The 255,512-nt window shown below is 40.1% G+C and overlaps 6 protein-coding genes across 15 annotated transcripts; 3 read left to right on the top strand and 3 right to left on the bottom strand.

Moving 5' to 3' along the window:
• Positions 1-41,374: 41,374 nt before the first annotated feature.
• ASAP2 (ArfGAP with SH3 domain, ankyrin repeat and PH domain 2) lies at positions 41,375-125,681 on the top strand. Of its 3 annotated transcripts, none has more exons than XM_058801291.1 (28): positions 41,375-41,664; positions 60,157-60,229; positions 64,221-64,366; positions 72,995-73,069; positions 74,600-74,649; positions 84,322-84,451; positions 86,593-86,678; positions 88,056-88,131; positions 88,623-88,709; positions 93,823-93,926; positions 94,036-94,105; positions 99,118-99,205; positions 100,998-101,046; positions 101,155-101,321; positions 102,660-102,793; positions 103,522-103,616; positions 105,317-105,506; positions 105,932-106,017; positions 106,217-106,332; positions 106,785-106,852; positions 107,662-107,775; positions 110,541-110,796; positions 113,189-113,350; positions 114,212-114,380; positions 115,692-115,759; positions 117,404-117,510; positions 121,314-121,436; positions 123,044-125,681. In XM_058801291.1, exons 1-28 carry the CDS (start codon positions 41,539-41,541, stop codon positions 123,116-123,118), a joined length of 3,090 nt encoding a protein of 1,029 aa, XP_058657274.1. In that variant the 5' UTR covers positions 41,375-41,538; the 3' UTR covers positions 123,119-125,681. The 3 variants fall into 3 exon arrangements, with proteins under 3 accessions (XP_058657274.1, XP_058657273.1, XP_058657275.1); XM_058801290.1 differs by having other exon boundaries at positions 117,401-117,510; XM_058801292.1 differs by lacking the exon at positions 113,189-113,350 and having other exon boundaries at positions 117,401-117,510.
• A 287-nt stretch (positions 125,682-125,968) lies between these two features.
• ITGB1BP1 (integrin subunit beta 1 binding protein 1) lies at positions 125,969-134,448 on the bottom strand. Of its 4 annotated transcripts, none has more exons than XM_058800880.1 (7): positions 134,254-134,448; positions 132,839-132,936; positions 131,934-132,012; positions 131,091-131,227; positions 129,889-129,981; positions 126,932-127,081; positions 125,969-126,311 (listed from the first exon to the last, which is right to left on the bottom strand). In XM_058800880.1, the coding sequence occupies exons 2-7, from the start codon at positions 132,908-132,910 to the stop codon at positions 126,240-126,242; spliced, it is 603 nt and encodes a 200-aa protein (XP_058656863.1). In that variant the 5' UTR covers positions 132,911-132,936; positions 134,254-134,448; the 3' UTR covers positions 125,969-126,239. The 4 variants fall into 4 exon arrangements, with proteins under 4 accessions (XP_058656863.1, XP_058656862.1, XP_058656864.1 ...); XM_058800879.1 differs by having other exon boundaries at positions 132,839-132,939; positions 134,254-134,375; XM_058800881.1 differs by having other exon boundaries at positions 126,932-127,043; positions 129,889-129,977; positions 132,839-132,939; positions 134,254-134,375.
• CPSF3 (cleavage and polyadenylation specific factor 3) lies at positions 134,433-153,584 on the top strand. Of its 2 annotated transcripts, XM_058800877.1 has the most exons (18): positions 134,433-134,527; positions 135,004-135,067; positions 135,472-135,569; positions 136,532-136,660; positions 137,396-137,573; positions 139,130-139,219; positions 140,242-140,392; positions 142,589-142,764; positions 143,272-143,430; positions 144,173-144,319; positions 145,292-145,444; positions 145,846-145,954; positions 146,687-146,785; positions 147,816-147,910; positions 148,456-148,543; positions 150,599-150,668; positions 151,251-151,347; positions 153,209-153,584. In XM_058800877.1, the coding sequence occupies exons 1-18, from the start codon at positions 134,457-134,459 to the stop codon at positions 153,308-153,310; spliced, it is 2,076 nt and encodes a 691-aa protein (XP_058656860.1). In that variant the 5' UTR covers positions 134,433-134,456; the 3' UTR covers positions 153,311-153,584. The 2 variants fall into 2 exon arrangements, with proteins under 2 accessions (XP_058656860.1, XP_058656861.1); XM_058800878.1 differs by lacking the exons at positions 134,433-134,527; positions 135,004-135,067; positions 135,472-135,569 and having other exon boundaries at positions 136,609-136,660; positions 137,524-137,573.
• A 645-nt stretch (positions 153,585-154,229) lies between these two features.
• IAH1 (isoamyl acetate hydrolyzing esterase 1 (putative)) lies at positions 154,230-160,052 on the top strand. Its single transcript, XM_058802472.1, has 6 exons — positions 154,230-154,447; positions 155,568-155,620; positions 156,068-156,216; positions 157,045-157,206; positions 158,948-159,066; positions 159,737-160,052. The coding sequence occupies exons 1-6, from the start codon at positions 154,367-154,369 to the stop codon at positions 159,902-159,904; spliced, it is 732 nt and encodes a 243-aa protein (XP_058658455.1). The 5' UTR covers positions 154,230-154,366; the 3' UTR covers positions 159,905-160,052.
• Positions 160,053-161,729: 1,677 nt separating this feature from the next.
• On the bottom strand, positions 161,730-196,804 carry ADAM17 (ADAM metallopeptidase domain 17). 4 transcript variants are annotated; one of them, XM_058800840.1, is made up of 19 exons: positions 196,599-196,804; positions 183,876-184,008; positions 182,336-182,469; positions 181,337-181,425; positions 179,182-179,350; positions 178,496-178,626; positions 176,750-176,839; positions 175,587-175,700; positions 174,915-175,059; positions 174,283-174,371; positions 172,264-172,416; positions 171,279-171,478; positions 170,138-170,241; positions 169,328-169,462; positions 168,284-168,414; positions 167,211-167,289; positions 165,999-166,087; positions 165,314-165,370; positions 161,730-163,727 (listed from the first exon to the last, which is right to left on the bottom strand). In XM_058800840.1, exons 1-19 carry the CDS (start codon positions 196,693-196,695, stop codon positions 163,377-163,379), a joined length of 2,490 nt encoding a protein of 829 aa, XP_058656823.1. In that variant the 5' UTR covers positions 196,696-196,804; the 3' UTR covers positions 161,730-163,376. The 4 variants fall into 4 exon arrangements, 3 of the variants coding, with proteins under 3 accessions (XP_058656823.1, XP_058656824.1, XP_058656825.1); XM_058800841.1 differs by having other exon boundaries at positions 182,336-182,425; positions 196,599-196,648; XR_009274514.1 differs by having other exon boundaries at positions 163,634-163,727; positions 169,328-169,518.
• Positions 196,805-220,854: 24,050 nt separating this feature from the next.
• Positions 220,855-241,979, bottom strand: YWHAQ (tyrosine 3-monooxygenase/tryptophan 5-monooxygenase activation protein theta). Its single transcript, XM_058800862.1, has 6 exons — positions 241,849-241,979; positions 240,484-240,862; positions 225,555-225,678; positions 223,028-223,191; positions 222,605-222,700; positions 220,855-221,581 (listed from the first exon to the last, which is right to left on the bottom strand). Exons 2-6 carry the CDS (start codon positions 240,775-240,777, stop codon positions 221,522-221,524), a joined length of 738 nt encoding a protein of 245 aa, XP_058656845.1. The 5' UTR covers positions 240,778-240,862; positions 241,849-241,979; the 3' UTR covers positions 220,855-221,521.
• Positions 241,980-255,512: the final 13,533 nt, after the last annotated feature.

Genomic DNA, 255,512 nt, shown 5'->3' with positions numbered 1-255,512 from the left:
AATATCAAAGCCAGCTCAAGAGGAACTCACTACAGGATCGTGTTGCTGAGCAAACCCAGCTGTTTCCAGGCTTCACCAGTTCCCTTTAGCTATGTACCAACTCCAAAGCTCAAACAATTCCTCAGCCACTTTGATGACTGATGAGTAGACTGGATAGAGGTTTGGAATTTGTCTGCAATTTGCCAGTGATAACCCAGAAGTGCAATGTTCATGCTGCTCTCTGAGATAGTCAGAGGTAGGAAGCTTCTTACAAAACTTCACTGCACTATGTAGACAAAAAATTTCTTTTCTAATTCTTGAGAGTAGCTATTTTATGCAGTCTTCAGGGTGATGGATTAAAAAATTAATGTATAGCTGCTTAAATAATTTAAAAGCTGAAGTGTGTTAAATCATCAAACTGGGTAATAAGGATGGATATTTTCTCTACCTTACTTCTGTTCAAATTCAGCCAACTCAGTATTTTATGCCTGAAAAAGATTTACACTGACATTTGAAGAGCAACGTTGAATATATGTTCCTTTTAAAAAATGTGTTCATAGATTCACTAGAATATCCTGAGTTGGAAGAAATTTGCAAGGATTATTAGTCCAGCTCCTGGCCCTGCACAAGATAAGCCTGCAACACATCATGTGCCTGAAAGCATCATCCAAATACTTCTTAACTCTGGCAGGCTGGGTGCTGTGACCACTTCCATGGGGAGCCTGTTCAATGCCTGACTACCCTCTGGGTGAAAAATCTCTACCTAATACCCAGCCTAGACCTCTCCTGAGTGAGTATTGATTAACTGATAATGTCAGTGATTGGCAGTGCCTGACAATAATGCATTGAACCTGAAGCTCCTTCAGACTGGCCTTCCATTTTGCAGGGAGAAGGCAAAAAAACCATTTCCCTCAGTTCTGAATATGGAGGGAGCTGGCTCTGTTCTTTCTCTTCACCTCCAGCATCCATCATATATAGGTGTATGGAGTCTCTGCTCACAAGAAGGGTGGAGTTGCAGTCTCACCTCCTCAGCAGTATCATGCTGTCATTGCAGTACCACCTCCTGCATAAAGTGCCACGGGGCTGCCCTGTGCAGTCTGAACTAGAGCACAAATATGATGTCTTGATGTTAAAATTAACAGAAATGAACAAGGAACCTGCAAAAATGTCTGGCTGTTACAATTGCTTTGTGTCTGTAGTGAGACTCATCAATGTCATTTGCAGCTAAGGCAGAGGGTGTTTCTCCTGACCACCTCTTCAGGCAGACCCAGTCCTGCCTAGCAGCAGTCACTCATCCCTTGTGCAGCTTCACAGAAACAGATGGAGTTGGCCTCTGCTAAATGTAATCTACCCTTTAAAATAGCTGTGCAATCATGTCTGGATCTTACACCTAATGTATTTTTCCTCTGTAGTTTTTTAAAAAGACATTTTCAGTTACGTAGCCCCTTTTCCTGTACAGCGCTTCACAACAGTAGACTACTCTTGAATTGTAGTGGTGTGCACCATAGAACACTGACTTCATGCTTGAAAAACTACATGGACTTGTCATTTCCAGCAACTTTATTTTTTCTTTCAATTATTATATTCATATACTGAAGCAAAAGAAGTAGAATATAGACCAGCACAGAGACAAAACCAGCAGCTGATTGCACAATATGGACAGCTGTTTTATGCTTTCACTGAACATTCAGGATATAGTTTGTTTTATTTGGTACTCATACCCTCTTAATTCAAAGAGGATGCAATTTATATCAACTAAATATTGTAGCAGTGAAAATCCTTGTGGCAAACACAAGAAGCTTGTGGTAAACACAAGAGACACAAAAAGCAGTCTGAAATATTGTATGTCAGCTATTTAACTTGTTGGAGCTAGTTTATTACTGACAATGGCTACCTATACAGACTGTTATCCATTTTAATTTTTATAAGGATATTAAATACACATAAATTCAGTCCAAATGCTGAATATTCTCTTTGTGATCCCAAAGCCCCACTTGCTACTGAACAACAGCTCTGACTTGTTGAGAGAAGCTCTGACTGTGCTGTGACTGCAGTGGGGAGAGAACAAGATGTGGCCATTATAGAGGACATTAAGTTTTTTTCATTTGCCCACCTCTCCCACAGGTGAATTGCACTGTTAGTTTCAACCTCAGGTTTTGTTTCCTTGAGCTTTTAAGAGCACATGACCTGTATCATTCTTGTTAGGGTAGCTAATTTATGATGTGCCTACCAAGACTGTTCATGTGCACCTTTTCCATTCTCTCTTTGCTCATTTCAAACTTAGCTTCAATCCTGGAGAAAAACCATATAGCCATAAGCATGGTTGGAACAATACTTAGCAAAAGTTGTGATTGGTGTGGATATCCATATTCCTTTCAAATCATGCCTAATTTGGCAATCATATGGATGCACTATTTGTAATTCACCAACATCCAGTTGTACACCACATGATGAAGTTTGCTGCTGAACAGTTTCCTATTTCTTAGTTTATTTTTGATCAGTTTACTGTTGTAGTTAAGAAAGGACATACATACATGGACAATGAGAGGAAACTCACTCTGGGCTGTAAAAAGGAGACAGCATTTTCAATTACATGGTCATGTTATTATTTCTGCCCCCTAGCAGAAAGGTAGCACCTAGAATTCAAAGTAAGACACCAAGATTTTATTACTAATGGTGGGCTGACTATAGGTAATTGATATAAACTGTTATAGCTCTAATTACTTCACCACAATAACTTAATTCAGCAAGTGAACCTGACAGGCAGTGCATTGTAGAGGGATTATTGCATGCCTTTAATGAAACATAAAATAAAAAGCAAGGAATTTCAGCTACCAAGAAACCTCTGAAAACAATTCTTCTGTCCACCTTGTTGTAAAAAAAAAAAAAAAAAAAAAAAGAGAAACCAATGGAATTTTAGGAAAGCAGGAAAGAAAATAGATCAGTCTTGCATTTAGCAGTCTAAGGATATTTATCACCACTCTGAAAACTCTGCCTAGAATACTGTATTTATTTCTCATAACCATTGCAGGGTGACTTTTACCCTGGAACCAAGATTCAAACAATGGTTTCATGTTTAGATACTTTTCCATGTATTCTGACAAAAAGCAAGAAGAATTAGGGAGCCAACATTGAAGTGTTCTTTTGAGGAGCGAGCAGAGATGGGACAATCTCCTCTCATTAGCTTTGTCTGATTTGGTGGAGACAGCTGAAAAGACAATGCAAAGAAATAGTATTAGCAGCTAAGAGTTGGTGGGATAGAGCCCAGTTTACTTGAGCCAAGTCCTCTATTGCTGTCAGAGCTTTGCCAGCTCACAATATGGTTTGAAGTAGATGAATTTTTATTGACTAAAGATTTGGATGTAGAGCCAGTTATGTAATACAAAAATGCCCAAATCATTTATTTCACTAAAACAGCGAGGAGAGCTGGAATTCTGCCATGCTAACAAAAACCTAGGTATTTATGATAACCACTCTACTGGCAGGATCTACTAGCACAGGTGTACTGCACTGCTTTCCAAAACTTTACCTTTCAGTATTTCATATCTAAGTATAATGTGTCAGAAAAGGAATGAGAAGATTAGGCCAGCCAAAGCCAAACCAGGAGTTACTCTCTGTTTTCAAGCTTTTAGGTTAGCATGCTGCATTCTATATGGAGAAATAATGAAGACTTTGTTTAAACCTCTTTCAATCAGGAGCAATGAAATGAAGAGTAACATGGAGGGTATTCTGTTGCAAAAAGGCTTGGCTTTGTTTTGATCCCTGCTTTTCCATTTGAGCTCTACTATGGTCTTCCTGGTCTATGTTCAGTCTCCAGTACTGAAGGGCACTGTTTGTCCCTGCTGGATGCCTGATCAGTGTCAAGTGTAGAAAATAGTTAGGTACCAACATATTGACTTAGCACAGACTCCTCACTGTGTCAACGTTGTATTGCATTTTGAAGGCTACTAAAAAAAGAAACTATTGACTTCATCTTCTGCTTTCTTCCCACATCCCCCTTGGACTTACCAAATATATCAAATATCCCCCTCCCATCTTCTATCTGATGTTAGTGACAGGCTGTCTGCACAGGAGCACGTGCTGCCCATCGAGGGTCAGAAGATGAAACAATGGAGTTGTTTGCCCTATGCTGGAGTTTGCACATAGTCAAATGAAGAAGGTGCCGTTTCTATTTAGTTTACTGGCACCTGAACAACCACTGGTACATGAGTTGATGCTGATGAAGGAGGAAGAGAGCTGTGAAGATGCCTGATGAACTTCTCACGGCAGTCCTTATCTAAATGCCATAGAGGCATTTCTACCACTTTGGCATCAGACTGAGGGCTGACATTCATTTTGCTTCCATTTCCAGTTGTCTCTCTGATATACTTTCTTCTCTAAGCTGAGGATAATCACATTAGGAACATACTGTGCTTCTATGTTTAGATCTCTAATTAGTTTATTCAATAGGGTAAGTATAATTATCCTCATTTTGAACCATTGTATGAAGATGAAGTAATTTGTTCAACATTTTACCTCAAATTCTTTAGATATATGCTTTTATGTCTATGAAAATTCCTCATTGTATTGCTTGTAGTAATAACTTGTTACTTAGTTCCACACCCTGTGTCCTACGTCTCACTTCCAAGCATTTATTTCCAAGTAAACTCCTTCCTAGACTTCTGCCCACATTAGACTGTGATGTGGGTGAGAGGCACAGCCTCACACAGCAGCAGCAGTGAAGAAATCTGCCTTGCAGGGCACCTCATTCTCCCCAAGGTAAGGAATGAAAACTTTGAAGATTTCTCTGTTTACTCTAAAAAACCAGAACAGATGTATGTTGACATTTAATTTCTCCTAGTCAGCTATTTGTAAGCACACCACTTCTTAAAGGAAGTATAAAGTTATGTGTATAGAGGTTCAGTAATTTTTAAAAAGACACTCTGTAGCTGATGAATCCCAACACAGTTTTCTGTTCAGTTACCATCCTTTGCTATAACAGACTGAAAAATTGCACTCATAAGGTGGAGTCATTCAGAAAGTTTTGTTTCTTCAGCTGTATTTTATTTGATTTTTTAAGGAAGGGAAAATTAAAGGAATTTTGAAAAGGTCTTTGGCAATTGCATCCACAGCAGTGCATATATTCTGCTCAGCACAATCATTACACTGGAGCACAAAAACCCCAGTTTTCATTTGTTGGGACTGACTTTTAAGAAGCTTTCTCACCAGTGCATACAATTTGGTCTGTGTGCCCTCTTTTGTGGCCATTATTACTCACAGTGTGGGCTATAAACCCAGGCTTCCTCATCTGGTGCCAACTGGCATCTGTCACCACTCTCTCCTTATCTGCTACCTCTGCCAGCTCCCAGTGTGAAATGAGGCCACGCCACGCTATCGTTGGGATTAGACCTAATGCACTGAGTTCTGTCTGCCCTGTTTATTTTTACCAACTTATTTAGATTTCCAGTCTGGGCATCTGATGTCCAGAAATACTGGTGTTCTAATAAGCAGTAAATCCACACAGATGCAAAGCCTGACTATTTCCTCTTGCATTTTTTGTGTGTCCTCAGAGGGCATGGAGGAGATGCAAAATCCTACAGCACAGAAAGCCCTGCAGAAGTTGCTTCCATACCACTGCCATGTGTGTCCAGGTGCAGAAGGACCAGAGGACACAAAGAAGGACAATTGCCTGTGATGAGAGGCACCTGGAGCCAATTGAGCTAATGCTCTGCAGGTATTGATCAGATAATTGTTCTGAAACTATTTCCTAAACTAGCCATATCTTTATTAGATATTGGGAGATAAAATGGACAAGCAATAAATGGATTTAAAACTTCCTCCTCTAACATATAATGATGATTATATTATATGATCCATTTAGAACCCTTATCTGAAACTAAAGGAACAAAACCCAAACTAGATCAAATGCCAAGGCACAAAGAGGAGGGACAAACATGAGATGTGCCGTTTGGTTCTCATGTATGGAAGAACATAAAGGAACCCTGAAAAGAGAGAAAGCATCTAGTAGCTATTTAATGCCAATGCAGAAATATCCTCACCCAGTCTTCCCTAATGATTCCAGTCCAGTCCATTTTTAGACACAGACAATCTTTTACTAGATATTTCAGATAGGAATTCATTGCACTGTTGGACAGCACTTTTCTTCACAACCTAAACAGAGTTCTCATTTTCTCCCCTTCATTTTTTTCTTAGTACTACACAAAATTTTTCAGCATCATGGGTGTTTACACCTTTTTTAATACTTATTTCCCTGTGAAATCCCCCTGTAACTTCTTTACCTTGCTCAAATTATCCACCACAACTCACTAGTCAGAAAGTAGTAAAAACATCAGGCTTTCATTTAATAAAACAAGGTGAGCAAGGTTAAGACAAAAATGGAAATTAAGCAAATCTCCAAAGCAAAAAGCTGCAGAACACTTCCAGAGGGTGTAATGGATTTCAAAATTTTATGCATGTTCCTAAAGCAATGAGATTCATGGAAGAAAACCACCTCTAGTGTAGTGAAAAGAAAGATGTCAACTCTCAGCAAGCCAGTTGGCTGCAGGTCACTGAGGAATGGGTGGTGAGCTGGGGAAGAATCACCACATGCTTCCCAAGCACCCTGTGTAAGCCACTTTCAGGGAAGACTAATGAACTAGATGGGCTTCTGGCCTGGTTCAATACATCAGCCCTTACAATTTTTTATTATCCCTATGGGGTGGGCGGATTGCTTGTTTGATTGATGTAATCTATCTACTGTATCACACAGAAACTCTGCCAAGAAAACAAATTGCTATATTCATCATAATGTTGCTGGGACAGAGGTCAGCAGTGCAAAGCAGCATTTCTGGGCTGATGGAGGTACAGTCTGGGAAAGGGTTTCAGAGAGAGATGCTTGAGGTGTGTGCTGGTGTGGGGCAGAGTCAGACTGGGTAAATGCACAGCAACACGGGCGCCACTCGGGCTGTGCTCCTCACTCCCCTCCCGGGGCAGAGGAAGGTTCCTCTCTGGGCAGCCTCAGTGAGAAGCTGCTGGGTGAGGAGATCCAGATCTACAGACTGTATCACACAGAAATTCTGCCAAGAGCGGGGGCCCGAGCGAGCTCCAGCAGCGCCGGGCTGGGAGCGGCACCGGGCCGGGGCTGGGAGCAGAGGGGGGCTCAGCTCCCTCAGTGCCGCGCTGGCAGCGTGCCCCACTTCACAAAGCCCAGGGTGGTGCTCCTTACGAGCAAACATCAGCACCCTGCCGTGCAACAGCGCTTTAAGCTGCAGAAGAGTCATGTTCTCCCTGTGTGAAGTTCATCAGGAGGGCCTCCAGGACACTGGCTAAGGTTTCACTAACTAAAACTTGCACTTTCAGGCAGCTACAGCCTCAGGATTGTGCTCTTATACACAGATTCCTCTTTCCTCACTTCACCTTCTGGCTCAATCAGCAGTGATGGTTGGCTTCTAACACAATGTAAGTGAGAGCAAGTGGCCAGAGCTTAGTGATGGTACTTTGATCAGAAGGTAAAACAGTTGATGGAGACTCATGGACACAAACCAGAACAGGTTTCAGATTTCTGTTTCCTTATCACTTCAAAGAAAACTACATTCATTTAGTCCAAGGAAATTAAATGTAATACTGGCATTCATATTTTTAAATTTTTTTCAGTTATTAAAGAAATCAGACTAGTGAAGTTTCAAAAATAAGTAACGCTTATCTGCTCCTATAAGCTTAAATAAGCTGTGATTTATTTAGAAATAGTAAGCCCAAACTCTTGATATAAAGCACTTGCTACTGGGAGAGGAATTGTCCGAGCCAGTCAACCTTCAGCATGATTCATTAGTACCCAGCAAAACTGACCTCTGCCACAAACAAGGGATTGCAGCCTACAGTCCTGCCAGTCAGCTGTAGCCTCTGACTGTACTTGCCCATAAACAGACCTGATAATCATAGCCCCAATAACTATTAAATCATTGGAGTTTACTGGTTTCATTATTTGAGTTAATTTTTATCTTAAATGAATCATAATTATTATTGTATTTAGCTGACTATCAACATAAAGAAAGAAGGATTCATAGGCCAATTACTGTTTCCTTGATCATTTCATGTATTCTGTGATTGCCTGACCCGGGCTAAGATGGTGACAAACATCTGTGCTTTTCCATTTAGTTCAGCATAGTTTTCTTATTTGTGGAAGCAAGAAAAACATTGCCTCTATCAGTTCAGTTCTCTGCTCCTATCAGTTTCAGTGCTCTGATGCATTTCACTCCCTTTTTTTTTTTCTGTAATTCACTTCCCTCTCCAAGTTATAAAATATTTGGGCCAGGTACTCTGCTCTAAATTGATTTAAACCTGCTGAGGACAGCTTTCAAGAGTTCATGGTAAAAAAAGAACCTTGTTCATCTACTTATTTTCACCTTATTAAACCAAAGCTGGATTGTATTATTTATTCAATTGCATTATAATCATCTTAGTACCTATGTCTGCAGTAGTCACAAAAATGGTTATATGGATAGCTTTATGCCTGAGATACTTCCAGTGGTTTTGGGGGTTATTCCAGTGTCAACATCCTTGTGTGTGTTTCTGTGTGCAGGATCAGGGTCACAGCTTTCAGGCAAGTCATTTCTAAACAGGAACATGACACGCTACGTTTCACACTGTGACAGATCTCATAGTAATACCCAAATCTTCAAGAAATATTCTTACAAGAGTGTGACTCAAACCAGCCTTGACTGTCAGCACACTTAAGGGATCAAATGTTCAGAAAAAAGAAGTTTCAGAGCAAGAAGCCAAAGCAGCATAGCTATTCTTAGGTACTGCTGGGCAAAACCCAGCTGCCAGCTGGCTGACCTAAACATGGTGATTGCCAATTAAAAGGAAAAATGAAGATGATGAAGAATGTTAGACTGAGGGCTAGTTAAAGGGTTTACATAACTTGTCTTTGGCTTTCACCAGCCTGAATTTGAGGTTTTGGGTTTCTACCTCACAAGTGCAGCTGTGATTTTTGTAATCAGCATCAAAAATCTTTTATGGTAAAAACTACTGATAAATATTTTCACAAAGCAGGACTTTGTTAAAACATTTAAAAGTTAATAGTTTATTTATAGTTTATTTATTTATCATAGTTTTGTTTATAGTTAAAATTTATTGTTTATTTTTCTGCTTTCAATCCCAACTTTAGAATTATTTACCAAACTTTACATTCTGTAATTTTTTGTGAATGTAGCAGGTTTTCTACATTATGTTTACTTGATAGCTTAATTCTTTTTCTCTCTGAAGTGTCATGGACTGCCTTATATGTTGATGTACTAAACAACTAGAAAATATTTTTAATTCAATCAGAGTAACCATATGATATCACAAGCTCCTTATGACTGTGCAGTATGTTTCAATAAGGCCTTGTGCTTATGGTCTATGGATAGGCATGGGATTTCACCTGATATTTGTCTCTTTCCTACAGAATTTACCCTTTCATCACACTCCTTATCCTCCTCTCACCAGATGAAACAATACAACTCCTTTAACTTTCCCTTGTAAGTGTAGGTCCTTTACAATCCTGGCATCCTCCCCTCCATTTTCTCTGCATCCATCCTGACTGGACCAAAAAACCCTCCTGAAAGATGTGTTTCAGATGGAGCCTCCCCAACACTGAATAGAGAACAAGGCAGTGGGACAGAGGATGTGAAGCCATGCAATATAAACCTGACAGACTTGGATATTTTCACTTAGGAGTGAAGAGTCTTTAGAAACCTCTAACAAAAATGCAGCAGGGTAAGATCAGCCTCACCTCAGACAGGAGCACAGCATCAGGGCAGAGCCCTTTGGGGCACATGTAGCAAAGGCTTAGCACTTTCTCCATCATGTTCATTTTCTTCAATGCTTTTAGCTGACAAACTTCCACAAGTGCCCCTTTAATGAGCTGGTATGAGCCCTGCACCAGCTGAGCGCTGCTGGCACCTGCAGTCAGGGCAGGTGATCCAGGCAATGCTCCTCACCACTCACTCACCAGCTGCTCCTGGTGGCAAGACTGGGAAAGGGACCCTCAGTCAGGACCAGTAATCCAGATCTAAAGGACCAGATGCAAATAAAGCGATACAAACACCTTACTGGTGGCAATAGCAAACAACTGTCAGACAGATTAAACTAACTCTTTGTCTAGTATACAGTTAATGTTTGCTGGGACTCATCCCCATACAGGCCACCAATTGTTTGCATCAGTGCTTGGCAGCAATCTGACTGTCACCACCAGTTTATCACCTTACTATAAAACTTTCATACCTGCTCTCTGCCAGTTCCCACTAGCAGCTTCTCACAACACAGACTCCTTTTTTCCTCCTTCTGTATACCCAGGTGACTCCTGCCTATCCCTTGCACAACCCCCTAACCCTTTCTGCCCCTCACAGCACAATCCACAAACCCCTGCTCTACTCCTGAGCAGCTAACCCACTCTTTTATAACACCCATCCTTATTGGACATAGCTGTGCCCTATTGAGGGCAGGCCTGTTCCTACTCTTTGGTAATTAGTGCAGCTGCAACTCCTCAGGGTGAGATTGCCTTCAGCACCATCTCTATTCTCCTACAATCCGTTCTCCCACATATGTTAAGTGTGATCTGATCAGTTCTTACCTATCCCTGAGGAAGTCTGAGCCTCTTCACTTCTGGCACTGCTCTTTGGTATAGAACAGTAGTTTTGGTCATGTTTATTGCCCCCCTTGAGGATTTTTGGTGAGGACCATCTTTTCTGATGTTTTTTGACTGCCGTCGTGACTAAGGTGTTATGCAGAGCTGTGGCTCTGCCCAGTCAGGGGCTTCATCACATCTGCCTTGGACAGCCAACATTCCTCGGTATCCCCTCCTGCTTGTGATCTTCAAACTGCTGCAATTTAAGCACTTGCTAGGCCAGTTCAGTACAAGGAACATTCTGGAAAAGATTTGGTTGTTTACTAGTGCTCATCCCAGGAGAATAGCATCTCAAAACCACTGCTATAACATATTTTCATTTAAATAGAAATAACCACACACCAGTGAATTGAACTCCCTGAATTGAAAGCACATCTATTTCTGGTTTTTGCAGGGATTTGCTTCTGGTTTGAACCAGATTTTAGTGACCACAGCTGTTCCTCCATGTCTGTGTGTGCTTTTTTGAGCTATGTAAAGAACCGCTAACACTCAGTACAGTCCTCATATCCAGACTGATAGTTCAATACCACTTTCTCTAGTGATAAACGATTACAGACCTAATGGTGGGTTCTCCAGATAATGGATTATGGGTTCTGTGAACTCTGGTTTCAGCTTTTCCCCTGACCGGAGGGATTGGAATGTGAACTCTGGATTATGTGAATGGGTTCTGTGAACTCTGGTTTCAGCTTTTCCCCTGACTGGAGGGATTTGGATGTTTTTCCAGGTAAGAGTCTCTCTCGATTTAAAGTGAACTCGTGCTGCAGCTGTTTCTTCAGCCACAGGGTTTCTAGCTTCCCCCTCCACGCCCTGATCATGTTCTTTCATCAAACATTGAGGAATTCCGTGCGGAATCAGACAGCAGGCGGGCGTTCGGGTTGACACGAGCAGGATCTCCCTCTGGAGGCCTCCAGCAGCCACTGCTTCCCTCCCTGGGCCCAGAGACCCGCGGGAGGAGCGCTGGGGCAGAACCGAAACGCTGCTGAAAATCAGCGCGCCTCGGGGACAGGAGGCACTCGCTTTGTGATTTGCCTTACAGCACCAATCCTTCTGGCACATGCAATTTTCCCAGCAGCTTCAAAAGCTCTCGGAATGGCACCTCTGCCGCTCCATGCCGAGCGAAAAGGAGGGAGCGGCGCTGGGGCGGAACCACGTGAGGGGCGCTAAAACAGCCTGGTGGAAACGAGCCTCACAAAGATGGTGAGGAACCAGAGGAAACACTAAACCAGCCCATAATGAAGCTTCTAATGCTAAGGTTTGAAAAGCCAAGAAGGCCAGAGTGAACTGCTCAGGGCTTTAGGCTCGTTCAGTTTGGCCCCACGTGTGTGGGACTTCAGTGTCACAGTCCCCCATCCGACCATTTGAATCATCACTTTTTCTGACACATACTTGGCGTAAAATGAAGTATTTCTGGGCATAGGAAGGAAGATACGCAGGCTACTGGGTTTTCCCAAAAAAATATTCTGGATTTTATAAAAGGTGTACAATTGTGACTCTAAAAATAACAAATGCAATTTTTTTTTCATTAACTGGAGTAATTTGTATCAGAATCAACCTTTATTGTAGAGACCAGTTGAATTAAATGAGTTTCACTTAGACTCTTCCATTCTTCTTGTACCTTTTTTTTTCACTTTCATGACCTCATTTTTTTTTCACTTTTGAACTCATGTTGGTCAGGTCTCCCAGTAATAAGCTGCTCTCCACCATGCTCGTAAAGGATGCTAGCAGACTGAAAGCCAGCAAGAGGCAAAGGTTGCTTGTATTGAAAAGTTGCATTTCAATATCAATATCTGTGTATAAATAAAAGGTTTCCATTGAATTTCAGCTAAGCTGGTAAAAAATTCCTAAAGAAGAACTCGGACTGAAAACTGTTTAGAAATTCTACTGATTAACAAATCAAATACCTTGTAATCAAAAAGCATCCTTAGTAGATTTAAGATGTGAATTTGTTTCAGTAGCAGTTAAAAAAGATGTGTCTCAGATTTTAAAGGTATATCTAAGCTAAAAAAAAAAAAAAAAAAAAAAAAAAAGAGAGAGAGAGAGAGAGAGAAACGTCAGCCAATGATCTGAAGGGGAGATTGTGGTGCAAATCCATGCCTATCCACAAAAACAAGAACTGTGTTTTGAATAATAACAATAACACTCAGATATAAGTTGTTGGAAGCTAAAATGTTTGTGTTAGTGATTTGGGAATCAAGAAAACTGAAAGGTAAACACAAATATTCCTTTCCCCTAGTAGCCAAATGCAAAATTGACTTCCATCACTAAGAGGCGCTGCTGCATCAGTGCCACGGGCGACTCCCGCTCGTCACACGGTGAGGTGGAGCCAAGAGCAAATCAGTACCTGCACACGTAGATTTGGGAGGTTTTTAATGCTGGAACGTTTATGTATGATCTATCTATCTATCTATCTATCTATCTATCTATCTATCTATCTATCTATCTATCTATCTATCTATCTATCTATCTATCTTTATCGATCTCTGAATTAATATCCTTCTTTCAGTTTAAAAAAAAATATTTTGGCTTGAAAAATACACTTTACTGAGTGGCTGCTCTATCTCCCATCAGAAATATCCTGTATTTTCATTAAGCTGTGAAAGATTTTGTGCTGCACTTGTGATATTGGAAACCATTCTGAAAGTTATGATGATGCAGGCAGGAAATTCGTGGTGCCCGAGGCTGTGTTAAATCCTCAAGCTGGTAATGAAAATTAAAAGGAATTTTAGATCTATAGAACCAACTTCCCTTTCATGAGAGGATCTAAGAACAGGCTTAAAGAGCTTCTGACTGTGATACGCAGAGCATGTCAAGCAATATTTTGCTCCTTCATTTGCAAAGGTGGACTTTCAGGAGGGGGCACAGCTAAGACAGAAATACACACAAATATTGTTAAAATTGTTCATGCAGCTAAGGTGGCCACTACCAACTGGTTTGACTTGTTCTAATTTGGAAAGGGTTTTTTTTCAGCAGAGTTCACAGCAAGCTGGATTTGGACTGGGATAGAAAAGGGTAGGAATCTCAGAAAGGATTTGCAGTTGATGAGGGTGAATACACCTAAAAACAAAACCTGTGCAAGATGACAATGATCACAGCTCCAGCATGCAGCCGGCCCAGAAAGTACAGGTTGGGCTTAGCAGCTTGTCTTGGGTTTGTTCTTAACATCCTTGCTGTGGACACTGGAAATCCTGGAGATAAAAATAAAATATTACAGGATGATTAGTGGTCCATATGACTCTTCCAAGATAGTTTTAAGGAAGAGAAACACAAACAGTAGTCCACACTTTGAAAAAATGCAGAGAAGAATATCAGTACTGATTAACAAAGAAACTATCACCTCAAAAGAGTGTTTGACATATAAAAATATGACAATTTGAATTAAATTGATCTACATTTGTCACAATTGCTATGTGAACCATTCTCCTCTTAAAAGCTAACTTAAGAGCTTTTGTTCAAAAGAAGACACAAACCATTAAAAAGAAAAGGGAGATAAAATACGTTTGTAAAGGCTCTTGCAGCTATAGGCTCTCACATTTTTTGTGTTAGGAAAAAATAAACAAATTAACACAGAGGAAAGTAGTAGTTACAACCACAGCAATGTTTACTGCTTCCCACTCCTCAAAGATTATTTAACAATTAAATTAGAGGAGGAATGTTCTTCTACTGTGATTGGTAATGGTAAAACTATAAACCAAAATACTTTTCAAAGAAATAAGTATAAGGGTATCATTTCAAATACAGCAAAGTTTCCAAAATACAGCCTGTCTCCCCTTACCCACCCTTGGCTTTAGCCCTTGAGCTGGTACTTGTCTGATCAAATCCCAGGCCAGTTAAAAAGCCTAAACTGACAGAAAAACAGAAAACACACTATCCACTGGGAAAATACAAGTCAATGATTTTTTGCCAATTCAGCTCCCTCAGGCACCAGGTCAGACAAGCTCCAGTGCAAGGGACAGTATGGGAAGAGGTGGCATGGGGATGTGTTGGAATAATTACCAATATACCAACGGGGATGGGATCAAGTGTCCACTTGGGCAGCAGTTGCTGCCTCAGCTCATGTGGATCATCAAATTGAAACTTAGCCCTTTTGGCCTTCTCTTTCACATGTGTGAAATCCCATGTGATTTTGGGATAGCCTTCCTCTTGGGGCTGAAGTGTCTTTTAAGTTTTGTCTCTATGATTGATCATAGAGTAGAATCATAGAATCATAAAATCATTAAGGCTGGAAAAGAACCTTGAAGCCAACCTTTGACCAAACACCACCATATCAATGAAGCCACAGCACTAAGTGCCATGTCCAGGCATTTCCTGCACACTTCCAGGGATGGTGACTCAACCACCTCCCAGGACAGCCCAATGCTCAACCAACCTTTCAATAAAGAAATTCTTCCTGATGTCCATCCTGAGCACACTATCCTGGCACAGCTTCAGGCTGTGTCCTCTTGTCCTGTCCCTGTTGCTTGACAGAACAGACCAAGCCCCACCTGGCTGCACCCTCCTTTCACGCAGCTGTAGAGAGGGTAAGGCCACCCCTGAGCCTCCTCTTCTCCAGGCTAAACAACCCAAGAATTAACCCAATATTTAATTCAGACATTAGCTATTATAATATCTTTTTGTCTTCAATTGGAAGACCAGTGTTGTTTCCAATGCAACTTCTGCTGGTTAACTTTTAGAAAAAAAATCAGTTCCAACCCAAAACTAAGAAAACTTGTATATATTCTTCCTATTTCTTTTGCTATGTCAGCATACCAGAAATGGTCAAGGGACATTTTTGACTGCCAAGTTACTCTCTCCAGCTGCTCTTCAGACCTGTAAAGCAGATTACAAAGATGTGCTGCCAAGACATTTGCTCCTTCTCCCCCTGCCACTGCTGGTGATGATGTTATGATGTTGCTCAGAGGAGCCTGACCCAGCAGGCATGGCCAGGTCCTCTCCAAAGGCTCATGGCCTCTGGCAAACTCTGCTTTCCAAAAGGACAAGTTATGAAGGAGGCAAAGGGTGTTGTACCAGAGGTCAAGAAGACACAAGATATGACTCTAATATGGTAGTGATACAGCAGTATGTGATAACAAGGAGCTGAAAAGCACTTCAGCATGTTGCATTCTCTGTAGGTGTCAGGTAATGGGAAGGGTGGTTTGTATCCTCTTAGCATTCACATCCTGTGCCTCAAATTACCCCATGAGAACAGAGATTTGTTTCCTTTTTTAAAATTATACTATTCTTTTGGCATCAGATGTCTGAAAATTACTAACATTATTGAATATGGTGCAAAAGAAAAAACATCTTTTGTGGATTTAAGAGTGATTGTTCCACTGACAATTTGTAAGTAGGAGACAGTGGCAGACTCAAGATGCAAAATTTAGTTCATGCAGACGACAGCAAAACAGGAAAATGGGTCAGCCTCTTCAAGAAGCGGGGGATTAACCGTTATCAATATATAGAACAGGAACATAGCAAAAATATTCAGTGGAACTTAACATTTTTAAAATTTCAACTACACTTTAGTTATAAAAATACTAAAGGTGTGTGAAGGAAATTCTGCCTGATTTCCAGTACATGTTTTATGTAAATCTTTCTCACTGTAGCAAATCATTGAGACATCATCAAAGCAGACCAAATGTAAGTTGTATTTTTGTCTCCAGCAATCATAATAAAGCTACATATCCCCTTAGAAGGAGGGCATAACAGCAGGGATGGCATCAGAATTTGTTTTCATTTGTCAGCATTGAGATTTTGGTGGAAAATATTCTAAATTATAATTAATGGATTATGTGGTGATTGTATTTGTGTGAGTACTTTGCTTTCCCATGAGGTCTGTCTTTACCACATCCCAGTACAGCATTAGCTGTGTCTGTCTTGCTTTATTGTTCAAGCTCAATCATTCTTTCCATCTCCAGAGCCACTACAGAATTCATAATTGAACAATTCCATGTAAAGGAGAAGTGCCTTCTGCCATAATTAAACACTTTCTCTGTGCTGCATACATCACAATAAATCAATCATCATGGTAAAATCTTTCAAATTACTAAAATTCTTGTATCTCAAACTCTTATAATTGTTCTTTAATTTCAAAACCCATAAACAAGATCAAATAAGAAATAATCTAAAGGAATAGTGAAGACAGGAAAAATATAATTTCTCTGATAGTACAGTGGCCATATTGTATTCCATCCAAAACATCCCACAACAGCAAGGCAATGACTGTATGTCAACCACTGAGCAAACCCCACAGCATTTCTCCTTCACCTTCCCGTGGTGTAAAATTCAGAATAATAATTTTGCTGCATGTTGCAACTTCTACCTAATTTCCACTGCTTTTTAAATTAATTCTGTAAGAATCAAAACACATAAACTCTTCTGCTTTACAAAACTCATTAGGTGAGGAGTAGCATGGAAATATTGTGGAAACTCTAGGCTGATGTTCATTATGCTTATAATTTTTTACTGTAGCAATTGTGATCAGAAATTAAACTTTAACTAAAACAATATCTAAGATTCCTCCTCTATCACTTTTAGAACTGGGCATGATGAAGATAAACACCAGCCCTAAGTCTTGTGCTAAAATCAGGAAAATTAGCTCAGCATGGAAATATAGCATATTAGGAATATCTTATGCATGAAGATGAAAAAATATAGTGCAAGAGGTAAAAGTAAATTGATACACAGAATGACAGTCACTTCAAGACTAAACAATTTTAGGGCCTGGGAATTCTTGTCAGTACAGATTCATCCACACAACATATTATGTCCAATTCTTTTTTCCCAATTAAACAGAATGCAATCTTATTATCTGCTTGTTTTTCTGGCAAAGATACTATGTCTTCCTCTTGTGCTTCTAAAATAGAGATGCAGATCTAAACAGCTGGACATTCAACAGAAGTGATCTCATTCTTTAAATCTGTAGCGTCAAAACAAGACAGAAATAACCTTTGAGTGCAATGAATATTTTTTACAAGATTAAGGTCCCACGCAGGAAATGGGACACTCAATTGTTCTTAAGATCTTTGATATGTGTCTGTCAGAAGAAATCTAAACTGACTTTTGGAAAGGAAGGATGAAGTGGACTGGGAACTTTCTTGTGGCTGTACCATAATTAAAGTTATTGTTGCCAGGCTCATTTATAATCACTGAAAGCCTCTGCTTTCCCCTTTGACTTCATGAGGAATTTGACTGCCGGAAGGAGTAAGTTTTTCCAGTAGCCTGGGTAATCCCTGTTTTTCCCACCCATCACTAAAACCATTCTTTGCATTAGTGTGGTTTTCAGCTGCACTTCAGATCTGAAAGCAGAACTCTTATCAGTTAATGAAAAAAGATCCAAAGTATTGTGACTAATGCTACTGACAGATCTATAAATCCTCATGGCAGTAAAGGGTAAGGTCCAAAAAAAAGATCTTTGTATTCCTAAGGCACCAGGATTTTAATACAAACCCTGAAGTATCAGGGTTTTTCTGGGTTTGTTGTGGCTCCATGAGTGCCAGAGTCCTCAGGAAGCAATGGAAGCAGACACAAGATATCTGTGCAACTTCCCAAAAGGTCCTCAGCTCCTGCTCCCCACACACCACTGCTTAGGGCCAAAGCACTAGGTGATTTTTGGAAGTGGAATTTTGGAAGTTTGCATCCCTCAGAAGTTTTGTACGAGTGGGGTTTTGCTTTGGTTGCGGTTTTTGGTTTGATTTTTTTAATGGGTCAAGAGTTTGAATAAATTTCCTGGGCAAACTGGGACAGATTAAACCTCCAAGGTGAGGGACAGCTGTCAATGGAAGAAAAACTCCTGCTCACAAAGGCCTGTCTTTCTCACATTTACTTGAAAAGTAGTTCCCTTTCTACACATGTTCAGGATATAATTTATTGTAATAGCAAACAGGATACTCTGGTCTCTGGGAACAGCTGCAAGAGGCTTTGAGCAGTGGTGTGGAAAGAGCCACATCCTTCCTGCAGCAAGAGCCAGAGCAGCAGCCAGCCCAGCACAGAGCCGGGCTGCAGTCAGCACTCTTGGTTAATCTCAACCTAAATCCCCCGGAATCCCTGCAGCAAACAGTGCCTGACAAACTCCTCTGATCAATCTGCCACAAAGGCCACTTATTACCTGAACTTCTGCCCAAAATTTCATCTCTTCCCATCATCCTGGCAGTTACCCAGGCCTGTGAAATGGGGACTAAGTGCACTTTCCTTTTCAGGGGAAGAGGGACTTTAGGAAGGGGCAGGAATTTCAAGCCCAGGAGCTGTGTGAAAAGGACCACTGCTGTGGGGGGCTCATGGGAAACCATAAACAGTCACCTTCTGATGTGCCATGATCTTGAGTGTCAGAACAGGGTGCAGATGGACAGCAACCCAGTTGTCCTGCAGTTCAAGGCCTGGCTGTCCCATGCACTGCTGCCACAAGCTCCAGAGCACTTGGAATTCATGCACACCTCATTCATCTTGCAATTTCCTCAAAGATCTGACAAAATTTTGGACAAAATTGCTTGAAAATAAAGAATTTTTGCCCATATGTAGGTGCAGAAAATGTCATAAATAATTAGAGCTGACCAGAAACAAAATCACTGAGACCTTTTAATATTTTGCTCTAAATCAGGACATTTCTAAAATCCCAGGATCATAGAATCATAGAATGGTTTGGGGTGGAAGTCACTCTAAAGAACATGTCATTCCAAACCCCTTGCCATGGGAAGGGACACCTCCCACTGTATCAGGTTGCTCAGAGCTCCCTCCAGCCTGGCCTTGAACACTTCCAGGGATGCGACATCTACAACCTCCCTGGGCAACCTGTTTCAGTGCCTCACCACCATCACAGTGAAGAACTTCCTTCTAATATCTAATCTAAACTTACTTTCTTTTACTTTGAGTCTATTCCCCCTTGCCCTGTCACTACAAGTGCCTGTAAAAATGAGAAATTCTCAAATATTTGAATTATAAATATAAGAATTATAAACAGGCATTTTACATAGAAGTGAAATGCTTCCTTCCTTAACATGTTAACCTTTCAAAGAGGCAGAAAAAACCCCACTATTCACTTGATTTTTTTTTTTTTTTAGTTTTTCCACTTATAAATATTCTTTTTAGCCTGACATGCCATTTTAGAGAGAGGGTATTGAAACAAAGCAATCTGTTTCAAACACCATCACCATGCAGCCATCAGGCTAGGGACTGATCAGGCATCTTGTGTTCTGCACCTGCACAAATAGACATGTTCTGGGTTGGGTTTTCGTGGTGGGAAATCAAACCCCTTTAGCTGGTCAAGAAGGGATCATGGAGATATGAAATGGGCAGAGCTATGGCCAAAAGTTGAAAGGGCCTTGCCAGACTTGGTTTGGCAGCCTCACGCTGTCACACAAAGTGTTCTATGAGTGGAGATTTGTCAAATCTTTTGTCATGGGAAAAGCTCTGCAGATGATTTGGGTATTCCAATTTTTTATGCTTTTCTATGAACCAGTGCCTCGGAAAACAGATGTTTTTTCATGTAACTTCTTCAGTGAAGAACTCTCTGAAGAAGAAAATCTAAATGTGAGAAACCCTCAAGGTGCTGCCTCAAGTCCAATCAATTATTCCACCTTTTTAAGTTTTCCAGAATTTTTCATCTTCAGCATGGGACCATGAGCCACTACTTCTTAACATAGTCCACATATCATGGGAAATGGTGACTGGCTTCATGAGCAGCTTCTCACTGACCCGAATTCACTACAGGAACACCTCGGGTAGACTGCAAATACCACACAAAACTACCAACACTCTACAATCAGAATAAGTTTCTGCTGCACCACAGAAAAGTGGTTTTGGAAGGCAGCACTTGAACATATTCTTAGATTTTAGAGACTGAAAGATTCTATGTCTGATTTTCTGACTACTCATCCATCACAAGCCTTTAAATGGAAAAGCAAAGTTTACATATTTTGTGAGAGCCCATTTTGCTCAAGTTTTGGGAATTCAAGCCCCTCCTGCAAGACATTCACCCTGGTCCTTGTTCCAAGCTCTCATTTCAAATTTAAAGAGGGATATGAATGCATTTTAAATAACTCCCAACCACTGTCCTGAGCTCAGGAGAAGATGAAGAAGGAAGGAGAAAATTCTTGCCCAAGCAGTTATGAAAAGGAACATTTTGGCTGTTGTTCTCTTCTATGTTTCCAAAGTAAATCTTCTCGTCTCTTGACTGTCTGCCCATACACACCCTGGCAGTTCTACCTGTCTGACACCATCTGTTATTCCCATGCTTGGGGAGAGAAATTAGTCTCTTCCATCTCTGTAAGAAACCATATAAAAACAAATGCTAAAAACGTAGTGGCTGTCTCTAATAAACTGCAACAGCTTAAACCAGTGATATTTACATCTTGAGCCGCATTAAATTTAGGCTCTGGGCAAATGAACAAATCCTTTTGCAAGATGTTGCAAATATTTGTTGACAATAAATACATGGCATGAGTATCCAGAATGTCTATGAGGAAGCGGTATTAAAACAATATTTCTGCAGATTACTGTTTATAATAAAGCCTTAGACACATGCAGCTGAAGTATGTTTGCTACCTTGATGTAACTTATAGATTTATCCTAAAGCCTGAAATTCAGGGGGAAAAAGGTATTTAAAAAACCAAAAGCAAACAACAAACCAAGGTCTTCAATGTTTAAGCCAACAGAATAAGTGTTGGTTGTGGAGAGGAACTATGACTCTGAAAATTAACCACACTCCCCCTTATAGGATTCCTTCTCTGCACTTCATCTTGTCATTTGGGATACATCATTGCTGTATTGTGTTGCTTTAGGTCAAACAGGTTTTTAACTAAACTGACAAAGAAGTGCAAATCCTTAAGGTGAACCTCCCAATATTAGTCATTTTATCAGAATTAGCCAGCTGGATTTCATGAACTTGCTGAGAATCTTCAGAGTTTTTAATAAAATGGATACTGTAGTTACTGGGAGCTAAAAAAATTAATGAGTGCTTAAACCTTGAAATCTTAGATCTCATTCATAGAAAGTCTGGAGGGTGGTAACCTACAACAGCAGTTACCAATATTTCTACTTCCCCTGCTTTAAGGAGAAATATCTCCATATCTGTGAAAAAAACTGTTTAGAAAACTCTAAAATTACATCCTACATAGATTTATTTATAGGGTGTTTCATTCTAGCAAGAGTAGGCTGACACTGCAATAGTAATGTCAGATGCTGTTTGCTTAATAAAATGTCTCTCTGATTAGACTGTGGGAAGATATCCTGGCATTAAAACTATTAGACTGTGGTGGATTTCACTTAATTTAGGAATAAATTTCTCATAAGCATCTTATTTCTTCTTTCAGGCAGTAAAATCAGAATTAAACATATACTATTTTTTCTATAATCAAGGCATATTGTAAAAGACATCCCACACAACTCTTACTGTGACTCTGATCTTTTTCTTGCTTGCAGGGAACAATAACCTAATGCTTCTCCAGGAGACATCCTCTTAAAGAGACCTTGAATGTTTTTATGAGAAATCTGTTTCTATTCAGAGCTGTCAGATTAAATTTCTCTGTTTCAAGACAGTGGTCTTCTGTTGGTGACTGGGGCTTTCCTGTTATTTTTTTTCCTATTACTTCCAAATAGTGGGGTAGTGTCAACATCTTTCTGAAAGTTCTCTGGCAAAAGTTTCCAAAATTCTAAATCACAATTCTACATGCAGTATCATGCCCCGTAGATTTTATGCCACAGGGGAAGATCAAGACTTTAGGCCCTTCTGCCTGAAGATGTTTTTCACCTCTTCCGGATGAGGTATTAATTTCTATCCCAGAAACTGACTATAAAATATTAAATATCAGAATTGTGTCATATTTACCTTGATTTTATAGCAATATGTGTTACCTAGCAAGGTGCAGGGCAAAGGGGATTCATGACCCCAGTACCACTGATGTAGGATCAGTGTGCTAAGTGATTACCAGACGTGACATCTAAGTGTAACACAATTTGAAGGTCATTATCATGGTCCGTTACAACAGTGCCAACATAGACTTTAAAAAACACAGAAGTTATGAACAGACACTATGTTATCATTAGCAAGCAGTTTGGCTAAGAGATTTCTGTGAAGACTAAAAGTGGTAAGTACTGTCCAGTCATAATTAACTCCAGTACTGCAGACAGTAAAGGTCAAAACTGAAATATCTGACAGACTTAGACACTGACTGCATGTTGCTGTGACATAATTCTGTCCATCTTACTACAGAGACGTCTTTATCACCACCAACAAAATAATTCAGTTAGAAAGGGAAAAAAAATCTGCTGATTTCTACAATTTCTCTCGTATAAGAAGAGAGAAAATAGCTTCTCTAAGCCTTATACCATCACCACAGTGAACTTGTATCACCATACAAATGCTGTCCCATGACAGCAAACCTAAATTAATTGTTTTATATTCAGATGCTTCTCTGCTTATGTGTACAGGAGATTTTGTGCCTTAAAGATTGGTGGCACACTTCAAACAATACCTTCTCAATAAGCAAAGCCAGCACTGCCTCCAAACACGACCTCCTGCAAGCACTCTGCAAAAGCAGAGATGGCAACTGCTTCATGTATGAAATTGAATCAGTCTTGAGCCTGCAGTTAAGCTTTCCTCTGAATACTGTGGAAGGAAAGACTCTTCCTTTAGCTGTTATTAATTGACATTATTTCTACAGTTCCACTGCCATGCACCTTTTTCTTTGGCTTTCAGTTTACCAGTGAAACTAATGTCTAAACAGAGAGTACACATGAGGCAAGGGTTACCTGCCAGCTCCTTCCCTTTAGTGCCAATTACCTGCAGAAAATAGGGAACTATAAAACAGTGACATAAAAGAACAACAGAGTATTTCAAAGAACAATACTGAAGATGCTATATCATAGCATTAAGATATAAAGGCTTATTGTGGGAGCAGCTGGGTTTGCAACCTCAACTGGTTATCAAAATGTGCAAGGAGCTACTGTTTTAAACAATGTGTGTGCTCTCCTGCCATGCGGATGCCACGTCTATGCCCCACTTCCATAAAGAAAAGCATAAATAGTCTTGCAGGCTGCAAAACTATGGAGAACAGCCACCACTAATGAGGCTCTGCTTCTTTTGCTTTTCTGTGAAAAAAAGTCAGCAGGTATTTTCGTTCACAGGAATGAAAGAAAGGGATGAGGAAGATGCTGACTTCCAGACTCTGCAAATGCTCACAGAAATTATATGTCACTGCAGACCAGTGACAGGTAATTTATTTATTGTCACTCTGTTGTGAAATCACCATATTAATTTCCCATCATTGTGGGAAGATCAGCTACTATGTATTCAGGTGGCCTTAAGTGTAGAAATAAGCTGCCTTTAGAGGTGAAATAAACTGTTCCTGAAAATGCTTATCATCTTGGTATATGAGAATCCATTAATACAGTGAAGGTGACATGAAGCTGGGAGGGATGAATTTCAGAAGACATTTAGTTGAAAGTAATGGAAGGTAGGTACAAAATCTAATTGGACACCAATATGCTAAGAGTAGTTATTAATGGACCCACTTTTTAAATTGAGGGATTGATCAGGAAGCCTATTTTTATCAAGCTTGGGGCTACAGAAATCTGGCCCAGGTCCAGTTTCATTCAAAGTTTCATTTGTAACCTGGATGATGGACTAGGCAACATTTCTATTAAATTTACAGACAACATTAAAATGCAGAAGACTGAAAGGATATTGACTGACAGGATCAGAATTCAAAATGGTTTGGATTTGTAGGAAAAAAAATCAGAAGACATGAGAGGGAATTCAGAGCAAGTGATGGAAACCTGTACACTTAGGCCATGCTTCCACAATCATGTGAGACCTGTGCATTGCTCAGTCACCCCCCTTTACCACCTCACTTAGTGGCAGATACAATGTTTATCTTCTTAATTTCCAGCCTATTGCCCCACGAGCAACATGCCGTGTTCACCTGTACCTTCAGCAGCAGCAGCAGGCTGGATATCTGCCTGGAAGTGGTCAGAGAGCTGTGTGAAGAGGAATGGAGCCACTTAAAGCTCATCACACACATCACAAAGGGACAGTGCAATTGTATGGCTATCAGAGGTACTAAATCTGGGTCGCTGTAGTTCTGCCATCTGCAGGACTTCCCACCTACATTCCCATTCTTTTCTTCTTTTGTTACCGCTGCTTCTAATTCAACCACATGCGGAGACAGTTCAGGGGGCTGACAGCTGGCTGTGCCAAGAAAGTGATTATTTTTTTTGTCAGAGCAGCTCTCAGAGTCAGCTCACCCCATAATTCTGTGAGCTTGGGCAATGTGAGGGATGGTAACTGAGTGGGGCAGCAGGAGCTCAGCAGCTCAGATGTGACAGCTCCAAGGGCCATAGCACTGTAAACAGAAAGAGGCCAACTAAGGCTTTAGGAGGTCACAATGTGAATAAAGGGACTCCCCCTCTGAAATCATCCCATGGGAAAGGAGGTGTCTCATAGCTGTGGGATGAGCATTCATGGGTGGCTGGAGAAAATGTGCTTATTCACCTGAAGGCCAGAGGAATATTCCTTAAAGGAAAGAAAAATCTCAGACTAACTTAAAAAGGATTCTGCTTCTCTGCTGTCTCCTGCATGGAATTTGCAGGAGCAAAGAGGAGCAGATGGCACCAGACAGAGAGCAAGAAGCCCAAATGGAGCTCCGGTCACCACCTGTGCCTGCCACGGCTTGTTCACTCACCCGGGACAAATGGGAGGGGCAAATGGAGGTGAATGCCCTGACCCACTGTGCTGTGCACAATCCCTGACCACTGCTTGCTGGGTTGGGGAATTATACATGTGCTGGAGTGACAGCAGAAACAACTGTGCCCTGCAAATCTTGCTCCCAGTCTTTTCTAAGGTGTTATTCCTGCACCCACCTGGACCCCAGACCTGGCACAGGGCTGGAAAGGCCTACATCCCCCACGCTGAGGTTCACTGATTATATCCATCACCATGTTAATAATCCTCCAATTTACTCTTGCAACTTTCCTGCTTGGCAGAAGGGCAGACAACCCACACCTGTTAAAATGTAACAGATTTTTTAAAAAATGTAACAAAGGCTGAACTATGCAAAGACGGGGCAGGTCCGGCAGGCAGAGGGACGGTGGAGAGCTGGAAAGGTCAGAATCCCATCATGCGTCCTTGTTGTCCTTCCCATCTAGCGACTCTTACACTCCACTGCTCCTCAACCAGAAGGATTTTTCAGTGCTAGAAGGAATCTTCTTGTCCTGGGAAATACAACAACTGCCACACGAAGGGCACAGATGCCGTGGTGTGCTGGTGGAGGAAGCCGCAGGAGAGCAGAACGTGGCACAAAGTGCAGAGACCCCTCGGCCACTGGCACCTCCACTCCATCACCTGCTCCCTCTCCAACAAAAACACATCTGAAGGTATCATCACCTGGACAGAAACCATGAGGGAACAATAAAAGCAATTGGAGGTCTAGAAACACATTGAATTGAAGAATAAAGGATATTTATCCTGTGGAGGAAAAACAAAAGGAAGCCTCATAATAGCCTTCAGAACTTGTCAGTGGAGAGGAGCAGGGCAGTAAATTACACTGTTTGCAGCAATCACACTCACTAAGTTTTTAGAATCTGGTCAGATAAGGTTTGTGAGGAAGTTGGTGATACAATCTTGGGATGAGTTGATGACCTGTGCCACCTCTGACTAAATTTTTATGATCTTATAATTTATACACATCATTGCATTTGCATCCTAGGGTAAACAAAGCAATAAAGAGATTTATTAGATATGAAAGAAAATTACCCAAATTTGGTTAAGAATATTGCTGCAATCAGTGTCCCCTCTTAGCACACTGAAAGGATTCTGCTTAGAAATCAGAGGCGCAGATAACTCTGCAATCCACACTCCCAACATCATTCCTCTTCAGTCTTCAAGTTATTATTCAATTTCTCTTTTAATTACCTTTATTATAATTGCCTTGAATTAATTTAACTCAAAAATAATTGCTCATATTTACCAAAATCAGAAGAATTTAATAAGTTGTGCTTTTGTATATATTATATGTTGTCACCTATTTGAGCACTATTCTGTGGATTTAGGACTGCTAAATAATATTAAGTTCTTTATCCAGTTCTCCTTGAGTGCTTCAGTGTGTTGCACTAACAAGTACACTCTGGGAAAATGCTTCTGGAATCACCTCCTCTCTTTTAAGACAACATCAGAATGGTTATAGCAATTATTTTGTCAACCAAACCTATTTTATTGAACTACATGCATGATCTGATTTGAAAGTAATAATAATGAAACAGAGGATCAGCACAGGAATTCTTTCAACTATTTGTACTCCTCAGTTAAATTCCTCCATGAAAATAGTAATTTTGCTGAGCTTTTCCACTTTTTACTGTCCTTTAGCAGCTAGGTTGTCCTTTTACTCATGCATTTGTGTAGCTGAATCTCATTGTTTGTGTCATTTCAGCTGCTTGGATGTGCTCATGCAGTGCTACAAGGAGAGGAAGCCTGGAAGCAGTGCCTGGTGTGTCCCAAAGGACAGGCTGAAATGTCATTTAGTGCTCTGCTATTGCTTACACTCCAGTGCTGAATGACAATGTAAAATACAAGCTGTCATCATCTGATTCCAGATTTTCTGGTGGTAAAATGAGTCCTGGAAGAACAGACATCCTGGTACACTGCAGGTTTATTCTGGATCCTCTTAATAAATCCTATCTCCAGTTTCCTAACACACACTCTTGTTGCCTTGTGATTCAAAAGGTTGACCAGTTTACTGGGTTCTAGGGGGGTTGTGCCAGGGAGAAGGGGGAGCTGATTTGAGAGCAATTGCTCTGATTCTTCCCTTTATTTCCACAGAGATTCTTTTATTCTAAACACAAGAAAAATCAAAACAACTGTACAGTTCTATAGCTCACATCCTCAAATCTTTCCCATTCAAAACCTGATTAAAAATCCCTTCTTCTTTCTCAGTTTTTTCTCAGATCACCAGACTTCTGTGGGTGTGCAATATCTATCCCATATTTATTTATTTATTTATTTGTTTGCTTGTTTGTTTATCTAACTCATGGTTCTGCCTCCTTTTGTAAAGACAAACCAGAAAGAATGAAACAATACCCAACAAATTCCTCTGTATATAGATGTGCTTTCTTTTGGATGAAGCCAGCTGGTGCTTCAGTTGCTTTTTTGACATGGAAGTGTTTAGTATCTTCTTAATCTCAAATGAGGAATCCTATACATAACTGTATACTCATCCTTGATGAATGCCCTGATAAATCCTGATTTTTTATTGCAATATAGGAATTTGGGCCAAGTGGAGAAAAATATCATAAAGCAATCATTTTATTTTTCATGTGAATTTTGCAGAGGTTTCAAATATGCTTAAATTAGCTTTGTAGACTGTACTTCCTTGGCCTTTGTCTTCTCTTCTGTTTTTTTATGCTATTTTAGCCCCTCCAGCAATATTCAATAAATAACAATTTCCTTTCTGTTAAAACTGCCATTGGATAATGTTTGTTTCAATGCATATTTCCTATAGTTTTAGCTGAAAATCACCATCACCACAAGCCTGAGGAAGCTTAATTCAATAGGTTGATAGTGCAGGCTAGTGCTTAAGAACTGATGTCCCAGAAAATAGGAAAATGAAAGCAAACATGTCTACAGTTTGGCTATGTTTCTATACAATCCTGCATAAAGTGAAAGTCAAAGGATTTATTGTTTCTATCACATGTTACATATCAAAATACACTCGATGTGTTAGCAGTTTTGATAAGCATATGACAGATGGAGCCAAAAGAAGTGTATTTCCCTTTGTTACTGAGTCCATAAGCCTGATTCAGCTTCAGGCTGATTTCCAGTCTCAATAGACATCCAGTGCTAGTGGAAGAAAGGATAACTGCATGCTTTTCCAAGAGAAAACTCGTCAGAAAGGAGAGACATCTCGGGATTTTTGAGATGGAAAAAATTAGTACGTCCTGCCCATTGAAAAGCCAGAAGATTTTTTTAGTATTCACTGTGCAGAATTCTTTTTTTTATTTTCTCAGACTGAAAACAAAAGTGCATTGAGAAATTTTATCCTAGAATGACTGTAGCATGCAATGTCTTGGCTACCTGTGACAAGAGCAGCTTACAAGATGAGCTTCTAGACAGATATTTAGTGTTACTCTGGTACCTTTACTATTCTACTCATGCAGGCATCCCTCCTCATTGCAGTTTTACTGCTGCGTCCCCACAGTCATACCAGCAAGTTCATGTTCTTCCTTTGAAACAACACACTTTGCTGGATGTACTTGTCTCATCTGAAAAGTTTTAAATCATCCTGAGACCTCTTTAACAAGACAAACCCTAAAACATGGTCTTTGTTTAAAGCTTTGCTGGCAAGCTCCTCATGAGACATACAGTAAATTCACTCAAATGAAAACCAGGTCATCCCACTGCACCTTGCCACTGAATCATTGCATACCTCCCTTTCCTGGGCTTCAGATGCAAGTACTGGGTTTTGTCACTCCATTGCATTTTAGCTGTTTTCCTTTAATAAAGGCAGTCCAAAACATCACCAAATCTAAGTTTTCCACTTTTCCTGTTGCTAAGTTTTATAAAATCTCGGCATAAATAAAAACTTTGTAATAAAATGATGTCAGTGCAGGATTGCTACATGAGGTCACTGAAGAGCTCATAGAGCATGTGTTACACAATGCCAGCAAGTCAAAGTGAGCTATCAGTAACAAACCCTGACAATGGCAACAGAAGTCATAATGATGTGTAGCTGCCTCGCAGTTGCTCGAAGTTTTCCACAAACTTGCACTTGTCATGCAAATAGAAAGTCAGAACCTGCTAACAATAGTGTATGAAAACAACACATTGTTTTGCAACAAACAGGCATTATGTTAATGCACAAAGCCTAAACACTCTTTAGGACTAGATAATTATCCCCCTTGTACTTCTGGAAAGGCAGAATTGCACAGGGGAGAACTGCATTAGCTCAGACGTGGTCAAATAGTGGTCTGAGACCTCAGTGCCTCTGGGTATGTTTTATTGTTGCTGTAAAACAATGACAATTTGTGGTAGCTAGAGACAGAACTTTTCTTCTTCAAACTCCTATAACGCTGCTTTAATTCTCTTTTCCAGAGTTTTCGGGACAGTGCTTGCAGTCTATAGCAGAGCTGCACTAGCATCACACAGCAGCAGGGAAAAACAGCATTAAAACACGTCATGGATGTGGGCTGTCTCAGGGAACTCCGAATGAGGATACAGGGAGATCAAGCACCAGCAAGAGGTCATTTTATGTAAACAGAAGTGGAGAGCACTAAATTTAGTCAGCTGATTATTTATTTCATATTACTTTTGCTTGAACATTTGCCTGTGGAATAAAAAAATGCTAATGTTCTCCATGGATATTCTTGAGAGCATAATAAATTTGTAGAATAGATAGATAAGCTCATTGAAATCAATACTCTGGACCATGCTGAAAATAGCACTCAGGACAATACCACTTAGACATTAGAGATATTACAATAATTGGTTTCATGTAAAACAGATAGCTAAAGACATTGGATTAGTTCCCAGGAGTGTACTAGACTACATCATTGAAGATAGGTTCTTTAATTGAATGCATATAGGAATAGATATAACAGCTTGAGCCATACACAGTATGTCACAAACCTTAACATTTATGGCTACATTTCATTTTGCGCACCATCCCATCCCCATAAAATAGCTTGTTTCAAATTTAAAGGTACAGAATCCAGTATATTTGCTTAAGAGACATTTTATATTCTTTGAGGAAGCAGACACATCCTCCTGCTTTTTACTGAAAACAATCAAGTACAGTCCTGGAGCAATATAAATAATAAATCTCTCTCTTACACATTTATAAAGGCTCCATCAGTATGATACATATTTAACATACAAGCACTTCATACTTCATTATATATGTATGTGAAAATTAACTCCTCTTTCTAGGTTTCCATAAATTTTCCTGTATAAAATAAAATATGGGCTATGTATTTCTACATTCCTTTTTTTTCTTTACTTTTTTTTTGTTTTGTTTACCTTTTTTGGTACATTTATAGAAGCTGAAAAACAGCTTGCAGCTATGCTTATCCTGTTCCTACATCTTAATTTTTTTTAAAAGGACCTGCCAATATCTAGACTGTTTTTTTGTTTAAGTGCAGGAAACTAAAAATTTTCATTGGTAGGGTGTACCTACACTATTCTGATTTTGCAGTTGTACATGTGAAAAAGTAAAAACAGAACAACTCAAGCCATAAGGATTGCATATCAATCTGGGCAAATAATCAGACATTCTGCATTAAAGAACTTCCTCATTTATATATATATGGTTTTTTTTTTAACATATGTATTGTAAACCAAATCTCTACCTTCGGCCAAAACCAGCTGTGCACTGTAGTGGCTCTCTTATGAGCATTATCACAAGACAATAGCTTTGGAAACAGAGTGTTGTGCTGTCTGTGAGTGTAAAGATAATGAAAATATGTGAATGGAAATCATGTGATTTCCTTGGAATGCTATATCAAACCTCTTGACTGACGGTCATAAATTGCTTTGCAATTACTGCACTAATTCTTTTCCCTGGTTAGAGATGAAACAATGTAGTATTTACTCAACAAGTTTTCTAACACTTAAAAATGTGTCAGAAGAAGTCTGAGCTGCCTTCATAATAACATATGTACTTTGAAGCATATACTGGAATTTTTTATAAGTTTTTGCAGAATTTATTATTCTCCTACAGGACAAAACTAGATTGTAAACCCCTAAATATCAAATTAGGTTGCTTGCAGTTTACACCAGAGCAGCCTCATTTCAGAGATGCTCAGAAACCACAGGAGGGAGTGGATTGCATCAGCTCTCAGGCCCGTGAAGATACTTTCCATAACTTGCCATTCATGCAGGCAGCAATTGTGAAGCAAATCCTCTTCTCAGCTTACTTTGACCCATATGGACAGTCTGGTTCTGTGGAGCCAGATTTCCTTCCTGAGCTGCTACTTGGGATGCTAATGCAGAGGAATTAAGGGGCTGCCTTAAGGCTCCTTACATGCATCACAGTAAGAAAGTGCCCTGCATCCAAGCACTACTGCATTTGAATTCTTAATGGCAAGTCAGTTATTGGTGTTTATTTTTTTGTTTCCTTCATACAATATTGTAAATGTTTATGTTAGCATAAAGGCAGGATTAAAAAAATTATTTTTAATCATCTCCTACACACCAAGCAACACGCTGGCATGTGATTTGTTTCACTTCATTGATAATATGCTCAGAGCCTTTTGTGCTGAGGCATGAAAAGTTAATTACTTGCAGCACAGGGTATTTATTACATATCCTTGGGTTCTAAGTGTTACTATTTTCTGGATGGACTATTTAAATGCATTTTTGAGGTAGCAATATTTTTTGTTATTGTTATTTTAATGCATATCACGATTATGGAAATTTTTCATCCTTTCTGGACTTTACCAAAGGATTATTTTCTCTTTTTCCTTTATGTACCGATGACACATTCTTTTAGCCACTGAGAACTGTGTGCTCATTACTACTTTTCACTATATTTTAAATATTGGATAGTGACACCAGAAGAAAGACTGTCAGATACCTTAAGAGAAGTGAGTGTATCTCAGTTCAATCACAAATAAAGCTGATGTAAAAGGACTGAGCTTTGTGGCATCCAAAAGTCTGTACATTTCTACTGAAGTTCGTCACTGTCTGCCACTAATCCTACAAAGCTCAGTAGGGATCAGCTGCTGATAACACCAATGAAAGGGGGTCTTTGTTACAGCTCTCTGGGTTTTTGTGCATATTGAAGACCTTGTGAGCCTCATTCAGATTGTCTGTTACTTAGCAAACATTAACAGTGTGTATAATGCAGTGCTTCAGACAAATCTGTATTTTCTCAGGCTTTTTTGTGTTATTTCCATTTATCACAAATGTTTTATATACAATTCATGCTTATGATTTAATTCTCTATCCAAAATAAATGCTTCATAAATAAACAGTTGATTATTTTGGTCTTCTTTTCAGTGGCAAAATAATGATTGCATGGATAAAGTTCAAAGCTAGAATGTTTTGCCTGTGGTGGATTTATTATTACCATCATAAAAGTTGTCTTCAAAGAGTTAAAGCTGGTTAGTTAGTTATCCCAATTCTCCCTGTTTAATGAAATTATTTTGTTTCCTTAAACTGTGTTTAATAAGTAATAAGGAAGACTGGAAAATTAACACACATCTTGCTGTGTTGATTTAGGTTTAGTTCATTCTGTTTTCTCTCTGAAGTCTACAAGCCTTTAGGTGCTAGCTAATCTATTCATTTCTGACATGCACATCTTTCTACTGGCTAAGCGCTTGTGCTGTTCTTGAAGCAGCCTCAGAGATTATTTAAATCCACATGCTTTGCTTTTTCACCTGCTCACCATTTCCCACATTCTTTTCTTGTGTACTTAAAAACACTATGATTGTACTCTAAGAAACCCCATTGCCGTATTAGGTCTAATTTAACATGACCACATTATCCAAGGACAGTCCCTACATCCATTGTCCTGCAACTGCAGGAATACTGCTAGATCTCCCCTCGAGTTCTGAAAGTGCCTGGCAGCAATTCCATACTCAGGACTGCATTTTAAAATGGATAGCTACTAGTGTTGGGGGGCAATGACTCAGGTTGTGCATAAATAGGTAAGATGCAAGCAAAGTTAAGACTATGGTAAGTGTGACGAGAGCAGACTGCAGAGTTATTTTTAGATGGCAGTGCAGGAAATAAAATGATGTGCTTAAAACCCACAAAATGCTAAATTCAAACCTATAAAGTGCAGAGTCATTGTGACTGGAGCAGCCATATTAGCAAAGTGAGGGACCAAGGCTGGTGAAAAGGCAGGAAGGCACGTCCTGCACAGAGTGGCTGAGGACACTGGCTTTGCCTAGTTTGGAGCAAAGGCAGCTGAGGGTGAAGCTTTAAATCTTCCTGAGGAATGAACATGGGGAGAGAGGGAGGTACTGAGCTCTTCTCCCCAGGATGCAGTGACAGGACATATGGGAATGGTTCCAAGCTGCACTAGGGGAGGTTCAGACAAGACATCATGAAGCATTTCTGAGGTTGCTCAGACACTGGAACTGGCTTCCTTAAGGGACAATGCTCTGCACCTGTTGGTGTTTAAGAGGTGTTTGGACACCAACCTTAACAACATCTAATGTTGGTCAGCCCTGGAGCTCGGGCACTTGGAGAGATGGTCACTGTGGGTCCCCTCCAGCTGAAACACTCAATTCCAGTCTATCCATATAGTCACAGTGCCATGCTATACAAATTATATCTTCTCAGTACAACTTCTCCACTGAATCCTTCTGCCTGAGCCTCCTTAGGCAGGGGTTGGCCCAAGCTGTACAGTCTCTGTAGTGTCTTTCCCTACCACTCAGAGCAGCTATGAACAGTTCCCACAGGAGGATGCAGGCCTTTTGTAAGCCTGGAATGCCAAGTAGCTAAGTACAAGTGTCAGTAGTTTCCATAGTCCAGAACACCTCTGGACTATGATCTTCAGGCAAAATTCAAGAGCAGAACCACCACTCCAAAAAGAGTTCCTTTCTGTACTGCCTAGGACCTGCCATGTCCCCTGCCACCAAGAAATTGTCCCTCCAAACTAATTTCTTACCATTGCTATGGATTCCAGGTCATCATATGCAGGCAAGCAAAAAATGTAGCAAAGTATAGCCCCTGAAAGATATCCAAGTTTGTATAATCGTAGAATAGGTTTGGGGCCCCTGACAAGGGCAGGGACACCTCCCACTAGAGCATGTTGCTTTAATTCATCACTGCCAGATATTCCCATTCAAGGCAATTGATCTTGCATATTTTTGAATAAGTGAGGACTTTACCATACAAGGATAGAAGATGCCAGGCTTGCAGGCTTACTTTTGTTTCTAAATGTATTCTTCACTTTAAAGGTCATCATATTTTATTTAGCAGACATTCATGAAGTGCTTGATCTCATATGCTACACTCTTGATGGCAAGCCTGACTCTGGGAAAAAAAATAGATTTATGTTCTTTTGTTTAAATTCTACTTTGTTTTGAGCCATAAGTTTCCCCTTATTACAACGGGGAAACTTTAAATTGCTATGCTTTTTTTCCATGTTAAAGCCAGGTGAACTTCAGTCTTAGTTGTCTTTTTTAGACAGTCTTTGTCTACTGAATTTAATTTCTTAGAATTTTGTAGTATTCTAAGTAGCTTTTTGAAGACAGACCAATTTCAAGATTCTAAATTCCAGTGGGGCAATGGAGCACTGCTGTCTTCTGAACTGAGTTTCAGGAATTGGTCCTTTACAGCAAATTTATGAGAGGAATAAAGGTGCTTTGTGTTTGACAACAATACAGGCTTTTCTTTCTTTCTAAAAATTCTTGAATCTGAGAACATTCCTCATCTTGCCCATTTTGTGCCCATGGGAACTAATGTCTCTTCATTCCTAAACACGATCCCGTTGTCTTCCATGTGAGTGCTGTCACCTGAAACTTTGCTGATTCTGGCACGGAATTGTAATTCTTTAATTTCTCAGAAGAGAAATCACCTTATCTCAAGCTATACATCAGGGATGTGACACAACAGAGCAGTGCATTGAATATGGTCTGGTGAGTGCAAAAGTGGCCCACAGACTTCTGGCCTTGCCTATTTTCATTGGTCTGGAGCTGTAGGATCAGAATAAGATCAAAAGGCCATGTCTGTGTAAGGGTAGCTCCATTGTGTAGTCTTTAGACACAGCTGAGCTACTGACAGGAATGATGACAGGTTCAGCATGACCTGAGGCTTGAGAAGCGACCCTTCCTTCAGCATGTGCTTCTTGTGAACATTGTGACTGCAGGAGAATTTACAACTGCCTGGGTGCTAGAAAGACTGAGTGTCCTCTGCAGATGTTACTCTCCTCCCCTTGTGTCAACAGGCTGGTTTATGGCCCAGCGCAGAGACTGAATGGCTGTGGTGGCTTGGGTTGGTGACACAGGGTGAGAGAGCAGCCCAGCCAGGGGAAACACAAGCTCTGCAGATGAATGTCAGAAGAACCTCTCTGGGACTCTAGCAAGGTAACTGCAGGAGTCAGTATCCCTGAGGGCTTCCCCTCTATGTGCATTCCTGAGGTAGCCCAGGGGCCTGAGGCTTCATCCTCAGCACAGCACAGCCCGAGGCTCCATGAGAGGGGCGGCACTGCTCGAGGGCATCCTGAAAGGTAACACTCAGCAGTGCTCACATTCATCCAGGGCATATCTCACAAATACTGTGACCCTAAGATATTAATATTGAATTTAAATTAAAACATGTGGTGTAGCTCTGCCAAATCTCAGTAAGCAAAATTCTGGTTGACTGGAAGATGTTACAGACTCAGTCCTGCCCAGTTTTACCCTTGGAGCAGCATGCTCCCCCACTGCTGGTTTAAATAATATCTTTGGGGAATTTTGAGGGAAATAGAAAAAAATGCCAACACTCTACTCCATGTTTTCCATCTTGCTTTCATCTACACACTACTATTTCAATTACAGGTGAAATCGTTACTATTAGTGCTAGGCAAAATAAATCTTTTAAAATTCTTCACAAAAGTCTGAAAGCAATGCAAAGATACATGATGTAAAATGTAGTAAGGGTGGGAAAAGCATACAATCACATGTGCTTAAACCAGATTTTCAAGTAGGCACTTCCAAATGCAAAAGGACCTGAAAAAAGCATACTTTTCTCAACTAACTTTTTTAATTTGCAGAATTTGCACTGATTTGTAGAAATAAATCTCTGGAAACAGTCCTATGAGGCCAAATAAATTTTCAAATAGGAATTATTTTCTAATTAATTCTAAAAGAGCAGACACACATGCTATTCTAAATCTGCTACATATTGTAATTGTTATCATTAAAACATGAGTTACACCTCCAAAATCATATCAAAGACTTTAAAATAACCAGGTATTTTCTCTTCTGGGAATTAATACATTTAGAAATCACGAGAAATCTTTCTCGTAAACTGTGGTAACAAATTTTCAAAAGTGGAAGCTGTTTTGAAAGTGTTTCTTTGAACAATCAACATCTGGGATTGATACTTCACGGGAAGACTGTAAGAATTGGGATGAAACAGCAGAATCCACTAATAACGCTCACCACAAAGTGTTTTACTAAGCTGCTATGAATTATATGTACTATAGAAATTTCCTAAGTTTACCATCCACCTGCCTGAAAATTGTCACCCAATAATTAGCAGCTGCCAGACTACATTCATTTGCATGCCTATTTTTAAAGTTCAAAGATAAGTGATGACGCTAGTGAGATTTTCTATGGACCATCTTCTTGTTGTGTTCCCTCAAAACACCCTTCATAGAATTAACAAATATACCTCAGAATCATTGTAAGTACTGAGTGTACACAAAGAAGGCCAAGAAAAAGTATTTCCTCTAACTATCTAAAGCTAACAAAGAAAGAAATTCTGTGAAAAACCATTGACATAAAATAAAGATAGAGCAAACACAAACAATCTGTCATGGAGATGGATAGTGGTTGGCAATAATGACACAACTGCTGTGGGTTAAAAAATAAAAGCCTTACACATTTTGGGTCCTATCCTAGGCACCCTATGCTTGAGGGATCATCATATTCTAACCAGATCATCATGTTCTTTCCCTGCTATTCTCAAAAGTCCATTAGCATGTCCTCTCATTAAACAGACATTAATTTTTCCTCTGATCCATGACATTTACCTCCGACTCTGACATGTTAAATTTCAAGGACACAAAGTCTTTTGTGCTTTCTTTCATGTTGACCCTTATTCTTGCAATAATTCCCCCTTAAACACACCAACCTATCACATAATCTTTCTAGAAAATCCTACTTAAAATGTCTAAAGAAACATTTGGGCAACAGTGTGTGAAGATCATAGACTGTAATACAGACCAATAATGGTCCAGTATTTCCTTATATTAACTCAATTGCCTTTCATTAGCTAATTTTAGATATCAAGATCTCCAGAGGCTGCCTTATTGTTCTGTTTCTATAGCACCTGGTCCTCAGTTTGAGTTCTCACTAGCAGTGAAGCAAATAAAGATTTTGACATAGAGATAAGATTTCTAAAGGCTCAAAACCAACCATACAAATAAACAAAAACATAAGAAAATCAGTTATTTTTAAATCTGTCTTACTATTTTGAAGATGACATGTTTTTAACAACACTGACTGATGTAACCATTAATGCTGTTTTGAAGTCAGTGATGGGAGAAATGTTTGTACAAATCAAGTATTCTGACTAATGGAGCTGTAGTTGGTGTGTATCCAGCAGATTAGAAGCTTTTCAGCAATGTGCAGAACATGAATATTTGGAAAATATTTTTGTTTATTTCTCTTTAGTAGAAGACCTCTGACTGAGTGAGTGGGTCAAAGAGGGTACTGGCATTTTATCAAGGGAGGGAGGGAGGGTCCAAAACCAGAACAGGAGCAGCCATGGTGAGGAAGCAAGCAGGAAAACCTAGAGGCAAAACAGTAGTACCCCATTCTGCACAAGCAAGCTTTGTTCACAGCTGTCTCCTTATCAAGGCATTCCAGTTCAATACTCATTCACAGGTTCAAAGAATGGGGTGTTAAAATTAAGTATCACTCTTAAATACCTAAAGGCCAGACTATAGGGTTAGATGAGCCTGAGCATGACATTGGGACCAGGAAGTCTAATAATACTCTTGAATATAACAATAAAGAAGTAGAGAAGCAGGAGAATAATTTATTGAGGTGTTAGAACGGTAAAAATGATGGAAGGGCTGAGAAAACAGCCTTTCAGTGAGAGACACAGGACTTGCACACACTAATAAAAGTGTTACTGCAGAGTAATGAGGTGCCATGTGTCAGCTGACTCACAGTCACCACCTGGATACTCAGTCTGGGTTTGTGGCCAATGCAAAGCAATTCAAATTAACTCTGCCCTCTTTAAAAGAGGGGAATTGTTCAGTTTGGTTTATCAACAAATAAGCTGGGAAATTATTTCATGCCTGTGTACAAGAATGCTTACAAGTAGAAAAGCCTGAGTAGCAAATAGTTCTTTAACTACTGAAAAATTGGAATAATAGCTGTAGATGCAATTAGCTGATGTCCTAAAACATAATAGAGGCAGGGAATTCTCTGAACTGTTGAGTCTTGATGTCAAGTCTAAACAATTTCTAGAAGGTCTACCCAAGCACAAGTTTTTAGCTTCATAAAGAGAAGAGCTGAGGCAAATGCAAAAGTCTGTCAAGCAAAAAGGCCTTGCAGCTTCATTGAGATGGCAAATTTTTGAATCTGTTTAAGTTAAAGAGAGAAGATCAGATACCACTGCAATCATGTAGCCTAACCTGCTGTAAAAAAGAGAATCTGTAGAACTCAAAGACTCATTGCATGATGGTACTGTCTGTCCTGTTTTCAGCTGGGAGAGAGTTAATCTCCATCTTCACAGATGGCACAATCCTGTGTTTGGAATTTAGTATGACAATAATGTTGATATCACACCAATCTAGTTGTAGCTAAGTAGTGCTTACTCTAAATCGAGGACTTTCCATGTTCCCGTGCTCTGCCTGCAAGCAGGTACACGAGAAGCCAGGAAAGTGCATAAGTGGGACAGCTGATGTGACCAGGCCAAGGGGACATTCTGGACCATTGAATGTTATATTCAGCACATAAACTGGGGTTGGCTGGGGGCATCAACCATGGCTCGGTGATGGGACAGGTACTGGCCAGCGGCTGGTGAGCATTGTCCCATGTATCGCTTGTTCCTCTTCAGTTTTACTCCTTTCTCTCACTCCTTCCCAATAAAATTACTATTACAATCATTATTATAATATTTTATTTAATAATGTTTCCATTATTAAACTGTTCTTACCTCATCCTACAAGTTTTTCCTTTATTTTTTGATTCTCCTTTCCACTGGGCAGAGCAGCAGTCATGAGTGTCTGTGTGTACTTTGTTGCTTTGTACTGGACTGGAGTCAAACCATGACACCATCTCAGTTGCATATACTCCAATATCAAACTGTGGATGCAACCACTAGAGGCTGCATTATTATGTTGCAGATTTGCACACTATATCTGACAGAAGAGCTGCTTCAGAAAGTTAAAGTCTAGGAGTATTTGCTTTTCAGATCCCAAGTTTTTCACCCCCTTCAAAAATAAATATGCTACACTGGAAGATATGGTAGGCAGTTTAAGAATGCTAGTGTTTACTAAGTTTGGGTAAGAGTGTGATAAGTGTTGCTTTAAAGGTACCACCATCAGCTAATGCAAAAATGAAAATTTAAGATCACACATTTTTAGCAAGAATTAATATTTATACTCAACTGTATTTATTTATTATGTGATGTACAAATACAGACAAGAAATTTAATGCATTAGCAGCAGAACAATGTATACCTTTATATGCTGTAGTAATCATACCTGAGTATTAACAAGGAGAGGAGCAATGACAACAGTGGTGACTTTCATTGGAGAAAATAAGGAATGATTAGGATAGAAAAACTACTAAGAGTTAAAAAACTGAAGGAACATGCAGATAGACCCTGCAATTCATTAATCTGATTTACTACGACCAGTAAAATAAATAAATAAATATAAGTTGAAACTGGCTGACAAGCTTTATTATTTATGCTAAAGGATCTAGCAAGGATTGCAAAGGGCAGTAATATCTGGGCAGGCTTACAATTATTTATTTGGACATTTTACAAATGGCAGCAAAAGAGTACCTGCTTACTCATCTGAATTCCCCGAAGAGTTTTAAAACAGAGTAATAAAGAATCACTTATAGAAAGCTAATAACTATCACCAGAGGGGAGTGAAAGAGCCACAGGAGAGTTTCTGGGCCAAAATACAGACTTCTGAAGCTTTCTGCAGGAATCAGCTAGAAGCCCTAAGGGCTTTGAGGCCAAAAGAAACGCCTGCCATGGATCACATCCCTGTATTCCCAATGCAAGCAACACCATGCTCGTTCAGTGACACCTTGCCAGTGTCCCTTCTGCTGCATCAGTCACAAATACCACAGCTCCGGCTGAGTTTCACCCCTTTTTGCCTTGAGTGATCCTTGTGGATTTATACTGAAGAACAAAGCACCTCCTCTGATAGCAACCTTTCCTTGAGTACAGAAAAAGCTTTTTAAGAATTTAGATTGAAACGTTACTTAGCCTAAAATTATTTTTGCACGGACCTCTTGGGAACGACAACATTTCTCTTTAGCTCCCTCTAAACTAGACAACGAATTCGTAAAACAGATTAAACTGTTGAAACACAAATTACGAGCCGTGAGGGAAGAGACTGTCTCTGCACCTGCGAGCAGTCCCGGAGGGGACAGTGCGGAGACCTGTCCTGTGGGCTTCAACCTGTTCCCCCTGCTGCCAGCAGGCACGGCGCCTCACCTTCCCCTGCCCTTGGGTTTTTGTTGTTAAACACTATCCGAACCACACGGCTGGATTCGTCCTGCCTGTCGCTGGGATTACCCAGCCGGCGCCTGCCACCTCCTCTCCCCTCGGGGCTGGGGGAGGACGGACTGAGGGAGGGAAAGAGGGAGGGGGCCGCCATCTTCTCAGGGCGGGCGCCGGTGGCGAGTGCGCGGGGGCAGGTCCGCTCCGAGAGCTGCCGGTCCGCTCCGGGGGCTGCCGGGCGTCCGCGGCCGCGCCCCCACCCCGCGAGCGTGTGAGGGAGCGAGGGAGGAGGAGGAAAGCGAGAGGGAAAAAGCGAACGGGAGGGCGGGGTGTGGAGGCAGCTCCCGCGGCTGGGCGTGTGCCCGGCCTCCGGTGCTGCGTGACCGCGCGGGAGGAGCAGGAGGAGGAGTGTGGGTGCGGGGAATTTCCTTGTGTGGCGGCGGAGGAACAACACCGCTCCAGACAGCGGGGCTGCGAGGAGGGCGCTGCCGCCGCCGCCGGTTGCCGAGCGATGTGAGGGGGAGCCCCCCTCTACGCCCTCCCCTCCCTGCCCCTGGAGCCGCCTGCTTTCCCCCTCCCTCCCCTAGCTCATCCCCGCCCCGCCATGCCGGACCAGATCTCCGTGTCGGAATTCGTGTCCGAGACCAATGAGGATTACAAGTCACCCACCGCCTCCAACTTCACCACCCGGATGGCCCAGTGCAGGAACACGGTGGCGGCCATCGAGGAGGTGAGCCCGGGCGGGGGGCGCGGGGCGCGCAGCCCTCTCTGGCCTGGCTGCAGAGAACAAGGCGCTACCGGCGCTGGCTCCTGCCGCTCCCTCTCCCGCCCGGCCCCGAGCAGCGCCCTCGGCTGCCGCTTCGAGGAAATGGAAACGGGGCTCGCCCGAGTGGAGAGGGGAAAGAAAAGGAGGGGGGAAGGGCCGGGGCGCCGCTCCCCCGGCCCGCGGGGCTCACGCTCCGCCCGCCCCTCAGCGCACGGCGGGGCAGGGTGGTCCGCCGCCCTCAGCTGGGGGAGCCCGAGCCGTCCCTTCTCGCTCCTCCTGACGCTCGAGGAGCCCCGACCTGGGCGGTTCCGGCCGCTTTCCTCGTAAATGGGGGTGGGGGAACTTGAACTCTGCAGTCTCCTCCGTCAGCCCCTTCCTTCACATCGCCACCTGAACCGCCTTGGTCTCTCCAGCTGCCGTGTGGGGTTTCGGCTTTCCCTGTTTGTCCTTTCCCTGAGTGTGTGTCTGCCTGCCTGCCTCCGGGCACAGGTGGGATTTAATCCGCTTTCCGTTTCCCGCACACAGAAATTTAAACGCGCTTCCCCCGGCCATACGGTTTAAGGCAGCTTTCCCTGGGGATCCGCTCCCTCAGGGCCGTGCCCGCTCTTGGGTGTCGGGATCCCGAGCTCCCTCTTCCCTGCCTCCTCCGGGACGGCCGGGCTGCTCGTGCCTGCCGTGAGCCGCTTTTGTCTCGCCCAGAGCCGGGTGTTTTTCTGTCTTTAAAGATACTCGGAACGTGCTGTTGGACCTGATGGTGAGAGCCCACCCTCCCTCCCGCGGGGGATGTCTGCCAGCACTAGGGAAAGGGAGGCTCTTTTCCCTCCTGTTTCAAATCAGAGGGAAATCTGGGACAGGTCTGAACACAGTGAGAGCACATTCCACATCCCAGTCATACACGCACAATGAAATGAGAAGCGTCTGGGTATCTTGACTCCTTTAGCAGCTTTTCTGAAGTAACTTGTAGGAAGGAGGAATTACTTGTGCTGCAGATTAATTTGCTCCATCTACCTGTTACATCAGTTCTTACAGTGTGTGTTTAGTTGATTTGTTTTGCAGTAAGCATGTATTTTAAAAAGAGCCTCTTCAGCAAAAAGAATCTTGTCAGTTGTTGATGTCCCTTCTTTCAAGAGAACTGCCACTAGCAATGGATTATTAACTTGTCTTAAGTGAACAAAACCCAGGTTAGGTGTTTAAACACCCTTTTCAGGATTTTCCTGTTTTGCCAGTTCCCAAAACCACTAAAGCAAGGAGCTGAATTCAAAATAATCTTGCTCCTGAGGTAATTTTCTGCCCTGCAAGCTTGCACTTAAATGCCTGTATTTAATTATGCTTTACTAACCCAATAGTCTTAAGATCAACAATTCTGTAACAAAGACAACCTCTTTCTGAATATTTATAGTAATGAATAATTTTAATTGCAATAATAATTGACTAATACAGGATCAAAGTTGGTATAAGAATTTGTGTCAAAAGCAGTTTTGTGAGATTTAGAGATTTTTATTGCAGTTCTGAAAAAAAATAGTTTTTTTCTCTAAGTCGAATTTAGTGGATTGGTGTTTGATTTTTAATGGAATTCAATCAGAACATTCAATCTTTCTTTGTATCTGCATATTTCTAGTATTTGATGCTGTCTGCTAGGTTAATGCAAAATTATCTTTTGGAATAATGATGGTAAACACTGAGCCTAGTAAAGTTTGCAAGGCAGGAGGTGAGAGATTGCAGAGACTGGCAGCAGTTGTTAATAGTATTGATCTATCTAACACTTCTGGCAAAATATCAGCAGTTCCTGCCTGTTTGTGCTGCTGTCTGAAAGCATATGTGGAAACAACTACTGACTCTTTCTCTGTGATTTGTCAAGAACAGCAAATATATTTTCATAGTTTCAAAATGAGGAAATATTTTTTCAGGCTTAGACTTTGGTTTGGAAATCCTCAGGTCCTTTACCATGCCATGCCTGGTTTTTCAGGTTAAATGTGATTCTTGGATAAAAAGCTGTCTGTAAGTTGTGTAATAGAGAAGTCAGGCTCAGCACCTTTTCCCTGGGAGGCTGGGCAAGAAGTAGTTCATCAGCTTGTTATGAACTAAAGCTTATTAAAGAATGCAGCTAAAAACGTTCAGGGAATACAAAGAACCTGGCATTTCCAGTGGCACTGGTGGTGTGAAGCATTGATTTGCAGAGCACACTGCTCTCTTGCAGCAGGCAGGGCAGTTCTGGGACTAGGAAGTCTGGCTGTGCATGATTGAGGGAATGTGGTACTTTAAAGCAGTTAATAGGTAAGGTGAAACTGGCTGACTGCTGACTTTGTGTATGCCCTGCTTTGAACAAGAGACTGTAAGAGCTAGTTTATTAACTGAAGACACGTTTTTTGCTTCCTAGGATATTGTATACACTTATTAAATTAACAAATTAAGTGGTTAATACTGATACTTAGAGGATGTCTCTTTACTGCTGCTCCCAGAAAATATGGTTCTGGAATGGAGTATTTCACCTGCCTGCATGGAGCCAGCTCTGGGCTCCCAGGTCTGGTGCTCCCTTGGGAGCAGGGGAGGCAGGGCAGAAGTACAGGAGGGGAGGCTGCTGTGACTTGTTAGCCTGAGCTCAGCTGCCCACAAACACAGATGTGTTTTCACATCCCATTAGGGTGTCTTTTGTACATTGCTGGCCACTAGTTTTGTCATTCTGTCTTTGTTAATTAGTAGGTATCTAATAGTGTCTTAAGAGTTTAGTTAATGAAGTTTTCCATGGTGGTGTGGAAGAGCCTTGTTAAGTGAGGAATTCAATAAGATGTTGGGCAATTAAGAGTGTATAATTTATCTGTGTATCTTTGTGGGCAGCGGTATTGCCTTAAATCTGAACTTGGATTAAGTGACCTCTGTCAGTTTCACAATATGGTTGATTCTTAGTTGAAAATACTTTCAGTTTTACTGTTTTCTATGATTACATACCCTGATTACAGACCGTGGATCGTAGCTTTTGAGATCACCAGAAACACCTGCATTGCAGTTTGGGAGCTGGTGCCTCTTCAAACACTTGCAGAAAGAGCATCTGATTTGTGCTGAATCTGTTTATTTGCTCTCAGTAGTGGAAAAGGGATTAGGGAAGGCGTGCTTGTGGAGCACAAAGTGATTTCAAAGGAAAAGGAATCATATAATTTTTTCATTGTTCTCAGATTAGGATGTTGCTTAGCAAAACGTTGAGAATATTTAGCGTCTTCTGAAACAAAATTATTAGTGAGCAGTATGTTACAGGCCCTTACAGGTTAGTGTTTAATCTTTACCAGTGTGATAGTGACTAAGATTAAATAAGTTTTAATTGATAGAGTGCAGGACATGGTCACATGACAGGGGGAGGGGTTGCTTGAAATCAGTAAACTGGTCTGAGGACTGCAGTCTTTTTAATTGTCTGTTTCTACTAAAGGTCACAGGATCTAAAAATTTATGCTGACTATTCTTAAACTAAATTGTAATGAAGCCTGCAAAGTGGTTCTAGTAACTGTGATCATTTTAAAGATTTTTAGACATTAGTTTAAAGAGTAATTGAATGACTAGTATCTAATTGTGCCTTTTTTTTTTTTGAAGCATGAGTTAAGTTTTACAGTAAAGAGTGGAAGTGAAGCCCATATTTCTGTTCTGACTGTTAATTGGGATCCAGTGCTGGACCAAGTAATTAGGGTAGGGAGCAGTTTTGCAGATTAATATGTAAACAGAGAGAGCAGACAGTCCCTGTGCTGAGGACATTTCCATCTACGTCAGGATTGAGGTATTTAACACAAATTAGTACAAAATTTACTCACCTACTGTAACTTCACTGCATGCACAGATTTCCCTATGAAGGGAGGAGAATGAAAATGCTGAGAGGAGTTTAATAGGTTACTGGAACAATCCACATCACAGTGGCACTTGTCCCTGGAGTAAATGTGTCCTAAAATGTAGGGAGGACAAACGTGGGGGCAATATGAAAAGTGTACAACCAAAAGAAACAGTATAGTGGTACCAAAGGTGGTTTTAGTTCTCTGGATAGAAATAGATTTTAATTGTTTGCAGTCTATTTAAAAACCACTCTCAAGGAATTTTTGTAAAAGCTGAGGAATTAATGTTAAAGGCATAACTTGTAATTTCAGGTCTCTACTTGCCTTTGTTTTGTAGGTCCCATTCCATGATGATTATACCTCAATAATTCTGTTATTTTACAGTTCCAAAATTTTTTTTTCAATTAGCACTCCCACAAATGTGGCATGTCATTTCTGTATCAAAAGCTTTTTTTCCTCACTGTCATTTATAATGCAAATTTCTATCAGAAATGGCAACATCTTGTTGCCACCTAAGGCAATCCACAGTTTTCAGCTGGCTTGGAGTGGTGTAAGGGATCAATGTTTATTGAATTTGATTCCCTCTTGTATGGTACAGTTCTGTAGCATGCTCTTCTGCATTTTGGTTCTGCAAAGCTAACAAGGGGGAGATGTAATAAAGCTTGGTAGGGTGGGAGAGTGTGAGTCTGGATAGATGGATGCATCTGTATACTTGCTTTTTGCTTGCTACATTTATAGGCCTGGATTCTGTTTTCCTGTAGTTGATGATTGTGCCTTGCATTTCAAAGTTACATGAAGAGAGTGATTCTGTGTAGTTTGAAAAGCAGTAGGAAGTGTCATATACTGTAGTTCATTTTGAGAAATTTGCTATGGTTTCTTGTATATTTCTTTTTAATAAAATATATCTTTATGCCCTTTAGTAGAACATATTTGCTTTTTAGTAGAACAGCATGCTCTTTAGTAGAACACATTTACACGCTTTTCTTACATCATTACTAAATACATTTCCACAAATACATGTTGTTTTAAATGTTTTTTGTGTTCCTTTCTGGAATCATGATTCTCTGTCATCAGCATCCAGAGGTTTCTGGAAAAGTCATTATAACACAAAAGGCATGATGATTTCAAAAGGAATGTGGGAATTGTTTTCTTTTTGAGAGGAATATAGAGAACAAAAATGGCAGAAATACAGGAGCTAAACTATACAGCTTGAGCTGGAGCTTTGTGCATATTTTCAGGTAGTCAGTTTCAACTTTAAACTTTTAACATCAACATGCAGTCAATTAAAACAACATCAAACCACAAAAAAGATTTTTGTGCGCCTTACCTTAGTGCATTTGGTGATGAATCTGCTTCACATTACCAAATGCTCCCATTCCTCCTATGAACGTGAATGAAAAAATATAGATTTATAAAGAAAGATATGTATCTTTCTGAAGTATTTTACTAATTGGGGGGTTTGTGTTTTGAGTTTTCCATAATGTTGGTGTATTTTTTCAGAGCCGTCTCATTTGAATCTAGTGTACTTAATGCTGATGCTAGAAGATGGTAATGTAGAAAGTGGCTACTTCTGCTTAGGTTTAAGCCACCTTCACTTCCTCTTTATGTTGTTCTCTGTTTACCATAATATGCAGCAGTTTTAGGTAAAGGTGAATAATGGTGAAGCCTTTATTTTGAAAGGCATTGGAAGGTCACAGGACAAAAGCCTAATCCCTGCTCCAGAGTTCTTACAGTCCACAGGTCAAGTGGATCTGGCTGATGAATACAGATGGAGAAATGCAAGAAAACTGGGTGTACCTGACTAGTGTAGCGTGTTAGTAGCTGAACCACTGTGAAGTGCTTTCTTTTTATTCCTATGTGTTGGAATAGTGGTTATTAAACACTTAGTTCAGCTCTTAAATCTGTGATTGTTTTATAATTTTCACTTTCCATGTGTGTGAGTACGTGCATGCATTACATACAGCCATTCTCTGTGTAAGCTCCAGCACTGCCCCTTCTGAGCCTCACTCTAGACTGCCCAGATGATCTGTTTGCTCCAGTTTCCAGAAACAACCTTTCCACTTAAAGCTCCATGAAAGTTGGGTCTGTCCTTGTTTAGGCTGGCTCTTCCTCTCTTGTCTTGGGTATCAAGCTTCCCTATGCTTTCAAAGTGTTTACAGTCTCCTTATCTTACTTAATGTCTTGAACCTCCTTTGCTACAGCAGTTATTGGTGCTTTGTCCCATCTCTGTGGAGGTCCCTGCCTTGGCCCAGCCCTGTCCAAGGTACTGGTGCAATGGCTGCACCTCAGGTGGGCTTCATGCTAAGGTGAAATGACTCTCATGGGTGGGCTGGTGGCAAGAGCCTTCACTTGTTCTCAGCCCTTGCTGTCTCCAAATAAATCTTATTTTCTTTGTGAAGTTGCTAGAGAGGGAAGAAGTCATCTTATAGTCAGGCACCTGTCATGGCAAGCCAAGATGTTGACTTTTATGTAAGGAAACAGATGCTGGATGGGCTAATGTGAGAGTTGCTGGTTTAAAGGAAGGAATCAAGTTGTGGAAACAAGTGAAGTGTTTATTGAATAGTAGGGGCTGAATTCATTATGTACTAAAAGCAAAACAAAGAAATTGAAAGCAAAGCACACACACACACACACACACACACATATATATATAGGGAAAAAATCATTCAACTGAGAGCTGGTGAGGTTGATAGAACTGAAGAGCGCATGTACTAAAGCCTGAAAAATGTTCATTAAATATTCCTGGAAAGGAGAAAATTTTGGGAAAATCTACAGACTTAGAACACCCCAGGAAGAATGTCACAAATTATCTGAGCCTGTCAGACATGTGAAGAAAAAGCCAGACATTCAGAGGAAGGTTTTGTTTTAAAGAATATGTGTAAAGATAAAAGACAAATTTGCAAAAGTCAAGTTTCTTTAGGAGTGACAGGAGGCAGTAAAGAAAACAAAAATAGTTTTAAGCACATAGAATTGCAAGGAGAAAAAGAAGACATAATATGCAGTTAGAATGTAGTAGTATTAAAGATAATGTAGGTATTGCCAAATCTAAACAAGTGCTGTGCTGCAATTTTTGAGCTCAAAGTCTGGGAGAAGGTGGAATGGATGGCAGGAATGGAGGTGCAAGTAAGCAAGGCAATAAACAAAATTGTGAGCTTAATGCACTCAGTTTGTTGGAGCTGGTTGACTTATTTCCCAGGATCCTGAAAGAACTAAGATGGTAACTAGCAAATATTTCTGACAAATCCTCTGAAGACTAGCTTGATATCTGAGGTAGCACAGAGGGTTAAAAAGGCAGGGATGGAAAGAAGAGGAGAAATATTTACAATTAAAAAAAAATCGCAAGGAATGCAGAAATGCAGACCATGACTGTTAAATTGAGGAGAGGTGTTCTTACTCAAAGATTGTAAGTGTTCCTGGACAAGTGGCACACAAGTACTGGTTCCCCTCCTGCTTCCAGAAATGCTTGAAAAACATTCTAAACATGCATTTACAGCAATTACCACTGCTATTCAATAGGACTGTGCTTTCACATTTGTATCATAGTCAAATGTGCACGAGAAATTGTGTCTCCTTATTTACTCTTTCAGCAGTGCTGGGAGCTGCTAATGGGAAATCAGAATTACTGAGGATCTTACTTGTAAAGCTGTACAAAGTGGTTATACCCAGGTTTCATATAACATTAAAATCTCTCCTTTGGTCCATTTTAACTGAGACAATTTTTTTTTTCTTTAACCCAGCTGGAAAATGTAGTTCTAGTTATGGGACAAGCAGAAGTTTGAAGTTTGTGCTATTAACTTTATTGCAAATTAAGGGCAGGACTTCTCTTTTTGTGGTAGCCTTTTCCCCACAGTCTCACGCTTGTTAGCACGAAACTTAAACTGTTCTGCATGCAAAATGCTTACTGTTTGTGTGGCTGCTCCTAATGGGGACAGAGACATCAGCTCAAAGAGTTTTCGTATTAGAGATAAGATTTTGTGTGATTAAGGTGACCACAAGTTTCTTTTGTTTTGACTAAATCTAGATTTCTTTTCTGAATTTTATATCAATCTGGGGATTAAGTGGTCAAGGAAATTTGGCTGGGAAGCAACAAGAAATGGTAACGCAAGAAAGGGAAGACTCACAAAGTAATGGGCACCTGAAATATTTGAGAGGTAAAATGGACATCAGTCAAATATGAAGAAAAAGAAAAGGAAATTTGAATTAAAAACTAATTGAGAGATTGAGAGAGTTATTCAGAAGCAGAAGTACTGCCATGGCATATGAGGAATTAAAGGGTCAGGAATTGCCACTTGGGGAGAAACGTTAAGGAGGGGATAAGGAAGTGCATAAGAAGTCTGAGGAAATTCAGAGAAATTGGAATTGACGGGAACTGCAGAGGAAGAGGGAGTGTGGCAGTGTTCACACAGGAAGTAGGATGAAAACACAGGCCCTAGGAGGTGGGGGCAGGGCTAGTGTGAAAAGGGTCAGTGTAGCAAGGAAGCAGGCAGGAATATAGGGAAGGGGTAGTGGTGGAGGACAGGGAATAATGGTGATCTCTTAAGTATATCCTGCTGTGTAGTTTAGGAATGGAAGAAGAGTTCTGTAAGTTCCTGAGATAATGGGATGTAATGAAGAATTATACAGACTTTCTGAGATATTATACATATCTCAATTTATTTGGAAAGAGAAAATAATTTACCTTACAGGGGAGGATTTATTGATGGAGGAACTGAGATACAGCATTGTAACTGAATAGGCTTTTTCTTATGAGCAATGAGGCTTTGCAGGAAATTAGCTTGGGCGGTGTGATTCAGTACTTTTCATCTCAAGTAGTAGGCTTTGTTTTCAACTGAGTAGGTGTTGGACAGAATTTGAAAAATGTGCTTCTTTTTGTATGTGAACTCTGCTTCACAAAAATATTTACTATGTAAGTGACATACTGTGCAGTGAAGTGTATTTCTTTGGAGTATATTCTTTAAGAGGTGGCTGTAAAAGTTAACATGAAAGAAGCAATAGTATAAATTCTAGCATCTGACTTGCTAAACCAAGAAGAAATAGAGAACTGAGAGAGAAGGCTGAAACTCTGCTCTTTGTTGTCTTGGAGCAGTGTGGTGTTCAGAACCATCTGCTGTTTGTGGACCCCTCAGCTAGCCCTGATTAAAGATCAGATTATCAATGTAGTTCTAGCCTGAAATCTATAATTCTGTCTAGGCATTATGCTAAGTATGTGTGTAGATACATCGAAACAGCTGAAGTGATTAGAGCTGAACAAACTACTTCCACAGTCCTGAAAGCTTTGTACTACATTTAAAAAGCACATAGGAAGGGGAAAATGGTAGTGAAGGGATGTGGATGTTCTTACAGATTATTTTCTCATGTTTTATGATTTCTCTTCATTGTTAATGAAAGATTTCTTTCCTAGAATATGCAATTTCAAGGAATTTTAGGCTGTATTCTAGGGAAGTCAGCTCAGAAACAAATGCATGAAGTAATCATTTTAAGCCCCTTCAATCAACCAGGATTACTGTTTGGCTATTGCAATAGGAGTAGAAATTTCCCTTGCATTTGCAAACACAAAGCCCCTGCTCTGTAGTCACATGCAAAACATGCAGTATGGAGTTTTGCAAAGCACATGTTTTTAATTATTTGTTTATTTTCCAGCATTGTAGGTGTATGTTACACAACAATAGAAAAAATGCCAGCAGAGTCCTCCCACACTCTGAGCTCCATGTAGACTAGATGCTGATTGTGCTGATGAGAATAGCATTGAAGAAGTAACAAAGTAGTAAATCTTTCCTAAGCTGCTTTTTGTTTGGTTTCATTCATTCTTCTGCTTAGTTCACTCTCTTCTGTTGCTTAAATGGTCTGGCTATAGATGATAAGCTTTTCATATTAGTATTTCCAGCCCAGTCTGTTTTAGGGATGGAGTCATGGGGCACTGCCTTCCCTGTGCCCCAGGCCATATGGATGTGGCACTGGTGCAAGGACACACCGTGCTTGGTAACATATAGATTCAGGCATTTGTCTCTTTTGCTTCTATCAGTTGATTCAGTAGCTCTTTTCTATTTCATTTCAGAACAACAGAGGTTCTGATAGGCCTGGACATGCTTCTCTGATCTAAATTGCTTCAAATTGAAATGCAGAAATTCTTTGTCTTAGGTAGTGTTTTGTCTTAGGTAACAGTTGTGTATGAGTTTACCTTCCTAATCTAAATTGATGATACAGGGAAGCACCGTCTGTTCCATTCTAGAGATACCTTCCATGACATGAACTCTCTCATTATTTTGGCAAAGTCCACTCTAGGGATAAAGCTTTTATTTTTGCATCAATGTTATGTAAATGAGTATTGTATCTCTACTGTTTGGTGCACTAATAATTGCATCACTTAAGATTCACTTATACTTTGAGGCAGCTGTCTCTAGTGACATGAATGTCTGAACTGTTAATTTTAGTTATACTTAAAGCTGCTGAAGTTCCAGTAGAATTTAAGATCATTGCTTTCAGGATTGTAATAGTGTCCTGTGATCTCTGTGTTGAGCGTCTGAAATGAATGGCAGTTCAGATGCATTCTTTCATTTAAGTGTATTGATACTGAGACAATGCAGAGATTTTCAAAGGTATAGTGAATTACACAGAAGTTGGAAATTGATTTCAGCAAATCACAGGCTGAAGTCTGAAAGCCACTATAGAACAGAAATAATTTTATAATGTTTCAAGAGAAAATAAATTATATCATTTGACACTGGGTTTTATGTATAATGAAAATATAGCATTAGTATTATAGGTAGATGCTGTTAATAAATTTCTACCCTGATAATAGACAGATGATGTCCAATGTGCTGGCTTACCTCTGATGAACCTTATTTTGACAGCTGTTTCTGTATGTCCCTAGGAATAGTTAGTTCATTTGAGGTGATTTTTCTTACTCTCCTGAAGTCCCCTCTAGATACCTCTGCCATTCTTTGCTGTGGGAATATGGCAGCCTCAGAGTTCCAGGTGTATCATAAGCTAGATAGAGTTTGTGTGCCTTCTATTCCCTTTCAGAGTGGACACCTTGTATGTGTCTGCCAGAGATGTTTGTGACATCAATTTATTATTTATGTCTGTTAAGAAGCTCTCAGGGGCCTGGTAAGACTGAAGTTCAATTTTGCTGTGTTGCTGTAGACTCTTTTCTAGGCTAGTTGCTTGTCCCTAGAATTATTGGACACCTGAAGAAGAAAAAGTCAAAAGAGTGTTGGATGTGGAAGAATAGATCAGTTTATGGCATCCAGCTGATCTGTGTACACATTGCAAAGGTTCTCATTTTTAGATAAAGTACATCATACGGAGGGGGAAATGTAACTGTTTCCTCTTTCATTGTTTTATGGGGATTGTAACAGCAGTGTCTGCCTGGTTCAAGTAGAGGTTTGGAAGAGTACAAATACCAAATTAGACCACTAATATGGGAACTTTTGAGTATCTGGAAAGTGTTTTGATTTGTTAATTGCTTCCATAAACAACTAAAAATTCTCTTTTCAGAAAGCTTATCACATGCAGAATAAAATGGCATTACGTTCTGCAAAGATTAATTCTTGTTGCCTCTGATGATGTCTAAAAAGATTTAATACCAGGGAAAAGAGTTCCTGAATTAAAAGATCGGCAAAAGGGAAATCCCATCAGCCAGCTCATCATGATGCTGTTGAATGATACAGTGTGAGGATCAGCCTCTTCCAACAGCTGGACTCCAACCATGAACTGCTGACAGCAGACAGAAATGCAAAAATATGAAGCTAGAAAAAAGAATCTTGCAGGGTGAGGACCAGAGAATTTTGGCATGGGTAAAGGGTTGGTAAGTCTTAGTGGTCCATTTAAGACGATCATCATTGGAACTTTAATCCTGTTGCTTAAGTTACTTTATTTTACATGGTGATATATCTTAGGATGTTGAAGCATGTAATATTAAATAAATGGAGATGGATATCAAGAATTGGCTACTGCAACTGAAAAAATAAACAACAATTAAATATTAAATAAGGGAGTTTATTTTACATCCCCTCTGTTTATAAATGAGCAACTGTAAAGATTAAGTGCATCATCTATTACATTGCTTAGGAGATCTGTATTTAAAGTCCAGTCATCTTGTCTTTGAAAGCAGATAGCTGCAGTGTTGGAGAAGGAAAGTATATTTCTCAGTGTAAAAATTGGTTAATGCAGGAGGTGGATGTGTTCTGGAGAAATAGTTGGCATAAGCAGCTGCCATTCTTTCTCTAAGCATGAGATTTTATTTCACAAAAATACTTGATGTCTGTTTCCTAGTTGAGTATCTGTTGCATTTCTAACTTTTTGTAGTGAGAGAAGCCTGTGGAAATCAATACACAGATACAACACCTGTTAGTGTGAAACAATCTCATTTAGTGACTTGTGTTATTGATGTAACATTTTGTATCTCTGAACTTCTGATTTAGGATTTCTCTTCTGGCAGAAGTAGTCTGTTAGAGAATTCTGGTTTTTAGGCATCCCTTCTTTGTATTAATAAATGCATTGTACAAAGTCATCATGTTCGGGTCTGGTTTTATACACAACATAGAGCAGTGCCAAATTCTCTCATTGTTTACCTTTGCAGCAGAATTACCTTGCACTTTCACGTATTCATTTCCCAAAGCACATTAGTGTTACTTTTTTCCACCGTGCATATCCTTAGCTCAAGAGTTTACTACATTCTTCTGCCAAATACACCAGTGCTTGTTTAAACAGATTGCCTTGGCATTGGGCCCTCAAGAACCATGAACCCAGATGCTGGAGAAATAATGCTTTTGTGGAAAGGGGCCTTTCAGAGATTATTCTGCCATAAACTCTGTCCTTTTTTTTGCAGGTTTGTCTCTGAACCTTCAGTCTCTTTAGCTGACAGGTCTCACAGCAAAGAGCTCATTTATACAAATTAACTGTCATAGCTGCTGCAGTTTTTCACATAGCTACTGCTCCAAGTAAAGTAATTGCCCCAAATTCAAGTGTTTTTAAATTACTATTGTTCTAGGATCCATTCAGAAGCTACAATGCCTTGCCCCAGATTATGCCTGTGCGGGTTTTTTTCCACCCTTTGTATCAGTCCCTCTGTGAATGTGCAAGGTGATCAGTGGAAGGAAACTGGAGAGGGTTTAGAAAAGAAACTAATACATTGAAGGAGGAAAGACATAAGAGTAGGAGAATGGAAAGAGGCTTCTGGAGAGGGATAACATGATTTAGGAAGTTTTTTACCACCCTCTGTAACAGAGAAGTGGATTGAAGCCGGTGGTGTTGACAGTTAATTTCTAGTAGAAAAAACAACAAGCTGAGACAGAATGTCTGTGGATATCTCTGATCTTTTGAGTCAGCAAGGATTAATTACAGCGAATATCAGATTGCCTGTAAAGATACAGGAGAAAAGCCAAACTATTGTGGTTCCTGGATACAAGTATAAAAAATTTGCTGTTGTTAATTCTTAAACAAGAGCAGTCCGGTGAGGCACAAGAACCCTGTCTTGTTCTGCTGTCTCTACAATAACTACCTGATTGCCTCTCTTTTCCTCAGCTAACCAAGTTTCTTCCTGTGCCCTTTTGTTTTTGGGAAGGATGTTGCTATATGTGTTCAGCCTCTGCAGCAGCCTCTGGCATTATTACTTATTCTGAAATACTGGAATGGATGAAGTGCAGGATTTATGACTGTTGAGTAGACTAATGTTTTAAAGTAAATTGCTAAAATTAAAAGTGAGATCTGATTTTGTTTGAAAGAACTAGTGTTAAGATAACTCTATAATAAATCAAAAATCAGTGTGTTGATATTTTTTTGTGTACTGAGTTAGATGCTCAGTATAGAGAACATGTAGATTCCTGACTCTAGGATAATTTTTCTAATGACACAAGATTTATTTCCCAAAATTTTGTTTCTGCTTTAGCATTTGTTGTTCCAAGCATTTGTTGTTGTTGTTCCAATGGACTCTTTATTTTATGAAATGGTAATCCAGCTCTATGAATACTTTCAGCAAAACCCCATCCAAATAGCTGAAAATGTGAAATAGTTACTTTTACACTTTCCAAAAGGAAACTGCTGTGGGTAAGTAGGAAGGAATGTGTTAGAGATTTTGAACTGTTTTAAATGCAAAATAAAGTAAAGGTGATGGCTGACTCCTCCTTCTTCCTCCGTCCCTATTTCCCATGGTTTAGTTTTTTCCTTTCCCTTGCCTGGAATGAGAAAATTTGGCTTCTCGTTTCTCTTGAGGATAGCCTGTTGGGCTATGTAGGGTTTATGGCTGAGAGTATATCAGTCTTTTGTTTTTAAACTCATGACTGGAAACTGGGAGATTATCCTGGGGAAGGATGTGTACGTGCTTTTCCTTGCTTGCTGCCCCGAACATCTGCTGTTGGCTTCTCCTGCTAGAGGATATCAGGTTAAATGCAGTGCTGATCTGATCCAGTATGGCTGTTTTTCTATTCCTTCACAAATAATTAATTATTTTCTGGGTCACAAAGAAAAAGACACTGGTGTGAGGACACTTGCATAAGATAAAGACCCAGACTTCTGCTGTAAGTTTGGCACAAAAGATGTTTAATGAACCACTAGAGCGTGGGGACTCTCCACTTATGCTGCTCCTGCCCTGGTTTTCCCCGTACCCTTTGGCTCTGTAAAAGGTGCCAAAATCATCTCTGGGATGTTCAGTTTCTGAGTTTCTGTCTTCCTGCTTTTTTTCTTCCCTCAGTTAAATATGCTAATAATAGAACAGTTGTTTCTCCTCTCTCCACTGAAAAGGCAAATAAAACACTCATCTTTTATGCAAGCCATCTATATTGCACAGATCTATTTAGACAATATAGATTTGGGGATTGATACCAATCTTTTTATTTTCTAAGGGTTTTTGGGGGGCAAGCAGCACAATTAAATGTTTGAAAATTGCAAATTCTGGTGGGCTTAAATCTTTCTAGGCAATGTGAAACAGACTTAAGCAGAACTACTACTACTGTTATTATTAATTAGAATGAAGCATACAGAGTAGGATGTAGAATAACATTTCAGGATGTTGCAGTAATCTCAGACTGATTTCTTCATGGTAAGATGGAGTTGGTTCTAATTAGTTGACACATTTTACAGTTCAAAGTAAAAACTTTTGAAGCAGTGAAAATGGAAACTGGCCTTTGGCAAGTGAAACTGGACCTTGTTCCTACATGTGGAAAAAAGTTTTGCCACTTATCACTGGCAGCTTGAGTCCTCTGTGCTGTGTTCCTTTGAAAATCTACATTTGATTGTGATATGCTTGCTCCTCTCCCTAGTATACTTCTGACTGAAAAGTAATTTATCTTAAAAATTGTTTCATCAGATTGCCATCAGAAATCACGTGAAACTAAACGAACAAAAGACATAAACACTGTATTTGGAAAAAAGATTGCACAGACAAGGACACACAAGAAGGTCACTTCGAGTTTCTGTTTTAGTTCACGTGCATAGCACCGCTTCCACAATAGTGTGACTCCTTCTCTTATGTACTGTAGAGAATTTCCACCCCCCCTTAAGTTAAAGCTATATTTACTGTTTTTAACAATAGAGCAGTCTGAGTGCTCATCAGTAGAAGCTGAGCAGGACTATGAAAACTATTTATAGGGTTCATAGTCTCAGTTGTACTGAAACAAATGCTAAAATAAGCAGTCTTACCAGTCTTACAAAAGAGGTTTTTGAGGCAAAACTAGAAGCATTGCCTGAGAGGACAAACTGATCTCACCATGTGAAATACATGGTCACTTTTCTTCTTGTTCAGGAGTTTACTGGGCATTTTTAAGTGAATAAAAAGAAATGCTAGTATATGCAACATCCAAAGCCATTTTAAAATGTCCTGCTCATGAAACTACTGGGACTGCACCAGGAAGTTGAATTAGGGTGCATTTTGGTGCATGTGTGTGCATTGGTATAGTATGTGTATATTTATGAAACAAGCAGAAGTTTAGAAATGTGAACTGTAGTGAAGCTACTGAACTGATTTCTCAGTGCTAAGATGTGGACAAAGAAAAGAACAAGGAAATATGAAGAACAACACTAAAGACAAGGAGCTGACATTTTCCAGTTTTATCCTGAAATTACTGCTTTGAAACACTAGATGTGAATAAACACCAATGCTGTTCAATTAAACAAAGGCAAAGTCTTCCTGTCTATTTTTTGGTCTGTAAGCAAGAGTGAAATACAGTATTAAAGATGCAAAGCTTTTCAGTATTTTGTCCATTCGTTGTAGGCACACATAGGTGCTCTTAAATGTCACACACTCTGAGAAGATTGCAGCAAGAAAAGGAGCAACAAGTTTAGTTATATTGCTACAGTTGGAAACATAGTAATTGTATTTCATAAATGTATCCAGGTCCCTCTTCAAAAGGCTAGATATTTGTTTTCCTTTGTTTCCTGTTTGGAAAGCTTTTCAGACTGATTTTCTGCCCCCCAATTTCTACTAGTGGTTTGTTAAAGTTCAGGTACAGCTTTGCACTGACACAGCTGAAAAGGCAGGCAGGGGATGAAGAGAGGACCCAAGAAAGCTTGACCAGTACAGTTTCAACACATTAAGGTTTTGGGTTTTGCTTGTTGTCCTTGGTACTGTGAGTGGGGTATTTTCCCCCTTATCCTTTGTTTTTAATTTTTATGTGGACCAGCTGTCTGAAGTGGGTTGATGCTTGAGTTGTCACTGGTGTATTAGGGGCATTAGCTGCCATTTCTGTTGGACTCTGTCCATGCTGTGCCTTGTGGATTTGTTCCTCTGCTGCCTGATCGTGGTGAAAGTGGAAGTTGGTTGAGAGATGTTTCAAACTAAAATGATGACTTTAGTTAAGGAAACGGATTTGAGGGTTTTTTCCTTGCTGGGAGTTTTTGCTTTCTCACTGAGGCAGTCTTGGGCCAGAGGATTGTATGAATCCATAGATCTGTCTGGATCCCTGACCATGGTAATACAGTTAATCCCATGCATGTATCCTTCTGACATTTCTCTTCCTTAAGAATTATCTCCCCCCAGCTAAGGTGCAGAGATTTAAATTTTCTCAGATTTTACACACAAATCTAAGACTTGGCTGAAAATTGAATATGTAAGTTTTAAGTCCCTGGCTGTCAGCCTTCTCTTTATACTGTTGCTCATGTTGCTTTAAGTTGGAGACATTCCTTTCACTTGTACTCCAAGAGGGTGACTGCTCTTTGATGCAGTCATCAGTGCAATAATTTCTCTGTATTCAGCTGATTGGAGCGTGCTTTTCTGAGGTTATTTTTAGAAATCACCAAATATACAATGAGGGAATTCACTTCATGTACTCCCATCCAAACAGATGACTAATCTAACCTTGGAGATCACACTAGATACAGACTTGTTGTACTAGATGGAATTCAAATTGCTGAAGAGGAATTCAAATTGCTGAACAGATCTGGCATGGCTTTAATGGGCTTGCTTAAATTATTTTATTTTTCCCTTCCTCTGTACTTCAGAATTCCAGGTGAAAAGGCCTGTGCACTTCTCCTGCTGACATGTTTCAGATGTGAACTGTAAAGATGCTGGAGGTAAAGCCTCCAATGGATATAGCAGTACCATGATGCTGATGATGCTGTGAACATTAATGTTAAGGCGTGGTTGGAATTGCTTGTTTTCCATGGAATGCTGTGAAGATTTCGTTCATCTATTTGTGGTCTAAATAGATTCAGTTTAAGAATACTCCCAGAATCAGGGGGCTTAATATTTCTTTGTGCATTCACTGTGTTAAAACAATTGGAACAACTCCTAGGGGCTGACTTTTCTGCATAAAACAATGGTAGGTCAGATGTGCAGCTGCTGCAATTCATTGAAATGTTTTGAATGAAAACTGGGATTAATTTGGTGGGTTTTCTTTGCTCTATCATGTATCATGCCAAACAGCTCTTGGAATAATACAATTTTTAGTGTTCAGTATTGTTTTTCAGTGGGGTCTAGAGATACCCCATCTCTGGAACATACATTTTCTTCAAGTTTCACAACTTTTTAAAAAAATTAATTTGTGTAACCATAGTTCTGCTTCTCCCTTCTGGAACAATTCTACATTTTTGAGTCTGCTCATATTTCACTTCAGTAAGCAAAATGATTACCTGCTTTTACTTCTTTCTTTGAAACAAATTGATTATAAGTGTTTGAGCATTCTGGGCAAGATTTAAACTTGAATTTTATATAGTGTTGGAGAAAGCTTAGCCTAGTGTTAAACTGTGTGAAAGATATTTGAGAGATATGCAATTTATTTTGCTCAGCATAGCAGTTAGAAAGTTCATATAGTTGAGAAAGCAATTAACTGAATTATCCAGGAAAACTGAAATTAAATTCCGTTTTCAATATTCTGCCTAAGGAAGTGATACAGCTCATTTCTTCAGCAACATCAGAATATACAATGGGTGAAAACTGATTTAAGCTTCTTTAATAATTTAGCATGGAAAGATGATACTGTTTAAATTTTTCCTGCAGAGTTTAGATGATGCTGGTCCCCAGCCAAAGATGGAGGAGGTGTTTTTTCAGGCAAGGGGACAGAATAGGTTGTATGGATGGGTGTGGAAGCAAATAGCAAGTAATTTATTAATTATGGAAATGAAGGTAACTATGCAATAGTTGTAAGTACAGCAGGTTTCCAGGGCAGGAATTTGCCAAAGGACAATCCACCCTTACGTTTCTCTCTTGTTTTAGGCTCTGGATGTTGACCGAACTGTTCTCTATAAAATGAAGAAATCTGTCAAAGCCATAAACTTATCTGGTCTGGGTAAGTACATAATTCTAATTAGTTTATATTGGTGAAATTTGAAGATTTAAACAGTCAGATACCGTACTGAATCAGAAAGAGTTGTATGGGTAACTCTGGGAAGAGAAATATGTGCATTTGAAATGGCAATCATGACCTAGCTGTTTGATCATGACCTCAGTAAGGATGAGGTGTGTGGGGTAGCTAAACCTCTCCTGCTGCCCTACTGGTACAAGTGGTAGAGCTGTGCTCTCCTCCTTCCACTGGGTGTGGGCTCCCTGCTCCTTCTGTCACACCTGCTGCTCGGCAGATCCCCAGATGAGTTTTTAAGCTGGTATAAAGCTGCATATGCAGTGAGATCAACTTAATTGGGATTAGATGAGCACCTGAAGTGGTAGGGCCATGTGTGTGTATCATCAAGAGAGGAGGGTGTGGGGGGTGGAATTACTCTTTGGCAGTAATAAGAAGCTACATTGGCTCTTCTTTGTGAAACCTCAGTCTCCCTGGTGGCTTCCACTTATGTATGTTGAGAACTTCATGACAAGAGGGAGCTGATGAGCTGCAACATTTTATTGTCATCATGTAAAAAATCAGATATTTTTCGTACAATGCTGTATAAAATATAAAGAGCTATTGCTGCATGCATTTTTAAATGTATGCCATTCTCTTAGAATTGTGTATGTTTATCTTCTTTGAAAAAATAACTGAAGCTTTTGTTTTTATGGATCAGCAGCATTTTGTGAATAAGAAACAGCATTTGTTTTTGTGGATAAGAAACAGCATTTGTTTGGCTTTTGTTCTCAGTGTGCTGTTCATAGCAATTAGAGCTAACAAAACCTATATTAAAAGTAAAATAGATAGGCCTGTCAACCTTGGAAAGCCACCAATACCTGACAGAACTTGTGGGCATGTTGGTGTTCAGACAAGGTTAGAACAAGAACTGCTGTTGTGGTGTAATTCATCTCCAGTAATTGAAAGGAAGTTCCTTGTCAAATGTAATAAAGCTGTTATCTTTGGATTGTGGAGCGTTCCGTTTAAGATTTATCAGGAGCTGTTTCATTGATTTGGCATCCTTTCTTCTCTTCTTTCTCTTGCTTGGCTGGGTTTTTTTGGCTGTTGAGTTTTTTTAACATTTTATTCTAGAATGCTAGGCTATGCCTTACAATCAGAGTACCTGTTAGAACATTGTAGCAAATCACTAGTCTTTGCATAAAATCAGTACCTTGCCCATGTTTTAAATTTGTGTTTCCCACCCAATCTTGGCAAGAAAGGTTTGGAGCTTTTGTCTTCCACCGGCAGAAACATCACTAACCAAGCCACTTGTCAGCCCTTGGGGTTTCTTTTAACAAAACAAACCCCATGGTCCTACACTCAGAAAAAGTGACTGGATTTTTACTATAGGTTCCCTAAATAGTTAATAATGTTATAAGAAAATAATGTTTTGTCTTTCTTTTTTAATGTGAGTTTAGAAACTGTTATTAAGGATTACCTAGTGACTCTCAATTTGTACATAGCTTGGGTTCTTACTTAAAGAAAGCCTCTAAATTTCTTTTTTTTATTTCATACCTTTTGTTTGTAGAGAAACTTTTAAAATTTGTCAGGAAAACACCATAGGACAGGTAGAATGTTTTGGAGGGTTCCATCAGAAAAGTAGATTTTTGTGTTCTTCAGAAGCACTTTGGGGGTACTAGCTCAGTTAATAGTACTGCTGCAATAAACTACCATCAGCATTCTGGGCAATGTCTCAGAATCCAGAAGAGCAGTCCCCAGGATGCTGGGGAATAGAAGCCTCCTGGGGATGCCATGTGGAATGGGTGCCATGCTTGTTTCCTAGGTAAAAATTCAGCATGGCTCAGCTACTGGTTGCACATCTAACCATAACACTTAATGGTAGCAGCCTTTTCACCTTGCTTTCATGCAGGGGCACCTTTTTCTTTTTGCTGTAGGAATTGTGGCCTGAGCTCTTCTCTCACCTGGGTTCATGTAAGCTAAGCTGGGTGCAGGAAGCAGCAAAAATGCAGAAAGCAGTGTGGAAATAATTCACTTTACTGGATAGATGTGAGATCTAAAGGAGCCGTGACCTGCCACATCCTCATTTTTGCTGTCTGTGCCAGTTCTCTGAAAGCTTGTTCAGGTGTATATATGTCACACAATAGAATTAGTTGAACATCCTTACTTTATCCTGCAGCAAAAATTTTGCTAAGTGCTCAGCCCTTGCTGTTGATGCTGAGGAAAATAAGTAACTTCCAGTGCTAGCCCTCAGTTTTAAAATTTAATAGCTATCTGCAAACTATCTGTAACAGGCTGCAGATTCAAGTGCTCAAGTTAAAAACTTGTAGAATGAATGCTGTTTGTGTAATTCCCATTCTGCATGTACATGATGTCAGTCTTTAATTACATAGTGTTATACCACTACTGCACAGGCTTTTAGTTTCATATACTGGAAATTAGAGAAAATTTGTAGCTGCTTGAGAAACAAATATCTTGAATGGCATTCCAGATAGGATGCATGAACAGAGGTTTGTTTTTAGTCTGGAGCATGATAATTGAAGAGGTTATACAACCAATTCACTGAAATTTGGGAAAGGATATTGTATCAAAAATACTTTGGATATTAAACATGTTTATGCATAAAAATGGGCTTGAAATGAAACTGAATCATTGCTTGTTTAAACAGATTAATCCTCTCTAAATAATTTAATCTTCAGGGTTTATGCTAGTCTCATGTAATGACCAAGACAGTCTTTGTCCTTATTAATGCATAATTGTTTTCTAGGGTGGGGAGTTTTTTTTTTTTCCCTGACTTGCTTTGAAGCTTTAGAAAATGTCTTCAGCTAGAATAAGAAATAGACAATGTTAGCTTTCTCAGGTGGCAACTTGGTGTGCTTTGTCCACATGCTCAAGCATGACATGGTCACTAAATTTGAGTTCAGAAAAACTTGTTTCTGTTTTATTCCATGGGTCAAGTTGACTTTTGACAAAGGGACTTTTTATGCCTCTCTATATAGGCAAGTAACCTGGTGACCTAGGAGTAAATCACTTGGGCAGAGTAGTTAAGACTCTCAGATTTCCTTTATATTTGAAATTATTTTATGCCTAGATTTCCTCTCATGCCCTGGGCTGAATAACCCCCCCCAACCAGTGCAGCTCAAAGCTTTCTGAACATTGATGTTAGATGTGTGCTGCATGAATTGTCCTGGTGTAGCCCTGGACCACTGGATGATTTCTAGGGCAGAGCTTCTGGTTTTGTTGTCTCAGAAAGGAATCTGGTTGTTATGAACCAGAACTGCTTTCAGAACTGAACTGGCCTGTGGTAAATGCAGATTGCTAGGATTTGTTTCAAATCCCCTCTGCTGCCCTGAATTGGAGAACTAACATAGATATGGTTTTGTCCTCGTCTGTAACATGCTTTATAGTCCTTTTTCCTAGGATATATGACCCAAGGATATTTGATCTATTGCCTTCTGTTGTAGAGATCCAAGACTCTGCCAGCACACTTTAGCTCCTCTGCTTCTTTTTCAGCACACAGTAAAGCATAATAGCACACAGTTAAAATAAGAAAGTAGAAATAAGAAAAATAAAATAAGAAAGTAGAAAACAAGAAAGTAGAATAAATAAGAATAAATAGAATAAATAATGAATAAGGAAGTAGAAAACAAGAAAGTGTTAATAAAAGACTAAAATCTGAAAGTTCATTATAGGAGTTGGGAGTTGTTATGAGGTCTGTGCTATAGTGCAGAAATATGGGTCATTCTAGGGTGTCAGATGTTTGTCTTGTCTTGGCACATTGTCATTTGTACATGTGGATAGGTACTTGCAAACTGGAATTAGTGAGATATGTCATACTTCTGGCATACCAGTGTTAAAGTGTGAATAATGGCTGGGTTTTGTATCAAGTAAACGTTTCTAGCAATAACTCTGGAAAGCTTTTTTTTTAAAAAAACCCCATAAATTGTGATTTCAATAACCTTTTATCTGCTGATGACATCTTCATGTTTTGCTCTTTTTGAAGCTCATGTGGAAAATGAAGAACAGTATACACAAGCACTGGAGAAGTTTGGTGGCAACTGTGTTTGCAGGGATGACCCAGATTTGGGAACAGCGTTTTTAAAATTTTCTGTGTTTACAAAGGAATTAACTGCACTCTTCAAAAATTTGGTAAGAATTACTTAAGAAAAACATGTTGGGATTTTAAAGCCAAAATCTGTATTTTGGTATTATAACAGCTCTTCGTATTGAAGACAATTTGTGTTTTAGCAACCACTGTTCTTACAAAATTTTCAGCTTATGAAAATATCTCATGTCCTAGGTTTTCCCCTTGCAGAAGTCAAAACTCAACCCAAACCAAAGAAACCAGAAAAGCAACCACCACAACATAAAAACACCAGAAACCCCCCTCTTCCAACACTTCTCACGCCTAAAAGCTTCCCACAATAAAGTAGCTATAACATGCATTATAAAACACACACCTCAATTTTCTTTAAAATGTGAAACCAGCAAAACCCAATTTGATTTACTGTGTGATCATGATGTTTTACTTTACTTTTTCCCACTTTCCATTTGTATTTGTAAAGGGAGATTTTAGTGGCCCTGGAAGAGAGCATTTTTACTTCTCAGGGAAATGAGTCAGGGAAACAAAATCAAGCAAAATGCTAAAACAACAGTAGCATCCATTGGGGACCAATCCTACAGCTGAAGCCAGTAAGTCTTAAAAGCCTCTTTGGTGAGCCAAATGGGATGGAGCCAAATGGAAGAACAGGATTTTTCATTATAAATGGAGAATTTTCAGCCTCAATTTCACATTAATCACAGGGTGCAAAAAGAGCAGATTCTGATTACATCCTAGGAGGTAGAGCTATCCCATATCTTAAGTACCAAATTTGCTTGAATTCACAGAACTCTTATACCAGGGGCTAGGAAGGGGAAATGACCCAGATTCCCAGGAGCATTTAAAAGTCTGTGTCTGCTGAAATCAATGGCATGAAGGCACATCAAATGCTTTTGTGAGTCTAGACCAAATGTCTGTAGTTTGCAGCCAGCTGGTCATAATCAGTTCTTTAGGGAATGTTTCCAGCTGATAGGATTTAGGGCAGTGCCATTCACTCCTGATGCTGTCCTGTCTTTTTATCCAACCATGGTATTGATGAATACAGCCACAAATGTATTTATCTGCCATGAAATGTATTGCATATTGGTTATATTGATTTGAACGTCTTTGGATGTACAAATACTATCTGAGATTATGTATCAGAAGAGGCATCCTGATTCAGTGGGAGTCAGTTATCCCAAGTCTCTCATACAGAGGCAGGCAGCTCCTATGGAAAGGAAAATTGAATGGACCTTCTAATTGATACCTTCTGTTGACTAAAATCCCCTCTCTATCATATATTAATTGCAGTATGATGAATTCATTAGGCCAATGGATCTGGGAAATGTGATATTGAAGTGGTTTTAAAAAGCAATCTGCTAAAAGCTACACCCCCTCCCCAGAAAAATCTTTCAATGTATTACATTTCAAGAATACTTCTGAAGGCTAGAAGGTGTTGTTTTTTTACCAAAAATCTTAGCTATTTGTTCTCTTAAGACCAGAAACTACTATCTTTGCAAAATGTTTCTGACAAGAATAAATTTTTTCCATGCTTTGGAAAGGAAAAATAACCAAAATATGTATCTATGGGATGTTAGAATGGATGTTTTTGTTACCTTTTGTTATTTACCTATAAGTGTTTTGTGTGTCTTCTCCAAGGAATATTTGTAGTTCTTTTTGCTGTGTACTGTTTTTTTTTTAGTAACAGTTATGTCCTTTTGCTTCAGTTTGTGTGTATAAGAAGAGGCTATGTCATAAGAGAGTAGCTAAGTCTGTAGTTTTTCCTCAGTTTGTGGTTCTTATTTTCTCTGTTTTTGAAGAGAAGAGTAATTTTGCATGGGCATGAATATAATTTCTTTTTTTTTAATGTTGCAGTAGCATAGGCACCTTCTCTCTTTATCACTGTCTGGTGAAAAGCAGATCTCTATAAAGTTCTGCTCCTTCCTGCTAGGCCTCATATTGTTGGGGTTTGAAGTTTTTGTTTTTTCTTGACTAGCAGAGGAGACCTAAAGGTCCTTGAATTTGGTGTCTCAATGAGAAAATAGTTTCCTCCAGAAATTTATACATATGAAAAAAAGATGTGAACTTCATTATTGCTTGTAAATGGCATATTTATGAAAAAGAAATCTAGAATAATGAAAAATTACAGCCTTATATAGCTTTGCCTATTAGAAGTTAATGCCACTAGAAAAAAATTTTAGTAACTGATCACTTTGAAAATCTGTTAATAAATTCAGTGTTTGAGGTCTAGTTTCTAGAAGGTTAAAAGGGTATTGACCAGTATAAAAGTTTCTGTACAGGAATTGGGGTGTATTTTGGGGTGTATTTTGTTAAAGTCATAGCCATATGTGCATGCTTAAAATGAGGTGATGTATCCAACTCTGAATGCTTTCAACATAATAGTATTAAAAACAGGCCTCTCCTTTGGGGTTTCCTTGTAGCACTCCACATGTTTTGGTTGTAAATATTTTCATGAAAAATGTAGCTGGGGCCATGCAACCTGCTGCTGCTGAAAAAACATTCAGAAAGGTACTTTTTAAATAGACTGTTCTCTGGGGCTTCACAGGGTGCTGAATTTCCACAGAAGATTTTAACTGAAGTGGATGGGGAATGTGCAAGGAAGTGAGAGGACATGTTCAGACTGGAACAGATGCCAAAGCTATTAACACTGGCAAAGCTTTAGGGCTACTGTCAACTTTTGCTTTGTCATATATTTTACTTTTGTTTCTAGAAGCTGATGTGTTCTGTCAGCTCTTGGCCTGGATGGCGTTTAGAGCTGTAACTCTAAAGTCCTTCTGCACACAGATTTTCCTTAGACTTGTCCTTTGTAAGGTAGAGGAAACTGTTATAAAGTTGTTCTGCTTTAACTGAAGTTTCAGGTGCTTGTTTTCTCTAATAATTTTTAAAGTTTACCAAAAGACTTTGAAGTTTTTATGGCCTTACAAAGGCATCAGTGTTTTAAAGTTTTTCAATAACAGCTGAAGTGTTTTTGTTTTTAATCCTAAAACCTGTATACTTACTATTCAAGTTAAAATTTAGGTCTTGAGGTTTTTTATAAGTTTGCTCTGCTGCTTTTATGTGTGCACTTTCAAATAGTGCATCAAATTAAAAAAAAAAACCCACGCCAACCTTTGTAGTTTTTCTTCATTTCTGAAGGGATTTATAAATGCATCTTCAAGAAATGAATTTATATTTACTGTGTACAAGATCCTTGTAACCACTCATTTTAGCCATTGTACTTGTTTGCGTTATTTCAATCACTTTGTGATACATGCTGTGCAATTATTTTCTCTTGCCAAAGCTCTGATATCAGCTTAATTTTTTTTTTTTTCAACTTCTGTTTTTTAAGAAGATTGAGCAATCAGTTTGTCTTTTTGGTACTGAAAGATCTGAAAGTACTAGAGGCCATTTTCAGAAATAACGTACTACGTTGTGTGACAAGCACAATATTGCTGTTGATGGCAACCTTGTTACTAATTTCTAATAGACTGCAGCCACCCGCTAGAGTAGGCAGTGCTCCCAGGTTGGCAAGGTCTGTATGGTACTTGCTTGTAGTGTCAATTATTATTCCTTCTTAAGTGTAGTGCCAAGGGATAAAGGTATGAATCTTAATAAAATGTTAGGACAAGGAAAGGCTTGTTGCATTATGTTTGCACTTTAAATATTTTCTCCTTTAAATCCTGTTAATTTTTTTCTACACTGAGAAGAAATAAACTCTGGTTGTGCATTTTTGTCAACACTCCTTGAAAAGGGGTTTGATCTGTGAAGATAATGTATCTATTTAACAAATACCATTTTCTGTATTTGTTGGTATATTTACTTTTTTCCTTTATTTTTCATTTATATAAATTTAAAGCTAATGAAACAGTCTGCATTGAGAAGAGTGGATCTGATATTTCCACTCTGTGGAAGATAGCTGGAACTAAGACATTCTATTTTCTATTAATAATCCTTGGAGTTTTAGTTACAGAAAATGGAAGAACAGCAGTGGTATTTTTCTGACCATATGCTCTTGCTTTACTTACTTTTTTAAATGTAAGAGGAAAGAAAATTTGCTTAACTGTAAAAGGTAACAGCAAAACTGAAGGAATTATCTTTTCTGTATTATGTACTGAACTTGAAAAATTTATGCCCAGAATTTTCTTGGTTTAGACCAAGGTGTTAAAACACAATGTTTGGTGCCTGAACGTTCACAAACATATTTTTGTTTAGAAGGACTTGCTGAAGTCCATGAGAAAACCCTACAGGTATACATGTTTGAGACTGGAGTATTATATATGGAGCTTAATGATTTAAGTTGTGCCCTTTCAGTGTTTCACCAGTACACTTGAGGAGAACTTAACTAAAAGTGTGAGTTAAAAAAGAGTACTCTTTGATTTATGCTTGTAGAGATATAAACCAAGATATAATAATTCCTCCTGAGAAGCATGGGTTCAGCTCAACCCGGAATCAAATCTTTATTTTTTTGCCAAAGGGTATTGATCCAACTGGAGGAAATTCAGAGGACAGTAATAAAACATGATTAGGCCTTCAATAGGTAGGTTTATGAAGAAAGTTTAAAAGAATGTTCACTTCACAGATAACTGATTGTGGAGGAGGAAAATAATAAATTGTGTATAAATGGAATCTCACTCTGAAAATATTAGGTGAAGTGTCCCAGAGAAAGTGATAGAAGCCTACCACTTAGGGTTTTAACCTAGGTTAGAAAATGTGCGCTCTGGAGTTCTCCACTGGTAAGGAAGAAAGGCTAGAATAACCCCAAGCCTCTTCCTTCCTTTTCTTTTGCAGTTCTTCATTTTATGCTTTTCAGATTTCCCATGAAGTACTTCCTAATAGAGAAGTTCCCAGTTTGTAGTTTGCATGTTGGGGCTAATTCTGAGGAGTCCATGGTGGCAACACTTGGTATCTTGTGTGAAGGCATTTTTGTAGGCAGCTCCTTGTGGACCCTTAGTGGTGCTCAGCTGTTCTGCTGGAGTCATTTTCCCTGTGGCATAATGGGTGGTGGCTGATGTCCCAGCTCAGCCACACCTGTGCTGTGGGGGAAAGGGAGTGAGGACAGGGCAAGGGCAGCACTGTGTCCTTGTTTGGGAGGGGAAGGCACAGTGCAAAGATGAAAGTTTGTGCCACCAGTCTTTGTTACACTTTTTTCTGAAGTCTTGGGGGTAGATGCTAAACCTTAAAGTTTAGACAAACAATGTCTCATCTGTATACCATGCTCGTCAGAGCATCTGTGGATGCTCTGATTTCCACTTTCTCCCTTCTGTGTTGATTGGCCTTGTCCTGCTGAAGCTCATGTCACTAGGAAAATTATTGGAAACTATTAAATCCAATAGCACTTACCTTAAAAAAAATAGAAAATAACTTAACTAATGATTTGTCAGCAGACAGTACTGCCGTCACCTGCACACACACAAACTCACTGATGGTTGAGAAGCCCACAGCCAAGTACAGGGACTGCATCAAGGTTTAGTAACATATCATATCATACTGCTCAGCTGCCTGAATTTTAGTTTAAACTGAAAAAGTTTTAAGTTCTGCATGTTAAGAAAAGTATTTAACTTCTGAAGTATACTGAAAAGGCTTTTTTTTCCTTTTTGCTTGGATTTAGCAGACAAAATCTACAGAAGTACTGTGGGCACCAGTATACAAAGCTCTTATGGAAAAGAGCTTTACATTAAAGTAATCAGGAGGGCTGGCAAACAGTGAATTGAAATGTTTAACCATAGGATCTTAAACCACTTGAACATCTTTCCCCGTTAGAAGTGCTGGCTTGCTTGTTGCCTCTGCCAGCACTTCTGGCAGCTATGTGTTTTGTTTATATGTTATCTCCCCTGCCATTTTGTCTTCTCTAAGCCTTCTCCAACTTAGGAAGTTTTAATTTTTTACACTGTCATCTTGTTGGAAACTGTCAGAGGAAAACTGCAAGTGCCAAAGCAGTAAAGTTGGAAGTGGAAACGGGGTCAACTATTTTTTTTCCTTTCTTTGTTTTTTAACGATGTGCAATGTGCTAGTGTTCCTCTGAGACAGGATGACATTAATTTCTGTGAAGCTTTCTTGCACCTTTGTATTTTTTAAAGCATATTTTAAAACATCAAGTAGTCAAAATGTAGAGTCCATTGCATATGTTCTAGCTCCTTGTACTCTGCACACAGAGTAGGAGCTGCACATATTAGTGCTTCTGTATGCCAAAAATGGGTCTATATTTTTAGATAGTTCAGCTTATGCTTCTCAATAAAGAAGAGAAAAACATGTAAGATCTTTCATCTGTGTACTGCTTGCTGACTTATAAATATGAGGGAATGTGATTCATCTAACTGGGTTAATAATGACAAGTTCATGCATTATGTATGTTTACTTTTGTTACAAATAGAATAGGAGCATAGGGAATACAATAGACTGATGGTTATGTACAGGTGATAGCACACAGAAGGAATTAATTTGAATAGGCAAACAGTCTCTAAACTTTTACAAAGAATGTAGAGTTTTTCTCTTGTTTTTGGGGTTTTTTGTAAGTTGCTTTGGACTCCAGGCCTCATGGTGTGAAATTCTAGCAAATATCCATAACTATTTTGGAGTCTGATTGATGTTTACTCATGAGTATGTTTGGGATAATACTTCAGATGGTTTGTTTTTTTATGACTTAAAGAAAAATCAGTTGAGTCTACTGTTGAGAAATGCTTTATTCTTTATTCCTGTCTACTGAATTTGAAGAGTAGTTAAATAGAGGCTATGAAAGTATTGATCCTTAAGTTAGATATTTGACTACATCATACTCATAAAATAGACTAACAAAATAGAAAACTTTGCATGGAAAGATATCTTGAAAGGGACCTCTTCTCTTTTCCACATAACTATTCTGGATGTGCACTTGCAGCTTCTAGAAGTTTTGGGTTTTTTTAATGTAGGTGTTGTGAAGTTTAAACCTTTGCACTTTCCCCCTGTATCTGTGACATATAATTTTATGACCTTTGGGAATGGTTGTCCTGGTATATGCATGTGGTAGTACTGCTGAGGACTTAGGAAGTGGATGGTTTCCAGCACTGCCAGCTAAGCATGTGTACATGTTGCTCATTCCATTTTTACAGGAAGTACTTAAAAAAACCAACCCAAATACAGAGCTGAGATAGAACTTGTTGATTCTGAAGGGCTGTGGTTGGGTCCTGCAACTTGTTGGGGAGGAGAAAAAGTAGGATGGAGGAGGGGAAATATGATTTGTGTTAAAGAGTTTGAAAGATCAGATTTTCTGTATTTCTTTAGCTTTTCCATGCAGAGACAATCTGTGTAACCTTTACAGCTGATGAAAGTTCACTTTATTGGCTGAAATTTCAAGCAAATGTAGTAAGGTAGTTTCTTTGAGGAGGAGGGGTAGGGACAGTGGGGCTTTGCTGGTTTGTTTTAACAAGAACTGTTACATAGCACAGAGTCTGTTCTAGTGAGGCCACCAAGTAACAACATGGTGATAATATTTTGTATTTTACAATTCTGGGGAGACTGAAGCATCCATAATTGGAATTATTTTTTCCTTGATATTTTAGCATTCTTTCATCTCTTGATGGGTTACACTGAAGTCCCTGACATTATTCCTGAAGAAATAAAGCATTTGTTTTGATACAAAGTTTTTTTTCTGTAATTGGAACATTTGAAATCCATCTTCATGTAGGGATTTCAGAGCTTCTTGAAAAAAAAAATCCCATTTTAAAAGAACACCATAAAATATCAAAAAGATGTAACTCATCCAAGGGCAACTTTCACTGAACTGCTGCAAAAGTTATTCTGATTTTTTTTCTCTTTGTTTTATTCAAAAGTATTTTGGGTTTTGCTCCTCAGAGCAATCAATTCTTTTGAATAGTTGCAGTTTAAACTCTCTGCCTAGATATTATGGTCCATACCTTGAATGCTTTCCCTGAATCATAAAGGAGTTGATATGCAATCTTTTCCTAGCTGTCTTATTCCTACAGTCTTTCTTTGTTCTTTTTACTTCTTAAATATTATCATAGAGATATTTAACAAAATCAATATTATTTTACCACTGTCTTAATTTGAAATATTTTTCATCTTCTTGAAGTACTTATTTTCTCTTGAATTACTTGCATACTGAAGCCCTCATTAAAATACTATTTCAAAGTTTGCATGAGATAAATAAGGCAGATGTATTGCTTTTTAAAAACAAATGGAAAATATTGGAATGGTGGCTGTTTTACAGGCCAGCACTGTTTGTCTTTATAACTTCTGTCAGAGTAAGATGCCATGTATTGGGAGAATAGCAGATGTGCTTTATGGAATAGGTCTGAGGAAGCTAGAAAGTAAACAAGGTTAATGTAAAATATGCTCGTGAACTTAAAATTATCTGTGCTAAAAAATTGTATGCTTCTGTTCATAGAATTTAAATGGGGAAATAAGGCAATGTAAAAATTAGTGTTCTTATTTTGCAGTCACTGTTGGGTGAGGTATTTATAATCAGCGGTAATTCTGGAGGTTTCCTGCTGGTTTGGGTTATAGTGTTTCCAGAGTCAGTTTTATTAACTTGTGTTGTTTTCATCTTTGGTTACTGCCTGTGCTAATAAACATCTCCATAAGGCAGGGACAGGAAAATAATATGTAAGATTTCCTTGTGAAACTTTCTGAAATGTGTGTATTAAGACAGTTTACGTTCTGTGTCTAAATATATTAACTGATTTGGTGTAATTTTCTTGTTACAGATTCAGAATATGAACAACATAATCACTTTTCCATTGGACAGTTTGCTGAAGGGAGACCTGAAAGGAGTGAAAGGGGTATGTCTTTCCTCCTGTTAATATATAGGATTGTTGTTAGTACAGTAGATACATTTAACAAGTGTATTAATCTTATGTGTTGGAAGGTGTAGGATACTCAAGTCATATATTAGCTCAGTAAACAAGACTTTTTGGGCTTTGTTTGTTTTTGGGTTTTTTTGTGAATCAAGTCATCCTTTCTGTTTGTGGATTCACATACCTCATGTTCTTGAGTGTGTATACAAAACAACATTTGAGAAGCTTTAAAAGCAGGCCTGAGATGCAGGAGATAAGCAGAGAAAGAGGTGTAAGATTCAGATATTTACTTAGTTGGGCTAAGGGTAGTACTATATATTTAAGGATTTTTAGCAGTCTAAACTTACCTGGAACTATTAAGAAGCACACATTAGACTGTATGAGCATAGGATTTTTTAAAGAAGCTGAAATCTATTTGTTTATGGCCCAAGGACATTTCCTATTTTGAAATAACAGCAACTTAAGACTCAAATGAGGATATGTTTATGATAAATTTCAGAGCCTATGGCGAGCAAACTTACTTGGCTTTTGCTTTGTTCAGTGAGCAAACAGGAAGTGACTGGCAGCTATTGTTCTAGGACATGGAAGGAAGGAGAAAAATATGTACATAGACTAAAAATGGTTTCTGTAAATTACTGGAGCATAAATAGATTATTAAATAAGATAGACATTATTTTTGTGTTGTTTGCTTACCACATTTCACTCATATTTTTCTCTATGTCAGAATAAATACATTTATTACAATACAGTGTTTCCCCACTGCCTTGAGAATATAATCAAATGCTGCTTCAGTAAATTTAATAATTGTCTCAATAATTAATTAAAATGTAAGAATTAGTTTGTAATCTGTAGTTGCAAAGATTTTCCAGTGTCTGACAGTTGTAGTTGTCTGCTCTCTTGAACTTCATCAAAATTTCAGCTCTTGCATTTTTAGACATCAGTGAAATAACTTTACAACTTCTTAAGATCATTTTATCCAAATTACCTTATTTAGAGGAAAGAAGATAAAGGAATTTGGAATGTAAGTAATTCAGAATTCTCACAGAATTAGCTATGCTGAGCCATAAGGTCTATACTGTTCCCATTAAGTCTGGAAATTTGAGTTTTTTAAACTTTAGTGTGATGAATCGAGTTCTTAGCCAAGGCTATACCACAGCCTGGGGACAGGGACTTTTTTCCAGTACAGGCAGAGATTGAATGATGAGAAAGCAGTTCCTTTGTTTAATTGCATAGTGTGGTCTTGGGATAACATGTTGTTATACCTTTTAAGGAGTAAAATGGAGCTGTGAAAATCATAGTAAACAGCACCCTACAGATGCTTTAAAAAACATGGGTGTATTAATTCTCTTTACAAGATTAGTTTTCCTTTGTGCAAGATTGCACAACCCTTAGAAGAGAGAGTGAAGTCCCTCATTCTAGTGGGCACTGCAAGGGGCCAAGGTGTGTCTTCATTGTTAGAGCCACAGTGTTTTTCATGTAAATAGCTGGCTGTTATTTTTTCTCTTTTCTTGACAGGACCTGAAAAAACCCTTTGATAAAGCTTGGAAGGACTATGAAACAAAAGTGTATGTATTTTTTAACTTTTATTTAAGAGGGAAATGTAACTGAAATCTGTGGAGCTTATTACTTAATGCTGAGGTTGAATGTTCTCAGCAGGTGCAGCATGTATTAGAAGTGGATGTACACCTATCTGAGGCTTGTGAGTTGTGTCTTATGTTGTGGATCTAACCCTACTGAGCATAAGCCACTTGTTTGAAGTTACCAGATACACTGTTTAAACAAACAGCTATAAAATAAGTTTATAAAAACTGGAATTTTATATCTAGCTAAATAAATTCAATGAGTCAACAAAGCGCAACACCTAACATCAAACACAATTTATTCTGGTTCCTAGTAAATCTGAAGTGGTTCAGTGTCCTGCATCGGAGACAGCTGTTTCCAGGGTTGGCCAGGTGAATTGTATCAGTACAGCTGACAGTTTCTGAAGTAGAATTTTTGTAGTGAGTTTTATTCCACATTACAGTATTTCCTAGACTGACTATCAGTTTTGTGTCACATGTCCAGTGTCTTTGTTCTTCTGAAATAATGCTGCTTTGCATCAGACCATCTCTGATGATACAGGTCCGGAAGAATCATGTATGATGACACTATTTAACATAAATAACTTGCAGATCCACAGCCAACTAGACTGGCTGAAAATCCAGCACCATTTATGTATTTTTTTAATTACACAAAGTTGTAGTGCAGTAGATATAGACTTAGTCTGTCTGAAGTCTTCAGAAATTATTCCTGTAGCTGGTTTACCCACAAAAGCAACCAGGTAGCTAAATTTCCTTATTCCTTTTGTGAATAACAATGAGAATGGTCTAGTTATTGCTTTCTAGGATCAAATTGTGAGGAAGACCTGTGTGGCTTTTGGTTTTGGAAACTGCCTAGCTATAGGTGGATTTTCATAAAAGGACATTCTGAAATACTGAGAGAAACCTCTGGTCTGATACCAAATCCACAGAAGATTGTGTTGGCTCCAGTGTTTTATGTTCCTGACACCTGTGAGCAGTCTCATTTGGTGCCATTCCAGTTATTGACTGTTGAGATAATTAAGATTTCTAATCATTGCCTATGGCAGTAGTTGATCTCTGAGGATGGGCCTTAAAGAATAATCCTATAATTTAGTCTGCTGTTGTCTAGCACTGCTTGATTGCTGGATTTGAAAGCTTGTTTACTTGTGTGTGGGTATTCATACTGACAACCCACAAAGTTTATGTGCCAACTTTAAAATAAATTTGTGCACTGCTGGGACATACACCAAGAGCAATGTTACTACTGGACCAAGACCTCTAGTGCTTTTAGGATTTCTGATCTAATATTCACTAGGATGAGTGTGTTGAAGTGATGTAAGGATTTGTGCTTGATCATCAGTTTGTTCAGAGCTGGCATTTCAGAGTCAGATATCCCAGAAATATTTTCAGTTGTTATTTAATTTAATTAAGTAATTGCGGAGTAAGAAGTCCCCTGAGAAAATGCATTTGTATATTTGGGGATTTTCATTTGAGGTTATGGACATGTTGGAAATGTTATTTTGTGTGCTGTGTCATTCAGGATCTGAAAACGTGATGCTGACAGTGTGTTTTCTGTCTGTGGCATTGAATCCATTGCTGCTTGTGTGATACAATGAGATTTTTTCTTTTTCTTTCAACTGGCAATCCTTTAGAAAACCTTTTTTATGGCTTTGCTTTCAAGTAAGACACTTGGGTTTTGATCTGAAGCGGGTTTCCTTTTTCCAGTTGCAGTTACCTCTACTTTCTGCAAGATTTTTTAACAAATGAAGCAGACCTACCTGACAATGCTCTTTTCTAAGCCATTTACATGTCAGGTTATTAAACAGGCAGAAGTTGAAGGTAGCACACATTTATCAGAAATTTTTTTCAGATCCATGAACCAATTTTGTGGTATTTCTAAGTGGTGGACTGGTACAATTACTGAGTGCTGCATTTTTTAAAGTGGTTACATGAAAGCTCCACATCAATATTTTGAATTAGTCCAGTCTGTTGGACTCCTTGACTTTGATATAGACCAAAGGCTCATCAGCTTGAGGCTTAGGATAGAGAGCCTGGGAATTCTGTGTCAATTCTTTCAAATAATGGGCTGCTTTTGGGTTTTTTTTGGTAAGCTGTTCTACAACAATGAAAATTACTTTTCATGGCATAAAGCTGGCAGTCGGGGAGTATTGTTTTTCAGTGCAAGCTATGTTGCTTATACCAAGGAGCAGACCAGTTTTCCATGATTTTGTTGAGTTAAAGTCAGTCCTGGAACTTCCCTGAGACCCCTGCCTGTAGGACTGTGGGATTTGTCAGACCTCTTGTACATAAGATCAGTTCCCAGATAAATTGAGATGTTACAACCTGTCATTATGGAGCATTTGTCTTTAAAAACTAGAGATGGGAATTTTAATGATGTGATTTTCAACTTAGGATGAGAATATTAATTTGAGCTTGAATTTGTTCAGGTCATCTTTTTTCTCATACTAATTTTTTTACATAGAAAAACAGTGAGGTTTCTCTGGGTGGCTATTATACATGCTGCTGAGGTTTGTTAAGAAAACAACTCTTTTCATTCTGTGGCCATCCTGAATGGATCTAGACTTCCTTATAGCTGCGTGTTTTGATTGTCTGTAGCAGTGGGTATATGCAGAATCACCTCAAGAAGTCTTAATTGAAATTTTTGGGGGTTTTGTTGTTGTATCTTCATGCTCTCTGCTTTAATAAAAAGGACAAAGGAAGCAGGAGAGGTAACCTCAGTCTCACTACAGCTTGTGTTGCCAGAGCTGAGTGGTAGATGTAGGTGCTGATAGCCAGCCAGAGGTTTGCTCAGCCCTCTTCAATCTGTTACTTTAGATAACTCCTTGTTTGGATTGTGCCTAAAACCAATTCTAGGTGTGTGCTTAGTGAGCTGTCTTTTCCAGTGATATTTCTTCAAACATGTGAATAGCTCTTTTGAAAATTCTTCCCCTCCTTTTTTTTTTTCTTTTCTTTTCCATTTTGTTTAACAAACTATTCAAGGCTGCTAGGCTGCTCTTTTTCTGCACATGCCTCTGTATCATGTGCTTAACATCATATTGTTCATCTGCATTTCCTAGTCACAAGTTCAGACCTGTGAAGCTACGTGCCAGATAATGAAGTGGTATTTTTGTAGTCTGTTTAGAAGTGACAGTTTTCATATTGATTGCTGCCTTTGAGCTTATTTATCACACTATCTCATCTCTCTTCCTTGCACCTTTGTGATAACCTTTTGGGTGCAAATACACCCAAGTGTGACATATTTGAAAAGAAAGAAAGTTAATTTAAAAATAGCATCTGCGTTGCTTTATTCCCGTAACAATTTTTGAGGTTCAACCTCTCCATGTAATTAGGTGTGCTTAAAAATTCCTATGTATCTAGTTCTTGTTTGAGAGAGAGATGTTTAAGATCCATTCTGATGATCTTGGATCACCATCCATCATTTTTGATTACTAATGCACCTCCTTTGCCCTGTAGCCACCTAACTTCTCAGACTATTTTCCTCAGGATCGCCTTAGCTGAAGTAATGGAGGGAAGCTGGAGCCCTATTTCTCTGTACCCTGGGGCTGCTCTTGAGTAAGGTAGTATGAGGAGCAAGCAACCTATAGCTTCATACAAACCTACTTCAGTCAAAAATTGGGACTATCCTGAGGTGGCATTCATGAATAATTTATATTTTCTCACATTATTATTCCAGCAATCATTAACATGACTCAGTTGGAGCCATGAAGATTTTAAAATGTTTTTAAAGCCTTAAAGCAGTGCATTTCTGGTGGGACCTCAGTTGCAGTTGTTGTTTCCCACACAAGAGCTGGGAGATGCTGCCGGCCAGCAGAGCAGCGCAGCAGGACTGCTCTGTGTCCTTTGGGAGAGCTGTGTCAGACTGGGCTCCTCTTGTGCCGAGGCAGTTGCTTTCCCCTGTGTACTCAAACACTAATGGCAGGCGTGCCCAGGGACCATATGGGGAAGGAGTACACATGTCATAAAAACTGCTCATTCTCCCAGCAGACAGATCGCATTGAGCAAGGCGCTGAGCCAGATATCACCCACACGCTTCAGTTTGATCAGTCCTGTTGTGGTACATTCTGAGGTAAAGACTATGTGTCAATTTTACACAGGAAATAGAAGGGTAAACTTACTGAAGCATATTATTCACAATATTTTTTTTTTTTTTGCTGAATATGTCTGTATTCTGGATATCAACCTGATTTTCTTGAAAAGAAGAAAATGTTAATTTTTAAAATAGAAATGTCTTATTTTGGTGCCTGTAAATGCCTATTATCTTCAGAAGTCTTCTTTAACTAGTGTTGTGCTCATGCTACGAAATGTAAAGGTTTAATGGAGACTAATGAGCTGTTTCTGGGAAGGCTGATTACCTCTCCTTTGCCATTCTCCTTTTAAAAACTGGGCATGAGGTCTCTTGCACAACTGAGTGAAGAGAACAAGTTGTTTGAATGTGCTTATGGCATTTTAAGATCCAGGCATTAACAATACATTACTGTGAAGAAATGCAAGTGTTCATATCTAGAAATAACTATCATTGATTTGTTTCTGAACTTTTTGAAATCAATGGAAATATGAACAAAGTCAAATAAAGTAATCTGTTAAGATGTCTGCACAACTATTTAAGTGATGCTATTTCCAGTTTAGTAAACTCATGTTTTGCACAATATAAAACAAATTTATCTGAAAATTCTGCAAGCATTTCTCAATTTACTTCTTCAGAGCTCTAACTTGACACAGAAGACCATTGATATTCATAGCTCCTAGGTATTTCTGCCATGTTTCCTTTTAATGCAAGTACATAAGATAAGGTGGAGGTCACAGCTCGTAAGTAGTGATATAGACTGAAAGTGCTAAACAAGATTGCTTAAATATAAAATCATAGAATTGAATAATACAATGATTTAAGCTTGAAAATACCTTTAAGATGATCAAGTTCAACCATAAATCTAAGTCCACATCTAAAGCATGTCCCTAACTGTTACATCTACACATCTAAATACCTGCAGGGATAGCAGCTCAACCACTCCCTTGGGCAGCCTGTTCCAATGTTTGGCAACCCTTTCCAGAATATTCTTTTTCCTAATATCCAATAAAAACTTCCCCTGGTGTAACTTGAGGCAGTTTCTTTTTGTGCTATTGCTTGTTACCTATGAGAGGAAACTGAAATTCCACTGCTAAAACCTCCTTTCAGGTAGGTGTAAAGAGGGTCCCCTCAAACCTCATTTTCAACAGCCTAAAGAATCCCAACTCCCTCATCAGATTTGTGCTCCAGACCCTTCACCAGCTCTGTTGCTCTTCTCTGGACTTGCTCCAGCACCTCAGCATCTTTGAGGGCCCCAGAACTGGACATAGCACTTCTGTGGTGAGGTGTGGACTCATTGGTGCAGAGTACAGGGGGATCATTACTGCCCTGGTCCTGTTAACCACTCTATTACTGATACAGGCCAGAATGCCATTGGCCTCCTTGGCCAGCTGGGCACATGCTGGCTTGTGCCCAGCTGGCTTCTGACCAGAACTCCAGGATGTTTTCTGACAGGCAGCTTTCAGCCACTCTGTTCCCAGCCTGTAGCGCTGCTGTTGTGATCCAGGTGTGAGACCTGGCACTTGGCCTTATTGAACTTCATACCTCTGGCCTTTCCCAATCGATCCAGCCTGTCCAGATCCCTCAGCAGAGTCTTCCTACCCTCCAGCAGATCCACATATCCCCCCAGCTTAGTGTCATCTGAAGGCTTACTTGGAATGCACTCAGTCCCCTTTTCCAGGTGATTCACAGAGATGCTAATCAGGAGTGGCCCCAACACCAAGCCTGGGGAATATTGCTAGTGACCAGTCACCAGCTGGAGTAATTCCATTCACCATCATCCTCCAGGCCTGGCTCTCCAGGAAGTTTTTTTGCCCAGTGAAGAGTGTGCCTGTTCAAGCCACAAGCAGCCAGTTTCTCCAGGAGAATCCTGTGGGAAAGGCTTAAAGTGTCAAAGGCATTTCTGAAGTGCAGGTAACCACTGGTAATATACTGTTTCAAGTCTAAGATTTCATATTAAGTATTTTTATTTTGAAATAGATTGCCTATGAATTAAATGGGAAAAGTCTTTTAATGAATCTGCAGATGTTATGGATGAAATGATGAAAATATCCTAGCACATTTTGCTTCTTCTGTCCTCTTCCCCTTTATCATTCAGAGCAGCATGTATGGAAGGGAAAACCTTTCAAGCATTTCCAAAAGGAAAAGATGACTTCTTCATTGAGGACTTGAGTGTTAGGAGAGACATACTTTACTGTGAGCATTGGCAGACAGTAGGGTGAAATGAAATGGAGGCGCTTTCACCAAAAAGCTGGAGGGCCCAAGCCTGGAGAGTCAGACTGAAAAGGAAGACTAGACAAAGAAAGGATATTTGAAATGAAAATGTCTAATATTATTTTGTCAAACAAAATAGCCTTCAGAAGCACTACTTTTTCCAGAGGGCTACCAATAAGGTGTGTTCCTTCCAGGTGCTATTCTCAGTCTCTGCACCTTCTCGTGTATGTGCCCAGACTCAGCCTAGCTGACTGCTGTATGGACAAGGAGAGGAAGAATGACAGCTGCTTCCCTCCCAGCCAGTTCACTACTGCTGCATGTACACAGGGTGCTCTAATTTTTTTACCCTTACTGACTGACAGAAAATAAATACAAGTTTTTGGTGCTTATTTATACCACAAGCTGTATGACAAAATTGATTTATTTGAAATGAAAATTGTAATTTATATTGAAAGATATTTTACCACTTCTTTCCAAATTGAAGTGGTAAAAATAGTCTTATATTGGAAAATGAATGGGTGAGACTATTGACTTTGTATCTCTTTGACTTTACTGTTGTAATTCTTCATCCTGTATTTCAGCTTTGCTTGTCTGTTACACACATCTGACCTCACTGTATATTAGTTATGTGCAGCTGTCTTGTAAATGGACTGACGTGTGCTCACATTTGAATCTTAGTCAGCAAAGTGTATATATGAGATATGTGCTGCATGAGCTCCAAGAATAGCAGCATTACAAAACATTTTCTGCTTTCTTATTGCTTCTAGGGTATTTTTTAGAGTTTTCACAATTGTCTTAAAATTTGGGTTAATTGATCTGCCTGGAAAACCTTAATACCCTGCAACATTTGGAAATCTCACAGTGTAGTCTTACAGGAGTGTCTTTGCCAAAAGGATTTGGTTAATGTTACAATAGACTGACACTTGAAGCTGAGTTGATCCTTGCGTTTGGATAGGACACTCAGCCAGCCTTTAGCACTCAGAAGATTTGCATGAAGAAGGGCTGTGAGGGGTTTCTTTGTTTCCCTAGAAACAAAGTGTCCTGTAGTGTCAGTCAGACAGGAGGTAGCCTATAATTGTGGCAAAACAACAGGGTAAATTCTGAATTACAATGATGAAGATGTAGTTAGTTATTAAAAGTAAAATAATGAGGAAATGTAAATGTGAAATGCACAAGGCATGTATCTCTGATACTTGTCATTGAGAGGTGATTTGGAGTTTTTGGTAAAGTATCTTTTTGAGTTTTTGAAAACAGGTAGCCTGAAGCTCCACCAAAGGGTTTCAAGGGTATCTTTGTCTGAATTGCTTGATAGAGGTCAGTATATTTTCATCTTAATTTAACTATTGTTTTGCCTGTGGAGTATGATTTATCCTTTAAAGAGCAGAAAGCACTCTTTTTCACCAAAATCTAGCTTTCTTTAAGAGGAGTATAATGTATGCCGTGGTATTGTGCATAATGTTTGACTGTTTGGCAGTGTTAGCTGTCTTTTGGTTTAACTAGCATTGAGAGATACTTTATGGCATGCTAATAAACTCCTAAGATTTTGGACTTGGTTTCATTTTCTTATGCTTGAGTATTGCTCTCTGTAAAAAATGAAAATACTATACAATGGTAATTGGTAGTTATTAGCCTTCTCACACCTGGTCACGTGTTAGTGAGTTCTCTGGCCTCAAGAACTGTTAGGTTAATTTGGAAATTGAGAGAACAAAAACATCCTGGATCTTTCCTCTGAGGTTGACTGTTTTAGAACTATCAAATATGATGTAATGTAAACTCTTCTACAGTGTGTGCTAGAAATGAGCTGCATATTGATAATTTTCTGTGAATCCTTTTTCTAGTGGTTTATCTTTCTTGTTCAGGATTGTCTGGTTAATTCTTGTATCTGGACTCCTGTTTTCTGTAGCACCTTCAAAATAGCATAACTGGTAGTAATTGGATAAGAGTGAGGACTTATTCTTCATGAAAACAGAACATTCTGGAACTGAGTTTTAATTCAGGCAACTGGAGGTTTTCAGAACATTTATTTCAAAGGAGAGGATCTTCCTTCCAGATGTCTGCTTCTGGCGGGATGTGATGGGCTGAGGAGGAGCACAGTGCTGGCTGGATGTGCTGGCTGCTGCAGTACTGCACAGGGCTGCCTCTGCTGTGCCTGCCTGTGCTGAGAGCACAGTGGGGCTTCTTGAATTGCTGCTCAAAATGCTTCCCAGTGGGATCGCTGAAGGGAAGGATTCATGGAATTAATTCTTGTTTTCCCTTGCTGCTTGAGGTGTAATAGGAGGCAGTTCCTCATTTATGAGAAGTGTAAGTACAGAATATTTTGTTGTCTGGAAGTCCTTAGATCTTCTAGACATTTTTCCATTAGCTGTTAGGGTAATGTTAACATCAGGTTAAGAGAGTACTTGAGACATGTCACCTTTTCAGGGAGAGCTAAGAGACACTTGACTACCCAAGAGGAGGTAGGACAGTTGTCTGTGTTATTTGTTCCTCTGATCTCCTTCCTGTATTCCTTGTTCAAAAAGAGTGTAGCATTTCCTCAGGAAGCTCTTTTCAGAATTTGAGGTTCTAAACAATACGAGTGACAAACTAAAAGTCTTCAAAAAGTAAACACCCTCATGTATCTTCTTTCCTTAATATGTATATGTATTTATGTTAGACTTATCTGAGTTGTCAAATTATGCTACTGCATTTAGGAATAATGTGGAGAATAGCTGTAACAAATGCAGAAGTGAGTTTATGGGAATAGACCAGGCATTAGTTATTCATTTATATTCTGCAGGAGAACCTGTTTTATTCAGAGCTCTTGGAAAATGTTCATGGAAACTTTTAGGGAATTAGGACAGCTGGTCTAGCAGACTTTGAAGTCAGCAACACAGCCGGCTGGTCGGCATTCCCAGTGCCAGCTGGCTCAGCAGCAAGTAGAGACGGCAACTGTGATTTTGGCTTTGGAAACCCTGTATATATAGAAGATGACTTGATGACAGGCAAGACTCAATAAATCTGGTGACATAACTGAACTTTGTTAACCAGTGTTTGCTCTGTTGGGATTAAACATCCCCCTATGTTTTCAATTAAAACTCATTATTTTTTCCTGTATTTTCTTTCTTTGGAGCAGGAACTTAGTATGTACTTCTCGTTGACTGTCTCTTGGAATATTTGACAGAACATTACTTTAACAGATGATTAATTAGATTTCAGCTACTGTATGTCATTGCTGATCTTTAGTCATTGTCAAATTTCAAGTGAAATGTCATCTGGAAGTAAGTCATATGCAAAGCTACAGTAGTTTGGCTCTGAATCCATCAGTAGACTTTGTGAATAATCTGATTTCCTGAGAGGCTTTGGATTTCTCACTTCACTGGCTGATTCTTTTTGCCTTATAGTACAAAAATAGAGAAGGAGAAAAAAGAGCATGCTAAGCTTCATGGAATGATTCGTACAGAAATAAGTGGAGCTGAAATTGCAGAAGAGATGGAGAAAGAAAGAAGGTTCTTCCAGTTACAGATGTGTGAGGTAAGATTCAGTGTGAAATTATTATTATCATTATTATTAATATTATTATTGTGCTGTTTGTAGGAAATTTTTGAAAAATGCAATTGTTTAAGAGTAGCTGTGATATTAAAGGGAAATGCCAAGTTATTTGTTGACTCCATTTGTGAAAAAAAACATTTTTTTTATTATCCTGATGGGCAAACTTTGCAGGAAATTTAGATATTTTCTAATTTCACTAAACAGCTAAATTAATGCAAATAAAACACTAAGAGATTATAATAAATCAGTCTTTACACCTCTACTTTGCTGTAAGTTATTTTAAGCCCTTGCTCTTTCTCTGAATTGTTCCCTGTCCTGACAGCTGTTGCGTTATTAGGAGGAGAGACTCTAGTCTAGCACACTGCTGGGTTGGTACAGGAAAAAAGTGCTAGGGATGGAATCTTATTGTCTTTCAAGTTGTTTCAGAATGTTTCTACTTCAAAATCTCTGTGATTTTGCAGTATGTTAAATCTGATGTGAATATTTTTGGTTCGAATCATTTAAGGATATGTCTGGTTCTGTGGTTGGGAATTCAAGTTGCTGTGTTCTTTTTTTAGTTCACATTAGCCCAAAAATACACCATGAGTGTTTCTACTGCCTTTCCTGTGATGATGATAGCTAATTTGACTCATATGCCAGCATAGCATAACTGCAGTTGTCCTGGATATTACTTTTAGTAACTATATGCCCTCATACATAAGAGAAAGGCTTCACATTCCTCTACAGAATCAGACTAAAATGTTCAAAACTGATTAAGGGATTTGAATAACAAATAAACATATGGATGTTGTCAGCTAATTGCCCATTCTATATCTTTCCTAAGAAACAGCTAGGAACACATGCTTCTCTCTTGCTGTGTCACAATAAAGGAAGAGTTCACTTTAGTCAGTTGTAGTGATAATGAAGGGTGAAGTTTGTGAATTTAGATTAAATTACCTTAAATGTGGAACAGCTGAAGTGTATCCTGTATTTCTTCTGATTTTGAGGAAAATAAGTTTATACTCGGTTACCTCTGAATAGTTGTAAAAGAGAACTTTGACTTTGTTTTGATAGTAAGTCAGAAGGGTGACATATTGAAGTTTTATCATAAGTACAGACTAGTTCTATATAAATTATGAAAGTGAACTGAATACCAAATGCTTAGAGATCCATTTTAAATTAACAGACAGCTGGAGAGGTGATTATTGTAATGAAATACTGTCCAGTGCACATGACTACGTTTAGGCTCATCATTTGTTCACCTGAACCAGCATAAGAAGCTGCAATATTGAAAGCTGGCACTTAAAGACTGCTTTACTTGAGCTGATTTAAAACATTTAGGGTGTATGGTGAGAAGCGGAAACCCAGATGCATTAGAGCATCATTAAGAAGACATTCACTCCTTCGCTTGGAGGTCACTGGCTAAGTTGGGGTTAAAATTTATTGTCTTTTAATGGACAGTTAAGTACTATGATATTTGATCAATCATACTTCTGCTTGCATGGCTGACATTTTATGTTATGATATTCAGGGGAGGAGCTGCCACTTAATGTGGACTTTGATTGTGCCTTATGCAAAAGGACAGTAATTACACTTCTTTTGCACTTGACATTAGATTCATTGAAAAATCTCTTGCTAAACTGTAATTTGTTGTAATTACCATGTGTAAGGATTTGATAAAGACAACTACAAAATCAACAGGCAGATTTCAAAACTTGTTAAAATAATCCCTCACTTTTATTTTAGCAAACTGCTTTCCTCCTTAATGACATCTGTTTGGTAATGAATTAACAACTAGTGAGATAAATTTTTAGATGTGCTACTAGGTATAAGAATGGGTTCCTAAATGTACTCCACAAACCCTTTCATGTTTTTTTAAACACTGGCTTTCCTTAGGAGCCCCAAAGCATATTCTAATAATTTGAACAAATCATAATGAAATGTCCTCACAGGATATCAAAAGTCAGCAGTGACAAGACTTCTTTTTGTGTGACTTAAATAATGAAGCCACTTTTTGCTGCATTTTCTTTTACGTTTTGTAAATCTTCAACTGTAAAAACTTGTTGAAATAGAAATGAAAATAAAGTAGAAAAAAACCCTGTAGCAGTAAAAAATAATTTGTTTTGTAAATTACTGTTTTGCAGTACTTGCTGAAAGTCAATGAAATCAAGATTAAAAAAGGAGTGGACTTGCTTCAGAACTTGATCAAGTATTTTCATGCTCAGTGCAAGTATGTTTTATTTTCATAATCTCTACACTAACTGGAACAACATTTTATTTTCAAATTTTTACATCATCATAACACTTTTCTAGAATTTTTAAAATCTTAAGTTTCAGCTCTTCTTGCTGATGTCTTTTGACAGATTGCTTTTGTCAGATTAGTTATAGGTATTACTATAACTAATCTGACAAAACTATATTCTGAAACATGTAATGAGATTGAGCTTGTTACATTGAATATAATTGTATGTTCCAAAGGAATACTGAACAATAATTTGCCATGTTTATAAACTACTCTTCAAACAGGGCTTTTAGTTTGATCTATTAGTTTTGATGGACTTCTTTGAGTGTACCTAGCAACGATCTAAATTAATTATGCACTCAAGAAAAATAAGTTGCGTAAGCAGTGGAATAAAAATATATTGAAAGAGTCATTCTTTTTCCAGTTAATTGGAGGAGGACTCAGTAATAAAACGCAGAGTTCTCATTGGAATTATGTGCTTTTGCTATGATACTGTTACAAATCTGTCATGTAGCAATGAAGTTACAGCTATAAACTTGAAGGAGCCACTAGCTAACCTGTTGAAATCAGTTAAGTTTTCCTCTTAAAACACCAGTTTGCATCTATGTATTTTTTCCTTAATACTTTTTGCTTTTAAAATCAGTTTCACTTGTAGTGTGTCATTAATCTGCTCTATTTAATAATATTTTAGCAATGTAGGTGCTGTGTTGCATTGTCACTTTCATGACTGCTTCCCAGAGTGAAAATATTTTATGTTGCAAACAGTGCAGCAATATTTAATCAAATATGCATGTAACTGTGATTTCTTATAATTTATTTTTTAAATCTCAAATTATTTTTTTAAAGAACTAGAATACTTGGCATAGAATAGATGGCATTACTCTCCCAATTCAAAATGCATGTACTACAGAAAGATGTAGCAAATTCTAGAAGCTCACTTATGGAGCATAATTAATGCTTGGGAAACAGAAGGGTTTTCCTTTAGTAAAAAGATTGTTTCAGACATAAAATTATGTGGCTTCAAGAAATCACAGTTATTTTATATCAAGCTTTTGCTGTTCTTCAAGTGAATCTCACTTGTTCTGGGACTTCACAAAGTGCGATGAGAACTTGTATTTGAGGTGAGAATGAGGAAAATTTATGTGGCAATGGATTGTGGCAGTTCTGAATCTAATTGGGGATTTTGCATGTTAGAATAAGCTATGATGGAAATAAAGAGGTGGATGAGTCAAAGATTAATTTTAAAAAGTTTACTATTTTGAAGTTTATGGCGTGGCATACTAATATGCATGTCTTACTTTGGCAACTTTTAAAGCAGAAAATTCAAAGTAAAATTTCATAACAGCTGGATTTTTGCTTTTTAAGTTTCTTTCAGGATGGGTTAAAAGCAGTTGAAAGTCTCAAACCTTCAATTGAGACGCTCTCGACAGATCTTTATACAGTGAGTAGCAACATTTCATGTTTGTGTGGTAAATTTAGTTTTCTACAGTAGAAGCATTATCATTTTGGTTCAGGTTGCCTGGCTGCTTTAATAGTCAGCATTTAAGGTAGAGAGTAGATTGTTGGTAAAGTCTTGTTTTAATATGACATTCAGAAGTCTTAGTTTCAATTCAGGACCCCAGTATGTAAAATGTTATGAGAACAGCCTTTGCTCAAAAGTGTCTATTAAGTGGAAAATAACATGTGGTTTCAAATGGAACACAAGGAAGCAAGAGCATTGTAAGGCAATATCAAAGCCTTAACCCAGCAATATCCTAACCATTTTCAAGTTTTCTGAAAACACAACGGAAAATAAACTGATCACATTATCTTTTCACTTTCATTCTCACTGAATATTTCTCAAAAAATGAACCAATTAAGCAGCAAATTTGAAAGACCTGCATCAAAAGTTAAAAAAATGTTATTTTTAACCTGTGTTTTTCTTCATTCAAGATCAAACAAGCACAAGACGAAGAACGAAGACAATTAACACAGCTCAGAGATATTTTAAAATCAGCACTCCAAGTTGATCAGAAAGAGGTAAGCATATAAGGTGGTTTAACTTTGGAATACCTATTTTAATTACTTGTAATGTAATCTTAATATCAAAATAAGGTTATTTGAACTTTTATCAGACATTTAATTCCTTTTGTTAATTCATTTTTGTTGCTCAAACTGAGAATGAAAAAACTTGGGCAGTATCAAGAAGACCATATAGAACCTTATCTCACAATATTATTCCAAACTCTATAATGATTATGTAAAACTGAACTTCAAATCCCAAAACACCTCTGTCATCATCTGCAAAAAATGACAATCAGGTTTGGTACTCAGCTGCAAAATGCCAGTGTTCAGATGTGCAAGGGCTGGGTCAGTTTGGCAATCCAGTAAGTATTTTTTGAGTTCCAATTATGATTTCTATTAGACTTAATGAATTCTGGAGTAGTCTCAAACTCTGATCTGGAAGTAAGCATCTTTTGTATAATGTAATCCTAAATACTGGGTCTACTTTTGTTGCAGATTGCTAGTGTTTCCTCTTCATATAAATAAAAGCCAGCCAGCTTCCTTTGTGTGGCTGCTGGGCCATGAGTGAGTGATGAATGAACCACCCCCCTGCTTTTCAGATTCTCTTTCTGAGTGAGATCACAATGAAATAGTTTAGTCTGCAGAGCTCACACTTCCTTGATCTTTTCCGGTCTTGCTTTGATCCTCCCCTGAAAGTTATGGTGCCTCCTAGCTCTTGTTGGTGACAGATGATGGTTGTTGAGCAGTGTAGTCTAGCAAAAGGTGTCCTTGCCCACTGCTGGGGGCTGGACTTGATGATATTTAAAGGCCACTCCCAACCCAATCCATGTGATTCTGTGACTTGCAGAGAGGCTTTTGGGACGGTCTCAAACACTCCTCACTTTGTCACCTTGGGAAGTTTGTGATAATGACCATTGTATACAAAGTCCCACAAGATCAGCAGGCACTTCCTTAGATTCTGCCTGGCATTCAGGACTCACTGAAGATGGAAGTTGTCAAAAACTTCCAAATTTGAGCTTGGTAGAATGAGACACTAGGGAACATTGTGGAAGTGGTGGATGCTTTGGGTTAGCCATTGGTTGCCCGCTCCCAAGAAGGAGCTTTTACTGGTTGGGGTGTGTTAGCAGGTGTCCTCTTTTAGTTGGGTCTGTGGCTTTCTTGGTAGCTGGGAATGTCTATCAGTAATACTGATATTAAATATATATGGAAGATGTGACAAATACACATTTTTTCACATGCTCAGAAATTAATAATACACATACATTTATTATTTATACTGAGTTTGTGACATTTAAAAATACAAGTATAAAAAGTGCTTTATGCTGTAGTCATTATTTAGTAATTCTTCAAATTTAGATATAGATGCTTACCTGCAGAGCATGAGAATTACTATAATTATTTTTAAAGCTTTTTGCAAACATCAATTAATCAGTGGGATGCCAAAGAGTTCCAGTGGGAAGCCAGAGAGTTCTTATATAATTTACTGTACAACCCACTAATATTATTCTTGTTGCACTGTAATTTTCTTTACTATAACTGATTTCTTTTTCCTTCCTGAAATGCATTTACATTTTGTGACCGAAGTCTAGGAGAGTAAGTGTTACTATGTTTTAATGAAAATAGTGGCATGATTTGCATTCAGATTTCAAGAAACTGGATTTTTCCTCTGAGCTTTTTTCTGTTGGCATGAAAAGACTGGTTCTTTCTCCTTTTTGGTGTATTTTATTACCCTCCCCCAAAAAAAAAAAATTATCAAAAAATTTATCAGACTCTTCTTGGGAAAGAAAATTGTTGTAAGACAAATTGGTGATTACCTTTGTACTTTCTTTTGGAAATTAAATCCAGTTGCTTGTTTAGATGTTCTTGCAAGATTTTTAAGATATATATATTTTTAATTAAAATGGACTTAATGTATGAAATGACAGAATGTTGACAAACATTGTTCCTGTTATGTTAAAGAAATTTAACATGCACAAGCACTCTTAGTGAACCTTTTTTTTGTTGTGCCTATAGTTTTGTTGTGTATATTTTCTTCCTGCACACAACTTCATCAAACCTAGTTTGTATGGAAACTTTATTTTTAAATGTTATTTTGTGTATACCTTCATAATTTTTAATTTTTAAACTTTTATTTTTCAAATGTAGAAGTTCTACAAGTTTCAGAGTCAACCTTAGAGTTGTATTACCTTAACTGTTCTTGTTCCCATGACCTTGGGTGAGGTCACCTCCTGTGACTATAGTGTTTAGATTCATTTCTGCTTCTTTGTTAGAACCTGTAATCTATTTAGACCACTGCAAAATAGGATGAATGCTGTATTTCTTGACAAAAATTACAGTAGTTTTGCTATAAGAGAGGCTGCCTGCAGGGGGTTCTGATAGATATGTCTTTTGGAGACTTTGTGGGGCTGTAATAGGGGTAGGGATGGATCTCTGGAACATCCTCCTGGCAATTATCCTGCAAATGTCAGAGACGCTCAGGCTCTGGAAAAGCTATAAGAGCTTTTTTTTGGCAGCTTTGCACACAGGAATGATCTGAACAGTCTAAAATCCCACTCCCTGGGAGCTGTGGAATGGCTAGCCAAAACTTGTTGTGTATAGGTTGAAGCACCTTGTAGGAAAAGTTCTGTTATGTTGACATAGTGGAGCTGACAAACAGGATTCAGAATATCTCTTATCAGTAGTCACAGACCATCTTTAGAGAATACTGTTTTCACATTTCTTTCATTTTTGGCTCTGCTGTTCAGCTTGACTTAAAAGTTAGTATATCTTCATAGACTTTGGAAGAAAGAATTTCAGAACTTTCTATGGTCAGTGAAGTGATTCACTAAGAACATGCTGCAAATTTTAAGTGACTCACTTATTTTTATATGCCTGTCTACATTTCAAAGTTGATAAAGTGGTCAAAGTTTAGTTACTTAGGCTTGTGTACTTCAGCCTGTTCTGATTTTGTTGTGTTAAGATATACTTAAAATGACAATACTCTGCACTAGGTGTGTGTCCTCTAGCCTGCAGTATTCCATTTCCTCCCATAGGTAATGTACATTGTTTCTGCTTCTCCAATGAGGCTACTGGGTCTGACCCTGTTATCTGTGATTTTTATCTCTGTTTTGTGTAGTATTAAAACCAGAAATAAGGGGAGATCCTTGGAGTGCCTTCTTATGGAAAAGGCATGCTGAAAGGAAGGATATTAATTGTGGTGGTGATTTGTGGGGTGGCTACCATCTCTTAGGAGCTGGATCAAAATCATGAACTTCTTGTGAGACAGCTGTGGAAAACCATCATTTGGCAATCACATTGGACAGTATTGGTCTGGACATGACCTGAACTGAGAATTTAAAATGAACAATATGTTTATCCTTAAGATCTTTTAATGAAATAGTATTAAATTTTTTAGATCCTGTTCAGAGTCATGAATGTGTGGAAATACACGTCAGCTGCTGCAGCTTCCCCTCCTGCTGAAATGAGGCAGGAAGCTTGTATTATTGGTTTGCCAGTTTGGCCAAACACAGCAGCTGAGCATAAACAAATGAAGGGAGGTAGCTGAAATGAGGCAGAAAATAATGCACAAAAAGTAGCAGCACAGACTAATGGGAATGGTACTATGAGCAGGTGTTGGAGGTCATCAGTAATCTTCACATAATTGAGGATGGGGAGAACTGAAATTAATTTCCTGTCAGGCCTCTAATCTTACGAATGGAGTTCCTTTGCTGGCTAATGGGAGGCAGAGATCAAGGCATTGGTAGGGCACAATAGGCAGTGTCAGATCAGATTTTCTTCAAAAGTCAGTAAATGTATGCATGCAGCAGTTCTTGGTGAGTGACAGGAATATTTAAAAAATGTTGTTCTGGCTTTATGCCGTGCAGAGTGCAAAACCAAATAATTATATGTAAACCAACTAGAAAGTAACGATAAACAGACTGGTTTAAATCTAGAGATGCTTTGTCAGGCACAGACAGCTAAGTGGTAGTTCTTTAGGCCTTTTAAAAGCTCAGATAGTGTTGTAGCTATGTGGTATGGCTTCCTGGATCATGTGCTGAGAGGCAGGAAGGGGGCACAGGTTGCTTCTCTTGAAAAGGAGCACCAAGGAGTGCTGCAGCCTGTGCAGAGCTCAGCTCATGGCTCTCAGGACCACTGAACTCCTGCAGTGTATTCAGGATGAGCCTGAAATCCTGCAGCTTGGAGGTGAGGAGTCCTAACCACTCTGAACTGAGGTGTAGGTGGGAGCTCTGTCCCTACCATCATGTTTAGAATTGTTCATGGTCATATGAGTGAGCTGCTTTGTGTCTTTTTTCCTTTCTATAATTGCATTGTATGCCATATATAGCACCAGAGTAATTATGTCCATAGAGCAATGACAGTAGAAAAGAAAAAAAAAAAGAAAATCTGAAGTAATAGTCACTGTTACTGTGTGCATTTAAAAGCCCATTCTGTCACTTTACAGCTGTTAATATGGTGTGACACATCAGATTCCTCATTTTCAGGCTCTTATTTTTTAAGAAATTGGATTCTTGCAGCAGTGGGTCCTACCTCTGGGTAGTTGTGAGAGCAGTGAGAAGGGTTCAATTAATCCTCGTCTCTTCCTGTCTCAGAATTCTACTTTCTTCCAGATATTTTGCTTTAAATTATTCTTTTTTGGAAATGACTTTTCAGTTTTCCTGTATGACTCCTGAACTATGTTTCCAGGAGGACTCTTCTGCCTTTCAAATTGATGTATGCAATTATCACTTCTTCAAATTGATGTATGTAATTATTTTTTCAGTGGAAGAGTACACTAGGAATTGCAGGTAATAATAGTCTTTAGTGTTTGTATCTTGCTGTGTTTACATGAGTTGGAAAGGCCACTGCTCAGTTAAGTTTTGGGTTAAAATCCCTATATATTAAGGCCAAAAATAAATATAAATAAAGGCAAGTAAAAAGATTTTGGCAGGTGCTGATAATGGATGCTTCTCAATTTTTTTGTGCCCTCTGAAAAAATAAATGTATCATGTTCTATTTTATTGAGGAGGAAAATTGTGCTTCATTTGGCCTGTTGGATTAGAGCAGGAAGGAAAAGCTGTGAAAGTCATTAATGGGGAAGTAGTTTGGTTGAAAGTGTGGAATGCATCACAAATTGTGTTGATTATTTCAGGATTCTCAGATTCGCCAGAGTACAGCGTACAGTTTACATCAGCCTCAGGGAAACAAGGAGCATGGCACTGAGCGCAGTGGCAGTCTGTACAAGAAAAGTGATGGGTAAGTACTGCTGCAGTTTGCTGGGAGAAATATTAGGTCCTAAGAGCTCAAGAAATGTAATACAAAATATGTTTAAAACTGTCACCTTTCTTTTTTCTTCTTAAACTAGAATCAGAAAAGTGTGGCAGAAAAGGAAGTGCTCAGTTAAAAATGGTTTTCTTACGATTTCCCATGGTACAGTAAGTATTTGTTTACAGTATTTTATGTACATGGTTGCTAATACAGAAAGGCAAGCTATGCTGGTCTATATTTGTGATTTGGAATTAGCTAGATTCCTGATGCAGTGTTTTGAATATGAGGGAAATATTTTTTAAGGCAGCCTTTTAGAAATATATCAAGACATACACAGTATCTAAAAATACAACTGTTTTAATGTTCATGACTGTTAATGGGGAAAAAGGGCTTTTTTTAGTGACACAGTTCTTGTAAATGTACATATTTTACCAGGCTATCTAAAAATACAAAATCTAACTTTTTTTTTTTTAAGGTATGGTTGGGCATTAAGCCATTTTTTAGATATGAATTAAACAGCTTTTTATATTTGCAAGATAAACTGAGAGTATCCTGAATTGCATTCCTCCCCCAGATTTGCTGCTGTATGGTAGTCTGTTAGCTCCTTAGGATCCTAAGAGTAGCTGTTGGGAAAATCAAGTCTACAAACAACTTCTTCCAGAATGACAAGAAATAGAGAATTACAAATTAATCTTTATTACTGCTACCAATATTTGAACATATTAGCTATAACTATTAAACATTTATTAAAATTTGAAAACTTTATGCTTTCATGGTTTGAACTTTTTGCACTTTGCCTTCAAGTTGGTAGTTCTTTCCTGTAGCATTTTTTATATTATTTTCTCTAAACTTTTAAGAAAGTTTCTTGAGGCAAAAAATAACTCAGTGTCAGTATTTCCCATTCTTGGTCTAATAAACAGCCCTGGTTCTTGTTCCTGTTATGAACTGTTCTGTTCTTCATCCTGTTATGCCTGTTGCTATGACTACAAGTTGACCCTGGCAGCAAAAATGAATCAATCTCTCATTTGTGCATCTAAGCACAAGCTGCTGCCTTCAGAATTGATAATCAGGAGTTGAGGAGTGTAAAGTCAGGCCAGCAAAGCAGAGTCCTTACTATGGCTTTGGAATTGTCCACTTGTTTATGCCCCTTCTCATTTGGGTGTGTAGGAGTGTGTCTTTCTCAGAGGGAAGTCTGTTGGTGTGTTCTATGCTGGTGTCTCCATGTGCTGTGATTGTGCCTGATGTTGGACATGCTGTACTGGTACCAGTAGGAATGTAGCTGGGAGAGCTCAGAGCTGGCAGAGGCTACAAAATCCACTTGTGGAGCAGAATTTGAAAACTTTCACTTGCAAGTACAGTCACTGAGTCCATCAAGATACTCTTTTCTTCTCTTTTTATAAGCTGTCTACTGGATGGTCTGACATTTTTAGAAGCAGTATGTTCCCACTGAAATCAGTAGAGCTGTAGCTGAAAATCATTCCTAAGGGAAATATTCAAATGTGGATTTAGATGGGTGCATTTCACAGGTTTGGTCTCAATGTTTTTCTATTACAACATTAGAAAAGTCCCTTCTTGTTTCAAAATATACTCCTAAAAGGTATTTTCACATATTTGCTCACTTCCCCCTTATATATTGATGACAGTTTTATGTAAAAAATTAATTATTGTTTCACAGACACTTAAACAGGAAGAAGTAATTTTTGTTTGTTAAAATTTTTATAGGCTGCTCTGAATGTCTTCTGAGAATTTCCAAGCTTCTCAGGGTCAATATCTCCTAGTCTCTGAAATATGATGTATTGTTCTCTCATCCCAGCAGTTCATCAAAATCTCAGAAATTCAGTTGTCAGTTTTGCTTTCTTTATCAAATACAAATTTGTAAATACTTCTCCATTAACGTCTAAGTATTCTTCATAGCTTTCTCTTCTTTGATCGTGTAGTCTGTCTTTATGAGAGACTACTTTGGCAGTCTCTAGAACAGCTACCTTCAAGCAATTGCAGGTTCTTAAACTGGCCTGTCAAGTGCTTTCCTGATGGATGGAGAGAATATGTTTGGTTCTCTGTCAGTCACCCAGCTGTGACCCTATATGTGCCTGCCCTGCATTGGCATGTGTGCAGAAGTTATACTTTTAGACAACTAAAAGCTTCAAAGAAATCAGCATTTGTACATTTAACATACATGGATGAAAAAACAATGATAGAAGAAGATTGAAACATGTAATTAGGAATTCCTAAGGCCTTTCCAGATCAAGAAGTCCCAAGGCAAAAAGATTTCAGAAACATCAGACTCCTCAAAGCTGCATTTGTGTTTAAAGAAGTTTTGCTAGTTGTTTGCAAAAGAAAGAATATAAGAGACTCCTTATCAAAACTTTTTTTTTTGGTCTTTCTTTACTGCTGAAAACCTTACCCTGATGATTAAAGGCAAATATGAAGGCAAAACAATCAGAGTTCATCTTTTTATTTTGAAGTTGATCACTGATATCCAGAAGAAATGCATGATGAAATCAGCCAGCCGGTCTGTTAGTGGACATATTTGCTCGTGCCTTTTGTAAAATCAGCTCTATGTCTCCTGTATTGTTTCAGAGGCCTAATTTTTTGATTCCTTCACCTCTGTTTGTTGCTAGAACAGCTTATAAGTCAGTTTTGATGGATAAAGAGTTGCCATTTTGCCGTTTTGCAGGAAGGAAATGCATGAGTTGATGATCAGGTCTGTGTATGGCATGAAAAGTGGCAGCACTTTTCAGGGTGTTGGCATGTTAATATGGGTGTCCAAAAACTCAGCAGTAGTCTCAAGTATCAAGTAGAGACTCAATCAGGAAAGTAAATCTCAGAAGTTTCAAACAAGTAGTGTAATATTAGTTACATTTGCTAGTCTTTTCCATGTCTAGTGTCTCCTAATCCTGCCAAGTGTCTGAATCAGTGTGGCTAAGGAGCTCACACTGCCTTACCTCCCTTTGTCTTTAAGCTTCAACTTCTCCCCAGGCAGCACCTGCCATGTGATGGAAGAGTGGTGGGCACAGGCCAGGGAGGCTGCTGGAGAAAAACTGTTAGTCAGCTGCAGGATGGAAGCATGAACGAGGTGCTATCAGCCACATGCACAGGGGTTTTAATGTCCTTGTTGATGCTGACTTCGAGTTAGGAGTTCTTCAGATAAAAGCTCAAGAATATGTATGGATTCCAAGATCAGCATATTTGCCCAGGATATGTTGGTGTTGCAGCCGTTTCTTTGGGTTGCCAGATAGTGATACTGAGTTTTTCTGCTGCATTCTTCTCTCCCAAGGGACAAGTCCTGTGGGCATTGCTCCTTCAGACCCCTCTAAAACATTTTACTGCATTCATTTACAGCTTCATAAGTTAGAGAAAACTAATTAGGTCCCAAATGTGCTTCAGATACAAAGTCTTGGGGCAAGGGAATTTTCTCTTAAACATGAATTGCATTTTTACATTCTGAGAGAGCCTGTGAGAAAGGTATATATGAGTTGTCCAGTGTCTATATAATTAATAATTTAGAAATATTTTTATATATTTATGTATAATTTATAACTAAATAATTAAAAATGTATGCACTTTTACAACTAAAACGAAGGCTGCAATAGTTGGAAAAACTATTTATTAGGCAGAGAATACGATGCAATTGTCAATAAATTGTCATCTTGCTGCCTCCAAAACCTCTCTTGGGTATAATTTGTTTTACATTGCCCAGCAAGTGACCTGCACATTTATTGTTTCAAAGCTTGCACGACTTTGTTTTGTCTGCAGCTTATGCTGGGCAAAGCATGAGCATACTATTTTTCAAGGACACCATGCTTTTTTTTTCCCTAACAGGAAAAAAATACCTAATTGTTTCCTTTTTTATGTTGGTCCATGCTTTTGATTTTTTTTTTAAAACTGGTCTGCAGATATAATGGTACTGTTCTTTTTTTGGCCAGCTATATTGTTTTATCAGATTGTTTCAAGGGAATCTGTAATCTTTTGACTTCTTGTTCCTTGTTTTTTTGAATTAGATGTTTTCATCAAGAAATTTAGATGAGATTATGAGAATATCTACATTTCTTATGATTCATTGCAAGTTAATAACATTATGTGATAGTAGTAGCTTCGTTTGGTAATAGTTTTGTTTAGATATTTAAATCTTATTTTAGCAACTTAGTTTATAAATATTGTTAGAATGCAGCAATAAGTGTGGTAATGAGTTTGTGAATATTGCTATCCTTATAATAGTTCTTTCCTAATGGTTTAATGATGGTTTAATGATTTTTAGATATTATTGTCTAGAGCAAAGGTTGACTAGTTAAAGCTGCTTTCTAATTTAATTATTCTAAAAAAAGAGTGAAACTAGTTATCAATTGTAGGGAGTGAAAGCCATTCCTCAAATCAAGGTTGCAAACAAATCTTTCTAGGTACTACCCCAAGTCTGTAGCACAGGTAAGTTAAGGGAAAGAAGAGTGCAGAGGTGCTGTTTGAAAAGTTCTTTGTAGCCTTTATGAGTCTTTCAAAATGCAGGTTCCTTGTGAGTCTTGCTCTTAGTAGAACACTGTGACTTTCTGTTCAAAAAGAAACTGAAATAGCTGAGAGGATCTCGACTAGAAAATGTATGTCATTATAAAATATACGTTATTTCACTAGATTTTTTAGTAATCAGCTAGCTCAGTTTACTTTTTTATGTTTGCTGCAAGACTCCTCTGTGAAAACTTACTTTCCTTCACTAAGTTCCCTTTAGTGACTTAAAAATTGGGCGTTTCTTCTTAACTGGCTATTTGGGGACCCCTTAAAGGCATTAGCAGAAGTCAAAATAATTATTGAAAACTAAACAAGTAATTTTTTAAAACTTAATGTCTGAGTTTTAGGGGAATAAATATAAGGATGAACCTGTCTCTTTTTTGTCTCTTTTACCCAGTTCCTTCAGGTAAGTTTTCTTGGTTAGTTGTAATTAAAGAGATTCTACCATTTTTCCTTTCAAAATTCTAGTGTCTATCCAGTTACCAGTAAACAAAATCATTAAATTAAAGTTGCTTATGAACCATGATGTGGAAGAAAACATGAATGAAAACCTGGGGACCTTAAAAATTTAACAGCCATTTGTCAAGTCTTTTTGGCCAGTGGGACATTACCCTGTGCTTTCAATCTGCACCTTTCAGTCAGTGTGGGTGTACTAAAATGTGTATGTTTTATCTTCAAATAGGCTAACCGACCTCCAGCAAAGCTCAATCTGTTAACCTGCCAAGTGAAAACAAACCCTGAGGAGAAAAAGTGTTTTGACCTCATATCACGTAGGTTTGTTGTTCAGGTCTTTTTATTTGCAGCTCATAGCAGAATTTTGCATTATTTCTGTAGATGTGTCAGTAATCCACTTGAACATTTTTGCCATTGTAGAATGCTTCCCTTTATAAAATGCCCTTCCTATGACAATTTGACCTTTCAGTTATTTTAGCATAATGCAACTAACTGTGCCAGTTTCTTTGGAAAACCATTTGTATTTAAAAGCTGTCTTCACTTCTTTTTTTCTATTTAATTTTTTGCTGTCTTACAGCACAGTAACTGTTTTTTGCTATGACATCACTCTTCATGCTAAAAATATCCTAGCTCATCATCTTGAAAAGTTAAAACTTGTGCACAAGATCAAAAGGTGCTTGTTAAACCTTTAAAATTTAAGTCTGGTGGTTGCTATGCAACTATGAGCAAAATACTAAACACATTTTTTGGTTTTATTATTTCATAATAGATAGAACGGTGAGATCAAGAATCTACGTGTTAAACCCACCAAAACAGAATAATTTTTGGATCAGAATGGGATGATATGAAATTGTGTAGTAGAATGTTTCCTTTGCTTTCTAACTAGGATATTTTACTGAAATATGTATCTCAAATTAGCTGGGGAGAAGAATATCAATGTATTCCTCATTTGTTCCTTTATTGAAGCATAAAATTCTTTTGCATTTGGAAATGTAAGCTGTGCTGCTTATGTGCATGGACTCGAATGCTGTGTGCAACATACAGCTGATTCATTTCTGCTCAAGCAGCTCGGCTTCCCTGTTTGCTTTTGCACTTTCTTTCTTTGTTGATGACTGTGTCATGTTTTGCCCAGTGTCAGCTTACTGCAATGCTACTACACACTTGAAAAGGCATAACTGGCCTCTCAGATTTCTCCAGATTACTTTTTCACTTTTTTTTACTGTAGAGTAAAAAAAAAATCCTTGTTTTTTACAAAATGGAAATTGCTGTATCATGGCAAGATAAAAATCTGTTAATGTAGCACTTTCCTTTCTGTTCTTTCATATATCTTCACTGTCTTAATATTTTCCATGCTTGTAGCTATCTTTTAATACCTTTTAGCCTGAATATTTTTCAAACCTTAGAAATTTTCATCTTAGAATATATTTGCCTGTAGCTCTGTTGTTCTCATCAACTATTCTCACTCCAGCTCAGTCATTAAACTGTATCTTATCTTATTCTTCATAGACTTACAATGTATTATACTTTTTTCTTTAGTAGTGCACTATAATAACAATGCTTAGAATTAGAAAAGTAGTAGTAAATTAAAAATTATGAGCTTGTTTAATTGAAACAGATTGGGGCTCATGCTGGTTGTAGTTTGGACTTTGTGTCTGGCTGATATTTTTTGAAGTTTGTGATTATTGGGTTTTAAGAGCTCATTTGAACTCTTTAAGTCTTTTTTACATACACAAATAAACTCAAATATGGGCTCTATATTTTACTCCCCTCCCAGCAGAACTCTTTATTTGTGATGATGGAGGTTATATCCAGAACATGGAACATTTCCTTTGCTCTCCTGCTGCTTATGTGATAAAAGCACAGGACTGAAGAAAGCAGCTTCTGTTTAAAATGCAGGAAGCCACCTTATGTAAACACAGATGTAATCATACAGGAACTGTAGGTAGTAAGGTGAAACTTCTTAAATGGACTTTTTGTCTGTTAACACACTCCAGTGATGAGAATACAGACCTTAGGAATCAATTAATTTTAGATTTCATTGAGAGATTTCTGCAAGATGAGTTTTTCAATAACTTTTTTTAATCAGTATGTGAATTATTTATTGTGCAGACGACAGGACATACCACTTTCAAGCAGAGGATGAACAGGAATGTCAAATGTGAGTTACTTTGCTAACGTTATTGTTGACACTGGTGATCTACTGAGACTTACTTTGAACTTCAGAAGTGCCATAACACTTAATAGCAAAATATTGCTGCCATTTTAGATGGACATCTGTGCTACAAAACAGCAAAGAGGAAGCTTTAAATAATGCATTCAAAGGAGATGATAACACAGGAGAAAATAATATTGTCCAGGAACTGACAAAAGAAATTATATCTGAAGTCCAGAGGATGACTGGAAATGATGTTTGTTGTGACTGTGGAGCACAAGGTGACTCAATTAAGCATATTTTTAATTGGTAAAAATTCTTTGTCTCATGAGAATCTTTAAGCTAATGTTTTATACTTTCACTTTTACTCATTATTTCACAAAAATTATACACTTAGTAGAATATGCTAACAATTTAATGGAACTACTTTAATAAGATTGATTTGCTATGTGCTTATTATCAGAGGGGAAAAAAGTTGCTAAGAAGCTTGTTTTTCTCCCATGTATTTTGCTAATTGTAGCTTTTGCTTACATAAATCAAATGAACTTACATAAAATATGGGTTAATAATGTAAGATTTAAGTAAAACTGAGCAGCCATAAGTTACTTGAACATTTTTTTAATACACCTTTTTTCTTTCTATTTTAATCATGTTTGACTAAGTGAGACAGGGAATATGTCTAAGGCTATACCCATTTTGAAAAGAATGCTCCTGCTGACTGTGGTTTGCAGTGTTGGTTTTCTTCATCAATGAATTTCTGCTTTAACCCTCTTCAAATTATTTTTAAGATGCTGCTGTTTCTTGTGTTCTTTTATGTTGCAGGGGCACTGCAGGACTTAGGGGTTTTTGATGTAAAAGTGTAGCTGCAAACATCTGCTGGGGTGCTGTGTGCACTTGACAAATTGGTAGTTACTTCCAGCAATAAGTACTGTATGGGGCTATGGGAAGAGTCAAGCCTGCTGTCTTACAAAGGGCAGTGTAAATGGCAACTGACAAACCTTTATCAAACAAATTACTTGCTAAGCTGTCTAAATCTTCAAAAATGAGTTATTTGGCTGGAAGATGAGGGAATGATGTAGTAAATGCAAAATACCAGGAGAAAAGACTTTCAAGGGCTATGAAAGGAGAGGGATGAGCCTTAATGTCTTTGAAGTAGTTGAGTGAGAATCTTGTAGTGTGGGCTGTGTGTGCACTTCTGAATCACTTCTGCTTCACATGGTTGAAAGTCTATATTTGAAGTACAAAAGAACCCCAACCTGTAAATGTTGTTATTTCAATTTAAACTGCACCTGTATTCCCAGTTGAGAGTATGACACCCTTATGTTGGTGGTGGGAAAATGCAGTTCCTGAAAGTTGTTTGAAGAATGACAAACTGGAGTGGTTAACGGGCTCCCTTGGGTAGCAATGTCTTTCACAAAAATAAAAATTCTCTTCACTTCTCTCAGCATTAAAAAAGTCCTGGATTTTTTTCCTGGTAGAGTAAATGTAAAAACATAAATTAACAACAAAAAAAAATCTACAAGAATCTTATTTTACAGAATTTCATTTGTGTATTCTACATTTTCTAGATAAATAATTGCATGAATAAATTTTAATTCTGTGGGTACCTTCTGTTACAGATCCTACCTGGCTTTCAACAAATTTGGGAATTTTAACTTGCATTGAATGCTCAGGAATCCATAGAGAACTTGGTGTTCATTATTCCAGAATGCAGTCACTTACATTAGATGTGCTGGGAACATCTGAACTTCTGGTAATCAAATTGCTTTTATTAACTTAAAAATAGTACTGTCAAATACTTCTAACACAAGTATATTTTTTGTCACTTTAGCAAGCTGTTCTCATCCTGAAGTTGTCTCTGGATAAACACAATTTAAGAAAGCTTAATTTTTTAAGTTTATTGGAACCTTGTGGAACATAGTGTCCTACTGTAAACTTTTTCTTACCTTAGAACTCAAATTAGTAGAGGCTTAATATTTTTTTTGTATTTTCAAATCTTTTTATCCTGAGTTGCTTTTTAGAAGAACACAGCTGTTTGGCATATTAATGTGCTTCAGATTAAAAATTGGAGGACTTCACAAATACTTAACCCATTAATTATTTGGCAGTATTTTAGAAGACCACTTTTAATCCCCAAAGGAAAAACATGTATTCAGCTTTGCTGCACAAAGAAGTTACCACTTATCAGCTGCTTTATGACAGTTCATATGTGTGTTCTTACCCAGCACAGAGTATTTGCATTTATTGTAAGAACTGGTATCTTAATGGATTATTCTGCAGTTCATGTACTAAATCCCAGTTGAAAATTCACATCCAAAAAAAGTCCCCGATCTTTTTGTTGTTGCTGACATAGCAGCAGGCCAAGGAACCAGAAATAAGAGGTCCCAACTCTCATTTTCCCTTGTTCTCCCCTTGTTGTGTCTGTGGCTAATAACTGAACACATTTATTAATTGAATTGTGGGATTTTGTTTTTTTAACAGCTTGCAAAGAATATTGGGAATGCTGGATTTAATGAGATTATGGAATTCTGTCTTCCAGTTGATGAGGTGGTCAAACCTAATCCAAGCAGTGATATGTAAGTAAAGAACTACTACTTCTGACAAAGGCAGGCATTCAATTTAATATTGCTAAGGTGCTGTGCCATTATGGTTTGCACTGGCAGGCCATGGAAGATGTGTACTATCTTATTAATGATCTTATAGCTGAGGAGTAAACCTTTCTTCTGATGCTTTGCATGTCTGTTTTATTGAGGTTTATCTGGCTGTAGCTACTCTAATAGTAGATATTAGAGTAGCTAGATATTCCTTACTATCTTACCAACTCTTTGAATCATGGTTTGTGGGAAAGAAACAAATTAACTGTGACTTGTTGGGAACCTTAAAGTCATACAAGGATAGGGATTAAAACCAAAGCAATTAATTTTGTGCTATTTGAAAACAAAATAAATATTGTAAAGAAGTGCACATTTACTTGAAAGATACAGAACAGCATTTAGAAACTACACCTAGGACCGAAGTCCGTGTGGAATGGAGACAGAACATTTAACTGAATTCCTCGAAAGCACTGAACAGGGATGGCAGAGATACAGCAAGGACAGCTGCCTACTTGGCTGGATACTACTCATCATGAAAGAGCCAGTAAACAATGCAGAAACAAACGCAGAAGAATTGGCTCTGGATGAAGCTAATTTTACATTAGGTGTATTTTTAGCTTTCTGACAAAACCAGTGTTAAACAAGGCAGTTTAGATAATTTTGGACTACTGCTATTAATAATAATGCAGAGTATTAGTATTAATAATTTAAATTACTAAAAATTTTACCATATGCTGAATCAATATAATAAGAACACTTCTAAAAATTTGTATTTAAAAAGATAATTTCATTTGATACCTCAAAAATTATCAAAATTTGGGCTATTTTGTTGAAACGAGAACCTGATTACTATCAAATGCTTTATGAACAAGAGTTATTCATTGATTCAATTTGTTATTATTTATTGGGTTTTTTTTTTACTTGTTGCCCATTACATAGTATCTAGATGATGTGGTATGACTTTGTCAATTGTCTTCTGTGCAATGCTGTGTTCATCCCAAGAGCTGCTAAGAGCTGTCTTTGGGAGGCAAGCAAACTCCTGTCTTGGAGTGATGGGAAGAGGAGTAGATGTGTTACTGGGCATCTGCAGCAGAAGTGATAACTTGTGCTGAGTCAGGTGGACTAAATTTTCATCTTGGTTTAGAAATGTTGCTAAAAGTTGTGGTGAGGAGTTTAAAACACATCCTCCCTGTTACAGTTGCGGTGAAGAGTTTAAAAAACATACTCAATCCTGTGAATTCAAATTCAAGGCATGGATAGTGGTGTGCAGAGGTATAAGATAGATTTTTATTTTTTTTTTTTTGGTATCCCATGCCTTCCATCCCTTTCCATCCCCTCCTTGTGTAGGAGTACCAAGTCAGGTAAACATAAACCTGCAAGGCAGCATAAACCAACATTATGAAGCTTTGATGTATCTTCTGTACATAGAGCTGGATAGTCTTGATCTCAACACCATTGCAGAGTTTGGAGGGAGAAATTTGTGGTCCATCTTCATACTGGATATTTGATTCATTTTCTCTAACTACATTTCATACTTGAAATATGAGACTGCATGGTTACATGCATATTTAAAAAGAAAAATTATCATAATGAAGGATTTCAAATGACTTGCATGTATTTATGGAAATGATAATATATATCTTCAGCTGAAAGTTATAGAAGTAAATCACATTCAATTTCAGGAATGCAAGAAAAGATTACATTACTGCCAAGTATATTGAGAGAAAATATGCAAGGAAGAAGCATGCAGACAATGCAGCTAAATTGCACGCTCTTTGTGAAGCAGTGAAATCAAGAGACATTCTTGGATTAGTTCAAGTGTATGCTGACGGGGTGGATCTCACAGAAAAAATTCCACTGGCCAATGGTCATGTAAGTGTTGTAAATTTTATTAAACAAGTTGTTGTAAGTGCAATATGCATTCATTAATTAAAAATTATTTTAAATAATATCGGAAACACTGTTCTGAATGTATGTAATTTTAATGATGTAATTTAACAATAAAAAAAGAAGAGACTAAATAGTTTAATCTAAAATTGTTTCCAAGTACTGTCTTATTTTAAATGTATTAAAACATTAAATATTAAAGCATTCAATAATCCATTAGTTTTCAACCCATTTATTTATTTATTTACTTTAAAGGAACAAAAGGGACACAGTAAGTCTTCACAGATGTTTTAATGGTAGCACGTTTGAATATTTTGAAGTTACATGTTTATTTGATTTAATTAATGTCTTACTAAAATTTCTTATTCAGAAGAAGAAGAAACAAATATAATTTTTCATTTTATTCTTAGGAGCAAGATGAAACAGCACTGCACCTTGCTGTTAGATCAGTTGATCGAACATCCCTTCATATAGTTGACTTTTTAGTGCAGAACAGGTAAGTATGGAAAGCTAAATATTGACATTGCTTTTATGTAAAGTAATATAAATGCTAAATAAATACAATTACTAAAGTACTAAAGCTGTATTTGCAAATGTAATTTTATTCTTTGAAAATCTTCTGATGAGAGTGACTTAATAATATAGATGAGGAAACTTATGTTTAATTACCTTTCTTCTTTCTTGTACTCCAAAAGTGGCAATCTAGATAAGCAAACCTGTAAAGGTAGCACAGCCCTGCATTACTGCTGTCTAACAGACAACGTTGAGTGCCTCAAACTGCTGCTGAGAGGGAAGGCTTCTATTGAAATAGGTAAAAGGGTAATGTGTACTTCAATTTCCTATTTGTCATTGCTTCAGATAACAAACAGTGAAGTTGGAATAAGTGCATTTTCTCCTCCATTGTTTATCATAATTCTGTAAATCTTCATTATTAGAGAATCAGTATTCACTGTTTATTTCAAGTATAAAATGGACCTATATATTACACTTAGTTTTTAAACAGGTTTAGATTTTTAATTGCTATTTTGTTGTCAAGTTATATACTGCCATTTCATGGCTATCATTCATATGTATATATGGCATCTTGAATTGCTACTGCTTGTCGTGTTCTGAGGGTTGATATGAGCTGGACCTACCTATAAAAGAAAGAGATGAGTTTTCAAGTGTGTTGCTCTGGTACTTTATTATGCAGATTTGTCTTTAATAATGGACATGTTATAGTGACATCTCTCATCATGCATTTCTTTTTTTGCTGTAATATAGCAAATGAAGCAGGAGAGACACCACTTGATATAGCTAAACGTTTAAAACATACTCACTGTGAAGAATTGGTGAGTATTGTGTCATTCTGTGTGTGCATTTCATGTCTGATCATTTAACAGTTTGCAGCTGAATATTCAGTGAATCTATTCCAGATGCAATAGTGATGTAGTAGAAACAGTTATGTCCTCAGAAATGGTCATATGCTTATATAAAGTTATATGCTTTTAAGAAGAAAACAATATTTTTCTTCAGATGCAAGGGAGTGGTAGAGTCACCTTTCTTGGAGGTATTCAGAAATGGTATTCAGAAATATTCATAGATAGGGCTATGGTTTAGTGGCGGATGTGGCAGTTCTGGGTTCATGGCTGGATATTAAAGGTCTTTTCCAATGTAAATGATTCTATGAATTGAAGTGTCTGACATCTCCTTTAAATCTAATTACTAAAGTACTTTTTATGAGTGAAGGCCTTGATGAAGGCAATTGTCTTGTTGCCCAGAGAAGTTGTGGATGCCCCATCGTATTAGGGGGATCAAAGCTTCTTAATAAGTCACTCGGATTCAAGGAAGCTGCCATTGCAGTTAATTTCTTTGAATTGCAATTTTTAAATCAGAGCAAATACAATGTGGTGCTTCTTATCACAAAATGGAGAATAGATCTACAATTGTTAATGAAATGTCTAGTTACTTTTGATTTATTTGTGTTGTATTTGGTAACACAGCATAATTTCAATTTACTTCAGTGCAATTCAATTTACTTTCCAGATTACTGAAATCAAGATTCTTCCTATTTGTGGACTTGGTTTGCTTTTAAATATGTTGTTTTAAAATAAGTACTGCCCATAATATAAGTGTCAACGGTCATCTTTTTTTTCCTTAGCTTACTCAAGCACTGTCTGGAAGATTTAATTCTCATGTTCATGTAGAATATGAATGGCGGTTACTTCATGAAGATCTGGATGAAAGTGATGATGATGTGGATGAAAAGCTACAGGTTTGTATCAATATTATTTTCTGTGCACATGCATGTGTAAGTGTGATGTTCATAATTATTTCAATAACTTAGCTTTTACTATAGGTGTGATGACACTGTGAAATAAATCTCTGTAGTAAAATGCAGTAGCTTAAATTTGTGTTTCTGGAATTATAGTTGGTCTTCTTTTTCCTCTTAAAAAATGACCATATGGTCCCAAATTATTAGCCATGTGTTATATATTCTTTTCAATCAAGTTAATAGTTGGTTTCAATGTATCAGGACTATTTAGATCTGCTGATTGTGAAGCAGATCCAACATGAACTGGGAAAATTGCCTTTACAATGGAAGGCACATCACGCTATCTCCTCATGTTTGTAAAATATCTCCAGTCAATGGCTCTAACTTTAAAACAGTTTATGCAGTGTTTTGTCTTCAACTGAACCTGTACATTAAATAAGCTGCATCCATTAACAGCAGGGTAGGGTCTTAATTCTGAATCTTCACATATAAAATAATTTTTCATTTTCATGCTTTTCAAACGTGAAATGTCTAGTGGAGTTGTGGCACTTTCAGGTCTAGAATCACAGAATGGTTGGGGTTGGAAGTCTAATCTCCCTGTTACACCAGGATACCTGGAGCCAGTTGCCCAGGACCATATCCAGATGGCTGAAATGATGGTCATATTGCAAAACATTTCAATAGCACAGAAAGTTCATTGCATTTTCAAAATTTAATTTCTGAAATCTGTGAGCTGCTAGATCCACTTCTTCTGCATGAGTATACTCTATCCTCATATTTATGTACTCCTATATATTTTATCACCCTCCAGATAATAACAATAGTAATGATGATCATTTTGATAAAACAAATTGAAACCTTTAGAGGTCTCGTGTTTTCCAAGTGTAAAAGTTTTTGGTTATTTACAAATGCTGATCCATTTCTGTCATGATCTAGATTTGTTTTTTGATCTGTTCTTGTCCTTCACTTTCTTCATTGTTGCCAGTTGCCTTCTGCAGTAAGTGCGGGTTTTTTTTGGCTAGTACCTGAGCTCCGTCTCATATAGGAAGATGTCTGCTACTCAACAGTGTGGCTAAAATTATGAAGCTCCTATTTCACTGCCCACTCTTAGTAAGTTTATACTCCAAGGACTTGTGAAAGGAGATTAAAGACTGTTAATCACAGAGTCCCAGTGTCTGTGACTACTTTGTTCACATGGGTGAATACTGTTCTTGCTTAGGATCACATCAGAGTTTTGTTTTTAAATGTCAAGTTATTGGATGTATTTTGCTGGTAAGACAACTGAATAGATTTTGTAATCTATGTCAGAAGACGTCATGTCTGAAATTTAAGTTATTTTAGTCCAGAATATTTAATATATGAGAGACTCTAACCTAAAAGAAGGTTAAGATAATTCAACTGGTTTCTGCTGTTGTTGTACACCGTGGCTGCCTGGTCCTGCCTCAGCTTTTGCCTCCACTCTGGCACACATTTGTCCCTGTACTGAACTGCTTCAGTTTGGTGAAGTTTGAGCCAGTGAAAAGCTGAATTATAAACATGAAAAAGAACTTCTGCTGGTTTAGAAAGCGGAAGAAGGTGTGGGCTGAAACAAGTCCCAGAACTAGGACAGTGGAGAAGTCAGGGAAGGGAGAGTGTCAGCCAATGAGGAGTGAGGCTGCTAAGCCAAAGCAAGGGTAGGGACTATAATGTACATAATTCTGATAAATCTTGGAGTTATAATGCTGTGCTATAACAGATCAAAAGGCCCTACATGATGAATCCAGAAGTAATCACTGAATGTATTCAGAGGAAAATCAATTGCTTGTTAGTGATACTGTTGATGTAAATCTTTATTCTGTCTAAATGCTATTACTATAAATTGTTATTTTAATTTCATACAGACAATATGTCAGTATGGCATGTTTATCTAGCACTATTTCTGAAGGTACATTTATGCTGTCTGGGCTGTGAATTGTTAAAGTCCATTGCTGTACTAGCCATATGAATTTGTAACTCCAGCTATTTTAATTATCATTTGATAATAGTAATGACTATGCTTGCTGTTGAAACAGGAGGAATAATGCTAAGTGCAGAGGATTGCTGTAAATCTCAAAACCAGCTAATCAGATAGAATTTGATAATGTGTGTAGGATGAGCAATGTTCCATCCCAGCTGCCAATTAAAGAAATCTCCCAAACTTATCCAGTAATCCTAGTGAGATAAAAAGAGTTTAAGAGAAGTTTTGGCTACTCATTTGTTGTAGGCTGAGCTACAGGTAGAATACTTAGATGAAATCTTGTCTGGGTCATGGGATCATGATCATCCATTTGGGATTTAGCTCTGCTGAACTTCAGATGAGGCTTAGGACCTACAGTTATTTATTTAGTTTTGAAAATACTGCTGGATGTTTTGATGCAGGAAAACTTTATTTGATCCAGCCTGAAAATCTATTCTGGTTATCTGTAGAAGTATAGTCTTGTGTGTATAGGGATACAGTGGTATCCTGTAGCAGTGTACTACAGAAGAAATGAAAATATATTAATAGTTTTGAAGTGCAATTCACCTTAAATCTTTTGTTGTTGTTGTTAGGGTTCATTGTTAGGGTGCACAGTTTTTTTGCCTTGAAGAGGGCAGAATGTAGGTTTTAGGTTATGTATTAAAAGCAACAGAAATGCATTTTAGACACCATTTTTTCTTTCTAGAAATGAATAACTTTCTATTAACTAATACATAAAATAAATGCAAGTAATGTGATATCAATGAGTACTTTTTTTATTGTGTTAAAGCAACCCAGTCCCAACCGGAGAGAGGACAGGCCTGTCAGCTTCTACCAGCTTGGATCAAACCAACTTCAGCCTAATGTAGCATCCTTGGCAAGAGATGCAGCAAACATTGCTAAGGACAAGCAAAGAGGATTTATGCCAAGTATATTACAGAATGAAACATATGGAGCAATACTCAGTGGCAGTCCACCTCCCATTCAGCCTGCAGTACCTGTTACAAGTAGTGCACCTCCTCTACCTCCAAGGAATATTGGCAAAGGTACTAGAAAATATAATTGTACATTAGAAGAATACCATCATAACTTTTAAAAAAAGAGAAAAAAATAGGTTTTCTCTTATTTAGCACAGGTAAGTATTGGCCTCATTTTACATCTTTGACGTGAATCTACATAATGTCTTCTGAGTTTGATTATTGGTATACCTGCAAGGCAGTACACAGTTTTGTTTGGGAAAACAATACTCAGATAACCTCACCAGAGTTAAACCATTTAATAAAAGGATGGCTGCAGTCAATGTAGCTCATCAAATTTTTTGTTATATTCAGTCTTTTCATACTTCTGTTTCTTGAAGGCGTCATTGTCAGGGTTCACTGTAAAGATAAAATTTCAATAGTATTTGTCTGCCATGAAGCTTTGTTTCAGACCTCAGAAAATGGAGAGTGTATGCAGAGCATGAGATTTTAACCTTGCAAATTCTTCTCTTAATAAATACATGCTTCAGGGTTGTTGAAATAGAAGTGTAAGTGTCATGATGTGGAAAACTGGATGATTTTAGTGATCTGATAGCTGACTGAAAACACAGCTGCCAATTACTGGTTGTCCCTAGATCATTAGAACAGTGTAAAAGTATGTGTCTCATCCTGATTCAGAGGATTGTGTGCTTGCAAAATCTACCATTAAAGCTGGTGCTGTGAACTTCATTCTTATCTTCATATGTAATCTGTTTGCATCACAGTAAAGAAACACAGAGAAATCTGAATAGGTCCTCTTAGTACAGGTCATATTCAATGTGTTTCATTGTTGTAATACCTTTATTATCCACCATCTTTCATGGAGGCTAAATTTATGTATTCAATTCAAGAAAAGTTACTATTAAACAGATGGTTTTTTATGTGCTGTATTTGGGCTCCCTAAGAGGAGATATGATCAGGAAATGTTCTGGGCACACATGGGTGACTTCTGCCTTTGGGAGCACTGTGCAGAGGTCAGAATGCAGGACTCCATGCACCAGTGATTGTGCCTGAGATGGCAAACTGATCTTCTGTGTAATATGAAAAGTCAGTTATGGAATGGCTGCATAAAACGGGCAGAAAAACTGAGAACAGAAAAGTCTGGTTTCGGGTTACTTGGAAAGAGTAGAATGGGACTGAGGGAACTTTAGTTACATGTAAAACCTAACCAAGGCAGGATTACTTTGACATTTCACATGAAGTCTAAGCTTAATATCAACAATAGACAACATTTTTTGGTGGAAAGTAATATTTTCCCCACCAAACAGGAAAATTGACTCAAGGAGCTTGCCTGATTTGTTTAACTGTTAGATTCTATCTCTGAATTAGTAAAAAATTGAATAGTTAAAGAGACTGTTTTATCCTTTGATATTATTTTAATCATGGCCAACCATACAGTTTGCCCTTGATTAAATGACACATTTCAAGAAGTGTCATTTTAATTTCATTCCCAACCCCAAACTTCTTGGCATCACTGTAATACAACTCATGCCATGAAGACAATGCTGCCTGCCTATGATTATTAGCTCATATTCTTTATTCTAGCACTGTATTAGCCTATTAATTTATATACTTAGTTAAAAGCTATAATAGTATCATTGACCATAGTTTCTTGTCAATTGCTGATGTTGGTAATGTTTTACTTATGGTGTATTATTGCTCTTTTGTCCTCATAGCTTTAGGCTGTTTTCCAAATCTTCTGAGCCTTTTATGCTTTTCCCTGCAACCTAGTATTTGTTCATACCTTACTCTGTTTCATCTTTTCTTAATATGATATTCATGTGCTGAGTAGGGAGAAATGGTATAATATGTGCAAAATACCTGCTTTATAAAGAAAGCCTGTAGACTGTTTTATGAAAAGAGGAGGCAGCTCTTCAGAATGAAGTAATTTAAGAGGCTCTGAAGAAGTACTTTGTGACTGTTTCACAACTAGTTATTACAGCTTCTTGCTTGAGTGAAATTCAGGTTTACAGTTTTATTTCTAAGTCAAAACTGATGTTTCACTTTGAGTCAGCAATGTGCTCATGCTTGTGGAAGAGTGAGGTCCTTTTCTTGCAGTATCTGAGAAAATTACAGTTATCAGTCAGGGATTAAAGAAGATAGCAAGATGTGCCTTCTGCCTTCTTACTGAGAAGGTATTGATATATTTCAAGTATTGATACATTTTAAAGTAATGACTGGAGACAATTTTTGTTTAGGTAAAGTGTTAGAAGTTTCTGGGTGATTTTTTTCTGTAATTTTTAACACCAGACTGATTTCTGCTCTGGCATTCCATCAGGATGCAGTGACTATAGTTGATGCATATAGTGTTGCTGAATATAGTGGTCTATCCACACCATTTCTGAAAGCACAGGTGTGAATATTAACACTTTGTGCTTAGGGTAAGTAATAATAATAATGCAGTATTTTCCTCTCTTTTTAGTTCAGCCTTCAGTTCTTGGCAGTGGTATTCAGACAATTTCTTCATCTAATGCAATGTGGAAGACAAATTCTTTAGGAGTGGAAAGTATAAGCAGGCAGAGGTCTTCATCAGATCCACCAGCTATTCATCCCCCTGTGCCGCCATTGCGTGTAACATCTACAAGTATGTTTCCACTTTCCTCTGTTCTCCCTTCTACTGTATCTAATCACAGTTGGCTTATTTTTCCATTTCCACAACTCATATTTCCTCTTTTGGTGACTGTAGCTTTGGCCTATCGTTCCCATCCAGTAACAAACTATCTTCTCTGATGCTCCAGTGAGTACTGTATGGTGTAGTGCAGGGTCAGCAGGAAACACCATCTATTACTACAGCTAAAGAGCTCATAATTTTATGTGTATATATATATACTTTTTGTGATGCATTTCTCACCAGTTGTGAAGGTGAGTATTACATGTAGGCTTGGGGCTGTGTCTCCACGTTGTGCTCGATTCTTGCAGACCACTGGAATGCAAAAGGATGTTTTAATTCATTGCCAGCTGCTGTTTGGGTGGTTTTAAGAATTCAGTAACAATTTTAATTAATTGCTAAACCTAGTCTGCTGTTAGTTGTGAATCACAACAAGATTTTAAGAAAAGATGTTCCTCTAAATAAAATTTGTCAGATATTACTCACTTGGTTATTTTTCCATAAAACACAGACTGAAGGCATTGACTGGACAAATAATATTAGCACTTTAAAACAATGTATTCTGATCTACTGTTTTCAAGAATGTGACTGACTTTAGTAAGAATTTTCTTTGCTTGCACTTTAATGCTTGAATAAATTTAAGTGCTTGTGAGGTCTCCAGCTTTGACTAGGTGAAACAAAAGGTAAACCATTTTCCAGAGGTCCTCCTTTCATTACATGTAGTAAAGCATTTTTCTTACATACGTCCTGTAACAGGGTAACCTGTAATGAGAACCCAAGAAATGAAAAGGTAAATAGAAATTTAATTCCATGTTTCTGTCTAACTTTCCTATATAGATGTACTTTCTCCAGCACCACCACCTCCAGTGGCAAAGACAGCCAGCATTATGGAAGCTCTGAACCAGCAATCAAAACAGCAGCCAGCTCCTCCACAAAACAAGCCAACCCCACCACCACTGCCTCCACAACCTCCTAGCAGAATCTCTCAGAGAAAGCCTATTTCTGGGTAACTGATGTCATTTTAATCTTTAATATACTTCATCATTTTTAGTAACTTTAAATATCTATAACATGCAATCATCAATTAAGCATGCATGTTTTTGCCAATGATGTGTTCATGTGGGAATGAACAGAAGGCAGATGCTAAGGATGTAGATGATTACTACAGTAAAAACAAGACAGCCTAGTGATTTAAGGTTATCTGAATATCTCCAGAACACCTTGCTATGATGGAGATAAAAAACCATAAAAGATATTCAATTTCTTATTCTCATCTAGTAACAAATAGGAGATAATGGGACCTAATGTCTGATTGTGCCATTTACTGTTCACGTGCTTTGTATAAGTTCTGTTCCATTGAATCTTTCCATTTGTGGCAGAAGTAGAGAGACCCGGAAAAGAAAAAAAAAAACAACTTTTAAATTTGCAGAAAAAGAAGTTAGGAAGCACATATGCATTAGAAAACAGGATCATATCCAAACCATCCTTGACAAACTGAAGGAGTAGTCAAGGGAAAAGAAGGGTGTCATTCTTAGTAATTAAGAACAATCAACTACAGGGATGAAGCATGGAGAACAGCAGAGTGTGGGTAAGCAAAAGTCCTCAGAAGAAGGATATGTAAGGACATTGTAAGTAAGGCAGATGACCTAGTGCTGTTGTGGAAGAGTTAAAGAATATAGTTTTCCTTAGCCTGCAAACTATAGGAATTAATTCTCTCAACTGTCTCAACACTAGTGGTGCCTCAGCAGGACTGCTGTGTTTAACTTGGGGCATTGCAGTAAAATGAAATACTGAGGTGGGAGCCAGGGGAGATCAATAAGGTAATGAGAAGTCTGGAAAATAGGGCTTTTGAGCAAATTTTGGAAGAAATAAGGTTCCATTTCCAAATTGGGACTGAAAGATGAAAGCAGCCTTGACCCTTAAGCTCCTTTCTAGCCCTTTTTTTTCCATGTGCCATACCTAAAAGGTAGACACAAATTGTGGAAGCTTTCTATAATGTACAGACTAATATGGATGCATAATTTTAAGAAAAAAATAAAATAACAGTGAAAGGAACTTCAAATCTCAGAAAAAGACATGAATTGCAATAATCAAACCTGTATTATTTTTCTGCCTTACCTTTTAAAAATTAGGTGCAACTTTCAATTCACTTAATCAGAAATACAGAAGAAAATAGTACTTTTAAAAGCAAAATAGCTGTCACCAGATTTTACTGAAGACAGGCCAAGACTTTTATAATTTGGAAAGTACTCTGTATTATTGCTTTTCAAGTTCTTGTTTGTTTCTGAAATAGACCAATTTCTTACTTTCTGCATAGGACTGAGAAGTCATCTGGCTTAACTAACAAAGGGCAGACCAGAGGACTTGGGTCTCTACAACAACCTGGTAATTGTGGTTTAGAGATTTATTTTATTATAATTAAGCTATCATAACAATCAAAGGGAGAGTGTGGGTTTGTTGAGGTTTTCTTTCATCTGTTCATTTACCCTACACATTTAAATATAATCAGTGCCAACATTCCTCTTGTTTCTCTTTGTGATTGTGTAGGCCCTGATGCCTCAAGTTCTTTAGTGTGAGCAGAGCTATGGGCCACATAAAGTCAATAATGGGACTATGTAATAAATATAATCACAGAATGGTTGGTGTTGGGAGGGACCTCCGCAGGGTATCAGGTCTAACCCCTTCCTCAAGAAGGGTCAGCAAAAGTGGATCGCCCAGGACTGTGCCCAGAGGATTGGAGACACCTCTCTGGGCAGCGTGTCCCCGTGCTGTTACCCTCACACTGACAAAGTGTTTCCTGATGTTCAGACAGAGGCTCCTGTGTTTCAGTTTGTGTCCACTACCTTTGGTCCTGCTTTTCAGCCAGGTGGCCACCAACATATATTGGTGTGTGGCCTGTTTGTCCCCAGGTGCAGAACTTTGTACTTCATTGCTCCAGATTCTCCCCTGGTGTCTGGACCAGGTTTCCTGAAGACCTGTCTTGCTAGTAAAGGCTAAGGCCAAGAGGGCATTCAGTAGCTCAGCCTTTTCCTTGTACTTTGTAACCAGTATCTCATCTTCAACAATGGGTCCACATATTCTCTAATTTTCCTTTTGTTACCTATGGATTTATAGAAGCCCTTCTTGTTATCTTTGAATTCCTTGCCAGATTCAATTCCAGCTAGGCTTTAGCTTTCCTAACCTTACCTCGAAACCCACTCAAACAAAGGATGCATTTTGAATATTTTTGTTTGCACTATTGTTTGCATATGTCATAAACAAGGTGTCAGATACACATTTTAGAATAGAAAAATGTGTTTCTGGCTAGAAAATCCAGAGCTTACGTAGTGCCACTTTTAATTATATTGCAGATTGGTATTGCTCTTTTCATGTTAATAAACAGAGTACATTTTTCAGAGTTCATTATTCATTTTGTGGTTTTTGCTGTTCAAAGTAACTACTACTTTGGGGCATGAGAATAATGCAATCTCCATAAAATCTCTACAGTGAAATTTGTGCAGATTCTGTGGTGGTTGTAGTAGAATTTCTCCTACCTTGTTTGCCTTTCTACTGTATATTTTATATTCATTTGTTATTACTATGATTCTTTTTCATTTTCTCTTGAAATGTCCCAGAAGAATTTGATAATGGCTATCTGCCATCTGTGGCAGGAGTCTCCTGTGAAGGATAAAGCACCCTGATAATGATGGTCTTTACTAGGAAGGAAAGGTTATAACAGCATGCAGTCTGTAGTGAAGGAAAGGGGGACCAGGTTATTTGGTTCTGCCCTCATCTATTTTATCTATCTTAGCATATCTGCACTGTTTAATGTCTTAGGTAGTTGTCTTTGGGAAAAGTGGCCTTTTTGGTGAGGAAAAGGATAGAATTCTGTTCCATTATTTAGAAAGAACCAGTAAAAATTAAATACTCATGGGATATAAAATTATTTATATACTTTTAAGAATAATTGGTTTGGTTTCAATTGGTACCATCATTCTTCCTTTTTTTGGAAGCATGCCTAGTATTTACTTGGTTTATTTACCTTAGCAGGAGAGTCATCTTCTGTATGTGACATTCCAGGAACACAGACTGGTTCTACAGCAAATACTTTGGCACAAATCCAGCCACCAGCACCAATGCCAAGGAAATCACAAATAGTAAGTACAAAATGTGGCATTTGATTTTATACATCTGCATTCTATCAAACACACTGTAGACATGGTAGTGTGTCCTGCCATGGTAAAAGTGTGAGAGCCATGAAACATAAAAGGCCTGTATCCTGTGTTAAAGTATCTGTGTGACTTGTACTAAATAGTCACAAAAACTTTTTTTTCCTTGCATTTCCAATAGGATAGTATGTGATTTTAAGTTTAAAGAAGCAAACCAAACCAGTTGGATTCTTCGTTCATGTCCAGATGTGACCAACACAATCCACGGAATTATGGTTGACCTACTGGAGATAGATAAGCTTTAGGAGTTAGTGACTTGTAGATGAGCTTGGTGAGTCACTTGTAACATGTGGCTTCATTCCCAGTCTTCAGTGAAGTAGGTTATAAGGGAACTCTTGTGCTTTTATAATGGACAGTTGTTCATGTAGGTAGGTGAAATGACTTCAAACAAGACTAGCAGGAGTCAAGCTCAAAACAAAAGAAACTGTTCCTTTGTGCTGTCAATTCTCAGCATTCACCTGGTGACAGGAGAGAAATCTCTTGGTAAGCATTTCCCCAGCAGAAGATGGTTAATTCTATATTTTTCTTCTCCACCCTCCCTCAGCCTTACAGTGACTATTAGAAAAGAGATACTGGATTTAGATGGACTCTTGATCTGATTGTGTGGCCTTTTTATACTCTTACTTTTTATTTTTAATCTAGAGCCATGAATGGTAACACATATTAATGTCAGTACCTGTAATCTTATACTGGTGTAGATAAAGGGATGTATTTCCAGATGTCAGTGGAGCTGTACATTATGTGTAGTTAACTTGGTCTTTAGTTTTGCTTCAATTTTATGTTGCTTTCTTGTGTGATAGATGTAAAAGATCCATATGCTTGATCCTGACAGTACATCTCTGCAGGAAGCAAATCACAATATGTGGAGCCCATACATTTCTGAGGTGTTGTGTGTGACTGGGTCTGGGCAGTGTCACGCATTGTGTGCAGGAGTGTGCTTCAGTAGTAAATAATGAGCAGAGAGGTAGGAGATGTGCTGTTCCAGGCTCTGCAATGATCTTGTTAATGGCTTGTAATGAAAACACCTGCTTCCTTCACTCCCTGGTGTGTCTCCCTTCAACCATTTTTCCTTAACCATGTCCACTGAAATAGCAGCTCTCCAGGACAGAGTTGGGTGTGTTTGTGTGCATAGCCTGGCCATTGGTCTTGGGCACACAGAGCCCCTGTTACCTGTTTCTGATCTGATAATGATGAGAAGCCTCAGAGGCATCACCTTGCATTAGTTAGGAGTATAAAATTTTCTGGTTTCTTGCTTCCCCCACTCTTGTTCAACTAAGTTACTGTCTGCTGTCTGTCTTGCATTAAAATAACTTTCATTTTTTAGGCCACAAAAAATTAAATGGTCTAAGGAGTGTAAATTGCTTATGTTGTCATATTAAGTTTGTGAAGCTACTGGACTCTGATCTTAATTTCTGTTGTGTGTGCTGGGATTCAAGGGTAAGCACTGGTTACATCCTTCCAGCATATCTGAAACAGCTCCTAACGTGACTTTCTGTAGAAATTGAAGTTGTAGCTTTTTTGTTTGTTTGTTTGTTTGTTTTTTTAATAGGACAGATTGATTTAGCTATGAAGGAATGGGCTGTGCTGGCTAGTTTTGGGGTCAGTGTCTTCAATGTTTAATATTAATTGCACATAATATGAAGAACATATCTGACTCTCCAGCTCTCTCTAGGTTTTCGTTAAGGTGGATTCTGTCACTGAGCAAATCAGCTGGGTGATTTTCTTCTGTCATAGGACTGAGAACTAAGGGAAAACCTGGCTCAGGAGTGTGTGCTAGTTAAGATGCTTTAGCTAAATTAATCTAGCTAAAGCATCTTAGCTGAGATTTAGTCAAGGGCCCCTCAGCTAAAGAGCTTTAGCTAGATCAGTCTAGCTAAAGTTCTTTGGCTAAATTGCTCCATTTAGCCTTATACTCCTGGCTTTTTTGCTATGTCTTTACCCTGCCAGGGAATCCAGAGGCCAGCCCAAGTTTAGAAAACGAATGCAGAAATGCTCCTTGAGTAAAGAAAAGACAGGTCTAGGTGTACATGCACATTTAGCCAGTGGCTTATCTCCTACACAGTGCATTTACCCAATAGCCTGTTTATCAGGTCAAAATTCCTGATTCACCTTTTGATTTCTTTTTTTCCCCTCAATGTGATGTTTAGATTTTTGAAACCATTTTGTAGATACATGGGAAATTTCCCTAGAAGATTTTATTCCTCTGGGAATGAGATCTATTTTAATTTCCTTGCCTTCTAAAGAACAAGAAATACCTGTAATTACTGCATTTTGAAGTTAGTCATTATATCACTGTTGTACTGATGTGAAGCTTTTCCCTTTTGACCTAAAAGGTGGTTGTGGTTCAGACTGTCATTTGTCTGAGAGGGAGCGTCTGGAAAAATTGCTGTGCTGCAGTGCCAGGCTGGCAGCTCCCAGGGATGAGAGAGCCTCAGGCTGGGTCTGCCCTGGGCAGGCCACAGCTTTATTTCTATTAGAATTTATACTAGACAATTTATGCTAGAATGCAAATGAATGCTTCTAGAGGAACATAAAAATAATGCTGCCTCCATCCTGCCCCATCCACATTCCCTCTTTTCTCTGCATAGTGCTCAGCTCTAGCACAATGGCACAGTAAGAGACTGTTGGGCAGTTCTGTCCTCAGCAGAGCATTTTGCTGGTGGAGAAAATGAGAGCTGTAAATGAGGAGTCTTGTTCCTTTTCATCTGTCTGCTCCAAGGCTGACCTAACTAGAGACTGGGACCAGGCGACCAGGCACTGGGGGAACGCCAGTATGGTGATGAGGCCATCTTTTCCTTATGCCATGTGGAACTTCTCTCCCTAACAGCACTGCATTAACAGCCATCTCTGACCTAAATGGCACTCACCCCTCTGCTCTGACAGTTTGGGGTAGAAAGGGGAGATTTTTGTTCCCTGTGGCTGGGAAAAGGGTGGACTCATGGAGGAAAGCTTTACACTCTGCCTCCAGCCCTTGAGCCTCTTCACTTGTTGGGTTGTTCTGCACGGAAATGCTGTGTAGGCAGCTTTATTGTTGGTCTGCAACAGAGAATGAGGAGGCTGAAAAGAAATGCAGCAGCAGACTGGCTTGCACTGGAAAAGGTGTGAGATGAAGAAAACCAGAGTGAAACAATTTTGAAATCACTTTGCTCAGAACATAGCTAGGACTGAGTCCCACTGCCATACTGGAATATTGCCTCTCCTTACTAAACTCTACCTTTGAAAGAGCTGCCAAAAGACTCTGTGGCTGGCAGTCCTCAGAGCACTGCTGGGAGGCAGAGTATATTTTGGTGAGTTCTTACACTACTGAAATGGGTTTAACAAATTAAGAAGGAACATACTGGCAGGTGGCTCAGGCCTCCCTCTGATAATGCTGCTGCTGTTACATTTGCATAGATTTTGATCACCCCGTCTTCTGAACAAAATCATGCTCACTGCAGTGATGTAAAGCTCTGAAGATAGAGGGTGACTCTTCTGTAGGTTTGGGTGAGCCAAAATGGAGAATTTCGTAGGGAAACATGGCCTGTGTTATTGGCACAGTGGTTCCAAAAAGCTTTGGGTGGTGCCAGATTCAGCCTGAAGCATAAGCACCCAGCATAAAAGGTATAGCTGAACTCTAACCTATGAAAAACAGCAGTTGGAAGCAGTTATGAAACTTTCTTTAAAAAACTCCAAGTCTACTCTATTTTGTGCTGTATTATTTACCTTCAGGGTTGGTTTTTTTTTCATTTCAGTCCAAAACTAAACCCAAGAGAGTAAAAGCAATTTACAACTGTGTAGCAGATAACCCAGATGAGCTGACTTTTGCAGAGGGAGATATTATTGTAGTTGATGGTGAAGAAGATCAGGAGTGGTGGGTGAGTATTTTGCATTTTTTGTCAACACACTTTGAAAGCAAGAAATTAAATCTTAGAGGTTGGTACTCACTTCGGAAGATCTCCTGCTGGGTTTCCAAATAATGAGAATAGTTTCATCTCATGGAAACTGGAGATGAAATTTCAAAAGTCAAACTTCAGACAAGCTTTTAGCTTTTCTCATTCACAGAAAAAGAAAAAAATAAAAAGAAATCTGATTAGTAGGGCTCACAATACACTGGGGACATGGTCTCCATGATCCAGAAAATTTTTGGCAGAGTTCCAGTAATTTAAGAATCTGCTATTGCAGGTGCTATGTAGTGGGTTTCTGTCCTGGTTTGGGACAAACTTGGAAGGGAACTTCCAAAGGGATGTTCCCTAGAGGGCAGAATTCAGTGGCCTTTCCCCCCACCTGTTTGGGAGCTAAACCTCCTTCAAGAAAAGTGGAAAAAACTGTTTATTTAACAAGCAAAGTACTCACAGACATGAAAAAATGAATAATATTAAACAATGGAACCTGTCATTGTTCTGAAGAGATGGCAAATTCAGGGTCCTTTTTGTGGGGTGTGACTCTGCTCACTCAGTCTCTCATCAGTCCCTCCTGCACTGTAAATGCAGCATCCCAGGCCCTGGGTGGGCCACAGGCGTAAGCTCCCCGTGTTTTTCTGGGTTTTTGGTCCGAAGCAGGGCTGAACAGTTCCAAGAAAAAGAAAAGCCACAGTCCAGGGAACTTGTCTTCCTCAGCTAGCTAAAAACTAACTACAAGCAAAGGAGAGCTCTGTCCCACTCACTGTCTGTGCTGCAAACAGCAAGCACTGAGAGAGAGAGAGCTGAAGCTCTTATCTCTGTGTTTTGAATACAGTCTCCTTTGACATTCCACCAATTCTTCTTCTGCCTTCCTTAGCACTCAGATCTAGTTGTAAAGGTGCAGAACTTATTTCTGGGCTAAACAGATGGATGGGGGTACAAATACAATACAGCATCCTAAAGTCACCCCAGGACAGCATCAGAGAGCTTTGTATTGTCCTCAGTCTTCAGATGACTAGGACTGAGTCTATTTGAGCTGGGAAACCATCTCAAGTTTTTACATTTCAGAGTCTTATTGGCTCCAGCAAAATCTTGGAAATTATTGTGCATGAAAACACTTGCCTTAATCTGTTAGCTAGTGAAGAACAGAGCTTCAGATTACATCTAAATTGACAATAATGCTGTATAAATAGAAATAAGTTAATCTAAAACCTGAAACTGTTGAAGCTTGATTCATCCTTTTGCCTCACAGTGATGGTTAGAGGAGCAACACAACAGAGGCCAAACGTGGGCTGCCAGGCATTACAGATTGCACTGGAATTATGCAGCAGTGGTACTGCAGTAAGATGATGTATATTCAAAGAACTGGATAAAACTTGCATTTAACAAAAACCCAACGTACAGCTGAAAAATAGGCACTCTGTAGGACTGAATTTTCCTATTGGCAGAAGAAAACTAGCACTACTGCAGAAAAGATTTGGTGGGAGGCTTATGCTACAGGCAGGAAGGTCAGTGGTATTCATTTTGGTGATACTGAAATGTCATTACAAGATTTAACTTGAAAAATATCTGGACTCTTTCAGATTGGTCATATTGATGGAGATCCCAGTCGGAAAGGAGCTTTCCCTGTATCATTTGTGCACTTTATTGTTGACTAAATTGCTACTGATAAGTGGAGACATTTCTCATTTCCAGCAGTCACAGAAATAAGTTTTGTTGTATTTCATTTCACCTACCTATCCGCAGCCACCTTGCCAGAGCACTGCCCAAGTCCTAGGTACTGTAGCTTACTTTTTTATTGCCATTGTTCTGGTTTGGGGACTTCTAAACTTTTTTCTACGTGAAAATTTCTCATAAGCAGTTTACACTTTTAAATAAAAACAATTCTTCCTGTATTTTTCAAGGTGAACTGAAAAGCTTTAACAATCAAAATCCACGTGTCTGAATATCACAACATTATGAATGTTCTTATTGATCAATTCACTGTAATTTTAATCTCCCTTTTGTAACATGACAGTACAACAGTTCAGTGTTGCTTCCCCAGTTAAAGAAATTGTGTGTGCATCTACCAGGGCAGTGAACTTATCTAGTTCTTGACACCATTTGAAGTGCTGGAACCAAAACATGCAAGCTGCTCTGTAGTTCTGAAATGGACTCATTTCGTAGCTTGCCATACTGGCTGTCATCAAGGATGCCAACAGTTGCAGAAGAAATTGTTTTAATTATGTGTCTTTGGCCAGATGAAAGTGAAAAAGTACTTCAGTTTACCACAGGAGAAACTTCTTTCTTTCAGAATGGATGTAGATACTTGCTTAAAGTTATCTGAAATCTGTGTTAGTCGTTGAACTTTCTAGTTCTAATTTTGTGAGCTTGAGATTGTTTTGTTTTTCTATGCTGCATGTGTGTAGAACCTGTTTTTTGAATGTTCTTTATGTATGTTACATCCATTTTGGTCATTTAATGTGACTACTGCTGGTTAACTAAACTATGGCAATATTAATGAGTTACTACATTAACTCAAGGATTTGAAAACTGCACTTCCTGAAATGTACTTAACTAAGATGATGGATTGCAGAACATTTCTTACACTTGTCTCATTATAGCATTAAGACTTTTTTTAAAAATTCTTGAATTTTCTTTAAATCATCCAGCAATGTGTTCACAGAGAGAACATATTTGGTGGAACATGTAGGTAATTATCCTTGGTCATAAGATGCCTGACACCTCACGAGTTCACTACGTTATGTTCTGGTTTATGAAATTTGCGTGCCACTACCTTGCAAACAATGATAGTTTGCCAACTCACTCTGTATTTATATAGAATACCCACATATATGGTAGCTACACTGTTGTTAAACTTGTTTTGCTGATTTGTGAACAAAAGCTAGGCCATGGATAGTTCCCAGGTGGTTGATGGAATTTAAAACACCAATACAGATCTGACATCATTTTGATGTTTGTGTATTGTGAAATTGTACCAGGTTTTGCTTATGCTACAGGAAACAACTGAGGCATAGGATACAGAAAATCAATGTCTAGGTCACATTGGCTTTGATCACATTATGTGAACATTGTATCTCTAGATTTATCAAGAGAGCTTTGAATTTCTGGTAAATGGTGCTTAAATTGGCCATTTCACATTGGAAGGAATGGAAAACAGGCCACCACCACATCTGTGCTTATTTGGATGAGAACCACGTTGCAGAAATGCTGGAAGAGCAACACTGATCTCAGCCTGTATCACCCTTCCTGAATGGTACCGTTGGTTGATGCCTCGGGCGCGTGGGTACAGCCACGTAGATGTGTAACTTTCACTTCCTAGATGCTGTTGCTGCAGTATAAATGGGGAACAAACTGGAATGTTTCAAGATATTTTTATTGCAAGTTGAAGCAAATTAGTCTGTATTTTCAAAGTTCCCAGTAAAATGATAGAGTAATAGTTTAGCACTACAGTTTTATTCACTTACTGATGCATTCAGTTTGCAACACTATTTTGTATGTTTCTATCCCTGATAGAGTCTAGAGAGTAAATGGGCATATTATTTTGCACAGATCTCCTAATGTACAGTATTTTTAACACAGAATCTTATAGTGTATGTAACAATTCGTAACATTAAAAAATGATACAAATTTCCCTTGAGTTCTGCTAGAAGAGGAATAGAGTAAAATGTCTCAACTTTGTTCATCGGTCACTTAAAGACCAGGAAACTTATAGACTACAATTTAATAGCACTAACAGTGCAGACAGGTAAAATCCCAAGGACCAATAAAGAGCAGCTAAGCAAAATTTATCCCTTGATTTTCTGAGTTTCTCAAAAGCTTTTCTCCTCTGGCAGAGAAAAATGAAATTCTAGAGCCTGTAGATATCTATTTATAATATAAAATTAAGAATTTTAAGTCCAAAATGTTGGCATATTTCATACAACTTTTCAAATCTGATTCAAAAGATCTGTTAATAGACAGACTATTAGGTTGCTGTGTTAACTGTTTAAAAAGGAGCAAGTGACACTTAAAATGCAGCTTAGAATGCTATGAGATGTATAATATTCAATTCAGTTGTTTTTATTTTGTTTAGTTGCAGAGCAACTGTATATATTGTATAACCTAAAATCAACTCTTATTTTCAATGTCCTGGATGCAGTGATTTATAATTAGAGCATGATTAATAAATTTTACTCTTGTTAACCAGTCAAATGTCTGGAAAAATAAAACTACTTTTAAAATCACTTTTTCTGCTTCTCTTCTGTTCCTTTGTATTGCTTATGCAATATTGTTCTTTTTAATGTATAAAAATGACAAATACAAACAAGTATCACTTGAGGAAAAAATGTATTTCTTATGAACTTTAGTTGAACAGAAAAACTGTAGATGGCACACCTGAGATTAAATTAGAGGGGTAAAGCACCAAATAATTCCATCTTACCATTTTGCTTTTCTGGGTTAAGCAGAATCAAAGTCTGTATATTAACAAATTATTTCTCAGACAACGAGGTAGAAGCAAGTGTCAGTTTTATTTTACATTTCTGCAATATTGACATTAACATACAAAACATGATTTAGGAAAAAGAGAAATTGTGTTAAATATAAAATTCTGTAATGTCCTGGACACTGAAGATGGACTCTTCAAGTCATGTTTGGGGAATGCCAAGTACCATGTGCAAGGTTGTGAGGGTCTCCTTTACACAGTAAGTCTCTCCTAGGACAGTGTGTGGCTCCAAGCTGTCCCTGGTGTCACGAGGAGCCCGGTGCCTCCCGCACCAACGCTGCTGCCAAAGGAAATCAGGACTTCTCCGACATCAAAACTGAGTCAAAGGCTGTAGACAACACTTTGCAAATGGCTTGTGCTTGTTCCTAAAAAACCCAAGCACTCACGTTAACACCTTCTGAAGAACTCCTAAACTTCTCAAAACTCATTTAAAGCAGAGTGTGTCCTTCATTTTGTTCTGTGAGATACAGAAAACAATGCTGTGCATAGCACAGCACCAACATTCAGAACCTCATTTTTTGTGTTCCCCCAGCGCTGCCAGCCAAGGGTCAGTGTCATCAGAGCATCCTGACAGTGAATTCTCCTACTCAGAAGGAGGGATCACCTCCCTTGCTTACAAATATGGTTGCATGCTCTATTACCAGAATTGTTACCACATCCCTTCCTCCTCCACATCTTCAAAGATTTTTGTTTTGTTTGGAAATAGGTGCTGCCATAGCACCCTTTAGACTGGACAGAGCTTTCTCAGGTGAGTACAGTCACTGGCAATTTTAGGGAATGTAGGTGTTTTCCTCAAAACTGATCTAATGTAGGAGCAGGGCTGTTTTCCCCTCCTCAGCCAGCACAAATTTATACTTTTTTTTTTAGATTAAGCAATCCTCCTTCTACCAAAAAGCCTTCACAAGGGCCTTCGGTTTTAGAATCTCCCTTTACTGGAATCAGAATGCCAATACCTAATTTAAACACTGAAAGCATAAACTCTTACCAAACTACTGCACTGATATACCCAGAGGCTACATTCTTCAGAGGCTGCATCTGTTGTCTTCAAAGCCAGTAAACTTTTTCCTGCTCCCAGACCATCGTCATAGCACACCATCCTTACAATCAAATAGAGAGCATGCCTATGTAACACATCCTGAAAGCACATGGCAAATAAAAGTTACTCTGGAACAGCAAGAGATATTTCAGTTTTCCATGTTTTATTCTTATTTACAAAAGAATACTTTAGATTTATTTAAAGGAGAAAAGTTTTCCTTGGGAAATTTGTTTTTTTACTTGAGAGTTTAGTCAAGATTTTAAAAAGTGGTGGTTAAGCACAAGTTTAGCTTTAACTTTTGCTTCTACTTTAGAAGTGCATTCCCATGTGGACTATGAAGATAAGCTGACAGAGTTGTTCAGCTGGGAGTAGAGAAAGTTCCTGGGGAGACTTTGGGCACCTCTCAGTACCTGAAGGGGGTCTACAAGAGAGCAGCAAAGGGACTTCTTACAGGGGTATGCAGTGACTAAAAGGGGATTTGAATCACTTTAAACTGAAAGAGCATGTTTATAGTAAGTTACTGAATTTAAGGTAAGAAATTCTTTACAGTGGGAGTGCTGAGGCCCTGGAACACATTGCTCAGAGAAGGTGTGGCTGTGGCTGTCCAATCCCTGCAAGGGTTCAAGGTCAGGTTAGAGGGGGCTTTGAGCAACCTGGTCTAGCAGGTGTCCCTGCCCATGGCAAGGGAGGTGGAACTAGAGGATCTTTCAGATCCCTTCCAACTCAGCCCCTCCCATGATTCTATGGAGACATTCCTGGCCATAATCTGGAAGTGCACATTCACTTTCTAACTCAGCCTCTGTGACAGGTGGGACACTCTGTCCTTCTGGCACAGAGGTAACTTCAAACAACTTCTTACTTTCCCAGTATTTTTCCCCTGTCCAGTCTTGGGAAGGATACACACAAGAAACTTCCCAGAAAAGAGCACAGACAAGGCCAGTTGCTTTGGGGGGCAGTAGCCATGTGGCTTAGCCAGGCTATTGGTGACCTAAACCACAGGATGTGTCCTGACTCTTCCACGAATCTCATCTGGGAGAAATCTACTCTCCATCAGAGCTGCAGGATTTCCACCATAGTCCCAATACTTCTGATTTTGGCCATGCCAGAGAGGGATTGGTAGAAGACATTCAGTACAAGGTCTCTGCAGCTGCACCTACACAAGCCTTTCTTCTCCAGCCATCCTGCCCTCTGATCATACTCATCTGGTCTATTCCAGACATACCATCTCCAGGGTCTTAGGAATTCTAGACAGCTTTGTTTTTGTGTTCATGGCATCAAACAGATGTCTCTGTCAGCTGAAGGGTCTAAAGCAATGCCCACTTTGATACAGAAGCTGTAAAAAGGGGCAGTGAGCTTGCTGCCTACCTTGGAACCCTGGAGGGAGAGACCTCCACCAGAGCCCTAAGGTCACCTTGCTGAAAAACATCTCCATCCTGAAGCTCCTCAGCTCATTGCTGTCACCATCAGCAATCTCCCACCATGCTCAGGGCAGCTGGAGCCTGCCTGGAGCTTCCTGCACCCACCCTCCCATCTCTGTAAGACAGATGCCAGGACTGCTCACCAAATTCCTACTAACTCTCAAGGGTTGCTTGCTTGGCACTTGCTACAGTACTAATGTGTATGTAGATTATCACTCAAAGAGGGATGATAGAATTCTTTTGAGTACAGCCTCCTTGTAAATTAATTTCTTCCCATCCTTTCAGTATCTTGGAACTCTGTGAATAGAATTTGGTGAACTAACACACTGAAGGACAAATGAAATGCCTACAGTGACACAGATACAAAAAGCCAGAATTTGAGGAACAATGCAATGCAACAAATTGTCAGTGCAAGGTAGCTTAACCACAAAAGGCTTTATCTGCTTGTGCAAGCTTGCAATTTGAAGACAGAAAAGCGATGGATGAAAGTCTTAAATTAGCTATTTGATCTTTATCAAAGCACAAAGGAATTTAAATAATAGTGTAACCTATGTTCTCAATGAGAATTAAGAATTTAGGAGAGCAAAAACAGAATTCAAAAGAATTCAAAGTCTGAGTAACAAGTACTACCCTTCCTCCCAGGCACTAGAAACAAGTGTTTGATTTTCTGAAGGGACCAAAGGAAACTTTTTGGCTCTCTTCAGAGCATTCAACCATTAAGCAATGCTATTCTCCATGCTCATACTTGAGGCTTTCATGAACAGGCATCGCTGGGTTGTTGATGGGTCAAGGCTTCCTAAGGCCAAGTATTTATGGCATCTGGGGCTCTGAGGGCAACCAGAAGGAAACCACATGGCTGCAACTCAAAGCTACACAAGGGCAACTGGAGGGCCCTAGGGAAGAGACCGGATTTTTATTTTTAGCAAAGAAGCTACTTGAAGTGCACTAAAGGAAAAGAAACTACATGTAGGAAATGATGCAAAGAAAAAGTAGGCTTGATCAATAAAGTGGAATCATGAGGTTTTAATGCTGGAGTGAACTCTAACTCTTGGATTAGGAGTGCAGGATGGAACTTAAAAGAGCTGGCAACTTGGGTATTCTTAGAAAAACCCCATCCTTTGTTTTTCCCTCTACACAGAAACACCTAGAGGAACTGCCCTGCTAACTTGGGCTGAGGAACCTATGGTCTTGGCCACCACAGTCACACTACTTTAGCCCTAGAAATAATGATACCCAAAGAGTGTTACTGAAGACTTGCTTGTCTTTTGTGTGGTGCTCTATCTCAAAAGGAACAGCTTTTTGTCATAAATCCAGGAAAACACAGCCTGTGGAGATATGACACGAAGCAGTGCTGCTGGGAGAGCTTGTTTGTTTTGCTTTTGCTTAAAGGCAGAAATGACATTTTGGTCACACAGATAATCTACCAGAGAAATAAATGAAAGCACTTATCAACTCTCATCAGAAAGACAAGTTGGGTGAAGCACTTACATACTGATCAGACGTGGAAACTTTAATGCCATACTTGGAAACTCCCATAATAAACTCCTCTTCACCTGGAACAAAAGGTAACTTTCCATCTTGCTTTGGAGGGAAACAAACAAAATCCTTTAGTGCAGACAGAAGAACATGAACAAGGAAGATACATAACAGAAAACTTATTTATGTGTACTTGGGTCCACTGGGTCAGCACCAGCACAAACCCTGCTCAGATCCTGCTCTGTGGGACTGCCCAGATCTCTTAAGGTTATGTGAAATACATTCAGGGGAGACTGGACATTAGGAGGCATTTCTTTACTGAGAGGGTGACCAGACACTTGAACAGGTTTCCTAGAAAGGTGGTTGATGCCCCAAACCTGTCAAGTGTTTAAGAGGCACTTAGACAATGCCCTTTACAGCACATTTCACTTTTGTCAGCCCCAAAGTGGTCAGGCAGTTTGGACTGGTGGTCACCATGGGTGCCTTCCAGCAGGAACACTCTATTCCATTCTGCTCTATTCTACTCTAAATATCACATGGTTCCAGAAAGGAATTTGTCATCTCAGGGGAGAGTTTGGCCCTGTGGTCAAATCAGGTTGGCTGAAAAATCATGCTTGGCCTATCATGCTGCACTGACCCAAGGTGATCCATGTTCCACTGGCAGCACTTTCACTGTCTGGCTGCAAAAACAATTTTAGCAAATATTCAGAAATGACAAGTTGCTGCACAATAAACAGATATTCTGTGCTTTTAAATATATATAATCAGCCACCTAATGAGAACAACCAGTTATGGCGTTCGACCCAAATATTATTCAGGTTCTTTGGTCACAGGTTCATGAGTGATGAAACTTGCAGAAACTTGACATCCTGCTCTATGGGAAAACTTTTACAATACTAAAGAATCTGGGGAGATATTCCTTCCTGGTTACTAATCCTAATCAATGTGGAGGCAACGTAACAACTTTCAGCTGGTACTTGATCAATAAGGACTCGTGAAAAGGGCCTTGGTTCTCTGGGTGCACCTTCTCCAGTCACCTAAAATTACAGAACTGTGATGGCTTTTGAGATTCATAGGTTAATAGTTAAGTATGCCACTTTCTTCAAGTAAGTCTAAAATTTACAGATGTCAAACCACAGGATAAATAAAAAAAACCCACACCTAAGTTTAAGATGCTTTGACTTCGTTGGTATTGCCTTTTGTAACCCACTTACCTGTGCAACATCTATGTAATTTATCAAGTCCAGTGGCCCTTCAAGGCTTTTGCTCTCATTGTATTTCAATTTTTCAATGGCACCAACATATTTAACTCTGAATTCTGCACATGTATCAGAATTACTATTGCTTTGTCCTGCAACAAAGTAAAACAAAGCCATTCTGAAGACTTCCAGAACTGTAATGCTATTCTAATTGCTGTTGACAGGGCTAACATAATAAATTCCCTAATTCTGCAGACTTTCATCAAACACTTGTCACAGTATATTAACTCCTCTTTAATGAACTGTACTGGATTGATTTAGAGCAGACCCTTGGTAAAGGCAACAGTTTTATATGCATACATGATATTGGTATAAACAGCACTGTTTACACCAATTCAAATTTGGAGTTAACAACCTTGAATCAGAAAACATTAAAAAGCTGGTTCTACTTTTTGAGGTCTATTTGTTTCAAATTAATTGTTTGGTCCAACAGTGATACACTGGTGGCTAAAACCAAGTAGAATCAAATCTTATTTCCATTATTTTGGTGCGAATGTAAACTTAGAAAAGCAGAAAACAGCAATCCAAAAAGCTGTACAAGATTTGTGCTGGTAAGAGACTGGTAGCACAGCGAAGTTTTTCTTCCTCAGATACTTTACTTTGAAAACAGTGAATCCTAGATGAATTGTAAATAATAGAAGCCTAGGGCTGTGCCTGCAACAGTCACAAGGCTACCTAACAGATTCACTCATATTACTGAAAATACCTATCTTAAGCTTTTCCATTTTCTGCTGTCTTATATAAAGACAGAAAGTTAATCCTGTTCCATCCATACCTGCTCAAGCTCTGATTACATACCTGAACTTTTTGTGGAGTCTGTATCGAGGCTGGCCACAGTACTAGACCTGGAAAGTCCCCCAAGACTGGAATCTACAGACTAAAAAAAAAATCATCATCAGAAAGTTACTGAGATTGTGTTAACAATGTTAGAAAATGGGGAAGAAAAAACAGTACCACCTGTTTCTTTCCTGAAGTTATCTTTCTGCCTCAGTGCAGACTGGACTGATAAAAGTTCATCAGGAACCTTTGAGAAGTCCACAGATATTTTGAAATAAGGAGGAAATGACAGAAGAAGAGAAAATGAACCTTAAGGTTAAGTCCAGAGAAAAAGGAAAAATAAACCTTAGGGTTATGACCAAATTTTTCTGGTACTGCAATTTTACCTGAAGAAATTGGCAACTACGTGCTTGTCACCAATACTTAACACAGCAGTGCAGGGGAAAACAAACAGCACCTTGGAAAACCCAGAATATTCAAGTGATCATTCTAAAACTGATCAGACAAAATGAACACATTATTCAAAATTAAGAATACTTTTAGAGATACTGAGAAACCAAGAAGTACTGAAGAATAAACTCATTCATGGTACCTAGCAGCAGACACTGTCCTTAAAGGAAAAAAATAGAAGAAATGTAGTAATTTTTTCTTGAAACCTTCCTATGTGCTGTGAGAAAATCTTGTGTTTGTGCAACTCAGTGTGGAAGTGACTGAGTATTCATCTCAGAATACATGGGCTTTATGACTGATAGGTATTTTTAACTCTCATAACACAATCTGAGGAATGGAAGTAGAAAGTTCTCTTTGTGGAACATGAAATTTTATGGAAATCACATCCTACCATCAGTGCAAGTGAACCACTGAACTGTTAACTTGGAGCAAACCCAAGTGCTCCACAAAGAGAGTAAACACCACATCCAGCTTACCTTGCTTTTAGTGCTGATTTCACTGCTTTGTGAGCTGCTGCTGCTGTGTCGCTTCTTTCCTTTTCTAAACATCTTTTCATAATTGGATCAAAGAAGATCTTCTAAGTAGAAAAAGTTAAAATTAAAGCCTGTCATATCAAGGGAAGGAGGTCCAGGCAAATACCAGTGACTGTGTCCAAAGTGGACCAAAACTGGAAATTTGCTCAGGACTCTGTGAATGGAGGTAGGAATTTTACTCTAGTGCTCTTCACGCGTGACTGGGGAAAGTTCCTCAAGCTCTCTGCTAAAACTTCCCTATTCTTCTGAATTGCCAAAAAAGGCTACTACTTGGTTTACAGAGTGTTGCAAAGGTCAGTTTCTAATGCATAGATAGAGTTAGAAACAAGGCAAAATTTAAAATTTACTCCCACCTAAACATCAGGTGATTTTTACTCGTGAGTACTATCTAAGTGCCCTATAAAGTGCACAGAACACATTCCCTGCTCCTATTACAGTGTTTCCACTAAAACAAAACAAAAAGCAAAATCTATCCCCCATCCGACTAAACACCTCCCTACAACAACAACAAAAAAACACAAAAAACCAACCCCAACCTATTTCTGAAGAACTACTGACTGGAATACTCCTAGGAGCAGCCACTACCACTTCACATATTCCTGAAAATGAAGCAAAATGCGTGGTACATTTACTGCACTAGAACTGAGCTCCTGGAAGTTCTGAGAGGATTCCAGAACCCTATTTCTTATGTGCCTGCCCTACCAACACCTTGCTTCACTTCAACTTTGGCTGGCCAGTGTCAAGCAAAAGATGCTGGCTCCCTGTTTCTCTGAAACCCCATTTCTCAGCTTCAGAGACGAATTACTGTCATTACAAAACTTCAGAAACTTTGAGCAGGCGGAAGAAAGAGGACAATGGATGATGACAACCTACGGAAGATGGCTCACACTGCAGAAAATAATGAAAGAAGCCCAAGGCGGAGCTTGGATGCGCGATGCCGGGATGGGTCACAGTCCCTCGGCCGCCGCTGAGCAAACACTGGGTGCCTGGCGGACTAAGAGCCACTGAGGGCAAGCAGCGGTGTGGGAGCAGGGCGGTGTCCAGCACACCCCGAGCCCCGGTTTCCAGCGCGGATGTGCCGGCGGCTCCGCACAGCCCTGCGGCCGCTCCAGAGGCGCCTCTGCCGCTCCGCAGCGGCCTCCGAGGCCCTCAGCGGCTCCCGGGCGGTCCGGGTGCATCCACAGGCCCGCAGCAGCTCCCGGGCTTTCCGCGGAGCATCCCTGCCCCAGCGGGAGCAGGGGGCGGCCCGGGAAGCCGGGCAGGGCAGCACCGCATCCCGCTTGGCTTCTCTCCCCGTCCCTCCCTCCGTCCCCGGCCGATAACCCGAAAAGGGACAGAGCGATGCGGCCGCTGCTCACCGGGCGCGCCGGGCCCCGCTGGCTCCCGCTGCCGATCCCGATCCCGCTGCCGATCCCGCTGCCGATCCCGATGCCGATGCCGCTGCCGATGCCGTTCCCGATGCCGTTCCCGATGCCGCCGCTGCCGCTGATGCCGTTCCGGGTCGCGCGGGGCGGCGCAGGCGCGGCGGGGCGGCGGAAGGCGGCGGGAGGAGCGCGGTGCGATGGCGGCCAAGCGCAAAGCCGAGGCGCTGATCCCGGCCGAGGAGAGCGACCAGCTGCTCATCCGGCCCCTGTGAGCGCCCGGGGCAGCCGCGGGGCGCGGGGGGCCGGGCCGGGCCGCGGCAGCGCCGCTGGGGCCGCCTCTTGCCATGCTGAAGGGGCCGCTGCGGCTGAGGGGGTTTGTGGTGGCGTTCCCACGAGCGTTGGTTTGGGGACAGCTTCAGGATGCTACTCCAGGCTTATTGGGCCCGATTTGTTACTTAGGTGAACTTAATTGTACGTGTCAGTAGTTTGAGACTCGAGTGCTCAGTAAAAAAAAAAAAAAAAGGCCAAAATAATTTCCTCAAATGGGTTGTTTTTATTTCTGCCGCGTTAGGTAGGGCCTCATTTCCTTTGGGATAAGTACAGCTGCTCAGGTACTTTGGATAGCTGGGCCTAAAAGGGCCGTGCAGTTGTTATTTCTGCACAGAAAAATAACCAGGGGGCATCCAATGTGGTTACATCGGTGTGCGTTGTTCCAGTCCTCATGACTTTCATATCCCTTTGCAGAGGTGCTGGTCAAGAAGTAGGAAGGTCATGCATCATTCTGGAGTTTAAAGGAAGAAAAATAATGGTAATTATTGCATGGATATCTTTGTATGCTCTCTCAGTGTGCTGCTTCAGATCACTGAAATGATCTGAAATGCTGCAGGTTAAATTCAGCCTCTGCTCTGCAGTCAGACACAGTGCTGGAAAAGGCACATTGTGTAGCCTTCTGGAGCAGTATAGCACGTATGGCATTAGGCATCACAGAGGCTGTGCTGTAAAATAAAACCCTCTCCCCATATAGAATGTATGTGCTTCCAACCCAGACTGTTCTGCTTGAAATCCAATGCTAAAAATAATGTTTAATGAAGAAAAAACTTTTCTTGTGTGATGCTAAAAGTTACCAGTCACTAATAACTATGTCATAGACCAAGATGGAAGAGGGGTTTTTATACCTTCTGCTAGGAGCCTTAACTTTGTTTCATTTTTCAGCTTGATTGTGGAATCCATCCTGGGCTGGAAGGAATGGATGCTCTTCCTTACATTGATTTGATAGATCCAGCTGAGATTGATCTCCTCCTTATTAGTCAGTAAGTGGCACCTAAAAGCACAAATAACTTGAGGTCATGGTTTGAGCTGTGTTCACTTGTAGGTTATCAAGAGAGGCCGAAAAATAGGTGTTATTTAGATGGTAGGAGAAAATTCTAGTTTCTGGGTTTTAAAAAAAAGTTTGAAGGATCTCCATTTAGAATTAAGGACTGAATATTGAGGATGTTCATCCACTTTTGACATTACAGCTCTTCTCTGAGGTCACTCTGATTTCTGACTGTTTTACAGCCTGGTCTGCTTTAACACCATTGTGAGAGCTTGTGGAGTGAGTTTTCTACATAAAGACTCCAGAAGAATATTGGTTATGTTTCTTGCTTTGTTGGCTTTGAATTAAAAAGGTTCTTGGAGGCTTGCACAAGCTTTGAATGTGGTTTATGTATTGCTTAGTGGCTGAGAGACAAGGAGAGCCATTTCTAAATGACGTAATCAGTAATAAAAAGTTCTCCATAAAATCCTGAGCTTTTGTAGTATGTGTTTGTTCTACATGTATTTCAAAAGTAGTTTCTTAAGATGGGTCAAACTAGAAGTGTGAACAAATAATTTAATTTTCAGAGATTGTGTTTTATTCTTCAGTGTGCAACTTGAAAAATTAGGATTGTGTTTTTAGCTTTCATGTCTTTGATGTTTAGTGTCCCTGGTTCCTGTTCCTTTTCTCCCTCTAAATTTATATGGAAATTATAGAAAGAAGGTAACTCTAATACTATACATGTAAAACCTTGGCAGTTAATGGAGAATTTCCTGTATTAGTTTTATCTTTTCTTGGTCATGTTTCTAGTCACTAGTCTGCAGAATGTAGACCAGCACAGTTAACAACAAGGTTGAAAATTCTGTTTCTGGATTTTTATGACACCATGTTAGTCCAGTGAAGTAATGAATTATGGATGTTATATATTAGTGTTGTGTAATATGAATGTATTAATTGAATTTGTGTGTCTGTTTTAAGCTTCCATTTAGATCACTGTGGGGCTTTGCCATGGTTTTTACAGAAAACAAGTTTTAAGGGAAGGACATTTATGACTCATGCTACAAAAGCTATTTACAGATGGCTTCTTTCAGACTATGTTAAAGTCAGGTAAGCTAACCTGTGGGCTGTCTCTTCCTGAATTATTTTACCTATTATTTCCCTTTCCAATGGGAAATTCAAGGTGAAGCTACCAAAAGTAGCTGGATGAACCTGGATGTTGTCATAAGTAGCAACATTACATATAACTAGATTAGAGGTAGTGAATCATTTTACTACCTCATGGATAGTTTGTAGTGAATTTTAAGCTCCTAAAGTTACAATTCACTCTTCAGCACAAGGACAGATCAAATATTAAATATACCAAGAGGCTCTGTTACTTACATGTTGGGGTATTTTTCTCTTATGTTTTTTTTTCTTGTATTTCACGCCTTGACACGTTATTTCCATGTGACTGCAGTGGTCCTGAGTGAATCTCAACTCAGCTGTTTTGAGCTTGGATCAGAACAGTCCTCTTTTAACTTGTTTGTTCTGGGCTGGTAGGAAGAGCATGGATCCATGTGGTTTTTGAGGACTGTTACAAGCTAAGTTGCAGATCCCTGCCCAGGGCTAGGAACTTGTTGAGAAACACAGAGCAGATTTTAACTGAAAAGACTCTTCTTGCATGGCCTTTCAAAAGAAAAGTACTTTAACTCTCCTTAAGGAGCTCCATTAGAGTAGCTGGCCTTGATTTCTGACATGGGGGACGTGGTGTTACTGAATGGAAATCTGTCAGTGGGGAAAAGCCAGGAAGTTTTTTCCAGCTGTTCAGATGAGCTGATGTTCAGCCATTTCACTTGTATGCAGTAACATCTCAGCAGATGACATGCTGTACACAGAAACAGACCTGGAAGAAAGCATGGACAAGATTGAGACCATCAACTTCCATGAAGTGAAGGAGGTGGCAGGAATCAAATTCTGGTGCTACCACGCAGGCCATGTTCTGGGAGCAGCCATGTTTATGATTGAAATAGCTGGTGTGAAGGTATTTTCTCTTTCTTATAAGTTGAAATCCAGTCTGAGTACTAATGTAGTCATTAATTATTATTGTCTCTTATGCCCCACCACTGTGGCTGGAGATGTCCAATAGGCTTGGACTCAGGTCAGGGGCAGAGGACATGTGTTTTCTCATTGATTAACACTGGCAAGTGACACAAATCAGGTAAGATGTTTGGATTGTGTGGGAGTCTGAGACATGACTCAGATTTAGAACCACTAAACTTATAGTTTCCCTTGCTGGGCTGATCAGAGGCAGGTGGTAGCTGAGGCAGTTTGTGGAAGCTGCATTTTATTAAATCTGTGAACAGATGTTTGTTTCTGTAATTCTGACGTCTCTGCCTGTCTCAAGTTCGTATATGGCATTTGTCAGTGTATGTGAGTTACATTTTTATCATAACACTCCTGTGCTAAAGTACCTAAAGAAATAAGATTATTATTAATTTTAGGCACAGAGGGATTAAGTAAATCATGTAATCACAGGCAGCACTGTGCCAAAACCAGATACTTGAAACATATCTCATGAATTGGAGTTCAGCAGGATAATCACTGTCCAAGGAAAGTTTCACACAGTCCAGAAGAGGGAAGAGAGAAGGTGGTTCTGAGGCTTGCTGCCCAGTAGGAGTTTTTCATGATTTATAATGATTGAGAAGTACAAGAGTATTAACTTTAAAAAAATCCTAGAAATAGAACTGAGTTTACAGTGATCACAATAAAATTTAGATTTCTTAGTGTTGCTTTTTGGGGTTTTTTTCTGATTGAGGCATGACGAAGAAGATTTCCCTCTCACTATGCATGACTGAAATAGATTGGGTTTTAATTAATTGCCTGTGATAGTAGGTTACCTGGCAGACCAGGTGTCTGCTGTCACTGACTGTATGTTATGTATTATTCACATTTTCATCAATGGAATTATTGTTAAATCAAAAAATATCAGTTTTGAAACCATCAGCTGGTGCAGAGAGTTGCATTCCACCCTGCAGTTAAGAATTCATTAAAAATAAATAATTAAAAATTACATCTTGGTGTATTGGGGAAAGTGATTATTCTATTTGGAAAATCAATGAGATAACAGGATTTTTAGTATAAAAATATTAGAAGAACTTTTAATAAATAATTTTATTGTATTATTCGTTATATTTGCATTCTGGTGTGTAAATACAGTTTGATCTTTGATTTACTTCCTTGTAGGAGTTGCTGTGTTTTATGTTATGTCTATTTTTACTTCTTTGTGGTCAATGCAAGTGTGCAGAAAGCTGAAAATGGTACCTTGATATCTGAAATGAAAAATAAGAGCCTAATATTTGTTTACCTGGTTTTGTTGGAATGATGTTACTGCTTGAAAAACATTTACTATAGAAGTTTAAATACTTGTAGTGCTGTTGACCTAAAATTGTAAGCACTGCTCACATAAGAGGAGTCTTATTTAAAGTACAGCTGACCTTTTTATCAGGAATTCATTAAAACCATCTTTGCACAGCCTTTTAAAGGCTGCTGACTGGTAGAACCTGTAACCAGAGCAGTGCTTCTCTTTGTCTCCAACAGCTCTTATATACAGGTGATTTCTCAAGGCAGGAGGACAGACACCTGATGGCAGCTGAGATTCCCAATATTAAACCTGACATTCTTATAATTGTAAGTTTTGCAAAATGATTTCTGTTAGGGATTAATTATGGACTAGGGGTATGACTTGACTAAAGCCAAAACAGAATGACAAAGACAGTGGAGATTTAGAGGGAGGGATTTGTGTTAAATATCCAAAATACTTGGGTGCTCAGAACTCTGACATTGCTTCCCATTGTGGTGAAAAGTCTAATTACTATTTTATAATTCTGATGAAGCTCCTTAAGACTCTAGACAGACCTTTCTGAGAGGGGAGATTTATTTGATTTTGACTTGTGTTACGCCAACCTAAATTTAACCAGACATCTCTTTTAGTGGATCCTAACCTAGTTCCAGATATGTTAAGAATTTGTCCTCGGTGGAGGGGCCCTGAGTGTTATTCCATAGTTTTGTTTTGTTTTGTTTTGTTTTGTTTTGTTTTGTTTTGTTTTCTGAGTGAAATTATTTTATTCTGAACCCATGTTTGGAAAACAGCAGCTCAAGGGAAACTTTGTAAGTAACAGTTTTAATTTGGAAACAAACGCTAGGAACTTATAGAATTATTTCATTTACTGTGTCCCTTCTGGCTGTTCTCTGTAACTGATAATCTAATTTCAAGTCACATCAAAATCTTGTGTTTTGTGTAATTCCTATTTTTGAAGTCTGGGGTTAAACCGTGGCACATGTACCATTCTAGGCCCTGTCAGTGTGATCATCAAAGCTCTGGCAGCATTTGCAGTTAGGAAAATAAGTGTGTTACATTTGAAACCTCTTTAAAGAAGCATTGAAATTAATAGCTCTAACTTTTTTAGTGCCAACAGGATCTGTCTGTCTAAATTGCTTGGAGGGATTTGGGAGCAGGGAAGTTTTGGTTATTTGCCTTGGCAGGGTGGTTTTGGGAACTTGGGGGAACGTTTCCCTCTCTTTGACCCCTCCTTCCTCTCCCCAACATGTTAACACCTGTATGTTTATCTGCTTGTTTCGGTTGGGTTCAGAGAAGATGAGGAATGACTCTGTGTGTCAGCCCTTTCAGTGCTGTGTCTGTCTGTCTGCAGGAATCCACCTATGGCACGCACATTCACGAGAAGAGGGAGGAGCGGGAGGCGCGGTTCTGCAACACCGTTCACGACATCGTCAACAGAGGGGGCCGAGGCCTCATCCCCGTGTTTGCCCTGGGCCGAGCTCAGGAACTGCTCCTCATCTTAGGTATGGACCTTCCCAGCTGCACAGAAAGGGATTTAGAATGTTTTCTGGTATCATAATTCCTTGAACAACTCTTCAGACATTTTACAGTGTTATTTACCTGATAATTTAATATATAAGGCATGTTTGTTCAAATGCAAAAGGTCCTGTAAACCAACCAGCAGTTCTGCTTTGTGAAGTAGGATGGGAGACCTAGAAAGGAGATGATGGTGTGATAATAATGTGCTTGGCTTTTGAATCTTTTTGAATCAGGATTTCAGCAATTAGGGACAGTTATTACAAACAGAAAAATAACAACAACAAGTTACAACAGCAGCTGTTTTACTTAAACTGTACTGCTAAAAAAAGGGGTATGATTTCTTCTGAAGTTCTGCTATTTTTGCACTTTTAATTTACAAACTTGAATGAAAAGCTCTTTATAGGAAAAGCTTAGAAGACACTTCTAACACTTCTGAAGTCCTAATAATAATGAAAAGTAAATTAGGCTTTTGAACAAAAGTGAGAACTACCCATGAACACAACAAGCTACTTCACATAAAATGTGTAGATAGTTACAAGGTACTTAAGAAAAAACAGCTTTTAAGTAAATTATTTCCAGGCCTCTCTTCCTTTTAGCACATTTAATTTGTACTATGTTATGTCATTTTTTTCACTAGTCTTTCTGCTCATTCAAAGGCTGGCAAGATCAAAAGAAAATAATCTCAAGCTTAAAATGCTTATATTTAGGGGTGTTGAATATGAAGTGATCCCTAAACTACTTGAAATCTTTCTCACTTTTCATTTCAGTTTAGCTCAGTATTAGAAGCTAGTTTGTTTTCAAAATGTCTTACTAGTCTATTCAAGTGTAAACAAATTCAGATCTAGGCATGGGGTAGTATTTGATGTTGTAGAATTATTTACTACTTGTCATTGATTGTGAAGGGTTTTTTTAATTTATAGAGAACATAACATAAAAACTGAACATTTTCAACCTTGTGAGGCCATTAGGTTGTACTTTGTTTGCCTCTCTTTGCTGTGTGTAGTTATTAAACTGAGTTTCTAAAGATAAACTTGAAAATATATCTAGGAAAGCTGGACATGCAATTGGATGCTTAATTAGGTAGAAAATGCAATTGCATGTCACATGCCTACTCAGCTGAGCCTGTAGGCTTCTGTGTTTATTTCTCTTCTTTCTGTAACTGTATGACAAAAATAAAATACTGGGTTATGGTGTAGAAAATGATGATAGTGAATTCAGTTTGTGACTGGTTATCTTTCACTGGCTGTTTCCATCTTACACCTGAGCTAATTAAGGTAGCCATGGCATTGAGCCTTTCTGAAATGTTGTGAGAAGCTTTGCCTGCAAATCAGAAATGTTAGGTAAGAGCACATTGTAGTGTCATTGTAAATGCACAAATACAGCCAAAAGAGTGTACCTCTATTTTTGGACTATTGTGTCTCAATTGTGCAACATAACTATCATTCAGACTAGCAGAAATGTATCCAACTGTGAGAGTACAGCTGTATTCAGATCTCTTCTTTGTGTTTAGGAAGGGTCAAGGCTACTGTCATCAATGATAAAATAAGTTGTGGTTAACAGAGGCTCTTTCCTTGTTTTTGTTCCAGTTGGGCTTGTAAAGTGTAACTGTTGGTGCTATACATAAAGCCAGGCTTGATAATGGAGTGATTCCTTCTCACCTTGAACTCCATGGATTTATTTCACAGGATGTTCATACAGCGAATTCTCACAAACAAATCTGTGTGCAGATGTCCCTGGCTCTTAGATGTGGAATTAATATTTGACAGGGACATAAAGCTTTATTTTATTGTCACAAACATAGACTTATTGCAGTGTAGTCTCATGTGTACTTTATAGCTCGTAGCTGAAGGTGGTGGTAGATTGAAGTTTGACCTGCTGAAAGGATCTGAAGTTCACCTTTGTCGTGTTTGTTTGCATGATTGTTTGTACTATTTGTATATAGTTCTAGCTGGTGATTGTTTTAGAAAAGCAGATGAAAGCAGAGAGGCTGTGATGGTGATTTTCTGTACTAAAATTGAAAAAGCCCACAGATAAATCTGTTTTACAGGAACTACTGATGCTTTTGAGAAGCACACGCTTTACAAATAATCCTGTGGACAGAATTTTGTGTTTTGTTGTTTGGTGGCTGGGGTTTTTTTGTTTTGTTCTTTTTTATTATTTTGTTTGTTTTGTGGTTTTAGATGAATACTGGCAGAATCATCCTGAACTGCATGATATCCCCATATACTATGCCTCCTCTTTGGCCAAGAAATGTATGGCAGTTTATCAGACATACGTCAATGCCATGAATGACAAAATCCGCAAGCAAATTAACATCAACAATCCTTTTGTTTTCAAGCATATTAGTAATCTGAAGGTAAGGCTTGACATTCTCACAAAAAGGTGAATGTGACAGAAGAGTTCATATTTGCTCAATAGTTTGCATGTTTAATATCCTGATACCAGAGAATATCCTGAGTTGGAAGGTTATGCAGGGATCATGGAGTCCAGCTGTGAAGTGAGTGGCCCCTCAAGGGATTGAACCCACAACCTTGGTGTGCTTTAGCACCAATCAGCTGAGCCAATCAATATCCTTAATATCCTAATAGATTGATAAGATGCTGGTTTATATCTGAGTTATCAGCTGTCCAGTGCTCAGAGGGCTGTTTGAGGCAGTCTTATGCCCCAACATTTTTTCCACTTCAGATCCCTGTGCTTGCAGTGGGTATCAGTAAGAGGAATTTTCCTGCAAAGGGCACTTTTTATGAGGATGGGGTCTAATCTGTGAACACAGGGCCCTTCTTGTATGTTTGTAAGGGTGCAGCTGAGCTGTGCTTTGTGTAAGTGAGCTGTGGTAACTGATATTCCCATCGTGTCTTTCTAGAGTATGGATCACTTTGATGACATTGGCCCCAGTGTTGTGATGGCTTCCCCAGGTATGATGCAGAGTGGCTTATCCAGGGAGTTGTTTGAGAGCTGGTGCACAGATAAGAGAAATGGAGTCATTATTGCAGGGTACTGCGTTGAAGGAACTCTTGCTAAGGTGAGTGGCTAATGCACCACAACCTCTTAATTACAGATAGCATTCATGTTAGCTTTTGAAAGAATTGGTCAATAGGAAGTGCCTTTATGTGATTTACTGAGATTGTTGTTGGGTATGTATGAGTATGTAGTCAAAACTGGTTGCTTTTGGCTAATGTTAATGAAAAGTACAGGTGGTTTGCATATGGCCATTTCCAGTGATGTTATATAGAATAGTCATTTCTAGGGGCAAGATATGAGAAGGAATGATTGGTACTTTAGACCTCTCCACTGCTTAATTTTTCAAGAAGGTAGCCCTAATCCTAATTCTAGAGAAGCTGATATTAAGTCTAACACTACTTATGTGTCAGAGACGAGAGTGCCTTGTGCACTTTGTGCCATTGACCATCTGTAGGGAATTAAATCCTTCCAAATTTAAGCAGGTAAGGGCAACCACAGCATCTAATTTTGCCTTTAGAGATAGAAATCACACACTTGTTACTGTTTTGATACAAGTCAGAGAGATTTATCTGGAAGAAGCATGAGCCACCAGAACAGCTGAGGATGCACAAGATGAAATGGTATGTTGTGCATGTGTTTTTCATGTCTGAGTATGTGTTCTGGGAAATTTGAGAGATTTTTTTTCACTGCTTCACATTTAACGTGGCTGCCACTATTATTTCATTGATTTTTGAAATGTAAAGCATTAGTTATATGGTGTCTATAGGAGGCTTTTTTAAATTAAGGTGCTTTTTATTTTCTAGCACATCATGTCTGAACCTGAAGAGATCACAACTATGTCAGGGCAAAAACTCCCACTGAAGATGTCTGTGGATTACATTTCTTTCTCTGCTCACACAGATTATCAACAAACCAGTGAATTTATCCGGGCCCTGAAACCTCCACATGTGGTCAGTATCCATGCTGCCCTTTTCTCCAGAGTGGGATTCATCAAACCAGCTCACAGCCTTGAGTCAAGGCAGGGAGTGGTGTCTAGCAGTAGCCAGCATCCCTGTGCTTTGAATAATTGAAGGTGGAGATTTTGATAATTTTTTGTGAAGTTATCTTAGCAAAGTAAAAATCAACTTGTTCTTGAGTGTGTGCATGTGGGATCTCTGGGGATGACTTTGCAGATAATGGTGTAGGCCACAATCTGTTTCAGCAGTGTTTTGGGAAGTAAGATGCAGTATGGAAGTTGGAGATGCTGGTATTGGAATAATTCACTAGTGTTAGCTCTGAAATATAGAGGAAAACATCAGTTTAAGATATGTGCAGACAGCAAAAGACAGAGGCAGCACTTGGAGGGAAAAGCATGAGCAAATCCAGGGAAGAAGAAGGTGTGAAGGACCAGAATGTGAAAATAGCAACTATGATCTGAAACTGGTGGTGAAACAGTGTGCAAACACAGATAAGAAAGAAAAAAATCACAGAAGAGAAGAGAATTAACTTGGCAAAGAAAATTGTGAACTGTGAAGCATCCTCTTTGAATTGCATGTTTATTATGTTTATATCTACATACAGACAAAATATGCAAAAATATAAAGCTAAGTGACTTCTGCTGAACTTAAATTAATACTTCCCTTTCATAATACAACAATATATTTGTGTTATATCCTTAAATAGGATCTCTGTAATGCAATTTGCTTGGTAGCATGGATTTTTCAGCTACAACTCAGGGCTGTGAAGTCCCACCCTTCAAATAATGCAGAGAATTCACAGACACAACTGTAACTGAGCTCATGTTTCCTACACTGTGACCTCATGGAATTGCATTTTTATAAAGATGAGATAGAATGTGGCAATTTTTTTTTGATAACTTGCTTACTAAACTTGTCTGGTTGGACAAATAATTTCTGCTAAGAGGAAAACTGTCTTTTTTATAGATTTTAGTTCATGGTGAGCAGAATGAAATGGCCAGATTGAAAGCAGCATTGATACGGGAGTATGAGGATAATGATGAAGTTCATATAGAAGTTCATAATCCTAGGAATACTGAAGCTGTGACATTAAACTTCAGAGGAGAAAAACTTGCCAAGGTATGAAATCAATGTTTTCTTATATGTAGAACAGTATTTCCTACTGGTGTAAAAATTGCACATTATCTTGTAGCCTCTATTTTTAATTGATTGATTTCAAATTGCATGTTGTCCAAGTATGTGAATGATTTGTGTTTAGTTGTATTTGGTGTTTGGTTCAGGGTTTTTTATTTGGATGTTGGTTTTTTGTTGTTGTTTTGGGGATTTTTTTTGGTTCTTCACTCTTACAAACTTTTCTTGTGTTATGTCTCAGAAAGTTTTTAGGTTACTCCTTCTTTTGTTTTCAGAGTTAATTTTATACTCTGATTTTTCTGAGAGAACGATATTTCATCTCCATAATTACTTGAAGCTGTGAATGCTTCAGATTGCTTTGATGCACTGTATATGTTTTTTCTCTCCAGGTGATGGGATCTTTAGCAGATAAGAAACCAGAGCAAGGACAGAGAATTTCTGGAATCCTAGTTAAAAGAAATTTTAACTATCACATCCTTTCTCCATGTGACCTCTCCAGTAAGTACAGACAGTTGTATTATCAGTGGGTAATTGAAACTTCCTGTGTCATTAAAACACTTATAATTCTGGGTTTTTTCCCTGCAGTTTTGTGTTTCATAAGCATTAGTGAACATCTTAGTTTTATTTCTTATTTGCCAGAAGTTCTGAACTATCGTAGTGAGACAAAAAATGCGTTTAACTAGTTCACTCAAAATCTTTCCTTTCTCTAACAGAAAAGAAGAAAAATTCCATTTCCCTTCTGGTTACTTAAAACCTTTTCCTCTGAAAGAATATGCATAAAACATTCCAGTGAGAACCAAAAAACCACTTCAATCAATAGTCCTACTATTTTCTAAAATGCCATTAGTTTTTAGTGTAAAAAGCTACAGAACACAGAAAATATTTGCGTAGTCCTCCTATGCTTTTTTACTACTCAGGGAATTGATCTGTTCTCAGAATAGAAGAGGAATTAAATCTGAGGTCAGAAGAGCTGGGGGGAAAGCAGTTCTGCTGCCCTAGTTCATTGTTTGTCTCTAATAGGCAGGATAATAAAACAAGCTGGTTTCCTAACCACAAATACATTATTTATCTTATAACAGGTGTTCCACCCTCCTCTTTACAAATTATCCTTTTCAGCCCCCTTGTCTTAAATGTATCAAAGCTATTATTTATCTATAATGACAACTCTGTTTATTAGACAGTGAATTCAGAGGGGTAGTTTTTAACATGCACTCTCTCAAATGGTTTCAGATTACACGGACTTGGCCATGAGCACGGTGACCCAGACCCAAGCCATCCCCTACACGGGCCCTTTCAGTCTGCTCTCGTACCAGCTGCAGAAACTCACCGGTGCGTGCTGGGCAGCACATGGCCAGCACTCACACTGGCCAGCCTTTGCAGCAACTTCCAGTCTTCAGAGGTCTTCTGAGTGGAGATGGCTTTGTATTTTACAGCTTTCATTAGACTATGCAGCTTCTGCCAGCCAGATGCAGTTCATGAGTGTGACACAGCTTTGGGGGGGATTCTACTGCATTCATATTACAAAGTGATGAGCATATAGCAATATAGAGCATAGCTGATTTCTGTCTCTGTTAGCCCCAAAGTGAGTGCTCTGGCCACTCTGATGGAAACTTTTATTAACTGGTCTGGTATCTCTAGCCCCAAATGAAATGGCTAATGCCATCCAGTTAATCAAAACAAGAGCCCTGCCCTCCTTTGGGACAGACAGCCTGGAATTGGCTGTTCCTGGATGAGAAGCCATTTAAACCTGACACTGGGATGATCCCCTGTGCCTCTCTCTGGCTTTCTCAAGGGTTAGGGGCAGCTCCTATGCTAAGTACACACACCTTGCAGATTCCTTTCCCAGATTTAAAGCTCAGAATTTTTTTAAGTCTCTAGTGTCAGAATCTAATTCATGTCACTAGTGAAGAGAACACCTATATTCATTTGGGGTTCAGGTCTCATAACCCAAGTGCTAGCAGGCACAAGTGCTTTTCATTTAAGCTCTGTGCTTATGTGAGCAATGGATTATCCTTTAAGGGGTAAGAGCTGGTTACTTCTGCAAATGGAGCAGAATTAACTAAATTCCTTATGTCTTTTCTTTTTTGTTGGTGTACTCACTCAGTGTACTAAGTTAGTCAAATAAAAGAATTCAAACCAAGTAAAGTGGCCAAAATTACCTAATAAAAAAACCGTAAACAATCCAGAACAATGAATATTGTCAGGTAAGAAAAGAGAGTATAGGGTTCCATTTTGTGAGCTACTCTGAGCAGCTGTGATAACAGACAGCCCCTCTTATTCTTATTTTCGTAGGCAAATAAAGTTAGTCTTGCTTCCAGTATAATTTCATTATTGCTAACCATTTCTTGTCACTTCTTAGGTGATGTAGAAGAAATAGAAATCCAGCAAAAACCAGCCCTGAAGGTTTTCAAAAATATTACTGTCATCCAGGAACCAGGCATGGTAGTCCTTGAGGTGGGCATTGGTGAGGGAGAAAGAAGTATTTTGTTCTCCACTTTCTTCAAAATAATACCATAGAGATGCCATGCAGAATTCAATGTTTCAAGTTTTCTGTTGTATGACAAGTACAGCAAAGGCTAGAACAAAGTTCCCCTTGTGCTGTGGTCCTGTGTGCATGTGTGTTATTTGATTTATCCAGTGCCTGTTGGGGTTTTTTGCTGTATCTCATGAGTAAAATGGCAGATTTGGTGCCCTTTTTTCATTTGGCAGATAGTAATTGGAAATAACATCAAATGGTGTTTCTTCCTCCCCCCGAAGAGTTGTGGTAATTAATTATTTTGTAAAATATGCTCAGAAACATTCAAAAGCTTGAATTTTTCATGGGAAGTTACTGGAGTACACCCAGTTAAAAGTAGTTGATTTGGTGTGAAATGTGTGACAGTCATTTGAAGCTGGAATTCAGAGAAAAGCAAAAAGGAGAATGCGATTAATGTTACATTGTCTCTATGCTGCATTATTCACTCAGCCTAAATCATGATTTTTTTTTTTTTGTCTTCTAGTGGGTGGCAAATCCTGCTAATGATATGTATGCAGACACTGTGACAACAGTGATACTGGAGGTTCAGTCAAACCCCAAAATACAGAAAGGTATGAGTTTAGTGTATGTTTATTTAACTGAGGCATTTCTTCCTGTAATTTTTTTTACATCAAGCTTAGAAGGAAAGCTTGCAATCCCCTTATTGTATTTCCTTGCCTTATGGAACTCACTAGGAAGTAAAATTTGCTACCTAAAACAGAATTACAGGTTGGTCTTCATTATTTGTGCCATATTCATTTGTTGAAACTTTCTCTTACATGGCAACCAATGACTGCCTGTGGAAAACATGGCCTTATTTAAAATAAGTTTGAAACCTTGTACAAAAAACCTGAAGTGATTAAGTTTTGTATGGCCCAGTCCAGGCCATTTTTTGATTCTATGATTTGATATGGACAGATATTTTCACTGGATTACCCCTCTTGTCTTTTATTATATATTTTAATAATTTTGTATAATAGCAGTCAGTGCTCCTTAGGGGTTTAGTCCCATACCTGACTCAACACATTTGTTAAAAATCCTTTCACCTGAGTTTATAGATTCCCATAATAGTTCTTACTTTGTTTGGGGGTAAAGATTTTCCAGTCACCTTGACCTGAACAAATTCAGAGTGTAATGTTCTGATCTTGGTTGTGTTAATTTTCTCTATATAAGTCCTTCTAGCCATGTCCTCATGTTCTGCTCTATGAGACTAACCAAAACTAGAAATTTTATTTTTGAATGATACTTTAGCCTCCTCTTTTTTTCCCTTTTTTATGCAGATGAAAAAACCATTTTACTGTTTTGCCAGATTTTTAAAATTTCTTATTGTAGTATCTGTCCTACCTTGTTTATTCACACTTTCTCTGTGTGATTTGTTAGTGACAGTATCTAGATTCTCCACCCTCCACCACCCTGAAATTAATTTGTATTTTTATGGGCCTTTTAGCATCATCTCTCATGTTTTTTTATGGTGCTGATTTTGTCTGCTCATCTCAGGTGTGGCTTCTTTCAGTTTTTGGGGGTTTTTTGTTTTGTTTTTTTTTGTTTTGTTTTTTGTTTGTTTTTTTTTCTTATTTGGGGTAAAAACATTTGAAAGAGTTCTTGCAGTTGTGTATTTTAGGGTATATACACAGGATCAAAAGAGATCAAATTAAAATATCTTAAGTTATTGTTGCTTAGCTGACCATGTTCCTGTGTTTACCTCATTCCCAGGATGAAATTATATCTTGCTTAGTACATTCAGTTGCTGCATCTTGTCTAAGGAATGGTAAATTTTAATATATTTATTCAGGGGTTTTTATTATTATTAAGATTTAAGCTCGGTCACTTGCAGTTATAAAATTTTTCAAAGAGTTACTCAGAAATTTACTACCACTGTGTTCTGAACTCTTCAGCTGATTTAGAAGTACTGAAAAACAGTGTTTCAAAAGACTTAAAGTTTTTGTATCCATCAATGAAAAAGGTAGCAATTTTCACAACTACCCTTTCCTCCAGACTTCTGGCTCTTTAACAATCAAATACTTAAATATTTATGTTCAAAAGAAAAATCACTTGTTTTACACTACCTCTTAATTTTGAAACCAGGTCTAAAAAAAGGTATTGTTTTTATTTCAACTTCTCTTTGCTGAAATATATTCCAGAAATATCTATGCTTATTACTACTACTCACATTCAGTATAAAACAAAACAAAACCATCCAGTTTTATTTTATGTTATTTTATGTTATTTTATTCTCTGCATGCTCCCAGCCTCCATGATGTGGTAGTTTTGTGTAATAAGAGAAAATGGAGGGATTATAAACAACTGACAAAAGTAAATTATTTTCTCTATTAAGTAAAGGATATGTGAGATGTAATGAGTGTTAGTAATAAGCAGGAGCAGTAAAAAGTCAGATTGTGAATTGTGAAATATTTGACTTTAAAATATGATGAGAACAGGAATATATAATGGAAATGTATGCATTTCCTTGACTCATTTTTTTAAATATGTTTTTTAATAAATTGTTTAAACATACTTTTTTTTTTTTTATTGTTTTTCAGGAAAGTCAGTTTGTGAATAGTATTTATCAATTAACCATTTTTCCCTCCCAGTAAATGTCTTAAAAGTTTGTTTTTTTTTCTTTTCAGCTGCAGTAAATAAGATTTCCAAAAAAATAGATATGGATGTATATAGGAAGAGAATGGAGATCATGCTTCAGTAAGTTGATGTGTATTTTTCTAAAGGAAAGTGAGCAATGTTAACCACATAAATAGAATAGCCTTAGTATAAAGGGGTTTTAAGATAGTTATATAAAAATACTTCATGCAAATTTACTTCAGTCTAATTTCTGTGAAGGCCAGGAATTAAGTAAAGAAAAAGGTACAGTAAAAAGTTCTCAGCACCATTAAAATTTTGAATACAGGGCCCAGTTATGTCTTCCAGAAGCAGATTTTTAAGTTGCCTCCAAAAGTTATGCTACAAATGGTTAATGAAAACAACTTTGGATCACATCTCTTTTAAAACTTACTCTGAGTGTATTCTTCTATTTATGTAGAAATCTTGCCTCTTTGAAGCCAAAGGAAACCTGCCCTTTGTTTATGACGAGATTATTTTGGTAAAATTCTTACTGTTATTTGATACCCACTGTCATAATAAAGATTGATCTTCTTAATTACATCAGAGTGAGTTAAATAATTGTTGCTGCAAGGTGATACTCACCTGCCCAAGTGACCCCAGGGTTAGTAGAAAAACCTAGTTTGCTGTTTGACCACACCTTACACTCCTGGCTGTTTGCTTTAGGGATATGTTTGGAGAGGACTGTGTGAGTTCCAAAGATGAGTCTGTGCTGTGCATCACAGTGGATGGAAAGACTGCCAACATTTCCCTGGACACTCGGGTATGTAAAGCAAAGCCCTTCTGTGCGTGCTGTGTTCAGCAGTCTCCTGCTGCACACAGTGCTGCCTACACTGCCAGGTACTCACTTGCTAAGGAAATGTACTTGTATCAAAACAGAGCATTCTTAACTGAAAAATGTTTATGCAACAAATGCAGTACATTCAGAAAAAAACCCAGTATTTTTCAGCAGCTCAGTTGTATGAAAAAAAAATAATAAAGATTGTAGAAGAGAAATTGTGAATTAACCCACAATTTGTTTTTAATGCTTTTAAAGCATGGCTCTGGTCTGAATAACTGAACAGTTACAGGGTAGGAATGTTGTTAATAATTTTTTTTGTCATCTTCATCCTTTTGGAGCTAAATTGAAAGCCTGAAATACCAAAATAAACACTTTATTAATTTAATAGCTTACAGAAATGGATGTCATGCATGTTAGAAGGGTGCTTTAAGAAGCTGTCACACCTACTAATTTGAATAATTTAAAACTGTAAAGAATGGTTAAAGCCATGTCCTTCATGTTTTTAAGCATTTTAACATACTGACTTTGTCATTGCTAATAACATATTAAACATAGCTTGTGTATTGCTTCTATTCATAGTAATAATATAATGAAAATTCATTCTATGGAGCACCTCTCACATGCTCTCCTTAAGGGGTCACAACAAATGTTTTAAGTGTTCTACAAACCCAGAAGAAAAGGTTGGCCCCTGCCAAAAATTTGTTACCTATTGAAACAAAACAAGTGAATGTTAATTCTCTTAAGAAAATAGTGAATTACAGATGGTGCCATCTCTTTTCAATTCTTTAACAAAAAATCCTACATTTCAGTCAGTACATAGTACAGAAAAATACAGGACTGGTGAAAGAACTCTTGAAATAAAGAAAAAAGTAACTAGACTGGAAAAGGATGCAACTGTTTAATCAAGGAGTTTGATTTCGTTTTTGTAATACGTCATTATTGTTCAAAGATTTGAGTACTGACAGAAAGGCCAGTGGCAGTTCAGTTACAGCAGGGTGTATCTTTGCAGTACTTACTGTGCAGTCTGTGGCAATGGCAAACTTGTGCCATTGTGAACCAGGTTTTACAAGGCAGACCTGTCTTTTTTCACGTGTGTATGTATCTTATAAAACTTTATTTGCTTTAATATAAAAAGCTGTTTAGTGTACATCTGACTGGTGGGACACATGGATTTTTCCCCATGTTAATACATTGCTAGATAACATTAAATCCATGTTTGCTGTTTTAAGTGCCCTTTTTCCTTCCCCCAAACCTTTATGGTTGGAAAAATCATAGGAGAGTAGCAAGTTAATACTGAATTAAAGGAGGTGAAGTCTTAGAGTTTAGAAAGGCCACAGGACCAAGAACAGTATTACTACTCAAATGCTGTCCTTTGTTTCTGATCAAGAGTGTAGATCAAGTTTCATGTTTGGGGTGGGCGTCTTTATCTAGGAAAATTTATTTTAGTAAAAAATTAATTTACTTGTATTATTTTTGTGTAAATGTAATCATGTGTGTGGGAACATCTGTGTGGTGCCTGTACCTCTAGTGACTGCATGTGTTCTGCATTGTTAACCTAATACAGTGTCAGTGAATTCACAGATAAAACAAAATCTCCAGGAACTGAATCTTGTGTGATTTTATTTGATTTTGAATCCAGTGTAATCCACAAAACTTTGTGCATTTTACACCGCAGTTTTGAGCATAAGACTCGCTTGAGTCTTTTCTGAACTCCTCTACATGGTGGCTGCTGCTCTTGATAATTTCATGGGTGCTTTTTGCTTCCCCTTGGGAGCATTCCTTGGGTGCTGACAGGGAGCATGAAGTGCCCACTGTTGTAACATCCTTCTCTTTCTGTTCCCAGACAGTTGACTGTGAGCTGGGGAGCGAAGATGATGAATCCCTTCGTGAAATGGTGGAACTGGCAGCACAGAGGCTTTATGATGCCCTCAGCCCTGTATACTGACCTCTGTAGATACTTAGGATGCCTAAAAAAATCTTTTAAATTTTCAATTTATTTGAGCTATTTTTTACAAGTAAATAGATTTTTTTCTTGAATAAGTCAAACGTTTCAATGCTGTGAATGTGAAAGTGATGAGTTATTTTACATAGTGGATCAGCAACCTCATAACAACTGTATTTGTGCATATAGATGCAATCAAATCAGGCAAAGTGTGCATATGTTCTCTTACGTGCACATAATTCTTAACCTGATACAGAATTTAAAAAAATAAATAGAGTTTTGTATTTTTGAATATTAAAACTGGTTGGAGGATAAGTTGTATGTATTGAGTTTGCATACATAGTTTTGTTCCTGTTGAGGCAGTGATTGTCTGCATGCATGGATCTACTTGAACTCAGAATTCTGAGTCTTGAACACAACTGAAAATGGAATCCATGTTTGCATGGTGGGATTAGTTGGAGCTTTAAAACTCCACCACCTGCAAGAGAAGGGAGCACTTATGATCTGTCACAGCCTTGGTGCCCCAAGTCAGTGACCACCCCGGCCTGGGAGAAGGGACACGGAGTATCAGTCACTGCGGGACACAGCAGAATTCCAAATACAGCATGGTTGATGCTCTGAGGCAGCTGCAGTTGTTGTCAAACGATGATCTTCATAGTAGTAGTAATGTTAGACGATTAGCAAAATTAACGACACTTTCCTTCTCAAACTGTGTCATTAGCAGGCTAAACAGCATGAAGCCTTTTAAATTAGGTACTCGCATTTTGCTAAGAAGGAAGTCTCTCTTGAAGCAGATAAAGAGCATGAAGCTGCGCGCGTTCTGTCGGGAGCGCTTGCAGCCAGCACGGGGGTGTGTGAGGGGTGTGTGAGGGGTGGGGCCGCGGCTGCCCCGGGCGCGCCCTCCCTGCGCCCCCGAGCCTTTTAAAGAGGCCGTAAAAGATTGAGTGGGGCTGGAACCTGAACCCGGTTCGTAACCGCGGCCTTCCACCGGTCCGCCCCGTTCCCCGCTGCAGAGGAAGCGGCGAGGCCGCCGCTCCCGGCGGATGTCCGGCCGCGGCCATGGCGCTGGCAGAGGCGGGCGCCCGCGGGCGGCTCTTGCGCTGGCCCCGCGTCCTGCTCTTCGGAGACTCCATCACTGAGGTAATGCCCTCCCGCCCGCCCGCACCTGGCCCCGCAGTTACCGTGTGGAGCTCCCAGGCCAGCCCGGCTCCCCGCACCGGGGCCGGCGGCCCAGCAGCCTGCCGGCGTTGGTCTGAGCTGCGGTGCCCAGCGGCGGGATAGGGACGGTCCGGCTGCCCAGCCGGGAGCGCGCTCGGCCCCGGTCACAGCCCCGGACCCGCCGTGAGGCTGCGCCGGGGCCTTCGGCCTGATGTCGAGTGTGGGATTCGGGGCCGCCTCCCAGAAATTCTAGAGGCGCGAAGGTGAAGGGGTAGCTGGGATGCTGCGGTGTCCGGGGCATTTTCCATGCGGGAGGCCCAGCGTGCTGCCCGTGCCGCCTGCAGGGACCTGTACCTGCCCTCCCGGCTCCTGGGGCAGCCCTGCCTGCTCCCCGTGTCTGACTCCCTGCTCCCCGTGTCTGGCTCGCCCAGGCCAGACACAGCTCCTCACTGAGGTGACTGCCCCTGGTGAACATCTCTGAGGCAGCAGCAGCTTTTTGGCGTTGATTTTGGGTCCCTGCCTTCTGCTGCATGGGTTGTGTGGTATGTCACGGAGCCGCTCTAATGAAAAACTAACCTGAGACCAGGTTTATCTTTAATGGGAGATGGGTGTCTAAGCCGACTCGCTGCATAATTGTAGCAGAGAGGATGGTGCAGCAGTGGGAATAAGGAGAAGGAATTAATTTTTCTCTTTCTGGAAGAGGTAGGTATTAAACTGAACTCTATGAAGAGGGAGGATTTTTGAGAGATGCTCTTCAGAATGAAAGGCTCTTAGAAATGAAGTAGAAAAATATTCCAAACACAGCAAACCCTCACTGGCCAAGATGAAACTACAGTCCAACAGCAGTCAGTTTTTGAAGGGACCACAGGGTCAATCCCTCCAGAGACACCAGCCCTGTGTGGCCTCAGAGGCCAGCGGTGTGCCTGGGTAAAACCAGGAGTGTTTGACCTCAGAGGGACAGGGCAGGCAGGGAGGAGATGCACCAGCAGCAGTGCCAGAGGCCAGGCACAAAAGCTTTTCAGGTGGGAAGGTGCCAGTGCTGGGGCTAAGCTCTGGGGAACAAGTTCTTCCAGTGAGGATCTAACATTTTCCTTGTTTTCAGTACTCCTTCCAGGAAAATGGCTGGGGGGCATACCTTGCTGAGAGACTGGTCAGGTAAGAGCTTACATTTCAGAAGTAAGTTCTAGCTTGCAGAAAGTCATGGAGCTTTTCTAAGTGAAAACCAACAGTGGTTAATACTTAATACATGTTTATTTATTGACATTTATTTATTTAGTGAAGGGTAGCTACCTTCTGGGCAGCATGCCTAGAACTGGTGAAAATATTCATTGGGTGTTTCCACTCAAAGCTTGAGTGGAAATTAAAAATCCCTTAGTGATTGTCACGATTGTTGTCCTGGTTCCATGGTGTAACAGGTAAACAGTACATGTGCAGCCTGTGTGTGCACTTTCAAAGCATGATCCCATTGAAAACTCACATGACATCTCGTTTTTCCTGAGAGGGATGGAGGCAGATGGCCTGACAGAATGGGTCAAACCTTCCAAAGTTTTGTTTTGGTGGGCAGAGAAGAGATGTTCTTTTTGATTTGTGTCTTTGTTTCAGAAAATGTGATGTTGTGAACCGTGGGATCTCGGGGTACAACACCAGATGGGCTAAGTTGATTCTTCCAAGACTGATCACTGAAAGTACTGGTGCTGACAGTATTGCTGCAGTTACTATTTTCTTTGGAGCTAATGACAGTGCTTTGAAAGGTAGAGTAGCTTGCTTTCTGTCTTTTTTTTTCCTGTGACCTGTTCTCTTACAACAGTTTTACAGTTTAGCAGAATAGGCAGAACATTTCAGAATAGGCTTTTCCTGCTACTTCTCTAGCAACTGATTACTCTGTCTCCATTTGTACAGAGGTTTGTTTTCTGTCATTTCATTTGTATTTAAGCCATGCAGTGCCTTCCATTTCTCTGCCTGTCACCAAGTTTTAATACTAGAAAAATAAATTTCAGGGTGCTCAAGACTTAGTTGCCTAAAATTGGAGTTGGGCATCCAGTTGTTTCTTCTGTCTTTAAAGGAGACTGATGAGTTCTCAGCAGATGGGCTGAGGAAAGGAGGGAAGGGAGCATTTGGATTCTCTTTCAGATGAGCATAGCAGGATGCAGAGTCTAATCAAAATGATACCATCAGTGCCTGAAGGACTGACTGTATGTCCATGGGACTTTCCAGAATTTTCTCTGCACCCAAGAATATTGGAAATCGTGGGTTTTGGTTCAGGCAAGGTTTGAGATGATTATATTTTCTGATAGTGAGATACAAAGTTGTGAAAAAAGCATCTTAAAAAACTCAAGCTGTTGGGGTTTTTTTCCCTGTGCATTATTTGCCTGTTGGAAATGCTGTGTTTAAACTCTTGGTTTGTCTGCTTTGGGTATCGAGGAGCAGAATTTTCCTACCACAGCTCCCGAATCCGTGACTGGGGGGAACTGCATACTGGATGTGAGTGTCCATGGCCATGCTGTGTGAAAATGCTGTAATGCTGTGCAGGAACCTGCAGGGAGCTCAGCCCCACTGATGCCTGTGCTCACCCCTGGCAGAGCTGAACCCCAAGCAGCACGTTCCTCTGGAGGAGTACGCCGCCAACCTGAAGGGCATGGTGCAGTACCTGAAGTCAGTAGACATTACTGCAGACAAGATCATTTTGATAACACCCCCACCTCTTCAGGAATCAGCTTGGGAAAAGGCATGTCTTGCCAAAGGTAAAGGAGTGATGGGGATGGGTGGAATTCCTGCATTTTACCAGTGGAGTGTGAGTGACAGATCCCAGGTTGTCAGGTGGTTTCCTTCTTGTGTGTGCCAGATTGCAGTCGTGTTTATGATTTGTTGGAAAAGAGCTGCTGTTTCGCTAAACAACTTCTGGATAAGCTCATGGAGTAACTACCAAGTAATTACAAACATCTTTTCCAAAGTGTTGATTGATGTGTTAATGCATAGAACTGACAGAAATGGCTGCCCTCTAAGAATATGGGGTTTGTCAGCATGTCCTAGGCAGATTCCATTGTGTCCCAGCAGCTTCCAGAATAATGGAAGAAATGTTGGCATTGTGGGCCTTAGAAAAGTTTTTACTGGGTACAGCAGATTTCACATCTGTTTGGATAAGCAGTAATATTCCAGGTTTATTTTAAAGTTAAAAAAAACAATACCAGAGAATATCATATTCTAAGGATGCTAATAAAAGTGCCTGAAAAAGAAGAAGGAGGTAGTTAAATTATTTCCCATTATGTTATTTAAGCTAATTCTAAAATTAGAGACATAATAGCACCACTTATTCATGTTACTGAGCTGGAAATTGCCACAATCTCATTGACTCCAGCAGTGACAGATTTTACTTCCTGAGAGCATCTACTTTTTTCTGTTGGGACACCTTGTCCAGTTCTTGCACATTTATAAAAAACTTCTGAGTTATGTCAGGTACAAATACATAGTACATAGATATACTGAGCTGGCACTGTTTCTGGCACAGTTTTCTGTGATTTAAGTGGTGTTGCATATCCTGACTCATGTTTTCAATCAAAGTAGTAAAACTTTGAAGATGACCCTAAGTTTAAACTGCATTAAATTAGACAACATTATTGTATGATTTTGCATTAGGAGGCTTTGATGTGATGTCATGTGAGCACACCTCAAATGCTGCTTATCTGGCTCCCAGCTGTCAAGGGGCACTTGTAATGCTAACCCATTTTCCTCTTAAAACTGTCCTTTTTATGGGGTAGGGATGGAGGAAACTTGAATTTACAGCATTGAATCTGCCAGCTTATGTCTAAAAGAGAGTACTGTCTAGGGATGGAACAAAAGACAGGCTGATCTCAGACCATGGACCACAAATGAAGTGTTGTGGGCACAGTAAGCAGCAATATCAGACCATCTGCCCTCCAGAATCAAGAAGTTTTCTGCCTGTTTCTGGTTTTGTCAGATATCAGAGCAAAGGCGAGATGGGAAGCAGGAGGATGATGATGTTCACAGGAGCATTCATCCAGGTGTGAAAAGTAGCAAGAGGGCTGCTGCAAGGAGCAGCTGCATGTGGAGTCAGACAAAAAGCAGAAGGCAACTTGTAAATACATTTCCACTTACTTAACTCTGTTTTACCTGCCTTAGCAGGCATATGAAGTGTTTAAATCTAAGCATTGCTTTCACCTGAAGCTTGCCAGAAGGTGAGAGCTGTGAGCAGCAGAATTATACTGTCTGCTTGTTGCTGTTGCTTCTCTCTCAAGCCTGATGCATTTCTTCAAGAGACATTTTCAAGTGACTCAGAGCCAAAGGGTGCCCTGAAAAAGACCACACAAGCTGTAGCTTCCAGCCGCTTACATTGCTGTGGATTTAGTTTGTGATTGGTTGTGGCTGCTGGTTTGACACCTGATGCAGGTGCTGTGTGCCACAGCAGACTGAGATCGTGCTCATCGGTGGCGGGTGCTGCATGTTGTCCCTGTTTGTGCCTGGCAGGTGACAAGCTGAACCGCTGCAATGCCACCACGGGGCAGTACGCCCAGGCCTGCGTCCGGGTGGCCAAGGAGTGCGGCACGGACGTGCTCGACCTCTGGAGCCTGATGCAGAAGAACCAGGTACGGTGGAATCAGAAATACCTGAAACTGTCCCGAGTTGTGAAATGCATCACTTAGCACAGAGGAACCGGTGGTGCTGCATTATCACTGAAATGCTGCAAAATACATCCAAATTACACTTTAGGGAAGGAAGAAAATAATCCAGAGTGCTTCATAGTTGGCAATGAGAAATAAAGCTGTATGTAACCTGGCCATGGTGCTTGGTTAGCATGTATCCCGAGTACATCATATCTAAATAGCCTTTTCCTTGAACTTGAGCCATGGAATAGGTTGGAAGGGGCCTCTGGATGTTTCTTGTCTGACCCACTGTGCAGTGTTGGGCTAATTTCAAGGTCAGATCTGGCTGCACAAGGGTGTTGTTGATGCTTCTGACCAAATACCCAAACTCATGCATGGGAGACTGCAGACTTTCCCTGTGAGCAGATAATTCTAGTTTGGACCCTGAGCATTTTCTCTGCTCTCCCTGATGCAGTTGACTTTTGATTGCATCACTTAATCCTATGATCTTTTACTGATAAATAGCAGCAATTTTGGCCATCAGAACATTCTCTTAACATTTTAACAAAAACAGTGAAAAATAAAACCAGTTTACCAGCTGGCTTTGAAGAATTACTAAAGGCACTTTGCAGCTAGCAAGTCCGCTAATACCTGGTTTTAACCTCTCTTGTAGGATTTCTCTTCCTATTTGTCTGATGGCCTTCATTTATCAGCGAAAGGCAACAGCTTTGTAGCAGCCCAGCTTTGGTCACGTCTGGAAAACAAACTGTCTGCCCTTCCTTCTCTGCTTCCTTACTGGCGTGACGTGGACCACACGAACCCCGAGGCCAGTCTGCTGTGACAGCCGTGCAGGGGGAGGCGGGGCAGCCACGCCAGGCAGAGCTGGCTCATTGTGCTGCAGACTGTGTCCTCAGGGAACGCGGCACGGGGAGGCCCCAGCAACGCTCTTCTCTGTCCCCTTCTCTTGGGCTGTGGGAGAATAAAGGTGAGACCACTTGGCTGTGTCCTGAGGTGGTTTTTCTTCATGCTGCTGTTGCCAGGATAGCTGTGGGGATGAGTAGCTCTTTCCTTGGAGGACTCAGAGGAAAATGAGTCTCAGATGTTCTGTGGCCAAGGGATAGAGGCTGCCCTGAGCAGTTCCTGGCCTTGCTGACCTTTGGGGACTGCACTATGACTAATACCATCTACTTGCTTTGAACACAGAGGAGTTTGTAAGAGGCAGTAGGGTGGAGTTTGCCAAGAGCCATTAGTGTCAGTCCAAATTCATTTATTTGGATGTAATACAGCAGGAGCAGCAGTTCCCTAAGTTTTACTGTGGCTTTGATATTGATAGAGAGTAGTTTAGAGCAGGGCTTTTAAAATTTAACTTACTCTGGCACACCAGCAGCAGCTTCTTTATACCCAGCTCTTCTGTATAGGCCCAGGTTTCAGACCAGTGCATGTTTTTGGGCATTATAAAACTGTTGATATATGACCTTGGAGAAACTACCAGAGGTCTGCGTCTCTTCTGACAAAGCTGCATCCTATGTCATTTGCCATCAAGTTAAGATGACCTTTTAAGTGAGTTGTTAAAATAATTTTATCTGATACGTAAATACTGCAGACTATGCAGGTTTTGGCCAAGAGAACACAAACTACAACACTGCCTTTACAAACAAAAAAACCCCATTGTCTGCAACCTAAATGAAATTCAACAAGTATGGAAAAAAATTGTTTGGGAAATGATTGAGTAGCAAGCCAGATAGCAGCAAAAATGAGGATACATCTAATGTGCATAAAAATCAAATGGTGTATCACTGCAAGTGTAACCCCTCCATAGTTCTGGGCTGTATTAACAGTTCCGTTGACATGGAGCAGGTGTGCTTAATATGTGAGGGGTGAGAGAGTAATGAGAGGCTCTCATGCGGTCCTGCACTGTCAGTGCCATTAGACTGCCTTTGCTTCATTAAATAATCAAGACAAGCTGGCCAAGACATGTCAGCTACTATGTAACAGTGTTATAAACTGAACCATAAGTATTTTTCAGGTGCCTGGGGCCAGAGCAGAAGCAAGTTTGATATATAAATATTTATGAGTATTAAACTGGACTATCCTTTCTGTAATAAATGCTTACAGTAAATACTGGCTGAACAGCAGAAAGGGTTCCTAGTGGGAAGCTGTGGATCTTCCTGCCTTAGATGTTACAAACAAACCATGCAAGTACTGCTTTCAGTTTCTGGACTACAGCTCAGGATGGGGGATGGATTCAGTGATTTCCAAGGCCTGCTCCAAATATCTGTTTCCATGCTCCCAAACACCTGCCAAGCATTGGTTTTCACCTGGGATGTAAAGACCTTTGTGCTGAGAACATGTGCTCACAGATTTGGTAGCTGGACAGGCATTTGAGCATGCCCTCATCCCTCAGGCATTTACTGTCACCATCTGAACTGATGACGATCTGCAGGACACATGGCATTCCAGCTCCAGGAAGCAGGCAGCCCTCACAGTGCAGGTCTGCACCCTCATAGTCCAGGTCTGGCCTCTGCAGTGTCTGAGCTCAGAAAGGAGCAGTCAGAAATCCCAGCTCCTGCCTGGCTGCATGCCAGACTTTTAACCCAGGCTTTGACAACCAGAGAATGGAGATCTTTTATAAAAGGGCTGCATAGAAACAACTCTTGTTTAACTGATTTTTTTTAATATAAAAAGCTTTTATTTTATTGGGAATTAAATTAACTCCTCACATGTGTACTTTGCACTGAATCAAAAAAAGAAAACCTGAACAAAAAACAAACAACCCCAAACAAAGTTCAAAACCAGCATATAAAACATAACAGCTAGTCAGATAGGAATACCATAAGGCACACATTCAAGTAACTAGTGTAACAAGTATCCTTGGGTGTGGAGGAGAGGGAGTACTCACACAACTGTGCAGCACAGGTCCTGTTCCTTTCCCTCACATTTAAAAACATGGGCCCACCACAGCCCCACATCCCTGTGTCTGAGTCCTGGCTTGGAAGAGTTAAATGGTTCTGCCCTTGGCCAAGCTCTGTCAGTTTTATCAACAGATTACTGTGGGGGAAAACAGCTGCAGAATGAAGGTGCTGCTGTACTACCAGGACAGTTGCTCTGTGACTCTGCTGTGTCAGTCCATCTGCTACTACGCTAAAACAATGCTCATGTGCCAGTCTGAGCTCACCTGACAGATCTCCAGGTGTACAGAAGACACCATCCAATTCTCAGCTTTTTACATCATGTTTTACTACCTGTGTGACTATCTGTATTCACAAAATCTCCTCCTTATACTTACCCTGCAAGTTTTAACAAAGGTTTATTTCTTTATTAAATTCACAATTGTTTTTAAACAAATGCCTCCCCTGCAGTGGAGCGATTTTTTTTCCTGTCATTCATGCAGTAGGAGCTTCCAAAGGCCACAGAGACCACAGAAAACTGAGCTCAGTAATTTGAAAATTTCAACTATGGTGCTGCCTGTTTTAAAATAACATTTGGAGAAACATTTCTGCACCAAAACTGCTGTAAACAGCATCTGCATGAATGATTTCTTCCTTTACACTTCTTTCTCCACACAGACACCTGCGGCACACAAACCTCAGTGCAGAGAGGGAAGCGCCCAACAAAAGCCACCAAGACAAGACAATCTCACCACTAAGGCAGAAGAGTTTCATGCTAAAGGAGCATTTCTCATGCACTGTGTACAGTGTAACAGCTTCTGTGATCCTTTGATTTACACAGAAGCTGGGCATTTTAAGTTTCTTTATTCTGATTATGCATTTTACTGAATGCTGAAAGACTGTATTTTTATCTGTTTCATTACTCTTTCTGTTCTCAAGGCATTTGCTTAGGCTTTTGGTTACATGTACCTTAAACTGCTAAATTATCTACTCTATTATGGGACATACTGCAGAGTTCATTTTGGTTTTAAAAGCCCCTTAATTTTGTCTATCAGTGCTGTTAGACTACAAAATATTAAATTATAAAAAAAGGCCAATATACACAATCCAATATCCATCAGGACATTTGGTTTTGCACCACAGGTCGAAGGAAATGTTAAAGGTCAAGGAAGTAGAAAAACAAATCCAAAAAGCTTCAAAAACAAGCCAGTTCTAGTTTGGATTTTCCTTTTAAAAAGATATAATGCTCTAATAAATGTAGTTTAAGGAAGGTCATACACATGACCAGCATCTGCAGTAGGTCACTTCCTTATTCTCCCACTCCCTCACAAAAATATATATACATATATTTATATTTGTAGAAATGAAATGGTTTCAGATCCTTGTTTTGCAGACGGAGTCACACGCTGAGAAGGCAGCAGGACACTAGCACTCTGTTTCTTTGCTGTCCACGCGGTTCTGGCGCTGCAGTTTGAAGGACGAGGCTTTCTCACTCCTGATGACGGGGTGCTCTGTCAAGTCCTCGAAGGATTTGGCGGCGGAGCTGCTGTTTGGGAAGGGGTCCTTCTCGAAGGCGTCCTCGTCGATGTGCGAGTCGGTGCTGGGGTCCTCCTGGATGGTGTCCATGCGCTGGTGCTCCTGCTTGGGCGGCGCGGGCGCGGCGGGCGCGGGCGCCAGCGGCTGCAGCGGCTGGTGGCGGCTGGCGGCCGGCGCCACGGGGAACGGCTTGATGATGCGCACGGAGGCCGAGTCCAGGCTGCTGAGCATCTCCACGTTCTGCAAGACACAAGAGGCCGCGTCACCGGCAAAGCAACCGGCAGCCAGCCCAGGGTTGGGTTTCCGCAGCGTTTTTCAGTTCTGAGGAGCGGCTGCACTCCTGTGAGAACAGCCTAAAGGCTGCCGTGTCCTCTGTGCCACTCCCTAAAGGCAGAAACGCTTTTCTGTCTCTGCTTCCTCCTCCTCTGTGTAAAGCACCACAGGTGACAGCCTCACTGGGAAGAGCTGATGAGTCGGCCCTTCCTTCTGGCCCCAAACTGCTTTGGCAAAGCCTAGCACTGGAAATGCAGGGTCAAACCACATGGCACAGAGCTCAGTGTAGGTGAACAGTCCAAGGTACAGCTTATTCCAGTCCTCCAACTTGGAGAGTTCATGGTTTCATGTACAAGAACCGCACTGAACACAGGGTCAAACACTGCAGGGATCAGTGTCATCATAACTCAACCCAGATTAAGTTCAAGTCCATTGATGTCTGCAACTATTTCAGCATGGTTTGGAAAATATCCAGATATCTCTAAGTATAAAAATTCCCCAAGAACCTCAGCAAATGCTAATACTGGGAAGGAGATATTTACCTGCTACCATTTCCCAACTCTCCATCCTCACAGATTCAAAAGACATAAAATCTGTTTATTAAACTGTTGCTGGTGCAAGGAGGCCATTGGCTATTCCTGTGCTCTCTCTCCTGCCTCTGGGATTTTCTCAATTGAATGCAGGTAAGAAGCACTAAGATAACTTTTCTCATGTTAGCTAGGGGCACAACTATGGGGCACTCAAACTAAGATCACCCTCAGTTCTGTCACAGTAGATGACAGGCACTCTGCCTCAGTAGTCTCTGACTTCAGTATGCTTCTTCCAATGGTTGCACAAGGAAGAGCTCCACAAGGCTTTTTTTCTCCTCCCCTAACAGAACAACTTTTCCTTAACTGAATATTTTAGTTCTTAATAGGAACTGGATTGTCAAAGCACAGGAAAGGATACCCAAACCTCTATGCCACAAGGTGCCCCGTGCTGGACTATAATTAAAATTTATCTTGGCACTATTTTGCTCTTCCCCTCTCCCAGCTCATTATCTGCAAGCTGAGAAGTGCTGCTGATGTGACCCTTGAGCAACTGGAAAGCTGTAGCACATCTGGATGCTAGAAGCCACCTCCTGCAAACAGCCATTTTGCAGCAAAGACACTGCATTTTGCAGAGATTTTTAGCCTCATGCTTCAGTGACTCCACTTGGCTGGGAGCTAGCAGCCTGTGGCTGGTGCTGCCCAGGGGGATGCTGGACACAGGTGAAGCCATGCTCTGCAGAGCAGAGTGGCTTCCTGCCCTCTCTGCTGCACCACAGGGGCTCTGCCAACAAGGCTCAGGTCTTGCAGGAAGGAAGGAGCAGACCTTGCCATGCTGCAGTGCTTGGTAAGAGTGAACAGAGGCTTGTTCAGAAACCAGCTTCCCCTCTCATGGATTCACCCCTTTGCAGCATGGGGCTCTCTCTCACTACTCTTTTGAAAAATATTCTGCAGACACCCAAGGTTCAGGTTTTCCAATACACATGGGACAGCATTCTGCCAATTCAGACACAGACAGCAACTTACACTGGGGCAAAACAGGGACTTTGTGTTCTCCTCATACTGCTTGTCCAATTTCTTGTCCTATTGAAAAACACACAACAAAATAAGAAAGTTAATTTCCCTATGGCAAAGACACCTTTTTCCTGCAAGGACTCAGCATGGGGTCCCCTGCTTCCCATGCCTTCCCATTCATCCCAGGAGTGCTTGTGGGCACAGCACCCCTTTGCTCTGCCCCACACTGATGTTGGCAGCACACCACATGTGCACACTCCCTGTGGCCATGGCTCACTGACTCTCTTTATCCATCCACCCAAAATCAACTAAGATCACTTCCCACTCTGGGTTTTCTCTCAAAATGTGGGTGTCTTTTCTTCACAGGGCTTTAGAAGACTTTGTTTTTAATGATAAAAATACTAAAATTATACTTGGGTGGAACTCAGAAGGCAGAGAAAGAAAATCTGCCTGGGAAAGAATGGGAAAAGCTCCAGGGAATAGTCATGGGAGCACTGGGTCTGCCAGGCCTGGCAGAGTTTAGCAATAGTTTTGCCTACTGAAGGAGCAGTAAAAGCCTTACATATGCTGGATTTCCCCCCAGGGTTTGCTAAAAACTTCCCATCACTTCTCCCACAGCCATCTGCTACTTCACATATGAAGGGTGTTCTCACAGCAAAACCCAACAGAGCAGTTATCTCAAAGACAGCTTACTCACCACACAGTGCACAAGGATGCTGAGAGGAATCCAGAACAGTAAGGAGAAGACAAGCACAGAGCCCACTATATTATCTGCTAGGAACTTCCCTGTGGAACCAAGTTCAAATCTGTCAGTCACCCACCAAATACTCTTTGAACACACACATCTATCCCCCCTTCTGCAGCCACTGCCCAGGCAACTGAAGCCTCAGCATTGCTTAGAGAAGCACAGGCTGCCTACTTTGAGCTAGGCAAAGCTAAAATTACACAATTTTAAAAAATTGTATCCAGTACGTTAACAGTAACAGGTTTTACTCTGTTCTCCGAAGTGAAACGCTGTGAGGCTGTAACATTGAATATGGGTTGTTTTGGAACAGCCTATACTGAGCCAGGCCAGGCTGCCCCTCTCACACAAAACACACTGCAAGTCCATCACCCCATTCTGATGTAACAGCCACGTGATCTCTACCTGCCTCCACCAACAAAATATTTGGATGCCAAAGATTCAAAAACTGCCTCCATCCAAGCAGGCTAAATAGCTTTATCAGTTACCTAAGAAACAATTTTTTGTCCCTAAAACTTGGGATTGAAAGCTCAGGTAATTGCACTGTGCAGGCAGTGGTGCCATGAGCACACACAGTTAACAGCACCAGCTTAACCAGGGTTTTGTCTGGTGCCAATAACACAGTGAGACACTGGGGGTGACACCGGGGCTGAGGTGACACCTGCTTGGGTTGCACACTTGGGATGAAGACCAAGGAGGCCCACTCAGTCACAGGGAGTGACTCAGCACAGGCACAGCTTGAGGTGTGTGACCTCTGGCTTTCTTAAAGGTGTTCCCCTCCCTTTCTGTTGACATTTAAATCCCACTGAGAGGCCCACTTTATACCCTGCTGAATCTAGCTGACCTCTAAAGAAACTGATTGTTATTTGCTTTTCTCTAATTGACCTAGTTCCTGGTATTCAGACAAGAAGCTATCATCTCTTTCACAAGCTTAGAAGATGCCTAGAAAAAAATGGAGTACAAAAATGCAAAACAATCTCCCATCCTTTCAGCTTTAAAAGGTGAGATCAGTAGTTCAAACTTCAGGCAAAAATATACTTTGATATATCACAAGCACAGCTACCCTTGCACATGGTGAATAAATCCAGCCAGCTAACTCCCCCTGAGGCTTTAGATGTTCATGTCATGAACTCAAAAATCCCCAAAGGACACGGTTATTTATCTTACCAAAAGTATTGATGCTGAGTTGGTCTATGAAATCCCAAAACCGTTCAATCACATCCTGGACTTGCTTCTCGCATTTGCCCTACAAAAGTAACAAAATCATTTTCTACCACCCAAGTATTAAGTTCTGCCTTCTTGGAGAGGGAGGGACAATGACAGTAATGAAATGAGAACTACAGACACAGCATGGCTTAATCTACATTCTGAATACAGAATTACACTCATGCCCAATAGCAGCAATCCATTTTTACTGCCTTTATTTTTATCAAGCCAGTTTCACTTGAATTGTGGCCTGAATCAGATCATTTTTGTTCGAAATGTAAAAAATTCCCTCCACCTTTGGTCCATGTTAGGGGACATAAAACTGATGTTTCAGTAGAGATTTAAACACTGGAAGCCTCAGTTCCCATTATCCAAAAAGAAGGCTGCAGCTCTCAGGAGCCCAAGGTTACAGACAAACTCACTCCCAGATTTGGCTGTGCTGGTTTAACACAGCAGAACCTTGATCTTCCAGTTCTGCCAGCAGAAGGACTGGGGCATGCCCTCCCAAATTCACTTCTGCTGACACCCAGGGGGTGTCACTGGGGTCTGCAGCTATCTGTACAGCTGAACCATGGAAAAGGCCACAGAATGCCAACAACCCACCAGTGTCCCCGCCACAGGCTCACTGCCCCTTTTAGATACTGCTGGCTGGATTTCCATGTGATTGCTCCCTGACCTGAATTATTGGAATAAAAACTGATTGAGCTAACGGGAACAATGGGAAAAGACAAGTGCTGCAAACCCAATCGAGCTTGGGCAGCACTCGGTCCCCTCCTTTGTGCAGGCTGCCAGGCTGCTGAGCTGAGCAGGGTCCCTGGCTGGGCTGTGGGGAGCAGCAGAGGGGACAATGAGCAGCTCCAGAAGGTAACAGCTTCCCCTTGCATGGGTGTCTGCAGAACTCCAACACCCACAGCCTCCAACACCCTTTAGTATTTACCCTGTGAAGAGGTACTTAAAACCCATTACCCTGCTCAAGCTCTGGCTTCTCCTCCCCAAGGACTCAGAGCCGAGCAGGCGGAGCTGGGCACACTTACATTTGTGTCACAGAAGCCCACAGTGCACGGCTTGCCCTTGCGCAGGAACAGGAACTGGTCGTTGGCATCCACGTACGGCGTGCACCTGTCGTGCTCGTCCCGGCAGCACACCTTGCAGGAGTTATCTGTCTCTGAAATGGAGCAGCAAACTCATGCCTTGGGAGCACCAAGAGTCACCTGCAACCCACACCCCCGTGTGTCTCCTGGCTGAGCACAGTCCTGACCAGCTGCCCCACAGGGAAAGCAGGGCCAAGCCACCCAATTTTGGGCACTCTGACAATCAAGCCTAAAACTCAATCACTGCCTGTGCAACATATTAAGGGGTACAGTGGGACCAAGTTCTCCAATAGTATCTTTTGATACCCCAAAACTGCACAAATCCACAGGCCAATGAAGAGGTTCTAAGCACATCCAAAAAGATAGATTTAAATATTTCTTGGGCTCTGAGTCCTCTAGGTACCCGTCTCCTCAGCTATGCCCTCCATCTCAAATGGTGGAGCTCACAACAGTTCCTAGTGTTACCCCTGTGAAGTTTTCATCCCACTCCCAAGCTGTTTTCCCACTTTTAGGGGATAAAATGGACAGCAAAGGAGCAAGAAAAGTCACTGGCAGAAGCGTATAGCAGTCAAGTTAGCAGGGGAATTAAGCTGGGCATTCTATATTCTCAAGACACTTTAATCTCTCTGAAATCTTTCTTTAACCCCTTGCTGGAGGCCACCACTCTGTCAGATGCTGGATCCAGAGGTTGGTTGGAATCTCCTTACAATCCCTTCTTGTCCATCTGTGGTAGGGCTGGAAGGCAGGAGAGTGTCCTCTCCTTTAGCTGGAGTGCCAGAGCCTAAGTCTCATCTTAATTGTCTTCAACCCAACCACCAGAAGACAGAGGACATTCACATTCCCTTTTTAAACTGAGAACAGCTGACAAAACCCAACAGTTTAAACTTTTCCAGAAAGCACAAACTCAGCCCACAGCGAAGCCAGCACTCTCCAAGGAGCAGGGCTGAAACACAAACTTCAGCCCCAGTCCATTTCAGCGTCACGCACCGTTGCAGGCACACGAGCGCAGGTTCCGCTCCCTCTCGCAGAAGGGGACGCACTCCCCGTCCTTGCACTTGCCCATGTCCACGCACACGGTGTCATCCGGAGCGTTCCCCGGCGGGGGACACTCGCTGCTGTTCCCTGCAGATGGAAGTCAGCACAGTGGGAGGGCTGTGTTAGAGCAAAGGGCAGAGAACCTAAGTGTGCAGAAGAAAGAAGGAAAATAATGGAAATACAGACTTATCCCAGGAAAAGCCCAATAATAGCTTGTTCTTGGCTTTCAGCTGCAGGCTGCCTGCCAGCTGCTCTGAGAGGCAGCAGAAGCTCTGGAGGCTTTCAACAGCTCGGGCATTGTGGCACTGGCAACCAAGCAGTAGGTGCAGACCCTGGAGCCCCCCTCGGCAAAGCACACGCTGACTTGACTCCCTGCCTCCAAGAAAAACTATGAGGAGGAAGTAAAACAAGTGGGGAATTGAAGAAAAGCTGCAGTAATTCCACCTTTTCTATGCAAAATTCATTCTTGTTTCCCCCCAGGGACACACTCTGTTTTGCTTTTTTTTTTCCTTTCTTTTAAGGGAAAGAAACAAGAAAAAAATTTATAAACAACGTTTTTTATGTTCTTCTGGGCAATAAATCACAAAGTGACTCTTGAACTACAATGAAACTCATTATAGGAGCATACTGTGATGCTTAGCTGGTCTCTAAAATTGCATGTACCAGATGACTAAAGGGCACTGGACTGAAAGTGGGTAGAACAGGACACTGAGCCTGAAGCACTTGGCTAGCTGACATACAGGGGACAGAACCACATCCTACCAGTGCAAAAAGACTCTCCTTTGCAAGTGGCATTTATGGCTTCCTGGCATTTCTTTTGTGCACTTTCAAACTGGCAGCCTTTACAGCAAGGACTGTTTCGGTCACTGGGGAAAGATCAAAATGAAAGAAATAAATATTAACCAATTTTTAAAAAATAAGTACAAGTGTGACAAAGCCAGAGAAAAAATATGTTTAGGAAATAAAAAGCTACTTCTTGGAGACCGACTCATTGATTCAACCTTTGTCCTCTCTGCCCCCCTCCTACAATCACCTTTCTACATACATAGTCACTCTTCATGCACTGAAGGCCAAATCACATATAAAGTACAATATATTGAGAGACAACAAAGGGACCCTTGGATCAACAAAGGCACTTGGATCAACCTCTGGTAACCTGCTGTGCAACTTAGGACAAGATGTTTCACCCTTTCCTTCCCCAAACATTTCTCCCCCTTGTGTCTGTCCTGAAGGTTTCCTACTTTCTATTCTGCATTGTCTTTACTTTCATTTTCTCACCTAATACATGAAGGCCCTTAGTACAAAAACACTCACTAAAATGCGTGGATTTTCTTGCTAAACAACAGGAATTGCACAAGCTCTCTAATGTTACATGGTGTAGAGCTGAACTATGAAAAAAAAAGATTGGACACTGCAGTGCAACAAGGCCATGAACATCCCAAAAAGCAAAAACAGAAAGAGGAGTCACTTAGTGCAGTCACTGTGTTGTCTGCTCAAACACATTTTGCAGCACTCTGGAATTACCAGCATGTACCAGTGTAAAAAGCCTCCTTCCAACACAAACAAAACTTGTATTTGCACAGAAAGTGTGCACAGGAAATTTTTTAATGCTTTTTGATTGCCTAAGTTTGCTTAATAATAATGGTAGTAATAACAATGACAGCACAATAATAATTTGCAAGACTGTGGCTCTTGACACTTCTCGGGAAAACAAACAGAATGCTATAAAAATTAATGTATGCACACAGAAGCCTTTCATGAAATCTTTCACTGTTGTGAGCTCACTCATTCAGCCTTAGAGCCAGGAAAGGGGCCTGTGACACTGCAGGTGGCTTTAGGATTTTTTATCCCAACCTAGCGTTCTCTCCTGCGTAAAGAGAAGCTGCAGCTCATTTCCCCTTACCTGCACTTGGCACCCTCTTTCAGTTTGCAGTCTGCAGAGCAGCAGGGATCAGCCAGCTGGTACAGGAGGCCAGGGTCACATTCCTCGCCTTCATCCACTCTGGAGTTCCCACACACTTTGTTGTTGCGCTCTTTGAAGCACTCCTGGGCCTTGACCTCTATGGTCCTGTGGATGGATTTTTTGCTGCAGCTTGAGAACATCTAGAGAGTCACAGAGGAAAAAAGCAGCACTGAGTGTACCTTTCTGTCAACAACTGGCATCCAAGACAGCCACAGCCTCCCCATATCTCTGAGCCCTGGCATTCCAGAAGGCAGTTCTTCCCTTTGTACTGCCAGTTTGACACCTTGGAAGAACTTTAAGCTGGGTCAGTAACAGACACTGCTGCACACTGCAGGGCTGCCCCACGCAGCCTGGCCCAGAGCCAGCTCCAGCTCCCCCACGGCTTCGGCCCCAGGACGGGATGTGAGGCTGCACAGGAGGCACAGACTGTGCTGCCTCTGGCCAGAGGGGCTGGGCACAGGCACAGGGCACACTGCAGGCCAAGCATCCCCTGCTCATCTGGGTTTCATCTGTACAACAGGCACAATGCCAAGCCCACAGTGCCAGGGCAAGCTTCCACCACGGCTGTGGCACCTGGCAGCCCCTCTCCAACAGCAGCCATGGAGCACCCCAAGGCTGTGTGGGACTGAAGGTGCTGGATTTGACCCTTGCTGGGACTTGCTTGTAGCAGCATATGGCCACAGCTAATTACAAACAACTAATTAAAATGGACCTTGACATGCTATGAACTCCAGTGAAACCCAGCTTACAAAGATGAGCTTATTTTACAGAGAACCCAACTGCATGCAAATGTTTTCTTATGGCTAATCCATTACATTCTGGTGGTTTCAAACTACAGGAATCATTAACTAAATAGATTTGCCATGCAAAGGGTCACTGACCATAGCAGAAATTTTTGTGTTGATGCAAAACTAAATAACCATACCTTGTTGTTTTCATGATCTCCACTGACAGCAATAGGATACATGACATATTTCCCACCCTGGTCTTCAGTGGGGGCACACTCTGGCAGACTGTCAGGATCATGCTCTGCTCCAAAGTTATGTCCAAGTTCATGTGTTGTAACCAGGTCAGCCTCCTTTTTTGAACATGAAAAAAACAATGTTGGAAAAAATTAGTCTGACCAGTAAAGGACAGAAGATCCCAGCTACTTCTAGGCCACCAAATACTAAAATACACCAAGATGATAGGGAATTGTCTATGAACATTTTTCTGGTTTTCTAGAGAAATTAAGGTAAATAAAATTGTGGTCCTTTTCAAAGTTAAGTTCAAGGACTAGATTTGAACATTGAATCACTGTTAAAGGCAAAATACTGTCCTAGAATACCAATTCAAACTTGTTTTCAAGGCAATGCAGATGCTTAAATATGAAAATTTCCTTCTATGTAGCTGGAAGGCATAAAAAGTTAAACCAAAACCCAATCCAAACAAACACCAGCTACTCCAATTAGTCAATCTCTTGTTTAACAGATCTTGCCATTAGAATTATTTCTTCTAAATGGACGATGACATTAGGAGTGCTGAATAAACTCCACTACTGCATGATTTCTAGGAAAGACACCTACAATTGTGGCCCAACAGGGATGGATTTCCAGCATCATTTATGTGAGGCACACCTGCCTGTGCTGAGGATCCCAAACCGGCTCTGCTCGCTGCACACCTCCCACGGTGCCCTCCCCAGCAGATGGTGTCACGCTCACAAGGTGACAACCACAAATTAAACTCACACAGAAATAAAGATAACCACAAGGAGACTGGGCAGCTCTGGAGAGGAACTGTCACTGCAGCTGCTGTGTGGGCACGAGAAGGACCAAGAGCTGCCATGACCTGCCCCAGTCCGTGTCTAAGCATGGCCAATGTGGGAGCCAGAGACAGGAGAGTTGCCCAGGCATCCCTCCTGGCCTTCACTGTGTTTCATTTGGAGAAGAGTTTTAAGGAGGCTGTTTTGGTTTTGGTATTTTTAAATCAAAGTGGAAACCATGCAGCTCTTTCCCTGTGAAATCAATGTGAACCATCATCCCAAGCCCTAAGCCTGCCACTGGGAAGACAGAAAACTAAACCTCCTTTGTAATCTAAGGCAGAAACCCAGTCTGGAGATTGAACAAATGCAAATAGCATGGCAACAGCTATTGCTAGAGCTCTCTGTCAACATCCCTCTAACACAAAGCTTTACTGTCTTTTTTCCTTATCTTCTTGACAGTTTCTGTGCCAAGTTTTAGCCCACACATCAATTATAAATTCCTATTATTATAATCATGCTACAGAAAAGCACAGCTGAGAAGCCAGCAGAAGTCATCAAAAGTGAAATATGCCCAACTTCAACAGAGGCAGACATAGGCGCTGCTCTGGTTCTTTACAAGTGAGACAATGCTCATATTTAGGCCTTTGTGCATTTACTATCTCATAAAGTATGGAAAAAATCCAGGAAGCATCAACTTACATTAAACTTAGTATTAGCACTAATAAGCTGTGTCTACCATACTGTTCTCTGCTCTAGTTACTCAGGACACACAAAAATCAGGTGGAGGAATTTCATTAAAAGGCTCAAACTAAACCTCCTACTTTGCCTGCTTGCTGTTTGAGGGTTTGTTTTATTAAGAGTTTTGTTGTTTGTTTGGGGATTTTTTGTTAAAACAAAACACATTTAAATTCATCTTCAGATATCAAAAGCCTGTTTATATCTAGGAAACTATAGGTCCTATGAGACACTAGCTGTTTCTGTTCCTGCTTCACAGTGAGTTCAATTTTCAGTTCCATTCAGGCTTGTCTCCCCTTGTCAGCTACAACAAAAAAGATGATTTTTGTTTTATGATCTATATCCTTGTCCTCAGAGATCTCACTCAAATGGAAAGCCAGCAGCTCTTTTCTGAGAGAGCACAGGAGTTTGTCACAATCCCATGGCACACATCACCAGCACACACATATGAGGAGGATCCTCTTCTACCTTTGTGAGGATGGTCTTCCCATAGTTCTTGGTGCTGGTCAAGCCACTGTTCAGATAGATATCCTTCTTTACAATTTGACTGTAATAAGCTGAAAGAGTGAGAAATAAACAAATTAAAATTGAGAAACATTTTTCTTGAGTTTCAGGGTACTTTTGGGAAGAGAGGGATACTTGTCTGGGGAAATGAACAGCTTTACAGCTTTGTTGTTCTCACAGGCTCACTAGTGAGACCCTGCCAATTTTTGGAGCTGGGAATCTTTCAAGCACAGCTCCAACAGCTCATGTATTGCAGTAAAGACAAAACCAGCAGAAATTTCCAAGACAACAGCATCTGCCATTCCAGAACCGCTGCAGGATGTGCCCACACAAAGCAGCCCTTAGAACAGGGGTTTTTCTATACAGCCTGCTCACACCAGATAGCTTAGCAACTTTGTTTAGTGACTTTTATCCTTCCCCCTTTTTCCAGCTCCAGCCAAAAAAAAACCAGCCATCCCTTCTATGTAAAAAACCAGCTCCTAGAGTGTGTGCAAATAACACAACACACTCCATGAAAGTTGGAGATATGAATTAAACATGAATAACAAAAACTAGCTTCCAACCCAGAACTAGGAGAGAAGAAGAAGAAGCCTTGCCTTTAGGACAAATGCCACCATGGCTGTTAGGTCTGGGAGAGCCAACATAAGCCAGTCCAAGCGTTCCCATGTCAAAATCTTGGTACGTGAAGAGATGAGCAAGGCACACGTGAGCTGCTTTCTCTGCAATATCAAAGCTAAATTGCTTTAAAAGAAAAAAAAAGTCAAATCCCAGTTAGCTTACAGTGCTTGTTAGAAGTCTATAGATAATAATATTTATTTGATGTGCCAGACAAGTACCCCCCAGATCTGGTTAAGTCAGAAAACAGCAGCTGCTTAGCAGTCCTGCAGAGCTGCAGGAAATTAAACTCATGCCCAAGTACACTGTACACATTCATTTACATAACTTGTCTATTCATTCTCCCTTTCCACAGGGAGGACAAAGCCAAGCACAATAACTTGATGAAGGTCACAAGGCAGCCAGTCTCAGGGCCAGACACATCAGGAGTGCCTGACTCAGACCACATTAATAAGACTAATTGATGTCTGCTCTGTAATTATGCAAGGGAGCCCTTTACCAAGGGCTACAGGGCACAGCAGCTGGTTTGACTTTGTGTGACATCTACACATCATGCAGAGGGAGCAGAGGACTTTCACCCATTACTACAGAGCAGCCATATGAATGAGCAATTTTCTGTTAAGAGCCACGATTTTTCAAGGGTTACAACCTACCTCTAGCAGCATTTTCACATCCCAGGCATCTTTCTTATCATCTGGGTAACTTCTTGCCATATTATAATGTTTTTCTCCAGGTTTTACAGGATTTGGCTCATTGTGGATAATAATCTACATGTCAAAAAGGGCAACAACAATGAACAGGAATTTTTGTCAATTTTATAGCTACAGAAAAGGTTTCAATGTATTTTAAATATCCTAATAGATCTGTAAGGAGAAAAATTCAGACTCAGCATGATTCTAATATTAACTTTCCAGTCTCTGCTAGTTAAATAAACCAACTAAATCATAACTACATTGTAAGTAACCATTTTACAGGATAACATCAGAAGTTTTCACTGTAAAATTCTGCTTTGAGATGCCTTTTACTTTTAGAAAAACCCCAAACAAATAAAACCAGTATAAATAACCCCAAATAATTTCAGAGCTCTAGCTAACCAAAATGCATGTTAAAAGACTGCCACTTTCCCAGTAATCCAGAATTAGTTCATCATGTTTCTCCACCCCCTCCCTGCCCAAGTAATGCTCCTTCTTTATGCCTGCAGACCTTTTCCCAGCAAAGGGGCAGCTGGCTTGTACCATGAGTCTCCATGTCCCACACCACAGCTCTTGCAGTATGCTGAGCTGATGGCCTCCTGTTTTTAATGCTGTTTTCCAGATTTCTATGCATTTCAAGACACCATAATAAAAATTGAAGTCACAACATTCCCTGTGTCCATATACAAGCCCAGCATGTTGTCTAAGGGAGTCATTAAAGCTCTTCAGGCAAGACTGTTTTCACCTGGGTTTGAGGCCCACTCAGGCTTTGAAAGCCAAGCACTAGCAACAGGTATATGAGATAAATGCATGAGTATGTCTGAATGAAACAAAATTTGCTCACATTCAGGTGAAAAATGCACTTTTGAATCAGGAATAAATATGGAAATTCACATCTCAAACACTGCAAGGAACTGAAAATGGGCATCATGTCAGATCATTAACACTGGCAAGATGCAATTTCAGAGTGCTCCTGGCTGGAGTTAATAATGTAGGATTTTACTATTTTATTTTTTTTAACGTAGGATTTTATTATTTTACTATTTTTACAAAATAATCAGAAGCACTGCTGGTTAAAGCATGCTCCTTGAAGCTGGAAGGCCTCTGCAGAGTGCAGTGAATACCTGCTCTATCTGTATGCCGTACCCATTGAAGGTTCCATCGTCCCAGGAAGTGTTTCGGTAGATGTCATCCACTCTGTCTATCAGCTCAATCTGTGTGGAAGAGAAAACAAGTTACCCAAGTGAGCTTTCAGGGAGCAAAAGACACTCAGAGAAACTGCTACATACTTACCTAGAAACAGTCACTTGAATTAAAATTGAATCTCGTGTAAGGTAACAAGACCAACTCCCTGGATCCAAGTACTGTTGCTTTTGGATCAGAATTATCCAATATACTTGAAAATTTTCCATCATAAAAAAGTAGCACAAACTTTTCCATTTATCACTTTTGTTTGTGTAGTGGAATAACAATAATATTAAGAACAAGACATTTTGAGAAACACTTTGTTCAAACACTAATTTTCCAGATTTCTTTGAGGGGAAGGGCAGAGGAGGGAGCTGTTTTTACTGCTTTGTTTCAGCATAGTGCTTAACTAGTTTAACTGACCCCCCAGGCTTGCTTCTCTCACCCAGCCAAAAACCTATTATTTTCCTCATTATGGTTCAAGCACAAAGTTCCAGAAAGTCTCTTGTCAGTGCTCACAATCAATACCTCCCTTTTCAAGCTGTTCTCTTAAAAAAAACACCTTCTACTAAATATAAACCACCAAACTTGCTGAGAAGGAGAAGTTCCAACCACTGTGTTGTTAACAGTACCCATCTACCCAGGAAACACAACAGGGGTCAGCCTCAGCACATGTCAGATGCTGAGATAAGAGCACTTCTGCAAACACACCAAATGAGGCCCCCTCACCTGGAGAATGTGAAAGCATTTCTGGGAACAGAAAGGTCAAAACGCCAGCAAAAGTGGAACAGAGTGATTAGCATTTCAAAGAGTAAAGCTCAGAAAGAGACTTTAGATGAACAACAGGCCTCCAAACCTGTTTTAATTTGTTTTGTCTTCAGTCCCTAAACCCCCATACTCTCCCCTTCTGCTGAAAGGGAGAAGGGCCTTGTTCTAGTTCACAAAAACCTGTCAGACAGACAACCCCAGTGTTTCAGCTGGGTCACTCAGTAACTGGTACACATGATGGAGCCCTGCTTCCGTGAGGATGGCTGAACACCTGCCTGCTGATGAGAAGCAGTAAATTAATTCCCTTGTTTTGCTTTGCTGCTGTGAGCAACTTTTGCTATTAAACTGCTTCTATCTCAATCTACAAGTTATCTCACCTTTACTCTTCTGATTCTCTCCCTATTCCATCTGGGAGGGGAGAGCAAGTGGCTGCCTGTGGCTGAGCTGCCTGCTGGGGTTAATCCACACCACCTGTGTACAACCAAACAACTTGTTTACTGGGCTTGCCTCTAATTTATTGTTCTGGAGAGAGAATCCTGAAAGAATCTGGGAAAGAAGATCTATATGAGTTGCTTTAACTTCTCATTAAACATGCTAGAACTTTAAAGATGCTCAGATCATTTGCAGTGGATTTCAAAACCCAGGAGACTCTAGAGCTCTGACTGAGAAAAGAGAAGTTCCTGGGCAGAAAACAGCATAGCTAACAGAAGTATATGACAGGAAGGAATTTGCTTTTAAGTGAAATTTGAAGACTACTGAACTACACTAGCTTCACTGTAGAATATCTTTAAAGCACAATTTAGCACTTTCCCAGGTAAAAACCATGTGTACAAAAGCAGTATAAGCTGTATGGTGTTTGAACTACTGCATTTTCCTGCATCTATTCCAGCAAATGCTAACAGGGTACAATTACTCACCAAGTAGTTGATAGTGGTGCTCTCTTCCCCACGGCCCATGTACTTGAAGAAACGATGGTCTGCCACTACCAACATCTTGCACGTGTTCTTGGAGTTCTCTGCAACAGCTCTTTTCTTCCGATGGGTGCTTTCTAGAGTAAATATTTTTTAAAAAATCACTCAATACTACTACCCCTGCTGATCTACTGTCCTTATTCAAGACCTGAATTTGAGCGTGGGTGGGCTCCTGGAGGAGAATGGGGATGTTTAGTTTTAGTTTGGGGCTTTTTTTTTTAATAGCTATTCTTGTACTTTGTCTTCCTAACAGTCCTCAAACTTACTATAAGGAAAAGAACGCATGGCAGTGAAACTGAGTTATTCATCAGATTTACCTATAGAGCTTTTAAGGTCATCACCACAGCCTTAACTCCTCTCCTCCTCCTGTTCCTAGTCATTACCCCAACTTCTGCTAAGACAGCAAAGAACAGAGGAAACTGGGACCAAAACTCTCAAAACTTTATCACAGCTCAAGATGGATTCCTTGAGTGATCGTAGAGGCCAAACAGGTCCTGCTGCACAGTCCACAGAAGTACAAAGTTGTTTAAAGAGGCATGAGGAGTGCTGCTTCTTCCCCCTCCATGCCCACAGTGAATTGAAAGAGCTAATTTGTTTCAAAGATGCTGCTCTCCCAAGGTATGGACACTCACCTTCATTTTGTTTCCTGTCTTCCAGTCCTTTTGGCAGCAGTTCATCTTCACTCAGCTTTAAATAACCACATACTTTGGGGGACTGCAACCTTGAGAAATCTTTGATATCTTCAGATCTGTAGACCAGCAGTCTTTCATCTTCCACATCATCTACAAATCTCCACAGTGGCTGACAGCACAGGGAGAAGTTAGAAATACAATGAACCCAAAGTCTAGATAAGTAAAAAACTTTATGTATGCACCATTGTATCTCCACAGTTTTCTGTCTACACACACAAATGCACTTCACCCACAGCAACAAATCTACTGATAAAATGACATCCACAAGACAGCCAACAGAAGCCAACTCTCTTATGCTACATGGGAATGAAAAGTCTGAGAGCATCTTAACAAAGTAGTAGCAGCTACCTGATAAAGCCGTAGGAGAGAATTTTTCTTCTCCTCAGAATCTGAGCAAGCTGAAGAGGCTCCTCAGGTTCCTCTGCTCCCCTCTGTAAGAGCATGGAGCCAGAAGGATATCTTTAACTGCTAACCCATGCACTGACCAGAAGCACAGGAGGAGGCAGGTAACAGAGAGCCTTTAAGCACACAGCAGAATGTGGGCTCTTCAATGTTCAACAGCTACCTAAGTCACTCACAAGCATATAAATTTCTCCAAAACCAAAGAAGACCATGAAATCTGAAGGAAAGACACCAATTCCCATAGCAGATGCATAAAAATGATCTTTTTACTTTACTGACAAGTCCTATTTTTATCTGAATGTTAAAGCTAAAGCCACACACTGCATATGACACAGACAGGGTCAGTTCTTTGGCCAGAGGCAAGCAGCACAGACTGCCTGCACCTGCAGCATAGTGCACCTGGCTCTGGGCCTCCTCTGGCCCCTACGCAGGGTTCTTCCAACTTCAGCCAGCCATCATTTAGCACACTGTGCTTTCACTTCACAGCAAAAAGGTCCCAGAATGTGAAGGCTGTGCCATGTCAGCAGCCATGTCTGCAGCACAAAACTGAAGGTTTCACACACTAAGGCAAGGTGTGAGAGCACCAGTGGTTTACACAAAGGCCCACAGCCTTTCCAAACCATACACAAATACCCTGAAATCAAAAGCAGGAAATGGCAGAGCAGCTTTGCCCATGCTGCCTTTGGGGAACAGACTCAGGCCAGCTCCCTCTGCACAAGGCAATCATCTCACCCAGGGCTGGTAGTGGCCAAAGCTGACCTGGGGACACCCCAGCAAGGCAGAGGCTGCACTCACTGCCTGCCCCAGCTACACAGACACAGCCAGCCAGGAACAGGGGCTTGGCTGCACCCCTGTGAGAGACAAGGCACACCCACAACTGCTCTGGAGCACAAACACAAAAATGCTTTACATCACAAGCAAACAGATACTGTATGTTCTCAATGTAAAACACAACTACAGTGATTTGGACATTTTGATCACATTTTTATACTTTCACAGGACTAGATTTCTCAGGTTTACCCATAATTCTGTGTATCTTTGGGTTTGGAGACAATTACAATATCCATATAACACTCAGCCATAATTACTGTTATTCAGCCATTCAAATACTGCTTGTGTCTGGGAATATACTGCATTGAACATCTCATTATGACAGTCTCTAATTATATATTTGTTGAATATTTTTTTTAACCAAGAGTTCAAAATAGCATAAGCAAGTAAAATGGTGAAAAACAAAGGAGTAGGGAAAAATAACCAATTTTCAGATAAAATATCAGATTTTTAATGAAGCTCTAAGAACGGGAAAACTTCCCAAGATGTAACAAAGCCAGTTTTAAAAAGCTTCACAGACATTGACTCTGTTTAGACTGCCACAGTTTGTTAGGGGCCATGATCACCACTAATTTCTGACATTATCTATTTCTGTTTCTGAAACCCCTTCCTGTTTAAAATATACCTTCTCCCTGATGCACCTAAAACATGCAACTGTCAGAGAATGCCACTCACTAAGAAAAGTCAACACTTGCAAGCCAAATTGGTTTCTTATTTATCTCCTTCCTCACCCCAAAACAAACACTACCACCAAATCTAGTTTGAGCTACAGAAGTGTCAACATAACTAACAAGGCAGAGGAACACCCAGAGGAAAAGAAGGTGATTGTCTGGATACAGTTTTCCATCACAGCAAAGCATACCTCGATATTGTATTCTTCTCCATCAGTATTGATTCGCACTGTAAAGTCTTCATCTCCAATATGTGCCACAACCTTGGAATTATGCTCTCCTTTAACATAAGCATGGAAGCATTAAATTATTTCAGCTGTTTGCATGTGCTCCTGCACAGACACTGTTTGTTGGGGGTTTCTAATTGTTTCTAAACTTCATGACAAATTACCTTCCTCAGTCTCTGTACTGTTCCATTTAAAGAAAAAAACGACATTAATCAGCACTTCCCCCAAGTCTTAACTTCCCAATAGTCACAGTAAACGAGACTCAGACTTAACAGAAAAATTTGCAGAAAGTGTTGAGATGGCTCTGGGGATTAGTAATGGGGGACACAATATTACTGCCAACAAAAGCAGCGTGCATCTAACTACTATCAGACAGCAATTTCACGGCGTCAGCCTGCATTCCAGTGGGAAAGTCTCACCACATCACAAAGGCAACAAAGAAATCAAAACAACTTAGCAGAAGCATTAGTACTGCATGAAAGTGGAGCGTGGCATCTTTCTTTACAGAGAAGTAATCTACAAAGAACTATCTTTAAGTCTTTTAATTGAACAGTCTGGGCATTACAGCATCATCTCTACCTTGGCTTTGTGTTCTGGGGCAAGGAACATTCAAGTCCTACATTCCAACTGGAATTAAAGCTACCATCAGCATTTTAAAAAAATAATAATTTGCAAGCTGCTGCTTAAGTAAATTATACCTTTGTGTCCTGCCAAACTCAACACAACTGTCCTGTCTTAGGAGCTTGATGCAATACACTCCACCACCCACCAAACCTAAAAAATCCCCAAACACACCACAAAAACAAAACCAGAAAACCCAACAGGATAAGAATTACGTTTATTTCTTCATCCTAACCACATCTGATGAAAATGAGGGAAATACACCATTAATTAACCCTGCCCAAGAGACCCAAGCAAAGCTGTGGTTTCTCAACACTGACCCATAGTCTACTTCATACTGACCAACGACATGTCCGGTGAAAAAGTCTCGCCACTGAACACGATACTCCTTTTCCTTGCCTTCACCATCCACAATTAAAGCTTGAAATTTTTCTGAAAAGTGTTCAGCAGTTGCAGTTAAGTACAATTTAAAGTGCCTGTAAAAGAATTTACTTACATTTATTTTTAAGCAAAGTATACACAGAACAGATACATTCAATCTCCATTTTACTGAGGGTCCAAAAGAAGTTAAAAAGCATTAATTCTGATAAGCAGGCTACAAAAACATATACTGCGTAATTGATAACTGTAAATATTTTAGAGTCACAGATGTTTAATTAAAAAAAAGTTTAAAAATAACCCCCCAAATCCAAAACAGTAAGAGTTTGCTCATGATGTGCCTTCTCCATTTGCAGCTAAGGAAAACCAGTTACTGGTAACTATTAAAAAAAAAAAAAATCAGACCAAGAAATTTCTCCATCTATTTGAAATTAAATTATCTTGAAGTTCTTACTTTCTGACATAATACAGGCAGAAGACCATTAACAGAAATCTGAACTCCCTACATTTTTCTACATTTTTTTACAATATATTGTCACAAAAACTACAAACTATCCCAAGAAATATTCCTTCTCTAGAAGAAGCCTTGTGGGCTCTTGGTTTATGTGGGCTTTGGGTCAAGGATTCTTGGCATGCTCCTCTGCAATTATTCTGTAATTGTCAATGGCAACCTCACCCTAAAGCCAGCGTGCATGAGGCAGTGCAAAACAGGGACAGTCAGACATCTGATCCCATCAACCTTTCATAATTGCCCCTCCAAACTCAAAAAAAAATGCCCTTTCAAACATTCTGAGATTCAACAATTATGCATTACTTGCATGACAGCTGAAGATGACACGGGAAAGCACATGAATACACAGAGGACAAGATGTCAGACAAACAAAAATGAATCTACATTTGTTAATACAAAGTGTTATTCTGACCCTGCTCCCCATTTCAGATTCAGTTTCAGCACTAAAATACCTGCAGGGCATTTTTCTGACTCTCAGAATAAAATCGCTGCAATCTTAATGCCTGCTCCCTTCTACTTCTCCTCCCCCTTTCACCTGACCTTTGTTTCCCATCTTATAACAAAAACCAAAACCAAACCAAACAAACAAAAGATGAAATACAATAAATCTCTTGGGCAGCACACCACACGCACATCCCAAACTGAAGGCTGAGATTTTCAAGAACCAGAGGACAGGCAAGTACTGACAACATTGCCAGAAGAGGTATAAGTGAGATTCAACCCTATCAGTGGAAGTAATCTACATGAAACTAAACCTAAAAATAAAGCAAAAGAAATCCTAAATTACTGTCACTTCAGCCACCAGAGAAATAAAACAGAACTTACTTTCCCCTTTCCTCTGAGCCTCTCTGAAGTCATGGAGATCACTAACCTAGAAGAACTGGCCAGTCATGACAGAAAACAAGACAACAATTTCTGGGTTTGAAACTGCACATTACTCATCAGAAACTGGAGGAAAATATTATGCTATTTCATCACTGATTATTTAATTACCTTTGCAGGGCTGAAAAACTTAAGAGCCTCTCCACATGTGTCTCAGGCTGGAGGTCCCTCTTCTTCAGTGAGTGCTGCTGGATGCTAGACAGGGAGAGGATGTCGTAGTCTGAAAGCATGGACTCAACTGTGTCTGAAAGACCAACAAGGAAAGTTTTACTTTCAAAAGACTTTCTTACCAAATGCACACATAAAAAAAGAGCAAACCAGAGACTCCCATTTCAACAGTGAGACCACAGTTTGCTCTAATTTTAGGATAACTACTGTACATTTCTGTAATGGCCTATTTTGTGTACACAAGTAGAAATCACAGAGTGAGACAAGACAATCTGAGAGAGACAGAGTTTGCTTCACTTTTTCTACAACTTCTGAGCAACCAACTCATCATTTTTATTGCCACAGCAATGCAGAACTAAGCCCTCCCTGGCTGCCTCCAGAAACTACATGGGGGCACTGGTGAGGCCTCACTTGGAGTACTGTATCCAGTTCTGGGCCCCTCACTTTAAGAGGGACGTTGAGTTACTTGAGCGTGTCCAGAGGAGAGCAACGAAACTAATAAGGGGCTTGGAACACAAGCCATATGAAGAGCGACTGAGGGAGCTGGGGTTGTTCAGCCTGGAGAAAAGGAGACTAAGGGGTGACCTCATCACTCTCTACAACTTCCTGAAGGGTGGCTGTAGTGAGCTGGGGGTCGGCCTCTTTCTCCGGGCGACAACAGATAGAACAAGAGGACACAGTCTCAAGTTGCGTCAAGCTAGATGTAAGTTAGAAGTAAGAAGGAAATACTTCACAGAAAGAGTGGTCAGAAACTGGAATCATTTACCCAGTGAGGTGGTAGAGGCATCATCCCTTGAAGAATTTAAAAAAAGACTGGATGTGGCACTTGCTGCCATGATCTAGCTGAACAGTTAGAACATCGGCTGGACTAGATGATCTTATAGGTCTCTTCCAGTCTTGAAAATTCTGTGAAAATTCTGATTCTGAGAATGTCCCCATTTCTCTGGAGTGAATTACTCTCCTCACCTGCTGGTCCCCACATTAGTCTGAGGAAGAAAATAGTTTAACCTAGGAGGCTTAAACCAAGTTAATTGCAGACTGGACTGTATTGGGCCTTTCTGCCCAACAGTAGCCAGAAAGCAGGTATCTGGATAGCACAATCAATCAGAACTAACTAACAAGACTATCCAGGTGAGATACCCTGGTTTCCCAATACCTTACCATCATGCAAAACTCCTTTTCCTACTCAGAACATGAAAACTTGTTCAGAGAAAGAAGACCAAGTGCCTGAATTCTTAAGGGAGCAGTACACAAATTACAAATTTACATCAATATTCTGCAGATGTTTCCACCATTAACAAGTGCAGGAGAGCTGCAAACAGTTCTTGGCTCTTGCTGATAAAGCCTCCTGCTACTTTGTAAGGCATTTCTTCATCCAAACACCCATCCACACTCTTGCTTCTCTGGAGCACCCACCACCCAGAGAGACACCCAACAACCACCCTGGCTTCCACTAGCACTGATAGGTTCAGTTGCTATTTAAAGCCTTAACCACAGGTTTTTATTCCCACATTGCCATTTTCCTTCTCAGCCAGAGGTGTTCACTCTTCACTGCACTAAATGAGGACTCAGATGTGCTTTCCAAGAGAGAAGTGCTCATCCAGACATTCTTTTTTTAAAAAATTTCCTGTTTCCTTCCCCTCCATTTCCAACTATGCTTCTAAACCAGACCTGATAGCTACCAAAGAGGTTTTCTGTTAAGGAAGATGGCATTTCTTCAGAGTCCCTAGCTAGTAGGGTCACTAGCTTGCCCCACTCAGCAACAGCACCTCATGTGTTTTAGTGGCCTTTAAAGTAAGCAGCACCACTAATAAGCTGTTTTACCAACTATTGTGCAACAAACCAAGATTGGCAACTTAAAATCTAGATGCCCATAGCTCTTGAAATAATATGGGTTTTTTAAACCTGTCACTCAGTACCATAATTTGTGCCCAAATCCATGCCTCCAAAGCCCAGGAAAGCTTTAGGAATGCATGCACTGATGAGGGCAAGGGAAGCACCTTGCTTTTCCTTTTGCAAGGGGGTGGGTGGGTGGGGAGAATTAGCCAGCCCTGTACAGCCACAGGTGTGCTTGTGTACACTGAAGTGAGGAAGGCACAGAAGCAAGGATGACCCTCACAGCCCTCCTGGCCCTGCACCAGACCCACTCACAAGCGAGGCACAGCGACAGGGCTCCTTTCTTGGGCAGCAGGCACCACTGAGCAGTGGTTCCCAGGCTTCTCCCTCCCCGGCCTTGAGCAACACAGGAAGGGCAGTGCAGTTGCAATTTCCTGATTTCTGTTTACAAGCCTCAGGTTGAGAGCACCTGCACATGATTACCATGTGTTTCGGGTTATATGCAAAGACAAGTTTCTATCACCGTGTTTGGTGTCCTTGGGATTTTCCCCACACGTGCCCCACCGCTGCATGTCAGGCAGGGCCTTCATTTTAAGTTGCCAAATGCTGCAGAGCTGATTCACTAGAGCCAAGCAGTGAGTAAATGCCTAACTTCCCCCTCCAAACAGCTCTTTTTTTGTTAAAAAGCCTGTTCTAATTAATTGCTTTTTATCTGGCATCCGCCCTCATCCAGAACCACCTAGGAAGAGGTAGGAACAGGCAAGGAAATCAATTCTGGAAAAAAAACCTCATTAAACTGCTTAGTTCTGAATTCTTTTAATCAAACTCGAGATTCTGTCACTACACTCAGGCTAGAGCTGACCCCTCAATTAAAGTGAATGCCAATACACAGGATATCCAACATTGGTTTATGATACAGACCAAGTGTGTGGGACATGGGGCATGAAACAAGAGGTGTGGTACCACTGCCGTGCTGTTCAGGGACTTGCCAAGCACAAGCTCTGCCCAAGAGGCACAACCCCAGCTACAAAACATTACTGTCCTTTTCCACCTCTGCCTTTGAAGCACAGACCAGAACCAAGAGAAAGCCGTGCCAAAAAGCAAGACGCAGTTGCCACTATGGCCAGACAAAATGTCTCAGTTTCATGGCAAGAGAACTGAGAAGTCTGCTAAAAAAAAAAAATCAGGCTTTTTTATTTGGTAAGTAAGTCCTACTCCACCTTAATATACACAAACACCCTTCTGGAAATGTCTCAGAGAGACACAGGAAGGGTAGTAAGAACAAGACCTAAGAAGTTCATGAAGATGAGTAAGATGATTCTAGTGAAGTAACAAATGAAACACACGGCACTCCCAGTTCCTGTAACCCTGAAACAAGAGTGCACTTGTTCATATTTCCTCTTACCCTTCCTAAATTTGTTTGCTTTTAATTTTACTTACAACATAAGTAGAGGCTTAAGATACACTGCTCCCAGACATAATCTGTTAACAAATTATGGTATCAGACACATGTGAAACAAATATATTGGTAATACACTCAAAACAAAAATTTCCTGTAAAATGTTCATAATGCGAAATGAATCCATGTTCATCGCTTACTGAAAATAAAAGATGAAGTGTCATTATTGTAAAGAAAACACAGAACTGTACAGAATCCAACTGTACAGCAGACTGTGGATGGGAGCCACAGAAAGCATATACTTGACTTTTTATTCAAGTTTAAAAATCTTTCTGGTATTCCTTCCCCATTATCTTCATTATGGTCCAAGAGTCATTTCCCATGGGCTTCAACAGATCTGAGCTTCAGTTTCCCAAACCATTTTTTTGTGGTTAGTTCCCATCCACACCCTCCTAGATTTCTGCATTCCTGTCATTTCAGGGAACATCTTAATTGCATCCTGATATGGCAAGTATTTATTTATTGCCACCAGCCTTCACCTCATGGCACCTTCCTTCCCGGAGAGAAACCTCCTAAGAACATACAGAAATCAGGTTTGTAAGACAGACAGAGAAGGAACATCAGTGACAAAGACAATATCCCAAAGCTCTCAAGAAGAAATCCACAGCAGTGATCCACCTCTGCCCTCAGCTTTGACCTCACCAACTCCTGCCTCTTTGTTTTCACTTTGTTTCTGGTGGCACTAGACTTCCAGACTTAACACAGAAAGTATCTTTTATTAAACTCTGCTCTAGCACCAAAGAGCTCAAGAATGCACGGGAGAACAGCTTAACTCCCTGAGCTGGAGGACACTGCATGTATTTCAAAAGCAGAAGTGTCTCTTTCAGTGCTCAGCTAGCAATTCAAATACCAATGTCAGCCTTCTCCAAGCAGCTTGGCTTTCCTAAGTACAACAGTAAATTCCCATGATCTCATGCCCCATCTATTGTCGAGAACCCAACAAGTAAATGTGGCAAGTCAGCCATTTCATAAGCATTCTTTTGCACTGCATCATTTCTGGAAAGGTTAAGCTTATCTGGAAGCGTGAAGTTTTAACTCAGAAGATATAATTAATATTTTTTAGAACTCTCTTCAAAATCATCCCATGACAGAAAGTGTTCCTATCTAAAACTCAAGATCCAAAATTTAAAAAAAAATTACTTTTGGGATTTAAAAAAGACCACTAGATAATCAGTGGGCCTTGCAGGAATCATTGCAGTTATTTCTCCAATCATCCCAAGGGAATAAAAGCAGAAATAATTTTTCAGTCAAAGGCACTGGAATGGGATGACAAGCCTACAGACAGCAGTACCCCAACAGGCACTGCAAACACATTCAGGAAGGATTTTGCAGTGGGACTGTTAAATCAGTGCCATCTCCAAGACTGAAGGGGCTCCAGGCTGTATTTCATGTGGTGCTCATCGACTACATCTGGGTTCTGATCTCAAGCTGATTTCCAATCTACCTATCAAAAGCTTATGAACAGCTGACTAGTAACAATTTTTCTGATACAGCTCAGGAGTGACTGAATAGAAGGGCTCCATATTCTTAATTGTTACTATTTAATTTGGTATGCTCTTCTTGTACATTAAAATACATTAATTAAAGTAACCAAACACAGTAATTGGAAATATAATTCAGAGTCTCAGAATTTAGACTAGGAAACACAGCCTGGAGTCTTTCCAGCTTGAAGCACAAGAGCTAAAGCAGGTGTCCATCACCCTACATAAAACAGCTGCCCCTGTCTTTGCAGTAACAGCCACTCACTGGCTGCAGCACCATTCCAGGGAGAGCTATTGGAGAAGGCAAATATATTCACATTTCAACTGGGCACACAAACAGTTTGTGCCAGGCAGGAGGTGATGCAGCCCTGCATAAATGTTTGTGGGTACCCTCTCTGAACAGCTTATGCTGCTTTTAGGAGACTGTTGATGAAGAGGACACATTGAGCAGGTTAATCGTGGGAAAGCTATTCTGTAACAACTCCTTGCACGTGCTGTTACATCTTTCTCCAGCACATCTGGTACAGAGACATTGCCAGAGACACACTACAAAGTGAACTGAAACACTTATCCCACACAAAACAGTTTAGATAAATCATGTTTACTTGTTTCCACTGAAGAGTGGTTGCTGTTTTGCTCATCAAGAACATGTAAACAGAAGAACTTTTATCAGAAACCAGTTCAAAGCAAGAACCAAATACATGGCAGTGTTCTAATAAACCATAACAAGATAAAAGTTTACACTCTGAGCACATTTCTGGACAAACCTGTTAGTAAGAATGGTGAGCCACATCAGCACTGCTGAATGTTTTAGAAGGCATGTTTTTAACTCGATCCCAGCTGCACCAAACTAGTCAAACCACGTGAGAAAACAAGGTGCCTGCACTCACTCACTCTCAGCAGCACAGGAAGCCTCCGGGTAGGGTTAATCAGCTCTCATGCTGGGAGGGCAGGGATGCTGCTGCTTTACTGTCCACCTCTCCACAGAGCACTTCTCCTGCAGTTACACTGGGCAACTACTCCCTCCTTATCACACACTCAGACATGCCAGTGATAGGTATCATGGAAAAGCTAACAGCTTGCTAAATACCCTTTAGCTCATCTCAGGAAAAACTTGTTCATGTAGCAGCACCTTTATACTACCCCAACGTTTTTCCCCACAGTAAAATAAACATCTGTTTCTAGGAAGTGGGAATATTTCCTTAAGGCTGCAAATTCTGTTTAGCAGAAGCTGTATAGATAATTAAACTGCTGTTTCTGGTGGTTTTGAATACAGCTGAATACCCACAATGGCTCCCACACATTACCTCACACACTTCCAACCTTGCAAATTATCTCCTTCACTAATCACATCTTAAATAAGGATCAGTGAGGAACAAAACTTACACTGTTGGATCTACTTGATTTAATAACAATTTGTCCTCTTAATGACAATAGACCACTTTCCAAAGGGAAAAAAAGCAATATACTGCCAAACACTGACATTATAAAAATTGAGGAAGTCTACTGAATGAATATCCTCATAATCAAAGTGAAGCAAGGGCAATACAGCCATCCCATCTTACAACAGAACAGTATCATATGACCTGATGCTCAAAAACCCCCAGCACAACCCACCCCCAAATCACATGCTTTCATACATCCTGCAGAGAGGAACTGCCCAGCCACCAGGATGCAGTGTTCTCTGGAAACAGACCATTTGTCTGGCTATCAAAAAACTACAAGCCTCACTGATGTACAAAGATACCACATCACAAAATCCTGCTGGGTCACAAAATCAGATCAAGTGGAGCTGATTCTAGGTAGACACTAATTACTGTCTAGACTACACTTGTGACACCAACCCCTTCACTTCTGACTGCATTTCTTTTCCTTGTGGATACAACTATAGACTCATTCACACATGAACTTCCGAAATTTGAGGCACCTCACAGGTATTGAGGGGCAGAATCTCACTATTCTAGTGAAAACCTGAAAATGTGAGAAAGGAAACCAAGGGATATCATGTTCTTGTTCAACACCTCAGTAATTATGGATCAGCAGCTGTAGGTGCCTCCCTTCATAACAGAGTCCTCTTGCCTTCCCACTTCCCAGTCCATTTGCCCACAAAGGTTAAAAATGCAAATATCAAGAAGGGAAAAAAGTACAAATAATGCACATTAGGGCAGCACAGGAAGACAGGGATGGATATTGTGAAGAGATGCAGGCCACAAGTGACAAAGATGGGCAGTACTATCACATGTATCTATAAGAATGAAAGACATCGGGAAAACCATTAGAACCACTTAGAGGGCCGCTGGACATCCCAAAAACAGGGATGCACATGAAGATCACAGAAAAGGACAGCAGGATAAACTGCTCTTTGTTGAAGAAACCCAGCTCTTGGGTTCACAGCAAAGCACATGCCATCATCAGTCTGGCAAACAGGCAAACTCTGACTCCTACAGTTTATAAAAAAGCTGGGGTGGGGGAATCAACCTGTTCATAACAGAAACTAAATATAAACTTCTATCCCAAAGACAAATCTCTGCTGACTACTAAACACACAATTGCATCTGAATGTAAAGTCAGAGTGCCAGTGTTAGAGTATGGCTGGCTGGGCTTCCTCGCTCAGCCCTTCCAGCCACAGAGCAGAAATCCATGCTGGGGCTTCTGCACATGCACACAAAAATTCCAGAGTGGCAGAAGCATGAAACTGAGATGAGTCACTGCTGCTATCAGCAGTGCTATCTGCTGCTATCTACAGCAGCAGGGAAGCTGTCAGTTTTTACTGGGGAGAAAATTAAACCACCCCAAATCTTGAAAGCAAACAGGAATTTTACTTTTTGTCTGCTTAAAGGTCAGAACAAATTGGCACTACTGAAAATCAAACCCATGCTGAGCACTGGATTAGGCTTCCATTATCAGAATTCTTGCAACAGTTAAAGGCAATTCACATTAATTAGAATTTATTGTAGCATTGACATTCTTCTTTTTGTTGACCTTGAGTAGTTTTTGCAGAAATTACACTTCAATCACTTTTTTCAGCTGGAAATGGAAACATTGACCTATTCATATGAACAAATGAAAACAAACCCAAGAAAAGTACTTGAAAACTTTGATATTAAGTAACTTCATGGAAAAGCTTGCTAATCCACAACACAAAAATAATAGTGGTAATTTGCATTCAATAGGGCCATGTCTACACCAAGCATTTGCTGTTTATACAGAGACAGTTCCTGCAATGATTTTGAAATAATCCCACCACATCCTGGGCAGGGACCACATGCTGTGGGATTGTGTGTCCTTGAATTCTGCACCACGTGATGCATGGTGAGAAACCTACTCAACCTTCAGCTTTTGGGGACAAACTGCAAAACCAGCTCCATCTCCAACAGTAATCTTGCTTCAAAGGATGTCCAAATGGGGTAAGAAACTGTAACCAAAAAGGCAGATCATGGTAGAGAAATTAATAATTTGACTCTCACCTAGGTATTGCCTTAGTCTCCAACAGAAGCTTCAGTCCAGCAGGATAAAATTTAATCTTGCATTAAGATTTTTGTCACTAATTATCTCACTGCACGTTCTTGACACTGAGCTAAACTTCCAATCCCTAAATTCTCTGGCAGCAAGTTACATTCCTGGCCTTTGGACTTCCTGCATTTTGTCACACCAAGTGTGAAGAATTCAAAACTGACTGTAAATCCATTTATTTCTGCCCTCTGTATCACTTGGCTCCCCTGGTTTATTCATCAACACCACTACCATTTGCTTTTTTCACTCAACAAATCTAAATCCGAGTCTTCTGATGTGCATCAGGTAAGTTTATACTGAACCATTTGTACCAGGGCACTTCTCCAGCTCATGCAGCTGTTCCAAGTTCTGCGTGGTACATCTGCAGTGTGGAGAAAAAACTGGTGAAAATCAGGGTACTTGCCTCAGATTTTATTAGTGCAATTTGGCAGGCAGAAAAAGATACCCAGTGAGTGATTTAAAGAATATCATCAGCCCAGCAAAGGAAGAAATATCTTATTTTAGTTCCCTGCCCAGCTTGTGACAAAGTTCTCACTCAAAAAGAGCAACAGTTGAGTAAAACACATTTTACACCCAGAGTCTGTTGGGGGTAACCTGCACACTTGCTGCTTAGTTACTGTACTGTAACACAGATTCAGGCAGTTCTTTAGATAGACTCAGTGACCTACTCACCTATTCAGCACCAAGCTGGACATTTGCACTGTTACTCTTTTCAAGTGCATTAATGGTACTCTGTTACCATTCAGATATGTCTGAACTTGAGGACAAACAGCATAAATATTTTGTAGGTATAAAGGTTATCTTCAGAGATAAATTACAACAAAGAGTAAAATCTTGAAAGAGGTGCCATTAATTTTTATGGGGCCAAACTATAGTATCAGTCACTGTATTGAGTACTGGAGTCCCACTTCTCTAGAAACTGATCCCTGATGTCAACATTACTAAAAAGAGAACACCTTGAAGACAAACTGAGGTGGATACCATTCTGCCTTCATCCCTCACCTGGAACACAACCCTCTCCACCCCCCAAAAACAATGGGGCAGGTGCTTGGACAGTCACACTGGGAGCTGCTCCACAATAATGGAGTTCACAGAGAGAAACTACATCCTTTACTGAAAATAAACCAAAACCAAGCAAATAAAGACCCCAAACCACTCAAAAAAAAAAAAAAAAAAAAAAAAAAAAAAAAAAAAAAAAAGAGCAAGGAAAAAAACAAACAAAAAAAAGAGATTAGCTTCCAGACAGCTCACATTCCATGAATGTGCTCACAGGAATGGGGAAGGGATTGGAAAGCTGAGGTCAGGTTGTGGCAGTCCCATTTTAGATCAGTTTAGACTCCTGGAGCACCACACCCTAAGATTACTTCAGCCAAAATAAGCTGGAAAATGACCCATGTCATTTTATCACTTATTCTATTCTTTGTCAAATTCTTTTTTTCGCTGTATAATTTTTTTCCTCCTTGAAAAACTGAACTCAGAGTAATAAGCAAGAAGTTCTCAAGAGAAATCACAAAATGTTAATTCATGAAACTTCCTTACAGATACTTCTCATCAGAAATTCTGATTTCAGTTCCCAAAAATTAAGCTGTGGAAAAACAAAGCTTTCAAAAGAATAATATTGAAATTATTAGAAGGAAAAGATGATACTTAGAAAACCAAGCTGTAAGATGAGGACAACAGAACTCCAACCAAAGAGGAACATAAAACCACAATAAAATAGGCAAAGGTATTTTTAAAAGCAGCTTGTAAAAGGCAGAAAGCTAATACTTGAAATGTTTTTTATTTTATGAGAAGAAACCACACAGCTAAATAACCAAAAGGGCTAGCAAAACAAGTAAGCTGCAAATACTGCCCTAAGAATGGATGCTAAAGCTAAAGGCCAGTAGCTGACCTTAGTATTCACTGCAGTGGAGATTAAAAAGTTCCCCAAAAGGACCTTTTTGTCATGACAGGATATATGTAAAGACCTGTGTTGAGACTCAGGAAAAGAGGCTTTACAACAAGTCAAGAAAATGACCAATAAATCAGCAGGATATGAATGTATTATCCCAAGAGTTACAAAACACTGCAAAAATAGAACTGGTCAGCTCCTAACTGTGGTATGGGACTCAAGAGCCACTGGTGTAGTGCAGGGGGTCTGAACAGACCAATTTCCACTCCAGGTACCATCCAAGGGCCTAATCAACAACACATTCAGTGTCCTGACCTGGCAAACAGGTAACAATAACAACAACATCTAAGTTACTAGAGCTGGGGCTAAATAAGGTACTGGGAAAGCAGTGCCTCCTATACATGTATATGTATCTGGCAGTAGTGTGTGGATAAAAGTAACAGCTAATGTAGCACACATGGATTTCTCCAGTTCCCTCACAAAATACTTTTGTAAATTTAGTTTACTGGACAACAAAACGAAACGTGATGAAATTCAAGGTGTGAATGTGTGAAATAACATGTGAGGAAAAGAATTCCTCACTGTATTTACACAACAAAGTGTATCAGTACAATTATTACCACTCAAAGCAAAACAAAAAAAAAACTCCAAAAAACCCTCCCACAAAAACCTCAAAAAACCAAAAGAAAAATCACAAAGAAAAGAGAGCTTGGAGTGACTAATAAAGACCAAAAACTATTCAGAAAGGAAAAAAAAAACACATTAATAATTATAAATTTATGCTGCCTTTGTATTATAAATGGTGTCCTGCAGCCCTGACCATACATCTCAAATAAATAAAAATCCAACACAAAATATATATAGAAAAAAGTAACCAATAAAGCCATGATTCTTTCCTCAAACTAAGAATTATTATACAGACTAATATTTTATCACTTAACAAACAGTAGTACAAATGAGACAAATTGCATAGGTATGTAAGTCACTGCAGGTGTGAAGAAAATGAATAATTTTTCCAATATCTGGAAACAGAAGAAATTAGGTTTTCCCCCATGCAGTATTTCATAAAATTGAAGAGCTCATAGTCCTGGCACGTGGTACGTGGGCCAAGGAGATAAAAGCCATCAGATAAAGACTGCACAAACACATAGCAGACAGATCCTTTAGAAGGCGTGAAGATCTGACAGCCCAAGATGCAACAGCTGTTCAGGACCTCCCTGATGCTGAAAGGACACTCTGTGTTTGTTTTATTTCTATTACACTTCCTGGAGCATCCCCCACTGAGCCCCATCCTTCCCAGGTTCCTACAGCCACAAACTGTACAGCCTACTGCCACCTGAGGTGTGCACAGAACCACAAATCCACCTCAGGTGCAGGAGAGGAGGGCAGAGGTGCAGCCACCTGTCAGAAAAGGCACTGAGAGATCCAAGCCAAGAAAGGAGCCTTGGAGCAGTCCCTGCTGGCCTCAGGGACTGGAGACAGGACAGCTATCTCTGTGGGAATGTACAGCTGATTAATCACTGCAACAGTGTGTCGAGACTGTCTTCAGACAGTTCAGTTGTTCATTTGAATGTCAGCATCACCCCATGTGAATCCCGCCCTGCGTAGCAATGGGCTCAAGGAAAGCAACAGAACTTATCACGAAATCATTTTTGTACCTTTGATTTTCAAAACAGGGGTTTTTCATGTGAGGGCCAGATAAAGCTTTTAAAGGAAACAAAAATTTTGCTGCTCAGTAACTATCATACAGAGGAGAGGAGAATGGAGCAAAATCAAGGATCCAAGAAGTATGTAAGACACGGGTCTGGAGGGCAAGACACGGCCACTGCCTCATGCAAGAGCCCATCTGCCATTGCAGTGATAAGCTTTTGCTTATCAAACGAAAGTCTACAACTTGTTCAGTGCAAAGCAGAAGCTTAGATGCAAAACTGTTTACAGAAGTTAAATAAGGCAGCGGTTCTCCTCCGTGTCAAGCTTTTCTAGAGGTCACTTTCAGCTCCCATAGCTTCGGGCTCTCTAGTGACTGTCCACACAGAACTATGAAGGGATGCCATTTATATGATTTTGCCCTGTGCAGCCTCCCTCACTGGAGATATTCCAGAACCGCCTGGGTGCAATCCTGCGGAATGTGATCCAGGATGACCCTGCAGGAGCATGGACACCGGGCCGGATCACCCACCGCGGTCCCGTCCTACCCGACCTACTCTGGGATCAGCCCGCCTTAACAGAACGCAAACTCCTGGGAGGAAAACTCTTCAGCAGACCTCGCGTGTGAACAATGGTTTATCCCTGCAGGGAGCAGTAGCCCCAAACGCTGCCCATCAGCGATGCCCTCAGCACAAGGGCTGCCCTGCCCTGCCCCACACAGCGCCCATCGCCAACCCCGGCAGGCGGGGGTGCCGTGCCTGCCTCCCCCCCAGTGCCGCAGTGGTCTCTCCCTCCTCCTCCCCCCCTCCGGGGTTGCCGTGGTCGCGCCCTGTCCTCACCGAAGCGCTGCGGGCGCTGCGGGTGCCCCAGCGCCTCCAGCCCGCCCGGCCCCCACAGCAGCACCAGGGCCGGGACCAGCCACAGTCGAAGCCTCATGGTCCGGGCGCGGCCTCCTCGGGCACTGCGCGCCCGCTCGTTCGCATCCGCTCGGAGCAGCCTCGCCCTCCGCCCGCCGTGCCGGGCCCGCCGCCCTCCTGGGCCCGCACCCGGAAGCGCGGCAGCTGCGCGCAGGGCATTGTGGGGCGGGCGGGGGCGCCATCTTGGGGGGCGGTGCGGGGGGGAGGCGCCCGCTCGGCTGTGAGGGCACGGCGAGGAGGCGGCGGCGCTGCCCTCACGGAGGCGCGGCGTGGGGCCGCGGGTGAGGGACCGCAGCGGGGGCGTCTTGGCCAGCCTCGCTGGTCCTGCAGGGTCATCCTAGATCTCGTGGCACAGGATTGCATCCACACGGTTCTTGAGAGTACTCAGGGAGGGAGATAATACAGCCTCTGGACAATCTACTCCAGTGCTTGGTTACACGCACAATAAAGTTCTTCTTCATGTTCAGATGGAACTTCCTAAGCATCCAATTCTGCCTGTTGTATCTTGTCTTATTGCTTGGCACCACCAAGAGGAGTCTGGCTCCATTCTCTTGACACCCTCCCTTGAAATACATTGATGAAGTCCCCTCTCAGTCACCTCTTGTGGCTCAACAGGCCCAGCTCTCTCAGCTTTTCCTCGTAAGAAAGATGCTCCAGTCCTTTCATCATCTTTGTAGCCTCTGCTGGACCCTGTCCAGGAGCTCCATGCCTCTCTTGCACTGGGGAGCCAGAACTGGACTCAACACTCCAGGGGTGCCTCAGCAGGGCTGGGTAGAGGGGCAGGATTGAAATAAAAAGGGTTTACTCCCAACAGGATCACCCCCTTGTACCTGCTGGCAATGTTGTTCCTGCTGAGAGCTCTCACCTTCTTGGGACAGCCTCACCAGAGCCCCCTCACGGCCTCCCCAGGGCAGGAACTGCCCCCTGGGAAGGGAGAAGGCTCTGGGTCCTGCAGCCCCTGTCTGGGGACAGCGTGGGGACCTGGCTGGGCAGGAGCCTGGTGCTCTCAGACCTTGCAGGCTCAGTGATGCCACTCAGATGCGTTTGCTGCTCCTCCCCAGCCCACGTGAGTGACTGTGCTCAGGGACTTTACAAGGTTTTGTGCAGTTTCCTTAGCACAACTGAGGATTGTGGCACTTGGTACAAATAATGAGTGATGGGTCCATGACTCAGCTGTTCCCAAAGAGGACACCTTATTGAGATAAAAGCACAGAAAATGTGTTACAGCTGGGCTGTAGTGCTCTGGTTAATGTTCTCCTGAATTAGGTGATCTCTTACCTTTTTGTAGATGCCTCCAGCAAAGATGATTGCAAGTGATGTACTCAGCAAAAATGGAGAAAAAGTGTCCCCATTGCCCATCCTGCTTAAGCTGTGCTGCTCATTAGTTAACCTGAAATATTTTAAAAGCATCAATAAAATTACTCATTTTTCAATTTTTCAGAGCACCATAAAGGCAGATACATAGCTTAAAACAAAGAGTGTGTCTCTCAGTTCTTGTCCCCAAACATGAAAGAATTGTAAGAGGTGAAACTTCTGGGGAAACTTCTGCTGGGTCTGCTTTGAACTTCCTACAATTTGCATCCAGTGACTCCTGAAATCAGAGGTTGTGTCTTGCTTAGCAGCCCTCACTGTATCTCCTCCATCCATTTGTTCAGTTGATTTGATGCTCAGGGAGTGCCAGCTGAACATGAGGAGGAATTTCTTTACTGTGTGAGTGACTCAGCACTGGAAGAGATTGTGCAGGGAAGCTGTCCAGTCTCCCTCACTGGAGATGTTCCAGAACCACCAGGATACAATCCTGTGCCATGTGCTCTGGAATGGCCCTGCTTGAGCAGGGAGGTTGGACCAGATGCTCCACTGTGGCCCCTTCCAACTTTATCATCTCTGTGATTTCTGTGACCTACTGCTTGTAAACTTGTAGCATCCATACCATCCTGTGGCAGGAGTTCCACAATGTCACTGTATGCATGAACAGCCACTTTTCTTGCTTTCAACTTGACATTTTGTGGCACCATGTGATGACCTGACCCTGCTTCTTGCTTGGGGAAGGACAGTACATTGAGTTTGCCTTCTCTATGCCAGTCACCACTTCAGAGCCTCCATGAAATCCCCTTGCAGTCTGGTAAGGCTCCTCTTGCAGACAAATCCAAGTGAAATCTCCTTTCCAAGGAGGTGTTTGTTGCTATCCTATGAACTTCACCATTTCTGTTATTTCTGTTTGTGGTGGTGGGACTGGAACTCCATATGGTGCTCATGACAGAGGCATCTAGTGGATTTATAAAGTGGCATAATAATATTCCCTGCCTTGTTTTCAGTATTGCTTCTGAATATTTCTAATATTCAAAGTGCTGTTGATCTCCACTAAGCTGGCATTGTCCTACAAATAACGTTAAACTTCCCAGCTCTCACAGCTAACATGTAGGGGTCAGTTCAGAGAGCATTATTCCACATGTGATGTAGGACTGTTTTGTCCCCAAGTGCATGAATTTACATCATCTGTTGTTTTCATGATCATCTGTTGTTTTCCTGCCAGGCACTGAGGTCTCTGTTCAGTTGCCCACAGGGACGTGTCCACTGCCATTCCAGATGACACAGAGGGTCTGAGTGAGGCTTTAGAAGAGTCTGGGGGTCCCTGCTGAGTCCTGTGCCAGAGCATATCTGTCCCCATAGAGTGGATTATCAGTGGGTGTCTATGAGCCCTGAACAGAGGAAGGTCTTTCTGCAGTTATCAGCCACACCTTTTCTCTCCTTTCAGGAATAACATGATATCTTCAGCAATCTTTGTCTTGTCACTCCTTATCTTACTTGGATTATTTATGAGAAAGTGCAGAGATGTGAAGGTGCATTAGTGACTTCTTTCATTGTGAAAACTGACCATATACTTAGTCTTTTAACTGCATTTCAGTCCATGCTGGGATCTTCTCTCTTGTTCTCTGGTTGTTTAGTCTCCTTAAGAACCTTTAGCAAGAAAGTCTTGAAAGTCTTTCAGAAATCTCAGCAAACTGTATGTCTGCAATCCCTCTTATCCAGGTGCTTGCTGACACATTCAATCTGAGTTTACAAAGCAAGACTTCTCTTGGCAAGAACAATGTTGACAAAACCCTTGTTGATCTTTCCTTGGTAAATCACATCTCCCCATATATGCACTAATTATAGTTGTACTAGTCTGTGTGGAATAGGTGTTGCTTTTAATGTCACAATTTAAAAAAAATTTTGACATTTGATACAATCTACTTCTTAGATGCCAAGAAAGTTTTAAGCAAGAATTGATACCACAGTTAGAATTTGACTGCACTGTACAAAATATTGCATCCTTGAGTTTCCTGGGTGAATAGTGTCTCTTGAGAATTTGTCTCAAAGTTGCTTGTTTTGTGCCATGAACTTCTTTTTAGGGTTCAACATCTCCATTTGAAACAGATCAGAGGTAAGGTTAATGATGAAGTGATCCAGCAGAGGAACACACACTCAGGAGTTTCTTTTGGGTTTTCCACCACGGCTTTATCATCTCTCAGTACTGGTTTTGCAGCCAGTTTGGTTGGTGAGTCTCAGCTTCTGGCACCTGGTACACTAAGATTATTGAAATAATCTTAGATTATTTCAGATCTTCTTGAAAATTATTTATTATTGGGTTTTATGCATTTTATGACTCTTTCCTTCTGTATCTTTCATGAACTCTACCATAACCCTCTGAGTTACGGGTTTGATTGGGTTTTTCTCCAAATGAAATGTCTTATTTTGGTTAGCCTTCCTTTGTGTGTGATTAATCCATGTTTGTGCTTAATCTAAACATCTTTCTGGCTTTTGTGTTTTGGTTTTTGGGTTTGTGGGTTTTTTGGTTTTTTTTTTTATATAGTACAGACATTCTGAAGTATATAATAAATAATTTTTCTCTACCCATGTCTTGATTCTAGTGACTTTCTGTAATTTTTGACCTACACTGAGTACAGAATTAAAGTTTCAGGCAGATGATACTTTCACCAGCTTTCTAAGATGTCTTTTCACATTAATAACATCTAAACAAGTGCTCATCATTGTAAGTATTTGGTGAAGGTTACATATAGCATTTATAAGCATCAATTTTCATTTGCCATCTTATCAGATGTGATTTAATATGGCAGGATCTTCCCGCAAGTTTTAGAATAAACTTTAGATTGAACTTTTTGGAATGCATTGCTCTATCTGTGAACTATTTATCCCAATTTCCAGATCCCATATTGGACTTATAGGTATCAGTACAGATCCATTTTTTTATCAATGGATAGACTATGCTATCTCTCACTATTTTGTAACTTGTGGAGGAAGATAAAGAAGCCAGATAAAAAGTTTCTTTTTCTATTATTACTTGAATGTTCCCACTGAGTAGGTTTTTTTCTTTCATTTACTTCTTATCTTACAAGGACACTTTAATAATAAAAGTTGATTGCCTGTAAATATTTTTAGGGTTATAGAACTGTGCTTTGGGTTTTCACAGAGCCCATCACAATGGAGTTGTTAAAGTGTTTAGACTATTGCTATTTCATAATACCATAACAGTATATAGTAATTATGAAAATTGTCACTGATTTAGCAATATGGTTTATTCCACATTAATTACAATAATTGATTTGGCATCTGTAGGTTAGTTTAATGGCATGTCTGAGTGTGGGGTTTTTTAAAATCTTAATTTGTTTATATAAATATATCATCCTGTGTCTAGCACAAGACCACTTTTGGAGTGTGCTGATACTCAGTATTAATAGAAATGCATTCTTTCCTCCCCACAGTAAGGAATTTGAGCCATTTTATTAATATGAGTATGGACTAAACAAGGATATGCTAAATAGATAGGATATGATTAGGAATTAATGGGAAACAGCACGTAATGTGTTGGTGAGGAATAGCACAAGTATAACACACTGAATAAAAAGAAAAGAAACAAAAGAATTTTATATATGTAGGCAGTGAATGTGTTTCCCTGTGTCAATAATAAAAGCTGGAGATGTGGAGTGACAGCTAGCTGGGTAACTGACCCTGTTGACAAGAAGGGTTCCTTTAAGAACAACTATTAGGTAAAAGAGGTAAGCCCACTACTCAGAATGATTCATCAAATATACAGTTTAGTAGTTTGTTTGGAAAGGAAGATGGATTTTGTGGCATGCCCTGAAGCATGATGGAGGATTACCTTTGTTTTGTGAATGTTTGAAGAGTAAATGATCCCCTGAGGAAAAAGTCCTGATCTTGGTTCTGAGCTGAAGAGATAAGCAGAGCTCCTCCCCACGCATGTGGGAGATGTAGGCTTCATAAAGCTGCATATTTTCCCATGGGAATTGTTGAAACCTGTATCACGTGTGGCTTTTGAATCTATGTTGGGCAAAGTCCTGGGAAGTGCCGTGACTTATAAGAGGTGTTCATACTTTGGGAGAAGGATGGAATGAACATATTCATAAATCTCTTCCACTTTCATGTTCATCTGCAGAAAGAAAACAAACAAACAGAACTTTAAAAGCACCTGGGAGTTTCTTAAAGTGAAATAACCTCCAAAACATGGGAAAAAACCCCAACAACAAAACATCGTCCATGTTTGTGTTGCACAAGGAGGGTTTTTTGTTTGTTTCATACCACGGAACAGGGAACCTAACAGCAAGAACAGGTCTGCAAGAGTTAACAGGCAGAAGACAGGTACACTTTGGCCTGATTGCTGAGGTTGTCTTCCTCTTGCTGATAAATGAGATCTGGACTCCTGTGGCACGCCAGTTCTGAAATTTCTGTAATTCCTTACCTCTTTTTCCTCCACTCTTCTCTTCCATGTCTGTCTTTCACCAAGTCATTTGACTGAGTCTCCTCCTTTATCTCCATAGATGTTTTTCTTTCCCATACAGTGTTTCATTACTTTGAAGGCCTCACCCCTACTTAGCTCTGTTTGGCCTTTTGTCACTTTCAAAATATGTAAAATAGCACTCCACATAAGTGATCCAGGAGTTTCCAACATTTCAACATTAGTGATCCAGTGATTTCCCAACATTTCCCCTACTTACTCAGAAAGACAGAAATTTGGCTACAACTCTGGAAATATACATATTCCAAGATTTTCTGACTTCGAGGAACTTCTATGGTCTCCTGTGGTCTTCCAGGACTACACAAATATGCTGCAACTGGACTGACTTACCTGCTGTGCTAGTTTTGAAATCTGCTATTCCTGCATCACAAAGGAGAGCAGAGACTAACATGAGAGAGTTTTTAAAGGCAGAAGCAATCTGAATTTGTTCTTTATTATTGTGAGCATATGTTCTCTATAATTATAATAACACATAATGCTTTTCTTCCCTGAAGCATATAAAAGTTAATCTTCTTAGAGAGGGAATATACTCTTGTGAAGTTACTTCCTGCTTCAGCCTTTTTAAAATCCACGAAGAAATTACTTGGGCCCTACCTTCTGATTCAAAGTGGTCCCTATTTCTTTTATCTGCCAGGAGATGGTGCTGCCAGTCTTCCATCTCTTCCTTTCCAGTTTTTAGGAAAGGTGGCACATGTTTATGCATAAATTATGAAGATACTTCTGCCATCTGACTGGTACACTTTTGTCCTAATAGGGATCTTAAGAGAAACAGAAAACACTTTTCCATATTTAAAGCTTACTACTATCTTACAACTGGACATAGATATTTAAGATTCACTAGATATTTAAGATTCACCAGATGTCCTTGGCAAAACTATCCAGAGTTTTTTAGTGTTCCACAGCAAGATGATGAATATAAACCATTTAACTTTATGATTTCCTGGGTAGTTTCACACATGCCTTTCTCACCTTTACAGACATCTGTGGATACATTCTGGCAAGATGGTTCATACTTTCACAGGCATCCCAGCCCTGTTGAGAGAACAAGAGCTGTGACACTGCTTTAAATGGAAGCAGGATGCAGTTTTAAAACTCATCCTAAATCACTACTGGTAATTTAGACAGTTCTGTTAGCATCAATGTTAACAGGTCATGTGGCTTCAGGTTCCACTGAGCACACTTCACAAAATTTGTCCTGAAAAGACCTTGCAATGTATAATGGAGAGACACATTCTCTTCTGCTTGATCACATTTACAAATATGTGTGAATGCCACAGAGCAGCGTACTTCCTTTTAAGCTTGAAGGATCAACTTTTTTGCATTGTTTATTCAGTATCAGATTTTCTTTTCATCAGTGCAATTGTTTGGTAATACTCATGGCTACAGTAAAAAAAGAAGAAAAGAAAAGAAAAGAAAAGAAAAGAAAAGAAAAGAAAAGAAAAGAAAAGAAAAGAAAAGAAAAGAAAAGAAAAGAAAAGAAAAGAAAAGAAAAGAAAAGAAAAGAAAAGAAAAGAAAAGAAAAGAAAAGAAAAGAGAAAAGAGAAAAGAAAAGAGAAAAGAAAAATAAAAGAAACCACAAAAAACCCCAAAAAACTAAAAAAAGAGAACTGGACCTATTGTCCAATCCCCAGGTTTTGTCGTGTTCTGGTTCTAAAATACATCCGGATGATTTAACATCTATCCTGGTGATTTCTCTTACCCACCCAACAGCTGGCACAGACCCTGGTGGAAGTTAACATCTTTGGTATCAATTCCTGCTCTTCAGAGGACACCAGATATTTTTATTGATTCTCTTTTCTCTCCTAGGAAAAAGCTTCTTTGATGTGAAATTTAATAGAAGAAAAGAGAGTCTAAGCACAAGGTAAAATGTGTTTCTTCTGGGCAGCATTTTTGATCAGACATTAGGACCAGACATTATTTCAGGAGTATTGTTAATATAAAGGCAGCAAATGTGGACCTTGTGGAAGGTAATGAAATGTGGGCCAGTCTCCAGCTGTACTGTTTTGGTGTATGAGATGCAGAGGGAGCTGACTGCCAGTATGGTCCAGCAGCCTAAGCAAAACCTGGCAGCTGGACAACTGGACACCTACCATAGTAAAAAAACCAAAACAAAACACCCCAAAACATTTAGCTGATTCAATTGTTATATGTTTGGGTTTGGAAGGATCTGCTGTTGTTCTACCTTATGCAGTCTGCTTTGCTTCTGCATTTGTGTGTGTGTATATTTACTATGTCTTTAGATACATATGAAGAGTTCCTGTTTAGGCTTAGAATAGTAAGAAAGAGATAAATGAAACTCTTTTGGGCAAACTGAAATCAGTATTTGGTGGCTTCACAAGTGAAATTTATTCTCATGCATAGGAGTTGAAGGGTATTCCTGTTTTTCTTTTTTTCTCTTGCAAGCTAGGTTGACAATATGGGATTTAAGTGTAAGTGGAGACTTCAACGTGCTATGGAAAATTCATGTATTGAATTCTGTACCATCTGTATTACAAAGAAACAGAAAAAGAGTGGGCTAGAAAAAGACTGTGCTGGAATGGATTTGTGCCTTCTAGGATTTTTTTTTGGCAATACTTAAAATATGGAGAAATTCATGGAATACATGGAATGTAGTGTTAGATTTTGCTTGCTACTCCTAATTAGAGCTGTAGTAGACCACACTTGTGAATGAGGCATCATCAAGAGTTGCTTGAAAAGACATAAATACCTCAGCCAACCAAATAATACCTTGCATTTTCCCTGGGTTCCACAGTGAGAACTGGAGTCCTGAGCCTCTTGCAGAAGCAGATGCCTTTGAAAAAATTGCTGTGATGGGATGTTACAGCAATTCTCCTTCTGTAAAATGAGAAAGTGTGCCTTGTCTTAATGCTCCTCTGGGAACTGTCTGAAAGCCTCAACAGAGGGGAAAGATCAGGACAAGAGGATCTCGTGTAGTGACCTGGGGACTTTGCAGCAGAAGGACAGGGCAGAGTTACCCTAAATTGCACCACTGACTGAATGAACCCATTCACCTCAGAACTGGAGGAATGCAGGCTGGTTTTTCCTGAGCTGCTACAGTCCTTAGTGTCTACAAGCTATCAACAAGTTCAGAGGTTTCATTCTCCTTACTTATTTTTGACCCTGTCAACTCACTGATATCCAAGCAATGTAGGTGTGAAGCATTGCTGCTCCAGGCTAGCAAGTACTTCACACTCTGAATAGGTGTGAGTGCCTGCACTGAGCAGGCAATCTGGATCCCAGTTCTTTCTCAGACAAAATAGTTCTCCTGAGTATGTGAGTGAGACCAAGAGAATTTATTTTTAAATCATTTCTTTACAAAGAAAAGTTCACCAGATGTCTTGGGTATATGAACACTGTCGAAATCTTCATATGACCAGAATTCACACATACCACCTGTTTCCAGCAAGAAAAGGAAATCTCTATGAGCAGCCTGCATCTGGGACAGCAGTTCACCACTGCAAAATGGGCCTGCACATGTGTTGGACTTGCAGACAGCCTACTGATATCAGGCTCAGGAGCACCACTGGTGTACTTCATCCAACACTCAGGGCCCAGGTGACCCAGGCTGGCCATCCTCATCATGGAACTCTGATGAAGGAGCTGCAATTGAACTGCTTAAGACCTGTGTAAGTGATTCAAGTCACCTGCTCATCAGCTGAGATTTCAACATTTTTTTTAATATGTCTTCCTATTTATATGCCTTTGATGTCTCATTTTCGTGGTGCCTCATTTCTCTCCTCTCCAGGGCTTTCAGTTCCGTGTGCTTGAAATGTGACTCATAGAATTGCCACTCCCCAGCCCTGCCCAATTACACTGCTCTGGGATGTGCTCACCAGCCAGATCTGATACAGGGCACACAGCAGGAAGACAAGAGAGAAGGGCACTTCCAAGAGACACTTCTGCGTCAGGACAGTGCTGCTAGAAGGCATGTTCCCTTCTACACCTGTGCTGGCTCTCTATCCTTCTCCTGGCCTACCTGCAGTGGTTTGGTTGGAAGTATATTCTGTGCAGTGGTGGTGGAGAGCCTTGAGAGACCTGCCCTCAGCAAATATGCTGGCTGTGTTATTCATTGAGCTGCAGCTTAGATTGCCCTGGTAACACAGCTCTGCCAGCATAAGGCAGCTGGGAGCACTTTGGTAATTCTGTAATCACAAATGTCAGACTAGCTCAGGAGTCTCCAAACAGTTTGGACCACTGGAGTGTAGTCAATCTGAAAACTTATTGCACCCTATTATTAAAATTCTCCCTAAAACCATGTTTTATATGATTCTGTAGAGTCCATACCAGTGGCTTATGGGGCACAGTGAGGAAACCACAGGCCAAAATACTTCAACTGTAACTAATTTAAGGTACTATTAAAGAGTCTCTAAGTCTCCTCACCTTTCTGTGTGTGAATCAGATTTCAGTGCTAGAGCACAGACAGTGATATATATTAGATATACAATGCAAGAGCCAAGTGTTCTAGGTATTATACACCTGCTGACTTAAAGCACCAATTTAAAAGGACTGGGAAATAACTTGAAAACAAGCACAGTGCTAGACCCATTCTAAAGTGATTATCTTAGGTATTTTTTTTAATGAAAAGTGACACCAAGCTTGTGTTTCTCACACATGAGAAAAGTGTTATTGGTGAAGAACTGGTAGGCAGAAGTTTCCAAGGTCCCTAAAGCAAAAAGCACAAGCACAGAGTTTATTGCAAATCTAGGACACAAACTCATACTTGCTTACTACTCTTTAGATATTTTTGTTCTCAAAAGAATAATGATTTATATATAACCAGGGATGTTAATATGGCTCTTTGTAAAGTTTTTTTTGCACTTGGGGAAAAAGAAAATAAAGGGAGTGTTTGAGAACATGTCTGTTGTGAGCAAATGCCTGTTAGTTAAGATAGTAGGTAAACAGCACTATAATTAAAGGATGCAAACACTTTTGAAGTTGCTAAGGAAATGTGTGACAAATATCATCAAGAATGTGGTTCAAAGGATGAAGTTCATATCTCTAAGACACACAGGGAAAACCTAATTGTTATCCTGTGCTAGTTGGGTACCAGGCTTCAGCTGTATCAAACTTACTCTGCTGTCAGATGTGCACATTGGGCAACTTTTCTTGTTTTATCTGGGATACTGAGAAAAGATGACCCATGGGATCAGGGCAAAGAAGGAGCCTGAAACAGGTGATAAAAAGGGCCATGAAAGATGAGGAGGTCTAAAAGGTGACCAAGAAAAAGTTTAAGAGAAAAAAAATCAAACTCTGTAGTGCTATCAGAGCTTTTGCTCTTGGTCTTGTCTCCTTTTCCTTTTGCACTTCACAAAAACTGTTCCAGTTTTGCCAGTTAAATGATGCTGAATATGGTTTGTCATTTTTTGTGTTTGTAATTAAATCACACTGAATTCTTTGGTACACTTATAGTTTATTTTGTTGGCTGGTTGGGTTTTTAAAATTTATTTTTGTTTACAAATACAGGTAAAAGAAAGGAGTGGAAGGCATAAATAGTTATGCAGAATCAAGCTCTACAGTTGTTGGATTTGTCTGGAAGACTCCTCCAAGAAAGATAACTGGGAAGACTGAGACACAGGTGAATACCTGTGGTGGGATCCCATGGGCCTCCACTTACATTTTCCATGTAAGGGCAACAGCAGTGTCTGCACAACCTCTGGACTCTTGTAACAGTGGTCATCTTGCTTAGGTGCCTTTGCCAGGTTACAGACTGGGTTAGGTGCCTTTGCCAGGATTACAGGCTGGATTAGGTACCTTTGCCAGGATTACAGAGTAGATTAGGTGCCTTTGCCAGGATTACAGACTGGTTAGGTGCCTTTGCCAGTTTACAGCCTGGATTAGGTGCCTTTGCCAGGATTACAGGCTGGATTAGGTACCTTTGCCAGTTTACAGACTGATCAGATATCTGTGCCAGAGCCTTGCTAGAGGAGTCATTTCTCAGTAAGAATCAGTAAAACAAGCAGACTATCCACTGCAAATTGAACCATCCTTTTTGTCAAAAGTCAGTTCTTCTGTGTGTTTTGATGAAAACATTGCTGAAGCCAGTGTAAACAAGGATGCATTGCTGCTGGTTTTGAGGCAATTGTACTGAAATAATTGAAAACATCATTTTCAGGGCCTTTTATGACACTAAAGTGATTAGAACAAAATTAAACCAGTTGAATTTTAGTGTGCTGCTGTTGGACAGGTTTTCTCACTTACCACAGCTGATACAAATCCATGTCTTTTTCCCCTGAGAATACAGATTATTGGCTTTCTGAGTATCTAAGAAATAGTCTAAAGCATAATTCACCAAGCCCCAATCTCCAGAATGCAATGGTAGTTCCCCAAGAATAAAACCACCACTGACTATACAATTATATTTGTACTTAATGACTCTGCAATAAGGGGTCTAAAATAAAAAAAAAAAGATAGTATAAAAATAAAAGAAGTTAGGAACTTAAGAGAAAAAAAAACCCTGCAACACTGTTGTTTATGTAAGATTAAATAAGTATAGTGGCTAGTTTTAACACAGGGTAACTTTTACGTATTAGTGGATTACTGAGAACAACTGACTGCATGAATGCATTTAATGCTATGCAGAGTATTGGGATGATTTGGCATTATGTGTGCTTGAAAGACACGCCCCGAGGAACCTGTAACTTTGAAGCTGGACTTGCTCTGAGAGGAGATATGAACCATGTAATTTCCATAGGTCCCTTCCAGCCTTAATGGTTTTATGACTCTAAAGCATTATTGAAACTAAGCTGCTTTTATTAAAATATTTGCCTTGTTAGTAGCTGACAGCATTGTGTAATGATAAGAGCAATGGAGGCATGATGTTCAGCTATAAAAAGTCATAATCAGTAAAGTATGGAGCCATAAACAAACAGCTGCACTTCATAAATGTGTGTGTGTAATTTATGCAATGTAGAAAAACAGTTTAAGTGTGAGATGTTTTGTAAGATCCTCAAATGTATATTACTTATCTTGCTCCTATTAATGCAAAGATACTGCATATATGGTAGTAAGTAAATCTGAGCAGGTTTTTTTATTTTGTATGAGTTGATTGCTTTTATATTGCTGTTTTACTGTGCAAGTTTCTAGTATTTCCTATCATAACTTAAACCATATTCAAATGAGCTATTTTAAAAGTTTCATTAATAAGTAAACTGGCTGTTCTTACCTGTATACAAAAACACCCAGAAAAGAGGAGTTTATCTCTAAGGATTTAGATTTTTATTTATGTTTTTTCCAGTCAACATGACCACATAAATTGGTTTCTAAACAGTTTCAACCAAGACACTATAATGAATGTATTTAGTACAAAATTTTAACAACATTTTTATGTCCCCATTTGAGTCCAGAAATCCAAGTAATGCAAAGGCAGGAGTGGCTCACAGGACTGCAAACTCACAGCTAATGTTGTGTGGTTACTGGCGTGGGGTCAGCCTAGGTCCTTAGCAACCAAAAGTTGTTAGCATCTGATTATAACTAATTTCCAACATCAGATGAGTTACTTGTCTGCAAGCAGACATGGTCAAATTGTCAATTCTCATAAATATAAATATATACATAAATACATGTAAATATGTATATATAAATACTTATAAATAAAATATGTATTTCAGTATACACACACTAGCACAACTGAAACTATTTGGTGCATTACTCATTATTTTTCCACCTTTTAATTCTCCTGAATATGGTGTATTTTTTAGGTTATAATTTTAGAGAGAAGATTCCAAATCCACTTCTCAGTTGAAAGAAAGAAGAGTCTTGCTCTAGATTGTTTCATTGTAATGAGTTAAACTTCTTTAGTGAACTAATTTTCTGTGGTTAATTATCAGCTCATTTGTTTCTTGCATTAATCCCATATTCTCCTGTTTCCTTGATAACAGGCGTCACTACCAGGACATTTCATTCTGGAACAGTACAGAAACAGCCTCCCACACAATAAAGCAGAGGAGGACTGTAAACAAGGTTTGCCTTTTGATGCTTGAATTTGTTCTTACCCTTAAGCCCAACTTGTGAAGGTAGAAAGAAACTGGATGATGCAGAACACCTGAAATTGCAGTAAAACAGGTTTGCTGACCATGCCTGTGTTCTGCTGGGGTGTCATATGGATTGACACTTCTGCTAATGATACCAAGCTTCTTTCCTAGGTGGAGATCTTAATTTTTGTCATTTATTTAGAACTCTTCTTTTTGTGCAGTTTGAGACTCAGGAGCTTTCATTGCTGGAAGATATTACTCCTAAAGAGACTTTGATCATGCAGCCTAATGAGTGAGAATCTGGCGTCACTCACTTTGAGCCAACCATAAACATTACAAGACCAGACCCAGAATACAGTGCAAAATAGACAAATAAACCTGCCTTGAGTCTGACTAGAGGAGATGATAAACTCCTTGTACCTGTGATTTTTGTTATGTTGCCACGTCATCCATCCTAATTTGCATTGCTATGGGGAGGAGGAGTGCTCCTGGCCTCTCCTCCCGTGCATTTCCCTTCCTGAGGGTCAGCATGTGGGCAGGGGGGAGAAGGGAAAGGTGTCCCTCCCTCCATGTGGTTTGCCATTCAGGCTGTCTGATGCCAGCCTAAGAGGGGCACTAGGGACAAGCAGAGATGAGACACAGAAGATTTCAAAGGCAGTATGGATTTGTGTTGGGCTAAATTGACTGCATAACTGTGACCTCAGAGGGATCCTCCAGAGCACATAGACAGTGCAGCAACTGCTTGTCAGCGCAGGAGACATGGCCCAGGAGGACAGGCTGCCACTGGAGCTGTGTACCCCAGCAATTCCCCTTTAATGAAAATCTTCTTCAGACACCACTGGCAGGGAGTATGAATCAGCACAGCCTTTGGATTGCTGTTATTTGTAAGGGTCAGACTGATATATTTTGTCCCACAACACTGTTTAGAAGCAATATGTAGAGTTTTTAAAGTAAAGATCTTTGAAATTAGGCAAGTAAACAAATTACTAATAGCAAACAGGAGTTTGGGAGTGGGTGGGTGCAAATGGATATGAAAGTTGAGTGACAAGGAAGAAAACCAAACACAAATACATCAAACTGTATCTATCAGTTGCTTTTGTTTCAGTGGAGCAGGTCTCTGAGGCAGTTTCCCTGAACAGCAGCAATCTCTTTATTCCAATTGGAAAAGGAAAACATCAGAAAGCTGCAGAAGTCAAGGGAAAAAACAAGCAGGAACAGACAGGAAATATGCTGTTAAATGTAAGATTTTTTAACTTTTGGTCATTCCTTCCACAAAGGTCTCTCAGTAGTCAGATACTCCTCATTTCTAAATGCTAAAATTTCTTAATTAGCACAGTATTTTTCTTATTAACCAATGATATTTTTATAATACACATGTATTTATTTCTATTTCTTGAGAGGTTGAAGATTTTTTCTCATTGTTTTAGAAATTGGGATTGCTTTGCACAGGAAAATACTTTAGAAGAAGAATGCAGGGCATGGAAAACTATTGATATCCCTGTATCTTGTCCGTATCTCTGGCCCCACAGGTGGCAGGGTGGAGAGAGTGCTCCTTTTGGCTACATGAGTAGGAAAGAACAGATTACCAGGGCCAAAGGAGTACAGGACTTGTCTAATCTTGTACATACAAGTCTGTAATAGACATCTACTTCAGAAGGCCCCATAAAATAGGTAGTCAATAAACCTAAGCTAAAAGACAGGTTTTTAACATCCTCTAACCCAAAATACCTAAAGAAACAGACTGAAAGGCACAACTATTAAAAAAATAAGATACAAGAAGAGGTCAGGAGAGACTGGGCATTGCAGAGGTTCTTGATTTCTGCAGTAATAGAAAGTATGAGACATACAAGAAGCTTCTTCTTTCTTCGTTCCAGCAAGAAGCACTCTACTCTACTTTCTCTTACTGAGGAGAAAATCAACCCTTCCACAGTTCTTCCAAAGTGGTTCTGAGAGGAAAGCTCCTCCTGCATCTCAGCTGGCTAGATGAGCATCCATCTAGTAATTGCAAATCAGAGTTGTGAAGGATCTGAAGGATAAACAGCCTCTTTCAGACAGTACAGGGGTTTTATGTAGCTTGCATCAAAACAGCAAAGTGTTTTATTGGTCTGTGTATTCTGCTTTTTAAAGTTCTTTATCTTGTACACCCTCACTTCTCTGCCCAGATGCAGGTGTTTGTAAGTGCATTCTTGTAATCCATTATCATCTTAATGCTACAGGTCAGGAAGGTCCTTGCCCTTTGTGTTTGGTTCTGTTTGTAGGTATGATGTGAATAATGGAGAACAATTACAGATGGCATGCACCAAGTGGGAATAAGATTCCATGTATAAACTGTGCAGCATGAGGTTATGTTAATAAAATGTATTTCAAAGATTTAACCCTTGATAATAATCTAAATGCTGATTCTAAAATTCTTCATATTGCAGATAAGATCTGGCACTACAAGACCTTGGGCTACCTCACTCAGAGAGAACAGGTAGCCTGTTCAGCCAGCAAGAAGCACCAATTGATGGGAAAGGAAGAAAAAAACAAAGAAGAAAAAGTCTCCTTTTGGATCATGATAACCAGGTCATGGCTGATTTATAAACAGCTGCAAAAAAAGTAATCTTAAGGCCAATCTAACCAACTGCAGGCTTTGGCTCAGCAAGCTCATGTCATATGGATACAAGGTATGATAATAGAGTAGTAGTCAGCACAGTGCTGCACTTCCAAAGTCTTGTAGATGAGTTGTGTGGGGTAACATTAAAACTGGGCAATAGAGTATATTATTCTTGCAACTCCTTTTTTGAGCTCTTGTTCTCAAGCCTTGCTTCTATTCACACATCAACTGCACCAAGCAGATGTCTCATGCAGCTGAGGAAGCAGTGCTGGATTCTAGACAGAGCAGATTGCAAGTCAGGTTTAAGGGTTTCATCTAAAACACCAACATAATCATACAGGACTCTATGGCATTCAATTATCAGTGCTTGCAAGGTGATGGAATCAAGAATAACAGGATTTGTTTCACTGGGAGATGTACTTTCCATATTTTTTTATCCTTGTTGTCAGTCATGTGATTGCATGACTAGCTGAGGAATCAGACAACTCCAATGGAAAAGATAAATTAGGTCATCTGGTCCATCCTTGCTGCCAGGACATGACTGTTCCCTGCAGTGGATCACTTCCCACACAGTTATCTTTCCAACAGTCTTTTTGAGGATGGAAATGCAATTCAGAGTCCCATTGGGCTATGGCTTCCAGAGCTTTTGAGGACTTTTTATTTTGCCAAGAATGCTTAATGAGAGAATCAGATTTAACAACTTTAAATTCATTTCAAAGGGAAAAAAAAATAAAAATCTCAGAATTTCATTCTCAATAAAAATTTTTAATAGAAAATTTATGCAATATTTAGGATAATTTGGGACACTGTCTTTATTAGACAGGAAATAGTTTTTGTGACTCAATTCTACCAATTAAACAATAGGATTCCTGCTAAAAAGATCAAGCAACCAATTCAGTAAGTAGTTTAGGAAGCATCCAGTACTTGTGATACTCTGAGCAGACCATCATCAGGATACCCAGCACTAGTGCTAGCTGACTGTAGGCATTTGAGGTTGCCTTGATAAATTACTCCAAGTGTTTGGATCCCCATCCTTCAGCAGAACATCTCAATGGGCAAACAACACTCAGTCTGTACAGAGCAGGACTGGTTATTAAGGGGAAAAAAATAAACACAAATGGAAAAACAATGCTAGAACTTACACATAGGGAAATGGCACACTACTTCCCTTAGGGCAGCTTTAGCATGACTTCCAGGTTGCCTGCAAATGCAAACATTCCCCATCTTTTACCACTACCTCACTGTGCTCATTGAGTAAATCCATTATTTCAATTAGTAAGTGGCAGTCCAAGTATTTCCCTAAGGATTATATCCTTTCCCAAAGGAGCCATGTGCTTCTTTTTTACCCAGAGATGTGACCATGTAGTTTGGCTTAAGGCTTGATTCACTTTCTGAAGTTAGGCAGGGATTCTCTAAACTCTACTCAGCCTCGCTGGATCACTTTGGCTACCAAATTCCCATCCTTCTTTGCCTTCTCACACTTATCTACATCATTTCTTGATGTTTTTAGACCATCATCCTTTACCAGAGAATTTTGTTTGAACTTTACCCTGCAGCAACATTCTCTCCAGAGGATTCAAAAGCATATAAGGAACTTCAGTACAAACTGCAGTTCAGAAACAAGCTCATCATGACAAAATGAGTAATGTCTTCTCTAGATCTTTGAAAAGATCACAGCCACTGCAACCTCAAGTACAAGTGCATGTAGTTGCTTTTTTTCCCACCTGAGAAATAAGATTTTTTTGATAAAAGATGCCTTTTTTTCCTTCTCCAACAGCGGAACAGAGGAAAAGTGCTCTCAGGTGCTCCAGAGTTCAGGAATAAAACAGGCTACTCTCTTCAGTTGCCTTATCAAATCTTGAAATTAATCCACATAGCTTTTCCTTTTGTCCCCAGCAAAACTACAAAGACACTGCAGGGTTATTCCATCCCTGCTATAAACCCTGAATTGATTGTCAAATTCTTATTATTCTACTTGTCTTTTAAAGTACATGAGAACACTGTATTTCACTCCTTTACATAAATAATGCTTGACCTTGTCTTAACTTAAATGGGCTTTTCCCCACAATTTTAGGTAGTCACTGCAGTTACCAAAGGTTGTCCAACATTCATTACTCATGAAAGGGTCAGCATGGCAGGTGGGAGTTCCCAGGGTTTGGATGCTCTCCACAGCAGGGTTGAGAAGCTTTACTGTAGTAACAATAATGATTAGATCCATGGTGACATGACAATTTTCCTTGGGTTTTTTTTGCAGTAACAGGTTTCTAGATTCCACTTGATGAGGAAATATGTGGTTACTAACAGAAGAACACACTAAATTATAGACCTTTTGTGGGTGTAGCAATTTCCTACTGTTGGAGAGAAACAAAACATTCCAGTATTACAAATCCACTGAACAGTCAACTTGTTTTCTTTCTGTTCCTTTTCTTATAGCACCATTTAATCCTAGTGATTTATTAATTAGTAGGAAGGTCTGCCTGGTTTTCTCAGCAAGTGAAATTTAGAAAGTCAAGGAATATGACATTCCAGGATGCTGATATTGATCTCATGTTTGTACCCGGATGGAAAAAAAAAGTTACATCTGGAAAGCTTGAGCACCTTTAAAAAATTAAAGCACCCTTGACAAGAATGATTTGCCCTTCCTCCTCCAGTTCCATTTGGAATATTTGGAATTGACCCATCAACCAAGCCAGACAGATAAGCAACATTTCCTTTTTATCTTTTAAGACAACGAACTAACAAGTGAGCCATTTTTATAAAGAGCAGCCATTTGGAAAAAGAAAGTAGGTTTATTTCTTTAAAATGTCAATGCCCATGCTGTTAAAGATCATTCTATTCAGCAACCAAAACAATTCCTTTTTCCTCGGTTGTTTTTTCCTTTTGCAATAGATTCTTTGCAGATGCACTCCAAAGCAAATTGCCTCCCTTACCAGCCAAATTATCACTGAAAAAATACAAATATAACTACTGAAGGCCATTGATGAACTGAATCCTCATTAAAATCAGCAAAACCTTGAGCAAAAGGATGTGCAGCATTAGGACCCACCTCTGAAAACCAATTACTGTTACAGATGTATTGAAGTTCTGCACAATGTACTATCCCTGCATACCACAAAATGTTCCTGGAGCATTCTGTAAATCTAAGATTCCTCTCCATGCAGAGCTGCTGACAGCAAAATGCTTACAAGGTTTAGCTAACAGGCAGCCCTGACACAAAAACAAGTGGGTAGAAACTAGCTAAGAGAAAGCTTTTATTTAGATTTCCAGCTATCAGCAGAAGAACATACAGATATGAGTTTGATAAGTTCTGTACAGAGTGGGATGAGATATCTAGGGGTCTCCTCCTGACTTAAGTACATAAACCACAGCATAAGTTGTCCCACTTTGAAACAGAAGTCTTCAATTGGTTAGACTGGCAAACTTAAGGCTGTATCCTCCACAGGAACCATTTATATTATTATTTCTCAAAATTTATATTTTTTATTATTTATCAAAGCTACTGGTTTTGAACCATATTCTACACTCACTAGAGGTGACCATGCACACTTGGTACAGAACAGCACGTGACCATCTCGTTGCTTGCAGCATGGAGCAGCGCATGCAGAGATATTAAACATCTTCTCAGCTTTGACCACACACCAGACTTGCATGCATGTCATCCCTCACTTTTAAGTGAAAAAGTATCCTAAGTCCTTTCCATTCTGGAGGCAATAACAAGGGACAGCAGCATTTGCATTCAATACTGACAGATGGGCTCTGGCTTTCCAATTCTCCTGCCTTACAACACTTTCAGTAGTGATCATCTTGCTGTATCTTCTCCCCTCTGGGATCCTACACACCTGACACCTGGGTGCAGACCACCCGCTCGAGGATTTGCAATGTGCAAGAGATGAGAGCAATTTGTGCCTTGAGCATCTCTCCCCCACCATCCTGTGTGCCCAGCCCTCGCCCCAGAGCCTTAGGACAGGGTAGAAAGGAAGAGCAATGCAAGACAGCTGGAGTAAAGCAGAGCAGGAGAGTAACCAGAACATCAGAAACACATTGGTAGCAACGGAAGTTTCACACCAAAGTAGCTTTGAACTTGGTTGCTAAATAATTCAAGCGGGTCTAGCAAAAGCCCCAATTTTATTTCCCACTGAGCATTACTGAAACTGTCCCAGATGGTATAACACTTGAGGGGAGGGACAAAATGGAATATCAAAAATTGGGTCAGTTAAATCGGCTCTAGCTGCAGCTTCACTGTACACAAAATTCTTTGGTGATTCTCTGGTACTCCTTGAGAAGTTCCTCTTGTTCCTCCCACTGATGAAAGTGTCAACCATCTCTCAAACCACAAACCTTAACAGCAATAAGCTGGCATGAGTTTCCACTTGACACAATCCTTACTGAGCACTAATATTTATTTGAAGCATTTTGGAGTAGCTACATATTAACAAATATCTATACTTTGAAGTGTCCAAATAAAAATATATTTTATGTGGATGCTTATCCTATGTTTGCATAAAACCCTACTGAAGACCCAGTGTATGAAAATTGAAAATTACGTTCTCAAGGTCCTGTATTTAAACTGATTAATTCTAACATTAAAGGTGAATTAAGTTATTAGTAAGTTCACCAATTACTGAAACCTTTTAAATCATAGCAGGATCTTGTTCAGACCATTCAGTCTTATCAAATTAGCTCTATAAATGAAGTTTAAGTCACCTATACATTAAAACCAATGAAATTTCACTAACAAAGAACAAAGGCAGGTTTTGTGTCAGCCTGGATTTTTCAGAAGGGATGGGAGTGGCAAAACCCTGGCCCTGCCATTTTATAATAGCCCAAATATTCTGCTGCCTCCTGGTTCACATTGGCATAATTTGTTCTATGAATAGAAACACAAGTATTTTTTAAACTTCACTGGGCTGATTCACACATTCTGCACTACAGAGGTTTCAGTATCACTTAACACATGCACAAAATCTCTTTGGAAGCCTTGAGTTATGTGAAGAATGCTATAATGTACAGTGTTGTTATTGCTGTTACTGCTGAAACCAAACTCTATCACTCCCTGGCTGTCACACACCAGATTTCCCTAGCGATGCAATTTAAGTAATTCATAGCACAGAAACAAAACATCTCTTCTCCCTCTCATTTTCCTCCTTTTTACAGGACTGTAATGACCCTCTTTTATTGTTTCCAACAGATTTACAACAGATTGGAAATACCCAGCATCTGCTCAGCAGCAACAACATGAGCAGCCATATGTGATTTGAAGCCAAGGCTTAAAAAAAAGCCCCAGTCTTCTCCCTCCAAACATATTTTACAAACTGTCCTTTTGCTTCCAAAGCAGAGGGTTTTTACAATGACAGTGACCACAACAAGAATGAGGACTTAACTAAGCAAAGAGGTTGGACAACAAATAATATAGTTTGCAATAAAAAAGCTTATGAGCCACTTCTAATGGCATTTACAGAATCTCTGCTCAGAAATTCTTACACAATATCAATGCACAGATCCTATACCACAGACAAACTGCCTTTAAACTGGTCTGCATACACAGAAATACAAGTTTTAAAATACTTGATGACATAGTTTCAGGCTACACTTTATTGTCAGATGTCCTCATGGCCATGTGGCAGAAGACAACAAAGCATTCCTCTAGGAAGCTGGAGTCTTTGCAGTGGAGCAGAAAACATCGTGGCAGTAATCCAAAGCTGGTACTAACATTTCACCCTTCCCATTCTAGCATTTCATACAGCTGAATGCTGGCCAAGCTGTCATTGCTGCAGCTTTCAGCAGCCGTGTCATGTAGCCACCCTCACACCAAACAGGGCACTCAGCTCTTGGGACACAAGTCTGGCATTTCAGCTGTAGAACGGCAATCTCAAGTCTGTATGCTTCCAATAATGTCTGGAATAGACCACAGTCTGCCCTTTACCTACACATAATCATTTATTGCCCAGGTTTACCTGGGAGGGAAAGACTCAGCAAAGTCATTTGGGGAATTACAATCCATCCCTTGTATTTGTGGTATCATCCCATTCCCCTACACGTTTCATTCCCTCTCTCCTCCAAAACAATGCAAATACTTGGCCGAATTTTGGAAGTAACAATGAGAGAGGCTGCTGTATTCATTATTATTTAAAATTTAAAGCCGATGCTGTAGTGTCAAGACTTTTTTTCATGTAAAACACAGATGCAAGCAACAAGAGAGAGTCTAGCATTTGCCCAGCTTGATAAAAATCAGAAAGCACATTTAATAAATTAAGCTAGAATGTAGACACAAGGCCCAGCTGCTGTTCCTGTAAGGATAACTGACAACTCTCTCAAGGTGCAAAAGAAAGGAAACAAGAGAACAGTGTTAGCTGACAATGCAGTGCAAGCCAAGACAGCAGCCAGAAGACAGCAAAGAAAGCAAAAAATGAGCAGATAAAGCTGACTGTTACATGTAGGACCCAAATAGCCTTACTAGAGAATGGCAGCACTTAGGAGCTAAAACCTTTATGAAACAAATAAAGGATCAGTAAGAAATGTGTGGGGGAGGGGAAATTACGAAACCGAAACACCAATTAAGAAGCATATGAGTTTACTATGTAGAGTCCTGCCACACAATACTTTGACAGCAATTCAAAGTGACTGCATGAAGAAAATTGAATTTATACAATTTTTTAGCATGTCAATTGAAGCACAGAATCTGAACAGTTTTATTGTAGAAACACTCATTGTGCACACTCAATGAATAAAAACATGGAAGGTGGAAGATATACCACCAGAAGCCTTCAAGGAGTAGTAATATATATCCTTTTTTGCAATGTGATTTCTTGTCCAGCCATAACACTAACAAGAGTTAAATATTTTCAAAAACCCACCAACATGGGAAAGTAAGAGGTAGAGATTTAGGGAAAAAATTCTTAAGGGATCCAGGGGGAAAAGAAAAAAGGAGAGCAACACATTGTTACAAAAAGCCCCAAAAATGAGGGAAAATAGTAACACTAAATGTAGTCTAAGAACAAGAGAAAGCAGATCATGATGTAGCAGCACACAAACTAACATTCTAGAGCACAACAAAGTCTCTGCATTACTAAAAATGTAGCTGGAACACTGTAATGAGATCCATCAGGAAAAACACAAAGGAACACAGCAGAGAACTCCAATAGATTACAAAAAAATACATCATTTAGATGAGAATATTTGCAAGCCATGAAAGAGTATCAAGAAATTGGCTATCTTTTTGTAGTTCACTACTAAGGTGAATCCATTTCCTCTAGTAAATTTAGTTCTTAAGAAGTCCACATGTCAGATTAACTATGAAAAGTTATCCAGGGTATTTTTTTAAAACAAGTTTCTTTAAAAGCAGACTTTTAAGAAGTATGCAATAAATTTGAGAAAGACATTTCCAGCACAAGATACTTACTTTTTAAGTTCAGCCCTTAAGTTATTATATGGAATTGTTACAAGTCAACAGTAGGTGGTTTATAAAATGTAATTTTATTTAATGTTACTTTGCTGTTACAGAGGGCATAACATTTTCACAAGGCTTTTTTGGGACTACAATCAATGATTAGCAACACACAATAGTGGTCCAAACTCTCTAACAATCACTGGACAAACTTGACACCTTCTCACATGTGCACAAACCTGCATGGAAAAGTACTAAATTTTATACTTGGACATGTGAACTTCAATTGGTTTTCCCATTCCAGTGTATTAAGAAATGACATGCACTTTAGTCTGCCAAAAAGCACTGCCTGTACTCCAGCAGTAACATGCTGCTTCTAATACATAGTAAAGTGAATACCAGAACTACAAAGGCAGGAGTGTAAGTGAACTTTTATTGGGAAGGGATATCAACTGAAACAGCAGCAACTGAAGATTAAGAGAAGCCCCTGGTTTTGAACACACAAGCTTCTGTATTACATGATACGGGAAGCAACTCAATTTGTGGTTTTCCAAACTTTAAATGCTCAACTTGATCTGGCCCAAAACTTCCATATTCCTACTGAAACAGATACACAGTAGCATGTGAAAGTCAATTATGGAAAGGAAACCCTGCAGAATAAGAAGGGAATGTGGAGAATTAAATGCTATGTGGAACACTCTTTAGTTGCAATTAACTACGTTTTCATATCTTACTGTAATACAAAACACAGTCAACTGGCAGGAACTGGTTCAGATTTGTTTTTAAATACCAGGTACACTTTAGTCCGCTACATAAGTGTTTGGAAGTTACTCATGTTTATATGAAATGAAGCTATTAATACTTTTCTACAGCAGTAACCGCACACCAGGAAGGCCAGGACAAACACAAATCAAGGAATGGAGTTTTCCCAAAGCTGCAGTGTGAAAAGACTATAAATTGATTTCCATACACATGGATGGGTTTTCTTTGCTATAGGAAATCCAAGTGGAGCTATAAGGAATGGAGACGTGTAAAAAGGTTTTTTGAGAAGGAAAGGGAGAATGATGCCCCACGTGCAGTTTAGTTTTCTGCACCTTCTGCAGCATCACATTCTTCTCCTGCACTGTCTGATGTCCATAACTAGAAAGAAAAGAAGAACAGTGTCAGCTTTCAGAAGTGCAGCTTGAATTCCAAAAAGAGACAACTACTGAATGTGAGGAAAAGATAATGAATTAGACTTAAGGATGCCCACAGAGTACCAGTGCACTGCACAGCCCTGGCTGCCAGCACTTGCTGGGGCAGAGGTAACTGGACAGAGCTCCTCATGCACAGGGCACATGTTCTCAATGGCTCCAGCTCTTGTGCCTAACAGTGAGCTGTGCCATTGATCCCAGGCCATTCAACAGCCTCAACAGCAGCTCCAAGGGCAACTTCCATTTCAAACACAGCAGGCTGAATCCTGCAAGTGTAGATTGCCACTTTGGTTATCGAAACTAAGCACTTCACTCTGCTAACAACAGACACTTCTACTGAAGGACTACTGCAAAATAATAAATGTTGTCATAATTTTAAACACAGTAATTATTCAGAGAGGATATTCCCTGAAAAACTGCCATAGCTGCATATTTTAATACAATTTAGTTGTTCCATAAAGCAGTTTCTTAAATGGTTCATTGTTATAATAACATACTCAAACAAACTGATTTTATTCTTAGTACACTGAAATTTCAGAGCTTTTGAATGAAAATCAGGACAACAAATAAAGCAAGCTACACTGGATGTACACCAGGAGAAACTTTGTTTTGAGGTAGTCATCAAAAAAGTTTGAGTAAAATTCCCTGATAGGTCATAGATGACCTTTTTTAATTCCTTGTCCTATCTTAATATATTAGGTTGGGCTAAATGCCCCTTCTCCCCTCTACCATAAAGGCCATCACACCAGGAAGAATGTGAGCTATCCAGGCTGCTATTCCAGATTACACAGCATGGAGTCGGACATCAACTTACACAACATTCAAACTAAGTTATGAAAAAGTATCATAGGCAAACAGCCCAAGTCAGTGCTGTGCTGTGTGCGAGAGGAAAGTAAAGATTTTTTTCCATAATAAATTCAATCTAAGTGAACACCTGAAGAACCAGATAATACATAAAAAAGCAACTTACTGTTAGGTTGTCTCTAAGCAACTGCATGATGAGAGTACTGTCTTTGTATGAGTCTTCATTCAGTGTATCAAGTTCTGCAATTGCCTCATCAAACGCCTGGAACAATTAAATCATCTTTAGCCTTTCTATTAACTGATCATTAAACACAAGCTAAACCTATCAGAAAAGGTAGCTTAAAAAAAAAAAGCAACATCAGATGTTAAATCACCTGCTCTACTTGAAACAAAACCATACTACGGACATAATAAAAGCTTCCCATGCTGCTGAAAATTTAAGTCACATTGTAAATACAGCCTGCTTGTACCCCTTCAATCCCACTAACAATATGAGCTAGGAAACCAGAAACTTAAAAATTCATAGTTTTAAGCATAAACTCTCTTCTACTTTCCCTGCAGGCAAACTGGAAAAAAAAAAGTTCCTTACCGTCTTTGCCAGTGTGCAGGCAAGCTCAGGATTGTTGAGAATCTCATAATAAAATACAGAGAAGTTAAGAGCTAGACCCAAGCGAATTGGATGTGTTGGCTGCATCTCCTTCTTGCTGATATCAAATGCCTCCTGATAAGCTCCCTGTGAGTTTTCTATTGTTTCTGTAAAAGAATGACAAACAAAGTGCTTTTGGGTTGGCTTAAATTTTTAAATAGATATTCCTACCTAGATCACTCCATTTGTAGGAGACTGTATATAAGCCTGTTCTTAGGAAAACAGTGCACTTACTTTAATCAAAGTAACGATTGTACACCCATGTTAAGTACAGCTGCCACACTGACAAAGCACAAGGAGCAAACTGAGCTACTACAGAGCAAAGGTATTATTCAAGAGAATAAACACACTAAATACACAGAACTTAGTAAACACAAGCATCCAAGACTACTTCAGTCTTCAGTGGCCTTTGATACTTTGGGGGTGGGGAGGGGGGAAATATTTGTTCATTACTTTTTCTACAGAACTTGTACTTCATTCCTTTCTCAGGATGGACATGTTCATGTGAGTTGTGTGCAGAGTAAAGAAGGCCCAATTCCTTGAGGAAGTTTGGAAGGCATGTACAGCATTTTCCTGAAAAACTGAAGGTTTGTCTCCAAAATCTGCGTGTAGACAGGTCAAGATTAAAAGCCTCAATGTTGTGCCCAAAATAACTGGGACAAACACCACAAAGAAAAGAGGTTATCAGGTCAGAGAGTACTTCAGGAGTGCTACCTATAATCTATTCCAGATTCACTTCTGATAGACAACGAAAGGGCCAACAGCTGCCCTAAACATGCTGCAGAATGGAGAAAAAAAAAGGTCATTGCCAGAGCTCAAAATACTCTGTGAGGGAGCTAGCTAGTACTGGTACTGCTCCAACAAATGCTGGTAAAAGAACTTGGTAAGTAAAATATAATAAGTATTGAAAAGAGTCAAGACAGACAGTATTTACACGTAATGAGTACCAAAGGACTATCCATTTGTTGAGAACGGGTGAAAGAAGGCAAAAGGCTAGCAAATCCAGGAGATAAATTAGCTTGTAAGCACATAAAATATATTTGAAGCTGAGAAAATAAGCAGATGTTTTTGAGGTGGAACATCAGAAAAGCTTAAAGTCTTGAAGTCTGTAAGAAGTTAAGCAGAAAAGTCCACATGGTGATACAGAAACTGTAACTTCAGAGCTAAACCCCAGCAGGATCTGCTAACAAGGCTGTATCAATCAACCTCTCCTGCACTGTATCCCCTATCAGCATGTGTGGCATTTAACTGCAGACATTTTAGCAAACAGGAGCCGGTATTTCTACGCTTGGACAAGCCCAGATTTGTAGCTGTTGCTTGAGACAAAGTGTAAATCAGATGATCCTTGGGAAAGCCAAAGGCAAGTTTTCTCTGCTACCCATGGATTTGCTGCTGACACTTGAATCAAATTAAGGGTTAAGAATTTCTGAATACAACACATTAATGCAAAGATTTTTACTCCATTCTCTATATTTTCATCTTTCAATGTGAATGCTCCTACAATAGAGGCAGACTAACAAAGCCTTTACTGAAGGGACAACCAGCCCCAGCCTCTCACAAGCACTGCCATCGGTTTCAGGCAGCCAACAAGGACAGATCCTGCCACACCCAACCCCAGGGGACACCACAGCATCCAGGGGTTCCAGCAGTCCCTCTCCCTGGTGTCACAGCATTACTGCACCACTAATTTTGGTCCGTTATGTAGAGACAGATCACTAGCTTATGCCACACCAAGAGTTTTTAACATCACAACACTATCTGAGCATCTTGCAAGACAGTTTTAATAATTAATTCAATACATCTGCTCAAAACAGAGTTAAAATCTTCCCCAGAAGAGGTTCCCGAGGTACTTACAACTACCCATGCACCTGTTCTAATTCCTAGGAAAGGTCTACAGTCTCAAGATGCCCAGTATCAAGTGGCAGTTTCCAGGCTTTTCCTGCTGAATCCAAAAGGGCAAACTAAAATCCCCATGAAAATCAATCATTTTTGAGTACAGCTCACACTTGCTAGAGTAAAAACCTAGTAATTTTGTGGGTTCTTTATAAACATAGATGACTACAATGAAGTCTGCTTCACAGTGAAATCGTTAAAATTTGAAGACCAACAGGACTCTACCATGGAGCACAAAATGTTACAGAGATTTGTTTACTCTCCTGAGCCAACTTTTAGTAAAGAACTACAAACAAGCAACATGAAATATATTATCATACCTTCACCTACATTGTTTTCCAGAAGATTTGAGTAAGTATTATGGAACAACTCTTCAGGAATTTAGGGTAGATGACAGAACATCAACTAAAATTCCCTGGCATACTTAAAGGTCTAGTCAGATTTTGCTCTCAGTCTGTATGAAAATTGGAGATTTCTGAGTGAAACACAGCTAACTGATGTGAATTTGGAGTCTGTGTATTTCATTTCCTGGCCCCTCACCCACAGAGCAGAGCTGGGAAAGACCCAAGGTACTTACGTTTTCTGTCATCACCACAGGCAACCTCAGCAAGGTATCGGAAGTAGTCTCCCTTCATCTTCAGGTAGAATACCTTGCTCTCTGGATTAGTTGCATTAGCTATTAAATATTTGTCCAAGAGCTCCTGAAACAACAACAAAACACACATTGACACATTGCAAACACCACTGCAACTAAGTTCAATCTACTTCTCTCCCAGATTCAAGTTCATCCAGTTTGGATGGACTCAAACATTTGCTACAAGGGTAAATGGAGTTCTAGGGCGCATTTAGAATTAGAATAGATGCACACTTATTCCAACAAACTGAGCTGGCACACAACCATTAAGATGAACAGACAACTGGCCTATCAGACTGCAAGTAACAAGGAAAGGTTTACTGATGTACAGTTTCAGGACCAAGTTTAGTTTCAGGATATACATTTCTCATTTCAAAAACATTGAAATGAGTAAGCTTTTACTGGAAAAGCAAAACACGACACAAAGTTTCAAAGCTACTTTTTTTCCCATCAATTCTGTTTATTAGACTTGTGATAAGCAATCTCCAGCCCACCTACCACATGGAGTCAAGGATTCAAACCCATTCAGTCAGCAGCCAACCTCACCAAACTGCACCAGCTCTTCACAAGGCTCTAAAGGAACACCTGCCTGTAGCACAGCAGGGAGGCATCCTCATATCCACCTTGCTATTCCCAGAATGGAAAGAGCTACACAGCGCTCTCCAGCACACCCTGAGCTGCTGCAAACATCACTCCCCTCGTCCACAGCTCCCCTACCTGATACCAGAAGGACAAGGAAAGGTTTGCAAGCCTCCAGCAAGAGAAGGTAAGTCTCTCTCCAAGGCTGTAAGTCATACTAAGACAGGGGTGAAGAAAGGAGAGATGAGGTACAGGACTTTCCCCTAGAGAACAGGGTAGCTCAGAGAACTGACAAGCAGCAGAGCAGCTTCTGGCTGACCTTGCCCCTGAACTCCAGAGATTTTACCCAACTCATTACTACAACCACCCATGCTCTCCAGAGTTGACAAAAGATGCAAGTGAGTTCAGATACACTCAAGGAAACCCTGCAGTACTCAGAGAAACTTCACAGTAGGAATGTAAGTGATAAAGATCTGCATTTACTTGTTTGGAAAGTAAATAGGTCAAAAAAGGAGCAGAAAGTTTCCACAAAGCTTGCAGCTGCTAGTTAAGATTTTTGTTACATGTATTTTTGTTACATGTTAGGACCACGTATCCAAATACATGAAGCAGCTACAAAGGAAATAGTCACAGAACTGTTAGCTTTCTGCACAAAAATCCTTTGCACTTCGACTGACTACCAGAGCACTATAATCAAAACAAGCTAACTTTAGACACAAACCTACTCCCTGTGCACACCACCATGCTACTATTACTTCCTTTAAGGATCAATAGAAGCAGAGCAGTCCTGTTCAAAGTGTTTACTCAATCCAAGTCCATTTGATGTTTTGGCAACTATTTTAAAATGACACTTGTAGAAGGGCACTTCCAATTGGGTTAAAAAAGCATTTTTGCAGCCAAACTGTGTGTGTCCCATGGATGTAACACTGCAGTGCCAGACAGATCCCCACCAAGGCAGTAAGGCAAGAACAGAGTCATACCTGCCCTTGATTTTACTCTAGGGAAGGCAGCAGAAGGTAAGATGATACCAAGCCTGACACACCCTTGCACCTACCAAATCAAAGACAGATGCTTTTAGGAGTTTCTGTAAGGCTTTTATAAAACCACTGCCAAAGCCTAGACACTGGCTATTTGGCAAAGGCATAAGTGAGGAATCTGTGTAACAGTTTAACACAGCCAAGTATACAGGGGCTTGAGCAAGCATATAGAACAGTGCAGCTCACTGGTGTTATGGAAAAAGCAGCAAAACCTTAGGGCTGTTTCAAAACAAGAGTTAAAATGTAGTAGGCAGCTGAGTAATACAACATTGCATTAATACTGTTATTGTGCATGAATCATTCTATACTAGAATGAGTTATTCCCACTTGACAAATTTCTGCAAAGAAAAGAACATCACATTTTGGTTCAATGTTTTCCTACTGCTTTTCTCCTATGACAATGTCCATGTCAGCCATAGAAATGCAACGCTGCACAAATCAGTTTCAGTCTGAGACAACAATGTGGTAACATCAAGTCTAAAATTTGAGTTTGATTTTCCAAGAAACTGCCCAGAATGATGACATGTGACACATAGTACACCTGTGGTTTAGAAAGGTTCCTTAAATCCACTATGTTTGAAGAGTAACCACCAGCCTCCAAAAGCCATCATATGGGGGACTACATTAAGTAGCAGAGATGTGACCTATCCATGCGCTCAGATGAGCTGTGCCACAGTCTAAGGAGCACTGACCAGACAAGCAGTGAAGATACTATAGAGCATTTTAAATAAGGAATTTTGCAAAACTGTCTTAGTTTCATTTTTCAAATACTGAAATACAACTTTCAAGATGCTACAACTACATCAATAAGGAACAATCAGGCATTTTTCTTTTATGCTTTCCAAAACACAGAAATTTCCTGTATACTTAGCACACAGAAAGTATTACCCATTTTATTACAAAATTTTGTCTTTTTGTAGAAGAGGCAGTTCTAGCTCTAGAGCTGATCTGGCTTGGTTATGGCTGAAAAATACTTAACCCCTGGAACCTAATGCACACTAAAGAATGCTTACAGGAAAGCTTTAGCGTGGCAAATTTAAGCCAAATCTGAAAGCTACACTCCCTAGGGCATCAGTGCCCATTTCTTCCTCCCCCCAGATGGGGTAGGCCACACACTTTTTCTGGGAATATGAAAGGATTTTGCTGTGCCAGTCCTCCACAAGCAAGCAGCACTGTGGCCTGTGTGCCAGTGCATCCCTAAAATGCTGCCTTTGTTAGGCACATCTGATAACCAGTGGCTCTGTCCAAACTTCAGAGAAACTTAGAGACAAAAGTGATGCAGAGAATGAGCTGCAGTTTTTCAGACAGCAAAGAGTGGGTTATTTCCTAGGCACTTCTCAGGCAGAGAAGCTCAGCAGCCCAGCAGCTCTCACTCCCAGTTCATCTTAAGGGCCTCCTAATCCTTCCATAACACAAGTGGGGAACAGACCTGTGCCTTTTCCTTCAGCTGGGGTGGTACATTCTCCTTCTGCACTTTACATACTCAGTTTTGTTTTTTTTAATAGCCTTAAATGGAAGAAGATCTCATTTCTGAATCACGCAGTATAGAACAGAATCCAAACAGACTTTGAGTGAAGCTGACTATTTTTCAGGCCAGATGTTAATCTTTCAAATCAATAATTTATTTGCTGTACTTCATGAGCCATTCATCTCAGGATTATCATAACTTCTCGGAAGGCATCTTACCCTCCCTCTCGGAGACAAAATGTTGGTGGAGTAGTGAGAGCACACAGCACAGTAAGCCAAGTTATTTGCTTTACACTGCTTTGAGTTAGTAATAGCAGGAAAACTCACAATTTCCTGCATCTCTTCTCTCATCTTTCCTCACCTGGACATTTTTACCTTTCTAGCAGAGAGAAATTAGCCAAGAATCCTTATTTTCAACATCAGCTGATATTAAGTAAAATGGCTACAGGCAGGCAAAGCAATGAAGCAGACCACAGAGAACATCAAAATTTTTGTGATTTTACCTAGGCAGAGACAAGCACTGCCAGAGGCGTGATTCTGGGATGAAGTAAGGCAATACAACAGACTACCATCCATGCTCACACACAGTCAATGTGCCCATCCCTTTCATGTATTAAAATACAGCTGCCACCATCACTTAAGAATTGCAGCTCTTCCCATCACCTTCTAAAGCAAGCCTTGAAAAACCAGCAACGATGTGCCCTGCACCACAAAACATGCCTCAGAAGCTGCATGAAAGCCACACAACGCCCAGGCTGCTGATCTGCTCTGATGGGGGTGCCTCAGAAGCAGGAGCAGTATGAAGATGCAGGAATCAAAGCTCTATCCTCAGAGCAGACCCTTTGTGTCCCACTGCAGCTGCATTACAATGGGTTTGCAGTGTGACAGGCTGTGGTTGGTAGCTGCTGCCTCCCCCACACTGCCATATTACGTTCAAGTGGCCCGCTGGTCCTCCTAGAGCGTGACAAGATTTCCCACTCCTCTTCTCCTAAGCGTTGCTCATCCATCTCAGTTTATTTCCACCTTCACAGTGTGCAAATACTCTTGTCATCCTAACAGCATCATATTCTCACATATGATATTCTTTTCCCCTCTCATGAAAGGAAGGTTTATTTATCTGCTATAGAGATGCCAGCAACAAAGGGCTGACGCTCCCTGGAACAGGTCTGCAGCTGCCTCAAGAACCATGGGGAGCAGGCTGGGAGCCTGGCAGCTGAATACCTCTTCCCCTAAAAGCTGTGGCTTTTGCCTTTTTCTCTCCATTGGCAAACATATTCCTCTACGTGCAAATGAAACTTACATTTCAACTGCCTTTTTGGATCCTTCTCCACTGTACTCTTGTTCTTTCCCAATGAGGTAAGTACCCTCTCAGTCCCTTTGCCCTTCTGTTTAAGTAGGCTCAGGGGTTGAGCGTGTGGTACTCACTGACCACTGCAATTCACCTGAGCCAGAAACACTAAGTCTATCTGCTCTCACCACTTCCTCATTTTTTCAGCTTTATGAAAAGCAAGCTCTGAAGGAATGTCAGGCATACCTTTACCTGAAGGTATGTCTGACACAGACAAAGCGGCTCCCTGAAGACAGAGCTCCTTAATAATTATTTGTGGTGTGTGCATCCAGCCAACCTCTCCTTACAATGCACTGGCACACATCCCCTGCAATTCATGTTCCAGCCCCACTCCACACATGCTTCCTGTTTTCTCTTTTCAGGGCAACACCTCCTTGAAAAAGCTGACATCATAACAGAAGTCCCACTTTCTCCTCACCTAAGTCTATTTTAAAAGGCAAGACTGATTGAGACACTAGGTTCAGCCATACACTAAAGTACTTTCTATACAGTTTAACTACAGGGTAGGTTCAAGTGGCACAAAAATACCACTGCTATCTGGTCTGTGCTGTTCTCTCTTCCCACATATCCAGCAATAAAAAAATCTCAACAGCAAAGATGAATTTGGAAAAAAACCATCTTGAATACCTAACTGACCTTTTAGCTTCCTTCAGCAGTTGTGCCACTTAGACTTTCTTAAGAGTAGCAAGTACATGAGTGCAAGTCTCCTCATATATTCCAATACCACTAACTAGTGGACATATTCTTCACACTTAGCCATTCAATACCAGAGGATAAAGGTGAACCAGGTCAGCTCCAGAGATTATCTGCTCATCACAACTAGTTTGAGGCCAATTTTCAAAGGACATTAAAGACAGCACGTGCTTAGGTACAGACAGAAGTTCTCAATGTGGTAAACTCAAGTAACCCAAAACATTTACAATGCCACCATCACTCAGATGTCAACACCTATGACATGTCTGGGTCACAACACCAGCACCAAGTTATTTAATGTTATGCTATTAAAAGACAGATATACATTGTCATTTGCATTCCTCACTGAGTAGTTTAATTTTGTTCCACTAAAAGGAAAAAAATCTATGTAAAAGCAACCATCAGAAACAGCAATGCTCTCAAAAAGTTTGTCCCATAAGTTAAGCTGCTGCATGATATTTAGCAAGGAGGAGTGTGCTGATGCTCTAAATGGCTGGCACAAAACTTTCTGAATGAAGTCTATGTTGGATAAAGTTTGATTTTTTCAAGTCATTCTGTTTCAGCAATACTCTTGAGCCTTAAGTCCACGTATCTTACTTCAATATGTTTAAAATACCTTATTTCAGCACCATCTCCATCTTCTGGGAATGTAATTTAAAGGCTATTTTTAAAAGTGAACATCCTAACAGTTTGTGTGAAGCAACTGGCATTACAGGTTTTAGTAATTAAAACAATGTCCTTCACCTGGCTTGAACTCCTATGACACAAAAAGCATCTAGAAAAAACCCCAAATCTTATAGTAATAATTTTTTGACAAAGAACAAACTAGTAAATATCAATGCTTATAAAATCAAAGAAATTATATTCCTCCTTACTGTATAATGAAAAAGTTTAATTATATGGGAAAAAAAGAAAGAAGAAAAAGAAAAAAGAAACCAAGTTGAACTTCTGCTCAGCAGCTCTTAGCTGTCCAAGTGTTCTCAGACCTGCCAGCAGAGGAGGTGCTGCCATTCCACAGAGTACCAATTTTTCACAGGTTTTACAAGAACTAGACTGAGTTCCATTGCTGTTTCCTAGATGTTTCTTTGTTTTCTGAACTGACACTGAATGTTCTCTATTCTGAGCTCTAAGTGCTTTTGGGTTGTTTTGTTTATTAAAGAGCACAGCCTCCAGGAGCACAGATGTTACCTGGTAACAGCAACTAACTGATTACTTAATGTTGTACCATACACTAATTGGCCAAACCCCACAGAACCAAAAAGTCACATGCAAGTGAAGAAACTGTTTCAAAATAAACCTATTTTGAGACAAGGTTCCTAAAAATAATACACAAGGCACAGAGTGCATGTCAACACTTCTAGTAAGTTACCTCACCACCCTGAAACATGGATCCAACATCAGAGTCCCATCTAGATGAGCAGCCTGCATCTCTCACAGGAACACCATGAGTGTCTGAAGCTGCACGAATTCAGGGCTGCAGTATGCAAAGTATTTGAAAGAATTATTCTGTCCCAAGTATTTCTGATGGTCCATTCAGATCCAATATGAAACAAAAAGCTCTAGAAGCAGCCTAGATAGAAATGGTTTCCTTCCACCCCAATTGCAGTCAAAAAGCAAAGCTAACATTGGTGAGGCAGCTCAGACCAATGTAATCACCTAATATAACTTAAATGTGAATTTAAACACATCAAATATTCCAAAGTCTCTGACAGCACAGATGATTGGTGTGGGCTCAGACCTTTCAATAAGGCTTCTACTCACAAATGACTGCCTGTTTTAATCGTCTAGCAGAGCAGTATTTAAGACTTCTTGACTATTTTAAGTAAAATCAGTCATTCCAAAGTCCACAGTATGACTCACTGAAACCTAGGTGTTTTTTAACGTTCAGCAGTTGTTTTCTTGACAGGAAAGGGAGAGTCCCGTGCTGCAACAGTAAGATCACTTTACTTTCAACACTGTAATTCAGCAGAACTGAGTTCTTCATCCTTCAGGATTCAAGCTCTATGCATCAACTCCTTTTGGGAGAGCATCAAGTGATTTTCATACACACCTCTCCAGACTAACAGTGTTTCAGTTTATGTATTGAGGAAAATATGTGTGTACCTTTCCAGTAATGGCATGGCCTTAAGATGACCTGACAAAGCACTACTGAAAGCAGAGACAAATGTACCTGACATGAAAACAGAGAGGGTGACCTAATTCATCTTTTCCATTTGGTTCCATGTCTTTGTCTATATAGTTTTAAGAACTGGCAGCCAATACCTAGGATTGGCCCTGAATGAAGTATCTGGAATCTCACTTAGCAAATGCACTGAAAGCCTGAGCTGCAGCACGTCTGCCCACACTATTGCCACCTGGGGTTGAGATTAATTTAATCTAGAATTTACACTCACTGCTTATACTTCTCCTCAAGTTAGAAAGTTCTGTGGTCCCCAGAGAACAATGGAAGCCAGGAACTAGAAATGTATGGAAATACAAGTTCTCCTTTCTACAGATTTTTCAGACAAGATGAACAATACAGTCAAAGTCAGAGAACTATATAAGTTTTTATGGAAGACCCTAAAGTCTTCCAGTTTCCCTCCATCTAATGTAAAAATGACTATTAAAAAAGTAGTCATTCCTCTTTTCAAGAATTATAAATTTTTGATGAATTAATGGCCATACAACACAGCCAAAAGCTTTCAGGAAAAATTCCTTGGTATCTGACATATTTATCTCAAATTGATTCTAACATTCTTCCACGACTGCGTTTTACATATTTCTAATTCCTCAAAATACTTCCAAGTGCTCTTCCCTTCTTAGCAAACACAAATTTTAGACACCAAATTCTTCCCTTCAGAATCCTGGCCATCTAAAAGCATCTTTCAGCATCCATTCACAACATTGAGTAGTATCACGGAATCAAATAAAAAAGTCTAAATTTTCATTTAAAAGCACTTTATGCTCTGCAGCTACAGAAGCCTAAAGGTAAGATTAAATGACTGGCCAAGGTATAGCTAGACTAACAGCATTTAAGAGGAACAACAGCACATGAGAGTTACGTGGTCTTAAGGTACATTGCCCTTACACAAAGCACTAATTTTGACTTGCTTTAGTTCTCATCTCTCTTTGGGAGCTCTTGATCAGAGGCTTGGGATCACTGAAACTCAAAATGGCAACACAACAGATGCACTTTCTTCCCACTGCATAGTGTAGCTTGGAAGAGCCTTTTGCATCATCCAACTTTATCCTGAAGGAAACCCAGCAATGTATTATTTTACTCAATCTATTGGGACTATGATTGGGAGCGTGCCAGTAATTTGTTATTCCCCAAATGAGACAACCTACAACAACTTCCTGAAGAAGTTCTGTCCAGGAATGATGTGGCTGTCAGGCAGGTAAGAATATATATAGTGTATTTAGAAAAGCTATTATTAAAGCAAATGCAAATTCTTCTGTGTTCAGAGCTGAACACTACTCATGTATCAGGCTACTTCAGTGAATGGATCATATAAATCAAAGGAGAGAATAAAGAGCAATAGAGCAAATAATAAACCCTTATCAATATTAGAAACTGCTAAATCAAACCCATGATTACTTACCAAATTTAGAGACAGGTACAAGCAAAATCATAGCTAATTCAGGGCTTCCAGTTCTTAGATCTTGACACCTGATGTTTTGGTGGGTGCACAGACTACAAGATGTGAAACTCAGCACTCAAATTGTTTCGGTGCCTCTCCTAAGTGCCCAGCTCACACAAACTGGGCACTGTTATATATTCAGATATACAGGATGGGTTAGCAAATGACAAGCTTACAAATCCTCAGTATGCACAGCTCAAGTGTTCTCATGTTGGTTCCAGCTTCCTGGGCTGCAGAAAGGATGAGGAGGAACTTATATATCCCTCCAATAAACTTGGTGGAGCTATACTGAGCATCACAAATGCTGTGCTCAAGAACAGTTTTTACTTACCTTATTTTTGTGACAAAATTGGCTTCAAGTTCATTGGCAGTAAGAAAGCACCTGGCCCCTCAGTCTCAAAGGCCAAGAGCATAAAGCTAAATATGAAAACATTGATTAATGAAGCATGCACCTTCACCTACCAAAGTATACCCATGCACTTTTACCAGCCCTTCCTCTGCTGTTTTCTTTGCTACCTTCCTCTGAAAATCAGGCATCCTCCCACTGCTGAAACCAGAATACCAAGTTGCAGTCCCTGTACAGAAACTATACAATCTACTCCTTTAATACTGTACTAAACGACCCCAAATGGCATAATGTCAAAGAAATCAAGTGGAACAACCTTCAAACTCAAGTGTGTTCTTTCCCCATCAAGCTCTCTCTCTCTCTCACATCCAGGCTTCTGTGTTTTTCTTCAGAAAGGCCCCTCATCACATTAGAATCCAAGATAATAGAAGTGCCTGTGAGACAACTGTCTAGCAGGTAAGCATGACAGTGATTTACAAAATCTGTTAAAAGCTTCACTGCATTAGCAGAAAGAGAATTTTTGGTTTTGTTGTCCAGTTCCACCTAGTGAGCACATCCTACTTTCTCAAGGCCACCAAAGCCATAAATGTCCTCCAAGAAATTTAGTAATTCTAGACAGCATTCAGATGTAAGGGAGGGAGCAGCAAGCAATGACTGCATGGGATGGAGGCTGCAGCTCCGACAGAATTCCTTGAACTATTCTCAGCTGGACTCTCTGTTCAAGAACCTCAGTGCACTCTAGGCTTTGTTTCTGCAACAATCAGTCCCTTTTCAGAACTGATTAAATTTCCTTTGCACAAGAGTGAAGATTCCAGCAGCAGATTCTATTGAAAGATGACAGAGAAAGTAAGAGAAGGTAAAACTATGAATAAGTCAAGGTCAGATCTAAGTTTCAAGCATATTACACTGAAAAAAATTAAACTATTAAGTTCCACAAAGCTTACCACAAATGTGTTGATGGTTGCTAGAGGTTGCACTAAGAATACAAATCATCTCTCTCTCCACAAATTACTTTCCACAAAAAAATATTATTTATTCCAAACTACTCATTCAATTCACATTCACTCCACAATTCTGGACTTCCCAAAAAGTAACATTCCCAACCTAACTTTTATGAAGTAGCCTTTCCCTTTAGTCAGTCACTTAAGAATAGTAGTTCCTTTAACTTTAGAGGTTAAAAGTGTACTTGTAACCCTGTCCCAACCACAACTAGGACAACTAACTCAAGTCCAAATGCAATATTAAGTGATTAGCATGCCTGACCTTCAAAATAAAACGGCATCCTACATGGTTTCCTGTATCAAAAGACTGTATGTAACACCCTTTTATTTATGGGTTTCACCTCTATACCACATACATTTCTGTACAAACTCTCTTCCCTGACAATAGCAACACAGAGACAAAGAATTCACAAGATATGAAATTTTGGCAATTGTTTAGACAGCATCATGAAGCTGATACCTACTGAATATGACAAATTTCTACATGTGCAAAAAAACCCACAAAGATTTCATTTTTCTGTAGGCCAAAAGTAACAGTAGGGAAGAAATAGGGCTATGGTCAAAGTTATTCATCATCAGACATCATATATTTTAGCTGATATGAGGAATCTATTTGCTGCTGCATGAAAATGCCAACTTCACTTTCAATGGATCTCTTGTGCTGTTGAAACAAACTGCTCTAAACATCACCTTCTAGCATGGGGATTTTTGTTCTACTCATTTTAAGTGACTAACTTTAGAACTAGATCTATAAAATGGGTAATTATCAGAAGTGGACAGGTTTTTTTACTCATTTTCATTCACTTTTATTGTTTTTTAAGTATGTGAAGCAGCAGCAACAACATTGCAACCTCGGGGAGGAGGGAGGGAGGAAGGAAGGAAAGGGGAGCTGGCAAGAGCAACACACCAATACACACTTTCAACAATTACCAGTAAAATCTCAGAAGATCAAAGCATCCCACCAGCCTTAAGACAGTAAAAATACAGACAATACACACCTATAGCTCAAAACTCCTTCATTGCAGGCACTGCCACAGGGTGGCAAAAAGAACCAAGAGCACAAGTAATGTGACTGCTCCTTCATTTCTCAGTTCACAATGGCATTGCTCATTTCTAGAGAAACAAGCCAACACGGGCCTGACACAATACAATGTAAAAACGTTTCCAGAGGACACTGTGAAAACTGATGTTGAGAAAAAAGCCTCAGGTATGTAACTTCTACACACAGTTTTCTAAGAATATTTAAAAAACACTTTAACACTTCAGCTAGAGACAGAAGAAGCAACAATCAAGACACAGTTGTTTTCAAGCCCTAATGACTTTGCATATTCATCAAAATTAGAACTGTGGGCAAGTAGTTACCAAATCTTATCTCTATTACTCCACGAAGAGCTCCAACACATCGGGACCTAGAAACTGAACACAAACAGGCACAAACCCCCTCAAGCTGTAAGTGGAGAGTGCTCCCAGGCAAGGGCTGCCGTTTTCCTGCCTTCACATTACTGCTCTCTACAGAACAAAGGAGCCTGAATGCAACACAAGTTATAGCCATGCAAAACGACCAAGGCTTTCAGAAAACCCACCAGCTTAATCTACTTTCCCAGAAAGGTTCTAATTCAGAAGTTAACTTTTTTCAAAAAACTACTGTCACTGAACAGTGAAGTGTGCATAAAATTAAGCAAATCTTATACTGTGTGTTCCATCTTCAAAGTTCCCTACATCATTTCACTAATTATAGGAAAGTTGCTGCTGCATCCACCCCTTGTACATTATCTAGTACCTGTCTTGAAATAACTCAGGTCAAGAGAAAGCAACATGAACTTTGTGCTCAGAGTATATGAATCAACATAGTGTAACTTTATCTTGAAAAAAATTGAGTTGCTAACCTGTTTCTTTAGCCAAGGAGAAGAAAGTTTCAAGAACAGTTCTAGCTATGAGTCATAAGGGATGATTCAACATTAACTCTCTACATTACCAAAGACTTAGTCAATCAATACAGGGAGTTCAGCAAAACCTCCTAGTGTACCTTTCAAATAAAACATTTATGCAAGTTGTTTGACAGCCATACCATTTCTCTATTAAAGACCTACTCTCATCTGAAAGACCAGTCATAAAATTAACAGCTAAAAAGCATTCAGATCATGCCTACTTGCAAGATAGGCAGTTAAATAATCAGTAAAAGCTTTATTTTTATGTATATATCTATATACAGCCATCGCAACGTAATTCTGAATGTTTGTATTCTAGTGGTGATTAAATTTAAGTACTTTATAAAACCATGACCTGAAACAATGCCTACTTAACTGGCTTGGGGCATTTTTTTGCAGGAAAAAAAGTAATTACAGATTCCATGTTCCTGCCATTTTAATAGAAAAATTAGCAGCATTTTTAATACTAGAACAAGTACTTATACATGAAGATTTAGAAATATGCCACACCAGTAGTTAAAAAAAAACCTTTTGAAAAAACTGTTAGTAGTATGACTAACAGCAGTCACACTCCACCCAACACACCCACCCCTGCTAAATCCAAATACTCCAGATGACAAGCAACCTTTCCATACTACTTGCCAGCAGTTGTTACAGTTTAGCTGCCTTCCTGGAATTAAAAAAGCATCTCTGAGATTCAGCTGAAGAGATGTGAAAAAGCCACAAGCTGTTACCATAGTACTAGTACAGAAGCAATTATCATTCAAAGGAGGAGCCAAACCCATGGTGTGGCTCAGCTTTAGGAAAGCCATCCTTTGTACAGCCTGCTCCTCCCGAATTCCAGCCTCTCACATGCTGACTCACGGATCATAGGAGTGGTACATGGAGAGGAAAGGGAGGCAATCAAGAGAACAGAACTGCACATGGCCCTCAAAGGCAGAATAAAAAAAGGAAGGCTTGCAGTAGACAGCCAACACCTCCCACCAAAGGAAGGCACATCTTTGCAGCAGGTCAGGACAGGAAAAGCATGCTCAGCTGCGGCTTTTGGTCTTCACTACTTCCTGCAGCCTCGCAGGGCGGAAGGGGAGAGCTGCCAACAGGCCATTGCTGAGAACAGAGAATGACTGGAGTGCAGGAAAAAATCATCCAGCACAGGAAGAGCTTGCTCTCCCTACACTGCAGGGCTGTGCTAGCACGGCTACCAGAATCCCTGCTGGCCACCATCACATGGGGTGCAGTAACTTCGGGAGGGACACCGTGTGAAGGGGACCACTGCCTCTCCCCATGGAAACACAAGCTCCTTGCCAAAATGGTACAACCAGTATGAGATCTTATGCATCACCTTCTCCAAGGCTCTAGATTTGGTAAAAGGACAAAGGGAAATTAAGAAGTCTGAAGAGTGAGCTTTACATGAAGGTCCTAAGCAATTAGTTCTGAAGTGAGGTACTGAGTAGAGAAAGAAGAGTGACACAAATGCTGGCACTTATCACACAGGGTTCTAGTGAAACTTCTGTCACAGGAAGCAGGAATCCTACAGAAGTCCCATCATTTTCACAAAGGGGAAAGTTTCACAATTTCAATACACCTGTAACTGGAGAAACAATTTTGCTCTTGTGGAAGGCATGGGCTCTTGAATGTGCTAAGGAATTAAATGATTCATAAAGCTAATAAACATGAAAATTATTTTCAAGACAACTAACGTTGATTTAGAAAGAAAGAAAAAACCTAGGTGGCAGCATACAAGGAAGCATACAGGTATTTTCAGCACAATCCAAAGAAGCATTCCCTTATACATGAGTCAGAACACTTAAGAAGAAAAATCTGTTACTTCCAGACTAGTCACCTTTAAATTCACATCTCCTAAGCAAATCTGGAACAAATTTACCTCAAAATTGTCTATTTCCTTATAGACTTGCTTCCTCCTGGTCTCATTAGCAATACTAGACACCAAAAAAAAAAAGTAACTACGAGGAGCAAATCAACCACTGAAGATGATCTGCCACGGAATTACTACTGCATTATGCACAGGCAGTTTCCTGCAGATACAATTCCCTGGTCATGGAGAAGTGGGTCCAGCAGTCTCCACACTGCTGACACACATCTCTTGAGCTCCCACTACAGTTTTCCTATCAATAGCATCTGGAATTCTGCTGCTTCCACAGAAATGTACTTCTGTGCCTGATGCATGCTTAGGGTGTCATTCCAATCTTTACACCTTAGCTTCACATTGCTCCATCATTACTGCAAACTCATCTCAAAGATACCCTGAGAAGTCAGCTTGCATTTAACAAGGAATTTCTACAGGTCACTTTCCCCCTTCAATACAGATGTCCAAGTTTGTAAAGTCAAATTTATAACATTCCTCAAAATGTCTCTTGAAGACCCCTTCAGAGTACTGTTCTTCATGAGGAAGTAAACAAAATGCACACATCGTTTCAATGTTTGAAGTTATTATCTGAGCTCAATAAAGGGGTTTGCACATTTCCAGCTTATCTTAGTAATAGGTTTACTAACCACAGCAGAGGCTAAATTCTCTGTATCTCTGCAACTACGTGGTTAAATACTACATATGGATCACTCCACCCAAAAATGTACCTCACAGACACCCAAAACTGAGTATCTCAAATACCTCTACACATATAGGGCCAACAGCATAGTGCAGCTGATCCTCCTCATCACAGTGACCCATGTAAGGGTTGCAGAAGTTATGGTACTGACCTCACCTACCCCAGCACAAAACTGCATGTTGTACCCCAACCGAGTTCCCAATGCTTCCCCAGTACAGCAGCACACTTAAATACTGCATTTCTTAACCTTTAACCAAATATAAGAAAAAACAAAGTCCCCACTTACCAGCACCGTGGTGCAGATGGACCTGAGCTCAGACTCCACCTTCTCCCGATAGTCCTTGATAAGCTGCATCTTCTTGTCACTGGTGTCCGTCTTCTGCTCGATGCTGGAGATGACCCTCCAGGCCGAGCGCCGCCCCCCCACCACGTTCTTGTAGGCCACGGAGAGCAGGTTGCGCTCCTCGTTGGACAGCTCGGCCCCTTGCTCCGTCACTGCCTTCATGCAGGTGGCCATGTCATCGTAGCGCTCGGCCTGCTCAGCCAGCTTGGCTTTCTGGATCAACTCGGTCTTATCCATGGTGGCTGGCAGTGGGACAAGAGCAGGGCAGTAGCAGAAGAAGCTGGAGATGTCACACTACCAACACGAGAATGCACCTCAAAACCTGACAGAAAGAAGACAGCAACCATGATGCAAAGATAAACACCACCCTACAGCACCCACTGCAACCCAGCAAAAAACGAGAATTACTGTGAGCCTTGCCTTCCCTTCCCCATCTCCAGGTGCTCCTCCTGGAGAGGCGGACTGCAACACCCTGTCCTTCCACGCAAGGCTACGGGGACTCGTCCCAAGGGTCCACCCCTCGGGAAACCACGACCTAGAAACCCAGGCGGAGAAGTCACACTCGGACGGCAGCCAGCCGCCCAAGCAGTAGAAATAGCTGCTTTTCCATCAGAAAAAAAGTCATCACCCCGCTTTTCCTTCGTGCCCTACGTGAGCATATTAATATGCCCTCTAACAGGGACTGTGGAATGATTCCTGGTTACCACCCTACCCAGGGCCCTCGCCCAAATCCCTGCCTCCGTGTGCCAGCAGCCCTGCGGGCGAGCGCCGGAGGCAGGCGAGCATGAATGCCGGGACTGGCGGGAAAAATACATAATAAAAGCGGCAAGGCGAGCTCGGCGCCGGCGAACGCAGCAGGGGTTAAACCCCTCCAGGACCCGCCTCCCTGGGGGCGAGCGAGGCCGGGGCCGCGAGGCCGGGAAGGGGGCCCCGGGCGCTTCTCCTCCCCGCGGCGGACCCGGCCTCCCGTCTGCCCCGGCGGCCGCCGATCCGGACCTCGGCGCGGCGGGGGCCCCGGGCTGCCGGCGGGGAGCGCGGCGGCTCCCGGCACACGGCAGCGGGTGCGGTCTCGGGCTCAGCGGCCGCGTCTCGTGGGACGGCGAGGGGCGCGGGGGAGGCCGGCGGAGTCCCCGTGGCGACGGGGCGGGAAGAGGAAGCGGCGGCGGGTGCGAAATGGCGGCGCTGGATGCACCTCCCGCTCCCCGGGGCCGCCGAGCTCTCCACGCCGCGATCACAAAATGGAGGACGCGGCGGGAGGAGGCAGCGGAGCGGGGCCCATCCCGCCGCCGGCCGCGGCCCCGCGCTCACCTGGGTCCGCCGGGCTGTGGGGCCGGGCCGCACCCGGTCGGTGCCGCGCTCGGGGCTGTGGCGGAGAGAAAGAACCGCTCCCGTCTCGGCCGAGCCAGCGCTGAAGGGCGTTGGCGCGCGCACCGACCCGCTGCGCGGCCCGCGCCCACGCGGCCAATAGCGGCTCGGCCTGCGCGCCCGGCCCCGCCCCCCCGCGCACTGCCGGCCAATCGGAGAGAAGCGCGCCGCCGCGGGGGCGAGCGCGGGCAGGGCGCGAGCTCGACTGGGCCCGTGGGCTGCGGCTGGGGCCACGGGGTTTCCTCCAATGAGATCCAGGGTGGGGTGACGTCACTGTCGCCATGGTGACGCCGCTACAACCCCCCCCCCCCCTCTTCCCCCCCCCCCGCCCTTGCCTCTTCCCCCCCGCCCGGCGCCCGGGACCGGGAAGGGGACCGGGGATGGAGGCGATGGCGGGAGCGGGGCCCGGGGCTCCCTGGGGAAGGGCCCGGCCGAGGCGGTGCCCGTGGCGGCAGCGGGGCGGGAGCGGGGGGGCGAAGCGGTGCCCGGGCCCGCCGCACGGCGGCTGTTGTTCCGCCCGCGGGCGGCCGCGCCCTCGGGCCGCTGCTCCCCGCAGCGCCGGTGGGCGGGAGCTCCCGCAGGAGCGGGCGGCGAGCCCGGCCCTGCCCGGGCGGCCCTGCGGCGGCTCGGGCGCGGCACGGCCGGGAGCGGCCGGGCGGCCCTTCCGGAGCGGGCCGGGCGAAGTCCGGGCGCTGCCGCCGCCCGGTGCCGGGGCTGGCCGGGTCTGGTACAGGCAGTGAGAGGCTTCGCCTTCCCGAGTACGTGTTCCCGGAGCCACACGCGGGAACAGGCAGCATTTCCCATAAGCAGCGATCAGTATAATTGCTTGTTTCCATCCTTTTCATTTCACCTTAATTCTTTAGAGGTCAGAACATGCTATGATGTGCAATAGTAGCGAGTTACCCACCCGTGGCTGGATAAAGGATAAAGGTGAGGCACCTATGGCTATAGGTCCAAAACCTTGGCTGAGTAGGTGCATGGCTTGTGTGCACTCACGCTGCCCGAGCCTCAGAGGATGTGGTAAGGACACGGTGGGTTTGTGTTGTTGGTCTTGCCGAACAAAATCAGGTCAAGTGCATCTGGTGAATCAGGGCTCAGGCGAGGTCAGGCTCTCCAGTGTCTGAGCAGTACCAGGTCTGTGCGTCAAGTGATGAGATTTCTCACCTTTGTTTTCAGCATCACCAAATATAGTCATACTGAGGAACTTCAGCATCCACATGGAATGATGAATTCTCTGAATCAATCTCAGGATGTTACTGTCTCAACTCATAAAGCTCTTGGTCTCTGTTTGGACTAGAACTGGGATTGTGTATGTGGAAATTTGAGCTATACTGTGAACAAGACACTTCTCTTTGTCATTTGAGTTTGGGAAACATTGCTTTATTAGAAAAAAAATAGAACAATAGATAACAACCTTTTCAAGTTTAATGAAACTCAGAAACTGCTCTGGGTCTCCCCCAGAAGTTACCTCTTAGTAACTTGCTACAGTTTTAGGATGCCCATTTATTCTTCCTTGTTGGTAGGATATGTTCTCTTTTCATTAGTCCCTATTAATTATCTTCATTTACATGAAGTAAAGACCAAAATTGACCAATTCTGTAACAAAACCTTTTTTAAAAACACCATGTCTCTATCAACTAACCATTCCACTTATAAGGCGTGGGTGAGTGTGTTTTATTTGAGGAAGGACAGCCGACTTAATTGAGGCTACTTCCTTTGCTGATTCACCTCAGAAATGGGGAAGATATTAAGAATTACCCTCCTAACATTTAGTTCCCATTTCTCTCCCTCCTACTGAGAGGCTACATTGAGAAATACAGACCCAAGTTAAGAGTTGGGAAGAGCTGAGCAGAGCAGTTTGTGTGCACAGAGCAATGTGAGGGATGTAGACTGAACTCCATGCATGATGCAGAGTCTGATGTATGTGTGCAGAGCAGCTGTGTGGCCTTTGTGTCTGGCTTCAAACCCCCTCTGTGCTCCTTGCTTTTCAGCCTTGGGTCTTGTGGGCTAACATGCCCTAAGATTGCCCAGCAATATCAATTTAATCACATAGCCATAAGCTTATTTCCCCAGAAGAATCCTTTTGCTGAGTAGGAATGTTGTCTTTTGGGGAGCTTTTTAGAGAAGGGGCTTGAAGAATTTCTTGTGTTTAGATGAGGAAAATAAATGTTAAGAGGAGATTTGATGTTGTCTCAAAGGAAGAATAAATGGCATGGATATAGAATTGTTGTTTAAATGGAAGACAAATGTGTGTAAAATGGTCAGTAATGAATTTAGACTGTAACTTAGAAGGTTTGGAATTTTCAGTGCAATGAGGCCACGAGACAGTTTCCCTGTGCTGAGGGCAGGAAGCCATCCACTCAGAAAAAAGAGCATGATGAGTTTATAAAAGTGCATGTGTGATGTCGTTGCCTGGGATAGCAGGAGAGGAAGCTCCAGAAGCTTTCCAAATCTGTGTTTCTTTTATTGCTTATTACATATTCTTATACATGCCTAGTCCATGTGTAATTTAATGTACAGTTTACTGCATAACATTATCCTTTATTGAATTAAAAAAACTAATTTCCTGTAGTGCATTTCAGGAGTGCTATAATCTTACTGACCATTAAGGACTTTACCCTTGTCACCACCATGAAATGGTTGGCATAATTTTGTCTTGTGTGCAGGAAATTAAAAATATCAACACTCTGGTTACCTATATGAAGAAATTGAAGCTTTAATTTCCCAAGTGGTAAATACCATATCAAAGACCTTCATTTCCAGGGTGGTAAATGCTTTATGCTACTTTGCAGGTAGACTTCAGATGCTACTTTGCACTGACTTCAGATGCACCTACTCACATTCAGCATCTTAGCAGCTCACACCACAAATTACTCAATTGGAGTGTGGGAGAAAAATGAGGAATATATATAATGCAAATTCCTCAGTCTTACATGTGAACTTTACAACAGAGTTAGAAAACAGTTTTCTAGAGCCTCTGTTATTTGCTATGAGACTTTTCTTGCTTTTTCTCAGCAGAACCAGCCCCCTCCATCAAACGCTCTCCATCTCTACAGCAAAGGAGGTTGAGATGGTACAGGCAGGAGCTGCCTTCTACTGTCTGTACAACAGGTACACAGCAGGTTAAAGTGGCATCTCACCAAGCAAATGTACAGCACTGTGGATGAAGCTAAACACACGAGAACTCCCCAAAGCAGACTTCTGTCATGGGATTTACCCAGACTACCACTGAACAACAGTGTGAGTGAGCTCTTTGGATATGCAGCATGCTCCTGAACTATCCACAATAGTCCTGTCATGGGTAGCAGTAGAAAAACTTGCTCATTTTGTGTCCTGCCTTGAGTAGGATGGAGATTCTTTACAGCTAGTCTTGTGTCTGTTCACTTAATGGCCAGAGTTTATTAAGGTTAATAAGTTTATTAGGGCCCTGTGTTCTGGTGGTTAAGGACTTTTCTCTTTTGCTCCATACTCTTCCTGTAATCTTTTCCTTATTATCAGCCCCCTCATTCACAATCCTATGCCATCTTATCCCCTTCTGATTCCTGCCTTCTGCTCAGCTCCTGCCTGTACACTTGTTCTCCTGCTGTCTTTCTTTCTGTATCTGTACCCTCTGCCCTTCCTTTGTTGTTCCAACTTTTACTAAAACTTCTGAGCAGAGAAGAAGAGGTGCCACTCTGATGGGTGCAGGTGTTGGAATTCTTTGATAATCAAATTGTAATAAAGTGTGTCATCCTGGACACAACTGGAGTTCCCTCTGATTTTCTCTGAAAAACAGCTAAACCATTCTAGCTACAACATGAAAAACATTCTAAGTGTGTTCATATAGACTGATGTGTATTTAAGCCTTTGGAGAGCAACTAAACCAGTGGTCATGACTCTTCTAGATAAAACTTAAATTTACCTAAATTCGTTTATCTTGCACTTGGTTGGGGGACTTAGGAATGAAAGGATAAGATCTCTTGTTACCCTTGTATTTTTTTCTCATTTCTTAAAGGTGCTAGAGGGTGGCATGAGTGCTCTTACATTAAAAATAGAAAGTCACCAATGTAAGAGGCTAAAGCATCATCAAGTCCAGTTAAGTGACAAATAAATGTGAGTCAGTGGGATCAAGCTCTTTAAGCAGTATCCTGATTCCATATTCTGTCTGTACTCTGCTGTGAGGAGGCCACAGGACTTCTCAAATTTTTGAAAATACTTTCATGGCTTGCTCACAGCTAATTGCTAATTGCTCCAGAGGACAAGCCTCTGAAGATGCTGATGAATGTGTAGCTGCTGCTGGGTCCTGTTTTATGCAAATAGTTTTCTTCTGCTGGGAGAAGAGAGATCAAGGAATACTCAGGTTAGGAAGGTGACTGTCAGCGTGGGAGGGTGGTACTGAACCTCAGTTCTGCTGCTGAGTGCCATTTGTCTGGCTTAAGTGGCTTCAGGATACGTGTATCTCCATGCTGGGACTAGTTTGGTCATTGCTTGTAAAGGATGGTATTGATTAATATTGATATCTGCTGCAAGGTAAATGCTGCTGTAGTCTGATGTGCTGAGGCAGCTACTGATCATGGTTGATAGGAGTGTCTCAGCCTTTGTCTGACACTCTTCCCTCTTACCATTTCAGTAATTGATGTTAGATTCCATGCCTGGTTTTGGGAGGTGCAGTATACATAACCTTATTGAACATGACAGGGTTTCTCTGTATCCTTTCCATCTGTGGCATGTGGTACTGGGGAGTGCAATAATGCTCTGGGGAACTGAGTCAAGCCTGTGTTACCTGTTATCTCCCTACCTCAGTTTTCCTTTCCTCCTGATGGGCCTATGAGAGAGGGAAGGAGGATGCTGGCTAAACAGAACTATTCTTTTTTTTTGTGCTGGTGGCATTAAAATGCAGGTTTGTCTGTTTTGGTCCTAAGCAGGTCCAGTGAATCTCTTGTGAAGTAGATCCAAAGCCCAGGGACCTCAATGTGCTGCAGCTGTCAAGAGACACATGTGGTGAAGTCCCATATGGGATTCCTCTCCAGGAATTCCCTGCACTGGTCCAGCTGCACATAAAGCTTTCACTGATTTCTGTGGGCTTCTCTTTTACTTTCACTGGCTCTGTCTTACAGGTGGGAGGACAGGAGCCAGCTAGAGTTCATGGTATCCCTCAATGTTGAGGGGTGTCCTTTTTTTTATGGAAATGAAGCAAATAGCCTTTTAATGGCTTTTGTTCAGTTACATGCAACTTACTTGCTAAAGGTTGATAAAAGGTCCCCTTTTGCATGAACAAACACAACTGGGAAAAGTCACTCAGATTGTCAAGTAAATTTTATCCTCCTATCTGGAGGCAACAGGAGGGCCCCTAGAATTAAGACAAATGTAGCTCATGTCCTTTTAATGGTGATTTGATTATTCTTTCATTACAAGTAACTAGTTCCCTTTTCTAATTATATGTCTTGCTTTTATCTAAGAAAAATTACCCACTTTATGGGAGTGGACCATTAAAATTGCTCATCCATTAACAGTTTATTGTAGTGCTATGAGATTGCTGGTTTCAGAAGATGTCTGTATTGCAATAGATTTGTATAGATTTTTGGGTCCTCTGCCCTTTTGCCAATGGTCATCCTTGACAAATGAGAAAGCAGGTAGTGAGGGTGGATGTGCAAGACAAAAATGGTATGGAGAGGTCAGAGAGCACAAGCACTGCACACATTTAGTGTGCCTTTTGGGGAGTGAGAAGTATTGGAAGGGAAAGGGGTACTAGGGAATAAGACCAAAATGCATAAAGATGCACTGGTACTAGGAAAAACTTCAGGTTTCCTAAAGATTCCATGAATTCAGGGAGAGCTCTGTCTGTGTTTGATCTCTGCACTTCTGTTTTTTCTCTCTTCTTCTCTTTCCTCTGCAATTGCCATAAGAGCATGCTATTCAAATGGAAGAAGGGGCAGCAGTCAGCCAAGGGACACAGAGGGGACAGGAGAGGGGGCATTGGAGTTGTAGTTGGGAGCATGATTTGAGAAAGCCTTGGGTCCTGGCAGGCAGGTCACTGCAGGCCACTCCTGTTCGTTTTGTGATGGGCTGGGGATGCCAGGAGGCAAAGCTGGTGCAGAGAGGTAACAACTCTTACTGTATCAATAAACAGTTTGAAAAATAAACAAACATTTGATCTGAAAGTACTAGTGTAGTTTCTCTGTATAATCTAAATGTACTTTTTTGTTCTGTGTAATATAATATTAAAACTGATGGATGTCTGAAGGTCAAGTGTTCATCTCTTCAGGTAAACTGACTGGTAAAGGAATTGTGAATAGTTTTACCTGTAAATTGTAAGTAAACTGGGTTAATTCCTTACACGGAAACTCCATTCTATAAAGAAATCCACTTTTATTCTGAAATACAGTGCATGCTAGGGGAGCAATAACAACAAACTGTGATTATCAGACTAATCCCAGCGTAGAGCAACTATAAGAATAAAGTAGGGAAAGGGAGAAGACAAAAAAGAGAGATAGAAAGAAGGCAGTCAAGTGGTTAAGTAGAGATACCTGTGGGAAGATGTAGTATAACTATCCTTTCTCATCAATTTGTTCAAAGATGAGATATTTTGGTTTTGAAGAATTCATCAGCTCAATGTGGCAATAGGATGTGTATGCATTGAATTTTTCCATACTATTTCTAATTACAAGGTTGTTGGTTATGAATTTAATTAGTACTCAGCACTGTCTTTCATGTACAAAAATCAGAGGTCTGAGGACTATGATAAACACACATTAAATGTCTCGCTATGATTATATATCTGGTGCACTATTAATAGTGATGTATATGTAGAATAAAATGATTCTTCAGTGGAAGAAGGGTATAGTATATGCGTATATATACATATTTTAGGCTGAAATGCCCTTTGACAAGCCAAGAACAGGGCAGTATTAATACATCTTTAGTAAGTGAATTAATTTTGGCAGTTAACATACTGCATCTTTGCTTTACTGAAATATTTTATCACTGTTGTGCTTGTCTGCCATCATTATAGGCAAGCTGCTTAATGATGGCCTGTGGTAATGCAAATTATATCACTTAATTACTTCATTAATGTTGTAGGAAGTTTCAGGTACACAGGGTGAGTGTCCATGGAGTTACAAGCAAGGAAAAAAGCTTCAGACGAGGGAAAGAAGTGGCTAAGTGTGGGATTGCCTCCTGCATTGGTGGGTTGATCTTACCAGTGGGAGGTTTTGCCTTTTGGAAAAACCAAATGAGAAAATGCCTTTTGGAAAAACCAAACCCTTTCCCTATTTTCATGTTGTACTGCTTATGAGAGAGCAGAGATTTCTGTTGAGGTGAAAAGCTGTGCTTGCAACATGGAGAGCATGGTAACATGCTGATGTTGGGAGATAAAGCATTTCTGCAGCAGGAGATAATACAGTTCTGAACAGGGAGATTCAGATGTGGTCCTGATCCATGGATGAGTACATGAGGAGTTTAGTCTGAAGGTGCTAGATGTTCACAGTGTTAAACATCAATGCTGGGAGCAGTTTTCACATCTAATTGCCATGTGTTTGAACACCAGAGACTTCCAGATAGAACACACACAACAGCTGTAAGTAAATGCCAGTATTTATTTCATTCTCCTTCTTTATGGTATTCCTCAAATTGTTGTTGCTTGTGTAACCTTCAGTAAAGTGTATTTGAATGTTCAGATGTTATGTAGTTAGCATTGCTCCCCTTCTTCAGAACAGGCATTTCTATGAATTTGCCTTATTTCCTTTTTAAATACAATGTTTCTCTACATCTTTACCTGAACTTAAAAATGGCATTAAAATCTATGCATGGATCATTAAAATAATAAGATAATTAAGGTGAAAGTTTTGAAAATATAACATAAAATGTTATATTAAATTTATCAAATATTTCATAGGGTTTTTTTTCTATTGCCACAGATTACCACCTTTGCTAGCTATTTCATTCAAATGTTTTCCAGGAGGGATGGTATCTTACTTTCCTTTTGGAGGAGTACTGGTTGACCAGCTTGCTTTATTGTACCCATGCTACTGTCATCACATCTAGGTAGGAAACAAATGTTCTGCTCTGTCAAACTCTTCAGGAATTCCTACCCTGAAGAAGAAAGTTGCAAAACTTTTCTCATGGAAAAAAAACCCCATGCAGTATGAATGAAAGTACCTCCATGCCATGGGCAGGGACATCTTTCACTAGACCTGGTTGCTTAAAACCCCATCCAACTTGTCCTTCAGCACTTCCATGGGTGGGGCATCCACAGCTTCTCTGGACAACACATACCAATGCTTCAATACCCTCATCATAAAAAATGTCTTCCTTATGTCTGATCTAAGCTCTCAGTTTAAAACTGTTGTCCTGTTACTCAGACCCTGGTAAAAAGTCCTTCTCCATCTTTCTTGTAAGTCCCCTGTATGTACTGAAAGGCTGAAATAAGGTTTCTGTTACAGATAAAGAGAAGTGTGGATCCTGGAAATGTCAGATCTGTTTTCCAAGACATTGTTAGGATGCTCCACAGAAAGACAGACTTGGATTTTCTCTCCAGTAGATGTAGTTCCAAGTTACTGCATTTTTGAGCACAGTAGCCCCAGCATCTCTGTGTAGCATGTGGAAAATATTTCCAGGGAATGATTCTTCCCATCTTACTGAGATTCTGAAAGTGTCTGTTTCCAGATCCTTAAGCAAATACATAAATTAAATAGGCTGAGCATAAGCCAAAGCCACAAATATGAGAACAACTTGATGAATAATGGCTGAAGATTACCCCTAATGGATCAATACAAATATTACATACTAATTATGAGCAGGTTATTGTTCACTCAGAAAGCACATAAATGATCATCAGGCATGTATGAAGGGCTCAATTTCATACTGTATAAAATGGCATTTGTTGGAGGACTGAATTTTCTACATTTTCCCCTTTTGCATTGTACTTATATACTTTCATTCAAAGTCATATGTTTTTTTCAGGTGGAGAGGAATATTCCTTATTTCTGCTGCAATTGTTTTATTGTTACTCTTGGCACACAGCCATTCAATTTGTTTGAAGGAACAGTAGTTGCAGGGTGTGATAAGTAGAGCAATTGTCATCAAGAGTCATTTAGTGTTTGCTTTCACAGAGCACAAGCTCCTTTTGATTCACTTTAAAAGGATAAGGCCTGGTTTTTGTCTGGTGTTAATCAGAGAAAAATGCTGCCTGTTTTGAATATGTGTCTTTTGTATTTAATTAATTCCTTGAAGATTTTTTATTGTAGGATTTGTACCATCTCATTTAATCTCTCCTTACTTTTGAAATTCTTCAGTTATACCTCTGTGGACTCTTTATTTTCTCATATATCTCTGTGATGGGAGACTTGGTACTGGACACTGCTTGCAAGGTGAGACTATTGATTTAAACAGTGGTTTAGTGCTTTCAGGACTTTTCTCAGTACAATTCTTCCTGATATTCTGTCAGCTTTATAAAATGACACTGAACATGGTGCAAATGTTCTTATTTTGCTGACCACATCAATACTTACATAATTTTGTCCTAGACTATACTTGATAAGGTGGCATTTCTTCTGTTTCATGTTGTCCATTCAACCAATGTTTGTTAGGTCTGTATGAAGGTTTTCCACAACCTTGTCTCAGAGTTCTGTTTTGACTGTCAGATAAAATTTTGTCACTTGTAAACTTGCCCTATTCACACTCTTTTCCAGACCATTAGTCAAGACATTGAGCAGTAGCCTACATCTTTAGGCACCATGCAGTTTATCTTTAGCCTGAGTGAAAAGTAAAACCTGTATTCCCACTTTTTTGCTTGTGTCAGTGACCATAGCACAACTTGATGCACCTGAGAAGGTGGCCAAACAAAACTTGTCCCCGTAGACTTTAGCATTGTTTGAAGCTTGAAGTTTGAACCAGTTTGGATAAAAAAAAATATACTGTGAAGCAGCTGTGGTGGCATCAGAGTCTCAGAGTGGTTCCAAGGAAGCTGTGGGAGTAGTAGGAGTGGAGCCCACAGATCCCACAGATGAGTGTTTCCTGCAGCCTCAGAGCCAAGCACTTGTTAGCTGGGGTCAAAGCACCCTAGGCTGCCCTGGCTGGCAGCTGAGCCTGTGGCTGCCAGTGAAGGTGGGCAGAGGAAATGGGGGTGTGTGGCTAAGGCTGTGCACCACAGACTCCATTGCACTGGGATCCATGGAGGCACTCTAGGTTTTCTCCTCTTCCTTCCATCAGTCTTTGAGTTGTTACTGCAGAGATGTATTTCTGTGCATAACTTGTCAGTCAACATGCAGGAGGGAGTGTGGAAGCCCACAATCCCTGGAAACTTTGCTTTCTTTGCTATGTTAAATTCCCAAAGCTTCAACATAGGAATACTTAGTTCCTGGCATCTTTTACATTCCCAAATGATTGCCTGGCTCCAGCTCAGCCATGGGCTTTGCACTTTTCTCATGTTGCTGAATTATTGATGCTGCTTCATTGCAAAAGAGCTCCTTAATGTCCATGTTGCAGCACAGGAGCCTGATGTGAGACATTCCCTTCTGTAGTTCATCTCATCCCTCAGACTCACATGGGCAGCTTGCAGAGGGAGTGGGTTGGGGTGAGGGAGGAGAGAATATATGAGCAGATGGGGAAAAATGGGATCAAATATCAAAACATCAGGATAGGAGACCCAGCTGAGAAAACGGGAACAAAAAGACATGTTTCATTAGTTGGGAGGAGATGGCTATGTCTAGTCCAATTTGGCAAGGAAGATCCACATTAGTTTTCCACATTTTGCTAAGACAGCTTTGGGAGGGAGTTGTTCCTGCAGACCTGTCTCTGCTCTCAGGTTTGCCTTTAATTATGAGCAGCAGAAGTATGCTGGGGGAAGGCAGTACAGAGGATGTTGGAAGGCTCTGTGCTTGTTCACTGAAGCATGAGAACAAATTCTGTGCACATTTCAAGGCAGGAGCATGTCTGGTTGCCTACATCTGCCTCAGATTCTGCAGTCCTACCTTACAATTCACTCATGCTGCCTGTGCAAGTTCAGCCTAAATCTAAATGCTAGCCCCTTTGTATCTGCCTCTTTCCCTCCACCAAAACAACCTCAGAACCTCTGGAGCCTGAATTTGTCTTTGTTCCTTAGAATATCCCAGCAAGATCCCCATAAGACTTTTTGTACTAGCACAATAACTTTTTTACTGGTGAAAATAACTCATACCTCTTGGCATCAAACTTTGTTTTTCAGCCCTGCATCACATTAGCAAGGGATGATTGTGCTTATGTAGAAATATAAGGTGTTCCTGGTGGGCTGCTAAATTACAGGCTTCTAAGTTTTTAGCAGAAATTCTGGTGTTAATCCCTAAATACGTGACTCTATACTCCATGATCCTCAGTTTAGTCTGTCTCTTTTACTCTTAGCCTACCTGTGCAATACTCTGATCTTCCTCTGCATTGACCCAGCCTTTGAATCTTGTGATATGCTCTTGTTTCTTTAGCATGTTTTCATTTTCTTGTGCCAAGGTTGTTAATGAAAGTATTAAATAAGATCAGTTCCAAGGTCCCAAGCTTGAAGAAGCTCTAATTGGATGTGCAGGGTACATTTTGTAGATAAACAAAGGACACAGCAGAGATCCTCATGGGAGCAAATCAGCCTAATTCTGATGTCTTCTGTAGAGTTATTCTGCTTATTCAGAGGATGCTGCTTCATTTCAGTCTTTTGTCCTGCACAGATAGCAAAACAGCCCCCTATCCTATGGCCCAGATAGCTTTATAAATGTATATGAAATACAATTTGGATGAATCATGATTTAATGGACAGCACTGATGTTGAGGTGGAAGTAGGACAGAAATAGTCTTGCAGCAACTATGTAAGGGAAGAACGAGCAAGAGGGTATTGTGTAGGTGTGGGAAAAGGTAGAGGATACACAAGCCAAAAGCCCTGAGTAGGCAGAAGAGGAGCCTCACAGAAATGCTGTAACATTCTTGGGGCCATCAAGTCAGAAATGCATTGTGCTCCGGGCGTGGCTCAAACAGCCACTTGTGAACTACAGATAAGTCTTTACATAAACCACCAGTCAAGTATATGGCATATCTTCTTGTGTATGAAATACTATTGTCATGATTCATGTGTACCTTTACCTTATTTTATGTGCAGAATTAATTGCACTTTCTGTGGAAAGGCAATACATTTTCAGTGGGGTTTTTTAAATTAAATAGTGGGGAGCACATAGAGTAAACACTAAGCAAAACCACATTACTAAGCATCTGAAAAGCAATTAAAAGTATTAAAACCATGAGCTTCAGAAAAATTATCTGCCCCTCCAGGGTCCCCTCAAAGCTGTTGTGCTATAGGGTATCAGCCCTTTCCCTCACTCTTCTGTCTCCTCTTTATCACACTTATGATCTAGGGATGTGCAAAGGAGAAAACCAAGAAATTACTTTCCAATTTATAGACATTAACCCAGTGCAGTGGTCCTTTAGCTTTTTCCTCAGGTTTAGGTCTTCTTTCTCACAGACTCTGTCCAGACCTAAACAAATCTGAAGCTACAAGGATTTCATCTTTCCAAATTGTTCCTTGTCCCCTGAGCCTAAAGGCAGTTGTCTAAAGGCAGTGCTTTTCTGGTAACTCAAGGAGAAATTTATTAAACATGGCATGGATTCCTAGATAGCCAGGGAAAGAGCAGAGGGCAGAAGGCTGTTAACTGGGAGAGGCTTCAGAGGTTGTGTGTGTCTCCATTAGGAGGGTTGGTGGCTGCTTTTGGTATGGGGTAGCCAAGTGCATGAGAGACAGATTAGTAAGTGGGCATGTGTAGGGCTGCCCTCAGTTTGAAGGATCTCATTTTCAAACTTGTTGCAAGCAGGCAAAACTGGATTTTTTAAAATGAGGATAAGGAGAAGGAAAAATACATCCTATTCCTCCAGAACATCAGGCCTAGGCACAAGCACACTCCCTCCCAGTCTGAGCACCACCAGAGACCTGTGACAATGAACAATCTTCATGCTAAGGACAGCACTACTTTTGGTATAAGTTAATTTAGTTCCAGCAGGTCAGTGTAAAGTACACTGCAAAACTACAGGAAAGCTGCAAAGAATTCCCTATAGCAACACTCAGAATTGCTTTCCTTTAGCAAGTGTCTGAATAGCCTGACCTCAGCACTTTCCCTCATAATAATGATTTATGCTGGCTCAAAACTGAGGGCACCAATTAAACTGTAAGCCAGCAACACATCTCTAGAAGTTTTCTTCCTCTGTTTACAGTAAGCACTTTTAGAATAGAAGAACTTTACCTTCCAACTGTTGTGGTTTTCCTTTAGCTGTGAATTTTTTTTGACTGATGTCATAGTGCCCTATCACCTGGGCAGTCAGCTCAGTGGAGGAGGAGGCAACACATTTCATCAACAATCTGGACAAGGGGATCGAGTGCATCCTCAGACAGGTCAAAGATGACACCCCATTGGGTGGGAGTGTGTATCTGCTGCAGGGCAGGAAGAGAGGATCTAGAGGGATCTAGACAGGCTGGATCAATGGGCTGAGGCCAGTGGAATGAGGGTCAACAAGATGAAGTGCTGGCTCCTGCCTGCACTTGGGTCCCAACAACTCTCTGCATTGCTACAGACTGGAGGCAGAGTGGCTGGAAACCTTCTCTAGTGAAAAGGACCTGGGGGTGTTGG

This window comes from Ammospiza caudacuta, chromosome 3 (genome assembly GCF_027887145.1).
Source record: "Ammospiza caudacuta isolate bAmmCau1 chromosome 3, bAmmCau1.pri, whole genome shotgun sequence".
Taxonomy (NCBI): Eukaryota; Metazoa; Chordata; class Aves; order Passeriformes; family Passerellidae; genus Ammospiza; species Ammospiza caudacuta.
This window is presented reverse-complemented; position numbering and strand designations above follow the sequence as displayed.

Bases quoted from the DNA above. Each gene is read 5' to 3' on its own strand.
- ADAM17 (XM_058800840.1), bottom strand. From the start codon at position 196,695: ATGAGGCTTCGACTGTGGCTGGTCCCGGCCCTGGTGCTGCTGTGGGGG. The intron at 179,351-181,336 runs GTATGCTTTGCT...CTGTGCTGTCAG, and splicing joins GAGAAGAATACAATATCGAG to CCACTGTGGAGATTTGTAGA. The intron at 171,479-172,263 runs GTATGGTTATTT...GTGACTCTCTAG, and splicing joins GAGATCATGAAAACAACAAG to ATGTTCTCAAGCTGCAGCAA.
- ASAP2 (XM_058801290.1), top strand. From the start codon at position 41,539: ATGCCGGACCAGATCTCCGTGTCGGAATTCGTGTCCGAGACCAATGAG. The intron at 41,665-60,156 runs GTGAGCCCGGGC...CTCTTGTTTTAG, and splicing joins CGGTGGCGGCCATCGAGGAG to GCTCTGGATGTTGACCGAAC. The intron at 60,230-64,220 runs GTAAGTACATAA...CTCTTTTTGAAG, and splicing joins CATAAACTTATCTGGTCTGG to CTCATGTGGAAAATGAAGAA.
- IAH1 (XM_058802472.1), top strand. From the start codon at position 154,367: ATGGCGCTGGCAGAGGCGGGCGCCCGCGGGCGGCTCTTGCGCTGGCCC. The intron at 154,448-155,567 runs GTAATGCCCTCC...CCTTGTTTTCAG, and splicing joins TCGGAGACTCCATCACTGAG to TACTCCTTCCAGGAAAATGG. The intron at 159,067-159,736 runs GTACGGTGGAAT...CCTCTCTTGTAG, and splicing joins GCCTGATGCAGAAGAACCAG to GATTTCTCTTCCTATTTGTC.
- YWHAQ (XM_058800862.1), bottom strand. From the start codon at position 240,777: ATGGATAAGACCGAGTTGATCCAGAAAGCCAAGCTGGCTGAGCAGGCC. The intron at 223,192-225,554 runs GTAAGTACCTTG...ATTCTTTTACAG, and splicing joins CTGTGGTGATGACAGAAAAC to AAACAATAGAAAACTCACAG. The intron at 221,582-222,604 runs GTAAGTTGCTTT...TTTTCTTTCTAG, and splicing joins TGCTTAGAGACAACCTAACA to TTATGGACATCAGACAGTGC.
- ITGB1BP1 (XM_058800880.1), bottom strand. From the start codon at position 132,910: ATGTTTAGAAAAGGAAAGAAGCGACACAGCAGCAGCAGCTCACAAAGC. The intron at 127,082-129,888 runs GTAAGTGCTTCA...ATGTGCTTTCAG, and splicing joins TTTCCACGTCTGATCAGTAT to GATGTGTTACATAGGCATGC. The intron at 126,312-126,931 runs GTAAGAGTTTAT...TGGGTTTTTTAG, and splicing joins TATATCAGTGCAGTAGTTTG to GAACAAGCACAAGCCATTTG.
- CPSF3 (XM_058800877.1), top strand. From the start codon at position 134,457: ATGGCGGCCAAGCGCAAAGCCGAGGCGCTGATCCCGGCCGAGGAGAGC. The intron at 139,220-140,241 runs GTAAGTTTTGCA...GTCTGTCTGCAG, and splicing joins AACCTGACATTCTTATAATT to GAATCCACCTATGGCACGCA. The intron at 145,445-145,845 runs GTATGAAATCAA...TTTTCTCTCCAG, and splicing joins GAGGAGAAAAACTTGCCAAG to GTGATGGGATCTTTAGCAGA.